This window comes from Narcine bancroftii, chromosome 2, assembly GCF_036971445.1.
Source record: "Narcine bancroftii isolate sNarBan1 chromosome 2, sNarBan1.hap1, whole genome shotgun sequence".
Lineage (NCBI taxonomy): Eukaryota > Metazoa > Chordata > Chondrichthyes > Torpediniformes > Narcinidae > Narcine > Narcine bancroftii.
The window spans coordinates 96,700,971-96,937,125 of NC_091470.1; the positions used below are offsets into that span (position 1 = coordinate 96,700,971).

General features: G+C 46.3%; 2 protein-coding genes, 1 long non-coding RNA gene and 1 other non-coding gene across 8 annotated transcripts; 2 read left to right on the forward strand and 2 right to left on the reverse strand.

Moving 5' to 3' along the window:
- Positions 1 to 541: 541 nt before the first annotated feature.
- Positions 542 to 9,993, forward strand: LOC138753941 (uncharacterized). The gene is made up of 3 exons (XR_011351513.1): positions 542 to 641; positions 1,861 to 2,218; positions 8,702 to 9,993. It is a non-coding gene; the product is annotated as an uncharacterized lncRNA (long non-coding RNA).
- Positions 9,994 to 14,424: 4,431 nt separating this feature from the next.
- plat (plasminogen activator, tissue) lies at positions 14,425 to 45,006 on the reverse strand. 2 transcript variants are annotated; one of them, XM_069917550.1, is made up of 14 exons: positions 44,807 to 45,006; positions 31,301 to 31,394; positions 30,496 to 30,550; positions 29,042 to 29,173; positions 28,369 to 28,479; positions 27,429 to 27,603; positions 26,718 to 26,809; positions 25,825 to 25,999; positions 23,233 to 23,327; positions 22,079 to 22,277; positions 20,419 to 20,555; positions 19,521 to 19,661; positions 17,554 to 17,702; positions 14,425 to 16,944 (listed from the first exon to the last, which is right to left on the reverse strand). In XM_069917550.1, the coding sequence occupies exons 1-14, from the start codon at positions 44,968 to 44,970 to the stop codon at positions 16,750 to 16,752; spliced, it is 1,914 nt and encodes a 637-aa protein (XP_069773651.1). In that variant the 5' UTR covers positions 44,971 to 45,006; the 3' UTR covers positions 14,425 to 16,749. The 2 variants fall into 2 exon arrangements, with proteins under 2 accessions (XP_069773651.1, XP_069773652.1); XM_069917551.1 differs by lacking the exon at positions 28,369 to 28,479.
- Positions 45,007 to 79,816: 34,810 nt separating this feature from the next.
- On the forward strand, positions 79,817 to 227,214 carry ikbkb (inhibitor of nuclear factor kappa B kinase subunit beta). 4 transcript variants are annotated; one of them, XM_069917547.1, is made up of 23 exons: positions 109,969 to 110,248; positions 117,415 to 117,494; positions 153,080 to 153,195; positions 167,245 to 167,339; positions 171,538 to 171,655; positions 172,376 to 172,445; positions 178,790 to 178,878; positions 187,257 to 187,346; positions 188,021 to 188,145; positions 190,081 to 190,188; positions 190,749 to 190,878; positions 199,228 to 199,422; positions 202,335 to 202,446; positions 206,763 to 206,886; positions 209,671 to 209,822; positions 214,222 to 214,283; positions 214,469 to 214,578; positions 215,418 to 215,467; positions 216,558 to 216,657; positions 217,886 to 218,033; positions 219,040 to 219,161; positions 225,628 to 225,727; positions 226,667 to 227,214. In XM_069917547.1, exons 3-23 carry the CDS (start codon positions 153,091 to 153,093, stop codon positions 226,697 to 226,699), a joined length of 2,238 nt encoding a protein of 745 aa, XP_069773648.1. In that variant the 5' UTR covers positions 109,969 to 110,248; positions 117,415 to 117,494; positions 153,080 to 153,090; the 3' UTR covers positions 226,700 to 227,214. The 4 variants fall into 4 exon arrangements, with proteins under 4 accessions (XP_069773649.1, XP_069773650.1, XP_069773648.1 ...); XM_069917548.1 differs by lacking the exons at positions 109,969 to 110,248; positions 117,415 to 117,494 and adding an exon at positions 79,817 to 79,886; XM_069917549.1 differs by lacking the exons at positions 109,969 to 110,248; positions 117,415 to 117,494 and adding an exon at positions 90,328 to 90,404.
- On the reverse strand, positions 165,209 to 165,318 carry LOC138755972 (U6 spliceosomal RNA). Its single transcript, XR_011352668.1, has one exon. It is a non-coding gene; the product is annotated as a U6 spliceosomal RNA (small nuclear RNA).
- Positions 227,215 to 236,155: the final 8,941 nt, after the last annotated feature.

Consider the following 236,155-nt stretch of genomic DNA (forward strand, 5'->3'; position numbering starts at 1 on the left):
TAATAGATTAATGAATACATAATGAATATTACATAGGCATATTTTCTATGATTACTTAACCCCTTGTTTCCAACAACTTATTGACCCTGCTGCAACCACATCTTCCAGAAGGTCATTCCACTCAGTCACCCCCCTCTCTGAAAGAAAAATCTTCCTCTCGTCTTACTTCTAAACTTTTGTCCCCTAACCCTTAAGTAGGTGCCAGTCCCCACTGCTCTCCGTCTACTTCCACTAGCACAGAGAGGCAAACAAGCTGTGCCAGGAAATAGGAAAACATCAAGGAATAAATCTGTTGAAAACGAGATCGTCTTCATTTTCGCACATTAAAATCTTAGTTTTGTCCAACTTGAACGTAAGGAACAGCAGGAGCAGTCGGCCATCCGGCCCATCGAGGAGGAGGTTGTTAACCATAATCTCTCACGCAGCTGGATTTCCCAGAGCGGTTCCAGCTGCGTGAGGGATTATGGGGAACGGAGTCGGCCATTCATCCAGCATGGTGCCGCCGTTGCGACGGGGTGAAGTGCAGGAAGTGGGCGCGGGTGGGCATGTGGACGAGCGACGGGCGGCCGGGGTGGGACGGGAGGAAATGGGCGAGCGACCAGTGATCGGATGTGAAAGCCTGGGAACTTCTCCGGGACAAGGTAGGGTCACTGTTGGCCCGCGCTGTGTAAACGGCTATTGGTGTGGTTGACTAAGGCTACAAGATAGTTTCTAAATAATAGGACTGGCTGAACGAGTGCTGTCCTTGACAATGATCCGATCAGATACTGTGTGTTGCCATAAAACAGAAATGTAATGTTACACAAAATTGCCTCTCGTCTGCCCTAAGGCAGTCAAAGATTCGCCGTTAGCATTGCCCGGTGCCCCTTACAGTCAGTGAAAGAGAAGCAAAAGAGAGAATCACTTCAAGAACCACTGAGTGTCCGTGGATTCACCTCGAGTCCTCCCCCCAGACTCTGCAGCCACACAGACTCCCGATCACATCCACGATCTGAGCCCAGATCCAAATCCAAATGAGGAAGCCGTCGGCGCCCAGGACCCTTCGGAGGACCCCACCCTTTGCCCTCAGCATCCTTCTGATACCTGGTTCACATGAGCCCCCCCCCACCCCACCCCACCCCACCCCCCCCCACCCCACCCCACCCCCCCCCCCCACCCCACCCCACCCCCCCCCACCCCCCACCCCACCCCCCCCCCCCCCCCCACCCCCCACCCCACCCCCCCCCCCCCCCCCGCCGCAGCTTGGTGCAAGTCCTTCGACTGCGGGTCGCCGGCAGCCTGAGTTCCAGTCCTTCGGCCGCAGAGCCCTTCACTGGTCCGCCGCCGTGGTCACTGCCCTTAGGGTCTTCTTCTCAACGGGGGAGGGGTGGGGAGTGGGCTCCCGTTTTTCTGGAGCCCCTGCGCCAGCCCTCTGCTTCCCCGGAGTCTGGCAGCTACCATCTTGAGTCCAAGCCTCACGGTCACAGGATTTTAAACACCTTTAACAGGCTATTTAAAGTCCGTCCGGAATCGTTAGCAAGAGAACGAGGTGGGAGGACACCACTCCCCACTCTCCGTGGGTCCGCACCAGGGGCAGAGCTTCCATGTCAGTGTCAATCCTCCCCTCATCACATTTCTTCCACCAGTGACCAGGTACCCTTCTTTATGGGAATGACTTTATTGTCGTGCAGACAGACTGTCATCATCAGGGCTTGGCTTCATGAACGACGGGGGCCGTCCACATCTGCTGCAGCCTCGCTGGTGGCTGACGAGGTCAATGAGCGATAGATGTGCCCGGCCACAGCGGCTACCAGGGAAATTCTGTTCTGGGTTTGATGTTGCTGTGTCACGGTTCTACCTCCATTTCCTTTTGTCCTCAAGGCCAGCATTCTTGAAGAGGAGACCAGTGAATGGTGTGTCGTCAGGCCACGCGATTGGAAGCTAGAGCAGATCACTGGCGATGCTCAATGTGAAAGATACTAAGGGATTTCTTCAGAGAGTCCTTGTACCTCTTTTTCAGAGATCCTCTATCATGGTGGCCAGTGAAGAGCACAATCTTGGGCAGGCGACGATCCTCCATTCTAGGGACGTGCCCTGCCCAGCGTAGCTGCATCTTCAACAGCCTGGTCTCCATGCTGGTAATCTTCACCTGTTCGAGGACTTCAATGTTGGTGATGAAGTTGAGGATGGAGCAGAGGCAGCGCTGGTGGAGGCGCTCAAGGAGTTGTAGGTAGTGATGGTAGGTGACCCAGGACTCGGAGCCGTACAGGAGGGCGTATACTCATGTGAATCCCGGATAATAGTTTGCTCCTTCCTTTTTTGGCCCCAAAAATCACATAATTTCCGTATGACCCCCCCCCTATTTTCGGCCCCAACCACACCCCATTCCAAGCTCCTGATGCGCTGACCACCCGCCCATCCGAGCTTCTGACAGCCTGACCACCCACCCATCCGAGCTCCTGCTGCCCTGACCTCCCGCCCATCCGAGCTTCCAATGGCCTGACCATCTATCTACCCATCAGATCCCCCGATGACAATAGACCCTTGCCCCAGCCCCCTTCCAGCCATCCGATCCCCCGATGCCCCATCCGCAGACCCTTGCCCCAGCCCCCTTCCCTTCTGATCTTCCAATGCCCTGATCGCAGACCCTCACCCTGGCCCCTCCCCCAACCATCCAATCTCCCCAGACGCCTTGAATGACGCCTTGAATTACCATGGTCAAAAATAATACCCCTCCCCAAATTTGACCTGAAAAATTGTTCAAAAATACATGAATATATATGGAATGATCTGACATTTTTAGTTGCTGCAGCCAAACAGACACTTAAGAAAACAGTGATAATAACTTAATTGACCATAAATGCACAAACTGGATATTCACTATTCAGTCATCCTCATGCAGAATATATCACTTGTAAACTGCAGGCAGTGGTTTTGGGAACAGTTGCTGATTTGCTTAGCTCCATGATGACCCCGATTTTACCCGAACCAAGCTTCCCCTCCCTGCAGTTTAACAAACTTCTTTTGCTCTCTTTTACAGTTCTGACGATGGGTCCCTGACCACATGGGTCACTTCCCTATCCTGCTGAGTGTTTCCAGCTACTTTTGTGCATTCCAGTAAAGTCTCCAAAGTCAGGAGGTTGGCTCGGGATGTGTTTACCCTGGTAGAATCTCAATGGGGATAATGGGCAGCGCATCTCAGGCTAGCCTAGGTTAGTTGGTCTCTGTCCCATTCAGAGACTGGTCCCCGCTGTTGTGTCAGGTCCCAGTTGACAGCCCTCCATGTTCCTGTGGTCATGCTCACTGGTTGAACCTCTGAGTCAGCATAGTCTTGCCCCCAGCCAAGGAACTCAGACTTCCTTTTACTCTCTGCCAAACCTCAGGCATGCACTCGCTGTCTGATGCTCTGTGGTCGAAGCCCTGTCTGTGACAGCTGCTCACAGGCTCCTCCTTCCATCTTCCTCGCTCGGTCTTAGGGCAGCTTTATGACATCTGAGCCTTTCATGGGCCCCCCCAGTATTCGGCCCATCATCTGGTATCTCTGCAGCTTCCAAGCTGGGCCTAGTGGGGTGGCAAGGTAAATGTAGTGGTTAGCGCCACACAGCTACAGCGCCAGCGACCCAGGTTTGAATCCTGCACTGTCTGTAAGGAGTTTGCATGTTCTCCCCGTGTCTGCATGGGTTGCCTCCGGGTGATCCGGTTTCCTCCCACCCTTTCCAGGGGTTAACTGGTGTATTTGGGGGCCACGGGCTCAAGAGCAGAAGGGCCTGTTACAGTGCTACATGTCTAAAATCAACACTAAAGTGGGAAGGGGGAGATCAGATAGGTTGGGGGAGAGACTGAAGAGGGGTTAATATCACTGGGTTTCCTCTCAGTCAGCTGAAGAAGGCCATTCGTTTCAACACACCACTCACTGACCACGTGGTCTTGAATTGTAACCATTCCAAGCCTCACACTGAGCACGATTCACACTGATAATGCACCGCCCTTGCATGTGACATAGTCGGGGAGAATTGCCGCCAGTGGCCCACCTTGCGTCCATAATAAATGTGTCCCAGGCAGGCATCCACGGCCAAACCAGAACTGCCTAACATTTCCATACAACAGCATCAGGACCTGCACAGAACAGAAACAGGCCCTTCGCTCCATCACATGCATGCTGGCCTTTCATCCCCCATTGCCCACATTGGCTCAAGTCCCCCCTTATACCATATTTATTTAAGTCTCTGCCTGAATGCCCTCTCAACATAGGGATTGTATCAGATTCCACCTCCATGTGTCAACCACTCTCTGCAGAAATACTTACCCCTCAGATCCCCTTTGAAACTCCATTCTGTCATGGTTGGTGGGTGGGGAGGGAGTTATTGTATTCCCCAACCACCCGCAGCACTAGTGTCACTAAAGGGTTGTGGATATCACTGAGTGACGCCATCGGGATAGGGGGAGGGGGGTCACCAAATTGAATCATGTGGTTTCGTCTCCACGCACTAAAAGCACACATGTTTGTCTGAAATGCCGGAGGGAGAGGGAAGGGTGACGGCAGCTTGTGGCCCTCTCCCCACGGTCACCCTAATGCCTTCCAATTAGATCTCTTCTGTCGCCAACACTTCTCTTACCTAATACCTCTGCCCTCAAATGCTTTAGACCCTCACTATGGGAAAAAAATTTTGACCATCTACCCTACTGGAGAGTGTGGAAATCACCATGTCCCTTGCAGTTCACTGAACTAGTGACCTATCGTGGACCCTCAACCTCTCCTCACTTATCAGGAATGTGTAACAGCGACTGTACTTCCTTTTTTTTTAAATTTTTTATTTTTCACACCATAAATCACATTAGCCATGATACACACTTTTTCTTTTTCACACATATACAGTGACTTTTTCTCCCCCCCCCTCCTTCCTCCCAAGCCACCCCCCCACCGCCCCCCCCCCCATCCATTTTAGGTATACAATCTAGGTTACATTAAACCAGTCAGACAATGTTGTCATTCAACAAAAATACACCAGAAATTCTATTGAGTCCATTCTTTTCTTTCCTTCTCCTTCCATCAACTTAGGTAATGATTGTCCCCGGTAGGTTTTCGCTATTGTATTTAATGTAAGGCTCCCATATTTGTTCGAATATTTCAATATTATTTCTTAAACTATATCTAATGTTTTCTAATGGAATACCTTTATTCATTTCTATATACCATTGTTGTATTTTCAGATTATCTTCCAATTTCCAGGTTGACATAATACATTTTTTTGCTACGGCTAGAGCTATCTTAACAAATCTTTTTTGTGCATCCTCCAAATCAATTCCAAATTCTTTGTTTTTTATGTTACTTAGGAGAAAGATCTCTGGATTCTTTGGTATATTGTTTTCTGTTATTTTATTTAATATCTGATTGAGATCTTCCCAAAATTTTTCTACTTTCTCACATGTCCAGATTGCATGAATTGTTGTTCCCATTTCTTTTTTACATCAAAAACATCTATCAGATACTGTTGGGTCCCATTTATTTAACTTTTGAGGTGTAATGTATAGTCTGTGTAACCAGTTATATTGTATCATACGTAGCCTTGTATTTATTGTATTTCTCATCGTTCCAGAACATAATTTCTCCCATGTTTCCTTTTTTATCTTTATATTTAAATCTTGTTCCCATTTTTGTTTAGTTTTACCATTTGTTTCCTCATTCTCCTTTTCTTGCAGTTTAATATACATATTTGTTATAAATCTTTTGATTAACATTGTATCTGTAATCACATATTCAAGGTTACTTCCCTCTGGCAAACTCAAACTGCTTCCTAATTTATCCTTCAAGTAGGATCTCAATTGGTAATATGCCAGCGCTGTATCTCCAGTTATATTGTACTTATCTCTCATTTGTTCAAAGGATAAGAATCAACTTCCTGAAAAACAATTTTCTATTCTTTTAATCCCTTTTTTTTCCCATTCTCTAAAGGAAAGGTTATCTATTGTAAAAGGGAGTAACTTATTTTGCGTCAATGTTAGTTTTGGTAATTGATAATTTGTTTTATTTCTTTCTACATGAATCTTCTTCCAAATATTGAGGAGATGATGTAATACTGGAGAAGTTCTATGTTGTACCAATTTTTCATCCCATTTATATAATGTGTTCAGGTATCTTTTCCCCTATTTTATCTAATTCTAATCTCGTCCAGTCTGGTTTTTCCCTTGTTTGATAAAAATCTGATAGGTATCTTAATTGTGCGGCTCTATAATAATTTTTAAAGTTTGGCAATTGTAAGCCTCCTTGTTTATACCATTCTGTTAATTTATCTAGTGCTATCCTCGGTTTCCCCCCTCTCCATAAAAATTTCCTTAATATTTTCTTTAACTCTTTTAAGAATTTTTCTGTCAGTTGTATTGGCAATGCCTGAAATAAGTATAATATCCTTGGAAAAATGTTCATTTTAATACAGTTTATCCTTCCTATTAGTGTTAGTGGTAAATCTTTCCAATGCTCTAAATCGTCCTGTAATTTTTTCATTAGTGGATAATAATTGAGTTTATATAATTGGCCGAGATTTTTGTTTATTTGTACACCTAGGTATCTTATTGCCTGCATTTGCCATCTAAATGGAGATTCCTTCTTAAATTTTGAGAAATCCGCATTATTCATAGGCATTGCTTCACTTTTATTTACGTTTATCTTGTAAACCGACACTTCTCCGTATTCCTTCAATTTCTTATATAATTCTTTTATTGATAGTTCTGGTTCTGTTAAGTACACTATAACATCATCCGCAAATAGACTGACTTTATATTCCTTGTCTTTTATTTTTATTCCTTTTATATTATTATCTATTCTTATCAATTCTGCTAGTGGTTCTATAGCTAATGCAAACAATAAAGGTGATAGTGGGCATCCCTGCCGTGTTGACCTGCTTAAGTTAAATTGCTTTGATACATGTCCATTTACTGTCACTTTTGCTAACGGTCCCTTATATAATGCTTTAATCCAATTAATATACTTCTCCGGTAAACTGAATTTTTGCAATACTTTGAACAAATAATTCCATTCTACTCTGTCGAAGGCCTTCTCTGCGTCTAAAGCAACTGCTACTGCAGGTGCTTTATTTCCTTCTACTGCATGAATTAAGTTAATAAATTTTCAAATATTGTCTGTTGTGCGTCTTTTTTTGATAAATCCAGTTTGGTCTAAATTTACCATTTTTGGTACCTGCTCTGCTAATCTGTTTGCTAATAGTTTAGCTATTATCTTATAATCTGTGTTTAGTAAAGATATTGGTCTATATGACGCTGGTGAGAGTGGATCTTTCCCTTGTTTTAGTATTACTGTAATTATTGCTGTTTTACATGAATCTGGTAAGTTTTGTGTTTCATCAATCTGGTTGATTACATCCAGGAGGGGCGGAATTAATAAGTCTTTAAATGTTTTGTAGAATTCTATTGGAAATCCATCCTCTCCTGGTGTCTTATTATTTGGTAATTTTTTTATTATCTCTTGTATTTCTACTGTTCCAAATGGTTCTGTTAATTTATTTTGTTCCTCTATTTGTAGTTTTGGTAGTTCAATTTTAGTCAAAAATTCCTCTATTTTCCCTTCTTTCCCTTTGTTTTCAGTTCGGTATAATTGTTCATAGAATTCTCTAAAGTTTTCCTTAATTTCTTTTGGATTATATGTAATTTGTTTGCCTTTTTTCCTTGATGCCAATACCATTTTCTTAGCTTGTTCTGTCTTAAGCTGCCATGCTAGGATTTTGTGCGTTTTTTCACCCAGTTCATAATATTTCTGTTTTGTCTTCATTATATTCTTCTCTACCTTATATGTTTGTAATGTTTCATATTTTATTTTTTTATCCGCCAATTCTCTTCTTTTAGTTGTATCTTCCTTCATTGCTAATTTTCTTTCTATATTTACTATTTCCCTTTCCAACTGCTCTGTTTCCTGATTATAGTCCTTCTTCATCTTGGTTACATAACTTATAATTTGTCCTCTAATGAATGCTTTCATTGCATCCCATAGTATAAACTTATCTTCCACTGATTCCGTGTTTATTTCAAAATACATTTTTAATTGTTTTTCAATAAATTCTCTAAAATTCTGCCTTTTAAGTAGCATGGGGTTTAATCTCCATCTATACATTCTTGGAGGGATGTCCTCTAGCTTTACTGTCAATATTAAGGGTGAATGGTCTGATAGTATTCTAGCTTTATATTCTGTTTTTCTTACTCTATCTTGCATACTAGCTGATAACAAAAATAGGTCTATTCTTGAGTATGTTTTATGTCTAGCCGAGTAATATGAATATTCCTTTTCTTTTGGGTTTTGTTTCCTCCATATATCCAAAAGTTGCATTTCTTGCATCGATTTAATTATAAATTTGGTTACTTTGTTCTTTCTGTTAATTTTTTTCCCAGTTTTATCCATGTTTGAATCCAAATTAAGGTTGAAATCCCCTCCTATTAGTATTTTCCCTTGTGTATTAGCTACCTTCAAAAAGATATCTTGCATAAACTTTTGATCTTCTTCGTTAGGTGAATATACATTGAGTAGATTTCAAAACTCCGAATATATCTGACATTTTATCATTACATATCTCCCTGCTGGATCTATTATTTCCTCTTCTATTTTAAATGGCACATTTTTACTAATTAATATAGCCACTCCTCTTGCTTTTGAATTATACGATGCTGCTGTTACATGTCCTACCCAATCTCTCTTTAATTTCTTGTGCTCCAATAGCGACTGTACTTCCTGAGAAGACTGAAGAGGGCAAGGCTACTGGCCACCATCATGTCAACCGTCTACAGGAGCTCTATTGAGAGCATCCTGGCCGCAGTGTGGTACGGTTGCTGCAGAGAAATGGATCAGAGGTGAATCCACGGGACCATAAGAGTGGCAGAGGATCGATGGGGTCTCCCTCCACCCCCATCAATGGGATCTACCAGGATCATTGCCTGAAGAGGATGCACAAAATCATTGAGAACTCCTTCCTCCCCGCACATGGCATTTTTCTGCGGCTCCTGTTGGGAAAGAGATACAGGGGTATCAGAGCTAGCACCACCAGCCACTGAGAATGCTACGACCAAAGGAACTGCTTGCATTAACCATCCCAGTCTCTTGTATTCATGAAACAATCTTTATTTATATATGAATTCTTGTCCTGCCCATGTATTATTTGTCTGTGTGTGTTACGATTGGGTGTGTATCTGTTTATTTGCACCGAGGACCGGGCAGTAACACTGATCATTGTGAGAGATCAGTATCACTGATCTAAAAGAAAAGTGAGGATTGTGAGAGATGAGTAAAACTGATATAAAAATATGAAGATAAGGAAACTAAAATAGATACATGGGTAAATGAATAAAGCCAGTATGAACAGGATAAGACATAGATATTAGAATGTAGGAAGCAGAATCAGTCTGAGTAAGATAAGAATCTCCTAGCCTTTAGACAGAATAAGCAAGTTCACTGTATGTGAATGAGATAAGGATTCTTTGGCTTGGCTTCGCGGACGAAGATTTATGGAGGGGGTAAAAGTCCACGTCAGCTGCAGGCTCGTTTGTGGGTGACAAGTCCGATGCGGGACAGGCAGACACGGTTGCAGCGGCTGGAGGGGAAAATTGGTTGGTTGGGGTTGGGTGTTGGGTTTTTCCTCCTTTGCCTTTTGTCAGTGAGGTGGGCTCTGCGCTCTTCTTCAAAGGAGGTTGCTGCCCGCCAAACTGTGAGGCGCCAAAATGCACGGTTTGAGGCGATATCAGCCCACTGGCGGTGGACAATGTGGCAGGCACCAAGAGATTTCTTTAGGCAGTCCTTGTACCTTTTCTTTGGTGCACCTCTGTCATGGTGGCCAGTGGAGAGGTCGCCATATAACACGATCTTGGGAAGGCGATGGTCCTCCATTCTGGAGACGTGACCCACCCAGCGCAGCTGGATCTTCAGCAGCGTGGACTCGATGCTGTCGACCTCTGCCATCTCGAGTACTTCGACGTTAGGGATGAAAGCGCTCCAATGGATGTTGAGGATGGAGCGGAGACAACGCTGGTGGAAGCGTTCTAGGAGCCGTAGGTGATGCCGGTAGAGGACCCATGATTCGGAGCCGAACAGGAGTGTGGGTATGACAACGGCTCTGTATACGCTTATCTTTGTGAGGTTTTTCAGTTGGTTGTTTTTCCAGACTCTTTTGTGTAGTCTTCCAAAGGCGCTATTTGCCTTGGCGAGTCTGTTGTCTATCTCATTGTCGATCCTTGCATCTGATGAAATGGTGCAGCCGAGATAGGTAAACTGGTTGACCGTTTTGAGTTTTGTGTGCCCGATGGAGTCATGGTGGGGAGCTGGCTGATGGAGGACCTCAGTTTTCTTCAGGCTGACTTCCAGGCCAAACACTTTGGCAGTTTCTGCAATGCAGGACGTCAAGCGCTGAAGAGCTGGCTCTGAATGGGCAACTAAAGCGGCATCGTCTGCAAGGAGTAGTTCACGGACAAGTTTCTCTTGTGTCTTGGTGTGAGCTTGCAGGCGCCTCAGATTGAAGAGACTGCCATCCGTGCGGTTCCGGATGTAAACAGCGTCTTCATTGTTGGGGTCTTTCATGGCTTGGTTCAGCATCATGCTGAAGAAGATTGAAAAGAGGGTTGGTGCAAGAACACAGCCTTGCTTCATGCCATTGTTAATGGAGAAGGGTTCAGAGAGCTCATTGCTGTATCTGACCCGACCTTGTTGGTTTTCGTGCAGTTGGATAATCATGTTGAGGAACTTTGGGAGACATCCGATGCGCTCTAGTATTTGCCAAAGCCCTTTCCTGCTCACGGTGTCGATGGCTTTGGTGAGGTCAACAAAGGTGATGTAGAGTCCATTGTTTTGTGAGATAAGGATAGACAATAGATAATAGAATATAGGAAGTAGAGTTAGTCTGAATAAGATAAGGGTCTTCTAGCCCTAGATAGAATTAGCAGGTTTGCATATGTAATTAGTAAGCCCTAGACCAGGGGTGTCAAACTCAAATTCACGGAGGGCCAAAATTAAAAACTTGGACTAAGTCGAGGGCCGAACTAAATATTTATTGAAAATTTTCAACAACATTTGCATGTTTTCTCTTCTTTCAACAAATGTAATGTTAAACTTTTTCTTATTAAAATAAATGTTTAATAATAGTTTTGGATAAACTCTTTCCAGAAGCATTAATAAATGAGAAATAAAATATTCAATAAATAATATTTCTCTAGAGAGGATTTGTCAAATGTTGCTAGTGTGCTGTCGAATAGTAAAATCTGAGGGCTATTGAGAATGTGGGAGAATAACATGATTCCTGAAACAATCAAATGGGTGACTGATTGTGGGCATGAACTCTAGCAGGGTTATTTGCCATGCCCTTTTTCCACTGGTACAGATATCCTTTGATTTACACACTTTTCAAGTTTTATGCCTAATGAGCTTGTATCCAGGTGCTGGACCTTTTTTAACCAGATTTGTGAATAAGGACAATGAGGATAATGACATGATAGGACACCGACAGGATACCCCCTGGTCCTCCAAGTGCACAGAAAACGTAGGCAGGCAGGATTGCCTAATGCCAAACCTCTCCAGGAGGAAAAAGAATGTAAGGGGGAGGGTATTCCTATACTGAAATGAACTGTATAAAAGTTGGGTGAGCCCCAGTGTATGTGTGTATTCCCAGGGTAAGGGGAAACACCCAACTTTGCATTGTTGTATAATAAATGTTCTTTGTGCTCAATTTTTGTCTCGAGCAATTTCTGTGAAGGTACTTCTGTTTCTAACATTGTACAATCGGATGACAATAAACATGACTTGATGCCTTTCATAACCTTACACACTTCATTCAGGTCAACTCAGTCCCTCTCTTCTGCAAAGCACTTGAAGCTTCTACAATCTCTATAGTCATCTCTCTGCTGCAGTCACATGGTGACTGAAACTGCGCCCACCTGATTCCACCTATCACATACTGTCCCCTCCCACCTTCCGCCACTTGGGTCCATCTGCCAATCATTCCTTCACCACCTATCACATTCTGATCCCACCCACCTTCCAACACCTGGTTCCATCTGCCAATCATCCCTTCTCCACCTATCACATACCGATCCCTCCCCTCATCCCCACTTGGCTCACTCTGCCAATCATCCCTTCTCCACCTATCACATACTGACCCCTGTGACGGAGTATTTATGGGTGGCTTGGGAGGAATTGATGGAGCAGCTTGCACACATACATTTTAAAACACAGAATCTTTGCAGGAGGCTACAAAGTATGGACAGCGGCTTGCCTGGGAGAGCAGAGGAGAAGAGTTTTGCTCCCAGAGAGGGAGGGTGTGGAACAGAGAGAGAGGAGAGACAGAAATCAGTTCCAGAGGGACAAGATGGCAAACTTTGGAAGGCTGCCTGGTCAAAGGAGGAGATTGGCGGTCTGAAGGTGACCTGAAAGAAAGAGGATCATCTGGAGAATCCTGAAGGGGTCACGTTTTGTCAGCAAGACTGATTGAGAAGGAATCAGTTGTGGATGACCTGGAAAAGGAATCTCTCTGAAAACCAGCAAGAACCCTCCTGAGTGGTAACCATTTGCCTGTTAAGCACCAAAGACTGGTGAACTTTGTTAATGCTAACTTCTGTGCAGGGTACAAGAATTGCCTGCAACCAGTGATATTGGACTGTGATCCAAAGAACTTTTCTAATCTTAAATATACATCACACACACCTGTGCTTAGTGTTAGAGGGGGGATTAAGTAGTTAGGTAGGTTAAGTAAGTTGATAGTAATAAGTTAAAGTTTAATTCTGTTTTCTTGTTCAATTGTAATTAAAAACTATTTTTGTTTAAGTAACTCTGTGTTGTGAATATCTATGTTGCTGGTTTTTGGGGTCCTCTGGACTCCGTAACACCACCCTTTCCCCACCTGGTTCCACCTGCCAATCATCCCCTCTCCGCCTATCACACACAGACTCCTCCCACCTTCCACCACATGCTTCCATCTCCCAATCATCCTTTCTCCACCTATCACATACTGACTCCCCCTTCCCCCACCTGGTTCCATCTGCCAGTCATCCCCTCTCCACTTGGTCCAGCCACCTCCAATGTCCTTCTCTTCCCCTCTCAGCCCTGATGCAGGGTCTTGACTCAAAATGTCAGCTTGTGCACCTCTTCCCTGCATGATTAAATTTTAGACATACAGCAAGGGAACAAGTCACTCTGGCCTGTGAGTCCATGCCCCCCAGGTATACTAACTCATAACACTTTACATGTTTAGTGAGTGGGAGGGAACTGGAGCTCCCGGAGGAAACCCGTGCAAACTCCTTACAGACAGTGCAGGATTCAAAGCCCATGTCACTGGCGCTGTAACAGCGTTGCGCTAATTGTTATGCTAACCATGATGCAGTGTTTTCCCAGCATTCTGCTTGTTGTTACCTGAGACCCCCCCCCCCCCCCCCCGGGGGCTCTGGTTTTCTCCCACTCTTCAAAACATACTAGGGGTGTAGGTCAATTGGGTGTAATTGGGCAGCATGGGCTCGTGGGCCGAAAGGGCCTGTTACCGTGCTGTATGTCTAAATTTAAAAAATAATTTTAATCACAGCCGAGGAACATGGGAGGTCCCCCCCTTTACATCGGGGACCTGGGTGGAGAGCGCTGCACCAAGCAGTGCCGTGTAATCGCTTCCTGAGTTGGTTTACTGACACCCTGGTCACCTGCGTGGAGTGTGAGAATCTGCAGCCCCTCTTCGCCTATCTGAAGGGGCTGCTCTTCAAGTTCTGGTTGCACTCCAGCACCCCCCCACGCTTCTGATCTACGGGCGCCCGGTGCTGAGGGGGTGTTGGGCGTACAGAGGATCTCCATGTGGGGTTTGCTGTTGGGCCTGGCCAAACTGTCTCTTCACAGGCCGAGGCGGTGAGCAGTCGAGGGTCCTGACTACCTGCCCCTTTTTTGGGGTTATGTGCGGTGTTGAAGTGGTGTTGGACATTTGGCCGAGTTCCAGGAATGGTGGGTCCCGGGGATTGCCTTTGTCGTAGACAGTTAACAGCGGAATTTTAATTTGAAAATGCAAATTGTGCTTAATAGAGTTTTGACCAGGGGTTGGTAAACTTTTAAATCATCACCCTCTTAGAATCCTTGATCTTTCATCAACCCCCAAGCATGTAAAGTAAATAAATATATATTATCACTAATAAATTTCTCTAAAGCCTAGACATTTATCGATCCCTTGGATAGTCCTATCAACCACCCCTCCCCTCCACCCCAGGGGTCAATATAGACCACTTTGCTGACCCCTGGTATAGACTTAACCCTTCTTGCAAATTTCCAACAATGTGTGTTTAGATGTGTCTGTGTTATGTCGTTGTTTGTTGTAAAAAAATCAGCTGAGGAAGATGTAGGAATGGGCTGTATTGGTGAAGAAGCAGAAACTCTCTCTCACTGAATAACTTTTCAAGCATCTTTGCAAATGTTAGGACAGGAGCCGGAACAAGTAAGCAAATATTTCAATTTTAATTTTTTTATATAAAAAGGAACATGATGCAAAAATCATTAAATATTGTCTTAATACTTTCCAGAAAAATCAATTTGTCGAACATCCAAAATATAGAATAATAAATATTTTAGCACACAGGACTACTTAAATAGTTATGAAGAGTGAAGATGAGTTGTGTATTCTTCCACACACGTGCCTGCACATTTGTTCTCACCAGCGTGGATGCACACTCACTCACAAAAAGAGGATTGTGCAAACACCCTCAGACACCTTCAGAGGAGGGGGTGAGTTTGCAGTCCTAGAGAGACTGACATTTCCCCAGCTGTACATCGCAGATGTGCACACTGACACGTTCACAGACCGGGCAGGTGCAGACATTTATTCACGAGTGTTTTTTGGAGCGGACCCGGGAGAGCTGCTCTGAAAGGTTCCCAGCAGCTCCCTACTGGTTTAAAACTGAGCTAATGGCGGTGGTCTATATCCTAAAAGGCGATCCCATGAGGGATTGCAGATTCCAGGGGAGCAGCAGGACACCCTACCGTTGAGAAGGAGAAGCAGAGGAGATGAACCTTCAGGATGGTGACCACGGTAGCAGCATGGGGGTGGGTGGCGCTCAATGACTATGTTCCACACAGGTTACTTGCAGTCACTCGGGCTGACGGCAGTTGGAGATTGGCTCACGGGAAGCAAGTACTAGAGCCGGCATTCGAGGGGGTGCTGAGGGAAAGAAGGGCTTTGGACTCTGAAGGCTTCCTGACGGGGTTGGAGGTTTGGAGCTGGGGCTCGGGCGGCTGATAGATTGAACAGGAGTCTGCACAGCTCCAGTGGCTGTGGGAGCGCTGGATGCAAATCCATGGACACTCAATGATTCTGAAGGGAGTCTCCTTTTTCTCCCGTACAGTAAAGAGCGATGGGTGACACTAATGGCGACTCTTACAGCAGGCAGAGGACAATTTTGTGTAATTTTTACATTCTGTACTATTACATGACAGTAAAGAAATCTGGAATCTTTAATCTTGCAGAGCCAGAAGTGGGTGTAGGCCATTCAGCCCTTGTGCTTGCTTCTGCCCTCCCTCAGCTTTACTTTCCTGCATTATCTGCAGGCACTTGGTCTGCAAGTGTGCACATACAACTTGCCTCACATCCAGTGTCAGGACAGAAGATGGATTTCTGGATGGTCACCGCTGCATTCTGCTGAACTTGGGACTCACTGAGTTGTCTGAACGAAGTCGAAACGAGTCGCAATGTTTCTCCAAGAAGCAGACTGGAGATGTCTGGGCTTAGCTTGTGACCATCACAGCCACACACACATACATTGGTTGAAGGTATGTCACTGTGATCTTCCCCGATGGGAAAGGGTGTGCTTTACCCACCCACTCACCCCTGGCTCTCCAGCTGGACTGGAGAGCTGCAGCCTCGAGCAGATCAACTCAATCCGCCTCTGGTACAACTCGCAGACACAGACGAGCAGGCGGAACACAGTGAGGAAAGGGTTAATTTACAGCAAGACAGGTTATTGAGAAATGTGAGGTGAGACAGGGCTTATGGGAAGTTTGTACACAATCATCTGGAGGGGCTGGATTGGCTGGGACAAATGTCCCAGTGCCAGACTGGGACGATATTGAAGCTATTGTGGGCAACTGGTAAATCAGACTTTGAAAATAACACACACACTTGGAAGGTAGGATTCTTTCGATACTGCTCAGCTGGAAGCACTGAGATCTCCTTGTCATCAAGTATGTGTCCATATGCACATTATGTATGTATTACACAAAAGTCTGCAAACATTGTGATTGAAGTAAAAACTCTGTGCTGGAGAAACTCAGCAGCTCATTCAGTGTACTTCATAAAGCTAAGATACTCTCCGGGGGCTGCTCAGACCTCAAGCCCGAAACGTTGGTCTGTATCTTTATCTTTGCTACATAAAGGACATTGACTTGCTGTGTTTCACCAGCCTTGTGTTTATACTCCATGTATATGTGTGTCTGTATACATATGCACATGTATGTGACTGTGTGTGAGAGACTCCAGCCCCTCACGCACTGTTGCTAGCCAGGGGGCTGATTGAACACAGTTGGACCAATTCCTTCCAGAGGGAAGGTTGGGATGAGGGTATCCTGAACAACAGGACTGAAACAATTGCATTGAAAGTCTTCAGAAGGCATCAAGCATTCAGCAGCGAGAAGAACAAGTCTCCCTTTTGTCGGGAAGCAGGTCATCGATGGGGACTAAAATTCCCACAAGGGGTCGGCAGGCCTCGACGAGAGGTGTGGGCTTCCTCCACTGCCGTGTCCCGTGAGTCTCGTGGCTGCTCTCTGCCACATTAACCCTTCCGGCCGTAGCCCCGGTGTTGGTATTCAGACTTGGCCATGCACTCGCGGATCCAGTCCAGGTAGTTCACCACCTTGGTGTAGACGCCAGGGACTCCCTTCCTCCCACAGCCGATGCCCCAGCTGATGATGCCTTGCAGGGTCATGTATCCCTTCATCTGACAGACCAGTGGACCACCTGAGTCACCCTGTGAGGTCACAACAAATGGCTGGGGTGAGGGGGGAAAGCAGGTACCAGAACAACCCCTTCCGCATCACCATACAAAGCCCCCTTCACTCTCCCCTCTGAAACCAACCCCTCCCCCCATTCTTCCAAGACTAGCGGGGGCTGGGAGACACTGGGGTGGTCCTGACTCTGGGGAGTGGGCTGAAAGGGATCGGGAAAGAACACACAGGAAGAGCAGTCACGGTTGTGATGGGGTATGGAGTGAGGGGGAGGAAAATAGGCAATGAAGATCAACAGAAGAGGCAATCGATGTAGTTTTCAGTGTCAGGGTTTTCTGCCCAGAGTGTTCCTGTGTTTGGGACTCTTCATTTGGAGCAGACTCTACCTTGGGGCAGCACAATCGAGCTCCTGCCTCACAGTGGCTGAAGCCCAGGTTCAAACCCCACCTCTGCTGCTCTCGTTGGAAATGTCAGCCTTTCCCGACAAGAACGGGCTGAGATTCCGGGTCCCGAGCTGGTGCCAGCTTGGAATGTTCCAAGGTCGGCTTACTTCTCCTTCCGGGATTTAGAGGGAGGCGCCACGCCACGCACGGCCGTGGAGTTCCATTCCCCCTAGATGCGTTTTGACTGACCTTGCAGGCATCGTCCGTGCCCTCTGTGTCGCTGGCGCAGATCATGTTCTCGGTGACCTTCCGGTTGTTGAGCTGTGCCGGGGTGCAGTGATGCGCCGGGAGCTTGCGCACTTTTCCCTCTTTCAGTTGCTTAGAGTAGAGTGGAATGCCTGTCAGGCAGAGCAAAGGGGAGAGGTCAGAGCAGCCAGGAACAGAAGGCCCCTGGGCCCTTCCCACAGCCACAGCATCACGGTTCGTATCACCTTCACACCCCTCCCCAATTCTCCTAACGTCTAGACCATCCCTCACCTGAATATAGACCCCTAAAGCTCACACTGCTACTGATAAATACCCGTCACATGTATTGTTTGCCTGTATGTGTGGATGTACTGATATGTTTTCTTCCACTGTATATAGTCCCTACTGGCTACTGTACACATGAGGATGGCCTGCCCACTAATGACTCATCCCTAAGTCTCCTCCCCTTTTGTCCTGGCCATTAAGGTCGAGCTACATCCCCCTTTCCTGCATTCCTGTACCTGGATGTGGGCCAGCCTAAGTCTTGTGTGTGTATTAAAGCCTATCGTTCCCTCCGTTCTCAACTCAGTGGTTATTGATAGAGCCTATCAATGTGTCTGCGTGTTTTGCACCGAGGACTGGAGAACGCTGTTTCTTCAGGTTGGACTCATCCAATCAGATGACAATAAACGATTTAACTCGAAAGATTTCCCATTTTTTTCCCCACAGTCCAATGGTTACCTTTTATAATAAAAGTCAAACAGCACAGTAATAGGCCCGTTGGCCTGACTTGTCCCTGGCGACTATGGCTACACTAATACCATATTGTTAGGCTCTATTTTAGTGAGTCCCAAAGTGGGTGCTGCTGCCCCACCCCCACCTGTGGGCGGTGGAAAGATCCAAGGGGGCAATGGGGGAAAAGGGGGCGTTCCGAACCTTCCGTCTTGATATTATTCAGTCTGCCTCAAAGTTTAATTAATGAAGGAGCTGGTGCAGTCATTTTCTGGCCAGACCCGGGGTGGCCGTAGTGAGCAAACTAACCAGTGATGAGGTGTTCTCACGAGAGCTGGACTCGGTGGCCGCCATGTTGTACTGGCGTCACTACCCCCTGCTCAGCGCTGCCCCAAACTCCTCTCAGCACCATCACTAACCCCCAATCCCACTCAGCACTGTCACTAACTCCCCTCACCCTGCTCAGCGCCGCCACTAATCACCCATCCCCCCGCCACTCAATGCTGCTACAACCCCACCCCTTCGGTGCCGCCACTAACCCCCAATCCCCCCACACCCCGCAGCGCCGTTCTATGGGGGGCACTCAGGATGTGGCTGGCAGCCCAAAAAGGTTTGGGAACTACTGCTCTATTTCTCTCCTATCCAAACGCTTTGTAAACGCCATGAGTGCATCCATCTCCACCCCTTTCCTGGAGCTCAAGCCATGAACCTCCATGTGAAGAAGTTTGCCCCTCAGGCCTTGAATTGTGGCTCCTGCTTCCAGATCCCCCAATGAGGAACGATGTCTCAGCATCAGCGGCCCCATTCCCCATGTCTGATTGCTCAAGACAGGAGTGGGAGCCAGCCATTCGGTCTGTCGAGCCTGTTCCGCCATTCAATGAGATCATGGCTGATCTGATGATGGGCTCATCTCTACCAACCTGTCTTTTCCCCATATCCCTTAATTCCCCTCCTCTGTAAAAATCCATCCAACCTTGTCTGAAATCTATTTACTGAGGTCGCCTCCACTGCTTCAATGGGCAGCGAATTCCACAGATTCCCCACCCCCTGGAAAAAGCAGCACCTCCTCATCTCCTTCCAATTCCTCATTCAATCTCCCCAGTAATGGCAAAGTTCCTGCAAACTGTCCAGTGACTGTCGCTCTGGCAAGGGCTCTCCTGGGTGTGTACTCTGCTCTCAGTTTAGCAAGGTGCCGAGGCTTGCCTTCCCAGTCTGGTGTGAGGCGGGGACAGACTTACTTTCGTTCTCCCAGCCGTATCCGGAGATCTCGCATGCAGTCCAGTCAGCTAGATGCTGGCCCTTCTGTGGCAGGCACACCGTGCGCACGTGGCGTGTCATCTTGGTACACCTCCCATTCTTGGACTGCAGCTTGATGAGAGCTGGGGGAGGGGAGGGGAGGTCAGGAAGGAGGAGATGAGCGGGAGTGAAAATATTCCCTGCAGAAGCTATGCACAAAGCCAGCACTTATTTCCTCACTGGAGGTTGGTGGAAGACCCTCTCCCACAGTCCCAGACCCGGGGAAAGACCCTCTCCCATAGTCCCAGACCATAGGGGGAAGGACCTTTTGCCACAGTTCAAGATGGCAGGGGGAGACTCTTTCCCATGGTCCCAGACCCCTGGGGGAAAGACCCTCTTCTATGGACTGGGACCCCAGGTGAAAGGCCCTCCCCCATGGTCCTGGACCTTGAGGGAAAAGACCCTCACCCACAGTCCCAGACCCTGGAGGAAAGGCCCTCTCCTCCCTACAGTCGAAGTCCTTGAGGAAACATACCCTCCCTCATGAAGAATGGAGCCCATCATAAAGATCCTCCGCCCAATGAAGTGTCCAGAACCCCCAACCCTAACCCTCCCGATCTGCTCAGGCTCCTAATGGAGAAATGGTCTCAGGTTTCCCATTCTTTCGTAGCCTGATACAAGTGGGAGCAGGACCCCCACCCTATACCCACCAGTCTCCCCCCCATCCCACCCGGTGAGGGACAGGGAGCCGTTGTCCACAGAACCTCATAAAGCACTGATTCCATGGGAGATCACCCCCTCTCTGACCCCTTGGCCTTTATGGGCCATAGAAGAGGGGGGCAGAAGGTGTAGACCACCTGGTGTGGGAAACTTGTCGCAGGGGAAAGGAGCACAACGTACCAATGTCATTGTTGAAGGTTTCATCGGTGAATTCCGGATGCACGAAGTACTCCTCCACACTCATTGTCTGCTCGTCAGTGGTCTCCGCGGCAATGATGGTCTTGCCCATGATGACTTTCATCTCGCGTGCCTTGAATCTGGTCGGGAGTAGGGAGTTAAGTGTGAATTGACATCTTCTGACCCACACCTGTGGGGTCAACAGCCAAAACCTGGGCGTCCGAGGGAGACATCCGCACTGGGCTGGACCCTGAAAGCCCAGTGAGGTCTAGCCTGGGACTGACTGGGATGCCCTTCACAGTCGTGGTTGGGGGGGGGGAGTGGGGGTGACTGGAGAAAGCTGGCCTGAGATGGTGAGGGTCAGTTCGGGCACTGAATAGTGATGTCCTCATGCTGACATTGTCCTCAAGCAGAATGCTCCCCCACCTCCTTCCCCTGTGGCTCCCTGCCCAAGCCTCCTCCCTCCGGCTGGTTCTCTGTACCCTGAGGGTCTCTGTATCCTAAGGATCTCCCCTCCCTGAGGGTCTCCGTACCCTGAGAGTCTCCCCTCCCTGAGGGTCTCCATACTCCAAAGGTCTCTGTACCCTGAGTGTTCATACTCTGAGGGTCTCCCCTCCCTGAGGGTCTCCATACTCCGGGGGTCTTTATATATCGTGAATGTCCATACTCCGAGGGTCTACCCTCCCCGAGAGTCTCCATACTCCAAGGGTCTCCCAACCCTGAGGGTCTCCATGCTCCAAGGGTCTCCCTCAAAGATGGTCTCTGTACCCTGAGGGTGACCCTGCATGAGAGTCCGTCCTACCTGAGTTTCTCCCTACCTGAGGGTCTCTCCTACTGACAAGGCTCCTCCCACCCGAGGTTCTCCCCTCCCCAAGGGTCTGTCCTTCTGTGTGGTCCTCTGAACCCACCAACTGTGGCCTCCTCTACATCAGAGAGACCGGGCACAAATCGGGAATTCGCATCTATGAGCACCTCTGCTCCCTCCGCTACGGTAACAGAGACCTACCAGTAGCCAACCATTTCAATTTTGAGTCACACTCCCACACTCACGTGTCTGTCCATGGCCTTGTGTACTGTCCCACCCTGAGCACCCACAGAGTGGAGGAACAACACCTGATTTTCCGACTGGGTCCCCTCCATCCACACACATCAACTCCTCTGATTTTTGCTGACCTGCTCTCCTCCCCCTTTCCAATTTTTCCCCTCCCTTCCCCCCAGGCATCCCTTCAGCCCCTGATCTCTGCTGTTCCGCTCCCTCCCTTCTCCACTTCCTTTTGTTCGGATGCCTGCCGACATTCCCGTAACTTTAACCTTTACTGCATCAAGGACACTGTTTGACCTGCTGAGGTTTGCTTTCACATGCTGTTGGCCAATGCTCTGTGATTGATCCTCACTGCCAGAGATACAACAGATAGTTATCACTGAATTAGACCCTCCTGCTCCCAACCTCCCAGAAGGGTGTAGTGGACTCGAGACATGAAACCCCTGGCCAGCCCTCTTTCTGTGGTCTATTTTGAGCCACCTTTATACATCCCCATCAGTGTGTGGATTTGGAAAAGTCACCTCTGTCCCTCTCCCCACTGAGCGTTCCCTGTGGTCTCTTTTCTAGCCTGCCCGTGATGGTGGACTTGTGCCCCCGAGGGTCGTGGCGCTGATCACCTACTTGGAGCTGAAGCAATGAGCAGCTGTCAGGACCCAGCACGATCCAATCAGGCTGCCTCCACAAAGGAAGTTCCAGGTTTTGCCCCGCTTGTGGTAGATGTAGATGACCGCTTGCCAAGGGTGGGAGGTGATGTCGACTGGTGCCCCTCCCTGGATACGGAACTGATGAAATTTGGGATCCCTCTTGCCGCAGTTCTCTGCTGCATAACGGGGAGAGGAGCAAACCATTTCAACTTTGACGTACAGCACAGTATCAGGCCATTTCAACCCACGAGCCCGTGCCTCCCAATTTATACCCCATTAACCTACACCCCCAGTACGTTTCGAACAGTGGGAGGAAACTGGGGAAAACCCACACGGACCCCGTTAGAATGTGCAAACTCCTCACAGACAGTGCGGGATTTGAACCCCAGTCCTAATCGCTGGCGCTGTAAAAGTGTTGCACTAACCATGCCGCCCAAATCAGTAAACCTTTTCTGTCAAACGTTCACATCTATGTCCGCTGCAACAGCGTGGATCTCCCTGTAGCCACCCATTTCAATTCCCCATCCCATTCCCTTGCCAACATGCCTGTCCATGGTCTCAAGCACTGCCAGACTAAGACCACCTGCAAATTGGAGGAATCACACCTCATATTCTATCTGGGCACCCTCCAACTGCTTGGCATTAACATTGACTTCTCTGGCTTCCATTTTAAAACACCCTCCCCACCACTTTATCCCCTTCACTGCCTTCCCCCAGCTCTGTCTCTCCCTTTCCCTGTCTCCTTTTGCACAGGTGTGGTAAATTCTCACCTCTCCCCTTATCATATCCAATGAACACTGTTGGGTGGTCTGGACTCCCCCCCGCCCCCCCACTCCCCAGCCAACACTCTCTCTCTTCAGAGATTTCCTACTTTTGGCCTAATTCTGTTTATTCCTTGAAGAAGGGCTCAGGCCCAAAACGTCAGCGATAGATCTTTGTCTCCTACGGACACTGAAAGACCGGCTGAGTTCCTCCAGCATTTCGGAGTGTTTATACTATGTCTAAAACCAAACTCAGCTCTGATCCCTTCCGTGCGGGAACTGAACAGTTGTACCTACGTGCTGAGGTGGGAGGGGAGGTGGGAGCTGGGGTGAATGGTGGCCATGCTCCAGCGGGGAGGGTGATACTCACCTGAGAGGGTGCACTGCGGAATGTCGCAGTATTCCATTTGGACAGTATGTCTCATCCGAACGTGACACCAGGGTTTTGCATCTGCATTGGGATTCCTGGAATGAGATGTGTACGGACGGGTTAATTATCAATAAAAAAATTGTTCGTTTGAATCAAAGGGTTTCCTGGACAGTTGGCACCTCCTTCACCCTGTAAGTAGGAACACACGTGCCAGAGGGGGGGGCAGAAGCAGAGTCACTGACAGCGTGTCTAAATCAATGGTTCTCAACCTTTATCTTCCCACTCATATCCCACTTTAAGTCATCGCTCTGCCATTGGTGCTCTGTGATTAGTAAGGGATTGGTTAAGGTGGGATGTGGGTGGGAAGAAAAAGTTTGAAAACCACTGTTTTAATCGTACCTGATTGACTCGTTATGTGCACGGTTTCAGAACTCCAAAGGAAATGGGCCAATGACAATTTTTCTCAAGCCAAATATTTCAGTAACAATTAGGTCTAGAGCAATGATCTTCAACCTTCCTGTCCCACCTTAAGCAATCCCTTACTATCACCGATGGCAGAGGGATTACTTAAAGTGGGACGTGAGTGGAAAGAAAAAGGTTGAGAACCATTGGTCTAAATAAACACCTGGATTGACCCGGCACTGAGGGCAGGTGGGATTAATGATGTGGGTGCTGGTGGTTAACACAGATGTGGAGGGCTGAGTTGCCTGTTTCCATGCTAAATGCCTCTGTAAAGTTTATGGTCACCCGATTGTACAAGTACAACCCAACTAAACAGTTTTCTCCAGTCCTTGGTGCAAGGGAATGGGATAGGGAATTGAAATGGGTGGCTACAGGGAGATCCACGCTGTTGCAGCAGACATAGATGTGAACGTTTGACAGAAAAGGTTTACTGATTTGGGCGGCATGGTTAGTGCAACACTTTTACAGCACCAGGGATCAGGACTGGGGTTCATATCCCGCGCTGTTTGTAAGGAGTTTGCACATTCTAACCGGGTCCATGTGGGTTTTCCCCAGTTTCCTCCCACTGTTCAAAACTCAGCTCTGATCCCTCCCGTGCGGGAACTGAACAGTTGTACCTACGTGCTGAGGTGGGAGGGGAGGTAGACGCACAACCAGACATAACACACATACAGACAAACAATGCAGTATGTTTCCCCGTATCCAAAGTTCTGAATACCGAAAAGATCCAAAGATCTGACATGGCAAGTTGAATAAACTTTCTCAGCTGATTTGCTCATGTGGGGCTCTGACACTCTGTTGGTGTCAGTTGGATAACAACGGAGCTCTCGTGTGCTGTGCAACACAGTGAAAATGTCTGACAGAATTATTGAAAGACTAGAGCAACATGCATTCATAACAGAACAAGAATTGTTCAGTTTATAAAATCAAAGAGGGACTTTGAAGGCAAAAACCATTGTTTTTTGCTACGGCTAGGGCTATCCTAACAAATCTTTTTTGTGCACCATCCAAATCAAGTCCAAATTCTTTGTAGGCAAAAACCACTGTCAATGAAGCAGGTGACACGCAAGGAAACATTTGAAAAGGTTGTTGAGAATTTCTTGTGTTTGCGCTGCAATTATCTTATTTTGTAAGCAGAGATCAAGTTGTTTTTTTTGGAACGCATTAAATATTATTTCATGCTCGGAAAGTCGGCCGCCATTTTTTGTTGTTTAACCACTGATACAAGGATTCTGATGATGCTCCTATCTGCTTAAAGCCATTAATCCAAAAACTGAAAACCATCTGGTCCTGAGCATTTCAGATACAGGGAAATGTGCTGTACATCTGCAGGACAAGTATTTCATCTGTACAAATAAATATTGTTTCATGAATACGAGAGTCTCAGTGAGTGCAAGCAGTTCCTTTGGTTGTTCAGCGTTCTCCACTGCCCGTAGGAAGAAGCTGTTCCTCAGCCTGGTGGTGCTGGTTCTGATCTTCCTAGATCTCTTCCCCAACGGGAGCAGCTGAAAGATGTAGTGCGCGGGGTGGAAGGGGTACTCAATGATTTTGCGTAGCCTCTTCAGACATGATCCCGGTAGATTATATCGATGTGGGGGGGGGGGGGTGGTGGGGAGACTCCAGCCATCCTCTCTGCCACTCTTATGGTCCTGTGGATTGACCTCCGAACTGTCTCTGCAGCAACTGTACCACACTGTGATGCAGCCGAACAGGACGCTTTCAAATGAGCTCCTGTAGAAGGATGACATGATGGCGGCCGGTAGCCTCGCCCGCTTCAGTCTTCTCGGGAAGTGCAGTCATTGTTCCACTTTCCTAACAAATGAATGTGACAACAGGAATCTGGGATCACATGTTCAGCTGCTGCTCTGAACCTGACCCTTCCCTTTGTTGCCATGGACCACCATAGAGCATCTGCCACACAGCCTGAGGCCATTCAGTCCATCACCTTCTGGCTGGCTGACAGTCACCCAACCAGCCCTAGTCTCCAGACCCAGTGCAGGTTTCCAACTGCTCCCCTCCCCCTCCCCTCCCCTCGAGGGAGGGAACTCCTTCCCTCATGAACCCCATCTGGCCTCCTCAGCCTGCTTTCCTCAGAAAACGAAGGGTGCCCCATCCTGCTGCGGGCCATACCTGCAGTAATTGTGACTCCCGAGCCCCAGCTGAGGGGCCTTGTGCATCCAGGCGTTGTGTGGCTTGGCACGCACGTCCTCAGAGTCCCAGCTTAGGCAGGGCCTCCCGTGCTGAGAGTAACTCCTGGTTCCCCGGTACTCCGCACCATCCTTGGTGGAGCACTCAGTGTTGAAGCCTGTGGGCAGACAGAGGCCGGGTTAATGCCCAGTCCCCATCACTCCTCCATCTTCCCGAGAAGAGGGAGGCCCAGGGGGGAGGGGGGGAAAACCCACCGACTTCACACGGGACGGACAAAGAAAGTGCATACTAGAATGTGACTCTATCAAATGAGGTGGACGTGCTCTTGAAGGGGAGTTAGGAGGGAGGGGAAATGAGGCGAGAGGGCATGGTTGGCACAGCAGTTGGCACAACACTGTTACAGCCCCAATGACTAGGGCTGAAATCCAGCACAGGCTGAAGGAAGTTTGTGCGTTCTCTCCATGTCTGCGTGGGTTTTCCCCGGGTCTCCACCCTTCAAAACATACTGGGGATTGTAGGTCAATTGGGTGGCAGGTGGATCTAGGACCAGAAAGGCCTGTTACCGTGCTGAATGTCTAAACAAATTAGAGAGCAGAGAGAGAAAATGTGGCACATTGGAGAGAATGTGGGGAGGGGGAAGTGGATGCTAGAGAGATGGATACCTAATGGGGGCACACCTGGGGGAGTGGGTGAGCGAAAGAGTGCTGAACCCAAGAGAGGGAGACAGCAAGAGGGTAGCTGGTGGGGAAAAATGGAGGCATTGGGGGGGCTATGTCAAAGGTTAGAGGTGCAGAAGGGCATCATGTCAGAGAGGTTTCCCCTCACCCCCTACCCTGTTCCTGCTGGAGAGACTGAGGGGAAAATGGGAGACTTACGCTGAGGGCAGGCAGGAAGGCTGCACTTGGCCCAGGTGAGGACGTGCCTATCGTAGACGTGGCACCAGGGCATGGTGTCGTTGTCAGGGTTCCTGCAACAAGACAGAGGTTAGACTCACATCTCAGCCAGGCTGGAACTTCCCGGCATGGAACATCTCGTCTTGGACCCCCAGCACAGGGAAATCCAACCTGGGCCCCAGCAGTCATTCCCACTGGACTTCCCCAGCACAGGTGTTCGAACCTGGAGCCCAGGGATATTCCCACTGGATCCCCCCAGGGTAGGGACGAGGTGAAGGGGGTAGGCCTGAGGAAATCAGGCAGGGGCTGGGGTTTTGTCTGTGTGACTAGAAACTGAACCCCCTTCCTCGACATCCAGACAGGGTTTGCCCACCACTCATGGAGACAGTTTTTGGCCCTCCCTGTTGGGGAACAGTGTTGCCCCTCCATGGGGCCAGTGTTGCCCCCCTCCAATGAGGAGAGTGTTTCCCCCCATGGGGACAGTGTTGGTCCCCCTCCATGGGAGAGTGTTTCATCCCTGTGGGTCACTGTTGCCCCCCCATGGGGAGAGTATTTCTCCTCTGTGGGGACAGTGTTGAGTCCCCCCGTGGGAAAAGTGTTTACCCCACCCCACCCTCCCCTCCCCCCATGGGGACAGGATCAACCCACCCCCACCCCCCCAACCCCACCATGCAGAGCCAGGCCCAGCCCTACCTGCAGTGGTTGTGGTTACCCAGCCCCCACTGCTGGGCGGAGGAAGCGCGGCTGTTGTATTGAGAGCGGTCCAGGGCAGGCAGGTTCCAGTTCAGGCACGGACTGTGAGTGCTGCTGGTACTCCAAATACCGCGGTAGCTGGTTCCCCGCCCCATGTAGCACCTCTCTGCTGTGTCTACAACACAAAGCATGGGGTCAAGGCAAGGCAAAGGGGCTGTGGGCCAAGCAGAGGGGGTGGGGGAGTAGGTAAGTGGGGTCAGGCCCGTGCAAAGCTGGTAATAGGCCTAGGCCAGATGGGAAATGTAGGCCCCATTTCAAACAGCTCATTAAGAGCATGAGTGCATAAAATGCAAAAGTCAGCTCTAAACAACAAAGTTAATAATTAAACAATTAATTTAAAATATGATAACATATCTTTTATTAACAGGCATTGAAACTACTCACAGGCCTGACTATATATTTATAAACCAATTGCACGACACAACAAATATATGAGCATGAAGAAACTGGTGGGGGAAGACAGGCTCTATCAAGCAAGGCAGACACGATCACTCATTCCCACGTGATGCGTGTGCAGGGTGAGCTTTGTGGTGATCGTGAGAAGAGTGGGAAAAGATACAGTTTCTTTGTGTGTCTGGCCACCACAACAAGATTCATATAATAAATTTGGAACATGTTGGTTTCAGTTTTCTGCCCTTATTTATTCATATTTTATCTGTATTAATCTTTTTAATGAATCTTCTTTAAAATATTAATATTTTTGCTAAAGGATTCCCCCTTTCATTTTCTTTACAAGGGTCCCCCATTTGCCTCTATCGGAGGAGTTGGCCACCCTCAAAATTGTAGGCCCATGCCAACTGGCCCACTGCCCCTTCTTCTGCTCTGACCTGGGGGGATGGGATGAGGGTGGAGGGGGTGGGGTAACAGCAGTAACACCTACCGATTTCACAAAGCTGCCCCCTGTAGCGGGAAGGGCATTGGCACACGTGGTGTTGGGAGTAAATGGCCTGCCAACACCTCCCACCATTGTAGCACTTATTCTGTGAGCAGTCTGTCAGAGAGCACAGAGAGCAGTTAAACATGACGGCTGTCAGGGTCCCTGACACCTATATAATCTCCCCAAGGCCCGTAGGTGATGGTGGTTCTCCGCATCTCCTGGGACCCGGCTGGCCCTCCGCTCCTCCCGGGACCCTGGCGGCTCACTGCATCTCCTGGGACCCTGGTAGCACTCTGCCTCCCCAGACCACAGAGTTCCTCCACCCCCATTTTCCCCCTGCACCCTGGGACCCCAGTGGGTCTCCACACACGCCACAGCATCCCTCTGGACCCAGAGGCCACAGATAGCCTCCGCTGCTGGCGCACGGTGTCCTCCATTGTGAGCACCCTCGTGGGGCACTCCCGTATGCCCGTCCCCTCTCCTTCAGGAACCAGGGCAGCACAGGACCACTCCTATCCTGTCCCAACCTCCACCTGCCTCCTCCCCCCACCCCACCCCAGAAGCAGGTGATCCTGGACATGTGGGCTCTAGACCCAGTGAGGGAACGGCGCAAGGCCTGGCACATGCGGGACCACCGCCCGCAGGACTTGGGCTGAGGAACTCCTGCCATGCTCACCTTGCACAGACACACTGTGGCACCGGATCTTCCAGCCATTACACCGGCAGTACTTCACATATCTCCCCTGCAGCTGAAGCCAAGTTTCTCCTCGCAGGTACACCTTGGAATTGCCTCGGTCTGTACAGTGATCTGTAACGGTTAAAGCATCCCGGGTCAGTGAGCAGCAGCCAGGCTAACATCTGGCCAAGCAGGTCAGAAACATCTGGACAACTGGTTAGAGCAACACTATTAAAGAGCCAGCAACCGGGGTTCAAATCCAGCGCAATCTGTAAGGCTACGTTCTCCCTGTATCCGTATGGGTTTCCTCCAGATGCTCTGGTTTCCTCCCACCCTTCAAAACGTACGGGGCGGGGGGGGGGAGGGTGGAGGTTAATGGGGTGTTGTTGGGCATGGGCTTGTGGGGTGGAATGACCTGTTAATGAGCTGAGAGTAACACATCAGATGCCTGGTCCTCCATTCACCAGGATCACAGGCATTTTTCAGTCTTATCTGCAGAACCTTTCACAACGTGATAGTACACCACCGGCCTTCTGCAGGGGGCAACCTCTGTACCCGCAGGAGTGTAAGAGGATAGGACAACACCTGGCTGGCTGTCAATCAGTCAGCCAGAATGGATAAAGCCCCACCCGGTCGGGTGTAGATCACCCTCCGGGATATAAGCCTGAGCTGGCCTCTCAAGGCCTCACTCAGAGTTGCTACATCTACATCCAGCCTGGCTCTGTGGAAGTCTTTGTGGATTAAAGTCTGTTGTACAGTATTTACTTGTGTGTATCTGATTCTGGCTAACAGCACACCACACACAGCCACTTCACTACCAATCTCTTTGGATGCTGTTGACACCCGAGTCTCAGTAGTTCTCTGAATTTAGCATCCAACAGAAGGTATTTCTCCACATTTTGTCCAAAATGACCCTGTCATGTTGTGACCCGGGTTCTAGATTCCTCGCCTAGGGAAATATCTTCCCGACATTTAACCTATCAACAGGTAGAAGAGTCTTGTGAGGTCGCCTGTCATTCTGAGCTCAACAGGGGTCCTGCCTCCTCAATCTCTCCTCAGCTGACACATCTGCTTTCTCGAGGGCAGTCCAGGAACCTCTGCTCTCTCTCATCTTAGGCAAGTGTAAGGACTGTGCAGAGACTCCAGGTGATGTTGTGATTGGAGTAAGACACCTTTTGTTTGTCCTCACACGGGTCTCCTGGGAGCAGGAGGAAGCGATTCAAACCAGATCGTACCTCCTTCTACAGACGCACTCACACCTCATCCTACACATACACACACCCACACTTCCTTGTACACACACACTCACACCTCCTCCTACACTCACACACACACTCTCATACTCTGATACTCTCACACACACTCACACCTCCTCCTACACACACACACACACACACACCCACTTGTGCAAATAGTTAACAAGCATTGGAACCCACGCTTCATGGTGAACTCACTTCGAGATGAATGGATCCCAAATTTTCTTATTCCTCTTCTGATCCGCAGGGGCTCCTGAAAGGGAACAGATCAAGGATATAAGGGTCGGGCTTTACACCCACGGCTCTGTGAATGGCCTCTCCTGCCGAGATCCTGCACTGTTCTCCTCTCCCTGGCCCCGAGCAGTTCCCTCAGTGGGTCTGGATTAGACACCAGGCTGCCCTTTCTGAGCTCAGCTTCAGACTGTCCACAGGCTTGGGGTTTGTGACAGGTAAAATCTGAAGGTCGAAGGATTGGGGTAAAAGGGGCAGATGTCAAGGGGGCAAGGTAATGGGGGTGGTGGTGGTCGAGAAAGGGGGAATGGGGTCATAGGTCAAGGGAGCATTGAATGGAGCAGAGTTCAAGGGATCGAGGGAGAATGGAGAGGAAGGGGGTGAGGAGGGGGATGAAGGGAGGGAGAGGAGTGAGGAGAGGGAGGGAGAGGGTTGAGGGGGAGGGGTGAGGAGGAGAAGAGGGATGAGGGGGAAGAGAGTGGGATGAGGAGGGGGAGGGAGGGGGATGAAAAGAGTGGGGTGAGGAGGGAGGATGAAGGATGAGTGAGGGAGGAGGGTGAGGAAGGGGGTGAGAAGGGAGAGTGATGAGGAGGTGAGAGGGGTATGAAAAGTGAGGGGTGAGAAGGGAGGATGAAAGGAGAGGGATGGGTGAGGAGGTGGAATGGAAGGAAGGAGGGAAATTGGTGAGGAAGGGGATGAAGGGAGGGAGACGTGAGGAGGGGGTTGAAGGGAGGGAAATTGGAGAGGTGGGGGGGGGAAATGCACCACCTACCTCTGCAGCAACAGTGAGGCCAAACATCAGGGCCACGACCACAAAAACTTTCAGCATCATGTTCTTCATCTGTTCTGCTCCTTGACTCGTTCTCCTACACAGACGATAAGGATCACCGTCAGAGTGGTGTGTTCTGGTCAACCTCCCCTCAATGCCCTACCTCTGGGGAGGCTGCTCCTTAGACTGGCCCTAACAGAGATGGTCCAACATATTAGGCCAAAATTTCCCCAGTGTAATGGTCAGAAACCGGGTGTTAAGTCTCTAACATCCTGGGATTTCACCTTCAAGACATGGTGTCTTGGCCCATTTGACCAGTGCCATCCTTTGTTCAGCCAACAGCCTTCTCAGCTTCATTCTTTATTTCAGCGATTTTTCTCCATCACCCATTAGAACGTTTGGCCTCCATTGCTCTTAGTGCAGTGTGCATTAATGACATGTTCACTTCTCCTTGGGGATCGTCTCAAATCTGGCCCATTAGATTCCAACCACGGGGGTGACTTCATTTATTCCAGCAACCCCTGACCCCTACCTCACTATGCATTGTCTTGCTCTCATGATCCCAGACCCCAGTCTCCCCCTAGGCCATGGCTCACATTCTTTGTTCCATTCCAGCATGCGTTCTCAGCCCTCTCTCCAGCATGCCAGCTCCTCCTCCCCCACTTCCCCAGGTCTGCTGCTCAGACTTGGCACACCGAAACGCTGGAGGAAACTCAGCTGGTCTATTCAGCATCTATATTGTCAACGTTTCGAGCCCGTGGAAGGATTAGAAAAGGCTGAGGCAGAACGTCTCAGAATTCTAACAACAGGGGAGGAATCCAGACCATCAAAAAGTGCTAATTGGATATTTCAATGTGTTTATGATGTGTCTCCAGCCCGTTGTGTTTCACTCTGCTGCTCGGAGTTCACCATGGTATGCCAACAGAGGCCAAGCTAGAATTTTGTAACTTAAATGTTGTACCCAACACTTCTGCATTTACAAAGCCCAAATCTCCTATTTAAAAAGGGGTTAGAGTTATGGTTGGTCCAACGCTTTACAGCGCCAAATTCGGGTTTGAATTTGGTGCTGTCTGTAAGAAGTTTGTATGTTCTCCCGAGTCTGCGTGGGTTTCCTCCTGGTACTCCAGTTTCCTCCTTCTATTCAAAATGTATGGGGATTCCAGGCTAATTGGGGTATCATGGGCCAGAGGGGCCTGTTACTGGGCAGTATGTCTACATTGCAGACCTGTATGAACTACCATGAGATGTGACACTAGAGAAAGAGAAATTTTAAATTTAGAAAGAAACTGGGGCCTGGGATCATGAGGAACACTGCTTCGTCGGGTTGTATTTGTACAAGCAGATGACAATAAACTTGACCTGACCTCCAGACCTGGGCTCACGCCAGTTAGGGTCCAGCACAAGATGTTAGCTCAAAGATTCCCTGGGGAAAGGGCAGAGAAGTTCCAAACACGAGGGTTTGGCAATGCTGGGTGGCAAGGGTTTCTCTGACATCAGTGTGGTGAAGCTTGCCTGATTCGTGGTGATGCAGCACAGGCCCTCGAACAGGATATGAAAGTGCCTGAAAAGTAGTCACGAGCCTCAGACTGAGAAGGAAGGGATCGCAGGGTGTTGAGAAGGGGAAGGTACCCCTGTTTAGCATCAGTGGGAACTGACAGCTTTGTAACCATACTGCCTATGCACCTTCTATCTGATCCATGCAATACCTGCCCTTGGAATGTCCAATGTCACAATACTGCATCCAACAACCTTCTTTTGAAAATATTAGACACACAGCACTGTAACAGGCCAATTTGGTGCTATGAGTCCATGTGCTCCATTAACCCGATACGTTTTTGAAGGGTTTCTGTGTAAGTAAGGAGGACATTGGAGAGGCAGGGCTAGATCAACAAATCAACGTAACACTGCATATACCCCTCCTGCCTGATCCTTCTGTTGCATGCTTCACTGTGAGTGCAGGAGAAGCCTTCTTCTGCATAACCTTTATTTGAGCTTGCCTCAACGTAGAACAATTACAGCACAGAAACAGGCCACCTCGGTTGGTCCCTCTAGACTGAGCCGAAGCAGGATTTGGCAAGAACGACATGGGACAGAACAGAATGTGCACTGAAAACAAAGTACTTCTTGAAATAACAATTTATGAATTGGCATAATACATGAGGTACAACATAATTATGTTTGCTGTAAATAGAGAGAATTTTCTCTGCACCCACCCTGCCCTGGAACCGTGCAACACGACTCTCCAACGAACTGACTATTTCAAGCAACATTGACCTCCTCTGAACCATCCCTTTATTTTGTGCAATCCGTGGGAGAGTACGGGAGTTCTGGGTGGCTTGGAGGGGATGTTGCTCTGTGCCTGTCCCAGGGGTACTCCTGGGTAGTGGGTCACTAGCGGGCCAGCAGCGCTGGCCTTTGAGACGCTGCAGTCGGAAGAGGGTGGGAGATTTTCCCAGCCCTCCATCCTGTCGGACAGCTGCAGCACTGTGCGGGCCTTGCCCACACTCCCAGCCTGCTGGATGTTTCCACGGTCCAAGGACTGGGATGTGGAGACTTTTCCTTTGTTTATCTGTTCATCTTTCTTTTCTCTGTGTACTGTAAACTGTGGAAACAGTTCCGATCTATTCTAGGTCACTGGACCTTGATGTTCTTTCATTTACACTGCTCTCTCTAAGCTGTGCACGTATGCGAACCAGCGCACAAAGGAAATTAATGTAGGCATAAAAGATCAGTTACCTAAAATAATGTAGTAATTAATAATAATACTTATTGAAAACCATCTCTTAGCTAGCTGTTTCACTTAACTAATTAGTTGGTTAAACAAACTTGTTTTATGTTAAAACATGCAGTTTTATTAGCCATGAGAGATGGGCCGTGCCAAAATTATCTTGAAACAATTTCAAAATATTTGCACGATGTAAGATTTTTGTGCACGCTGACTTATAAAAATTAGAGGGAACATTGATTATGAGCTGTCACCTTGAACAGGCAGAGAAGTTGGACTGGTTGCCTGCATGAAGGAGAGTTCTCCCTGCTGCATGGGGGTCACACTGAATGCCACAGTGAAATCCAAGACACACTGGCAAGATGCTGGGCTGTGATCGGGAGCAAACAGCCCACAAATACAAATCTGACGTTTGTAAGCAACGTTCACAAGATCACATGAGTCTGCTCTGTCATTCTAATCATGAGCTGATCCATCCTCCCCCTCAACCCCACTCCCCGGCTTTCTCCCTTGATGCCCTGGCTAATCAAAGACCTTTTTAAAATTACATTTATTTAAATATTTTAATTTAGACATACAGCACGGTTACAGGCCCTTTCAGTCCATGAGTCCTTGCCGCCCAAGTAAACCTACAACCCCCGTTTTGAACAATGGGAGGAAACTGGAGTCCCTGGAGAAAACCCACAGAGACACGGGGAGAACGTACAAACTCCATACAGACAGCGCTAGATTTGAACCCGGGTCCCGATCGTTGGTGCTGTAACAGCGTTGCACTAACTGCTATGCCAACCGCTGAGGGATAAATATTAGTCAGGGCGCTGGGAAACACTCCAGGCTTCTTCAGCTTATTGTCCTGGTCTTTATGTTCTTAAGAGACGTGGACCTGGATGAGATGAAATGCAGGGCAGTGCAGCACTCTGTCAGCCCTGGATTGGGATTTTAACCTACCAACTGAGGCATGATTGGCCAGAGGGCTCTTTAGGGCAGCAGCCCCGATGACTGAGGCTCAGTCCCGAGCTCTGCTGCTGTCTGTGTGAAGTCCGCACGTTCTCCCAGTGACTGCGTGGGTTCCCCCTGAATGCTCAAAGGCCAGCAGTCAGAGTTAATCGTCCCCCATGTAAGGAGAGAGAATAAATTGCAGGGAGCTCATGGAAATAAGGAGCAAAGTGGAGGGAAGCGAAGAGAACAGCAGTCAATGCTGTACAGGTATTCAAGATCCTTGTGGGGGCCAAACTGGGAGACCTGGAACTGGTCAGGGAAATCTACAGGTCTGGCAGTGGTGGTGGGTGGAGGAAGAGCAGCTCCGCAGTTTCTCTTCGTATTTCAGTGTTGGTTGATCTGCTCCACCGACTGATGCAACTCATTCATTCAGGTGCCTTGCCGTTCGGCGTGGGCGATCATGGTTCTCCCTCCATTCCGTTCTCTGCTCTGACCCTCCGAATTGTAGTTGTTGTCTCCCCTGTTCTCCTTCGGTGAAGGCTCCGTCTTTGAGCTGACACCATCATCGATGTTGAGTTCATGATTATACAAGGAGAAAAATACTGAAGGATTTCCTGTCATCTTCTTCAGTTGCAGTCTCCGTACTGGATGAGAAACCCTGGCCATTTACCAGGATTTTTAGTTTTACAACCATAAATTCCAATTTGTAGAATCTGCTTGTAAGAACCACCCCCCGTTTGCAATCCACGGCTTCATGTGACCCTGATTTAGAGGCTAAACAGGTCTGACGCCTTGCCCAAGGCTCTCGGATGAAAGGAGCACCCTACACCTCCTTTTGCTGAGTAATTGCGCAGCACTAGTACTGACACTGCCCCCTCCCAGGCCTACACACTCCTCGCGGGGTCGCAGGTGACCCACCCCGCCCCAGGGCCGCTTGGTCACTCACCCACCCCTCCCTGGACCCACCCCTGCTAGAGCCACTAGATCACCCAGCTACCCCATCCCAGGGTCGCTGAGTCACCCACCCACCCCTCCAGGGATGCTGGGTCACAAACCAACACCAGGAACCGGGTGGGGGTGTCATATGGAGTAAATTAACCAACCCCGATGTTTGGGATGTGTGAGGAAACCAGAACACCCTGGGGAAAAAGCACAGTGACAGAGAGAATGTGCAAACTCCACACAGTCAGTGGCAGAGGTCAGGTTCAGATCTGGGTCTCCGAAGCTGGGCGGCAGTGGGGGTTTATCATGTCTGAAACTAAATGGGAGAGCATTGATGAATACAGAAGAGCAGAAAGATTTAGGAGTAACGGTACATCGTTCCCTGAAGGTAGAAACTCACGTGAATAGGGTGGTGAAGAAGGCTTTTAGTTTGCTGGCCTTTATCAATCATTGCATGGAATATAGGAGTTGGGAGGTGATGTTGAGACTGTATAAGACGTTGGTGCGGCCTAATTTGGAGTTCTGTGTGCAGTTCTGGTCGCCTAATTATAGGAAGGATATAAACAGAGTGGAGAGAGTGCAGAGAAGGTTTACCAGAATGTTACCTGGGTTTAAGCATCTAGAGTATAGGGAGAGATTGGACAGATTAGGTCTTTATTCTTTGGAGCGTAGAAGGTTGAGAGGGGATTTGATAGAAGTATTTAAGATTATGAAAGGGATAGACAGAGTGGATGTGGATAGACTATTTCCGTTAAGAGGAGGAAAGATTAAAACAAGAGGACATGAGTTAAGAATTAAGGGGCAGAGGTTTAGAGGTAACATGAGGGGGAACTTCTTTACTCAGAGAGTGGTAGACGTGTGGAATGAGCTTCCGGGAGAAATAGTGGCGGCGGAGTCAATTGTATTATTTAAGAATAGGTTGGACAGGTATATGGATGAGAAGAAGATGGAGGGTTAAGGGCATTGTGCAGGGAGGTGGGACTAGAGAGGGGTGTTTGGTTCGGTGTGGACTAGAAGGGCCTAATGGCCTGTTTCCGTGCTGTAAAATTGTTATGTTATGTTATGTTAGATCCTACTCAGCACTCAGGGGCCGGACGGAGCTGGGGGATGAGAAGGATCAGGCTTTGTCCTGGTACCGGATTTAGATGATGAGGCCCTAAACTGTATAAAGCTTGGAGGCTCCTTGTTAAAAAATTACAATACAAATTATTTTCAACTGAATGAATTTACTGATTATACATTAATCATTTGGTAGCTTGGTCTCTACCACAGATTATAATATAGTACAGCCTGGAAACAACATTTAAATGTAATTTTTAAAATAATTTTAACATTAATATATTTTTGATGCCTCTGTGGATTGTGAGGCCCTAAACTGTAGCTTGTTTAGCTTATGGCTAAATGCAACACTGTTCCCACTGTGCGTGCTCTCCCCATCTCCCACACTACAGAGGAGGGAGGGCCGGGTTTCTCCCTCTTCCTTCCTTTCTCTCTCCTTCCCTCCCCCTCTTTCCCTTACCCTCCCTCAATCTCTCCCCCTCCCCCTCGCTCCCTCAGCCTCTCTCCCTTGATCTATTCCCACCCTGCCCTCTTCATCTGTCGCTGTTTTTACCAATAACAATAAACCCATGAATCCCTTAAAACCTGCTTTAAGCAGCTTTCCGCTAATCCCACCCTGCTACATTGTTGTTTGTCCTGCCTGCCTCCTTGTTTAGAATGTTCCTACATGTGAACATCATGATCATTAGGGCAAAACCCAATGTTTATCCAGTTCCTTGTGACCTTCTACCTTCTGCCGAAGAGAATTTAAACAGGATGTGAGTGTCCCTTTCATTTGATAAATTTTAATTCACTTCAGATTTCAAATTCCTATGATGTAATCAATGAAAATTTTGATTTAAGTCCTCCAAGTAACAATTAAATTAGGCTGTTTCCCTGAAAGCTGCATCCAAGGACCTGTTTAAACTTTGCTGACAACTGCAAGCTGCACTCAAAACAACATCTGAAGGGGAATTGCAGGGCGGATACTGAGTAAACTCTCTCTTTAGTTTAAAATTGATCTCTCCTATCTCCCAACGCTTGCTTCTTCAGTTCTCCCCAAGAAACAGTGTCTCACTAACCCCACGCTCCGATCTCCCAACGCACGTCTTCAGCTCTTCCCAAAGAAATACAATCATGCTAAACCCACTCCGCTCTCCCACCACACCCAGACTCCAACTCCCCCCTGTGAAACAGTGTCTCACTAACCTCACGTTTCATTCTCCCACCACACCCAAACTCCAACTCCCCCCATGAAGCAGTGTCTAACCTCACACTCCACTCTCACAGGACATAGGAAAGCACAGCGACATAGAAAAGCATATATCTGTGCCAAATATGATGCCCAATTAAACTCAAACTCAACTATCCATCTCACTCGAAATTAGATGCTCAACTAATGTAATGAACCTTCGTTTTCTAAATTTATGGGGTCCTTTCCTTAATTATTTTCAGAATTCATAAGATTATTGGATCCCATTTGGTTGTCCTTTCCTTCATGCATTAATGGAACAGATATGTTTATTCATAACTTCACAAGGGAAGGGTTAGATTATTAGAATAGTTTTTGCTTTATATACATTTTTTGTCTCTTTCATAGGTTGTTTACAGCTATTTGTTAATAAAGGTTTACTTTGTTAGATATATATTCTTGTTATTACCTATATATGTGTGTGTGTGTGTGTGTGTGTGTGTAAAACTCAAAAATATTGGAAAGAGTTTTCTGGGTTAGTATAGATTGGCACAACATTAAGGGTTGAATGGCCTGTAATGTGCTAATGATGTTCTATGTTTGCCCAACCTCTTCCTGAAGCTCATAGCTTCTAATCTAAGTGGCATCCTGGTAAATCTCTTCTGTACCCTTCCCAAAGTTTCCACATTCTTTCTGTAATAGGCCAACTAGAACTGTCCCCATTGTTGTCAGTGCCAACTCTGCAAGGTTTCAGCTGCAACAGGACTTCTTTGAAAAGCCAAGAGAAGGAAGAAATGAGGGGATTGTTTGCAGGGGAGAAAGAAAGCAAGGGTTATCATTGCATTCCATTGGAACAAAGGGCACTCTTAGTGAATGAGCCTTGCTTAGTCATGCAATGTATCACCACAGAAATAGTTGAAAGCAAGTCCTTTCCCCAGCCTGAACCTCTGCTTTTACTTCAGAAAAACAACAATGGAATGAAATATTTGCCGGAGATTTCTCAGCTGCAGACTGTGGCAGGCAGGCATTCTCTACTTGTCACTCAGTGACTCTCAGAGATCACAACTACAATTCATTCTTTCGTCCAAGGCAGACAAAAGATTCTCATGGGTCTGTGATCAGAATGGACTGCACAGGACCAGCTGGCATTGGGAAGATGATCATCAGCTCTTCCTGTGCTTCCAACAATGCCCAACTTTGGTGTCAGCAAATAAGACCTATTCAGCCCACGCGCGCCTGCCCTGCCGTTCAATAACGAACTGATCCATTTCACAACTCATCTCCACTGCCCTTCTACCTATAATCTTTGATGCCCTGGCTAATCACTCTCTGCCTTAAATACACTCAATGACTTCCACCTCACCTTGTGTCCAGAACCTCGCACAGCACCCAGAGAATGTAACTACTGGTGAACAAGCCATTAATACTGATATTTAACCCATGTCCCTGTTTTCAGGATCTACCAACAAGCGCATATACTCCATGTCCCCATTTTCTAGCACTGGTTTTATACTGATCTACCAGGTGGTTTGTACTGTAGTTTACCTGTGGACCGAGTCTGGAGTATATATTGGGAAAGGTTAAAAATGGCCAGAGTCCAAAGAGTTAAGAAAGAAGAGGTCCTGAGAATTTTCAATGAATGGAAAGTAGAGAGATCTAAAAAGAGAGGGTGCAGCCAGGAATAGACAGATGAAGAGGTAGACAGGGCCACGGGCAGGAGTCAGACAGGGCCACGGGCAGGAGTCAGACAGGGCCACGGATAGGAGGTAGACAGCGTCACGAGTAAGAGGTAGACAGGGTCACGAGTAAGAGGTAGACAGGGTCACAAGTAAGAGGTAGACAGGGTCACGAGTAAGAGGTAGACAGGGTCACGCGTAAGAGGTAGACAGGGCCATGGGTAAGAGGTAGACAGAGCCATGGATAAGAGGTAGACAGGGTCACGAGTAAGAGGTAGTCAGGGTCACGAGTAAGAGGTAGACAGGGTCAGGAGTAAGAGGTAGACAGGGCCCTGGATAGGAGGTAGACTGGGCCATGGGTAAGAGGTAGACAGGGCCCTGGATAGGAGGTAGACAGGGTCATGGGTAAGAGGCAGACAGGGCCACAGGTAAGAACAATATGGCAGGATACGGGTCAAACGCAGGAAGATGGGCCTAGCTTCATTAAATAACTTGGTTACAAGGACCAATCGGGCTGAAGGGCCTGTATGACTGTGACTCTTATTTCAAAGGAGGAAGCATCATCTGACAAGGCTGAATGAAATGTTGAAGTAATTGCGATAATACCATAGATGTAATTTATTAAGCTTGATAGAACACCCCATTATCAGGGAACAGGAAATTGGAGTCAAACAGCAGAAAGGATTGCCAGATGCCTTCAGGACTGGGAGTCGATGTATGAGAGTGGCCAGTCATTGGGGAAGATGGGGACAAGTGGTTTTCCCCTTGCACAATTAACATCCACATTGGCACAGATTCAAAACATTTTATGCATCCTCCGATAATGTAAAGTTGGAGGACGGCAGTGTTTTGCACCAAGTTCAGTTCAGGTAACTGTGAGGGAGTACATCTTGGTGGCATTACCTGGAAGGTATCAATCCAGGTAGGGTAGGTACACCAGAGATTCAACAGCAGGACTACAAATCTTTCTTCTTTGGCTTGGCTTCGCGGACGAAGATTTATGGAGGGGGTAAAAAGTCCACGTCAGCTGCAGGCTCGTTTGTGGCTGACAAGTCCGATGCGGGACAGGCAGACACGATTGCAGGGGAAAATTGGTTGGTTGGGGTTGGGTGTTGGGTTTTTCCTCCTTTGCCTTTTGTCAGTGAGGTGGGCTCTGCGGTCTTCTTCAAAGGAGGTTGCTGCCCGCCAAACTGTGAGGCGCCAAGATGCACGGTTTGAGGCGTTATCAGCCCACTGGCGGTGGTCAATGTATAGATAAAAAAATAAAGCAAGTGCTAAAATTTCTTTCCAGAGAGATTGAGTTGAAGTTTTAATTCGTGGTTTGACCAGTTTTGTGTGCTGACATCTACAAAAGGATAAAACAGTACACATGCGGCTGTGGAGAACGTTTATGTAAATACAAGTGTCCTAACTCTTTATTCCCTGACCTCATTCATCACCAGCACAGAGACTGGGTCATGTTCTCATCAGATGCCTTGGGGTTGGGCTGATAGAGGAATGTTGCTGCTTGGAGGACATAACCAGAGGCAGTCAGCCAGAAACACAATCAGTAATTCACAAGGACTACTCTATCTAAACAGCAGGAATGTGGAACTCACTCCCACGGGGAGGGAAACGGAACATGGACGATTAAGAAAGAATTTAAACAACATTAAAAAAAACTGCAGATACTGGAAATCTGAAACAAAGACAGAAATATGCTGGGAACCCTCCCCGAAAGATATGAGAGTCATTACTTCAGGTTAGGGACCCTTCTTCACCAGTATGGGGCAAACAGAAAAGCAGGGAGGGAAGAGGGGATTTTCTGACTGGGTGAGGCTAGAGATATCTAGGTTTAAGTTGTAGAGTGTTACAGGTGGCCTAGAGTTCTGGCAATCCAAAACCACCTGTAAATTGGGGGAGCAACACCTAATATTCCGTTTGGGTGCTCACCGACTGGATGGCATTAACAGCGACCTCTCAGGTTTCTGCTGGCCCACTCCCCAATCTCCCCCTCTTCCCCATCCCTCTGTCTTCTTTTCTCCTGCCCTCCACCCCCTTCCATTTACAGAGACATTCCTCCTTCCCTTATCCACCTCCTGCCTGTGGGACTATGCTCCTCCCTCACTATTTTGTTTGGCTGCTCGCTGACATTTTGCTCAGACCTTGATGAAGGTAAATACACTGTTTGACCTGCTGAGTTTCTACAGTGCCGTTTTTACTTTGAGATGACGAGGTTACCCAGGCAAAGGGTTTGAGAAATGAGTTAGACCAATGGTTCTCAACCCTTTTCTTTCCACTCACATGCCACTTTAAGTAATCCCTATGCCATCGGTGCTCTGTGATTAGTAAGGGATTACTTAAAGTGGGATGTGAGTGGGAAGGTTGAGAACCACTGCTCTGAACCTGATTGTTACTGAAATATTCGGCTTGAGAAATATTGTCATTGGCCCAGTTCTTTTGGAGTTATGAAACCGTGCACATAACGAGTCAATGAGGGACGATTAAACAGTAGTTTTCAAACTTTTTCTTCCCACTCACATCCCACTTTAAGTAATCCCTTACTAATCACAGAGCACTGATGTGAGTGGAAAGAAAAAGGTTCAGAACCACAGAGTTAGATGCTCACAAAGGAATGTAAGTAAAGGTTGTGCTGCAGGAGGTGGGACAGTTCCAGGTCAGGCTGTGGTTCCAGAGAGAAAAAAAATCGAAAGAAGATCTCGGACAGATGACCCTCGGCAGGAACATCCGTTTCTAATGCAGATTGAGTTCGGTGATTCAGTTAAAAAACACAACGCTGGAGAAACGCAGCAAGTCAAACAGTGTAAAGATACTATACATAACCAGTGTTTCGAGCTATTGGTTATGCAGTGTTTGACCTGCTGCGTTTCTCCGGCGTTGTTTTTACTTCAACCGCAGCCTTTTCTCGGGAGAATTCGGCTTTGAGTGAAGAAAGCTGCAGCGTGCCCAGACTGCAGTCCAGCTGCCAGTCGGGCCGATAGGTCAGGGCTGGAGGAGGTGGTGGTGAGTTGGCGGCAGTCAGGGGAGGGTCAAGGTTGGGGTTGAGGCCAAGGGCACTCCTCTGAACTGCTCTGCGTCTCCTGGAGAGACAGCAGGATGGGAGGGAAGAGGTCAAGATTCAATTTATTGTTATCACAGTGTCCAAGTGCATGAAAATTTTCTTTGCCTGCTGCAAGACAGAAATTGCCTAACGCCTCTTACAGTCAAAGAGAAGCAATAGAGAGAGGTGTTGCATTTGATCGGATTAAAAGGAACTCTCCTTCGACCCGAAATCTCCGTTTCTCTGTCCATAGATGCAGCCTGATCTGCTGAGTGTTTCCATTCGCACAGGAGACAAGTGAATCCTGACAGATTCCAAAAGTAATAGATTGGATTGGAGCGAAAAAGCGCGGTTCTGCAGCAGGACGGGCAATCCCAGGGCCCAACTCCTCAGGAAGGACCAAGAAGGATTCGAGTATGGGCGAGATTTAAACCCCCCCACCACTCTCTCTCTTTGCTAAAGGTTTGGAATGTGTCACAGGAGCCCGGGCGCACATCGCCTCGCCGGAGACACACAGAGGCTTAGGGGCTCAACACGTTCTGCCGGAGGATCTCAGGTAGAAGAAGAATGGTCGGCTTTTCGAGCCTAAACTCTTCATCCATAAACCCGGTGAGTTCCTCCAGCAGTTTATAACGAGCACATCTCCTAACTATCGGGGCAGATCACCGAAACGCATTTGTGCAGCCGTCATCAGACTTCTACTTGATTTACACTTCACCGGAGTGCTAAATCCAATCTCTCTCTCTCTCTCTCTCTCTCTCTCACACACACACACACACACACACACACACACACACACACACACACACACACACACACACACACACACACACACACACACACACACACTCAAAGCCCGGCTCCCCGTGAAATGCTAATCTCCGGCACATTTCTGCCTCCGTGGGTTGTTATCTGCGGCCAGGGTTCGATCCCAGCCGCTTAGCGCCCGAACTGCAGAACGGGCGGAGAACGAAGCAGGACCGCAACGGCGGAGTAAAAAGAGCTGGGAAGGTGGGCAGAGAATGGGGCAGTGAAAATAACAGTGCTGGGTATAAGGCGCGGAGTGGGGTAAGGTTGGGGAAGAGTCTGGCAGAGGGAGAGCTGGGGATAGGGGCAGAGAGAGAGATCGGGGGACAGGGGCAGAGAAAATCGGGGAGAAGGGCAGAGAGCGGCGAAGAGAGACAGTGAGGGGGCAGAGAAAATCGGGGGAGAGGGGCAGAGAGTGGGGAAGAGACCGTGAGAGGGGCAGAGAAAATCGGGGGAGAGGGGCGGAAAGCGGGGAAGAGACCGTGAGAGAGATCGGGGGAGGGGGCAGAGAGAGATCGGGGGAGGGGGCAGAGAGAGATCGGGGGAGGGGGCAGAGAGAGATCGGGGGAGGGGGCAGAGAGAGATCGGGGGAGGGGGCAGAGAGAGATCGGGGAAGGGGCAGAGAGAGATCGGGGGAGGGGGCAGAGAGAGATCGGGGGAGGGGGCAGAGAGAGATCGGGAGAGAGAGGCAGAGAATGGAGCAGAGAGGAGGAGAGGGGTAGTGAGAGGGGCAGAGAGCGGGAAAGAGACAGTGAGAGGGTCAGAGAGAGATCGGAAAGAGGGGCAGAGAGTGGAGCAGAGGGTCAGAGAGAGATCGGAAAGAGGGGGCAGAGAGTGGAGCAGGGGGGCTGAGGGGGAGAGGGGCAGGGAGTGGAGCACAGGGGCAGAGAGAGCGGGGAGAGGGACAGGGAGTGGACCACAGGGGCAGAGAGAGGGGCAGAGAAAATCGGGGGAGAGGGACAGAGAGCGGAGAAGAGGTAGGGAGGAGGTAGAGAGAAGGGGAGAGGGATAGAGAGGGGTAGAGATCAGCGTGGAGGCGGACAATTTCTTCGATTGACGGAAAATCTCGGTTAAAGATCCGTTCCGGGCACTCGCACTGACCCGGTTCGAGAGGTGGCCAGAGAGAGGACCGTGGGTGAAGGAGACTCACCGATCGGCGCGGCCGCTTCGCAGTCCGTGCTCCGTGAGCGATCCCCGAGGGTGATCCATCCCGCACCGCGGCCGCTGCTTTTGTGCAAGCGGGGCGGTGCCGCGTTGATGACACGGAGAAGCCGAGGGGGAGTGCCCTCGGAGTGGAGACCTTCCCCTTCGCATTCCCTCCCCCCACCCCACCACTTTCGTCCAAGTTGGGGGGGGTTTGCAGAGAGCTGGCAGGGCTCCAGGCAACCCGGCACTCATGGATGGATGTGGATCAGGAGCCGGTGGGACAGGCAGCATCTATAGTGTCGGGTCTCCTTCCAGGAATTAAAGGCCACCGTGTCTGGCTTTTGTTCCCACATTCCCGAAATACCTCTTCATTCACGCATGTTCTCAATTTGAAAGCTTGCTTTCCCCAGAGCTTTTAGCAGTGCATTCATGTAACATAAAGCCCTGCAAAAGGAGAATCATGATTTGTTGTCGTGAAATTCGGTGGCAGTCAGATTATTACCATCTTACAACATTACTATCAAAATAATAGCGCACTAAAAGTAAGGCAGGAATCTGATGGCAACGGGGAAGATGCTGTCCTTGTGCTCGTCTTCAGGCTCCCGGACCTTTTTCCTGATGGTAGCAGAGTGGTTGGGGGGCTTTGAGGATAGAGGCTGCTTTATTTTAAGTCACCGGCTCATTTCGATGTCCTCGATGGAGTGAAGTCTGGTGCCTATGATGTTGCAGGACGAGTTAACGACCCTCTGGGGTTTATTGTGAGCATCGCAGGCAAAACCCTCCTCACCATCGAGAACATCTACGGGGGGACGCTGCCATCAGAGAGCAGCAGCGATCATCAAGGATCCGCACCACTGTTCTCATCAGGAAAGAGGTCCTCGGTGCCACAAGACTCGCCCCACCAGGTTCAGGACCAGCTGCTCCCCCTCCACCATCAGACTCCTCAACAAAAAACTCAATCAGGGACTCATTTAAGGACTCTCACTGGTGCACTTTATTGTGTTTACTTTCTCTGTATCCCTCTCAGTTTGTTTGCATTTCTTTATTTGTTTACATGTGTTCCTTAAGTACAGGGTTTGTTTTGCACAACCAATGAGTGCTGATTCTGCCTCACCCACAGGAAAAAGAATCTCGAGGTTGGATGCAATGTCATGTCTGTACTAGTACAATAAATCTGAAATCTAACCAGTTCCTAGCATAGACATGACCAGGTCAGTAAGTTGGCAGATGATAGGAAGGGTGGAGGAGTTGTGAATGGAGCTGAAGGTTGTTGTAGGTTACAAAAGGTTATAGACAGGATGCAGAATTGGGTGGAGAAGTGGCAAATGGAGTTCAATCCAGATAAACGTGAGGTGATGCATTTTGGAAGGTCCAACCAGAAGGCTGTGTTATGGTCAGATACTTAACAATGTGGAAGAACAGAGGGACTTTGGGGTTCAAATCCATACATCTCTCAAGGTCACAGTGCAGGACAGTTAAGAAGCCCCTTGGGGTGCTGGGCTTCATTAATAGGGGGATTGAGTTCAAGAGCTGAGAGGTCATTTGCAACTCTAAAATCTCTGGAGAGACCACACTTAGAATATTGTGTTCAGTTCTGGTCACCTCATTGCAGGAAGGACGTGGAAGCTATGGAGAGGGTGCAGAGGAGATTTATGAGGATGTTGCCTAAATTGGAAAAATAAGTCTTTTTTTTTAGGTTAATAGAGCTTGGGCTTTTCTCTTTGGAGTGAAGAAGGATGAAAAGCGAAAGAGGTCTATAAGACTCTGAGGGATGGACGACGGCCAGCCCCTGTCTCCCAGGGTGGGGTAGCAAACACCAAAGGACATCTGCACAAAGTGAAGATTGAGGGGAGACATCAGGAGTAAGTTTATTTTTACATAGAGTTGTGGGTGCCTCGAATGTCTTGCCAGGGATTGAGCTGAAGACTGAAACATTACGGGCATTTAAGGACTCATAGGCACACGATGAAAGAAAAATAGAGGGTTATGAGGTAGGGAGGGTTAGTTTGTAAAGCACAAAATCGAAGGCTGAAGGGCCTGTACTGTGCAGTAGTGTTCTATTAATTAAAAAAAAAATATTCAGGCCCTTTTGGCCCACAAGTCCATGTCACCCAATTTACCCCCAATTAATCTACACCCCTGGGGCGTTTTGAATGGTGGGAGGAAGCTGGAGTCCCCTGGGAAAACCCACGCAGAATGTACAAACTCCTTGCAGACACCAGTGCGGGATTCAAACCCCAGTCCCAATTGCTGACCATGTTGCCCTACTTTTGTGCCCTCTTGATACTCTGGCCCCAGTTCTAAATTGAAGTTGAGGTGTCTTAACTGAGCTGTGTCCCTCAGCAAGGTATTTTGGATTGGGAAATTATCCTAGCTGAGTTCACACTGCCACACCCAATCTGGAGGCACAAGGTTAGACTTGGCTCAGTAGACTCTTGGACCTCATGGAAGTTTATAAGATCATGCGGGACATTAACAAAATGAATGGTCAGTTTCTCTCTGGGGTAGGGGAGCCTAAACCAGAGGCTTAAGGTGTGAGGAGATAGATTTAAACAGGCCTTAAGGGACAACGGTTCCTGCCGAGGGTGGTGGGTGTGTGGAACAAAATCCCAGCGAAAGGAGAAGAGGTGGGGACAGTTAAAGAACATTCGGATGGGTACTTGCATAGGAAAGGTTTAGAAGGATATGGGCCAAATGCCTGGCTCAGGTTGGAACCCTAGGTTGGCACAGATGAGTTGAGCTGAACGAAGTTATAAATCATCATTATTTTCAGAAGTGACGATAGAGGGAAGGAGGAGGAGGAGGGACAAGGTGAATCACAACAGGCACATGGCATCGTGCCAAGGAATTGTCTTCCACATGCCAGTGAAGGTATCTTCACATTAAATTTTAATTTGTTTTTAAACTTTACAGCAAGGCATTCCCGCCATTTAATCCATTGATCTACATCCCCATAGATGGCAGGAGGAAACCAGAGCACCTGGAGGAAGCTCACCCAGACACAGGAAGAATGTACAAACTCCTTACAGACAACGCTGTAGAAAGAACAAATGGGACCTATAGGAACCTCCCCAGTACAGCGGCTGCCAGTGGGGTGGTTCTTTGGAGTGCATCTTCATAGCCGCGAGTGCTGTTGGGTCTAGTAGGCAGTGACTGAGTCATTTTGGAGTGTGTGGTGGATGGACAGGAACTCTCATCTGATCCTGCTCTCCCCCGATCAGTCCTGTGTGCATCAGCCACTGATGACATGAGGGGAAGTGGTGTGAACAGCTCAGAGTTCCTGCAAATGTTGAGGTTTGGAACAGCTAGGGTGGAAAGGGGATGAGTGCAGCTCAGACCTGGAGATCTGTGAGGAACTAGGGTCATTAGAATGGCATTCCCCCATCAATGCTGATTTGATTAATCTCATGTTGATCCTAGAAATGGCCGGCAGACCTTCAAGCCTTCCCACTCCTCTACTTCTATACTTGGATCAGATTGCTGTATATTTTCAACCACTGCTGCTCAACCTGAGGTTCAGTCCTAGTTTGGGAAAAGTCTAAAACATTGTAGGTGCTGAACATTTGAGATAAAAACAGAAAGTGCTAAAACGTTAAGCAGGTCAGGCAGCATCTGTAGAATTTCCACTATAGGAACAAGTGCCCTAGAGTGAGGAACAAATTTGGTGGAGCAATAAATCCTGGATACTCTGCAGAGGAAGCAGTATAGCACGTGGCCTTCTCCACATTGGAGTGACTGGGAGATCACTCCGCTGAGCACCTTCACTCTGACTGCATCAGTGACAGGGATCTCCCAGTGGCCAACCATTTTGATTCTGCGCCCCACTCCCCCTGCACTTTGGCCTCGAACACTGACAAACCCAGACCACCCGTAAATTGGGGACCAATGCCTAATTCTCCGTCTGGGCACTCTCCAGTTTCTGCTGGACCACTCCCCATTCTCCCTCTCTACCCCATCCCCCCTGTCTTCTTTCCTCCAGCTCTCCACTACCTCCCCTCTCCATTTACAGAGCTATCCCCCCTCCCTCCATTATGCTGTTCAGGTACCTGCCCACATTTTGCTCAAACCTTGGTGAAGGGCTCAAGCCCGAAACATTGGTTCTGTATCTTTAGCTTTGCTCGATAAAGGAGAGTAAATGTCCAGAAATCTGTACTTCCTGAGAATCCGGAACTGAAAGCTTGGCTTTTGCGTGTGTACGTGAGTGCTGCATAAGCGGCAACAAGCGATCGCACGGAAGTTGTGGAAATGTAAGAAATGTGGCGGCATGCCACTGGGCAGGTGAACCAACCCCACTTGTAATCCACGCAGCGGAGCAGCCGGCCAAAATGGCGCCGTCGGGGGGGTTTCCCCTTCTTCTCAGCACCAGGCTCAGAAACCCGTGACGCCCGAGTGACGTCGGCGCCCCCCAGCACGGTTTTCTGCCAGGTCCGGGCTGGGAGTATAAGTCCAGCCCGGCAGCCAGCAATAAACCAGTTTTTCTGCTCACTGAGCTCAACCCATCTGGTTGTGTGTTCTTTCAGTCGCAGTGTAGCTGCCACTACAATTGGTGACCCCAACTGGTTCAAACATCTTTGAACCCAACATGAGTGAACCTGGGATCAGTGCTATAGCTGTCAAGATGCCTGACTTCTAGGTTCAGGAGCCGAAGACCTGGTTCGGCCATGCGGAGGCTCAGTTTCACCTCTGCCAGATTTCGTCTGACACGACCAAATTCTACCATGTGGTAACCGCCCTGGACCTGGCCACCGCCAAATGTGTGCTGCTCCTCGTTCAGCACTTGCCCTCCCAAGACAAATACGGGACCATCAAGTGAGTGCTCACTGGATTCCTCGGACTATCCAGGCGTCAGCGTGCCACTCGGATGCTGCACCTCGACGCCTTGGGGGACAGGTCCCCGGTGGAGCTAATGGACGAGATGCTCGCGCTCATGGGTGATCACACCAACTGCCCACTCTTTGAGCAAATTTTCCTCGACCATCTGCCTGATGACATCCAGCCATTATTGGCCCAAGAGAGCTTTACCAACCCGAGGAAGGTTGCTCAGAAGGCCCAAGTGCTATGGCTCGAGTGATTCCCGGAGGGTTTGGCGGTTCAGCAGGTCACGAGGCACAGGCATGACCATGCCAGGCCTGCCCCTAGTGCTGTGGTAGAACACCCGGCCCCTGCAGGGGCCACCAAAAGCATAACCAGGGGCACAGCATCCGCTCCAGGCCTCTGCTTCTTCCACCAGTGCTGGGGAGCCAAGGCTCGGAAGTGTTCTCAGTCCTGCTCAATCCAGGGAAATGAGCAGGCCGGCCGCTATTAATGGCTGCGGTGGCTGGCCAAGGACATAGCCTCCTCTGCCTGCGGACTCAGTCAATGGCCGGTGCTTCCTCATCAACACTGGGGCCAAGATCAGCATCATACTGGCCACGGTCATCGTCAGGAACTGACCTCAAGGTCCTCCCCTCTGTGCGGCCAATGTAACAGAGATCCGGATGTATGGGATGTATAGTCCACCTCCAGATCGGCCGTCGAGAGTTCTCTTGGAGGTTCACCATCTCATCCCTTCCAACCGCCATCCTGGGTGCTGACTTCCTCCTCGCCCACTGCCTCCTGGTGGACATTCGAGGTAGGTGCCTAGTAGATGCCTGGACTTTCAGGCTATTTGCCTCGACGCCTCCCGCACAGAGCAGGAGCAGATGGCTACGATCAGCACGTCCAGAGACGAGTTCCAGTGAATCCTGGATGAGTTCCCAGTCCTCCTCAGGCCACAGTTCTCTGCTGCCTCACCACACCATGGGGTGTCCCACCACATACCCACCCAGGGTCCACCGGTTCACGCCAAGGCACGCCAGCTCCCGTCTGACAAGCTGCAGGCGAAGGAAGAGTTTTCGCATCTGCTGGAGCTGGGGATCATTTGGCGCTCCAACAGCCCGTGGGCCTCGCTGGTCCACATGGTCCCGAAAGCTTCCAGGCTGGTGCCCCTGTGGAGACTATCGACGGCTCAACAAGGTGACAGTTCCTGACTGTTACCCTATCCCTCACATCCAGGACTTTACGGCCAACCTGCATGGTGCGAAGGTTTTCTCCAAGGTTGACCTGGTGCATGGGTATCACCAAATCCCGGTGCTCCCTAAGGACATACCCAAGATGGCCATCATCACCCCCTTCAGCATGTTCGAATTCCTTCGCATGTCGTTTGGGCTAAAGAACGCCGCTCAGACCTTCCAGCACCTCATGGACTCAGTGGGCAGGGATCTGGATTTTGTCTTCATTTACTTGGATGACATCCTAGTTGCCAGCAAGGATCGGGTGCAACACAAGGCCCACCTGCGTGCCCTCTTCTCCCGGCTAGCTGACTTTGGCCTCACCATCAACCCAGCCAAGTGCGAGTTTGGGAAAGAGTCCATGCAGTTCCTGGGCCATACTATCACGGCTGAAGGAGCCACACCCGCCGCTACGAAGGTCGCCGCTATCAAGGTGTTCCTTCGCCCAGACAACCTCAAGGGGCTGCAGGAGTTCACGGGTATGGTCAATTTCTATTACTGATTTATCCCAGGAGCCGCACGCATCATGCAGCCGCTATTTGCCCTCATCACAGCCAAGCACAAGACACTCACCTGGACCCCAGAGGCCTGCAGTGCATTTGAGGCCACCAAGGACACCCTCGCAAAGGCTACCATGCTCGCCCACCCGCACACCAACCTTCATATGGCACTCTCCGTCGATGCCTCTGCCACAGCCGTCGACGCCATCCTGGAGCAGCAGGTGAATGGACAATGGAAGCCGCTGGCATTCTTCAGCCAGCTTCTCTGCCCACCGGAGTGCAAGTATAGCGGCTTCGACCGTGAATTACTGGGCATGTACCTGGCAGTGCAGCATTTCTACTATTTCTTGGAGGGGAGGACTTTTACCATCTTCACTAACCATAAACCCCTCACTCAGGCGCTCGCGATGGCAAAGGATCCTTGGTCCTCCCGCCAGCAGCGTCACCTCTCCTTCGTGTTGGAGTTTACCACCGAGATTCAGCACAAGGCGGGGAAGGACAACAACCGGCCATCTGCGCGCTGACAACTGGCCTCGACTTCGACCAGCTTGCCCGGGACCAGAAGTCCGACGAGGTGACACGAGCCTTCAGAACTGCCATCACGGGCTTACGGTTCTGATACTTCCCGACTCCTAGCGGTGAAGGCACCGTCCTGTGTGATGTCTCCATGGGCACCCACGCCAAGTGGTTCCGACCTTTCGCACCTGTCTATCAGGTCCACGGTCCATATGGTGGCAGAGCGGTTCATCTGGCATGGACTGCAGAAGCAGATCGCGGCTGGGCCAGAACATGCACCCATTGCCAGATGTCCAAGGTGCACAGGCACACCAGGGCACCCATGCAAGTGTTTGAGCACGTCCGGGAACGATTCAGCCACATTCATGTGGACATAGATGGGCCCTTACCAGTTTCCCGCAGCAACTGTTACCTGTTAACAGTGGTAGACCGCACCACTTATTGGCCAGAGATGATCCCGATACCGGACTCCTGCTCTCGAGTGCAGTTGCATGGTTGAGTCGCCCGATTCGGTGTTCCAAATCACCTCACTAGCGATTGGTGCGCCCAGTTCACCTCTGCGCTCTGGGCACAGCTTGCCAACAGGTTGAGGATAGAGCTACACCACACCACGGCCTATCACCCGCCGGCCAATGGGCTGGTTGAGCGTCTGCACCGCCACCTTAAGTCGGCACTTATGGCCCGACTCACCGGTCCTGACTGGGTGGAAGAACTGCTTTGGGTGCTCCTGGGCATCCGCTCCACGCCCAAGGAGGATTTGCAGGCATCATCAGCTGAGCTGGTCGACGACGCACCGCTGGCACTGGCCGGTGAGTTCATCAACAAGCCTCACAACCCCCAGCGGTCAATGCATGAGCTACTTCCCTGCCTCTGGGACCACTTGGACTCCTTCGCACCCCCACCGCCACCCAGATATGGCATGGCCATCTTATGTCCCTAGCGAGTTGCACTCAGCAGAGTACATTTTTATTTAGCGGGACCCACCCACGGTCTCTGCAGAGACCTTACGAGGGGCTGTACAAGGTTGTCCAGCGTTCAGGGTCTACGTTAACGCTGGACATTGGTGGCAGACAGGAGCTGTTTACTGTGGACAGGTTGAAGCCAGCTCACCTCAACCCCATCGAACTAGTGATTGTGGCCCAGCCCAAGAAGCGAGGCTGCCCAACTAAAAAGGACATTGGCACCAGTTCTGGGGAGGGGAGGGGATGTGTAGTGGCATGCCACTAGGCAGGTGAATCAGCCCTGCTTGTAATCCACACGGCGGGGCAGCTGACCAGAATCCGGTGGTTTCCCCTTCTTAGCACCGGGCTCAGAAGCCCGCGCTGGGGGACCACGTGATGCCCGAATTATGTCGGCGCCCCCCAGCGCGGTTCTCAGCCAGGTCTGGGCTGGGAGTATAAGTCCAGCCTGGCAGCCAGCAATAAACCAGTTTTTCTGCTCACTGAGCTCAACCCGTCTGGTTGTGTGTTCTTTAAATAGCAGTGTAGCTGCCACTATTTATTTACTTTTCTCTACTTTGCATTTTATATGAAAAAATGATTTGTTAATAAACTATCAAAATTTACCTGTTTATTCTTCTTAAATTTTAATTTTAAAAGTACTGACCGAGAATCTGGAATATCTTAAAATCCAGACCAACCCAATCCCTGAGCAGTCCGTTACTGGACACGGCTTGACCTGCTGAGTGTCTCCAGCTTAGCGTTTTTGTAGTATTGCACATGGATCAGGTGAAAGGTCCATCGCTCTTGCACACCCAGTTGTGAATAGTGATGGAGGCTCCAGGAACGGCCTCAAAAGATAGTGGAAATTGGTATGTAAATGCAAAAGGCCCAGTATTCGCAAACATATTGATTCAGGAGAGAATCAGTCTGCAGGAAATATCTCTTGTCACCAAAACCCAGCTGCAGATGATTCTTGAAGTAACTGAGAGAACAAATGGGACACAGCTACATCCTGTCTGCTGAATTTTAGACCTAACTGTGGCCCTGGCCAGAGCTTTCCAGTGCAGCAAGAGCACCAGTAATCAGGCAGGAAGTGAAAAATTGCCCAGGTGCGTTTGCCGCTCAATGAACTCAATTGTCAACTCTGTCCAGCTTTCCCTCTCCCTCCAGTGCACGACCTTTGCCACTGCCGAAGTCAGGCTGGTGCTGCCGATGTACAGATTTGTGTTGTTGCCATCACTGAGTTCTGGACTCTCTCTACTGTTTCATCCCAAACAGACGAAGGGGATGAGTTCCAGACAGAATCTGGCCGATCGGCCCACAGAGTCTGTGCCAGCCATCAACCACTTACACTGATGCGATGCTCATCCCATTTTGTTCCTTGCATTCTCATTGCTTCCCCTTAGATTTTATCCTCAAGACACCCACCAATTTACAACAGCCAATTAAATCCACCAACCCTCACGTCTCTGAGATGTGGCAGGAAACCAAAGAGTCTGGGGAAAGCCATCCAGACAGAGAGAGAACATGCAAACTCAATACAGACATCCATATCTGTACCCAGCTCTGTCGCTGAGGTTAAAAACACAATGCTGGAGAAACTCAGCAAGTCAGACAGTGTACTTTATATAGCAAAGATAAAGATATATAACCAACATTTCAACTTGAGCCCTTCATCGAGGTATGAGCAAAATGTGGGCAGGCGACCTAACAAAATGGTGGATAGGAGGGGCAGGGGCACAGTCCCACAGGCAGGAGGTGGATAGGGGAGGGAGAGCACAGCAGCAAACAGAGGGGGGGGGTGGCTCTGAATGGAGAGGGAAGGGGGTGGAGAGGAGGTATGGGGAGGAGGGTAGCAGATGGAAAAAGACAGGGGTGGGGAAGAGAGGAAGTATGGGGAGGAGAGTAGCAGAAGCTGGAGATTGGAGAGTAAATGACATCCGATGGAGTGTATCCAGAGGGGTTATTAGGAGTTGCTCCTCTAATTTATGGGTGGCCTTGGTTTGACAGTGCATGAGGCCATGGACAGACATATCAGTGTGGAGGGTGGGGGGGGGGAACAGAATTGAAATGGTTGATCCCTGTCATTGATGTGGACAGAGTGAAGGTGGAGAAGGCCACAACGGGAGCACCGGATGCACTAAATGACTTCTGCGGATACACAGTGTAGAGCTCGTCAAAGAATCAAAGACTTGTTGATCCAAACCAAGGCTTTTATTAGCAAAAGACAGGAGCTCTTCACAGGTGGCCAACCAGTCCGGAATGATCTGACCTGGCTAAGGACACAACCCTTTAAGGTCCAGACAATAGTCGTGGCTTAGCTCTCAGCCAATCGCTGTAAGCACAGTCTAGATACAGTAACTATATACACTATGTACATTGGTGATAGATCTGTACTATCACACACAGGTGAAGTGTGGCTTCACTTGGAAGGAGTGTTTGGGGGGTGAGGGAGGTGGGGCACAAGTGGAGCATCTCCTGCAGCCACAGTGGAGGGGGGGGGGTGAGGTGATTAGTGGGGAGGGATGAATGGACGAGAGTCATGGAGGGAGCAGTCCCTACTGTAGGCGGAGAGGGGACGATGTGCAGTAGTTCTTCCCGCTGCACCACTCTGCCACCCAGAGCTGAGACGGAAGTGACTGCCAAGGTGTTCGTCATGTTCAAAGGAGTTTTGATTAAATTGGATAGGTATCAGCAAGAAATCTGTTGCATGGCTGGAGTCACACCTCAACCAGTGGAAGGTGACTATGGGATGTGAAGGCCGACACATTTCAATTGAGGAGAGTCATTCTCAACGGGGGCTACTGCACATTTAAAAGTCTTTTTCTCTTTTCACCTCATGTAACATAAATATTTTTCATGGTTTTTTTGTGTAGCCAATAGAACTACAGAAGAAACAAAACTTGACAGCTGCACAGGGAAGGGGGCCCAAAAAACTTTGAGTCCAAGGCCGGAAAAAAATTTGGGAATGGCTGGTGTAGGACATCTCGTATCTGATTTTCTTCATTTGACTCATTAACCTCCCCACCATCACAAGGTGATGGCAGAGCTGCTTACTGATGATTTGCCTCCTTTTACAGTTCCACAGGCAGTGAGGAAGTCTTCTTCTCATACATGACCATACATGGAGCAAGTGTGAACCAAATGCCTGATATTGGTCACATCCATTGAGAAAGACTTTGTTAACTTCCCTAAACAAAACAAAACCACCCACCACCTATAATTGATCAAAAATATAACTGGACCACAGACATATGTCTGAAGTTTCAGAAGCAGAAGTGGAATACTTTGTGGTGACAACTTGCTTCCTGCCACCTCAGAATGTAATAAAGAAAGACAGTAATGTGATACTTATACAGACAGCCCCAGAATCCTCCATGTTCAGCACTGTCTGCAGTGGAGTAGATCAGTGCCCTGTCAAGTGCAACAGTCAGACCCTTCAGTGGTACATGGCTACAGACTGCTCCACTTCAAACACCTGGAGTCACAATTTAAACATTTTTATTTTTTATTTTTCACACTATGAACCATATTGACCAAAATACACATAAACATTTCCCTCTTGAAAGTACACAGTGTAATTTTCTCCTCTTTTTCCCCCTCCCTTCCCACCCCCCTCTCACCTACTCAACGTTCAACACATACGATACATTAAACCCATTAAACAATGTCATCACACAATGAAAATAAACAAGGAAATTGTGTCATCTACTTTTACACACTGGGTCAGTTCATTTCGTCTTCTTCTCATTCTGTCATTTTAAGTGGCGGAGGTCCATGGTAGGACTTCTCTGTTGTGTTCCATGTACGCTTCCCAAATTTGTTCGAATACTGTGATGTTATTCTTAAATTATATGTTATTTTTTCCAATGGAATACATTTATTCATTTCTATGTACCATTGCTGTATTCTCAGGCTATCTTCTAATTTCCAGGTTGACATAATACATTTTTTTGCTACAGCTAAGGCTATCATAATAAATCTTTTTTGTGCTTCATCCAATTTGAGGCCTAATTCTTTACTTCTTATATTACTTAGAAGAAAGATCTCTGGATTTTCTGGTATGTTGCTTTTTGTGATTTTATTTAATACCTGATTTAGATCGTCCCAAAATTTTTCCACTTTCTCACATGACCAAATTGCATGTACCCGTTTTTTCCTTACAGCGAAAACATCTATCTGATACTGTTGGGTCCCATTTATTTAACTTTTGGGGCGTGGTGTATAACCTGTGTAACCAATTATATTGTATCATGCGTAACCTCGTGTTTATTGTATTTCTCATAGTTCTGGAGCATGTTTCCCATGTTTCATTCTTTATCTTTATGTTTAGATCTTGTTCCCACTTTTGTACAGCTTATTTCCTCATTATCTTTCTCTTGCAGCTTGATGTATATGTTTGTTATAAATCTTTTAATTATCATTGTGTCCGTAATCACATATTCAAAACTGCTTCCTTCTGGTAACCTCAACCTGCTTCCCAATTTGTCTTTCAAGTAGGTTTTCAGTTGGTGGTATGCAAACATTGTACCATGAGTTATACCATATTTGTACTTCATTTGTTCAAAAGATAATAATTTATTTCCCGAAAAACAATTTTCTATTCTTTTGATCCCTTTTCTCTCCCATTCTTGAAAGGAAAGGTTATCTATGGTGAAAGGGATTAGTTGATTTTGTGTCAATATTAATTTTGGTAGTTCATAATTTGTTTTTTTTCCTTTCTACGCGAATCTTCTTCCAAATTTTGAGCAGATGGTGCAGTACTGGTGAATTCCCTTGTTGCACCAGCTTTTCATCCCACTTATATAGTATATGTTCAGGTACCTTCTCCCCTATTTTATCTAGCTCTAATCTGGTCTAATCTGGTTTTTCCCTTGTTTGTTAAAAATCTGATAGGTATCTTAATTGTGCTGCTCTATAATAATTCTTAAAGTTTGGTAGCTTTAAGCCCCCTTGTTTGTACCATTCTGTTAATTTATCGAGCGCTATCCTTGGTTTTCCCCCACCTTTCATAAGATTTTCCTTATTATTTTCTTTCGCTCCTTGAAGAATTTCTCTGTTAGGTGAATTGGTAACAATTGAAATAGGTATTGTATCCTTGGGAAGAAATTCATTTTAATGGAATTTAGTAGTAAATATTTCCAATGTTCTAAGTCATCTTGTAATTTCTTCATTAATGTCTGATAATTTAATTTGTATAGATGGCCTAGATTATTATCTAGTTGAATGCCTAGATATTGGATTGCTTGTGTTTGCCATCTAAATGGGATTCTTTCTTAAACTTTGTGAAATCCAGAGGAGTCATGTGATGGAGTAGTGGCCGGTCAGGGAATTCCAGCCCTCTCCCGAAAAGTTTAAAAAAAAACACACAAAGCACAAAGGTACAAGATTAAAATTTATAATAAAGTAAAAATAAAGGTGAGAAGAAAATGGCAGCGAAGAGAGAAAAGTCGAAAACAACAGGAAGAAAAGAGGAAGAAAGAATGTCGGAAGAAGAAGGTGAAGGCCTTACCTGTCTGAAGAGGCCCGCTGCGGAGAGAGAAGCCCGCTCCCGCAGGTCAGTGGAAGTCCCGGGCTCGGGACTACAAAAATGGCTCGCAGAGTCGAGTAAAAGTGCGCAACCGCGCATGAAAAAAAACACACTGACGGGAGGGGGGGAACAGCTGCGGAGTCGATCTCCACAGCTGAGAGAGACACCTGCAACACAGCAGCAGGTGCAGAACACAGACAATAACGACAACAAGAAAGAAGAGGGTAAAAAGAAAACAAGGAAACAACAGATGGTCAACCCAGAGGAAGAAGAAGAAGAAGAACAGAAAGTGGAAGAAGAAGAGAAAGGCAAGACAATGGATGTATCTTTTTTTAAAGAATATATGGAATCAGTGAAAGAATGGCAATTACAAGAATTTAATGAGATAAAAAGAAGAATTAAGAATGCAGAAGAAAAAATGAATAAAATGGAAATGGCCATATCAGAGATAGGAAAAAGAGTGGAAAATATGGAAGAACGAGAAATAATTGTAGAAATGGAAGTAGAAGACTTAAAAGAGAAATTAGAAGAATCTAATAAAAAAGTTAAAGAGGCACAGGAGCTGTTAGCTCAGAAGATAGATATAATAGAAAACTATAATAGAAGAAATAATATAAAGATAGTGGGCCTTAAGGAAGATGAAGAAGGCAAGAATATGAGAGAATTTATAAAAGATTGGATCCCCAGGGTCCTAGGAAGACCAGAATTACAGGAACAAATGGAAATAGAGAGAGCACATAGAACTTTAGCCCCGAAACCACAACCACAGCAAAAACCAAGATCCATTCTAGTAAAATTCCTAAGATATACAACAAGAGAAAATATATTGGAGAAAGCAATGAGGAAAATAATAGAGGACAAAAAGCCACTGGAATATAAAGGTCAAAAAAATTTTTTCTATCCAGACATAAGTTTTGAACTCCTGAAGAAGAGAAAGGAGTTCAATACAGCAAAAACGATCTTATGGAAAAAAGGATATAAATTTATGTTAAAGTACCCAGCGGTACTTAAAATAGTTATTCCAGGGCAACAAAACAGACTATTCTCGGATACAGAGGAAGCAAGGAAATTTGCAGAACAACTACAAAACAAGCAGAGAGATGAAGACATGTAATGAGAGTAAAAATGACCACGAACTATATGTATGTGTGTAAAGGGGTATATGTGTGTATATATATATATATATATAGTGTGTATACATGAATGTATCCGTATTTAGAGGAAAATATATATAGTATAGACAAGAATTAATAAGGGAGGGAAAGGGAATAAAGGGAATAAGGAGGGAATTAAAAGAGTGACCTTTGTTGCATATGAAAATTGAAATCTTTTCTGGGGGGGGGCTGGGTGGGGAAGAGTTACGGTCACTACAAAATCAGTTGACGTTTGTGAGTGAATTCGCAAATCCAAATGGAGAGGGGAGATGTGGTTGTCCGACAAGGGATAAAGGGCAACTCAGGAGGGGGAGGGGAGAATGGGGTTAAAGAAGTTTTAAATAGGAGAATAAGGAAAATGTTTGATGTTTTAGAAAAGTTGTCTTATAAAGTGTTCAAAACAAGAAAGCAGAAATGGATAAGAAGGAAAGGTGATGATGGAGAAACGGAAAGGGAAGATAAACAAAGTATGAAATGGCTACGCTGAACTATATGACTTTAAATATTAACGGAATACATAACCAAATTAAAAGGAAGAAACTGCTAAATTTACTGAAAAAAGAAAAAATTGATATAGCATTTGTGCAAGAAACACATTTAACTGAATTGGAGCACAAGAAATTAAAGAGAGATTGGGTAGGACACGTAACAGCAGCGTTGTATAATTCAAAAGCAAGAGGAGTAGCTATATTAATTAGTAAAAATGTGCCAATTAAAATGGAAGAGGAAATAATAGATCCAGCAGGGAGATATGTAATGATAAAATGTCAGATATATTCAGAGTTTTGGAATCTACTCAATGCATATTCACCTAACGAAGAAGATCAAAAGTTTATGCAAGATATTTTTTTGAAGATAGCAGATACGCAAGGGAACATATTAATAGGAGGGGATTTCACCGGAATTTGGATTCAAATATGGACAAAACTGGGAAAAAAATTAACAGAAAGAACAAAGTAACCAAATTTATAATTAAATTGATGGAAGAAATGCAACTTTTGGATATATGGAGGAAACAACACCCAAATGAAAAGGAATATTCATATTACTTGGGTAGACATAAAACATACTCAAGAATAGACCTATTTTTGTTATCAGCTCGTATGCACGATAAAGCTAGAATATTATCAGACCATTCACCCTTAATATTGACAATAAAGTTAGAGGACATCCCTCCAAGAATGTATAGATGGAGATTAAACTCCATGCTACTCAAAAGGCAGGATTTTAGAGAATTCATTGAAAGACAAATTAAAATGTATTTTGAAATAAATACGGAATCAGTGAAAGATAAGTTTATACTATGGGATGCAATGAAAGCGTTCATCAGAGGGCAAATAATAAGTTATGTAACCAAGATGAAGAAGGACTATAATCAGGAAACAGAGCTGTTGGAAAGGGAAATAGTAAATATAGACAAATAATTAGCAATGAAGGAAGATACAACTAAAAGAAGAGAATTGGCAGATAAAAAAATAAAATATGAAACACTACAAACATATAAGGTGGAGAAGAACATAATGAAGACAAAACAGAAATATTATGAACTAGGGGAAAAAACACACAAAATTCTAGCATGGCAGCTTAAGACAGAACAAGCTAAGAAAATGGTATTGGCATCAAGGAAAAAAGACAAACAAATCACATATAATCCAAAGGAGATCAAGGAAAATTTTAGAGAATTCTATGAACAATTATACCAAACTGAAAACGAAGGGAAAGAAGGGAAAATAGATGAATTTTTAACTAAAATTGAACTACCAAAACTACAAATAGAGGAACAAAATAAATTAACGGAACCATTTGAAATAGTAGAAATACAGAGATAATAAAAAAATTACCAAATAATAAAACACCAGGAGAGGATGGATTCCCAATAGAATTCTATAAAACATTTAAAGATTTATTAATTCCTCCCCTCCTGGAAGTAATCAACCAGATTGATAAAACACAAAGCTTACCAGTTTCATGTAAAACAGCAATAATTACAGTAATACTAAAGCAAGGGAAAGATCCACTCGCACCAGCGTCATATAGACCAATATCATTACTTAACACAGATTATAAGATAATAGCTAAACTATTAGCAAACAGATTACCAGAGTATGTACCGAAAATGGTAAATCTAGACCAAACTGGATTTATTAAAAAAAGATGCACAACAGACAATATTTGTAAATTTATTAACTTAATTCATGCAGTAGAAGTAGAAGGGACTAAAGAGCCAACAGTAGCAGTTGCTTTAGATGCAGAGAAGGCCTTTGACAGAGTAGAATGGAATTATTTATTCAAAGTATTACAAAAATTCAGTTTACCAGAGAAGTATATTAATTGGATTAAAGCATTATATAAGGGGCCATTGGCGAAAGTGACAGTAAATGGATATATATCAAAGCAATTTAACTTAAACAGGTCAACACAGCAGGGATGCCCACTATCACCCTTATTGTTCGCATTAGCTATAGAACCACTAGCAGAATTAATAAGAACAGAAAATAATATAAAAGGGATAAAAATAAAAGACAAGGAATATAAAATCAGTTTATTTGCGGATGATGTTATAGTATACTTAACAGAACCAGAACTTTCAAAAAAAGAATTATATAAGAAACTGAAGGAATATGGAGAAGTGTCGGGTTACAAGATTAACGTAAATAAAAGTGAAGCAATGCCAATGAATAATGCGGATTTCTCAAAATTTAAGAAGGAATCACCATTCAGATGGCAAATGCAAGCAATAAGATACCTAGGTATACAAATAAATAAAAATCTCGGCCATCTATATAACCTCAATTATTATCCACTAATGAAAAAATTGCAGGACGATTTAGAGCATTGGAAAGATTTACCATTAACACTAATAGGAAGGATAAACTGTATTAAAATGAACATTTTCCCAAGGATATTATACCTATTTCAGGCATTGCCAATACACTTGACGGAGAAATTCTTCAAGGAGTTAAAGAAAATAAGAAGGACATTTTTATGGAAAGGGGGGAAACCGAGGATAGCACTAGATAAATTAACAGAATGGTATAAACAAGGAGGCTTACAACTGCCAAACTTTAAAAATTATTATAGAGCCGCACAATTAAGATACCTATCAGATTTTTATCAAACAAGGGAAAAGACAGATTGGACTAGATTAGAATTAGATAAAATAGGGGAAAAGATACCTGAACACATATTATATAAATGGGATGAAAAATTGGTACAACATAGAAGTTCTCCAGTATTGCATCATCTACTCAATATTTGGAAAAAGATTAATGTAGAAAGGAATAAAACAAATTATCAATTACCAAAACTAATATTGACGCAAAATAAGTTACTCCCTTTTACAATAGATAACCTTTCCTTTAGAGAATGGGAGAAAAAAGGGATCAAAAGAATAGAAAATTGTTTTTCAGGAAATAGATTATTATCCTTTGAACAAATGAAAGATAAATACAATATAACTCAAGATACAGTGCTGGCATATTACCAATTTAGATCCTACTTGAAGGACAAATTAGGAAGCAGTCTGAGGCTACCAGAGGGAAGTAACTTTGAATATGTGATTACAGATACAATGATAATCAAAAGATTTATAACCAATATGTATATTAAACTGCAAGAAAAGGAGAATAAGGAAACAAATGGTAAAACTAAACAAAAATGGGAACAAGATTTAAATATAAAGATAAAAAAGGAAACATGGGAGAAGTTATGTTCTGGAACGATGAGAAATACAATAAATACGAGGTTACGTATGATACAATATAACTGGATACACAGGCTATACATTACACCTCAAAAGTTAAATAAATGGGACCCAACAGTATCTGATAGATGTTTTTGATGTAAAAAAGAAATGGGAACAACAATTCATGCAATCTGGACATGTGAGAAAGAAGAAAAATTTTGGGAAGATCTAAACCAAATATTAAATAAAATTACAGAAAACAATATACCAAAAAATCCAGAGATCTTCCTCCTAAGTAACATAAAAAACAAAGAATTTGGAATTGATTTGGATGGTGCACAAAAAAAATTTGTTAAGATAGCTCTAGCCGTAGCAAAAAAATGTATTATGTCAACCTGGAAATTGGAAGATAATTTGAAAATACATCAATGGTATATAGAAATGAATAAAGGTATTCCATTAGAAAAAATAACATATAGTTTAAGAAATAATATTGAAATATTTGAACAAATATGGGAGCCTTACATGAAACACAATAGAGAAAACCTTCTGGGGACATTCACTACCTAAATTAACGAAATGAGAAGGAAATGAAAAGAATTGACTCAGTGGAATTTCTTGTTTATTTCTATTGAATGACAACATTGTTTGACTGGTTTAATGTGTCCTAGATTTTGTACTTTAAATGGATGGGGGGGGGGGGAGGTAGGGAGGGTGGGATGGGAGGAGGGGGGGGAGAAAATGGCACTGTATATATTTGAAAAGGAAAAAGTATGTATCATGGTCAATGTGGTTTATGGTGTGAAAAATAAAAAATTTAAAAAAAAACTTTGTGAAATCCACATTATTCATTGGCATCACTTCACTTTTATTTGCGTTGATCTTGTACCCCGATACTTCTCCATATTCCTTCAATTTCTTATGTAATTCTTTTATTGATAATTCTGGTTCTGTTAATATCATTCTGATGTCATCTGCAAATAGACTGATTTTATATTCCTTCTCTTTTATTTTTTAATCCCTTTTATTTTATTTTCTGTTCTTATTAGTTCTGCCAAGGGTTCTATAGCTAACACGAACAGTCAGAGAGATAGTGGACATCCCTGCCTAGTTGACCTGCTTAATCTAAATTGGTTTGATATATATCCATTTACTGTCACCTTCGCCAATGGTCCCTTAATATATTTCTCTGGTAGGATGAACTTCTGTAGTACTTTGAAAAAATAATTCCATTCTGCTCTGTCAAAGGCTTTCTCTGCGTCTAAGGCAACCGCCACTATTGGCGTCTTGTTTCCTTGTACTGTACTTGAAATAAAACTCCAACAGTAGCAGTTGCTTTAAACGCAGAGAAGGCCTTTGACAGAGTAGAATGGAATTATTTATTCAAAGTACTACAAAAATTCAGCCTACCAGAGAAATATATTAATTGGATTAAAGCATTATATAAGGGGCCATTGGTGAAAGTGACAGTAAATGGATATATAGCAAAACAATTTAACTTAAGCAGATCAACAAGGCAGGGATGTCCACTATCTCCCTCACTGTTCACGTTAGCTATGGAACCACTAGCAGAACTGATAAGAACAGAAAATAAAATAAGAGGGATAAAAATAAAAGAGAAGGAATATAAAATCAATCTATTTGCAGATGATGTTATAATATACTTAACAGAACCAGAAATATCAATAAAAGAATTAAATAGGAAATTGAAGGAATATGGAGAAGTATCGGGGTTCAAGATCAACGCAAATAAAAGTGAAGCAATGCCAATGAATAATGCGGTTTCACAAAGTTTAAGAAAGAATCACCATTTAGATGGCAAACGCCAGCAATGCGATAGGTATACAACTAAATAAAAACCTCGGCCATCTATATAAACTCAATTACCATCCATTAATGAAAAAATTACAAGACGACTTAGAGCATTGGGAAGACTTTACACTAACACTGATAGGAAGGATAAACTATTAAAATGACATTTTCCCAAGGATACAATATCTATTTCAGTCATTACCAATACACCTAACAGAGAAATTCTTCAAGGAGTTAAATAATAAGGAAATTCTTATGGAAAGGGGGGAAACCCAAGATAGCACTAGATAAATTAACAGAATGGTACAAACAAGGAGGCTTACAACTACCAAACTTTAAGAATTATTATAGAGCCACACAATTAAGATACCTATCAGATTTTTATCAAAAAAGGGAAAAACCAGATTGGACCAGATTAGAAATAGATAAAATAGGGGAGAAGATACCTGAACATGTAGTATATAAATGGGATGAAAAATTGGTGCAACGTAGGAATTCACCGGTATTGCATCATCTGCTCAACATATGGAAGAAGATTCATGTAGAAAGGAATAAAACAAATGACCAACTACCAAAACTAATATTGACGCAAAATCAGCTAATCCCTTTTACAATAGATAACCTTTCCTTTAGAGAATGGGAGAGAAAAGGGATCAAAAGAATAGAAAATTGTTTTTTGGGAAATAAATTATTATCCTTTGAACAAATGAAGGATAAATATAACTCACGATACAATGTTTGCATACTACCAACTGAAAACCTACTTGAAGGACAAATTGGGAAACAGTCTGAGGTTACCAGAAGGAAGCAATTTTGAACATGTGATTACAGACACAATGATAATTTAAAAATTTGTAACAAACATGTACATCAAACTGCAAGAAAAGGAGAACGAGGAAACAAATGGTAAACCTAAACAAAAATAGGAACAAGATCTAAACATAAAGATAAAGAATGAAACATGGGAGAAGCTATGCTCCGGAACTATGAGAAATACAATAAATACGAGGTTACGCATGATACAATATAACTGGATACACAGGCTATACATTACACCTCAAAAGTTAAATAAATGGGACCCAACAGTATCAGACAGATGTTTTCGCTGCAAAAAGGAAACGGGAACAACAATTTATGCAATCTGGACATGTGAGAAAGTGGAAAAATTTTGGGAAGATCTAAACCAGATATTAAATAAAATCACAAAAAGCAATATACCAAAGAACCCAGAGATCTTCCTCCTAAGTAATATAAGAAACAAAGAATTTGGACTCGATTTGGATGGAGCACAAAAAAGATTTGTTATGATAGCCCTAGCTGTAGCAAAAAAATGTATTATGTCAACCTGGAAATTAGAAGACAACTTGAGAATACAACAATGGTATATAGAAATGAATAAATGTATTCCATTAGAAAAAATAACATATAATTTAAGAAATAACATCACAATGTTCGAACAAATATGGGAGCCATACATGAAACACTACCATGGACTTCCACCACTTAAAATGACAGAAGGAGAAGATAATGAAAAGAACTGACTCAGTAAAATTTCTTGTTTATTTTTATTAAGTGGCAACATTATTTAACGGGTTTAATGTATCTTATAGATTGAACTTCAAATAAATGGGGAAGGGGGTGAGGGAGGGAGGGAAGGGAGGGGGGAAAAAGGGGGAGAAAACGACACTATATATTTAAGAAGAAAAATGTCTTTATGTATCTTGGTCAATATGGTTTATAGTGTGAAAAATAAAACATTTGGAAAAAAAAGAACATCTACAGGGAACGCTGCCGTCGGAGAGCAGCAGCGATCATCAAAGACCCTCACCACCCAGCACATGCTCTGTTCTCGCTGCTGCCATCAGGAAAGAGGTATCAGTGCCACAAGACTCGCCCCACCAGGTTCAGGAACAGCTGCTCCCCCTCCACCATCAGACTCCTCAGCGACAAACTCATTCAGGGACTCTTACTTTTGTACTTTTTTTTCCTCTCAGTTTGTTTACATTTTTTTATTTATTTACATGTTTAATCTTTTTGAGTAGTTTTTTGGACTACCAATAAGTGGTAATTCTGCCTGGCACACAGGTAAAAGAATCTCAGGGTTGTATGTGATGTCATGTATGTACTCTGACAATAAATCTGAACTTTGTTGTTAGTTCCCACATTCCGGAAGCCCACACAGTGGCAGTAGAATGCTTGTCATACTGTACAAATGAGACCTTTCAGCCCTTGAGTCCATGCTGGCCCCAAGTGCTCATCTTTATTATTCCATTTTTATTTACACAATTTTGACCATTTACCCTTATAGTAGGAACAAACACTTTGGGATGGAGTATTCAGTGGGGAGAACGTGCAAACTCTTCACAAATAGTGTCAGGTGTCAGATTGATCCAGCTGCTGTGCGGGAAGGGAAACATTTGGTGGGTTCAAAGAACAGCGTGTCTGGACACAGGCCGAACACAGGAAGGATCCTTATTAAAACATACGTAAGGGGATCATAACCAGGATAGCACACTCTAGTATTCTCAAATACACATTACAGTATAATCAGTCACATCTGACGTAATACGACCAATACTAGCGACTGTAGACCTGAAACAACCAAGGATTACAATACACTGTCTGCTTTTCTTTATTTAACATGGGCATGGCTCCAATGCTATCTAACAGCCCTGATCCCTACATAGTGCACACTTACCAATGACTCCTCCAGCATTGTCTGCAGTTTGTGACCTGGAATGGAGCAAGTTCATCTCAGGACCTAAGAGCAAAAGAGGAAGAGCTACTGCATGCGGTAGACTTTATAGTACAGAAAGCTGGAGAGTCTGGCCCAGGTTATCACTGGGTGATAAAAAGGGCCAGTGGTCAGGTGTGCACTAATGGGTGGGCAGGATCCAACCTTGACTGGCAGATTATGTGATTAAGGTTCCAGACGGATAGGTCATGTGACCCTCTACAATACACCCGGTTACTGGGGATGGGAGGCAGCAGCATCTGTCTGCTGCACCACTGTGCCACCCTATAGGTGAGTCAAGAAGGTGGGTTACCAGCACCTTCTCAAAGACAATTTGATGGGGAGAATGAGCAAAGAGTACGGTGGTCTATACACTGGTGAATGACTCCCCCAATGTCCGAGTCTCCACAGCCTCTGGCTGTGAATTCCAAAGAATTACCACTTTCTCAGCGAGGACATTGTCCCTCAGCTCAATGGTGAATAACATCTATGATTTTAGAACATGATTCCTTGTTCTAAAGTCCTCAGCCAGGAGATACAGCTCCCACATCTGTCCTTTATGGCCCCTGAGATAGTGTTGCCATACCACACTGCTCTAGATCTTCTACTGAAAGAGCCCCAACTGTGCGGTTTGTCAAGTTCATTGTCAAATACAACCCGATGAAATGGAATTCTCTGGTCCTCGGTGGAAAAACATGAAACCAAAGAAGCAATGCATATGCAGTACAAATATAGGCAGTCCCTAGGTTACAAATGAGTTACATTACCTAGATCTATCTTTAATTCAAATTTGTATGTAAATCAGAACAGTCCTTATTTAGCATCAGTTAGTCGAATGTTTTATCTTTAGTATATTTAACCTTTATATGCATATAAAACATCTTAAACATAATAATGCAGTACATACTGATACAAGAAATACCACATATATAAAATCAACCATGATGGTTCTGGAGGCATCGGGATAGCACACACTACTGCTGCCTCTTCTCCGGCCCCCTTCCTTCCCTTCCGCCAGGCAGCTTGACCCTAGCTGCTTTGCCCAGGCCAAGCACCTGACAGCAGATGTGCATCACCGGCTGCCTGACAATCGAGGAGACATTGGTAATCTACCACACAATACTATGACTTCAGATGTAAGAGAATGGATATCCTTCAGGGAATAACTTGCCTCACCAAAACTTGGCTATCAGCTATACTAATTAGAAATCTGCTGTGTAGAAACTTTAATTCAGCAGGCTATCTTAATGCCAGCCAATGGAAAGTGAACTCCACTCGAAGGAGAATTCATTCTCTTTCCAGTCAGCTTGTAACTATGGGTTGTTCGTAAAACGGACGTTTTTAACCTTGGGTCTACCTGTATTCATCTGTATGAATAAATAATCATTGTTTTGTGACTATAAGAGTCTTGGGTGGTCAGTGTGAGCAGTTCCTTTGGTCGTTCAGCATTCTCACTGCCAGTGGGAAGAAGCTGTTCCTCAGCCTGGCTGGCTCTGATACTCCTGGATCTCTTTCCCTGATGGGAGCAGCTGAAAGATGAGCAGGGTGGGTGGGATCCTCAATGATTTTGCATGCCCTCTTCGGACAATCCCGGTAGATCATGTTGATGGGGGAGGAAGACTCCAGTGATCCTCTCTGCCACTCTTATGGTCCTGTAGATTGGTCCTAAGTTGCATAATGATCAGAGTTTTGTCTTAATTGAGTGTATGCAATATCTTTATCTGATGAAGAGCTCAGGAACCAGATCAACATCATGTGAAAGAGAACTGCCACAAAAGTGCAGAAGCCGTTTGGTGTCAGGAGTGAGACTTGAACCAACTACCTGATGCTAAGCAGAGCTGGTATGAAGGTGGATCTGGGAGAAGGAAGCTGTGTGGTGAGCTTTGGAGGTGAGCAAAGGAGGATTGTCATGGATATGATAAGATTGCAGGCAACACTAGTTAGGATGGGAACTCCTGAAAGTTTCATCCCAACCCCCACATCCCAGTGGAAATAACATTCTTCAATGGGCTCCCTATGAATTAATTCCTCTTCAGGAAGGTGACCTTCAATTTCAAGCTGATAAGCTTCAACTCTTTCTCGCCCAGTCCCATCCTACTGAATCCCTGCAGGGGTCATCCGCTGCTCAAGTTGCAGTCTCCACTATAGAGAGATTGGGCGAAGACTGGGAGATCTCCCAGTGGCCACCCAATTCAATTCCTCATTCCCTCACTGACATGTCTGTTTATGATCTCAAGCACTGCCATTCAGAAACCACCTGCAAATCGAAGGAACAACACCTTATCTTCTGTCTGGGCACCCTCGAATGGAAGGCATTAATAGAGAATTCTCTGGTTTCCATTAACCTCCCCCCCCACCACCTCTCTTCCCCGTTGCCTTTTCCATAGCTCTCTCTCTCTTCCCTTTTCCCTGTCTCCTTTCAGAGAGATAACCAATTCTCACCTCTCCTCTTTATCATATTCACCTTTTGTTGGTCTGGACTCCTCCCCTGGCCAGTCTTCAGTCTTTATTCTGACATCTTCCTGTTTTTTGCTTACACCTTGAAGGGGTCAGGCCCGAAACATAGAAAACCTACAATACAATACAGGCCCTTTGGCCCACAGTTATAATGAACATGTCCCTACCATAGAAATTACTAGGCTTTTCCATAGTCCTATATTTTTCTAAAGTTTCTTAAAGGACCTAACATATCCACCTCCATTAGAATTGCTGGCAGCTCATTCCACGCACCTCCACTCTCTGAGTAAAAAAACTTACCCCTGACATCTCCTGTATACCTACTCCCCAGCACCTTAAACCCGTGTCCTCTTGTGGCAACCATTTTAACCCTGGGAAAAAGCCTCTATCTACACCAGGGCTGGGCAACCTTTTACCATGTGTGGGCTGGATGGTGTGTCATGGTTGAATGGTGGGCCGCACTGATGTTACCATAAATTAAATAAATACCAAAGCACAGAAGATTTTTTAATTTAATTTTCGATTGTCTCTGCTTGAAGTAAGTAATGTACAATGTATGAACATGACTGATGATAATTTATCAAAAAAATTTCAAGCAACGAGATCAACCATATTCCTTCCAAAAACCTACAGTGATGCATTTCAGGTCAGGAAAAGTGGCTTCAAATTTGGAAATGCACCAAAAAAATCACAAGTTTGTCATTAAAATGACACAAAGATCAAAAAGGAGAAAAATGAGTCACAATGGAAACAAAATAATCCAAAACAGATAACTGCTCAATCAATGAGAAATTTGATTTTGTTTGTGTGATAGTACAGACCTATCACCAATGTATATAGTTACAGTATCTAGAGTATGTAATGACTGTGCTTACAGCAATTGGCTGAGAGCTTAGCCACACCTACTGTCTGGGCCTCAAAGGGTTGTGTCCCTAGCCAGGTCGGATCATTCCGGACTGGTCGGCCACCTGTGAAGAGCTCCTGTCTTTTGCTAATAGAAGCCTTGGTTTGGATCAACAAATCTTTGGTTCTTTCGACGAGCTCTACAGTTTGTTGATTGAAAGCATTTCGATATTGGGTGACATAGTTGTTGATGCCAATAGCAAGACATCATCTAAAATGGCATTGGTTATATTTGTTCTCAAGTGGTTCTTGGTATAATTCATTTTTGAGAGCAGTTGCTCACACATGTATTTACTGCCAAACAGTGATGCCATCTTTTTTGCGTGATCCACCAAGTTTTTATAATTCCCATATGGAAGAAGATATTTTTTGTTGAAATCAATCAAGGACACATCATCTCTATTAAATTTGGATTTCAACTGATCGCTGCACTGCATCTCAATAAGTTCCATCTGAAACTTTTCTGGTACAGTTTCCACATCCACACTGAATGGAGTTGCAAACAGTTTGAAGTCACTTGCATGCAAACAAAAATCAGCAAAACGAGACGAAAACTCATTTTTCAAGTCATGGAGAACAGTCATTGAAGTATCTAGATTAGCTGGTTCACATTTTTGAAGATTGGGAAAATGAACAAAATTTGATTTTTTTTAACTGGCTTTCCCACAATCGGAGTTTTGATTCAAAATCAACAACATGTGTTATACACATCTCATGGATCAGCTGATTTCTTCTTTGAAGTTGCAAGTTCAGGTTGTTTAGATGAGATGTGACATCCATCAGAAACGCCAAGCCTGAAAGCCAACTGGGATCACGAAAATGGGAGGCATCCTCGTGCTTGCTTTCAAGGAATGTAGCTACTTCATGCAGGGCAAATACTTTTTCCAGCATTGTTCCATGACTAAGCCAGTGAACTTTGCAGAAGTAAGCAAGGTCACCATATTCAGCATGCGCTTCCAGTAACAATGGTTGGAATTGATGATGATTCAAACCACATAACAGAATCAGATGAACTGCCTTCAGTACAATGTCCATTCCATTCTTCAATATGGGAGACTTTGTGCAAAGAGCCACTTGAGGGATGATGCAATGAATTTTTTTAATATTGTGTGAAATTCCAAGGTCATTCATGTGTCTTTGGAGCAAAGCAATGGTGCCTTCTCTCTCTTCAACCATTGCTGGTACTCCGTCGGTCGTTATGCCCACTAGCTTTGACAGATCCAGCTTCATGTCTGCCATCATTTTCTGCAATGCTTCAAAAATGTCTGCTCCTATGACAGTGTCCTTTATAGGGATTAACAAATTCCTCAACAATGTCAAAGCTTGACCTTATTCCTTGAACAAAGACTCCAAGTTGAGCAGAGTCTTTTAAATCTGTGCTTTCAACAAGCGCGATGGAGAAAAACTGGAAGTTTTCACACCTGTCCTTTAAATGCCCTCCGACTTCTGCTGACATTTCTTCGATTCGCTGCGTGACTGTTCTTCGAGAGAGGCTAACAGCTGAGAATAACAATTTTTTCTCAGGACAATGTCCACAACTTCCATCAAGCATTCTTTCACAAGATCTGTGAAAGGTTTCATCTTTTCTGCTATCAGCTTTGATACTGCATAACTTGCGTGTGTATTTCTCCCCGTTTCAGCATTCTTCTTCATGAAAAATGGACTTTGTTTTTCCAAGTTTTCTTTCAATCTCCAAACTTCATCTGTCCTGGCTTGTCTAGTCAGTTCCTTGAATTTTGCATGTTTTATTTCATAATGACACTGGACATTGAACTCCTTGTTCACGGCAAAACTTTCATTGCAAATGAGGCAAACAGGTATTCCAAAATGCTGCACAAAGAAGTAATTTTTGGTCCAAGTTTCTTGAAAACGTCAGCACTCAGCATCCATCTTCCTGCGCTTTGTTGCCATGCTGGGGTGAAAAAAATCACATTATCAATCTGGTCATTATCAATGAAATGGCTAAGAAATAAATCTTTCATAACTTTCAGTTAAAGATTTAAAAATTATGTACAGCCAGAGAACCTAATAAAACTAAATAAACTTGATTTTGAATAATCTCATGTTATAGTGAAACTTTTTAACATTGAATTGCAGGACAAAAAACTCATGATGTATAAAATTTAAAACTAGTGTTGAGTGTAAATGACAGGGCACGATTAGAGTTTCACTTGGACGACGTCTCTTCAAAGGCGTATCGAGTGTAATGAAATATAAAACAAATAAAATCAAATTGATAATTAACAATAAAAAAAATTGATTTAAACTGAGGAAAGAGAAATTTTTAAAAACTGAAATCGCTGTGGTGACGAGGAGCGCCCGACCCTTGAGGTCAGTGCCTGCTCTGCGGAGTCGCGACCCACCAGCCAGTGCACTACAAAATGGCTCTCAGAGCCAAACAAAAGAGCACAACTGCACAATCAAAGGAGAAAGAGGTCACCGGTGGGAGGGGGACTCAGCAGAGGAGGGGACTGTCACAGAGCGAGCAGCTAAGGGATGCCCAACACCTGGGCTCTCAGCTGGAGGGCAAGGAACAACAGACAAGCAGCACAGGAGGGGAGGACCAGCAACAAGAGGCCCAGCAAGAAGAGGCCCGACAGAGATACAAGCAGCTCATCAGAAGAGACAGACACAAAGAAGAGAAGAAGACACAAAGACAGATACAGAAGCAGAAGAGGAAGAAGAAGACCAAGATCTTCACAGAGAAACAAAAGGTAAAACTGATGGACAAAGAGAAATAAAAGGTAAAACTGATGAACAGAATATAGATAAAGTTTTTTTTGAAGAACAAATGAGATCACTAAAAGAATGGTTGTCATTCAAGTTTAATGCAATTAAAAGGAAAATGAAAAGAACAGATAAAATGCAAAGGTAAGAACTGGTAATTACAGAAATAGGGAAAAGAGTAGAGAATGTGGAAGACCGGGAAATGGCTGTAGAAATGAAAGTAAATGACGAGAAAAATTGGAAGAAAGTGACAAAAAAATTAAAGAGACAAGAGTTGTTATCTCAGAAAATTGATATGTTGGAAAATTATAGTAGGCGAAACAACATAAAAATAGTGGGCCTGAAGGAGGGTGAAGAAGGCACAGACATGAAGGAATTTATAAAAGGATGGATCCTGAAGGTCCTGGGAATGACAGAAATGCAGGAAGAAATGGAAATAGAAAGAGCGCACAGACACATCAAAAACCAAGATCCATCTTAGTAAAATTTTTGAGATACACGACAAGAAAAAATATACTGGAAAGGGCAAGGAATAAAATTAGAGAAGATAATAAACCATTGGAATACAAGGGTCAAAAAATATTTTTTTACCCAGACATAAGTTTTGAACTCTTAAAGAGGAATTTAATACAGCAAAATCGATTTTATGGAAAAAAGGTTACAAATTCATATTAAGACATCCAGCCGTGCTTAAAATATTTATACCCGGGGAGCAAAACAGACTGTTCTTGGATCCAGAGTAAGCGCAAGAATTCGCAGAACGTTTGCAGGACAGGAGAAGAGATGAAGAGATGTAACAAGAATGAAGAACAGTGATAAAGTATATATAAAGATGTAAAAACAATGTTTATGTAAAGAACTAAAGAGGAAAATATTCACGAGGGAAATGTTTGTGAGTATTTTGGTTAATATGGTTCATATTGTGAAAAATTTAAAAAAAATTAAAAAAGAGGGAAAAGGGAAGGAAGGGAGTAAGGGGGGGAAGAAGAGAGAGAGTTTTGTTATATGTGTTTAAAAAAAAGTGTTTTCTGGAGAGGGCTGGGTAGAGGGGGAATAACCGTCACTACAAAATCAGTTGATGCTGTGAACAAGATCGCAATTCAAATGAAAAGGGGAGTTGAGATTGCCCAGCAAGGGATATGGGGCAACTCAGAGAGTGGGGAACTTTTGGGGTTAAGGTATCAGTGGAAGTGGGAACTGCGGGGGTACTTTATGTCTTAAATGTGTTGTTGTACATTAAGTGTAAAAAGAGAAAACTAAGAGATGGAAATGGGGAAAAGGGAGATGGAGGTGGCGAAGAGGTGGAAAAGAGGTGTATGCAAGATATAAGATAGCCATGTTGAACTATATGACTATAAACATTAATGGAATACACAACCAAATTAAAAGGAAGAGGCTACTAAATTTATTAAAGAAGGAAAAAATAGATATAGCATTTGTGCAGGAAACACATCTAACTGAAGTGGAACATAACAAACTAAAGAGAGACTGGGTAGGACACGTAACGGCAGCATAATATAATTCAAAAGCTAGAGGTGTAGCCATACTAGTTAACAAAAATGTACCAATCAAAATAGAGGAGGAAATAATAGATCTGGCAGGGAGGTATGCAATGATAAAGTGTCAGATATACTTAGAATTTTGGAAATTGCTCCGCTTAAAGAGGAGGATCAAAAGTTTATGAAGGATTGTTTTTTAAGATAGCAGACGCACAAGGAAATATATTGATAGGAGGGGATTTTAACCTTAATTTGGACCCAATGTTGGATAAAACTGGACATAAGACAAATAAAAAGAATAAAGTAGTCAAATTTATGGTTAAATCAATGCAGGAAATGAAAATGAATAAAAGTATTCCATTGGAAAAAATAACATATAATTAAAAAATTAAAGTCACAATGTTTGAGCAAATTTGGGAACCGTACATGGAACATATCAGAGAGAATTTGCCTAGGTCCTCCACCACCTAAATTGAGAAGAAGACAAAACTACTAGATTCAGTGTGTAATAAATAGATGATGCATTTTTCTTGTTTATTTTCCTTTGTGTGAAAATATTGTTTTATGGTTATATTGTATTGTATATGTTGAATATTTATGGGTTTTGGAGGGAGGGTGGGTAGAGGGGAGGGAGGGAAAGGGGAAAAAAAGGGGAGAAAAGACCACCATGTAAATTTAATGAGAAACATTTGTACATATTTTGGTTGATATGGTTCATAGTGTGAAAAATAAAAAATTATTTAAAAAAAAACAGATGAAGACTTCTCAAACCCGAGGAGAGCAGTAGCCCGTGCAGATGCCCTCTGGCACACAAAGAGGGAGAAGAGGCAGCCTTCAACCAGGAGCCAGCCGACTGCAAGTCTCTCCCAAGACCAAGCGAGAGGAGGGCCAGTCGACCTGGTGTTTCTACCACCAGCGCTGGGGAGAGCAAGCTTGTAAGTGCTGCCAGACCTGTGCCATTGATGGCTGCAAAGGTTGGCCACACAAACAGCCTCCTTCACTCCTTCATGTGAAGGAGATCCACCGGCTGCCGATTCCTGGTAGATACAGGGACTGAGCTCAGCGTCCTTCCCCTCACAGCATTAGAGACTCTCACCCCATCTTAAGGTCCAACTCTCCAGGTGGCCAACAGCTCCATCATCAGGACCTATGGCACCTGCAGAGCACAGATCCAAATCGGGAAGAAGTTCCACTGGAGGTTCATCCTAGCCTCTGTGGGCACTGCGCTGTTAGGGGCCGACCTCCTCAGAGCTCATGGCCTACTGGTCGACATGAAGGACAAAAGGCTGGTCAATGCCCGAATGTTCCATTCCATCTGACTGGACACAGGAGAAGCCCGCAGGCCCGAAATTGCCACTGTAGCCACCGCCAGGGACGAGTTCGATGAGATTCTCCACAAATTCCCTGCCATCTTAGAGCCACAGTTCAACGCCGCCCTGCCCCAGCATGGGGTCTTCCACCATATCACCACACAGGGGCCCCCCACTGCATGCTAGACCCAGACAGCTGCCACCCAGGAAGCTCCAGCAGGCAAAGGAAGAGTTCTCCAGGTTCCAGGAACTGGGAATCGTCTGGCACTCGGACAGCGCCTGGGCATTGCCACTCCATATGGTCCCAAAATCATCTAGGGGCTGAAGACTGTGCGGGGAATACCATCAGTTGAATGATGCAACAACCCCCGACAGGTACCTGGTGCCCCACATACAGGACTTCTCTGCCAACCTCCATGGCACATGGATCTTCTCCAAAGTGGACCTCGTGTGGGGATACCATCAGATAATGGTGCATCCAGACGACATGGGTAAGACAGTCTCTTTGATCCTGTGTATACCCTTTGGTCTAAAGAATGCGGCCCAAACATTCCAGTGCCTCATCGATGCGGTTGGAAAAGACCTTGAACACAAAGCCCATCTCCACACACTCTTTGCCCAGCTGGCGGACTTCGGCCTCACGGTCAACACAGCCAAATGCTAGTTTGGCAAGGAGTCCCTCTAGTTCATGGGGCACACCATTTTGCAGCTGGGGCTGCACCAGTGCCAGAGAAGGTAGCGGCTGTTCAACGATTCCTCAAACCCTCCACCCTGAAAGGCTTCCAAGAATTCACGGGGATGGTGAACTTTTACCATTGTTTCATCCCCGGAGCTGCGCGCACCATGGCCACCAAAGAAAAGTCTTTATCATGGTCAGAGGCTGCGGACAGGGCTTTCATCGTGACAAAGAGGCTCACACTACCACAACCTCACAATCACTAAATATACATACGTATTTAAATTATGTGCAAATTCGGCGTATGGACAGACCTAGGTAACAAAAACTTTTTGTAACCTGGAGACTGCCTGTACTTGTAGCAGCAAGCCGGGTGCACATAGTACTTTTGCATTGGGTTGCGGGCAGGGTATATATGGATCGTGGGACAAAGGTTGCTCACCCCCGATCTATACGATCAATGCCTCTCGTCATCAAGGGGCACAGCCACAGGGGTACTCTTTAGTATCTGTCTCTTACTCTTCCCCCTCCTGTGACCACTTGTCTGATTCCCTTGACCACCTGCTTATAACTTATCCCTGGCCTGACGAAGGTCATCGAGCTGCAACTCCAGTTCCAAAGTGGTCCCTTAGGAGCTACAGCTCGACACACTGGGTGCAGTTATGGCCGTCCGGGAGATTCCAGGACCTCCCACATCTGATACCCAGCACAGAACATCGGCCTCACCCTCATACTCCCAATCCCCATATTAACACTATAAACCTCCTCGATTCTGCCAAAGCCCATTGAGCCATAACACTCGTCTACCCTCTCACTATGCTTCCTGCTCCGAATGCAACATTGACCCAGCGTAGGCCGTTGGGGGGGGGGGGGGTGGGGGGCGGTGTCGCAGCCACTGTTGCCAGTCAGGCAGATTTCACACCCAATTGTGCGAGCTTTGGACATCAGCTGTGAGAAATTTTGGGTGTCTTCCACCCCCCCACCTCCCGGTTGGCACCACCTCACCCACCACCCCCCCAGACAGCATCATCCCACCTGACCCCCCTGCCAGCACCACTACCCCAGTAGACATCACCCCACCCACCTTTCCAGCCAGCATCACCCCCTGGCCAGTGACACCCACTCCCCCCAGCCAACATCACTCCCTAGCCAGTGACACCCACTCCCCCCCCCCCCAGCCAACATCACCCCCTGGCCAATGACTCCCACCCCCCAGTAGCACCATCCTGGCCAACACCACCTCACCCACCCTCTCAGCCAGCATCACACACCCTCCCTCACCCTCAGTATTAACTGAATCTTGACATTTCTGTTTTGTGGGTTGTGTTGTAAAAATGTTGGACATCTGGCAACACCAGTCGCTGCACCGTTCAACGACCCGCTCTACTAGCCGCGCCTGGGCAGTGCCGTTCAGTGCTCGTACCTCGTGCCTGCGCAGTGTCGTTCAGTAACCTGCGCCTCCTGTGGACACGAGCTAACCTTCCCCTTGGACCCCATCCTCTCAGCTCCACCCCATTCCTCTCCTGACCTGACCCTCTCGTCCAAAGATGCTCCCAACAAAAATCATTCTTTCTGCCATCAAGCCCAGGTCTCCTGCTGCTACCCTTAATTAAACCCATTCCCATAACTTTCCCATTCAATCTGATCCCACTTCATGGTTGCGGCCTCTCTCTCCCCTTCCCATTAGTTGATGGTGGTTTATAGTTGCCCATGAAACCCCTGCTTGGTGCAGTTACACCAGTGTGTCAAACACACTGACTTTAGATAATCTGCCATGAGAGAAAGAAAGAAAGGCTAGATAGGTAAACATTCAAACTTGCAGCAGTGCTTTTTCAGTCATTTGTGGTAACTGATGCTCCGGAGATGTAAATTGTGTCTGCCCCAGCTGATGCTGCGGCTCTTTAAGGTCTTGATGAGGCCAGGTTTGGAGTATTGTGTTCAGTTCTGGTCTCCAAATGATAGAAAGGATGGTGGAGAGGGTGCAGAGAAGATTTACAAAGATGTTGCCTGGCTTACAGCACCTAGAGTACGGAGAAAGATTAAGGAGACTGGGATTTTATTCATTGGAACATAGACAGTTGAGAGGGAATTTGATAGAGGTATTTAAAATTATGAAGGGAATAGACAGACTAGATGTAAATAGACTCTTTCCCCTGAGGGCAGGGGAGGTTGGAACAAGAGGACACAAGTTAAATGTTAGAGGATGCTTTTTCATTCAGAGTGGTGGCAGAATGGAAATGATCTTCCAGAAGAGATAGTTGCAGAAGGGTCCCTTCTGTCATTTAAGAGAAGGTTGGATGTGTATATGGATGTGAGGGGGTTGGAGGGTTATGGGCAGAGAGCGGGATGGGGGAACTAGTGGAGTTGTTCAAGTGAACCGGCGCAGCCTCGAAGGGCTGACATGGCCTGTTTCTGCGCTGTAAACGGTTATATGGTTATATGATTGACCCTGAGCATTCAGCAGAATTTCTTTGTTTATCTCTCTCCAAGGAAAGATCAACCAATCATATTTATTGTAACTCTCTCGTTTTGCAATTCCAGCATAAACAGAGCACTTGGACTTCTTGAGACAAGACTTCCAAATAATGCAGTCTACTTCAAGCAATTCATGGTGAGTGCATGCATGAAATGTGCAGGTTAAGAGTGATATTCCATGGCCAGCATTTAGTTCCATCAATCCCAGGACCTCTTTTTCCTGTCATGTCCCTCTCCAATCCACTCTGTTGCGAACATACCAGTTTGTTCTGGGCTCCAGTGGGCAGGTCCATAGCTACTCCACTGGGTGTTCTTCTACCTGATCAGCTGTGGAACCATCCTAGCTCATTCCAGGCCCTGCTGAGGCCTGATGCCACACCACTCAGTGAAAGACGCCCTTTCCCAATAAAGGCTGGCGTGCCTGGACTTGCCTCCACTTGCTCCTGTACCTGGAATCTGGTTAAGTCATGTATCAGTAATGACCAAGTTTTTGATAATTAAACCTGTTTAATCACTCCATCATGTTGACGTGATTATTGTGTTTTTACAGTAGAATTTAAACACTCTTCACTCTGCTACCATCAGGAAGGAGGTGCAGGAGCCTGAAGGTGTCCACTCAGCAGCACTTCCCCGCCGCCATTCGACTCCTGAATGGACAATGAACCTCAGGCATTATCTCACTTCCTCCTTTTTTTTGCACTATTTGTTTATTTTGAAATGTAATTTATAGAAATATTTGGACCTGTGATGCTGCCACAAAACAACAAATTTCGTGATATGTTCATGACAATAAATTCGAATTCATTGACAAAGGGCTCAGGCCCGAAACGTAGGTTATTATTTATTTCCTCCAGATACTGAATTTCCCCAGCACAGTCCTGTGTTGCACAATAAATTGTGGGAAGGTGTGTTGACTTAGAGTTTGTTTCTTCTTGGAACAAATTATAGTGTCAAGTTATTGTTAGACTGAGCTCACCCCAGAAAATCTCTCCCTTTTTGATGAATATTTTATGATTCCAATAATTCACAGTACTGTGGTGACATTCATCAAGAACATTTACATTTTTTCAATTGATTATGGTTTTATTCCCCCCACAACACAAAATAACAAAAAAAAAACATTTAAATAAAGAAACAACTTACATGAAAAGGCAAAAATGCTTATTTAACATAAAAAAAGAGAGCACTGACTGGACAAATAACAAATTAGAAAAGAAGAAGAACAACACATTAACCCCATAGGAGCTCAACGCCCATCCTGCAGGACTCAGAAAGTCCTTCTTCATGCATTTCTCATCAATATCTTGGCCATATTTGGTTTGATCCTGTTTATCAGGACAATCTCCAGTCTTCCATCATTCTGGTCACCCAGGATGTCTTAGAACTGGAAATCTGTCTCTCTTTTTGAGGTACCATGTTTGGGCAGCTTTTAAATTCCTGCATAAAACTTTAGAAAAACTGATAAAACTTTACAAAAAAGAATCCTGAGAAGGTGTGAACCAGGCTTGACATTCTGTCAACTGATTCAATCCTTACCTCTCTAGTTTAAAATTAATTAAAAAAATAGAAATATAGCTCGATAGCAGGCCATTTCGGCCCACGAATCCGTGCTTCCCAATTAACCTACAACATCTGGTATGTTTCAAACGGTGGGAGGAAACCACAGCCCCCGGGGTAAACCCACGTAGACATGGGGAGAACGTACAAACTCATTGCAGACACCGAGGGATTTGAACCCTGGTCCCAATTGCTGACGCCGACCTTTTGCAACCTAACTCTTCTCTGGCCTGTGTTCCCATCTTCCATAGAAACATAGCACAAAATTTTCTTTTACCCAAAAATAGACTTTATTCACAATCCCTTTGCACCCTTACTGCCGTATCTACACATTTCCATCATTGTACATTGTTACATTAATTTCTATTTACACCATTGCCACAACTGTGGCACCTTGACATTCCTCTCCCCCTCTGTTGTTTGAGAGGCTTCCACTCTGTCTCTGCCCCTCAATATCTAGTAATGTTATCTCTCCAACATCAGACTCATCAAAAACAAACTCAATCGGGGACACATTTAAGGACTCTTACTTTTGAACTTTATTGATTTTTATACTGAATATTGATTTTATTTATTGCACAGTCAGTTTGTTTACATTCCTTTATTTGTTTACGTGTTCGTTGAGTACAATTTTTTGCACTACCAAGAAGTGGTAATTCTGCCTGACTCACAGGTAAAAGAATCTCAGGGTTGTATGTGATGTCATGTATGTACTCTGACAGTAAATCTGAAATCTCATGGGAGGACTCTAGACTGTGGTCCTTCTCCACAGCCTCCTCGCATTGGCTGCACCAAGCCTCATTGTGACCCTCGGGACGTACTCTTGCAGCCTGGAATGTGCCAGTCAGCAGTGTTCCACCACTGACATCTCCATGCGCTGAGAGACCAACAGGTTTCAGACAGACCAAAGGGTGTCTTCAGTGATGGTCTTCCAGCATTTCTGGGTATCTGACTCTGTACGTCCCCAGGAACAACCGAGTCATCTGTCATGCTGCTGTTGGGGATGAACCCTTACATCCTTCTCCACACACTCCTAACGAATCTGCATTCTACAAAGAGGTGGGCAAATACAGACGACACTTTCCTTATTCTAATATATCCTAATTTCAAAGTATCATCTTTCAAAAGCATGAACTGCAATATTCTAAATTGTAATCTCTTTAATCCAATAAATACAACTCTGTGACGGCCGCTTTATGTTGCTATAATTAATTGATAAAATAGATAAACATTTTGCATTAAGACTTTCATAACGATGAATAAAGCATTTGCTATATAATGATAAAGATATAAAGAAACTCAAACTTTAAAGAGATTCATAATGATATAGACAAACAAATTTAAAGAGAAACACAGAAAAATTCAAAGAAAATTTCCTCGTTCTCACGCTTTCTGCACATCCTGAATAGTAATGAGCAAATCGTTAGTCTGAGCAGATATTATGACATATTATGTAGTAGTCACTATGGCAATGCTACAAACAATAATTCTCTTAAGAGACAGGCACAGAATTAACTAAGAAATTTAAAAAATACAAGATTTTAACTTTTATAGCATCTGTCTCCACTCCACTTCAGTCATTTCGGGAAAAATATGTGTTGTTCAGGAAGGATCTGACTGGGAGGGATTCTCTCACTACCAGCCAAGCCAAGACCTGGTGCTTGTTCCTTAGCACTGATGATGAGGCATTCCACTAGTCCAGTCCATCAAGTCCTTATCTCTCAGTGTCCACAGGACGTTTGTGCTGACCATTGCTTGATGGATTTGTGTCCAAAGGTGTTTGTCTAGAAAAACTATTCCACAAAGGATAGATGGTGTGGCAAAGTTCAGCTGACTGGGACATTACGCAGCAATGGGGCCAAGTCCATTCGGCCCACAATTTTATGATGACCTACATTGTACCTTCCTATTAATTCCCTATCATTTAGCTTCCTGTGTATTGCAGTGATTTATATTGATCCCTTCATTAATATGTATGCCCAAATATTTTTTTGGAGATTAATGTTGCATTCACTGTGAATAACAGTGGTGCAGTGGATAGTTCTGCTACTGGACAGCCCCAGAGACCCAGATTCTATCCCACCCTCTAGTGCTGTCTGTGTGGAGTTTGTATGTTCTCCCCGTGACTCCCTGTTTCCCTGTGTGTGCTCCAGTTTCTTCCCGCTTCCCCAACCCAGCACACGATTAGTCGGGTTAATTGGCAGCTGAAAATTGCCCCTGGTGAGTGGCTGATCAGGGGTGTTGATGGTGAATGTGGAAGAATATAATGGGGTGTGACTATAAGCAGGAGCTTGCTGGTTTGTCTGGACCTGGTGTGGCTGAAGGGCCTGCATACTGATGTATGGACTAGCCGGCCATCTTCACAGGAAGGATCTGACTGGGAGGGCTCCTCTCACCACCAGTCAGGCCGAGTCCTATTGGTGAGCCCTGACGATGAGGCATTCTGCCAGATTACCTGAACAGTCTGCTCAGGGAACCACCCCTCCGGGTCCTCGAGTCCTCGTCTCTCAGTGTCTGCAGGACATTCCATGCTGACCATTGCTCGATGGATTTGTGGTCCAAAGTGTTTGCCTGGAAAATCTTTTCCACGAAGGATAGGCGGCGCCTCCCACAATGACCACATCCCTAACGTTCTCACATCTGGACATCACTCCAGCAATCCCATGTTTAATTATTTCTGATCAATAGAGTTAAGTCACTATTTATTCCATGCCCTTTCTCTAACATTAATCATCGATTATCTTCACATGATACCTATCCTCACAGCAATACCTGTTCCATCCCCTTTCCACTCCTCAACAGGAAATTCACCCAATCTTCTCCCTAGGCGCAGTCATCTGCCTCTTCTTTCCCACCATTCAAATTTCAGATTTATTGTCAGACATCACATACAAACCTGAGATTCTTTTTCCTGCAGGCACGGCAGAATTTCCACTTATTGGCAGTGCAAAAATAACTGCACTCAACATACATAAGTAAACAAATAAAGAACTGTAAAGAAACTGCAAAAAAATCAAAAAGTGCACAAGTAAGAGTCCTTAAATGAGCCCCTGATTGAGTTTGTCGTTGAGGAGTTTGATGGTGGAGGGGGAGCAGCTGTTCCTGAACCTGGTGGTGCAAGTCTTGTGGCACCAATACCTCTTTCCTGATGGCAGCAGTGAGAGCAGGCATATGCTGGGTGGTGTGGGTCTTTGATGATTTCTGCTGCTCTCCGACGACTGCTTTCCCTGAGGATGTAGTCAACTGTGGGGAGGATTTTACTTGTGATGTCCTAGGTTGTACCCATTACCTTTTGGAGGGCTTTTCACTCAGGGGTATTAGTGTCCCCATATAAGACCATGATGCAGCCAGTCTGCACCTTTCCCACCACATTTCTGTAGAGATTTGCCAGGGTTTCCAATGTCACATCAAACCTCCGCAAATTCCTGATGCTGACGTGCTTTCTTCATGATGCCATTGGTATGTCGTGTTCAGGAAAGATCCTCCGAGATAGTGACTCCCAAGAACTTAAATTTGCTCACCCTCTCCCAATGATCACTGGATCGTAAACCTCTGGTTTTCCCTTCCTGAAGTCAACAATCAACTCCTTAGTTTTGGTGACATTGAGTGAGAGGTTGTTTTTGGTGCATCATTCAGCCAAGTTTTCAATCTCCCTCCTGTCTGCTGACCCATCACCCCTTTTTATACAGCCCACTACCTACTTGTAGAGGTATTGTCGTTCTGAGCCACACAGTCCTAAGGGTATTGTGAGTAGAATGGGGGCTAAGAATGCAGCCCTGTGGTGTACTGGTACTGCTCGAGTGTGTGGAGGAGATGTTCTTACCAATCCTCACTGATTGTGGTCTGGAGCTGAGGAAATCCAGGATCCGATTGCACAGTGGAGAGTTGAGTCCCAGGTCTTGGAGTATTTTGATCAATTTTGAGGCGCATGATAGTATTAAATCTTGAACTGTAGCTGATAAAGAGCATCCTGACATACATGTGTGCATCTTTGCTGTCCAGGTATTCCAGGTCTTTGTGTAGAACCAGTGAGATGGCATTGACTGTAAACTTGTTGGTACAGTTGGCGAACTGGAACCGATCCATGTCGCCACTCAGATAGATGATTTGCTTCAACACCAGCTTTTCAAAGCACTTCATGTGAGTGCCACTGGTTTAGGCAGATTACTACACTTTTCCTGGGCACTGGTATGAATGATACCTGTTTGAAACAGGTGGGTACCACGCCCTGCCAGAGTCAGATGTTGAAGATATCTGTGAATGCATTGGCCAAGTTGGTCAGCTCTCGTCTTTAATACTCAGCCAGCTGCTCCGCCCGGACTGGATGCTTTCCTTGGATTCACTCTCCTGAAGGCAGCCCGCACGTCATTTTCAGAAACGAAGAGGATAGGATCATGAAGGGACATGAGTGCGCGCAGTGGTAGTTCTTCCTTGTTCTTGTGGTTGAATCTGGAGCTCATCTGGGAGTGATGCTTTGCCGTCTCCTACTGCTCTGGATGTGATTTAGTAGCAGGTTGTGTCATTTAGTTGTCACCTTCACTTATTGTTCACATCATGCTCGCACAATAAAGACGAGATAGAATTTCTCCAGGACCATGGAGCATATTTGCATAAATATGTTAGAATAGAAGTTAAACGCATTAAAATATTAAGACGTATACAGTAAAAATTCCCCGGTTCACTATCCACAAATGTTCTGGGAATTCAGGAGCCTGATGGCTTGGGGGAGAAAGCTATTGCCCAATCTGGGCATTAGGGCCCAAGTACTACGGTCCCTCCTACCAGATGGGAGAACAGTTTATGTGAAGGGTGTGTGGGGCCCTTCACAATGTTTATCGCCTTTCGCCTGGATTGATTGTTGTTGATGTCTGTCATGGTAGGAAGAGAGCCCCAGTGATCTTTTCCGCTGACTTCACTACCTTCTACAGGGTCTTGCGGACCGAGGAGGTATATCTTCCAAACCAGGTGGTGATGCAGTTGCTCAGGATGCTCTCAATACATCCTCTGTAGAATGTGATGAGGATGGAGGGTGGGAGATGGACTTTCCTCAGCCTTTGCAGGAAGTCGAGGTGCTGCTGGGCTTTCTTGGCTATGGAGCTGGTGTTAAGGGACCAGGTGAGATTCTCTGCTAAGTGCACTCCGAGGAACTTGATACTCTTGACGACCTCAACGGTGGAGCCGTCAATGGTCTGCAGAGTGTGGTCCCCCCGAGCCCTCCTGAAGTCGACAACCATCTCTTTTGTTTTATTAACGTTTGGATACAGGTTGTTGGCTCTGTACCAGTCTGTTAGCGACTGCACCTCATCGCTGTACACTCACTCCTTATTCTTATTGATCAGGCCCATCACGGTCATGTCGTCAGTGAACTTGATGAGGTGGTTCAAGCTGTGTTTAATTCACAGTCATGGTTCAGCAGCAGCCTAAGCATGTAGCCCTGGGGGGCCCCCGTGCTCAGTGGAATGGACTTGGAAGTGCCGTTACCAATCCAGACTGCCTGAGGTCTTCCCCACAGCAAGTCAAGGATCTATTTGCAGAGGGAGGTGTTTAGACCCAGCAGGCCCAACTTGAATGCCAAATCAAAGTCAACAAACAGCATTCGAACATACAAGTCCTTTTTCCAGGTGGGTGAGGGCTGGATGGAGGGCAGTGGCGAGGGGATCGTCCGTAGAGCGGTTGGGTCCCTATGCGAACAGCAGGGGGGGGGGGGGCCAGTGGTGGGCCAGAAGGAGCTTGATGTACTCCATGACAAGTCTCTCGAGCACTTCATGATGATGGATGTGAGTGTGACAAGGCAGGTAGTCATTGGCCACACCTATCAGGGATCCATCATTGTTTCCATTTTCGTCTGGAAACTCTACTTCACCAGGGAGATGGCATTCCTGTGATTTACCCCCATCCCCACAACTATTCCCAAAGACAGTATAACACTTGATGGCTGAGCTGGGTTAAAAATCTAAAATTATCACTTAATGCATCACATTTTTAACGCACGCCTTGTCATACTCTTCACGCCTGCTCCTCGTGCCATCAAGATCACTGCGGCTCTGAGGCAGTGGTACGGACTCTGCGGGGGAATGTGAACAGTTGACTGTGTTCGTGTCTGTATGGAGCCAAGACTCCTGGGGATGGAAATGCCTCCTTGTTTGCTGACTGCTCACCAGTGCCAGATTTAGACTTGGTAAGGTCCCAAGCTAATCAAGTTTGAAGGCCCCTCGTTTAAATTCTTCAAAGAATTTAGACATACAACGTTGTAACAGGCCAAGTCTGCACTATCCAATTTACACCCCATTAATCTACAACCCCTGGTACTTTTCAAATGGTGGGAGGAAACCGGAGCCCCCGGCGAAAACCCACGCAGACACAGGGAGAACCCACACAGACAGCGTGGGATTCAAACCCGGATCCGGTCCCGATCGCTGGTGCTGTAAAGGCGTTGCACTAACCTCTACACCAACAGTGCCTCCTTTGTTACAAAATTAAAATACAAAGTATTTTCAACTGAATGCATTTACTGATTACATATTTATCATTTGGTTGGCTTTGTCACTATCACAGATGTAGCCTGAAAACAATACTTTTTAAAATAGTTTAAGCATACATTGATATAATTTTGAGGCCCCTGTGGATTGTGAGGCCCTAAACATATGCCAAAATCTGGCACTGCTGCTCACATCCCTGAATTGTAACCATCCCAGCTGATGGTTTCAACTTACAAATGTTATTTATGTTACAATTCTCTGAATCACTCTTAAACACCAGCCACAGAATGGGATGATATTCATCTCTGTGTCCAGAACATTCCATGTACTTCAGAGTTATCACCACATGTTGAGCTCTCCCATTTGGTAATTGATTGCTTTCAGCCTGCACTGAATGCAGAACCATCCAAATCATGCTTCTCAACTGCTGAGTCATTCCCAACATCTGGCCCGTCTTCCTGATGGAATGTTCCTGTGTCAGAAATGGACTGCCTTTTTATAGTGCCTTTCGTAACCCCAGGATGATCCAGTGGTCAGTGAGGTGCTCCCATGATGACTTGCAGATCTGATGCGTAAATGTAGGTTCAGACATAGAAGTTAAGTCTTCATCAAAAGAGGGCCGTGATATCTCTTAATGTGAGAAGAGATTGAGTGAACATCTCATCTGGAAAAATGAACATCAGGATCAGGAGTTGGCCACTCGGCCCGTCGAGCATGAGATCTCAGCTGATCTGGCCGCATTCTCAGCTCCACTGACCAGCCCGTTCCCCATAACCCTTAAGATATTCTTAAAAAAACCTGTGTCTTCAATATATTCAATGAGACAACCTGTGCTCACTCCTCTCTGGAAGAGGCAGTTCCCCCGATCTCTGTCTTAACTCCCAATATGTCCCCTGTTCTAGTCTCACCTGCTGGTGGAAATTATCTCCCTACTTCTATCCTATCTATTCCTTTAAAACAACAATGGCGGCACTGCTGGAGCTGCTGTACCGGCAGCGCTCTGCTGGTGCAGACCCATGGAGAGTAAGGAGCGAAGTCTTAGCACTCCCCGCAGGGTCCAACCGCCCGGTCCGACGGCTGTTGACTCTGCACAGGCTTTAAATGGCCTGTTAAAGGAGCTGATATTAAAATCTGGGCCCAAGATGGCGGCACCTACAATCGGCAGTGGCCACAAGGGGTTACAGACTCTGGGGAATGGAGGACTGGTGCAGGAAAACGGGAAGACCACCCCCTCGTTTGAGAAGGAGAAGCAGAGGAGATGACCCATGTCTGTGGACCAAGCAAGGGACTCTGAAGCTGAGGAGCACATGGGGAGTAGTGGATTGTTAGTGACTCAAGGAGAGGAGCCCAGGTAGGCTGCAGGCCACTGGTGACTGTGGTCAAGGGACTCACACCAGGCGGCAGACTGCTGGAGATTGGCTGGAGACTGGCTGAAGGGGTACCAGGTATCAGCACTGGGATGCGAGAGGATGCTGGAGGCTTCCTGATCGTGTCAGAAATGTGCATCGTTTGAGTTGCTGGTGATTTGGACTGAGGTCTGTGAGGCTGCGGAGGCTGTGGGAGCACAGGAGGCGAATCCACGGACATTTAGTGACCCTCTCTTTTGCTTCTCTTTCTCTGGCTGTAAGGGGAGCCAAGCAATTTCTGCTGATAGCATATCTTTGTCTTCCTTAGGAAGTTCCGAAAGGAAATTTTGTGAAATATCACATTTTCTGTTTTATTATGTGACAATAATCTTACAGGTACCTACAAGATTCTCTCTTGTCCTTCTAAACTCCGAAGAGTAAGGCGATCACTCTGACTGTCTTTTCCCAGCAATTGTGTGCAGGATTATTTCCCCGACCATGCAGCACACCCTCACTACTTCCCTCCAAGCCACCAAATCACCTCAGACACTTTCTTCAAGAACTTCAAATTCCTGGGTGTCAACATCTCCGAGGATCTGTCCTGCACTCTCCAAGTTGATGCCATGATGAAGAAGGCTCACCAGCGGGTTGGTAAAAGCCACTGGTGCTGGAGGCCATGGGGAATAATGGCAGGTGCAGAGGAGTAAAAGCACTAGATGCCAATGGGCACTGGTACCAGGACAAGGGAGGAACACCAGTGCCAAATGCTGACAGCAGTGAGAGTAAGTTTTGTCTCCTTGTCTTGTCACATAGAACAGTGTTACTCAATTCGCTTTTATCATTGAAATTGCTCTGTGAACGGATTCACTGCTACATATGCAGAGAAAGAAATCAATCATGGCGCAAAATGTCACAGAGATGGTTCACTGCCTGATTCAATTACAATGCCAGCCATCTGCTGTGTTATCCTGCAGAGAGGGACATTGAGGCCAGACCGATCACTGACATTCCTAAAATTTCAGCCCCCACACATTGTCACTGTTCAGTTCCTGCCAAGGACCTTCAGAGCGCTCTGAACATACAAAGGGTGTTGCTGAGCAACAAGCGATGTGACTGTATGGCTGGTGATTACTGAGCTGCCAGCCTTGCAGCACAGGCTGGTTTAGGTAGCACGAACGTTGCGGTGCGAAGCAGCAAGTTCACTCGGCAGATTCAGGCAGGGAAGATCACGGGCCCTTCCCTCGTCTCGCCTTTTGGTCCTCCTGTACTGAGGTAGGGGTTCACTGTGATCTCCTTTCCCTTGGGTCTTGGGATTGCCAGGAATTGGGCGTCATCAGGTTGTACAGCAGGAACAGGCCATTCAGCTCATCATGTTAATGCCGGTCATTTTGCCCATGGACCTTAAGCCCACGTGAGATCCCATTCCTTCTCTGCTCTGCCTGACAAAGGCCTTTTGAAACTGCAGCACCCAGGTAGCCCTCGTAGGACCAGGTAGTCGGCACCAGGTAGTCGGCACCTCCTAGTTCTGTCAAACTGCAGGCTAACTTACCTGGTAAGTTGATAACCTGGCAATTTAAGGGGGAATTCCCCCCACCCCTGCGATGACGTGGTGAATGACGCACTCACCGGAAATCCCACCAGAAGTCAAATCGCGCAGATAAAAATTCAGCAACAAAAACTGAGCTAAAAACACAGTGAGACCACGTTTTAAAAACTAACCTGCACTGCACACTTCCCCCTCTGAAAATGAATTTCCCACCAACATGCTGCCTCGGTGATGCATGCACTCAAGCGCTGACATTACCTGATTTACCGGGTAAATCATTTTGTCCTTTCAAGTCGGTAGAGAAGATGGCCCAGTAAGTTTTCCCAGGCTCCCAGACCATCTCCGAGGTAGGTCTGGGACCTGGGTCGATTTTGATCAGGCTTGCCTGGTTAGGGCCTTTCAAATTGCCCGATCCCTGGGCCACTAACAGGGTAAATTGCCCGGATAACCCCGTTTTACAGGGCAATATGCCTCTTAAATATAGTGAACCTGTGGTGCGCTGTTAGCCAGAATCAGACATACACAAGGTAAACACTGTACAACAGGCCTTAATCCACAAAGACTTCCACAGAGCTAGGCTGGCTGTAGCTGCAGTAACTCTGAGTGAGGCTTCGGGAGGCCAGCACAGGCTTATATCCCGGAGGGTGATTGACACCTGACTGTGTGGGGCTTGATCCATTCAGGCCGACTGATTGACAGCCAGCCATGTGTTGTCCTGTTCCCTTACACTCCTGCAGGTACAGATGATGCCTCCTGCAGTAGGCCGGTGGTGTACCACCACATTCACCCACTTCTTTAAAATTGTCCTGGGGGGGTGGGTAGTAACAAGGAATCCTACCCACTATACAGCATACAATATTTACAGATTGAGATGATCCGGCAGCCGCCGGGGTCTCTGTGACCATCATAGGACTGGCTCTTGGTCACTGGTCGGAGGGGAAGTGGGGGTCTGGTGGTAGGGGTCTGTGTGACTGGTGTGGTGCCGTGCGGAGGGGTGGGCGAGGGGATCAGGGTTGATGTATGAGAGTCATATTGGATGGGTGGGGGGGGCATGTTTGTCCCCCAGTGCTGAAGTGAGCTACTGGTGGTCAAGGAGGTCCTGTGCGCCCCATAACTACTGGGGATGGGGATGTATGCCCAGTTGGCGTCGTCCTAGGCTGAAGGATGCCGTGGGGTGGTGGGTGCTCCTGCTGGAGCCAGGTCCCTGGTTGAGATGGTGTCCTCCCTGCCACTGCCGAACCTAATGTTGGCGTAGTTGTGGTTCTCATGTAGGAGGAAGACCTGCTTGACCATGGCTTCGGCCTTGTGTGTCCGTACATGCTTATGCAGGAGTACCGGTCCCAAGGATGTGAGCCATGCTGGGAGGGACATTGCAGTCGCTGACTTTCTGGGGAATGAGAACAGACGTTCATGAGGGGTCTCATTGGTAGCCGTACACAGCAGTGACCGAATGGCATGGAGCACCTCAGGCAGGGAGTCCTGCCAGTACTCAACGGCCCACCCTTTCGACTTGAGAGCCAGGAGGACTTCCTTCCAGACCACCCCATTTTTGCGTTCCACTTGCCCATTGCCTTTCGGGTTATAACTCGTCGTGTGACTGGTCGCAATGCCCCTTGCTGTCAGGTACTGGTGCAGCTCATCACTCATAAAACTAGACCCCCGGTCGCTGTGGATGAAAACGGGGTAACCAAACATGGTGAAGATCTGCCCCAGGGCCCTGATGACGGTGGCCGTGGAGGTGTCCAGGCAAGGGATAGTGAAAGGGAAGCGTGAGTAGTCGTCCGCTACCGTGAGGAAGCACACGTTTCGGTTTGTGGAAGGCAGGGGCCCTTTGAAGTCCATGCTGAGACGCTCAAAGGACCGAGTGGCTTTTACAACATGGGCCTGGGGCGAGCGGAAGAAAAAGGGTTTACACTCCGCGCAGATCCGGCAGGCCTCGGTCATGTCCCTGATGTCCCTGATGGTATACGGCAGGTTCCGTAACTTAATGAAGTGGTAAATCCTGGTGACACCCAAATGGCACAGGGACTCATGCAATGCCTGCAGCCTGTTGTCGTGCATAGACACACAGGTCTGAGAGAGGGCATTGAGGGAGTCGTTAAACTTCCCGGGGTGGTACTGGACGTCGTAGCTGTAGGTTGCCAGCTCGACTCTCCAGCGCAGGATCTTGTCATTCTTGATCTTGCTCTTGTGGGTAGTGTTAAACATGAACGCCATGGCTCGCTTGTCCGTGAGGAGGGTGAATTTCCTGCTGGACAGGTAGTGGTGCCAGTGGCGGACCACTTCCACAATCACCTGGGCCTCCTTTTCAATGGCGGAATGCCCTAGCTCGGAGCCGTGGAGGGTCCTAGAGAAGAAAGTGACGGGGTGGTCCCTTGGTTGAGGGTAGCAGCAAGGGCTACCTTGGAGGCAACACTCTCCACCTGGAAGGGGGAGTCCTCATCCACGGCCTGCATCGTAGAGTCCACGATGTCCTGCCTGATGCGGATGAAGGCTCCCTGCGCCTTGGGTGGGAGGGGAAAAGTTGTAGCTTGGGCCAGTGGGTGGACCTTGTTTGAGAAGCGTGGGGCCCACTGCGAGTAATAGGAGAATAGGCCAAGGCACCTACGGTGGGCCTTTAGCGTGGAGGGGATCCTTTCTGGATCTGGGCCGACGACCCCATGGGCCACAATATACCCCAGGATGGCGAGGCTGGTGGTGCTAAACACACACTTCTCCTTGTTGTAAGTGAGGTTCAGCTCCCTGGCCATCTAGAGGAATTTCTCCAGGTTAGCATTGTGGTCCTGCTGGTCACGGCCGCAGATAGTGACGTTATCCAGATACGGGAATGTCGCCTTTAGCTTGTGCCAGTCTACCACGTGATCCATCTCCCGCTGGAAGATGGATACCTGTTCGTGACCCCAAAGGGAACCCGGTGGAACCGGTACAGGCGCCCGTCTGCCTCGAAGGCGGTGTAGGCCTTGTTCTTCGGGTGGATGGGGATTTGGTGATACGCCGACTTCAGGTCGATCATGGAGAAAACCTGGTAGCGGGCTATCTCATTGACCATGTTGGCGATCCTCGGCAGGGGGTAGGCCTCCAGTTGGGTGTACCGGTTAATGGTCTGGCTGTAATCCATGACCATCCTGGCTTATTTCCCTCTTTGACCACCAGGACTTGGGCTCTCTAAGGGCTGTTACTGGGCTCTAAGACACCTTACGCCAGGAGTCGCCGCACCTCCGCCTTGATGAAGTCTCTGTCTATGGCGCAATAATGCCTACTTCTGACGGCAATTGGCTTGCAGTCTAGCGTAAGATGTGGGAAGAGCGCCGGTGGGGTGTTGCGTAGTGTGGAGAGGCCGCAGGTTGGCCGGGGCTGGTAGGTTGGCGTGCTGTGTAACGTGAGTGGATGTTGGGGCAACCCAAAGGCAAGGGTGACACCCTGCAGGTGGCACTAGAAATCTAGGCCCAGGAGGACTGGGGCGCAGAGTTTGGGCATGACCAGGAGCCTGAACCCTGTGTATGTCTCCCCTCAGCACCCAAGGGTACCAACAGTCTTATCCTTGGGGTGGACTTTTAATCTCAGGGAGTGGGCCACGGTTGGGTGAATGAAATTCTCAGAGCTGCTACTGTCGAGCAGGCACTTTGTTACCTGCCTGTAGACTTGCATGTCCATCATAGAGCGCTTAAGGTCGTGAGGGATGACCCTGGTCAGGATGGTGGCAGCCAGGACTGTCTCGGGGTCGGAGTCATTGCTCTCCGGTTGTGTGTGGTGATTTATGGCGTCCAGAGGTGTGGGGAGCATCGGTAGGGCAGCCTGGTCATGGCCCATGTTGACCACGTCAACGTTGGTTGTGGGGTGGAGCGTGCAGCAGCCGATGGTGTCCGGAGGCGTGGGGAGCATTGGTAGGGTGGCCTGGTCATCACCCATATTGACCACGTTGTTCTCATCATCATCGGGGGCCATCCGTGTCAGCTGCTGCCTGGCCCAAGATGGCGGCGGCACGTGGGGGCCCGCTGCGTGGCTGGCCTCCTTCCCCAGTCGCGTTCGTTATGCTGGGGGAAGTGATGTCATCGCGGCTGGCGGCAATGATGTCATTACATCAGCCGGAAGTGACGTCACACTGTGGGCTGGAAGTGACATCACTGTAGTTCTCAGCGAGCGGAGCTGGCGAGGGCGGGGACTGGTCCAGGCACTTGGGGCACATGTGACGCTCATCGCTGGTGGAGCCGGATGCTGCACTGTCGGAGTCGGGGAAGGCGGAAGTTGTAGCGGTGACAATGGTGTCGCCCGGCACGTGCATTTGGAGGGGTCCGTGGGGGAGATGGGGAGGTCATAGAGGGGCGCTGAGCTGTCAGTTGGTTTTGAGAGGCACACTTTAGCAAAGTGGCCTTTCTTGCCGCATCGGGAACAGCACTGATTCCTAGCCGGGCAGTTTCGGCGCGATCGTCAGTCTGACTCACAGCAGGACCCACAGTACTTACAGGGGTGCCGCATTGATGTTCTCCTCCCCAGCTTGATCTGGGGCTGCAGCTGCAGTGTGGGAGGGCCATCAGGGAGCCTGGGGGAACCTGGAATCGAAGGCTTCAATGTGCAGGACTGCAGCTTATAGGGTTCGGACCACTTCCACTGTCTTGGTCAGGGTGTAGATATTATCTTCCAGCAGCTTCTGCCAGATGGCCCTCGAGTGTAGCCCTCGGACGTAGGTGTCCTGGATCTGCCTCTTGACCGCCTCTGTGCCAGACACAGTTGGGCCAACTCTCGCAGGTGTCCCAGGTAAGACTCAGCTGTCTCCCCGGGTTGCTGGGCTTGGGTGTTGAAGAGATACCTTGCACAGACCGCATTCATGTACAAGTTCTCGAGAGTGTCCATTGCTCTCTTGTACGTGGAGCAGCCTATGGTTGCCTGGAAGGCGTGGGTACCTAGCTTCGACCGGAGTAGGACCAGTCTCTTCCGATCTGAGTCCAGGATGTCGCCCTCGTGCGCCTCGATGATTGCCTCGACCACGTGCCGCCAGATCTTGAAGCGTTGTCTGGGCTTCCGGGTGGCATGGGTCTACTGCGAGGCTCCCTGCGCTCAGGAGTTTTTCCATGGCAGCCGTGGGAAAATTCTGTGGATTAAATTGTGGAGCGCTGTTAGATAGAATCAGACACACACAAGGTAAAGACTGTACAACAGGCTTTAATCCACAAAGACTTCCACAGAGCCAGGCCTGCTGTAGCTGCAGAAACTCTGAGTGAGGCTTTGGGAGGCCAGCGCAGGCTTATATCCCGGAGGGTAATCTACACCCAACCCCTAACCAGGTGGGGCTTGATCCATTCAGGCCGACTGATTGACAGCCGGCCATGTGTTGTCCTGTCCCCTTACACTCCTGCAGATACAGAGGTTGCCCCCTGCAGTAGACCGGTGGTGTACCACCACAGGCCAATCAGATTGCACCTCCTCTTCAGGCAGTGAGTTTCAGATAGCAACCACTCCCTGAGCAAAAACCTCACCTTTAAACCGTTAATGACCCCTTCCATCCCACACACAGCACCTTTCAGCTGGTCCCATCAGGAAAGTGATACATGAGTATTAGAGCCAGCCAGCACTGCCAGGCTGAAGATCAGCTTCTTACCACGAGCAGTGAGAATGCTGAACAACTAACCATCTGAGACACATGTATTTCCAAAACAAAATATATTTATTTGAACATATGAATACTTGTCCTGAAGATGTATTGTTTGTATGTGAGATGTCTGGTTGTGTGTCTCCATGTTTTGTACCGAGGACCGGAGAGCCCTGTTTCATCGGGTACTACTTGTGAAATCAGTCGACAATAAACTTGACTTGAACTTGAAAACTCCTTCCTCTCACCTTAAAGTTCTGCCCGCTTGTGTGTGTTACTCAGTGCGAGCTTCCACCAGAAACCAGGGGGTTTGAATGAGCACCATTTGGTGTCCAGAAACTGCCTGTGCCCATCAGAGAGCAAGGAATACTTTGGGAGAGCGGAAATATCTCCAGCTTCTGCTCTAACTCTCTGTGCCAACTGTCTGCAGAGATTGTGGCCCTACAATGTTGCAGCTGTAAAGCCCTCACCCTTAGAAACCTAGAACATTATAGCATGGAAACAGGCCCTTCAGGCCTTCTAGTCTGTGCGGAACTAATATTCTACCTCATCCCACTGACCTGCACCCCAACCATAGTCCTCCCATCCATGTACTGTCCAAATTCTTAAAAATTAAAATTGAGCCCACATTCACTACCTCAGCTGGCAGCTCGTTCCACACTCCCACTACTCCCCCGAATGTTCCCCTAAACCTTTCCCCTTTCACCCTTATCCCATGTCCTCTGCTTTGTATTTCATCTACCCTCAGTACAAAAAGCCGACCTACATTTACTCAGTGTAGACCCATCATAATGTTTTCCTTGGTTCCAAATCCCCCCTAGTCTGCACCATTCTTCTGATGGTATAAGATATCTCCTCCCATTCTTGCCTCTTACATACTCCATTTCTACTGTTATTTCCTATTCAACCATGCCTTCTGCTTCCACAACCCCAAGCACTGCTCCAATATAACCCCAATGCTCTGACCCCCGAACTCCATTGAATATGGCCCTTAAAGCCCGTTCTGTCATTCGGTGAGATTATGGCCGAGCCTCATCTCAGTGACACTTTCTTGCACTAACCCTCAACCCCTTGTTTCCTGTAATATCTGAAAATATATCTATTGGTCTTTTGTTTTATGAGTGACTGGTCCTCAAGAGAGAGTTGCAAACATTAACCACCCTCTGCTGCTATGCAGAAAGACTCAGGAGAGCTTGCACATGAATTGCAGAAGGTTGGTTTGCAGGTGCAGTAGGCTGTCAAGAAGGCAAATAGAATGTTGGCCTTCATTGCTAGAGGGATTGAATTTAAGAGCAGGGAGGTTCTATTGCAACTGTACAAGGTCCTGGTGAGACCTCATCTGAGGCACTGCATGCATTTCTGGTCTCCTTACCTGAGGAAGGATGTAGTGACTTTGGAGGCAGTGCAGAGGAGGTTCACCAGGTTTTTTTTTAAATTTTTTTATTTTTCACACCATAAATCACATTAGCCATGATATACACTATTTCTTTTCACACATATACAGTGACTTTTTCTCCCCCCCCCCCCTTTCCTCCCAAACCACCCCCCCACCCCCCCCTCTCATCCATTTTAGGTATACAATCTAGGTTGCATTAAGCCAGTCAGACAATGTTGTCATTCAACAAAATTACACCAGAAATTCTACTGAGTCCATTCTTTTCTTTCCTTCTCCTTCCATCAACTTAGGTAATGTTTGTCCCCGGTAGGTTTTCGCTATTGTATTTAATGTAAGGCTCCTATACTTGTTCGAATATTTCAATGTTATTTCTTAACCAATATGTTATTTTTTCTAATGGAATACATTTATTCATTTAAATTTGGTAGTTTCTTCCTTTTAATTTGGTTATGTATTCCATTAATATTTAAAGACATATAGTTCAGCGTAGCCCTTTTATATTTTGTTTATCTTCTCTTTCCGTTTTTCCATCATTACCTTTCCTCCTTTTCCATTTCTGTTTTCTTATTTTCAACTCTTTATAAGACAACATTCCTACAACATCTAACATTTTCCTTATTCTCCTATTTCTATCTTATTTATCCCCAATCTCCCCTTCACCTCCTGAGTTGTCCTTTATCCCTTGTCGGACAACCACATCTCCCCTCTCCATTTGGATTTGCGAATCCACTCGCAAGCGTCAACTGATTTTGCAGTGACCGCTATTTCCCCCCACCCCGCCTCCCCCAGAAAAGATTTCACTTTTCATATGTCACAAAGGTCCCTCTTTTAATTCCCTCCTTATTCTCTCTATTCCATTACCTTCCCTTATTAATTCTTGTCTATACTATCTATATTTTCCTCTAAGTACAGATACATTCATGTATGCTCATTGTCTCTATTCACTCTTATACCTCTTTACCTGCATACATATCAATCGTGATCATTTTTACTCTCATTACCCGTCTTCATCCCTCAGTCTATTTTTGTCTTTACCCACATACATATCAGTCGTGATCATTTTAACTCTCATTACCCGTCTTCCTCCCTCAGTCTATTTTTGTAATTGTTCTGCAAATTTTCGTGCTTCTTCTGGATCCGAGAATAGTCTGTTTTGTTGTCCTGGAATAAATATTTTCAATACCGCTGGATGCTTTAGTATAAATTTATACCCTTTCTTCCATAAAATCGCCTTTGCTGTATTGAACTCTTTTCTCTTCTTTAGGAGTTCAAAACTTATATCTGGATAAATGAAGATTTTTTGCCCTTTATACTCCAGTGGTTTGTTGCCCTCTCTTACTTTCTCCATTGTCTTCTCCAGTACCTTTTCTCTTGTAGTATATCTTAGGAATTTTACTACAATAGATCTTGGTTTTTGTTGTGGTTGTGGTTTAGAGGCCAATACTCTATGTGCCCTTTCTATTTCCATTTCATGCTGTAGTTCTGGACATCCTAGGGTCTTAGGGATCCACTCTTTTATAAACTCCCTCATATTCTTGCCTTCTTCATCTTCCTTAAGGCCCACTATCTTTATGTTATTTCTTCTGTTATGGTTTTCCATTGTATCTATTTTTTGAGCTAGTAGTTCTTGTGTCTCTTTAGTTTTTTTATTAGATTTCTCCAATTTCTTTTTTAAGTCTTCTACCTCCATTTCTGCTGCTACTGCCCGCTCTTCCATCTTGTCCATTTTTTTTCCCATTTCTGTTAAGGTCATCTCCATTTTAATTATTTTCTCCTCTGTGTTGTTTATTCTTTTTCTTAAATCCTTAAATTCCTGTGTTTGCCATTCTTTAAATGATTCCATGTATCCTCTAATAAGAGCAAGTATATCCTTTACCTTGCCTCTCTTTTCTTCTTCTATTTCACCATACTCTTCCTCTTCTTCTTCCTCTGGGTTGACCATCTGTTGTTTCTTTGGTGCCCTTTCCTCCTCTTCTATCTTGAGGTTCACCAGGTTGATTCCAGAGATGAGGGGGTTGGCCGATAAGGAGAGATTGAGTTGTCTGGGACTGTACTTGCTGGAGTTTAGAACAATGAGAGGGTTTCTTACAGAAATGTATAAAATGTATAAGAAAGAGGTAGGTAAATTGTTCCCATTGGTGGGGGAGATCAGAAATAGGGGCCATAGCTTCAAGATCCAATGTAGTAGATTTAGGACGGAGGTGAGGGGGAACTGCTTTTCCCAGAGGATGAACTGCTTTTCCCAGAGGGTGGTGTATCTGTGGAATTCACTGCCCATTGAAGCAGTGGAGACGACCTCAGTAAATATATTTATGACAAGGTTGGATAGATTTTTACATAGTAGGGGAATTAAAGGATATGGGGAAAATGGCAGGTAGATGGAGATGAGCTGATCATCAGATCAGCCAAAACCTCTGTTGGGCACTACCAGTTGCCCCAATAATTACAGAGACAAAGACTGAGGGGAATGATAGGCTTTATTACACACGAGACTGCTGGCTCGGGTCAAGGCTAGGGAAAATGAGGAGAGGAAGAGGGGCGTCGACCTTTATGGCCTGGGTCACATGGGTGGAGTCCAGGGAGGAGTCTAGGAGAGGATGTCATCAGGAGGGTGGGCCAGTCTGTACATACAACCATATCATTATATTCACCCCCTCTTTTTAAATAGAAACCACTGGCAACAATCAGAGAAAAAAAAGGGAGGGAAAAATGGACGGACAGGCGGACGCTCCCTCCGACTAGAGGTTTAGTCGCAAGGGGGACTTCCTCCTTCTGCCGGACCGCTGAGGGGCCGGAGTAAAATCATCCGTGCATCACTCCTCCAGAGAGGAGGCTGTCGTGGGAAAGTCTGAGGCAGAAACCATCTGGGTCAGGCTGCTTGCGGGGGACTCCCGGGGGGATTGGATGCCCGCTGCCTCATGTGGAGTAGGTTCCTGGAGGTCCAGAGGCGAGGCAGGTGGCTCAGACTCCAGGATTATGCTTCTGTGCAGTGTGATCCAATCCGCAGACTGGTTGGTGGCTGGCAGGGCCATTTCGGGGTCTCAGGCCCTCGGCAGGTCTCAGATCTGTACAGTGTCCTTGTAGCCATCAGGGTACCTCACGAACATGTATTGGGGGTTGGCGTGAATGAGGTACACCGCTTCTACCAGTGGGTCCATCTTATGGCCCCTGACATGCTTCCTTAGCAGGTCCGGCCCTGGAGTTGCCAACCAGGGAGGAATGGATGAACCGTTCGCAGATCTCCGAGGGAAAGCAAAGAGGCGTTCATGCAGGGTGATGTTAGTAGCGGTGCATAGCAACGACCAGATGGTGTGGAGGGCCTCGGGCAAAGTGTTCTGCCAGCGGGATACTGGCATGTTCTTAGATCTGAGGGCCAGGAGCACCGCCTTCCAGATGGTGGCATTCTCCCTTTCCACCTGGCCATTACCCCTGGTGTTATAGCTGGTGGTCCTGCTGGTGGCTATGCCTCTGGTTAAGAAGTATTGTCGCAGCTCCTCACTCATGATTGAGGATCCCCGGTCGCAATAAATATAGTCAGGGTTCCCAAACAGGGTGGAGATGCAGCGCAGCGCCTTAATAACCATTGTTGAGGTCATATCCGGGCAGGAAATAGCAAAGGGGAACCTGGAGAATTTGTCCACCATTGTCAGAAAGTAGGCGTTCCTATTGGAGGTTGCGAGGGGGCCCTTGAAATCGACACTGAGTCGTTTGAAGGGGCGTGTGGCCTTAATGAGGTGTGCCTTTTCTGGCTGGTAGAACTGTGCCTTACATTTGGCGCAGATCTGGCAGCGTCTGGTAGTGGACCAGACGTCCTCAACGGAGTACGGGAGGTTTCGAGTCTTAACGAAATGGTACAGCCTTGTGACTCTGGGGTGGCACAGATTGTTGTGCAGGGCCTGGAGACAGTCGAGATGCATCCTGGTGTACATCCCTCAGGATAAGGCATCTGGGGGATCGTTGAGTTTGCCTGGCCGATACAATTATAGGTGGATAACTCATCCTCCACCTAAGAATCTTGACATTTTTTATTTTACCCTGCTGTTTTGTATTAAACATGAAGGCCACTGCCCTCTGGTCGGTCAGCAGGATAAATCTTACTAGCCAAGTAATGTCACCAGTGGCTCACTGCCTCAACGATCGCTTGTGCCTCCTTCTCGACGGAAGAGTGACGGAGTTCAGGACCGTGCAGGGTGCGGGAGAAAAATGCTACCGGCCTGCCTGCCTGGTTAAGTATGGCAGCCAGTGCAAAGTCTGAGGCATCGCTCTCCACCTGGAAGGGGATGGATTCATCCGCAGCGTGCATCGTGGCCTTTGCGATGTCTCCTTAGATCTGGTGAAACACAGGCTGGGCTTCCGCCGATAACGGGGAGGTTGAGGACTTAATCAGGGGGTGGGCTTTTTCAGTGTAATTGGGCACCCATTGTACGTAGTAGGAAAACAGCTCCAGGCACCTCTTCAGCGCCTTCAGGGTGTTTGAGACTGGGAGCTCCATGAGGGGACGCATGCGGTCAGGGTCCGGGGCAATGGCACCATGTGCCATGATGCATCCAAGAAGAGCCAGGCGATCTTTATTAAACACCCACTTGTCCTTATTGTACGTCAAGTTGAGGGACTTGGCTGTACGTAAGAACTTGGTGAGATTAGCATCGTGGTCCTGCTGGTCGTGGCCACAGGTAATGACATTGTCGAGATATGGGAACGTTGCCGTCAGGTTGTGCTCCTCCACCATCCAATCCATCACCCTCTGAAAAGCAGAGACACCGTTAGTCACACCAAAAGGCACCTGCAGGAAGTGGAAAAGTTTGCTGTCGGCCTGGAATCTCATGTAGATTCGGTCGCTCAGGAGAAGGGGGAGCTAGTGGTAAGCCGACTTAAGGTCATTGGTTGAAAAAACTCTATATCGCGTGACCTTATTGACCAAGTCGGCTATGCGGGGTAGCAGGTATGCGTCCAATTGGGCGAAGCGGTTGATGGTCTGACTATAGTCGATCACCATCCAGGGCTTGTCTGCCCCTCTGACCACAAGGATCTGCACTCTTCAGGGGCTGGAGCTTGGGGCAATGATCCCCTTTGCCGGAACCCAGATGAAGTCCATATCCTCAGTGCTGTAGCGCCTACTCTTGGTGGCGATCTGCTTACAGTCCGGGGTGAGGTTCGCGATTAATGATGGAGGGGCCACCTGTAAGGTGGTGAGATTACAGGACTGTGCCGGAAACTGGGTGCATGGTTGGGGGTGGGATCCGAGAGTTGGGTGTTGTGAACAGTCAGCGGCAGTTGGGGGGGCCCCAAACGCCATTGTCACACTCCTGAACTGACTCTGGAAGTCGAGGCCCAGGAGGAGCAGTGTGCAGAGCTTGGGCATGATCAATAATACAAAATCATTGTAAAATTCCCCCCCCCACACTGTTAGAGACGCTACACAGTACCCCTGGATACAAGTTTGTCGGTCCTTCGCTGCCATTGATATTGATCCGGTCATCGGCCTGACAAGAAAGGAGAGTCCATGGACCACGTCGGGATGGACAAAGCTTTCGGTACTGCCCCTGTCAAAGATGCAGTTCGTCTTATGCCCATTCATCTCGATCTGCATCATGGAGTTGGAGATTGGGTGAGAGCTGGTTTGGTTAAGGGTTACTGATGCCAGGACAGGCATCTCCTCCTCCTCCTCATCAGTGGGGAGACCCGCCCAAGATGGTGACCTCCATGTTGACCACGCTGTCCTCGTCGGAGAAGAAGGGGGAAGTGGAGTCGTGGCGGGTGGAAATGATGTCATCGGTGGGTACCGGGAGTTCCTCGGGCACACACACCGCGCTGCTCCTGGACAGGGTTCTTGACCTACAGACTTTCTGGTAATGGTCCTTCTTCCCACAGACCAAGCACGTGGCTCCTTTCGCAGGGCAGCGGCATCTCGAGTGCCTAGCCTGCCCGCAGAAGTTGCATCTCGACGATGCCGACGGAGTCACCGCAGTGGTGGTCGGGTCGGTAACCCCCAATGCTGAGTCCCAGGATGGCGGCTCTTGTGGCAGAATGTACGTGGTAGGTCCACTTCTGCTCGCGATTGATTCTGCGTGGCGCTGGGCTGAGTCTAGAATTCTGATCAGGTGGATCGCCCATTTTAGCGGGAGTTGATCCTCCTCGAGGAGACGTTGTCGGATATAATCCAACCTCAATCCCTGCACACAGGTGTCTCGGACCAGATCTTCCTCACACTGGGTCAACGATATTGTGGCCGTGGGGGTTCCCCAAACAGACTTTTCCCAGTGTGACCAAGGATCGGATGAATTCTTCAGCGGACTCACCAGGCTGTTGTTTTTGGGATGCCAGCAAGTAACGGGAGTAGACTTTGTTCACCTTTGGCTTGTACAGCACCTCATTGGTGCTTTGGATGGCCTGGAAAGCCCTCTGGCCGACTCGAGCCTGTAGGACCTTCAGCTTCTTCTTGTTGGAATCAACCACTTCAGCGGCAGCGTTGAGGAAAGTATTAAAACAGTTCACCCACTGTTTGAAGAGTACAGATGCACCCGGGATTTGGGGGTATACCTCTAGCTGATCGGGGTGCAGCAACTTCACCATTACTGGAGACCTTCAAAATCTTGTGTAATAAATTGTTGGGTGCTACCAGTTGCCCCAATAATCACAGAGTCAAAGACTAAAGGGAATGATAGGCTTTATTACACAGGTCAAGGCTAGGGAAATGAGGGGAGGAAGAGGGGACTCGACCTTTATGGCTTGGGTCACATGGGAGGATTCCAGGGAGGAGTTGAGGAGAGGATGTCATCAGGAGGGCGGGCCAGACTGTACATACAACCATTTCATTACAACCTTGTTGAAAGGCAGAGCAGGATCGACGGGCCAGATGGCCAACTCCTGCTCCTGCTTCTTATGTTCTAAGTTCCTTCTGTCTGGAATGAGCACTGTTATGGAACTTGGACAATTTTATTTTGACTGAGAACAGGACTGAACCTATTGTGGGGGATTTGACAGCTGCTTGGAGCTGTAGTAGTGCTGGGATTCCACTAAGCAACTTGACAACTATCAAAGCACAGGAACCACGGGCAAGATGTCCATGGGCTCGAATGTGACTGTTAAATTTCTCTCCACCAACGTGGAGAGCTGGAAACACGCGCTGGGCAATTAAAAAGCTCAGCGCGTTGGTTTTGGGAAGGTTAGTCGGTAGATTGGACTGCAGGTAGTCAGACAGTCCCTGGAGTGACCCTGGTTCCAGACATTAACACTGGATCCACTCGTACAAGCTCCCTGAGGAGATAAACAAGAGAGACGGCAGATGCTGGAAATCTGGAGCAACACACGCAGGACCAGCCAACATCCGTGGAGTGTCACTGGAGCCGTGCGACAGGGGTTCCACCTCTTGCAGCATCGATTGGTGTAATGGGGAGGGGCTGGTTTGGAGGATTGTTGGAAGGGCCTAGAGATTTCAGGACCTTGATTTAACTTCCTGAGACAAGTGAGTCATTGGTCCCACCCGGGGGTGATGGTGATGATTCCCAACCTGGACCAGCCACTTTCTTGCTCCACTACCCTCTGTTAACCACTGGTTTGGACTTGTGTTCCGAACCCTCCGTCTGTCAGGTCTCTTGCAGTTCTAGGTGCTTTCCTTAGCTGCCTGTGGTGTGGAGAAGGTCACAAATGTGCACCCCATATAATAGGACCACCACAATTTCCCCAGGCAGTGAGTTCCAGGTATTAATGACAGAAACCTTCGGTCTCTGGAAGATCCTGCTCTCGCTCAGGGACAAATATGGCTCCATGACAAAATTAGGGACATATTACTGAATCTGAGTTTCAGATATCAACCACACCTCATGGAAAAACCTTATCACATCAAGACCAGCCATAAATTGGAGGAACACCACCTGATTTTCCATCTGGTCACTCTCCAGCCAAATGGCATTGACTTCTCTGGTTTCTGCTAACTTGCTCTCCCTTCTCCCTCCTTTCCCTTCCCCTGTCTTCTTTCCCTCAGCTCTCCACCCCCTTCCCTCTCCATTCAGAGAGCCATCCCTCCTCCCCCTGTTTACTTCTGTGCTGATGAAGCTGATAGCAATGAGAATGTAGAGAACCGTGTGGGTGACTCAAATAAAAAGGGAAGCCGGTCGGTGCAAGCACCCTGGGAGTGTGTGAACTCCATGTGGCAAAGGAAGAAGGCACAATCTGCATCACTGTAACCTAGCTGCAGATGGTCAGTGCCTTTCCTCTGATCTCATTCATGCCACACCCCTGCTCAGCAACTTCCTGCTCCTTTGCCTTGGTCATTGTCGGCAGTGTTGTCATCGGTCTTTCTATTCTGGTTCAGGAGCTGATGCACTGGCCAGTCTCCTTTTCCCTACCATCTGCCCTCCGAGTCGAGATTAGCCACTCCCCGTGCAGGCTCCAGACTCCCAAGTGTGCAACGGAGGATGCTGGAGCCTGAAGACGGGCGCTCAATGGCACAAGGACAGATTCTTCCCCGCTGGCATTAGATTCTTGAATGATCAGTGAGCCAAAGACACTGCCGTCCTTTGTTTTGTGTCCTATTCTTTATTTATTGTTGTAAGGTGGTTTATATGAACGTTTGCTCTGTGACGCTGTTGTAAAACAATGAGTTTCCTGACTTGTTCATGGCAATAAATTCTGATTCTTCTGAAACATTCTGGATCAGAAGGGGGCATGACGAGGGAACCTTATAAGCTACAAATTAACCAAATTCCAAATTCAATTCATAGTTATATCTTTGGCCATAGCAACAAAAAAACTCTGGAAGTCTGACTCCCCTCTTCATATCAGTAAGTGGATTACCGAGGAAAAAAAATTACGTCTAATTTTAAATTAAATTATAATCTTTGAAAATGACACAGCATCTTTGTTCAAATATGGCAACTGTATCTGGGAGCACGACTGTAGCCGCACCCCAACAAAAAGATGTAGAGATTCACCGACAGGTGGATCAAGAAGAGTAGCTCTAGAAGGGGGTGGCTCCACAGCTTCTGTGGATTCATTGATGCCACACCCAGCCTCTTTCTTTTCTCATTTTTTCTTTCTCTACTTTTCCTTCACTCTCTGGTGGGGGGGGGGGGGCGTTGGGAATGGGGGAAGGAGAAACATCATATATATAGTAGATTGATGAAAGGTACTGATATGCTCTGTAACAGTCAATGATGTGTTCTCCTGGTTTAATAATGGAAAATCAAAAGTTAAATATTAAAAAAAAATAAGGGGGCATGAATGGGGGTGGGGCTGGGGAAGAGAGTGGATGTTTCCAGAGCCCTTGGAGTCTGCTGTTAACCATTTCATACCAAGATCCCGCTCATCCCTTCCCCCCCAGATCTCCACCTGTTTCTCCTCCATACTGAAGGTCATGCCACTCCTTGCTGCCCTGGCACTTTGTACACCACCAGTTTCCCCCAGGCCTCTCCCCAGCTGTGGGTGAGTGTGTCCAGTGGAGCCTCCTGCTTTAAGGGTGGTGTACAACACCAACAACTCATGGGCTCTCTGATTCTTGTGTTGCTTGCAGAGAGAGGAACCAATGGCTTGGTCTGGATCCTTCTGGCTGCCTTCACAATGTTCATCCTTTATGAAATCCCAACGTTCTAAACTGTCCGCCAGACCATGACTCATGCTCTAGGCCTTCTTCCACTCCATAGATTTATCGTCCAAGTCCAGAAATTTTTAGATCATTTTCTGCACATGATCAGTCCGTCTCCCACTTTCTCAGCAATCCACCTTCACCGTGGCTCTCTAAGGTAAACTGTCACTTTTTAACATAAAACTACATAACACATAGGCCATAGAACTCTGTAACAGTGAAGGTCGCCTTGGCAGAAGCCAGGAAGTGCATAGCGGTCATGTGGACCTCCGACTCCCAACTAAATATTACACGATGGAATACAGAAATGCAGAGTTGCATTCCCCTGGAGAAAATCACGTACTTTTTAAGGAGGGAATATGACACATTCGTTGGGGTGTAGCGCGATCAATGACCACTCACAAACACAAAGCAATCTAAGGCTTTATTAATCAGAAGACCCAGACATGCCTCTACATGCTGCTGGCTCACGTCCAAGGGAGGTATGAAGGAGGAGACTAGGGCTCTCGGCCTTTATTAGGGATCTTAAAGGGGGGTACAGGTACAGAAGGTGGGCCAGCCTGCCCAGTGAGGACCGTGTTCCACCACATGGGTACGGCAGCCTTATCTGAAGCATCTAGGCACAGATGTAGTTACATCCATTAGGGTAGAGGAGGGAAGTGAGAGGGGTGGGCGGGGGGGAAAAATACACTCTGAATGTTGAGAAAGATTGTATTGCTGTTCTGGATTTGTGTGAGTCTTGAAAAAATCAAAAATAAAAAATTCTAAAAAAAAGAATTCCGGAGCTTAGAGTTAAAATCAGATTAGTTGAGGCAGGCAGGGCTGGAGGAGGGCAGGATTCCACTTGCCCTCAGCACCCACTCGAATCCCAGTTCCGATACTGGGTTCCCATGAGCCTGTCGCCAGCAGCCCACAGTCTGGTGTGAGTCCTTTGACCTCAAGTTGCCAGCAACCCGCAGTGTGCGTGGGTTTGAAGTGTGCCAGCCAGCCAAGGGCCATTCGGACTTGGGACATCAAGAGGGCCACACGGTGTTGACGGCTGGTACAGCCGCTGCCTCCCAGCTCCAGTGACCCCAGTTCAATCCCGACCTTAGGTGCTCTGTGTGTGTGTGTGTGTGTGTGTGTGTGTGTGTGTGTGTGTGTGTGTGTGTGTGTGTGTGTGTGTGTGTGTGTGTGTGTGTGTGTGTGTGTGGAGTTTGCATGCTCCCCTTGCAAGCAAAAGCTCTGGCGAATGGTCGTTGTGAATTGGCCTGTTGTGTGGGTGTGGGGTAGAATTCAGTGGGAGTTTATGGGAATACAGGGAAAATTTATGGGGAAAATTTTAAAAAAAGGATTAGAACTTGATGGTCAGCACAGACCCAATGGGTTGAAGGGCCTTTATAACACTTCAGCAGTAGAAGGGGGCCATTTAGCCCCTCTTGCCTGTTCCACCATTCAGAAAGAACATGATGATCTTTTCCTCAATGTTACTGTCTGCATTAGCCCAAAATCCTTGATTCTGTTTACAAGCTGGTGACATTGAATGGAAGGTGTTTTTTTCTTTGGCTTGGCTTCGCTGACGAAGATTTATGGAGGGGTAATGTCCACGTCAGCTGCAGGCTCGTTTGTGGCTGACAAGTCCGATGTGGGACAGGCAGACACGGTTGCAGCGGATGCAAAGGAAAATTGGTTGGTTGGGGTTGAGTGTTGGGTTTTTCCTCCTTTGTCTTTTGTCAGTGAGGTGGGCTTTGCGGTCTTCTTCAAAGGAGGTTGTTGCCCGCCGAACTGTGAGGCGCCAAGATGCACGGTTTGAGGCGATATCAGCCCACTGGCGGTGGTCAATGTGGCAGGCACCAAGAGATCTCTTTAGGCAGTCCTTGTTCCTCTTCTTTGGTGCACCTCTGTCACGGTGGCATAGCCTGGATATAAATGAGCCAAACCTTTCAGTGCATCATTGCCCCCTCTTTCCATGTGAAGCAGTGATTCATATTGACCTTCAGTGGAATATTCCCTGCTGACCATGTCGTCACTTCGTACGGGGGACACTTCCTTCACTTCCTGGACCTTGTCACCTGTCACTTTCCCCTCGGTCTCACACCAGCTGCTTTCTCCTTGATCTCCGAAGCTGAATGTGTGCTCCGTCAGGGAGCGGCACTCATTTCCACACAGAGCGCTGTAATGTTATAAATTTAAATTTAGACCTACACCACGGCCACAGGCCATTTCGGCCCACGTCCAATTTACACCCCACTAACTTAAAACCCCAGTACGGTTTTAAATGGTGGGAGGAAACCGGAGCTCCCACAGGAAACCCACACAGATACATGGAGAACTTCACTTGTGAATCTGCAGGGGTTGTCCACTGCGACTGGTTCTCCCGTTGTGGCCTCCTCTACGTCGGGGAGACAGGACACAGACTGGGAGATCGCTTCTCTACTTCCACAAAAGTGTTTACTCCGACTGGATTCATAGAACACTACAGCGCAGTGCAGGCCTTCAGCCCTGGATGTTGTGCCAACACATTTTAAAAAAAGTACTAAACCTTCCCTACCCCGTAACCCTCAGATACAGTCACTATGGGGCATTGAGGCAGGCATTAGGATGGGGAATCACTGGAGAATGCAGACCTAAGGTTGACACATAGGATGTGCAGAAGGGCAAAGGGGATACCATGATGTGGGGCTGAAGGGCCTGCTTCTGTGCTGTATGATTTACTGCAGATTGCCAGTTTTTTTGCTTTTCAGGTTTGTTTCATGACTCCGAGGCTGTTGGCTGTGGTTTAACTCCCCTGGTATTCCGGGATATGCTGGGTTTAGTCGCTTGCCTGACCCGGGGGCCACGTGACCGGCCTGCCCGCACGGAACCCGGAAGTCGGGAGTTCGGGTGAAGTTGATACAGGGTTAGTCGCCGGCACAGGAAGATCCCAGGCCCCAAGCTGCCGGCACCCCCGCCCGGGCCGGCACAGGAGGATCCCAGGCCCCGACCTGCCGACCAGCCACAGGAGGATCCCGGCGGCACGTCTCCGGTAAGCGGCGAGGCTCCCATCCGCAGGCCTGCGCCTGCCCGGCCGCTCTCGCTTCCCGGCTACGCGTCGGGAGGGGCGTCGCATCGAACCCCCGGGATAGCCCTGGGTATCAGGGTGCCTCTGGGTCAGTGGGTGATTACCATGGCAGGGTGCTCCTGGGTCACTGGGTGCCCCTGTGTGACAGGGTGATTACCCGTGGCAAGGTTCTCTTGGGTCATGGGTAATTACCAATGGGTGACAGGATGATTCCCCGTGGGAGGGTGCCCCTTGGTCCAAGTGCCAGGCCATACAACCCAACATGGTGTTCCTGTCATAGGATGCCAGGCTGATTCAGCTTTTCAGGGTGCCCTTTGTTCCAGGGTGTCAGGGTGCTTGGTCATATCTGGGCTCTCCATGTGGTGACATCAAGCTACCCCACGTATTTGGGAGTCCTGTGTGGCAGCATGTCTTAGTATGGAGACCAGGACAGGACATCCATCCACGATCTAACTGAATGATAGGCCAATTCCTGAAAAATTTCTACTCTGGGATCCACCACCCTTCTGGATTGAGGAAGTTTTGAGGTGGTTGAGTATGGAAACTGCAAAATTGACAAGTGCAGGCAGTGTCTCGGGAGAGAGTGGACACAGGTGGGTGGTTGGAGAGGTGGTCCATCTTTGTCACGTTCTGTGTGTTGCCCACACGTGGTGCCTTCTTGAATGCTCCTCCTGCTTGATCAGTGATAGAGATGGAAAGTCAAGTGGCACGTTAATAGATGGAATCTAACCCAACAAATCTGAGATGATGCATTTTGGGAAGTCATATAGGGGTAGAAATTTCACGTAACTGGGTAGTGCGTTTAGAAATATTGATGAATGGCAGTCTCTAAGCACTCAGGTCCTGCTGTAACTGCTGCGGAGCAGTGGAGAGCGGGGAACGGAAATACAGTGTTCCCCTGAAGGGTCCTACTGCCCAGTCCGACTGCCGTCAGCTCCATTCAGGCTTTAAACGTCCTGTAAAAGGAGCTGACAGGGTCAGGGTCAGGGTGATAGCAGGGTCTGGGCCCAGGATGGCAGCGCTTATGATCGGCAGTGGGCACGAGGGGTTGTAGGCTCTGGGGAAGCAGAAGACCAGTGCAGGACACCAGAAAACAAGATTACTCCCCTCTCACGATTTGAGGAGAAGTGGATGAATCAACCCTTGGGATGGTGACCACAGTGGCGGACCAGTGAGGGGTTCTGCAGCTGAAGAACACAGGCATCAGGGAGTTGGTGATGCAGGTTGTGGGCTGTGGTCAAGGGATTCACACTAGGCTGCGGACTGCTGTGGAGTGGCACGAGACTGGCTGGCATTGGAGCTGGGATGCGACAGGGTGCCGAGACTGTTGAAGGAGTCCTGAAGGTTTGGATCTGTAGCTCGGGTTGCCCATGGTTTGGACTGGAGTCTGTGTGGCAGCAGGGGCTGCGGAGCACTGGAGGCGAATCCACAGTCCCTGGGGGGATTCTCTATTGCTTTTCTTTCTCTGAGTGTGAAGGGTGTCGAGCAATTTCCGCTGATGACAAATCTTTGTCTGTCTTAACGGTAGACTGAAGGAAATTTTGTGTAATATTGCTGCAGTAAAATCTCCATTACCTGGCTCCTGCGGATATCGCGGATGCCGGAAATGTGAATTTTCCAGTTGAGTGAAACTCGCTCTTCCAATGCCTAACTCCTACACCTGCATTAAGAATGCACTGTTTAAAAGACAGTGCAAAATGAAAAAAAAATCAGTATTGTCTTTAATTATGTAAAGTTAACTTTAATAAAGTAATCCCTGTAACTTACAAAATTTATATTTGAACCCCAGTCACTGGTACACCCTCCCCACACCCCCACCCCCAAGTTTACAGATAAAGCCTTACTTATATACCTAATACTAATCAATATAGACTCTTACTAGGCAGCGATAGGGAGACTCTTTGGGAGAGCCACCCCAGCTCTTACACCATAGACCAACTCATAGCTCATAGACCAGCTCTTCATCCTAGCGTCCTGGTCAGACCCTCACCGCAACCTGGCACACCTTCACACGTGTCCCGGTCAGGCCCTTGACGCACCTTCCTTTAAATTTGAACCCCGTTTGTGAGCGCTGGCCACTATGCTAAGTTTACAGATAAAGCCATGCCAACCTAGTTAATAGTATACTAATAAAGATAAAGCCTCTTACCGGGCAGGTAGGGAGACACTTTGGGAGAGTCACCCAGCAGCGAGTGGCATTGGCCACCTCTTCATCCTTTGGCCCTTCTAGTCTGTGCCATATTATTAATCTGTCGTTTCCTTCTGAGCTGCACCCATTCAGATTTCAGATTTATTGTCAGAGTACATACAAAGCATCACATACAACCCTGAGATTCTTTTTCCTGCGGGCGAGGCTGAATTACCACTTATTGGTCTTGCAAAAAAAAACCTGATTCAATGTTCACATGTAAACAAATAAAGAAATGTAAACAAACTGACTGCGAGACAGAGAGAACAAAAATCAATCAATAAAGTGCAAAAGCAAGAGTCCTTAAATGAGTCCCTGATTGAGTTTGTGGTTGAGGAGTCTGATGGTGGAGGGGGAGCAGCTGTTCCTGAACCTGGTGGTGCGAGTCTTGTGGTACCTAGAGCTCTTTCCTGATGAGAACGGAGCGTGTGCTGGGTGGTGTGGGTCCTTGATGATTGCTGCTGCTCTCCGATGCCAACGTTCCCTGTAGATGTTCTCAATAGTGGGTAGGGTTTTGCCTGTGATGTCCTGGGCTGTGTCCACTACCTTTTGCAGGGCTTTGCGCTCAGGGGTATTGTTGTCCCTATACCAGAGAGTGATGCAACCACACAGCACTCTTTCCACCATGCATCCATAAACATTTTCCAGGGTTTCTGGAGTTGTACCAAACCTCTGCAAACTCCTGAGGAAGTAGAGGCACTGACGTACTTTCTTCACGATGCCTTATGTGTGTTGGGTCCAGAAAAGATCCTCTGAGATAGTGACTCCCCAAAACTTAAATTTGCTCATTCTCTCCACGTCTGATCCCCCAACAATCACTGGATCGTACATCTCTAGCTTTCCCTTCCTGAAGTCAATGATCAACTCCTTGGTTTTAGTGACAGAGAGTATGAGGTTGTTGCTGGTGCACCAGTCAGCTAAGTTTGTCCTTCAAGCTTCTGTACCCCTCTGTACACCTCCCACCCATGTAGCTGTCTAAATTTTTTGTAGATGTTAAAATTGAGCAAACATTCACCATTTCAGTAATTCAGAGGACCCCAAAACCCAGCACCAATAGAACTTCAGCAAAAACAAACGGTTACTTAAACAAAAGTTGCTTTTATTTATCTTTAAACATGAAACTTATTACTATTAACCTAACTTAACCCCCTTCTAATTCTAAGCACATGTGTATGTAATGTGTGTAAGTTCAAAAAAGTTCTTTGATTTACAGTCTAATCTCAGTTCTCACTCCTCCAAGTTCACTGGTTGCAGGCAATTCTTATACTGTGCACAGAATTTAATATTTATGAATTTCACCAGGCTTTGGTGCTTGAAAGGTAAGGTTCTTGTCGGTTTTCAGAGAGAGATTTGTTGCTCGTTGGACACTCACAACTGATTCTTTCAGATCAGCCACTTCAGTGTCTTGCTGAAGAAACTTGCCCCATAAGGGTTTTCCAGATGATAACCTCTTTCTTTCCACTTGCCTCGCACATCCATGCCTGAAAACAACTTCTCCCAATCCACACTTTTGAGATCCTCATTTCCTTAAAATTGGCTTCACTCCAATTTAGAATCTCATAATTATCTTGAAACTAATGGCATAATGATCACTGGGCCCAAACGTTTCCCCTACACATTCTTCTGTCACCTGTCCGATATTGTTCCCTAATAGGAGATCCAGTGTTGCTCTGTAGTTGGTACCTCAATATATTGATTTATAAAATTTTCCTGAACACATTTGACAAACTAAGCCATCCAACCCTTTTACAGTATGTGGAAAGTTTAAAATCTCCGATGATCACAACTTTTATGTTTCCCGCTGCTGTCTCCCTGCAGATTTACTCCTCCAATTCTCACTGACTATTGGGTGTCTATTTATAATGCGATCCCCTTAATGTGGTCATACATTTCTGGTTCATCTGATCCACCCATGAAGCCTCAGTAGACGAGTCCTCTAGTCTGTCCAGTCTGAGTTCAGCTATGATATTTTCCCTGACGAGCAGTTCCACCCCCTTTCCCTTTCATTCTTCCCGCTCTACCGCAACTGAAAACATCGAACGGTGGAACATTGAGCTGCCAGTCTTGCCCCTTCTGCAACCATGTTCCACTAATGGGCACACTGTCATAATTCCATGTGCCAATCCACGCTCTAAGCTCATCTGCCTTTCCTACGATGTGAGCTGTGAGGCTACACTCTGCAAATACTGTCCTATTACCAGGGCATGGTCGCACTCAGACAGTACCCTCTAGACCTTCAGGGAACAGAGCAAAATCCAAGAAAATCCACAACATAGAAGGACGTTTTTTGGATTTGTCTTCACGTTGGTCAAAAAAGGTTCAAAGTTCAGATTTATTGTCAGAATACATAAATGACATCACATAAAATCTTGAGTTTCTTTTTCCTGCAGGACAGGCAAAATTGACTTTTCGGTACTCGGGAAAAGAGAAGAGAGAAATGCAAAGAAAGAAATGTAAACAAACTGAGTGTGCAATACAGAAAATAAATATTCAATAATAAATAATGTGCAAAGTATGAATCCTCAATCCTTGATTGAGTTTGTTGTTGTGGAGCCTGATGGTGGAGAGGTAGCAGCTGTTCCTGAACCTGCTGGTGCAGTTTTGTGGCACCTACACCTTTCCTGATGCCTTCAGCAGGAACAGAATGTTACAAGCCCATAGGACCCCAAAACCCAGATATTCACCAAGACAAATGGTTACTTAAACAAAAGTTGCTTTTAATTATCTTTAAACATGAAAACAGAATCACACTTTAACTTATCACTATTGACTTAACTAACCTAACTTAACCCCCTTCTAATTCTAAGCACATGTGTATGTAATGTAATGTTCAGGAAAGTTCTTTGGTTCACAGTCCAATCTCACTTCTCATTCCTCCAAGTTCACTGGTTGCAGGCAATTCTTATACTGTGCACAGAATTTAACATTTATGAACTTCACCAAGCTTTGGTGCTTGAAAGGTAAATGGTTACCACTCAGGAAGGTTCTTGTCAGTTTTCAGAGAGAGAGATTTGTTGCTCGTTGGACACCCACAACTGATTCTTTCAGATCAGCCACTTCAGTGTCTTGCTGAAGAAACTTGCCCCTTCAGGGTTTTCCAGATGATAACCTTTTTCTTTCAGGTTACCACAGAGTGCCTTTTTGTTTCTCTTATTTCAAGTGAAACATTATACCGCCAGTCCTCTCTTCCTGCATGAACCACAAGGGTGTTGACCAGGCTGAACTAAGCACTGACAACCCATCTTCCAAATGGGGTTTTCCATAAGCTTGCCAGCTTGTCCTGTTCCAGTCCCAGTTGCTGCTGCTGACTGTAAAACTGCAGAACTAATCTTTCTCTCTCTCTCTCTCTCTCTCTCTCTCTCTCTCTCTCTCTCTCTCTCTCTCTCTCTCTCTGAGAGAAAGCCTGTTTTATTCTCTCTGCTTGCAAAACCACATGACCCTCTTAGAACAGCAAGTTCCCCGCCTGACAATCTGTGGCTCCGACGAGCTCTTTCATCTGTTGCCTTTTTGTAAACAACAATCCATTAGTGAAGCTCTTGAGCACTCTCCAAAGCTTTTGCAAAGGTGGTTGGCCCCGATATGTCTAGCTCCAGTATTTTAAATAAAATCTGTTTTAAAGTGTTTGTATGTGACCTACACAAAAATACCTGCCCCAGTTTATCTCCCAAAAACATATATATTCTGTCACAAGAGTGTGTGTTGGGTGATGTGGATCCTTGATGATTGTTGCTGTGCTCTGATGACAGCATGGCATTGAGATTTTCTCGATGGTGGGAAGAGTTTTACCAGTGATGTACCAGGGTGTGTCCACTACCTTTTTCAGGGTTTTCTGTTCAGGGGTATTGGTGCCCCCATACCAGGCCGTGATGCAGCTGGTCAGCACACTCTCCACTGCACGTCTGTAGAAGTTTGCCAAGGATTTTGATGTCATTACCAAACCTTTCTTCATTATGCCATTGGGTCCAGGAAAGGTCCTCCAAGATAGTGACTCCCACCAATTTAAATGTGCTTACCCGCTCCACCTCTGATCCTCCCAATCATCACTGGATCATACACCTCTGGTTTTCCCTTCCTAAAGTCCACAATCAGCTTCTTGGTTTTGGTGACATTGAGTAAGAGATTGTTGTAATGGACAGGAGTTTATTTCTTTTGACCTCCAGAAGATGATTGGAGATGCCCTTTTTAACAGCATTGAATTGGTGTTGCTCCATCTTGGGCTGAGTGACAGGAGCGCCAGATTCGAGGGCAGCACAATACTCAGTCTGCGTGGAGTTTGCAGGTTCTCCCTCTGACCATCTTGGTTTCCCCTTCCGTGTTCTGGCCCTTTCCCAATGAAGTGCGGCTTGGAAGGTTCGTTGGCTGCTGGAAATTGCTCCCAGTGTGTAGATGAGTGGTGGAGTCTGGGGGAGACTGAAATGTTTGGTGAGGGTAAATGAAGGGAGGAGGACAATATCACTGGGGCTTCTCTCAGCTTGCTGCCACCTGGACCAGATGAGGAAGCAGGAGGCCATTAAACCTTTGTTTTTCAGTAAAACAGTGTCTGCCTCAAGGCTTCAGCCGCCATCGGTGCGGAGTTGGCACGTACCCCCTGTGATTGGGTGGTCAGAGATACTGGAATCTGAAGCTAATTACAACCCGCTGGAGGAAATCTTTCATTGAGCTGCACCAGCAGGAGACGAAGAATGGTGGACATTTCGGGTTTAGTTTCATCGGGGGGGTGGGTCCCCATTTGTGGTCTGCCTGGTTAATTGGTGCGTCGCTAAGGCGTAGAATCTGGGGGGAGGGGAGATGTTGATGGGACGTGGGACTGACACAGACCCATGCTTCCTCGCTGAATTATTATTGAGCTGCTGTGATGGTAATTACATTTTTAGCCCCAAATACATTTTCCTGACCCAACTCTTTAATTATTTATCACTGGCTTGCGTCATTTCTTCCACAGGGAAGTCAAATTGTTAGATCACTTATTCGTTAGAATTGGAATCACTGAGGGCTGTGACGGCCAAGTGGACTTGTCAAAGGGTGAGTGACACTGGTGTTGATGGGCAGCTGGCAGTGAAACAGGCTGTGTTTCCTGCTGCAATTACAGGGTGGAGGTGACCAGGATTTCCTGTGGCTACTTTTATCCCTTCCTGGTCGGTGTGAAGTCCTGGTTTGATTTAAAAAATTTTTTTACTAGTCACGTGCAGGAACTGAGTCGGATTTTAAATTACATTTTATTTAAATTTAACACTTTAAAAAAATTAAATTTAGATGTACAGCACGGTAACAGGCCAATTCAGCCCATGAGCCCATGCCACCTATTTGACTCCCCATTAACCTAAACCCCCCCCCCCCGGGGCGTTTTTGAAGGGTAGGAGGAAACCCACACAGACACGGGGAGGATGTGCAAGCTCTTTACAGACAGCGCTGGATTCAAGTCCTGGTCCCAATTGCTGGCTCTGCTACAGCATTGTGCTAACCATGCCGCCAAACGGTGGGCAGGCTCCGAGCTGGTAATTGCCCCTGCCCCCTCTTGTGAATTGTTTCTGATTATACAGCGGGAATGTCTTGATTACATCGAGAACGTCCACAGGGAACGCTACCATCGGGGAGCAGCATCTATCATCAAAGAACCACACCACCCAGCACATGCTCTGTTCCCGCTGCTGCCATCAGGAAAGAGGTGTCGGTGCCACAAGACTTGCCCCACCAGGTTCGGGAACAGCTGTTGCCCCTCCGCCATCAGACTCATCAATGACAAACTCAATCAGGGACTCATTTAAGGACTCTTACTTGTACCTTTATTGATTTTTTAAAAACTCTCTGTATTGCACAGTCAGTTTGTTTACATTTCCTCCCACCCTTCAAGCGTACGGTGTTGTAGGTCAATTGGATATAATTGGGCAGCATTGTCTCATGGGCTGAAAGGTCTATTACTGAACTGTATGTGTAAATTTATTTTAAATTTTAAAAAAAGTCACTGAGTCCCCGTGGATTCGCTTCCATCCCTCCCACAGCCTCTTCAACCTCACAGACTCCTGTTCAATCCATCGGTTACTGGAGCTTGAGATCTAAACCTCTAACATTATCAGGGCCCGAGACTCCTAGGGTGCCCTTCTTGCCCTCAGCGCCCTTTTGAATCCCAGTTCTCATACCTGGTTCCCGTGAGCCAGCCTCCAGCAGCCCGTGCAGGTCTCCCGACCACAAGTCGCCCACAGCCCATGTAGGTCCCTTAGCCGCTGAGCCCCACGCTGCTTAAACTGCCAGTGGCACCTGCAGAGCTTACAGGAAGACCACAGGGGCTTGGCTGGAGTGTTTTCCCAGTGCACAAGCGGCCTGTGATAAACACGGAAAATGCATCCGTGCTGCTTCGCTGGCCGACAGTCACTGTAGTCTTCGCAGCTCAGGGCAGGTTGTGGATGGTTATGATGGATCACTGGAGGTTGCTACAAATGAGCTCAAAGCAATTTCCTTTTGGAACCTGAGCAAAGCTCACCTGGTCATCTGACAAGATGCATTTTCTGTTTGCAAATTAGCTTTGGCCATACAGCAGTCAATGTTGCTTGCAAAATTGTGCCATAGGAAAATTAAAAATGCAAACCTTTCTGGCAAAGAGGACGTGGTGCCAGGAAACTTCAGATGGTCAGATTTGAAATAGGATGTTAGTTAGTGTTGGGTTCATGCTGTAATGTCTAATGTCCCACTGTGTGTTCTGAAACACTGGGACCAGGGTTCAAATCCCACGCTATCTGTAAGGAGTTGGTACGTTCTCCTCGTGTCTGCACGGATTTTCTCCAGGTGCTCCGGTTTCCTTCCGCCGTTTGAAACGTACTGAGGGTTGTAGGTCAATCGGGTTTAATTGGGTGGCACAGGCTTGTGGGCCAGAAGGGCCTGTTACCACGCTGGATATCTAAATTTAAAACAAATATTAAAAAAGTAGCTGTGGGCTACAAGTTTATCAGCTTGTCCTGCAGAGCTTAGCATTGAGGTCTGAGATGACACCAGGTCATTGCTGCGGTCATCGTTGAGGTTGGATTCTTTTCTGGTGTCAGTAAACATGTAGGCTAAGATGTTTCCCTTGGTGGGTGAATCAAGGACAAGAGGGCACAGTCTTAAAATGAGAAGTTATCCATTTAAAACAGAGATGAGAAGAAAGCTTCTTTAGTCAGAGGGTTGTGGATTTGTGGAACTCATTGTTGCATATAGCAGTGGGAGAGTTTAAGCAGGAGATTAATAAGGATCTAATTGGTTGGGGCATCAGTGATATGGGGAAAAGGCTTTATCTTGTGATACAATCTGAGCTTAATATGAAGATCTGATTGCGCTTGACTTCATGGGTATCTACAGATCTCTGACCACCTGAAGATATCAGCGGCATGAAGGCAAGAGGTTAAATTTCCATTTCCTGCAACGTGTGGAGTGGCATTCAGAGTTTGTTTCCCTCTGTCGCTCAACCTTCTATCAATTTCCACTTGAGTATGGCAACTGGAACTGCCACTCTTCAGTGAGTGAGTTCCAGATCTTGTATAACCTTCCGTGAAGAGTGTTTTCTTCACTTCCCCTACCTTTTTCTATCAATTATTTTGAACAAGTTTGACTCAAGGAGCCCCCTCAAGTGAGACCCTTGTCATTCTGAGTCTCACATTAATGGCCTCTGCTCTGATGGGAACAATCCTGCCTCACCCTGAATGTTTTCTAGAGTCAAGATTCCTTTATTGTCATATTCCTTTAGAATATGTAATATTGTAACACGGAATTGCCTTCAGCCTGCTGTAGGAATCACCATTAGGGTTGACACTGCCCCTTTACAGTGCCAGCGATCAGGTCTGGGGTTTGAATCCTGCACTTTCTGTAAGGATTTGCAATGTTCTCCCTATGTCTGTGCGGGTTTTCCCTGGGGTCCGGTTTCCTACCACCATTCAAAACGAACCGGGATGTAGGTTAATTGGGTGGCATGTACTCGTGGGCCAAAAGGTCCTGTTACCGTGCTGTATGTTTAAATTAAAAAAAATTAGTGTGGCCTGGCACCACTTACAGTATGAGAAGGAAAAGCCGGTATCTTCAGACTCACTGTGTCCATGGATTCGCCTACAGCGTTCCCACAACTGCTGCAGCACACAGCCTTGAACTTGTTTATAGCAACCTCTATTTCGATCGGAGCTCCAGATCCAAACCCTCTGACGTGATTGGGAAGCTTTTTGGGGTTGGGGAATGGCTCTGTGAATGGAGAGGGAAGGGGGTGGAGAGCTGAAGACAGCGGGAAAGGGAAGGAAGGGAGAATGGCCCTGTCTTTGGGAAAAATGTCCTCGCTCCCCTCCTTGTTGATGTGACCTCCCTCCCTTATCCACCTATTACCTCCTGCCTGTGCGACTATTCACCTACCCCCCCCGCCCCCGCACATCACCATTTTGTTCAAGCGCCTGCCCACATTTTGCTCATACCTTGATACCAATCCTAAAACATTGGTTATTGTTACATGATAGACCAACAGCGATAGAAATTCACCAAGATAAAAGTACCTTCAAAACAATATTTTAAAAAATTAATAACTATTAATAATCTTACTTTAACCCATATATGTGTATGAATTACCATTACATCTTAGACACAATTCTGAAAAGTCAAATTCAAAGTGCATTGTAGAAATCTTGCATTAAAACTCCTAACTTTTAACAGAAATAATTGATTTACTGAGTCATTAGAAAACCTTGAATTACTTTCAGAGAAATATTTATTTATAGGAATGGTCTGTCACCACTTCCTCCTTTTCTTGTGTAAGGTTATAAAGCTTGTGATCTCCACGATGCTTTCACAGACCCATCAAGGGCTAGACAAAGTAGCCATCAAAATGGTCATGATCCAGATGCTTTCTTTATCCAGATGTGGGTCAATCAGAAGTGACTATCACAATAGCCACAGTAGCACTGCTATCTCTCTTGACAAGGAGAAGCAGCTAAAGTGGCCATCTTCCTTCGATGTCACCTTAATTCTGTGCCCAGATGACTTTCTGATGAACTAAAAATACTACTTTCTGAAGTGTCTTAAATCGCATGAATTTCTTGAGCAATACTGTTTTGTTTCATTTGTTAAAAACACGATCAAACATGGCCCCTTATGTTTAAACAGGTGTCTCTTTAAGTAAACATTCATTGTTTCAGGCTTTCAGTGGAACAATAATATGGCTTTCATGGCTCTGAACTTAGCTGCATTGGTGTCTGCTTCAAAATGTTCTGTGTGTCTTTCCCCTGTTTCCAAACCCCCACAGGAACTCTATAAAATATAATATTAAAAAATACAGATAAAATAACATAAGCCTGTAACAGTTATGTATCCTCATCTTTGCTGTATAAAGTTCACTGTTTGACCTGCTGAGTATCTCCAGCCTTGTGTTTTTATTTCAAATATGATATTGGCAGTCTTGTTCACAATTTACATTAATGATCTGGATGAGGGGATTGGATGTAATATCTCCAAATTTGCAGATGACACTAAGCTAGGAGGGGTTGTGTGCACGGAAGAGGGGGTCAGGAAGCTCCAGTGTGATTTGGATCAATTGAGGGACTGGGCAGATCCATGGCAAATGCACTACAATGTGGATAAATGTGAGGTTATCCACTTTGGTAATACAAACCGGAGGGCAGATTACTATTTGAATGGCAATAGATTAAGAGATGGGGAAGTGCAGAGAGACCTAGGGGTACTTGTACATCAGTCTCTGAAGGCGAGCATGCAGGTACAGCAGGCGGTTAAAAAGGCAAATGGTATGTTGGCCTTCATATCAAGAGGGTTTGAGTATAGGAACAAGGATACCTTACTGCAGCTGTACAGAGCCTTGGTGAGACCCCACCTGGAGTATTGTGTGCAGTTTTGGTCACCTTATCTAAGGAAGGATGTTCTTGCAATGGAGGGAGTGCAGAGGCGATTCACCAGGCTGATACCTGGAATGGCAGGAATGACTTATGAGGAAAGATTGCGCAAATTGGGATTGTACTCGCTGGAGTTTAGAAGATTGAGAGGGGATCTCATAGAGACATATACAATTCTGGCAGGACTGGACAGAATGGATGCAGATGGGATGTTTCCAATGATGGGAAAATCCAGAACCCGGGGCCATGGTTTGAGGATAATAGGCAAACCATTTAGGACCGAGATGAGGAGGAATTTCTTTACCCAGAGGGTGGTGAATCTGTGGAATTCATTGCCACAGAGGGCAGTAGAGGCAGGCTCATTCAATATATTTAAGAGGGAATTGGATCTATTTCTTCAGTATAAGGGTATTAAAGGTTACAGAGAGAAGCCGGGGACGGGGTACTGAACTTTAAGATCAGCCATGATCTCGTTGAATGGCGGAGCAGGCTCGAAGGGTCGAATGACCTACTCCTGCTCCTATCTTCTATGATTCTATGTTTCATGCTTTACGAATGGCATTGGTGAGCTGGCAACAAAAAATAGAGTTCCAAGGTTATAGAAATAGTAAGGGGAAAGGATATAGCGGGAGATGGTCTGCTCAGGAAGAGATTGGGAACTGGTAGATGAGCAGTTTGCATCAGTCTTCACTTGTGAAGCAGGTATTTCTAGCACACAGTCAGAGGGAGAACGTGCAAACAGCATTGGCGGACAGGCTCAAAGCTGGGGCTCTAGAGCTGGGAGGATCTACCCGCTGTAGCACCCCGCGTGAGAGAGGGTGAGGTTGCGACATGACAGGGAAATAAAGGGAGGGGCAATGGGGTGCCCAAGTGTTATAAGCATATCAGTTGGCTGATATGCTCTAACACCTGCCTTTCAAAATACGTCATCACTGTTGATGTGAGTGGTATGGGGACACCAATACTCTCAAGCGTAAAGCCCTGCCAAAGGTAATGGACACAGCCCAGGACATCACAGGCAAGACCCTCCCCACTATTGAGAACATCTACAGCAGCAATCATCAAGGATCCACACCACTCTGTTCTCGCTGCTGCCATCAGGAAAGAGGTCTAGGTGCCACGAGACTCACGCCATCAGGTTCAGGATCCGTTGCTCCCCCTCCACCATCAGACTCCTCAACTACAAGCTCAATCAGGGACTCATTTATGAACTCTTACTTGTGTACTGTATTGATTTTCTTTCAACTCTGAATTGCACAGTCAGTTTGTTTACATTATTTGTTTACATTTGTATGTTGAATACAGCTTTTATTTTGCACTACCAATTAGGGGTAATTCTGCTGTGTCCGCAGGAAAAAGAATCTCAGGGTTCTATGTGATGTGATGTATGTACTCGGACAATAAATCTGAAATCTGGTAGGTCAATGAGCAAGGAGAGGCGGGATTGTGATTCTCAGTGGGTGACCAGACGGACGCATTGGAAGTGTTGGTGATGAGTCCGCTCCTCAGACTGACTTAGTTCCAGCGCCCCACATTCCTGTGACACCTTCATGTGAATCCTGGGCTTAAAGCTAATAGTGTGTGGTGATGGTTTGACAGTGAGTGTCAGTCAGTAAATCCGGGGACGAAGCAAATTATTGCCACGTTTCTATGCTGGGACTGGTGAAAGCAGATGCTCGTATAGAGTGAAACACCAACCGGATGGCATTAACATCAACTTCTCTGGTTTCTTTTAAAATCCGCCCCCCCCCCCCCACCAATCTTTGTCTCCCTGTCTCCTTTCCTCTCGTTCTGTCTCTTCTCAAATTTCCTGTTTTGAAGGTCTGTTGGTCTTGACCCCACCCCTCTGCCCTCCCCCTCCCATTCGTCCCCCTTTCTCTTCCAAGGCTTTAACCAGACACCTGTCTGCTTTTTGCTTATAACCTTGAAGAAGGGGCTCAGGCCTGAAACATTGGTAATATATTTTTACCTTCTACGGACACTGCGAGACCGGCTGAGTTCCTCCGGCCTTTCTGTGTGTTTTTGCTCATGTAGGATCTGTCTCACTTCAGCATCACCCTGGAGTTCCAGTAACACTTGTGGGATTGTGCTTCTGGTCTGGGAATACAATGCTTCAACTCTTGAACATCCCACAGCAGGATACCCTGCCCGGCCGATGCATTCCCCAGCCAGGCAACTCGACGAAGGATTATACATAGGTACAACATGCAGATAGTGAAAGTCTTGCTGCAGCTTCCCGGGAACAGAAAACACCACATAACAATGCTAAGAAGAGCAAAAAAAATGTAAAAGGAAGAGGAAGTTGGTCATCGTATGAAAATGTGCCGAGTCAGTCACGTAGATAGACAGTTCGGGCGCCTGCCTGCATTTTGCTCGTCCCTTGATGAAAGGCTCAAGCCCGAAATGTCGGTCATGTATCATTATCTTTAAATTTGGACATCTTTGAATTTAGACATACAGTGTGCTAGCAAGACCTTTTGACCCATGAGCCCAGTTGACCTGTTTTGAACGGTGGGAGGAAACTGGTGCACCCAGGGGAGTCCCGCGCAGATACGCGGAGAGCGTACAGACAGCACTGGGTTTGACCCTGCTTGCTGGTGCTGAAAAGTGTTACGCTAACCGTGCCGCCCCCTTTGCTACATAAGGACACTGTTTGACCTGCCGAGTTTCTCCAGCTTTGTGTTTTTACTTCAACCACAGTGTCTGCAGACTTTCGTGTTTTACTCGTGCAGACAGATCTTTAGTGGTCTGCAATAGTATTATGGGATGGGTACAGAGAGGTTCAGATCTCAAGTCAGGTCAAGTTCATTGCTCAAGCACAACCTGACGAAACAACGTTCTCCGGTCCTCAGTGCAAAACACCCAGACACACAACCAGACATAACTCACCTACAGACAAACAGTACATGTGCAGGACTAGTAAGTCATTGATATAGATAAAGATTGTTTCATGAATAGGAGTCTCGGATGGTCAGTGTGAGCAGTTCCTTTGGTCGTTCAGCATTCTCATTGTCCGTGGGAAGAAGCTGTTCCTCAGTCTGGTGGCACTGGTTCTGATCCTCCTGTATTCTCCTGGGTGACACCAAGATGGTTGGAGGAGCAGGTAGTGTTGAAGAAATCAAAAGGCTGCAGAGACACTTGGACATTTTAGGAGATTGGACAAAGAAATGGCAGATGAGATACGATGTTGAGAAATGTACGGTGGTACATTTTGGAAGAGAAAATAAGGAGACAGATTATTATTTAGATGGGGAGAAAATTCAAAATTCGGAAGTCCAAAGGGTCTTGGAGGTCCTCATGCAGGATACCCTATAGATTAACCATCAGGATAGATCGGCAGTAAAGAAAGTGATTCATTTCAAGAGGAACAGTGTATAAGGGTAAAGAGGTGTTGATGAGGTTCTATGGGGCACTGGTGAGACCTCATCTGGAGTAGTGTGTGCAGTTTTGGGCCCATATCTTAGAAGGGATAGACTGATGTTGGAGAGAGTTAAGAGAAGATTTACGTGGATGATTCCTGGAATACGAGGGCTAACATACAAGGATCATTTATTGGCTCTTGGTCTGTATTTATTGGAGTATAGAAGAATGAGAGGGGATCTCAAAGAAACATTTCAAATGCTAAAAGGATTAGACAGAGTAGAACAAGATGTTTATCTTGGTGGGTGAGTCCAGGACAAGAGGGCACATTCTTAGAATTAGAAGGAACCCATTTAAGATAGATGAGGAGAAATTTCTTTAGCTAGAGGGTCGTGGATTTGTAGAATTCATTAGCACATACAGCTGCAGAGGCCCAATTATTACAGGAGTTTAAGGAGGAGACCAATAGGTTTCTAATTAGTCAGGGTATCAAGGGATAGGAGGAAAAGACCAGAAATTGGAATTAGATGTGAGAATGGTGGAGTGGCAGAGCGGAATCAATGGGCTGATCTTGTGATCTCTTTCCTGACGGGAGCAGCTGTGTGCAGGGTGGAATTTTGCAGGGTGGAATTTTGATTTTGCACACCCTCTTCAGACAACGATCCTGGTAGATCACGTCTATGAAGGGGGGGGGGGGGAGATTCCAGCGCTCCTCCCTGTGCTGCTCTTGGGGTCTTGTGGATTGACCTCTGATCAATTTCCCTGCAGCAGCCGTACCATGGCCATGTAGTAGTGCTACAGGAGGGGTAGTACAGAGAGAGTCCGAGCCTTAACCAGAGTTGAGTCAGACCTTGAGAAGAATTGCCAGCTAAATCCACCCACAGGGCTGAAGATGTGCGAAGCCACACACTCACCTCAAAGGGTGCGACTGGAATGAGGTGTCCAGCAGTTGTAACTGGACTCACTGCAGTCTCCACCTTAGACCTCCGCTTCTGAAAGTGTTTTTGAAGATTCAAGATTCTGGATAATGATGATATTGTGATGTTTACTGTCATGTACATTGTACAATGTACACATGCATTCTTCTTACTGCCGAACAGGGCTTTTGTAAAACAAAAGCAGCAACAATAGAACATGTAATTGAATTCAAAGGAGACAAAAAAAAACTGACTTTGCAATGGTGCAGATAATCCTTTTGTGATGTGGGAGCAGTCCCTGATTAGTGTGACAAGGGGGGATCTTATTTTAAATGCTTCTGGCATCAAGCATCTGTTCCAAATCTTGCAGTGAGCCCCCAGTTTTTACAGCATTCAGATTTATTGTCAAGAGAGCATATATGATATCCATATAACCCTGAGATTCATTTTACTGCGGGCCAGGCAGGATCAATTAATTAGACGTACAGCAAGGAAACAGGCCAATTTGACCCCCACCCATTTTACTCCCCGTTGACCTACACCCCTAGTACATTTTTTGAAGGGTTGGAAGAAACTGGAGTCCCTGGGAAAACCCACACAGACAAACTCCTTACAGACAGCACGGGATTCAAACCCCGGTCCGGTCCCGATTGCTGGCGCTGTAAACGTGTTGCCTCAACTTTTACTACTTGACGGTGGTGCAAAGTGCACTCCAGAAAATAAATGCATACGAAAGAGATAAATGCAAAGAAAGAAAGAAATGTAAACAAACTGTGCAATACAGAAAATCAGTATTTAGTAATAAAGTATGAGTCCTTAAACGAGTCCCTGATTGAGTTTGTCATTGGGGAGTCTGATGGTGGAGGGGGAGTAGCTGTTCCTGAAGCTGGTGGTACGAGTCTTGTGGCACCGATACCTCTTTCCTGATGGAAATGGAATGGAGAAATCTGACCCGGGGTGGTTCTTCGGTGGTGTACTCTGGGTTTGGTGGTGGTGTACTCTGGGTTTGGTGGTGGTGTACTCTGGGTTCGGTGGTGTACTCTGGGTTCTAAGGTGGTGGTGTACTCTGGGTTCTAAGGTGGTGGTGTACTCTGGGTTCGGTGGTGGTGATGTACTCTGGGTTCTAAGGTGGTGGTGTACTCTGGGTTCGGTGGTGGTGGTGTACTCTGGGTTCTAAGGTGGTGGTGTACTCTGGGTTCGGTGGTGGTGGTGTACTCTGGGTTCTAAGATGGTGGTGTACTCTGGGTTCTAAGGTGGTGGTGTACTCTGGGTTCGGTGGTGGTGGTGTACTCTGGGTTCGGTGGTGGTGGTGTACTCTGGGTTCTAAGGTGGTGGTGTACTCTGGGTTCTAAGGTGGTGGTGTACTCTGGGTTCGGTGGTGGTGGTGTACTCTGGGTTCTAAGGTGGTGGTGTACTCTGGGTTCTAAGGTGGTGGTGTACTCTGGGTTTGGTGGTGGTGTACTCTGGGTTCGGTGGTGTACTCTGGGTTCTAAGGTGGTGGTGTACTCTGGGTTCTAAGGTGGTGGTGTACTCTGGGTTCGGTGGTGGTGATGTACTCTGGGTTCTAAGGTGGTGGTGTACTCTGGGTTCGGTGGTGGTGGTGTACTCTGGGTTCTAAGGTGGTGGTGTACTCTGGGTTCGGTGGTGGTGGTGTACTCTGGGTTCTAAGATGGTGGTGTACTCTGGGTTCTAAGGTGGTGGTGTACTCTGGGTTCGGTGGTGGTGGTGTACTCTGGGTTCGGTGGTGGTGGTGTACTCTGGGTTCTAAGGTGGTGGTGTACTCTGGGTTCTAAGGTGGTGGTGTACTCTGGGTTCGGTGGTGGTGGTGTACTCTGGGTTCTAAGGTGGTGGTGTACTCTGGGTTCTAAGGTGGTGGTGTACTCTGGGTTCTGTGGTGGTGGTGTACTCTGGGTTCGGTGGTGGTGGTGTACTCTGGGTTCGGTGGTGGTGGTGTACTCTGGGTTCTAAGGTGGTGGTGTACTCTGGGTTCTAAGGTGGTGGTGTACTCTGGGTTTGGTGGTGGTGTACTCTGGGTTCGGTGGTGGTGTACTCTGGGTTCTAAGGTGGTGGTGTACTCTGGGTTCTAAGGTGGTGGTGTACTCTGGGTTTGGTGGTGGTGTACTCTGGGTTCGGTGGTGGTGTACTCTGGGTTCGGTGGTGGTGTACTCTGGGTTTAGTGGTGGTGTACTCTGGGTTCTAAGGTGGTGGTGTACTCTGGGTTTGGTGGTGGTGTACTCTGGGTTCGGTGGTGGTGGTGTACTCTGGGTTTGGTGGTGGTGTACTCTGGGTTTGGTGGTGGTGTACTCTGGGTTTGGTGGTGGTGTACTCTGGGTTTGGTGGTGGTGCACTCTGGGTTCGGTGGTGGTGCACTCTGGGTTCTAAGGTGGTGGTGTACTCTGGGTTTGGTGGTGGTGTACTCTGGGTTCGGTGGTTGCTTATTGCTCTTCTCAGGATCCTAACAACATTTTTATTACAAAATTGTTTATTCAATGCTCCGAAATCTCACGGGCCTGCACAGTGCGCCTTGTGTCCCTCCTGAGTTCAGTTTCCAGTAACATTTTAGATAGCTGTAAACTTGGCTGTTGTGTCAGTGTCCTGTTAACTCAGCGCAGTCGATTTTAGTCGAGCGATGGTGCTAATCCCAGCCTATGACGGGCACCACCATATTGTTGGCTGGAAACCTGATCCAATCCTGACATGGCCCTGCTTTTTTGCGATATCTTCACTTGAGGGGATTGGATGTACGTTCTAATAAATAATTGGGCTTTAGATCTATCGAAACGTAAGCATGTTACATTTAGGCATACAGCACGGTAACAGACCCATTCAGCCCACCTGCTCATGCCGCCCAATTGTCCTACACCCCCCGTACATTTTGAAGGGTGGGAGGAAACCAGAGGAAGTAAAAAACACGTCGCTGGAGGAACTCAGCAGGTCAGACTTTATATAGCAAAGATAAAGGTACATAACCAATGTTTCAGGCTTGAACCCTTCATCAATGTACCTTCACAATCCTGGTGAAGGGCTCAAGCCTGAAACGTTGGTTATGTACCTTTATCTTTGCTGTATAAAGTCTGACCTGCCTAGCTTCTCCAGTGACATATTTTTACTTCAACCACAATATAAGAAGACCTTCGTGTTTTACTTCAGCACCCGGAGGAATGCCACAGCAACAAGACAAGAACATGCAACTCCCTTATAGATTTGAACCTGGCCCGCTGGCACTGTAACAACGTAGCTCCAAATGCTATACTCACCATGTTGTCATCCAATGATCCTTAATTTGCCTCTCTTTACCTTCCCTTTCTGCGTGGAAGTAGTTTTGTTCTCTCAGTGTTGAAATCATAACGGGGCAGAGAAAAATAATCAAGTGTATGATTGGAGGGAGGAGTCACGTGATGGAGTAGTGGCCGGACGGTGAACTCCAGCCCTCTCCAGAAAAGTCGGGAAAAACAAAGGAAAACACAAAGGCACAGAAATAAAAGTTACAGAAAAGTGAGTATAAAGGTGGAAAGAAGATGGCGACAAAAAAAGAAAAATCGAAAGCAACGGTAAGAAGAGAGGAAGAGAAGACAAAGGAGGAAAAAGGTGAAGGCCTTACCTGTTCGAAGAGGCCCGCTGCGGAATGAGAAACCCGCTCCCTCAGGTCGGTAAATAATGGACTACAAAAATGGCTCGCTGAGCCGAGTAAAAGTGCGCAACCGCGCATGAAAAAAAACACACCGACGGGAGGGGGGACCAGCTGGGGAGTCGATCTCCACAGCCGGCAACGACAGCTGCAGAACACCTGCAGCAAGAAGAGACCACAGAAGACAATAGAAACAAGAAAGAAGAGAAGGAAAGGGCAACAAAGAAACAACAGATGGCCAACCCAGAGGAAGAAGAAGAGGAAGAGGAAGAGTACAGTGAAATAGAAGAAGAAAAGAGAGGCAAGATAAAGGATATACTTTCTCGTATTAAAGGATACATGGAGTCATTTAAAGAATGGCAAACACAGGAATTTAAGGATTTAAGAAAAAGAATAAACAACACAGAAGAGAAAATGAATAAAATAGAGATGACCTTAACAGAAATGGGAAAGAAAATGGACAAGATGGAAGAGCGGGCAGTAGCAGCAGAAATGGAGGTAGAAGACTTAAAAAAGAAATTGGAGGGTTCTAATAAAAAAACTAAAGAGACACAAGAACTACTAGCTCAAAAAATAGATACAATGGAAAATTATAACAGAAGAAATAACATAAAGATAGTGGGCCTTAAGGAAGATGAAGAAGGCAAGAATATGAGGGAGTTTATAAAAGAGTGGATCCCTAAGACCCTAGGATGTCCAGAACTACAGCAAGAAATGGAAATAGAAAGGGCACATAGAGTATTGGCCTCTAAACCACAACCACAACAAAAACCAAGATCTATTGTAGTAAAATTCCTAAGATATACTACAAGAGAAAAGGTACTGGAGAAGACAATGGAAAAAGTAAGAGAGGGCAACAAACCACTGGAGTATAAAGGGCAAAAAATCTTCATTTATCCAGATATAAGTTTTGAACTCCTAAAGAAGAGAAAAGAGTTCAATACAGCAAAGGCGATTTTATGGAAGAAAGGGTATAAATTTATACTAAAGCATCCAGCGGTATTGAAAATATTTATTCCAGGACAACAAAACAGACTATTCTCGGATCCAGAAGAAGCACGAAAATTTGCAGAACAATTACAAAAATAGACTGAGGGAGGAAGACGGGTAATGAGAGTAAAAATGATCACGATTGATATGTATGTGGGTAAAGACAAAAATAGACTGAGGGATGAAGACGGGTAATGAGAGTAAAAATGATCACGATTGATATGTATGCGGGTAAAGAGGTATAAGAGTGAATAGAGACAATGTGCATACGTGAATGTATCTGTACTTAGAGGAAAATATAGATAGTATAGACAAGAATTAATAAGGGAAGGTAATGGAATAGAGAGAATAAGGAGGGAATTAAAAGAGTGACCTTTGTGACATATGAAAAGTGAAATCTTTTCTGGGGGGGGCGGGGTGAGGGGAAATAGCGGTCACTGCAAAATCAGTTGACGCTTGCGAGTGGATTCGCAAATCCAAATGGAGAGGGGAGATGTGGTTGTCCGACAAGGGATAAAGGACAACTCAGGAGGGGAAGGGGAGATTGGGGATAAATAAGATAGAAATAGGAGAATAAGGAAAATGTTGGATGTTGTAGGAATGTTGTCTTATAAAGAGTTGAAAATAAGAAAACAGAAATGGAAAAGGAGGAAAGGTAATGATGGAAAAACGGAAAGAGAAGATAAACAAAATATAAAAGGGCTACGCTGAACTACATGACTTTAAATATTAATGGAATACATAACCAAATTAAAAGGAAGAAACTACTAAATTAAAATGAATAAATGTATTCCATTAGAAAAAATAACATATAGGTTAAGAAATAATATTGAAATATTCGAACAAGTATAGGAGCCTTACATTAAATACAATAGCGAAAACCTACCGGGGACAAACATTACCTAAGTTGATGGAAGGAGAAGGAAAGAAAAGAATGGACTCAGTAGAATTTCTGGTGTATTTTTTTTGAATGACAACATTGTCTGACTGGCTTTTTTTTTTATTTAATTTTTTATTTTTCACTCCATATATCACGTTAGCCATGATATACACTTTTTCTTTTTCACACATATTGTAAGGTAAAACATCATGAGATGGGAATGTGTAAGGAGTTACCCTGTACAGGGCTGTAACAAGATGTGAATGCATCCTTGTACTTACAAGATAAGAGAGACATTGATGGATTGAGAGGCAGGAAGCTAGCAGGGAAAGGATAGCAACAGTTTTAGTCATTGGACAAGTAATGATATGATGATGTTCTAAGCACGTATCCAAGGGTATAAAAAATCACCATTTTGCTGATAACGGCAGAATGCATTCTCCGACTAACATGGTTAGTTGCAAGTGTTACAATCCGGTAATAAAGAACAAAGAACCCTGATTTCGACTCAGTCTGGTGTTTGTCTCACTCATTCATGAACAAAGCAGACCTAACAATATACAGTGACTTTTTCTCCCCCCCCTCCCTCCTCCCAAGCCACCCCCCACCCCCCCCTCATCCATTTTAGCTATACAATCTAGGTTGCATTAAGCCAGTCAGACAATGTTGTCATTCAACAAAAATACACCAGAAATTCTACTGAGTCCATTCTTTTCTTTTCTTCTCCTTCCATCAACTTAGGTAATGTTTGTTCCCAGTAGGTTTTCGCTATTGTATTTAATGTAAGGCTCCCATACTTGTTCGAATATTTCAATATTATTTCTTAAACTATATGTTATTTTTTCTAATGGAATACATTTATTCATTTCTATATACCATTGTTGTATTTTCAAATTATCTTCCAATTTCCAGGTTGACATAATACATTTTTTTGCTACGGCTAGGGCTATCTTAACAAATCTTTTTTGTGCATCTTCCAAGTCAATTCCAAATTATTTACTTTTTATGTTACTTAGGAGAAAGATCTCTGGATTCTTTGGTATATTGTTTTCTGTTATTTTATTTAATATCTGATTGAGATCATCCCAAAATTTTTCTACTCTCTCACATGTCCAGATTGCATGAATTGTTGTTGTTCCCCTTTCTTTTTTACATCGAAAACATCTATCAGATACTGTTGGGTCCCATTTATTTAACTTTTGCGGTGTAATGTATAGTCTGTGTAACCAATTATATTGTATCATACGCAGCCTCGTTTTTATTGTATTTCTCATCGTTCCAGAACATAATTTCTCCCATGTTTCCTTTTTTATCTTTATATTTAAATCTTGTTCCCATTTTTGTTTAGTTTTACCATTTGTTTCCTCATTCTCCTTTTCTTGCAGTTTAATATACATATTTGTTATAAATCTTTTGATTAACATTGTATCTGTAATCACATATTCAAGGTTACTTCCCTCTGGTAAACTCAAATTGCTTCCTAATTTATCTTTCAAGTAGGATCTCAGTTGGTAATATGCCAGCGCTGTATCTCCAGTTATATTGTTCTTATCTCTCATTTGTTCAAAGGATAAGAATCTACTTCCTGAAAAACAATTTTCTATTCTTTTAATCCCTTTTTTTCCCATTTTCTAAAGGAAAGGTTGTCTATTGTAAAAGGGAGTAGCTTATTTTGCGTCAATATTAGTTTTGGTAATTGATAATTTGTTTTATTTCTTTCTACATGAATCTTCTTCCAAATATTGAGGAGATGATGTAATACTGGAGAACTTCTATGTTGTACCAATTTTTCATCCCATTTATATAATATGTGTTCAGGTATCTTTTCCCCTATTTTATCTAATTCTAATCTCGTCCAGTCTGGTTTTTCCCTTGTTTGATAAAAATCTGATAGGTACCTTAATTGTGCGGCTCTATAATAATTTTTGAAGTTTGGCAATTGTAAGCCTCCTTGTTTATACCATTCTGTTAATTTATCTAGTGCTATCCTTGGTTTCCCCCCTCTCCATAAAAAATTCCTTATTATTTTCTTTAACTCTTTGAAGAATTTTTCTGTCAGTTGTATTGGCAATGCCTGAAATAAGTATAGTATCCTTGGAAAAATGTTCATTTTAATACAGTTTATCCTTCCTATCAGTGTTAGTGGTAGCTCTTTCCAATGCTCTAAATCGTCCTGTAATTTTTTTCATTAGTGGATTGTAGTTGAGTTTATATAATTGGCCTAGATTTTTGTTTATTTGTACACCTAGGTATCTTATTGCCTGCATTTGCCATCTGAATGGGGATTCCTTCTTAAATTTTGAGAAATCCGCGTTATTCATAGGCATTGCTTCACTTTTATTTACGTTTATCTTGTATCCCGACACTTCTCCATATTCCTTCAATTTCTTATATAGTTCTTTTATTGATAGTTCTGGTTCTGTTAAGTACACTATCACATCATCCGCAAATAGACTGATTTTATATTCCCTGTCTTTTATTTTTATTCCTTTTATATTATTATCTATTCTTATCGATTCTGCTAGTGGTTCTATAGCTAGCGCAAACAATAATGGTGATAGTGGGCATCCCTGCCGCGTTGACCTGCTTAAGTTAAATTGCTTTGATACATGTCCATTTACTGTCACTTTCGCTAACGGTCCCTTATATAATGCTTGACGTCCTGCTTTGCGGAAACTGCCAAAATGTTTGGCCTGGAAGTCAGCCTGAAGAAAACTGAGGTCCTCCATCAGCCAGCTCCCCACCATGACTACCAGCCCCCCCACATCTCCATCGGGCACACAAAACTCAAAACGGTCAACCAGTTTACCTATCTCGGCTGCACCATTTCATCAGATGCAAGGATCGACAATGAGATAGACAACAGACTCGCCAAGGCAAATAGCGCCTTTGGAAGACTACACAAAAGAGTCTGGAAAAACAACCAACTGAAAAACCTCACAAAGATAAGCGTATACAGAGCCGTTGTCATACCCACACTCCTGTTCGGCTCCGAATCATGGGTCCTCTACCGGCACCACCTACGGCTCCTAGAACGCTTCCACCAGCGTTGTCTCCGCTCCATCCTCAACATCCATTGGAGCGCTCACACCCCTAACGTCGAGGTACTCGAGATGGCAGAGGTCGACAGCATCGAGTCCACGCTGCTGAAGATCCAGCTGCGCTGGATGGGTCACGTCTCCAGAATGGAGGACCATCGCCTTCCCAAGATCGTATTATATGGCGAGCTCTCCACTGGCCACCGTGACAGAGGTGCACCAAAGAAAAGGTACAAGGACTGCCTAAAGAAATCTCTTGGTGCCTGCCACATTGACCACCGCCAGTGGGCTGATAACGCCTCAAACCGTGCATCTTGGCGCCTCACAGTTTGGCGGGCAGCAGCCTCCTTTGAAGAAGACCGCAGAGCCCACCTCACTGACAAAAGGCAAAGGAGGAAAAACCCAACACCCAACCCCAACCAACCAATTTTCCCTTGCAACCGCTGCAATCGTGTCTGCCTGTCCCGCATCGGACTGGTCAGCCACAAACGAGCCTGCAGCTGACGTGGACTTTTTACCCCCTCCATAAATCTTCGTCCGCGAAGCCAAGCCAAAGAAATCCAATTAATATACTTCTCCGGTAAACTGAATTTTTGCAATACTTTGAACAAATAATTCCATTCTACTCTGTCGAAGGCCTTCTCTGCGTCTAAAGCAACTGCTACTGCAGGTGCTTTATTTCCTTCTACTGCATGAATTAAGTTAATAAATTTACAAATATTGTCTGTTGTGCGTCTTTTTTTGATAAATCGAGTTTGGTATAAATTTACCATTTTCGGTACCTGTTCTGCTAATCTGTTTGCTAATAGTTTAGCTATTATCTTATAATCTGTGTTTAGTAAAGATATTGGTCTATATGACGCTGGTGAGAGTGGATCTTTCCCTTGTTTTCTTCTTTTGGCTTGGCTTCGCGGACGAAGATTTATGGAGGGGGTAAAAAGTCCACGTCAGCTTCAGGCTCGTTTGTGGCTGACAAGTCCGATGCGGGACAGGCAGACACGATTGCAGCGGTTGCAGGGGAAAATTGGTTGGTTGGGGTTGGGTGTTGGGTTTTTCCTCCTTTGCCTTTTGTCAGTGAGGTGGGCTCTGCGGTCTTCTTCAAAGGAGGTTGCTGCCCGCCAAACTGTGAGGCGCCAAGATGCACGGTTTGAGGCGTTATCAGCCCACTGGCGGTGGTCAATGTGGCAGGCACCAAGAGATTTCTTTAGGCAGTCCTTGTACCTTTTCTTTGGTGCACCTCTGTCACGGTGGCCAGTGGAGAGCTCGCCATATAACACGATCTTGGGAAGGCGATGGTCCTCCGTTCTGGAGGCCACTCCGATATAAAACCTACGACCCAAGGACCTCGCTGCCACGTCCCAGCTTGCTTGGCCATGGCACACGAACCATGGGTATAAAGGGTGGGGCCAGTACTGCGCGCACTGCACTCCACCTAAAAGCTCCTTTGCGCAGGCCCGAGGACAGGTCCACGTCCTCCCCCTCCACGTCCTCCCCCTCAAAAGATGCTCACAAACTCAAGCTAGCATGCTGGAACATCAGAACCATGCTAGACAAGGCTGACAGCCACCGACCTGAACGTCGGTCTGCCCTCATTGCGCATGAACTCCTCATACTTGACATCGACATAGCCGCTCTCAGTGAAGTCCGCCTGGCAGATGTAGGCAGCCTCCAAGAACGCGGCGCGGGCTACACACTCTACTGGTCTGGCAAGCCTTCGGATGAAAGACGCCTATCTGGTGTAGGCTTCATGGTCAAGAGCTTCATTGCCTCCAAACTCGAAAACCTTCCGACAGGCCTCTCGGACCGAATCATGTCCATGCGACTCCCCCTTCAAAACAAGCGTCACATCACCCTCATCAGTGTCTATGCTCCAACCCTCCAGGCGGAACCAGCAGAAAAGGACAAGTTCTACACCGACCTGCGCAACCTCATCCAACGCACCCCTACAGCCGACAAGGTTGTCATCCTGGGCGACTTCAACGCTCGTGTCGGCAAAGACTCAGAAACCTGGCCAGGAATCCTGGGCAAGCATGGCGTCGGCAAGTGCAACGACAATGGGCGCCTCCTGTTGGAGCTCTGCGCAGAACAGCGGCTTGTCATTACAAACACCCTTTTTCAGCAGAGGGACAGCCTTAAGACCACCTGGATGCATCCCCGATCCAAACACTGGCACCTCCTGGACTACATCCTGGTGCGAGAAAGTGACAAACGAGATGTGCTCCACACCAGGGTCATGCCTAGCGCGGAATGCCACACTGACCACCGGCTGGTTCGCTGCAAGCTCAACCTTCACTTCAAGCCAAAGCCCAGGAACAATAAAGCCCCCTTGTTTTAGTATCACTGTAATTATTGCTGTTTTACATGAATCTGGTAAGTTTTGTGTCTCATCAATCTGGTTGATTACATCCAGGAGGGGCGGTATTAATAGGTCTTTAAATGTTTTGTAGAATTCTATTGGGAGTCCATCCTCTCCTGGTGTCTTATTATTTGGTAATTTTTTTATTATCTCTTGTATTTCTACTGTTCCAAATGGTTCTGTTAATTTATTTTGTTCCTCTATTTGTAGTTTTGGTAGTTCAATTTTAGTCAAAAATTCATCTATTTTCCCTTCTTTCCCTTCGTTTTCAGTTCGGTATAATTGTTCATAGAATTCTCTGAAGTTTTCCTTAATTTCTTTTGGATTATATGTAATTTGTTTGTCTTTTTTCCTTGTTGCCAATACCATTTTCTTAGTTTGCTCTGTCTTAAGCTGCCATGCTAAGATTTTGTGTGTTTTTTCACCTAGTTCATAATATTTCTGTTTTGTCTTCATTATATTCTTCTCCACCTTATATGTTTGTAGTGTTTCATATTTTATTTTTTTATCCGCCAATTCTCTTCTTTTGGTTGTATCTTCCTTTATTGCTAATTTTATTTCTATGTTTACTATTTCCCTTTCCAACTGCTCTGTTTCCTGATTATAGTCCTTCTTCATCTTGGTTACATAACTTATTATTTGCCCTCTAATGAATGCTTTCATTGCGTCCCATAGTATAAACTTATCTTCCACTGATTCCGTATTTACTTCAAAATACATTTTTAATTGTTTTTCAATAAATTCTCTAAAATCCTGTCTTTTAAGTAGCATGGGGTTTAATCTCCATCTATACATTCTTGGAGGGATGTCCTCTAGCTTTACTGTCAGTATTAAGGGTGAATGGTCCGATAGCATTCTCGCTTTATATTCTGTTTTTCTTACTCTATCCTGCATACTAGCTGATAACAAAAATAGGTCTATTCTTGAGTATGTTTTATGTCTAGTCGAGTAGTATGAGTATTCCTTTTCTTTTGGGTTTTGTTTCCTCCATATGTCCACAAGTTTCATTTCTTGCATTGATTTAATTATAAATTTGGTTACTTTGTTCTTCCTGTTAATTTTTTTCCCCGTTTTATCCATATTTGGATCCAAATTCAGATTGAAATCCCCTCCTATTAGTATGTTCCCTTGTGTATTAGCTACCTTCAAAAAGATATCTTGCATAAACTTTTGATCTTCTTCGTTAGGTGAATATATATTAAGTAGATTCCAAAGCTCCGAATATATCTGACATTTTATCATAACATATCTCCCTGCTGGATCTATTATTTCCTCTTCTATTTTAAATGGCACATTTTTGCTAATTAATATAGCCACTCCTCTTGCTTTTGAATTATACGATGCTGCTGTTACATGTCCTATCCAATCTCTCTTTAATTTCTTGTGCTCCAATTCAGTTAAGTGTGTTTCTTGGACAAATGCTATATCTATTTTTTTCCTTTTTCAGTAAATTTAGTAGTTTCTTCCTTTTAATTTGGTTATGTATTCCATTAATATTTAAAGTCATATAGTTCAGCGTAGCCATTTTATATTTTGTTTATCTTCTCTTTCCGTTTTTCCATCATTACCTTTCCTCCTTTTCCATTTCTGTTTTCTTATTTTCAACTCTTTACAAGACAACATTCCTACAACATCCAACATTTTCCTTATTCTCCTATTTCTATCTTCTTTATCCCCAATCTCCCCTTCCCCTCCTGAGTTGTCCTTTATCCCTTGTCGGACAACCACATCTCCCCTCTCCATTTGGATTTGCGAATCCACTCGCAAGCGTCAACTGATTTTGCAGTGACCGCTTTTTTCCCCCACCCAGCCCCCCCCAGAAAAGATTTCACTTTTCATATGTCACAAAGGTCACTCTTTTAATTCCCTCCTTATTCTCTCTATTCCATTACCTTCCCTTATTAATTCTTGTCTATACTATCTACATTTTCCTCTAATTACAGATACTTTCACGTATGCACATTGTCTCTATTCACTCTTATACCTCTATACCCGCATACATATCAATCGTGGTCATTTTTACCCTCATTACCTGTCTTCATCCCTCAGTCTGTTTTTGTCTTTACCCACATACATATCAATCGTGATCATTTTTACTCTCATTACCTGTCTTCATCCCTCAGTCTATTTTTGTAATTGTTCTGCAAATTTTCGTGCTTCTTCTGGATCCGAGAACAGTCTGTTTTGTTGTCCTGGAATAAATATTTTCAATACCGCAGGATGCTTCAGTATAAATTTATACCCTTTCTTCCATAAAATCGCCTTTGCTGTATTGAACTCTTTTCTCTTCTTTAGGAGTTCAAAACTTATATCTGGATAAATGAAGATTTTTTGCCCTTTATACTCCAGTGGTTTGTTGCCCTCTCCAGTGTCTTCTCCAGTACCTTTTCTCTTGTAGTATATCTTAGGAATTTTACTACAATAGATCTTGGTTTTTGTTGTGGTTGTGGTTTAGAGGCCAATGCTCTATGTGCCCTTTCTATTTCCATTTCTTGCTGTAGTTCTGGACATCCTAGGGTCTTAGGGATCCACTCTTTTATAAATTCCCTCATATTCTTGCCTTCTTCATCTTCCTTAAGGCCCACTATCTTTATGTTATTTCTTCTGTTATAATTTTCCATTGTATCTATTTTTTGAGCTAGTAGTTCTTGTGTTTCTTTAGTTTTTTTATTAGAACCCTCCAATTTCTTTTTTAAGTCTTCTACCTCCATTTCTGCTGCTACTGCCATTTTTTTCCCCATTTCTGTTAAGGTCATATCTATTTTATTCACTTTCTCTTCTGTGTTGTTTATTCTTCTTAAATCATTGAATTCCTGTGTTTGCCATTCTTTAAATGACTCCATGTATCCTCTAACAAGAGAAAGTATATCCTTTACCTTGCCTTTCCCTTCATCTATTTCACTGTATTCTTCCTCTTCTTCTTCCTCTGGGTTGGCCATCTGTTGTTTCTTTGTTGCCCTTTCCTTCTCTTCTTTCTTGTTTCTATTGTCTTCTGTGGTGTCTTCTTGCTGCAGGTGTTCTGCAGCTGTCGTTGCCGGCTGTGGAGATCGACTCCCCAGCTGGTCCCCCCTCCCGTCGGTGTGTTTTTTTTCATGCGCGGTTGCGCACTTTTACTCGGCTCAGCGAGCCATTTTTGTAGTTCTTTTTCTACCGACCTGAGGTAGCGGGCTCCTCTCTCCACAGCGGGCCTCTTCGGACAGGTAAGGCCTTCACCTTTTTCCTCCGTTGTCTTCTCTTCCTCTCTTCTTACCGTTGATTTTGATTTTTCTTCTTTTGTCGCCATCTTCTTTCCACGTTTATACTCACTTTTCTTTAACTTTTATTTCTGTGCCTTTGTATTTTCTCTTGTTTTTCCCGACTTTTCTGGAGAGGGCTGGAGTTCTCCGTCCGGCCACTACTCCATCACGTGACTCCTCTTTTGTCTGACTGGCTTAATGCAACCTAGATTGTATACCTAAAATGGATGAGGGGGGGGGGGTGGGGGGGTGGCTTGGGAGGAGAAAAAGTCACTGTATTTGTGTGAAAAAGAAATAGTGTATATCATGGCTAGTGTGATTTATGGTGTGAAAAATAAAAAATTTTAAAAAAAGTGTATGATTGGAGAAGTGAATAGAATGTTTCCAACTGAGTGATGGAAAGTAAGATGACATTCTGCTTTTGCAAGGGTTTAAACTATGGGATCCCTGAATGTTTATTTAGCATCAAAAGACAATGAGCCTGGATTCTGTTATGCAGCAAGGCATTGAACAGCATTTCTCTTGCTAATTCTCAGAAAGCAGTGAGGCATTCTGGGAAAGTCATAATTCTTTTTGTAAAAAGTATCGTCATTGGAATACGTATGTTTTGTGGGGGGTCCCAGTGTTTACTTTCTAACCCACTTTCAAATATTCCTCTATGCTATTGAGCAATTTCATAGATTTAGAACTTGTAATGCTGATGAACTTCAAAGGCATGTAAATAGCTGATGGGAAACATGGAGGGATTGAAACTTTGTGATTCATTCTTTGGTCCTATTTATGAGCTTGGAAAGTGGAGTGGAGGGGTGCCTTAGTTTGCTGTCGCTGTTTCTTGTAGGAGGTCTGATTCTCTGGCTGTGGAATAGGGGAACATATAGCATCAAATCCTGAATAGTGCGTGAATTGCCTTATCTGGGCAAGTGGAGAGCGTCTATCCAGTCACAGCTCTGACTTGTGTCATGTTGGTTGGGGGCATGGAGGGGGGAGGGGGAAGACTTGGGTTGGTCGGGATGAAAGTCCCTCACAATCCCCAACCTGCTTTCATTGTCATGGTCCCGCAGATGTCTTTAAGAGGTGGCACTGATGGTGCGGGTTTGGGGCGGGGGGGGGGGGGGGTGTTTCTGGAGTGAGGGAGACAGGCCAGAGGATTTTGGGGATGGCAAGTGGGCTAAAGCTCATCTCCTATTCTGAGGGGAGCTCAGGTTTCTGAGAAGTCTGCTCACGCGGGACAGCAGGTGGAGACTTTGGTGATCACCTGAGTACAGGTGTGCCAGCCTCAAATCCAGACTGACTCTCCTGGACTCTGGGCAACGTTTCCATGTTTTCAGTGAATTTTGTAAAGTTGAGTTTGTCAGTTTTCTGATATGCAAAAAAGAATTAAGCTTTAGTCTGCATAATTCACAAGTTATCCGAAGGTTATCAGCAGATTTTCATCGATGGCTTTCTGGTCCATCCTGTTGTCAGTAATTCAGCATATACTTGAACAAGAGATTGCTGGTCAAGATTACTAGGCTGGTTGTTATTGAGTTTTTTATGCATCCACATGCAATAACAAGAAAATGGTATATATTCAACTGTAGCGGCGGCTACACTGCTAACTGAAGGATCGCACAACGGGTTGAGTTCAGCGAGCAAAACTGATTTATTGTAGGCTGCCTGGCTGGTCTTATACTCCCAGCCTGGACCTGGCTGAGAACTGCGCTGGAGGCCCCCGACATCACCGGGGTGTCACGTGGGTCGCCAAGCGCAGGCTTCTGAGCCTGGTGCCGAGGTTTGGAAGAAACCCCCAACGGCGCCATTTTGGCTGGCTGCTCCGCCGTGTGTGTGACAAGCAGGGTCGGTTCGCCTGGCTAATGGCGTACCGTCACACAGCCCCCCGCCCCCCCAGAACTGGCGCCAATGTCCTTTTTTGCCAGGTGGCCTCGCTTCTTGGATTGGGCCACAACTACTGGCTCGGTGGGGTTGAGGTGGGCTGGCTTTAACCTGTCCACTGTAAACAGTTCCCTCTTACCACCGATGTCCAGTTTGAAAGTGGATCCTGAACACTGGACGACTTTGTGTGGCCCTTCGTATGGTCTTTGTAGAGGTGCTGTGGATGGGCCCCGCTGATAAAAATGTACTCTGCAGAGTACAGCTCGCTGGGGATGTAAGATGCCCGTGTGCCGTTTATGGGCGGTGGTGGGAGTGTGAAGGAGTCCAACTGGGCCCGGAGGTGGGGAAGTAGACCGTGCAGTGACTGCTGGGAGTTGTGAGGTGCGTTGATGAACTCATCGGGTAGGGCTAGTGGTGCACCGCAGACCAACTCGGCTGATGACGCCTGTAGGTCTTCTTTGGGTGTCGAGTGGATGGCCAGGAGCACCCAAGGCAGCTCGTCCATCCAGTCGGGGCTGGTGAGGCGGGCCATGTGCCAACTTAAAGTGGCGGTGCAATCGCTCAACTAGCCCATTGGCCTGTGGGTGATAGGCTGTGGTGTGATGTAGCTTGATCCCCAGCCTGTTGGCGAGTTGTGCCCAGAGCACGGAGGTGAACCGGTGCCCTGATCACTGGTGAGGTGGTTCACGATGACGAACCAGCCAACCTAACCATTCAAAAGCGCTTGGGAACAGGAGTCCATGGAGGCATCTGGCATCGAGATTGCATTAGGTCAACGAGTGGTGCGGTCTACCACTGTGAAAAGGTAAAGGTTACTTCAGGAAATGGGTAAGGGTCCGATGATGTCCACATGTATGTGGCTGAACCATTCCTGGACGTGTTTGAAATCTTGTACGGGTGCTCTGGTGTGCCTGTGTACCTTGGAAAGCTGGCAATGGGTGCAGGTTCTGGCCCAGTCTGCAATCTGCTTCCGAAGCTCGTGCCAGACGAAACGTTCTGCCACCAGATGGACCATGGACCTGAAGGTCATGGATATGGTGGAAGACTTGCCTGCGCCATTGCTGGGGAACCACTGGTCGCGGAGTGCCCATGGAGATATCGCACAGGATGGTGCCCTCACTGTGAGGAGTCGGGAGGTCCTGGAACTGCAGGCCCGTGATGGCAATCCTGAAGGCCCGCGTCTCCTCATGGGACTTCTGGTCCTGGGCGGGCTGGTCGAAGTTGAGGCCGGGTGTCAGCACGCAAATGGCCGGTCGTGAGAATGTGTCGGCGACCATGTTGTTTTTCCCTGCCTTGTGCCGAATGTCAGTGTGAACTCCGACACGAAGGAGAGGTGACGCTGTTGGCGGGTCAACCAGGGATCTCTTGTCATAGCGAGCACCAGAGTGAGGGGTTTGTTGTAGGTAAAAATGGTGGAAGGCCTCCCCTCCAAGAAATAGTGGAAATGACCCGCCGCCAGGAACATGCTCAGCAATTCACGATCGAAAGCGCTACACTTGCGCTCTGGCGGGCGAAGAAGTCGGCTGAAGAATGCCAGTGGTTTCCACTGTCCGTTCACCTACTGCTCCAGGACAGCGCCAATGGGTGCAGCAGAGGCGTCGACGGTGAGCGCCATATGCAGGTCGTTGCGTGAGTGGACGAGCAGGGTAGCCACGAAACATGCCCTCGTGAAGGCTTCGAATGCCCTGCTGGTCTCTGGAGTCCAGGCGAGTGTCTTGTCTTTGGCCGCGATGAGGGCAAAGAGCGGTTGCATGATGCAAGCATCCGGTGGGCAAAGTCTTGGGTGGAGGTCTGTGCAGCAGATGAGCTGGATTGGATTTTGGGGATGGCAAGTGGGCTAAAGCTCATCTCCTATTCAGAGGGGAGCCCAGGTTTCTGAGAAGTCTGCTCACTCGGGACAGCAGGTGGAGACTTTGGTGATCACCTGAGTATAGGTGTGCCAGCCTCAAATCCAGACTGACTCTCCTGGACTCTGGGCAACGTTTCCATGTTTTCAGTGAATTTTGTAAAGTTGAGTTTGTTAGTTGTCTGATATGCAAAAAAGAATCAAGCTTCAGCTATCATAATGAACTTTTTTTGCACTTTATCCAATTTGAGGCCTAATTCTCTACTTCTTATGTTACTTAAAAGAAATATCTCTAGTTTTTTTGGTATGTTTTTTGTCATTTTATTTAGTATCTGATTTAGTTCTTCCCAAAACATATTCACTTTCGTACATGCCCAAGATGCATGTAATGTTGTTCCCATTTCCTTCTTACAGTGAAAACATCTATCTGATAATGTTGGATCCCATTTTTTAAACTTTTGGGGCATGATATATAACCTGTGTAACCAATTATATTGTATCATGCGTAATCTCGTGTTTATTATATTCTTAATAGTTCCGGAGCATAACTTTTCCCAAGTTTCATTTTTTATCTTTATGTTTAAATCCTTTTCCCACTTTTGTTTGGTTTTTTAGCTTATTTCATCATTTTCCTTCTCTTGCAGCTTGATGTACATGTTGGTTATAAATCTTTTAATTATCATTGTGTCTGTAATCACATATTCAACGCTGCTTCCTTCTGGTAATCTCATTCTGTTTCCCAATTTATTCTTTAAATAAGCTTTCAGTTGATAATATGCAAACATTGTACCATGAGTTATTCCATATTTGTACTTCATTTGTTCAAATGTTAATAAATTATTTCCCAAAAAACAATTTTCTCTTCTTTTGATTCCTTTTCTCTCCTATTCGCTAAAGGAAAGGTTATCTATTGTAAAAGGGATTAGCTGATTTTGCGTCAATAATAATTTTGGTATTTAGTAATTTGTTTTTTTTTCTTTCTAAGTGAATCTTTTTCCATATATTGAGTAAATGATGCAGTACTGGTGAACTTTTATTTTGCACCAGCTTTTTATCCCACTTATAAAGTATATGTTCTGGTACCTTCTCCTCTATTTTATCTAGCTCTATCTTAGTCCAATCTGGTTTTTCCCTTGTCTGATAAAAATCTGATAAATACCTTAATTGTGCTGCTCTATAATAATTTTTAAAGTTTGGTAACTGCAAACCACCTTGGTTGTACATCTCTGTTAAGTTATCTAACTCTCTCATCGGTTTTTCCCCTTTCCATAAGAATTTCCTTATTATTCTCTTTAGTTCATTAAAGAAATTCTCTGTTAAGGGAATTGGTAACGATTGAAATAGGTATTGTATTCTTGGGAAGACATTCAATTTAATGCAATTTACCCTCCCTATCAACGTTAGCGGTAATTCTTTCCAATGTTCTAAGTCTTCCTGCAATTTCTTTAATAGTGGCTGATAATTTAACGTACAAATGGCTTAAATTATTATCTAACCTAATACCTAGGTATTGGATTGCTTGTGTTTGCCATTTAAATGGTGATCCTTTTTCAAATTATGTATAATCTGCATTACTCATTGGAATCACTTCATTTTTATTTGTGTTGATCTTGTACCCGAATATTTCTCCATACTCCTTTAATTTCTTATGTAGTTCTTTTATTGATATTTCTGGATCTGTTAGGTATACTATAATGTCATCTGCAAATAAACTGATTTTATACTCCTTCTCCTTTATTTTTATCCCTTGTTATTTTATTTTCTGTTATCAGTTCTGCCAATGGTTCTATTGCTAAAGCGAACAATGAGGGAAATAATGGACATCCCTGCCTAGTTGACCTACTTAATTTAAATTGGTTCGATACATATCCTTTTACTGTTACCTTCGCCAATAGTCCATTATATAATGCTTTAATCCAATTAATATATTTTTCTGGTAGATTGAACCTCTGTAATACTTTGAATAAATAATTCCATTCTACCCTGTCAAAGGCTTTTTCTGCGTCTAAAGCAACAGCCACTGTTCGCATCTTATTTCCTTGAACTGCATGAATTAAATTAATAAATTTACTGACATTATCCGTTGTTCGTCTTTTCTTAATAAATCCAGTTTGATCTTGTTTTACTATTTTTGGTACACAATTGGCCAGTCTGTTTGCTAATAATTTTGGTATTATCTTATCATCTGAATTAAGTAGAGATATTGGTCTGTATGTTGCTGGTGTTAATGGATCCTTCCCCATCTCTGGTATTACTGTAATTATTGCTTTCTTACATGAATCTGGCAAGTTTTGTGTTTCCTCTATCTGATTTATTACTTCCAGGAGAGGAGGAATTAATAGCTCTTTAAATGTTTTATAGAATTCTATTGGGAATCCATCCTCTCCAGGCATTTTATTGTTTGGCAGCTTTTTTAATATATCATGTACTTCCTCTATTTCAAATGGTTTTATGAGTTTGTTTTGTTCTTCTTCTTGCAATTTCGGCAGTTCAATTTTAGCTAAAAACTCTTCTATTTTATCATCTTTCCCCTCATTCTCAGTTTGGTATATTTGTTCATAAAATTCCTTAAAGTTCTCATTAATCTCCATTGGATTGTATGTAATTTGTTTGTCCTTTTTCATTGATGCCAATACAGTTCTTTTAGCTATTGTGTTTTTTTAGCTATTGTGTTTTTTAGCTATTGTGTTTTTTTAGCTATTGAGTTTTTTCTCCCAGTTCGTAATACTTCTGCTTTATTTTCATTATGTTCTTCTCCTCCTTGTACATTTGTAATGTTTGGTATTTTATTTTTTTGTCTGCCAATTCTCTCCTTTTCGTTATATCATCCCTTTTTACTAGTTTGTTTTCTATACTTACTATCTCCCTTTCCAACTGCTCTATTTCCTGATTGTAGTTCCTTTTTCATCTTAGTTACATAACTTATTATATTCATTTATTATATAAATTAGGTCTTTCATTGCATCCCATAATACAAATTTGTCTTTCACTGATTCCATGTTTATTTTAAAATATGTTTTAATTTGCCATTCATTAAACTCTCTAAATTCCTGCCTTTTAAGTAACATGGAGTTTAACCTCCATCTATATGTTCTTGGTGGGATGTCCTCCAGTTCTATTGCTAATAACAGGGGTGAATGATCAGATAGTAATCTAGGTTTATACTCAGTTTTCCTAACTCTCGCTTGAATATGGGCTGACAACAAAAACATATCAATCCTTGAGTATGTTTTATGCCTACTCGAATAATATGAGAATTCCTTCTCTCTTGGGTGCTGTCTCCTCCATATATCCATAAGTTTCATTTCCTGCATTGATTTAACCATAAATTTGGCCACTTTATTCTTTTTGCTTGTCTTTTGTCCAGTTTTATCCAACATTGGATCCAAATTAAGGTTAAAATCCCCTCCTATCAATATATTTCCTTGTGTATCTGCAATCTTCAAAAAAATATCCTGCATAAACTTTTGATCCTCCTCATTAGGTGCATATATATTGAGCAAATTCCAAAATTCTGAATATATCTGACACTTTATCATTACATACCTCCCTGCTGGATCTGTTATTTCCTCCTCTATCTTGATTGGTACATTTTTGTTAACTAATATGGCTACACCTCTAGCTTTTGAATTATCTGATGCTGCCGTTACGTGCCCTACCCAGTCTTTCTTTAAGTTGTTATGTTCCACTTCAGTTAGATGCGTTTCCTGCACAAATGCTATATCTATTTTTATCTTTTCTCAGTAAATTTAATAGCCTCTTCCTTTTAATTTGATTATGTATTCCATTAATGTTTATAGTCATACACTTCAAAGTGGCCACCTCATATTTTCTTTACACCTCTTTTCCCCACCACCATCCCCCTTTTCCCTATTTTCATCTCTCAGTTTTCCCTTTTTAAACTCAATGTATCACAACACATTTAAAACATAAAATACTCGAAAAACTTCCACATCCAATATCACCTTAACCGCAAATGCCACCCCCCTCCCTGAGTCCCCCTTATCCCTTGCCAGGCAACCACAACTCCCCTTTCCATTTGGATTGCGATCATGCTTGCAAGCATCAACTGATTTCGTAATTATAGTTATTCTCTCCCCCCCAACCCCCCGCAGAAAACATTTTTTTTTACACATTTAACAATGCTCTCCCTTTTTTCCCCCTTACTTCCTTCCTTCCCTTCTCTTTTTCTTCTTTAGTTCTTTACATATACATTGTTTTTACATATTTATATATACTTTATCCCCGTTCTTCATTCTTATTACATCTCTTCATCTCTCCTTTTGTCCTGCAAACGTTCTGCAAATTCTTGTGTTTCCTCCGGATCCAAGAACAGTCTGTTTTGCTCCCCGGGGATAAATATTTTAAGCACTGCTGGATGTCTTAACATGAATTTATAACCTTTTTTCCATAGGATCGATTTTGCTGTATTAAACTCCTTCCTCTTCTTTAAGAGTTCAAAATTTATGTCTGAGTAAAAAAATATTTTTTGACCCTTGTATTCCAATGGTTTATTCTCTTCTCTAATTTTATTCCTTGCCCGCTCCAGTATATTTTCTCTTGTCATATATCTCAAAAATTTTACTAAGATGGATCTTGGTTTTTGATGCATCTGTGGTTTCGGAGTTAGTGTTCTGTGTGCCCTTTCTATTTCTATTTCTTCCTGCATTTCTGTCGTTCCCAGGATCTTCGGGATCCATTCTTTTATAAATTCCTTCATATCTGTGCCTACTTCATCTTCCTTTAGGCCTACTATTTTTAATGTTGTTTCGCCTACTATAATTTTCCAACATATCAATTTTCTGAGCGAACGACTCTTGTGTCTCTAACTTTTTTGTCACTTTCTTCCAATTTTCTTCTTGTCGTTCACTTCCATTTCTACAGCCGTTTCCAGCTCTTCCACATTTTCTACTCTTTTCCCTATTTCTGTCATGACCAGCTCTAATCTATTCACTTTATCTTCTGTTCTTTTCATTTTTCTTTTCATTTCACTAAATTCTAATGTCAACTATTCTTTTAATGCTCTCATTTGTTCTTGGAAAAAACTTTATCTATATTCTGTCCATCTGTTTTACCTTCTATTTCTCTGTAGAGATCTTGGTCTTCTTTTTCCTCTTCTTCTGTGTCTGTACCTGTGTTTGTGTCTTCTTCTCTTCCTTGTATCTGTGTCTCTTCTGACTTTTCTGATGAGTTGCTTGTCTCACTTTGCTGGGCTTCTTTTTGCTTGGCTTCTTGCTGTTGGTTCTCTTCTTCTGTGCTATTCATCTGTTGGGCCTCCTGCTGCTGCTCTTCTTTCCTTTCATTCCCTTTCCTGTCACTTTCCTCTTCTTCCAGCTGAGAGCCCTGGTGTCACGCATCCCTCAGCTGGTCGCATTGTGTTTGCCTGATCCTCGGCTGAGCCCCCCTCTCGTCAGTGTTCTCCTTCTCCTTAGTAAGTGTACTGCGCATGCGCGACTCCTTGCACTTTTGTTTAGCTCTGAGAGCCATTTTTGCAGTCCAGTGGTCAGGGTGTTGCGAATCTGCGGGGTCGTCACCAACCTCGGAGAACGGGCTCTCTTTTCTACCACAGCTCCCTGTTTCTTCTTGCAAGTAAGGCCTTCTTTCTCTTCCAGCGTCTTTTCTTCTTTTTTTCCCGTTGTTTTTACTTTTTCCTTCTTGGATGCCATTTTCTTTCTTTTCTCTACAACTTTATCTTTTATTTGTTATGTTTTGTATTTCTTGAACTTTGTATTTTCTTCACTTTATTTCTTCTTTTCTGGAGAGGGCTGGTATTCCCCTACCGGCCACTACTCCATCACGTGACTCCTCGCATCTATCTCACTTTGACAAGAAATTAGAATAACATTTAGCTAATTTAACTTTGGAAACATAAGCTCGATGTGCAACTTTAAATTGCAATAATGAATGTTGGGCACATAGAGAAGATGAATTAACCAAGTTCAAGATAGAATCTCATGTCGCATCAGAAAATTCTTGTTAAATAAAAAATTAAAAAAAAGGAAAAAAAAAGAAAATTCTTGTTGAAAATCTTGCTGCCATTGTTTCTTAGTCTCGACCAGGGAATCGCCATGAGACATCATGAAGAACTGATAACATCTTTTTAATAAGCTCACCGCTTTTTAATGTAAATGTTTATTTCAGGTTGAGTATAATATTACTGATCTCCCCATTGATTTTCTGCTTTTTTTTCAATATTGAGATGCTCCTTCAAGGCCTGAATGTTGAGTGAACTCTCTTGCACAAAACTGTCAGGGTCGAGAGGTGGATGGAGAACATGTACTTGGAAGATGAGAAATCCCAGGCGTCCAACCATAGCTAATGTTCCAGGAGCAGGGAGCTAGATCATCATTAGTTACTGATCCCATGATCCAGCATTCTGCCAGCTTTATTGCCATCTGACTACTCGTATAACCCAATGAGGCAGTGTTTCTTTGTACCACGGTGCGTACACACACACTTTAAAATAAATATTTTGGGATGATTTACTTGGTTGCAGAATGCTGTTTAACAATCTCAAAGCCTATGGTAAAAATACATCACTGACATTTCCGGCTTGAGCCCTTCATCATATTTTTACTTCCAAAGACACGTGTGCTGGGTGGAAGGGGTCCTCTATCATCCTTTGAGCCCTATTTAAGCAACGCTCCTGGTGAATGTTGTCAATAGAGGAAAGGGAGACCCCAGTGACCTTCTCGACTGTTTTGTCAATCCTCTGCATGGACTTCCAGGTCCAATGCATTGTAGCTAGCATCCCACACAATGATGTAGCCAGACAGGACACTTTCTATTGTGCTCCTGTAGAATGTGGTCAAGATGAAGGCTGGTCGTTTACTTAGTCACTAGCCAGTTGTTTCCTGAGACAAGTGGAAGCAGGAAGATGGAACCATTCCACTGATGATGCTTACAGATTGAATTGTTCTACATATGATGCCTTGTCCCTCCACTCCATCCTGGAGAATGATGCCTCATTGACTTCAGCTCAGTATTTTATACATTCAGAACCTGGAAGCCGTCCTCGCCGGGACTCCACACCCCTCTCTGTAACTGGATTCTAGGCTTCCTAACAGAAAGACCACCTGTCCTGGCTGGTAGCAGAACGTCGAGCACCGTCACGCTAAGCACTGGCGCACCTCGGGGCAGCGGGCTCAGCCCGCTCCTGTTCACACTACTGACCTGAGACTGCATCGCCAGATCCAGCTCCATCAGAGTCCTCAAGTTTGCAGATGACACGACTGTCGTTGGCCTCGTCGGCAACAACGATGAGTTGCACTACAGAGAAGAGGTGGAATAACCTCATGATATGGTGTGAGAATAGCAAACTGAGCCTTAACGTGGACAACATGAAGAAGATGGTTGTGGATTTCAGGAGGACCAGGCATGGCCACCTTGCTCTATGAATTAATAGCTTGGTCGTGGAGATGGTGGAGAGCACCACGTTCCTTGGAGTCCACTTAAGAAGTGACCTTTCGTGGATAATCTCACATCTCACTTGTCAGGTAGGTGCAACAGCGACTGAACTTCTGAGAGGACTGAAATGGGCAAGGCTACTGGCCACAATCCTGTCATCCATCTACAGGAGCTCTATTGAGACCATCCTGACTGACTGCATCACATTGTGCTACTGTTGCTGTTGAGCGTCAGATTGGAGGTCAATCCACAGGACCATAAGAGTGGCAGAAAGGATCACTGGGGTCTCCCCCACAACCCATTGATGTGATCTGCCAGGATTGTTGTTTAAAAAGGGTATGCAAATCCATTGTGGACCCCTTCCACCCCACACACAGAATATTTCTGCTACACCTGTCGGGGAAGGGATCCGGGAGTATCAGAACCAGCACCACCAGACTGAGGAGCAGCTTCTTCCCATGGGCAGTGAGAACGGTGAACGACTGCTAAAACAACTCTTCTCTACTATTTATTAAGAATCTTTACGTAGTGTGTATATCTATTCTTGGTAGTGTGCTATATCTGGATGTGTGTTTTGCATTGTTCAGCACCTTGGACCGGAGACTGCTGGTTCGTTAGGTTGTACTGGTACAAGCAGATGACAAATAAACTTGAAGTGGCAATGTTACTGATGGGGACCTAAATGCTAGACTGGTTTAAGGAAAGCCCGTTGGCATGATCACGCATTGGGAATGTCTCAAATGTACAAATCTGCCCCTTGGTACTATGGGTGATGCTGAACATCCACTCATTATGATGTCCCCGTCGATTCCAGGAGATCTTGTGAAATGACAGAAGGTCATTGGCATTTTCACATGAGCCAAAGTAGAAAATCAGGAGTCCAAGCTGGCAAGAAGCTCTCGCCTGTCGACACAGCGTGGGCTGAGTGTGGGCGTTCAAGAGCGGGAACATTTTTAAAAATGTGGATGTACCGCACAGTAACAGGCCATTTCGGCCCACGAGTCTGTGCTGCCCAATTAACCTGCATTCCCCGGTACCTTTTGAAGAGTGGAAGGAAACCAGAGCCCCCAGGGAAAACCCACACAGATATGGGGAGAAAGTACGAACTCCTTACAGACAGCGTGGGATTCGAACCCGGGTTACTGATGCTGTAACAGTGTTGTGCTTGCTGTTAGGCTAACAGTGCTGCCTCTGTGTATTTTTATTTACCTTGCCACTGTTGCCTTCAGGATGAAGGAGGATGAGTCGTCCGCCCTCGTCACAGAACCTGACCTGTGGAGCGTGGGAGATGAAGGAGCGCCTGGGCACAGGTGGATTTGGGAATGTCAACCGGTGGAACAACAAGGTAGGGACCAGGTCTCCGGTGATGTTCAATCCTTGCTCGCTGGGTAACCCTCCCTACCACACCCTCGCTAGGTAGCCCCAACCCTCAAACCCTCCACCCCTCACTGGGTAACTCCAACCCTCACCACCCCCTTGCTGGAAAGCCAAATCCTCAAAACCCCCCCCTCGCCTGGTAACTTCCACCCTCAAACCCTCCTCCCCCTGCTCGCTGAGTAACGCCCACCCTCAACTTCCCCTTGCTGGGTAATCCCCACCCTCAAACTCCCCCTCACTGGGTAACTCCCACCACCCCCTCTCTGGGTAACTCCCCCCTCGTTGCTCACCATTCTGCATTGAACAAAGACAGTTGTTCTTTCTCTTTCTTTGTATATTTATGTTTTTGTTTAATCTTTGTGGGATTTTAATTACATTTCAAAGGCCATTGATGTGTGTTATGTAATTAGTGTGTGTTAGATTATAGGAATCTGCAGCAGAGAAGGCCTTTCATCACATCTGTACATTGTAGGTTTTCTTTGGCTTGGCTTCGCGGACGAAGATTTATGGAGGGGGTAAAAGTCCACGTCAGCTGCAGGCTCGTTTGTGGCTGACAAGTCCGATGCGGGACAGGCAGACACGGTTGCAGCGGTTGCAGGGGAAAATTGGTGGGTTGGGGTTGGGTGTTGGGTTTTTCCTCCTTTGCCTTTTGTCAGTGAGGTAGGCTCTGCGGTCTTCTTCAAAGGAGGTTGCTGCCCGCCAAACTGTGAGGCGCCAAGATGCACGGTTTGAGGCGTTATCAGCCCACTGGCGGTGTTCAATGTGGCAGGCACCAAGAGATTTCTTTAGGCAGTCCTTGTACCTTTTCTTTGGTGCACCTCTGTCACGGTGGCCAGTGGAGAGCTCGCCATATAACACGATCTTGGGAAGGCGATGGTCCTCCATTCTGGAGACGTGACCCATCCAGCGCAGCTGGATCTTCAGCAGCGTGGACTCGATGCTGTCGACCTCTGCCATCTCGAGTACATAACAATAAACCACCATTCAATCTTAAGTTGGACAACAAATTCAAGGCTCCTTTATGGTCATGTTATAGCATAGGATGTTTAATACTGCCTTTTGCCTGCAGTAAGGCAGACAAAGAATCATCATGGTGTTGCCAAGTGCCCCTTACAGTACAAGTAGCAGAAGAGAGTCTCTGTGGAGTCGTTGAGTGTCCGTGGATTTTCTCCTGCAGCCTCACATTGCCAACTCATTGGCAGCCCAAGCTCTAGATCCAAACCTCCGACACGATCAGGAAGCCTTCAGGGCCCAAAGCTCTACAGGAGACCTCCCTCCCTCAGCCCCCTCTTGAATCCTGGCTCCGATAGCCTGGTTCCCCGGAGTCAGTCTCCAGCGGCCCGTGTGGGTCCCCCGACTGCCAGTCACCTGCAGCCTGAATGGGCCCCTCACCCGCTGAGCCCCTTGCAGGTTTGCTGCCGAGGTTGCTGTCCTGTAGGGTAATCTTCTCTACTTCGGTGTTCTCCCTGTTTCTGGTGACACTCCCCCACCCCTCCCACCCAGAGTCTGCAAACCTTTGTGGGCACTGCTGAACACAGGTGCTGCTATCTTGGGCGCAGGCCCGTGGATACAGGATATTAAAATAAAACACTATCGACTCTTTTAATAGGTCTTTTAAAACCTCTATGGACTCTCCTGGGTCCGAACCAGCAGCAGTGCCGTGTCTGGGCTTTCCCGGGTCTGCACCAGCAGCAGTGCCGTGTCTGGGCTCTCCCGGGTCCGAACTAGCAGCAGTGCCGTGTCTGGTCTTTCCCGGGTCCGAACTAGCAGCAGTGCCGTGTCTGGGCTCTCCCGGGTCCGAACTAGCAGCAGTGCCGTGTCTGGGCTCTCCCGGGTCCGAACTAGCAGCAGTGCCGTGTCTGGGCTCTCCCGGGTCCGAACTAGCAGCAGTGCCGTGTCTGGTCTTTCCCGGGTCCGAACTAGCAGCAGTGCCGTGTCTGGTCTTTCCCGGGTCCGAACTAGCAGCAGTGCCGTGTCTGGTCTTTCCCGGGTCCGAACTAGCAGCAGTGCCGTGTCTGGTCTTTCCCGGGTCCGAACTAGCAGCAGTGCCGTGTCTGGTCTTTCCCGGGTCCGAACTAGCAGCAGTGCTGCTGTTTCCACAGTTCTGGCTGTGCCGCTATTCATCTCATTGCTTTTCCCAGTCTGTTTCTGTTCATCTGCAGACAGTCTTTGCGGTGTTGGAGCAGCCCACGATTAGTGCAGCAAGAGTAGGTTCAATGGTCTGAGAGCCTTTTCTATAAGCGGGGCGCTCTGTTTACATTGTAGAGACCAAATTGAATTGGCCGATGGCAGCCGCAGGAACTTCAAGAGGGAGGAAGTTGCTGTAAAAGTGCGTGGAACTGAATGCCTTTCTCCACCACTTGCAATGCCACCTGTGCACTTGCTGAATTCCAGCCCACACTCGCAGGTCACCAGAGACTCACTGCAAGCTTCATCATCCTTGTCTTCTAATTCCTCCCAGCATGCAGAAGCTGCAGAGAGTTGTGAACACAGCTCAAACCAGCTCCCACACCCGCCCCCCCCCCCACCCCTTTCCTCACTTCCCACTCTCCTGCCTACACAGTGCAGTAAAAGGCTCAGGCCCGAAACGTCAATGTCGTTTACTTCAAGGTTTAATGTTCCTTTTATTGTCACATAAAAATGTAATATTCTGCCTGCCAATAAAGGCAGACAGAGGTGTCATTAATATTGCCAACCATCCCCCCCCCCCCCCCCCCACCTTTCAATCCTGTGGATGCTGCGAGATCTGCTGAGTTTCTTCAGCACTTTGGCTACTCCACCTAGGGTCTCTAGATTTCGTGTTCACATCCCACCTGGGTTACACTTCCCTCTTGCACCCTCCCTTCTGACAGAAGAAGCACTTCCAGATTTGAGGATGTTACTGATATCAGACTTCTTATCAAACCTTGTGGTTTTTCCATTTAACATCCTGCAGGTTTGTTTAAGATTAGCTTTCAGATTGACTGTCGGAGTATATCACGTAAATCCTTAGATTCTTTTTTCATGCCAGCAAGGCAGAGTTTCCTTTTTCGGTTGAAGGCCCACCTGGCTTCTGGCCTGACATGCCATGGCCCACTTGTGGCAATGACTGAGCAATATTTCCAAGTCAAAGGCAGCTCTCTAAGAATCAGTCTGAATCTGTCGTGTGTGGAGGTCTGTTGGGAACTGAGGGCTAAGCACCAAGCCGTTTATATTGAGCGCGACTGTACTGACACGTCATCCACACATGCGTCGGGTCAGCAGATACATCCCACCCCACCACAGATCCCCCGGGACCTGGAGGACAAGAGACGTGCAGACAACCTCAGTGGCAGATTGCTCGCCACCCTCACCCAAGGTTGCCTGGGAGGAGTGAGACATCAGACCCACCCTGACTTCAGTGGGTTGGGAAGTCTCTGTGGCCCACGTGGAAGCTCGCTGCAGCCACTGGCTGGAAACCACTAGTACATAGCAAAAGGAAAGTGAGAGACAAAATTGGTCCAATAGAGAATCAGAAAGGACAAATGTGTGTGGAGACAAAAGAGATGGGGGAGGTCTTGAACAATTTCTTTTCCTCAGTATTTACTGCAGGGTAAAGAAAGCAAAGGGGGTAAATATGGAGACTATAATGATTAAGAAAGAGGTAGTACTGGAGCTTTTGAAACATATAAAGGTGGATAAGTCTCCAGGTCCTGACCGAATTTTCCTCAGGACCTTGAGAGAAGTTAGTGAGGAAATAGCGAAGGCTCTGGCAGTGATTTTTCAAATATAATTAGAGACGGGTATAGTGCCCAAGGATTGGCATGTTGCGCATGTGGTTCCTTTTTTAAAAAGGGTTCGATGAGCAAGCCTAGCAAATATCGGCCTGTAAGTTTGACATCTGTGGTAGGTAAATTGATGGAAAGAGTCCTTAGAGATAGTATATATAAGTATATGGAGGGACAAGGTCTGATCAGGGACAGTCAACACGGATTTGTTCGTGGAAGGTCGTGTTTGACCAATCTTGTTGAATTTTTTGAAGAGGTGACTAGGAATGTTGATGAAGGTTGAGCAGTGGATGTTGTCTGTATGGACTTCAGTAAGGCCTTCGATAAGGTTCCACATGGGAGGTTAGTTAGGAAGGCTAAGTACTTGGGTATTAATTTGGAAATAGTCATATGGATTCAACAGTGGCTGGAAGGAAGGTGCCAGAGAGTAGTAGTAGATAATTGTTTGTCAGGATGGAGGGTGGTGACAAGCGGTGTACCTCAGGGTTCGGAATTGGGACTATTGCTGTTTGTCATATATATTAATGATCTGGAGGATGGGGAGGTAAATTGGATTAGTAAATATGCAGATGATACTAAATTAGGGGGAATTGTGGATGATGAAGAGGGTTTTCAAAGATTGCAGAGGGATTTAAACTACTTAGAGGAGTAGGCAGAAAGATGGCAGATGGAGTTTAATGCTTCGTTTTGGAAAGAATAATCAAAGCAAGACATATCTGGTAAATGGGAGGGCATTGAAGATTGCAGTGGAGCAGAAAGATCTAGGAATAACGGTGCACTGTTCCCTGAAGGTGGGAGCGCATGTGGATAGGGTGGTGAAGAAGGCCTTTAGTATGCTTGCCGACATAAATCAGTGCATAGAATATAGGAGTTGAGAAGTAATGATGAAACTGTTCAAGGCATTGGTGAGGCCAAATTTAGAGTACTGTGTGCAGTTCTGGTCACCAATTTATAGGAAGGATATTAACAAGATAGAGAGAGTGCAGAGAAGATTGACAAAAATGTTGCCTGAGTTTCAGCATCTGGAATACATGAGAGAGGTTGAGAAAATTAGGTCTTTATTCTTTGGAACGTAGAAGGCTGAGAGGGGATTTGATAGAGGTGTTTAAGATAATGAGAGGGATAGATAGAGTTGATGTGGAAAGGCTTTTCCCTTTGAGAGTAGAAGAGATGGATACATGAGGTCATGGGTTGAGAGTTGACCGGCAAAGGTTTAGGAATAACATGAGGGTGAACTTCTTTACTCAGAGAGAGGTTATTGTGTAGAATGGGCTTCCGGGAGAGGTGGTGGAGGCAGGGTCAATTTTGTAATTTAAGAAAGAGTTGGGTAAGTATATGGATGGGCGGGGGATGGAGGGATATGGGCAGGGTGCTGGTAAGTGGGATTAGAGGAGGGTACTTGGATCAGTGCGGACTAAAAGGGCCAAATTGGCCTGTTTCCATACCGTAATTGTGACAATATACCCTGCACTTCTATCACAGCTCATTTCCGGGTACCGACCCAGAACCTATGTGGAGCTCTGCTGTTCAGACCTCGGGAATAACAGGACCCCATTTACTTCAGATCCCACATCTGTTATTCACAAGCTTACCTCGCTGAGTGAACGCACGGATTCTCGCTCATGAAGCCCCTTTCACACTTGCAGTGATCCCAGGAATCGAATGCCAATCGGCCTTTAAAGTGGCAAGCGTGAAAGCAAAATCTGCTCAGCGCTGGCATCAGGTGGCGTCATCTCACACCAGGGATTGCCGGCCTCGACCCCCTCCCCCCCAGTACAATCCCAGGCATATGCAGACGCCAACGTTGAGATCAGGCAAGTGTGAAACAGGCAATCACTTCTCTCTTTTGGCACTTCCGATTAAAGGTAGAACAGACCAGATGCCGTGTGGGGAAAGTGTTCAGTGTCCTGGTTAGGAGTGGTCGAGTGTGAAAGGCCAAACCCCCATTCCTACCCCGGGATCCTGAACGGCTGGTTTAGTGGGACGCAAGGTGAAAGGGGCTTTAGATAACCTTAATCGTGAGCTCCAAACAAGGTCTGACTTCTTATACATTTGTTATCATGCACACCTGTATGTCTCTATAATCAAGTAGGAGGACGCCGTGGAGATTGCCGTTAAATAAACTTTATTAATACAGTTCACAGAAGCGGTGTAAATTACATCTTACTCCATTAAACTGCTCTCTAGCACCCCCGCACCTACCTCATGCTGCAGGCATTTCCTATATCAGCCTTGAGCACCTCAGCATTGATCAGCTCAGCGGGAAGTGATCAGCACAGCGCTGTCAGGTTCTCTGCAACCATCATGTTCATAGTAAATTTCATTGTCGTTTACAGGCTATGAACACTATAGCCCAGTACAGGTCCTTCAGCCTTGATGCTGAGCTATAAGCTGCTTTCAGGTGCAATCGCTCCGAGAATGCACCCGCAGAAGTGGCTGCAGGTGTGTTTGAATTGACGTTCAGGTGGCAGCGCTGAAGGCGCTGTTCTGGCACCTGAAAGGGCCGGCTGCAGGAGAGGCGCCTTAGAGCGAATGCCGGCTCCTGTCGACTGTGGCATAGTCCCACCCGCTGTCTTGACGTCATTTGCAGCGCATCGAGGCTGAAGCAGAAAGGAGCACAGGATCATGGCGGGCCCGGAGCAGAGAAGAGAAATGCCTCTAATGTGCTTAAAAATGTGACTGTCCCGGTAATGCCGAGCCTGCAGTTTGTCAAAACTCGCGCCAAAGCGTCTCAGGCTGATGACGTCACCGTGACGTGATCAGCCTGTTCCCTAGCAGCAGCTTTCAGGTGCCTTGGGGGACTACTCGGAAGCGGAGAAAATACCTCCCCGAGGAGGGTTGGGTGAGTACTCCTCAGGGCTGGGTTTTCTGCTTTCAGGTGGCCTCCCGACAGCCACATTCGGGTAGAATAGGTGGCTTCACATCGGGGTTTTCTGGCCACCCGAAAGCTGCTATAGATTCCTACCAGAAAAAAATGTCCCAATTCCTTTGCTCTTTTAAACAATTCTTCACCATTACTGACCATTTAGATTAATTTATAAATACTGGTAGTATTTGATGGCATATAAGATCCACTTTCTTTTCTGAAAATATGGCTCAAAAATATCCCCTGGGCCTTGAGTGTGAAGTTGAAATTAGGGTGATAATGGTGATTGACACTGACGGTGATTATTGCCGCTGTGTAGCTCACTAGCATCAGCGCCATCTATCGGTGGGGACTGTTAGCGGGCTATTGGAGGGGGGAGTGGGGTGGTGGCAGGCTGTCAGGAGAGAGGGACGGTGGGCTGAAGGGAGAGAGGGACAGCAGGCTGCTGGGAGAGAGGGACAGCAGGCTGCCGGGAGAGAGAGACAGCAGGCTGCCGGGAGAGAGAGACAGCAGGCTGCGGGAGAGAGAGACAGCAGGCTGCCGGGAGAGAGGAACAGCAGGCTGCCGGGAGAAAAGGACAGTGGGCTGAAGGGAGAGAGGGGGACAGTGGGCTGCCAGGAGAGAGGGACAGTGGGCTGAAGGGAGAAAGGGGGACAGCGGGCTGCCGGGAGAGCGGGACAGCAGGCTGCCGGGAGAGAGGGACAGCAGACTGCTGAGGGAGAGGGACAGTGGGCTGAAGGGAGAGAGGGGGACAGCGGGCTGCCAGGAGAGCGGGACAGCAGGCTGCCGGGGGAGAGGGACAGTGGGCTGAAGGGAGAGAGGGACAGCGGGCTGTCGGGAGAAAGTGGGACAGCAGGCCAAAGAGAGAGAGTGGGACAGAGGGACCAGCAAGCGGACCAACAGCAGCAGTTTGTTTATATAAAATGTTTTCTGCTATAGCTAAGCTGCTTTTGTTTTCTCTTGTAAATTTTACCAGTAATATTCTTAAAAAGATTTTTTCTGTTGCCCCAGTTACATGTTTTGTCTGAGTTGTTTTCTGCTATACCGTAGCTACATATTTTAATAACATTAAATTCTTACCTGTAAATACACTAAAAAAAATGTTCTTAACATCCCTTGTGGAAATGGTGGTGGGGTTGGGGTGGGGAATCTTATATGCCATCAAGCACACCAGATTTCAGATTTATTGTCAGAGCATATCCCTGAGATTCTTTTTCCCATGGGCGTGGCAGAATTACCACTTTATTGGCAATGCAAAAAAGAACGTACACATGAAAAAAATTAAAAAAATGTAAACAAACTGACTTTGATAGAGAGAATTTAAAAAAATCAATCAAGTGTACATTTAAGGGTCCTTAAACAAGTCCCTGAGTGAGTTTGTCGTTGAGGGGTCTGATAGTGGACTAAACGACAGTATACATTCCAATTCCATTCCATTACTCTGCCCACTGAAGCATTCTCTCCTGGAGGTCTGGGTGTCCACAGATCAAATGATCCTTCATAGCCTCCCGTTTGACTCAGCTTTTGGTCATCTGCCATACTATCTGTCAGGGTGGCTTAGAGTCAGAATCAGAATCAAAAAGTATTGTCCCAAACATGTCACAAAATTTGTTGTTTTGCAGCAGGCATCACGGGGCAAACATTTCCATCAACTAAAAATAGTGCAAGGACAAGAAAAAGTCAAAGTGAGGCCTTGTCTGTGGTTTATTGATTATTCAGGAATCTGATGGCAGCGGGGAAGAAGCCGTCCTTATTCTGTTGAGTGCTCGTCTTTAGGCTCCTTTTCCCCTATGGTAGCAGAGTGGAGAGGGCATGGCGTGGATGGTGGGGGTCTTTGAAGATAGAGGCTGCTTTTTTAAGACACTGACTCATGTCGATGTCCTCGATGGGGTGAAGTCTGGTGCCTGTGACGTCGCCGGCCGAGTTAACAACCTTCTGGAGTTTATTCTTGTCCTGAGCGTTGGCGCCGCCAGACCAGGCAGTGATGCATTGGCTAGAATGCTCTCCATGGTTCACCCATAGAAGTTTTCGAGAGTCTTTGGTGCTCCCTCAGTGCCGCCCCTTGCTCAGGCAGTCAGTGGATACACCCACTGTGTGGCTTGCCCAGAGTGTCATGAAGTATAGCCACTGGCGAGCCTTCTTCGTGATTACATCAACACAGAGTCTCCAAAGTGAACTTTGCTCTAATTATCCCCACATCTGGCAGCTTTTGTGGTGTGGCTATAAAACCGGACCATGTTTTTCTGTCATCCGACATCATATAAATAGTGGACATGTTAACGTAAAGCTGATTTCCAAATCGCCTTGTTAACTGGATTCCATTCCTGTCTTGCTTCATTGAAGTTTGCACGATGTTATGTTAGTCAGAAGTGCTTCATTTGGAAAGTTTGTTGGATATTAGATCATTGCCAATCTTTTCTTTTTGATCCTTGTGATGATTTTGTTCCCAGAAAGTAATCCGAGGTCACTTGTGCTGTGAAGGAGGTGGGTGAGAACCTGGTGCTGCGGCCGCCATTCATCAGTTTAACAACTGCATTGCTCTTTTTGTAATTCTGTGGAACCTTTCAGTGCCCAGTTTAGCACTTTGCCCACCTTGACTCCCACTGGGCCCTCTGTTGGCAGGCGAGTTTATACTTCGCAAGATAAAAATAGTATCATTTTACCATTTCACAGCTTCATATGTCATCCCAAAATGCCTCACAGATGTTGAAACCTTTTTGCTGGGGAGGCCAACCCCTCTGGATCTGGCTTCCTGAAACAGCAAGGGGTCAGAGATTGGCTATTGTCACGTTAATGGAGCCTTGTTTAATGTTTCACCGCAGGACTGCGTCAACACCGTCGCCCAGAGGTGGCCTTCCGCACACTCCTGCCCCTTTGAGGGAGTGACTCCCCCTCGACGCCAACCTTCCATAGTGCCCGTCCCACAGTGTGGTGCTCCCTCAGTGCTGCTGCCCCTTGCTCAGGCAGTCAGTGTGATGCTTGCCCAGAGGCCAGTGGTGCCACAGATTAGAATCTGAACAGGTTGGCCATGGCAGACAGGTGCTGTCCAGTGGTGGGGGTGGGGGGGGGGGTGGTGGGGTAGCGGATCCGATGGAATGTACCTGGTGGGTGTGCCGGCTCTGTGAGCAGGGTTACAAGGTTACAATACAGGGCAGCAAGTCTGCTGACTGAGTGGAAACGTTATACCTTCATCCTATGTTTTCTGCATTCCTATTGAAGATTCTTAATTTAAATTTAGACACATAGCACGGTAACGGACCATTTCGGCTCCCATGAGTTCGTGCCACCCAATTCACCTACAACCCCCGTACGTTTCAAAGGGTGGGAGGAAACCAGAGCCTCTGGGGAAAACCCACGCAGACACGGGAAGAATACACAAACTCCTCACAGACAGAGCGGGATTTGAACCCCAGTCCCGGTCGCTGGTGCTGTAAAGTCGTTGTGCTCACCGCTATGCCAATCATGCCAAGACCTGACAGAGGAAGAGTAAATTGACAAAGTGAGTGGTGCATATATTGTTCACAGATGTATCTGACCTTGGCCTTGGCTGCCTGTGTTCCATGTTTGGCCCTCCAGGACTGTAAATGCAAATGTATCTGACCTTGGTCTTGGCTGCCTGTGTTCCACGTTTGGCCCTCCAGGACTGTATATGTAAATGTATCTGACCTTGGTCTTGGCTGCCTGTGTTCCGTGTTTGGCCCTCCAGGACTGTATATGTAAATGTATCTGACCTTGGTCTTGGTTGCCTGTGTTCCGCGTTTGACCCTCCAGGACTGGATATGTAAATGTATCTGACCTTGGTCTTGGCTGCCTGTGTTCCGTGTTTGGCCCTCCAGGACTGGATATGTAAATGTATCTGACCTTGGTCTTGGCTGCCTGTGTTTCGTGTTTGGCCCTCCAGGACTGTATATGTAAATGTATATGACCTTGGTCTTGGCTGCCTGTGTTCCGTGATTGGCCCTCCAGGACTATATATGTAAATGTATCTGACCTTGGTCTTGGCTGCCTGTGTTCCGTGTTTGGCCCTCCAGGACTATATATGTAAATGTATCTGACCTTGGTCTTGGCTGCCTGTGTTCCATGTTTGGCCCTCCAGGACTGGATATGTAAATGTATCTGACCTTGGTCTTGGCTGCCTGTGTTCCGTATTTGGCCCTCCAGGACTGTATATGTAAATGTGTCTGACCTTGGTCTTGGCTGCCTGTGTTCCGTGTTTGGCCCTCCAGGACTGTATATGTAAATGTATATGACCTTGGTCTTGGCTGCCTGTGTTCCGTGTTTGACCCTCCAGGACTGGATATGTAAATGTATCTGACCTTGGTCTTGGCTGCCTGTGTTTCGTGTTTGGCCCTCCAGGACTGTATATGTAAATGTATCTGACCTTGGTCTTGGCTGCCTGTGTTCCGTGATTGGCCCTCCAGGACTATATATGTAAATGTATCTGACCTTGGTCTTGGCTGCCTGTGTTCCGTGTTTGGCCCTCCAGGACTATATATGTAAATGTATCTGACCTTGGTCTTGGCTGCCTGTGTTCCATGTTTGGCCCTCCAGGACTGGATATGTAAATGTATCTGACCTTGGTCTTGGCTGCCTGTGTTCCGTATTTGGCCCTCCAGGACTGTATATGTAAATGTGTCTGACCTTGGTCTTGGCTGCCTGTGTTCCGTGTTTGGCCCTCCAGGACTGTATATGTAAATGTATATGACCTTGGTCTTGGCTGCCTGTGTTCCGTGTTTGACCCTCCAGGACTGGATATGTAAATGTATCTGACCTTGGTCTTGGCTGCCTGTGTTCCGTGTTTGGCCCTCCAGGACTGTATATGTAAATGTATCTGACCTTGGTCTTGGCTGCCTGTGTTCTGTGTTTGACCCTCCATACTGCCTCATCTAAACAACCACAGAGCTTGTTATCATCAGATCACAGGACCCCAGCACCGTCCAGCAACATGATCATCAGATGGCCCTCAGCTTGGCAGCTTGGAAGGAGGCATCTGAGCCTTCATAAAGAATTACATAATTCCTCATTTCTGGGAAGAAGTTCTTTCCTAAATGTGATGGGTTGGGTTACTGGAGATTACTCAGTCAGGCAGCAGGAAAGGGTAAATTAGTTCCGACTGTTAGGCAGGTTAAATTTATATTTTAAATTTAGACATACAGGCCCTTTCAGGCCACGAGCCCATGCCACCTAATTACACTCAATTGATGTTCAACCCTGCTACATTTTGAAGGGTGGGAAGAAACTGGAGACCCCAGGATAAACCAGACATGGGGAGAATGTACAAATTCCTTATAGACAGCGCAGGTTTCGAATCCTGATCGTTGGTGCTGCAACCGCGCTGGATTAACCACTATGTTAACTGTGCCGCCCGTGAAAACATGGTGCACTTCACGAATTTGCATGTCATTCTTGCGCAGGGGCCATGCTAATCCTCTCTGTATCGTTCCACATTTCGTATATCCTTCTGCCAAAGCACGGGAGGAAAGGAAGGGGTGGAGGGGAGAGTGGAATGGAATTGTGGGGTGATCATGTTGGTCTGCAAGCAAAGCTGTGAGCTTCAGTCTCCTGCCTGCGAATGCCTGGTCTCACTCACTCCTGTTGGAGATTTTTTTCCCTGGTTTGCCTCCAGCATCTTACACCTGGGGTATCCCGAGTGATTCCATGCGCCTGATGATTCTAAACTGGGGAAGGGGTCAAATCCATGCAAAAGTTCAGGAGAGGTTGTGACAAAGTGGTCCGACAAAGTTAGACCACCTACCTTGAGGAAGAGCTCAGGCCTGAAATATTGGTAATATATGGACACTGTGAGACCAGTTGAGTTTCTCCAGCATTTACTGTGTGAACTTTCCTACAAGATTTTTTTTCCCCATATGGCAGGAGAGTGCAGGACAAGAGGGCACAATTGCAGGATTGAAGGGCACCCATTTAAAACAGGATGCGGAGTGTACCAGAGTGTGGTGAATCTCTGGGATTTGCCACCACAGGCGGCTGTGGAGACCAGGTCTTTGGGTGTATTTAAGACAGAGATTGATTGGTATCTGAATAGCCGGGGTCTTTCATTGCACTCAACATTAGCCAAACCAAGGACATGATTGTGGACTTCAGGAGGAAGTCGGGGGAACACGACCCAGTCCTCATTGAGGGCTCAGTAGTGGAGAGGGTCAAGAACTTCAAATTCCTGGATCTGAACATCTCTGACTCACCAGGCCAAATGGTCTCCTTCTGCTCCAATATGATAGGGTTGGTGGCAAAGACATCTTGGAGTGGACAGGCACACATCCTCAAAAGGGGCAGAATTTCAGAATTTTGAAATTAAAAAGAGGAAAGTCGTGCTGAGACCTTATGTCACCAGTCAGAGGATGAGATCTGATTCTACATGCGAGAGGGGGCAGAAGAGGTTCTCTATGAAGTGGTAAACTGGTGACACAGGGGAGACATTCATTGTTTGCAGAACCAAGTGACTTCAGTTCAAGGCTGAATCAGAATTTATTGCCGTGAGCCAGTCACGAAATTTGTTGTTATGTGGCAGCGTCACAGTGCAAACATTTATATGAACCACTTTACAAAATAAATAAAAATAGTGCACGGAAAATCAAAGTGAGGCAGTGTCTTTGGTTCATTCAGGAATCTGATGGCAGCGGGAAAGAAGCTGTCCTTGTGCCGTTGAGTGCTCGTCTTCAGGCTCCTGTACCGTTTTCCCGATGGTAGCAGAATGAAGAGGGCATGGCCTGGGAGGTGGGGATCTTTGAGGATAGAAGCTGATTTTTAAGACACTGCCTCTTGTAGATTTCCTCGATGAAGTGAAGTCTGGTGCTCGTGATGACCACAGGCTGAGCTAACAACCTTCTGCAGTTTTTTTTTCTTGTCCTGATCATTGGCTCCTTCATACCAGACAGTGATGCAACCGGCCAGAGTGCTCTCCATGCAGAAGTTTTCTAGAGTCTTTGGTGACATACTGAATCGCATCAAACTCCTCAAAAGTATAGCTGCTGGAGAATCTTCTTTGTGATGGCATCAACTTGGAGACTCCAGGACAGAGGTTCGCCCACATCTCAGCGTCTCTGTTTTAAACTGGTGCTCTTCAATCCTGAAGTTGTGCCCTCTTGTCCTGGACTTCCCTACCATGGGAAACCACGTGGTCAGTCCACTTGATCAAGACCGCTCCTGAATCTTTGCATGGATTTGACCTCTCCCCCACCGCATTGTTGTCTGCAACTCTCTGTCGGATGTAAACTTTGAAACGTGGCTGTCGACCCACATCCATCCACCCCACTCCCTGTTAATATGCCACATACAGCAGGACGCTGCCCATCTGATGTACTCTCTGTCCCCTTCGTTGACATTCTTTGGTCCTACTCTGGACCTTTGTGATGCCGGGACGTTGATTTTGGACGCTCTGTCTTTCCAGGAAACAGGCGAGCAGATTGCAATCAAGCAATGTCGCCAGGAGCTGAGCCCCAGGAACCGTGATCGCTGGTGCCTGGAGATTCAGATCATGAAGAGGTAAGATGGGGTAGGGTCTTTATCATTGGGGTTGGCACCCCCTTTGTAGGGCTGGGGGTGGAGTCCTGGGAGGGGAGCAAGGGTCAGTGGTGGCAAGGCCCCTTGATAGAGCTGGGCATGGGTCACAGTGGTGCAGGGCCTCAGATCCTTGTTAGGGCTGGAGGCTGGGGGGTGTCTAAGTTGGGGTGGGGATATTGGTAGAGGTCTCAGTGAGGATGGGGGTCTCAGATAATTTGTAGGATTGGAGGCATGTTAACTGATAATGTCAGGGTTTGTGGGGGTGGGGGGGGGTTCGGTATCCTTGAGAGTCATCTCTAGCTCTCTAGGGTATGGCAAGGCCTTGGACCTCGGTGGGGAATGATGCTTTTGGTCTTTGAGAACTCTGGCTTGGACTTCTCTGCACACTTCTGACAGTGTGATTGTGGGGAATGATAAGGGGAGAGCAATGAGGGAAGGGGCGATAGGGGATGCTGTTGGGTGACAGAAAGGAGGAGATGATGAGGAAATAGTGTAAGGAAATTGTCTCTACCCCAGGAAGAGTAGAGTGTAGGGAGACTGTCTCTACCCCAGGTATAGTAGAGTGTAATGAGACTGTTTCTACCCCAGGTACAGTAGAGTGTAGGGAGACTGTCTCTGTCTCTATCCCAGGTACAGTAGAGTGTAGTGAGACTGTCTCTACCTTGGGTGAAGTGGAGTGTAGGGAGACTGTCTCTACCTTGGGTAAAATGGAGTGTAGTGGAGACGGTCTCTCCCTGGGTAGACTAGAGTGTAGGGCGACTGTCTCTACCAAGGTTAGAGTGGAGTGTCGGGAGGCCATCTATGCTCAGGTACTCTCCATTCCTTAAGAGCTCAAACTCAATGATTTCCACAGTCCCTATGCTGGAGGGAGTGGATTATCTGATGCTGGAGTTGGAATTGGCAAGGTGTGGGAATGGGCTTTGATGTAACGGTGCTGCCAGCCACAATAGCGTCGGGTCAACTTTCAACAGAGATCAGAAATCACTGATAATCTAAGGACTGGAATGTAGGGACACCATCTCTACCCCAGGTAGAGTGGAGTGGAGGGACACTGTCTCTACCCCGGCATGAGTGGAGTATAGGGACACCATCTCTACCCCAGATAGAGTGGAGTGTAGGGACACTGTCTCTACCCAGGTAGAGTGGACTGTAGGGACACCATCCACTCCTTAGATTATCAGTGACCTCTGATCTCTGTGGAAAGTTGACCCGACCCTATAGTGGCTGGCAGCACCGTTACATCAAAGCCCATTCCCACACCTTGCCAATTCCAACTCCAGCATCGGATTCTCAACTCACGCTAACGTTCCTCTACCGTCCCAGAACTGGCCATTTCTTCCACAATTCATTGAACTGAGATAACGGTTAGTTTTCCAAATGTTACCACAATGGAACACCAGCGCCAGACCATTCCAATCAGCTGTAATTACACCGTTCCTGGCACACATACACATTTTCACAAAAGCAATACACAATCAGTTGGCCTTCTGCGTTTCCATCATGGCTGGCTCAATGCTTAACTTTTCAACAATACACTTGTTAAAGCAGGTCCAGGGCCAATAACAGTCTGGTATAAACAGGATGCAGCCTCAAAGATGCATTGTCCCTACAGAAAAAAGCTGCCAACCTGAGACAATCCAATGAGAACTCTGTTAAGTGAGTGCAAGAGTTACTGCACTCTACCTGGGTAGCAACAGTGTCCCTACACTCCAATCAATCAGGGTAGTGACAGTGTCCCTACACTCCAGTCTCCCTGAGTTAGAGATGGTGTCCTTACACTCCACTCTACTGGGATAGAGACGGTGACCCTACACTCCACTCTACTGGGGTAGAGACAGTGTCTCTACACTCCACTCTACCTGGGGTAGAGATGGCATCCCTACACTTCACTCTACCCTGGGTAGAGATGGTGTCCCTTAACTCCATTCTATCCGGGGTAGAGATGGCATCCCTACACTCCATTCTACCCTCGGTAGCGACGGTGTCCCTACACTCCACTTAATCCGTGGTAGTGACAGTGTCCCTACACTCCACTCTACCCTGGATAGAGATGGCGTCCCTACACTCTACCCTGGGTAGAGATGGTGTCCCTTAACTCCATTCTATCCAGGGTAGAGATGGCGTCCCTACACTCCACTCTACCCTCGGTAGCGACGGTGTCCCTACACTCCCTTAATCCGTGGTAGAGACGGTGTCCCTACACTCCATTCAACCCAGGGTAGAGACGGTGTCCCTACACTCCACTCTACCCTGGGTAGAGACGGTGTCCCTTAACTCCATTCTATCCCGGGTAGAGATGGCGTCCCTACACTCCACTCTACCCTCGATAGCGACGGTGTCCCTACACTCCACTTAATCTGTGGTAGTGACAGTGTCCCTACACTCCACTCTACCTGGGGTAGAGACGGTGTCCCTACACTCCACTCAACCCAGGGTAGAGACGGTGTCCCTACGCTCTACTCTACCCTGGATAGAGATGGTGTCCCTACACTGCACTCTACCCGGGGTAGAGACAGTCTCCGTATGCGCCATTCCATCAGGTGCAGATCCATTCTCCCGCTCAGCCCCACTTGCCTGGTTTCTCCCCATAACCTTTGATATCCTGAATATTGAGATATCAATCTTTGCCTTAAATACATCCAACGAACTGTCCTCCAGAGCCGACTGAGGCAGGAAATTGCAGAGATTCACCACTCTCTGGCTAAAGAAGTTCCTCTTCATCTTTGTTTAAAAATGAACACCTTTCAATCCTGAAGTTGTGCCCCGTGGGAAACAACATTTCCAAATCTACTCTGCCTGGGACTCTCAACATTCAAAATGTGTCTATGAGGTCCTTGCCTCATTCTTCTGAACTCTAAGACATATGGCCCAAGAGCCAACAAACATTCCTCTAATGCTAATCCCTTCGTTTCTGAGTCATTATTATAAATCTCCGAACCCTCTCAAATACCAGCACATCACTTCTTAAATAAGGACCCCAAAACTGGACCCCGTACTCCAAGTGAGGCCTCACCAGTGCCTTATAAAGCCTGAACATCACATCCCTGCCCTTGTGACCTCTAGTTATGATGCCAATATTACATTCTCCTTCTTCACCACTGACTTAACCTAGAGGTTAACATTTAGGGCAGTGGGTCTCAACCTTTTTCTTTCCACTCACATCCCATTTTAAGTAATCCCTATGTCATCGGTGCTCTGTGATTAGTAAGGGATTGCTTAAGATGGCATGTGAGTGGGAAGGGACTGCTCTAGACCCAATTATTTGGCTTGAGAAAAATTGTCATGGACCCATTTCCTTTGGAGTTCTGAAACTGTGCACTGAACGAGCCTATTATGGAGATTTAAACAGTGGGTTTCAAATTTTTTTTCCACTCACATCCCACATTAAGCAATCCCTAACTAATCATAGGGAATACTTAAAATGGGATATGAGTGGAAAGAAAAAGGTTGAGAGCCATTGATTTAGGGTATCCTGCATGAAGACTTCCGAATCTCACCTCCTCCTCTTGGAGTGCCAATATTTCTTTGCAGCTCCCTCACACTTGCCAGTGACCTTGTTCACTTGACCACCAGAGGGAATGGCATAAAGCTGGCAAACCTCTTGTCAACTTGGAAACCTTCTCAATTTTCCAAGAAGAACAGATTCAATTTTCCAACTCCTCCAGGTGAATGAAGTTCCTCATCCCTGGTAACATCCCTGGAAAATGTCCCCTTTTGTTTCCCATTGCTCCTGAAGTGCTCAGCCCAGGACTGTAGCTCAGATCTGTAAGGTAAAAACATCATGAGATGGGACCGGAGAAGGAGTCACCCAGTACTAAGGAGTAACAGAATGCAGATGTGACCTTGTACACTCAAGATAAGCTTTGCACTAACAAGAATGATGTGCAGCAGACTAACAGAGAAGGATAGCAACAGTTTATTCATTGGACAATGTAATGGTATGATCATTTACTAAGTACGTATCCTGAGGTATAAAAAAACACCACTTGCTGATAACGGCAGAATGCATTCTCCGACTAACATGGTTGGTCGCAAGTGTTACAATCCGGTAATAAAGAACAAAGAACCCTGATTTCGACTCAGTCTGGTGTTTGTCTCACTCATTCATGAACAAAGCAGACCTAACAGATCCCAACCCGATCCAGTTGACTAAACTCATCTCCCGTGGTTCTGTGTGCAGGCTGAACCACCCGAATGTGGTGGCAGCGCGGGATGTTCCTGAGGGAATGCAGAAGCTTGCCCCCAATGATCTGCCGCTGCTGGGAATGGAATACTGCGAGGGAGGTGATCTTCGCAAGGTATGGTCCTGGCTCCAGAAGCTCCTGCGGTGATCTTGGTCTCGGGGCTGCTTTGGTTCTGTTTCCCTTCCCTGCTCCTTCACCCCTTTCTCATGCCCATCCACTCACTAAATCATCCTCCCTCTTGCACCTCTCTTTCTCTCCCTTCTATCCCTCACTTTGCTTCCCCACTCTGTTTTCTCTGCCACCTCAGTGTCTCCTAGCCCTCTCATTCCTTTTCCTCCGGAGGGGTCGGAGGTTGAGGTGGAGACGCCCTGGCGCATGGAGCTGCTGACGAGGTAGGTGTAGTTTCCCGTCCTTGAGCACAGCGGAAGAAAGTGCGATTGGAAAGAACTGTGTGAGAATTGGGATGTGGGGGCTGGATATGAGTCAGTTCCTGAGTGATGGTGGGAGGCCGTTGGGAGATGGGGAGAGACGGAGCCTCAGATTGCACAGAGGAGTTGGACAGAGCTTCTTTTGTTGGTTGCATGATATTACTCATGTCTATGGGCTCCCTCTCCGATAAGCTGCTCAGTCGAGCATGCTTGGCCCTGTGGCTGGAAAGACTGTTTTGTTAAGACTCTTTGGTGATTCAGTTGAAACTTTCTCTGCGAATTTCCTGCTGAGTTGATGCGATGACCTTGCCAGCCCCTCCTTATCTGTGTTCTGACCCACAGCCAGCATACAACCTCAGCCCCTCTCGAGTCCATTGTTACCACGTTTTCTTTGCTGTCGTTCTAGTTCCTGAACAAGCTGGACAACTGCTGCGGCATGCGGGAGATGCCCGTGCTCAGTCTGCTCACTGATATCGGTAAGTCTCCTCGAGCACCTGGCAACCAGGCCCTTGACAGTTGGGTGATACCTGGACCATTAACCCACCTGAGCAGGCACATACAGCACAGTAACAGGCCTTTCTGGCCCACAAGCCCATGCCACCCAATTTCACCCAATTAACTTACTACTCCTGTACGTTTTGGGGGGTGGGAGGAACCCGGAGGAAACTCACGCAGACACGGGAAGAACATAGAAATTCTTTATAGACAGCGGCAGATTCGAACCCGGGTTGCTGGCACTGTAACAGCATCGGGTTAACTGCTACACTAACCGTGCCGCCCTATTGAACGTGGAGATCAATCACCGCGGCCATGTGGGTGGAGCCCAGGATAATGGGTGCTTAAAGCGAGGTGGTGAAGAAAGAGGGGAGTTGGTGAGAGATTGGAGAGGGTGGAAAAGATGGAAAAGAGAGGGCAAGAATGAGAGGGTCCGGGAAGAAGGAAGGTAGTATTGGAGAGGGGTAAGAGAAAGAGGGAGTTTGCAAAAGAGGCAGAGAGAGGGGGAGAGAGAGAGGTAAAAGCAGAAGGAATAAAAAAAGACAGGGCAGAAGGAAAGAAGAAAAGGAAGATACTGGATTTTGGTTCTGTCCCAACATGGGTTAAAAGTAAAACATGAAAGACTGCAGACACCGAGACTGAAGTTAAAAGCACAAGGCTGAAGAAACTCAGCAGGTCAAACAATGTCCTTTATAGAGCAAAGAGAAAGATATATAACTAATGTTTTGGACTTGAGCCCCTCATCAAGGTGTGAAGGGTTGAGCTGTTGGGAAGGCAATGAGGTGGGAGGTGATTCAACAGATGGAGAGAGAATTCCCTCCTCTGTCAGGAGGATTTTGGACCAGAGACTTGTCAGTGGAACTGTTGAGCGGCAGGTTTAGTGTAGTGTTTAGCACACCATTGTTACAGTGCCAGCGACTGGGGTGTGAATCTGGTGCTCTCTGTGGGTTTCCTCTGGGAGCTCCGGCTTCCTCCCACCCTTCAAAGCGTATAGCAGTCTGAGTGTAACTTGACAGCACAGGCTCATGGGCTGAAAGAGCCTGTTACCCTGCTGGAGGTCTAAATTTGTTTTAAGCCAATGTCAGGGTGCACTTCACTTCAAGGGCCACGCATCTGCAAAATCCTGTCAAGTGAATGGAGGGTCCTGGAAACGAGGCAGAGAGGTGGAGTTTAAATGCATGGAGATCAGCGAGGTGCGAGATGGGCTTGCAAGAAAGTAGGTTCAGCAAGAACAAGGGTGCAATGAGGCTGGAGGAGAACATGGAAGGAACGATGGTGGAGTGGACCCTACCGTGGGCTCTGGGCCCACAGAGCCATGTCTCTCTGCTCTGCCTTTTCTAACGTTCCAGCTTCTAAATTAAACTCCGCTTTGTCGTCCGGTAAGTGGTTGCAGGGCAACGCAGAGCTGACTGAGGTTATATTCACAGAGTATATGTAGTGAATCATTCCTTCCAAGCAGTATTCCCTCAAATTCATTTCTTTCCTGTTTGCCACACCCATGATTACCCAGCACGTGGGAACTTGGTCAGTTGTACAGCCTCACCCTTCCCTTCTCCACCAGCATACAGCAAGGCAGCTCCGTGCAGCTCCGTGCAGCCCCTTCAGAGGAGGCATTGGCCTTCAATGAACAGGGAAAGCTCTTGGACAGCGTAAAGGGGAACAGAATGAGAAGGTGAATTCTGAGTGGGACAGGCACAGACAGTGCCGAGAGGCAAAGAAGGAGATGGAGATTTAATGGGAGTTCTGGGGTACTACCTCTCCCAGGTCACAGGACTGTGGCAGTCTGATGTTTTGGGCTCCATGGCAGGATTGTTGGGTTTGAATGGGAAAAGGGTAAGGGGCTTCCCTTGGGTGGCGCCTGCTGTATTTATTGACCTTATTGTTATGGGCCTGTAGCTAGTATGAAAGGTGCACTTGCACAGATGTACACAGAGAAGTACACTGGCACATGTGTGCATGCACCCACACATGCACGTATGCACCGCGCCTGGACATGCACACACATGCATGCACACACACACACACACACACACACACACACACACACACACACACACACACACACACTCACTCAGAGGTAAACACACACACACACACACACACACACACACACACACACACACAGGCACGCACTCTGGCCTTCCCTACCCTCTAACTGACATCCCTTCCTCCATGCCAATCATCGTGAAACCACCAGCGTAATCGATCAGAGCCTTGTCACATTGCTGCCCTTTTTCCTGACGCTGGCCCTGGTAACTGGCTCCCTGATACAGGTTTTAGCCGTTAAATTAGCTTCCGCTCCATCACCATCGATCAGTCACCCTCCAGCTGATGTGTCACAGATTTGAATTTGATGGGAGCTTGGGGTGGGGGCTGAGGGAAGGTAATTAATGAGAGGAAACAGGTTGTGTCTTTTTTCTCATTTCCTTCCTGAGTGATGGTGATCAGTATTGAGTTACAGCTCATGATTCCTCACTGGTGAAACCCTCGCTGTGGGTTATCAACCCAATAGCTAATCCTGCTCTAACCCACATTCCAGATTGTTAGCGACTCTTCGGTTTATTTTTGGCTTCTGTAATAAACCAAATGCATTTTGCAAAACGTTATCATTTCCTGCACTCCTCACCTACTCCCGCAACTGTGTTCCTGTCCACCAACCACATTGTTGCCAACTTGCCTGCACAGCTGCAGGAGGCCCCTCTGCTTCACCGTGCAACAGGTTTGTGGCTCTTGGGATTCCCGCCAAACCTCCAGTAACCTTCACTCCCCTTGTGTGGCAAGAACCTGCCTCCCTCTGCCTTGGTTCTCTCCCATGGTTCTCCCATGACGAACTGTCCACTCCACATCCAAGAGTTGTGTATGTTTCAGTCACGTCCCCACTCATATTTCAAACTCCATTGGGTATGGGAGTAGCCTGTCCAAGCTTCACGCTCCCCTGCCCCCTCCAAAATTGCCACAGAAACATTACTGACTGACCCAGGAAGTGAGCCTGGCCATTTGCTGGTACCCTGTAAGTCAGGCAGCATCAGAAGAGAGGGAAACAGAGTCAACGATTAAGTCATCGTCCTTTTGCCTGGAGAGAGGAGACAGGTGGGGGGGCAAAAAAGATTAAATTCATGGTGAAAATAGACGATACACATTCACGTTGACCAAGGACACAGATCGGTGTTGACCAACAAGGGAGATCAGAGTTGGCCAAGGACACATCGGTGTTGACCAACAGGAGAGATTGGAGTTGACCAAGGACACAGATTGGTGTTGACCAACAAAGGAGATCGGAGTTGACCAAGGACACAAATTGGTGTTGACCAACAAGGGAGATCGGAGTTGAGCAAGGACACAGATCAGTGTTGACCAACAAGAGAGATTAGAGTTGACCAATGACACAAATCGGTGTTGACCAACAAGGGAGATCGGAGTTGACCAAGGACATAGATCAGTGTTGACCAATATGAGAGATCAGAGTTGACCAAAGACACAGATCGCTGTTAACCAACATGAGAGATCGGTGTTGACCAAGGACACAGATCAGTGTTGACCAACATGAGAGATCAGGATTGACTAACAAGCAAGACCAGTGTTGACCAAGGACACAGATCAGTGTTGACCAAGGACACAGGTCAGTGTCGACCAAGGACACAGGTCAGTGTTGTCCAAGGTCACAGGTCAGTGTTGACCAAGGACAGAAAAGATGCCATTAGTTTTGTAAAGAGAGAGAGAAATCAGGTGAGACAGTAACAAGAACACTCTATGGTCCATTTACCAGAATCTCTCCTTGGCACTACCTTTTCCAACTCTGCGGTATCCCCTAAAGATCATTGTTAGATATTGAGCCTTTTTGAGCCATTGGATAGGACCAGCATTTATTGCTCATTCTTGCTGTCTTGCTATGTTTGAGTTGGTGGGGTCACAACTGATGCTAGCTAGGTGGGCACATCAACCGTGTTTTGTCTGCTTCAGTAAGGCTGAGTTAGTTCATCCTGTAAAGGAGGTTAGGAAACCTGGTAGCGATCTTGACAGTTTTGCTGTTGCCATGACTGGTACCAACTTTTTAATTCAACATTTATTTAAATAATGAAATTTTAATTCCTTATTTGGCATGATGGGATTTGAACCCTATTTCAACTAATCATACCTGGGCTGCTAATCCCAGGTTTCAGTACTGCCAGGAGTTTTTCCCCCATAATACATCCAGTAGTAGCCAGTGAGAGAATTTGGTGGGGGGGGGGAGTCAATCAGGAGATTGCATTGAGGAGATGAAGCTTTAAAGGGCCACGGTTCTGGAATTGAAACCATGGAATTGAGAGAGTTTCTACCCTCGGCCCTGTTGCTGATGTTCAGACTCCAGATTCACTGGTCATTGATCTAGCATTGAACTGTCACCTTTACCAATAATCTGCAAATTCACCATTCACTACAGCCGGTGGAGCAGTAAGTCCTGGTGGAATACCGTAAATATTCATGTATAATACGTTTCGTGTATAATGCGACCCCACCCCCCCCCCATTTTTGAGGGGAAAAGGGAGAAAAATTTTACCCCTGAGTATAATACAACCCCCCTCCCCTTACCCACCTGATTCACGCTGGGGTCTCTCTTTCCCCTCGCCTGTCTGATTCACGCTGCTATCTCCACTCGCCTCGATTTGCGCTGCCGTCTCCACTCCCCCCCCCAACCTAGTCGTGATGGCGTCAATGTTAGGCAGCTGCTGATAATCTTAAACTTGGCAGAAAAACTTGTTAAAATAATAACCTCATCTATAATGCGACCCTCCTACTTTGAGCTCAAATTTCGGTACAAAATTTTTCGCATTGTACACGAATATTTACGGTAAGTATACATAGACCACAGAACACTACAGCAATCGGCCCTTCCTACTCGTAACCCTCTAATTTTCTTTCATCCATGTGCTTGTCTAAGAGTCTATTCGAGCCTCCACTACCACCTTGGCAAGACATTCAAGACCCCAGAACTCTGTAAAAAAAAACTTACCCCTGATGTCTCCCCTAAACTTTCCTTCCTTCACTTTATACAGACATCCTCTGGTATTTGCTACACCCGCCCTGGGAAAAAGATACTGACTGTCTACCTTATCTATGCCTCTCAGAATCTTGTAGACCTCTAATAAGTCACTTCTCATCCTTCTTTGCTCCAAAGAGAAAAGTCCCAGCTCTGCTAACCTTGCCTTAGTGGACATTTTCCAATCCAGGCAACTTCCTGGAAAATCTCCTCTGCATACTATCCATAGTTTCCACATCCTTCCTATAATGGGATGACCAGAATTGAACACAATTCTCTAAGTGTGGTCTCACCAGAGATTTGTAAAGTTGCAACATGACCTCTCGAACTTAATCCCCAATATCCTATAGGCCTTCGAAATTATCCTATCAACCTGCGCGGTAACCTTGAGAGATGTATGGATTTGGACCCCAAGCTCCCTCTGTTCTTCCACATTGTTAAGTATCTGTCCATTAACCTTGTTCTTGGCCTTCTGGTTTGACCTTCCAAAATGCACTCAAAGTGATAGGATGGAGTGCACCCTGGAAGGAGTGGTACAAATGTAAGGTTTCTGGGATCTGTGTAAAATCCTGAGCTGGAGTAAGTGAGGGAGTGGGTACAGCGATAGAGTCTGACTGCTGTCTGTGGGAGATGGTGCAGAATTAATTGGATGAAAATTTTCAGATTTCAAATTTATTGTCAGAGCACATACATGACATCACATACGACCCTGAGATTCCTTTTTCTATGGGTGCAGCAGAATCACCACTAATTGGTCATGCAAAAAATAAACTGTACACAGGGTAAACATGTAAACAGATAACGAGTGTAAATAAACTGTGCAATACAGAAAGAACAAAGAAAATCAATAAAGTGCACGAGTCCTTTAATGAGTTTGAATGAGTTTGTGTTGAGGAGTCTGATAGTGGAGGGGGAGCAGCTGTTCCTGAACCTGGTGGTGCAAGTCTTGGGGCACCTACACCTCTTTCCTGATGGCAGCAGCGAGAACAGAGTGTGTGTTGGGTGGTGTAGATCCTTGATGGTTGCTGCTGCTCTCCAACAGCAGTGTTCTCTGCAGATGTTCTCGATGGTGGGGGGGGGGTTTGCCTGTGATGTCCTGGGCTGTCTTTTGGAGGGCTTCACACTCAGGGGCGAACACACTGATTCTGATTGGACGGACATCTGAATGTGTTTTGCAGTGCAGGATGTAAGGGACCAGGGCAAGTGATGGTTGGATTGTTTGAGCCCTGTGTAAGGGGCTGGACAGGGGAAGCACCCCCATCCAGCCCATGGCAGCTGTTCTGATCACCACACTCTTTTATCTTCCAGCCTCTGCCCTCCGGTATCTGCACGAAAACCGAATAATTCATCGAGATCTGAAGCCAGAGAACATCGTCCTCCAGCAGGGGGATCAGCGGGTGAGTATGAGGCCGTTGAAGGGTGTTTGCAGTCGCTCTGTTTTCACTGACTGGGCTCATTGCTGGTTTTAAGAAATAGTTGCCAGTCCTGCTCAGCAAGAGTTTTGTCTGCCAAATCTTTACATTTTAAACGTAGACACACAGAACGGTAACAGGTCTTTCGCCCCACAAGACCATACTGCCCAATTACACTCAATTTACCTACAACCCCTGTACGTTTTGAACAGCAATCTTAACTACGCTCTGTATATTTACCTATGCAAACCTTAATGCCTCTAAAGTCTTAACCTCTGTGTACATCTGCCATGAATATGGTGAATGACACTGTCTACACTAGCCATTCTCAATCTTTTTTTTCAGCCATAGTGTTACGGAGTCCAGAGGACCCCAAAACCCAACAGCAATAGATATTCACCTCGACATAGGATTACTTGAACAAAAGTTGCTTTTAATTATCTTTGAACATGAAAATAGAATCAAACTTTAACTTATCTCTATTGACTTACTTAACCTACTTAATCTCCTTCTAATGCTAAGTGCACATGTGTGTGTAAGTTCAGCAAAGTTCTTTGGTTCACAGTCCAATCTCACTGGTTGCAGGCAATTCTTGTACTGTGCACAGAAGTTACCATTAATAAAGTTCACCAGGCTTTGGTGCTTAACAGGTAAATAGTTACCACTCAGAAGGGTTCTTCTTGGTTTTCAGAGAGAGAGAGAGAGTTTCTCTTGTTTTAGGTCACCACAGAGTTCATTTTTGTTTCTCCTATTCCAAGGGAAACACTGGACACCCAGTCCTCTCCTTTAACCAGGCCGTCTTCCAAAGCTTGCCAGCTTGTCCCTCTGGAACCGATGTCTGTCTCTCTTCTTTCTCTCTCCCACTCCCTCCTCTCTGAGAGCAAAGCCTGTTTTTCTTTCTGATCGCTGTCTGCAAAGATCACATGACCTTCCAGACAGTAGGTTCTGTTTTCCAGACAAAGCTGCTACTGCCTGTTGTTACATTTGTTGCCTATTGCAAATAACCGTCCATCACCAGTCTCTTGCAAAAGCTCCTGGAAAAATTCTGTGATTTAAACTGTGTGTGACCTGCTCTAACAAACCTTTCCCAATTTATCTCCCAAACACCTCTATATACTCTAACAATATTAAGTTTTTTTTAGTGTATTTACCCCTCTCAATTCCTCGACCCACCTGCACAAACACTTCAAAATAAAGCAGTTTAATTTCACACAACAGATCAGAATCATAGTTTTCACTTTTACTACCACACGGATCCTCTCCCATCAGCAAATGCTGCGTTCCCTCTGCGTCCTCGCAGTGATCATTCTCCATTGGTCACCCGTGGCCCCTGACCTCTCTGTCAAAGCAGCAACGCGCCCACAGCGCTGTCCGTGCTGCCGGGCATGGCGCGCACCACCCAGCATAGCAACCGGCTGTCTGCCACCAGGCCCAGGTCAGGGCGCCGCTTCTCCCTGGCAATGTTCAGAGCCCAGTGCACACTGCGCATGGGGTCCACTGGGAAACTGTAGCTGGTTCTCTGTGTTACAATTCACCGTCCTCTGGTATGGGTGGCAGGAGAAGCTGAGCTACGGTTGCATGCCGCACGGAATCCAATGTTAATGAAACTGACACCCATGTGTCTGTTCTGACCAAAAACCCGAGACCACGAGTCTTTGCCTGCTAGAAGAACCTAATTGATTTCATCTGCACATGCATGGAAGTATCGCTCATGACATGCAATGTTTTCCATATAAGACATACAAGACTGGGGGATATTTTTGAGCCAATTTTTGGGAAACAATTGGGTCTTATATGCCATCAAATACAGTAAATGTGATGTGGCCTCCTGGGGGGGTGGGGGTGGGGGCATAGGCCTCTCGTTGAGCATTGGTGGTCTACACCTTCAACCTGAGTTCCGCAGAGGGGAACATTCTCAGCACTTGCCCTTCCATCCCTGAGGGACCTTGTGTTTCGATGAGACCACTTCTCCTTCCGGCGAGCTCTGGAGGGAATGGATCTCCTCAGTCTTGCCCCACTTCATTCATTCCTGCAATCAGTCGAGAGCACCTTCTCTCCAATGTCTCAAGGAAATGGGAAGTTACACCGAAGAAGAATAGAAAAGCTGAACATTTTCTTTTGAAGGAGAGTGACTAGGAAAAGTTATAAATATAGAAATTGTTGGAAAGACTCACCAGTGTCTGTGGAGAGAGAAAACAGTGAATGTTTCCATCCTTGCCAATCTGAGTTTTAGATGGAGGATGTTGTGGAGGAATGGAATTAAATTTAAATTTAGACATACAGCACAAGGCCAATTACACCCATTTAACCTACAATTCCCAAAGAGAGGAAACCAGATCACCCGGAGGAAACCTGCGCAGACACGGGGAGAATGCACCACCTCCTTATGGACAGCGGTGGATTTGAACTCAGGATGCTGGCGTTGTATCAGCTAACTGCTTGGCCAGTGGTTTTCAAACTATCTCCCTAAAACTCGCATACCACTTTAAGTAATCCCTATGCCATCAGTGCTCTGTGATTAGTAAGAGATTGCTGAAATATTTTGCTGGAGAAGAATTATCATTGGTCCATTTCCTTTGGAATTCTGAAACCATGCACGTAATGAGTCAATTAGGGACAATTAAAACAGTGGTTTTCAAACTTTTTCTTTCCATTCACATCCCACCTTAAGAAATCCCTTACTAATCACAGAGCACCGATTGCATAGGGATTGCTTAAAGTGGAATGTGAGTTTAGGGGGAGCAGTTTGAAAACTACTGCTCTAAGCTAACCGTGCCACCTTGGGACTACAGTCACAGAGTCTGGAGAAATCTGGTGTTCAGGGGGACCTGGGCATCCTTGAAAACAAAGTTTAAAATGTAAGCACAGGTTGCAGGACAAATGGCATGTTGGCTCCTATTATTATGGGATTGCAGTAGAAAAACAAAGAGGGCCTGTCCTTGGTCACTTGTTAACCTACTGTGTGCCCCACGTGAAATCTGGTTTTGTTAACTTCAGTGGGACTGAATTCCAGGAGAATGCAGCTCGCAGCTGCTAGACCAGTGAGAATTGGTGCCAAACTTTCATCTCAAGTGACTGTTCTGCCATTACTTAGAGCGGCAGGCCAAGGGATGGATCACCTGTCTGGGAGGTTGAGTTGTCTTGGCCGAAATTTCCATGAAGGATTGGAGGTGATCTTATTGAGAGAAGGTTCATTAGACAGGGTATCAACATCTCTGAGGGTCTAGCCTGGACCCTCCATGAAAATGCAATCATGAAGAAGACTCCCCAGTGGCTATACTTTGTGAGGCGTTTGAGAAGATTTGGCATGTCACTTAAAATTTCCACAGGTGTATTGTGGAGAGCATTCTGGCTGGTTGTATCACCATCTGGTGCGGAGGTGCCATCGCTCAGGACAAGAATAAACTCCAGAAGGTTGTTAACTCATCCCGTGACATCACAGGCACCAGATTTCACTCCATCAGGGTCATCGACAAGAGGTGGTGTCTTAAAAAAATCAGCCTCTATCCTCAAGGAACCCCACCATCCAGGCCACGCCCTCTTCACTCTGCTATCATCGCGAAGGAGGTGCAGGAGCCTAAAGACAGCACAAAGTGGCCCAAGGACAGCTTCTTCCCCGCTGCCATCAGATTCCTGAATGATCAATGAACCTGACTTTAACTTTTCATGAACTATTTTTATTTATTGTTGTAAGGTGGTTTATGTTTGCACTGAGACGCTGCTGTAAAACGACGAGTTTCCTGTCTTGTTCATGACAATAAACGGGAAACGGTCTTGGGTCAGGGATTGATGAGGAACCTCTTCACACAGAGGATTGGGACTCTTCAAAATTCTCTTGCCCAGAGGGCCGTGGCAGTCAATGGATAAGTGTAATCATGCTTGGATACAGCTGGGGAGGAAGTTGGACTCGAGGTAGATTGGCCAATTTATTAATAGAATATAACTGGATCCAAGGCAGAACAAATAACTCCTGCTCCCTGTATCTCTGGCTAGCTCCAACAATAACACTCACATTCCAATAACTGTTGACTTTTTTTTGTCAATGTACCTTGAATATCCTTGAATTCATTTGTTTGGAGCTTCATTGTTTGAGTAAGTGTTTTTTTAAAACCTTTTGTTTTGTCCTCGTGTTCACCAGCTCTGAAATCTATCTGTGTTAAGCTGCCAGGCCATCCTTCCCCACTGTGTGTTCCCTGCCCCATGGTGTTTGGTGGAGGGATGGAGGGTTTTACAGCTGGGAGCTTATGGCCTTCCCCGATACCGCGGCGGAGCGTGATCTTGGATCGTGCGCTTGTCTTCCGGACCGTTGCTCGCCTGCCAATGATTTCCCCGTGCCTGCTGTCACCTCCCTGGTATTGGCAACCAGCGGGCAGGCAGTTAAACCGACACCACACAATCTGGGGTTGGCGGGGGGGGGGGGGGGTGGGTGGGTGGGTGGAGAATGTTGTGCGTGCTTGGAAGTGACGTGTGGCTTTGCTGAATTGTTTTTGGAAGACGATGGGTCTGCGTTTTTTTTGTTTTTATGACCAAGAGCTGACATTTTCTGCGTTATCAGTTTGTAGGCTCTTTGAATGAAACAGTACAATCTACTTCCTTCAGCCTGCCGCTCCCAAGGGTGAAGCCAGAAATAAAATCTTCCATTCTGGCCTCCAGTAATCTGTGACATTCATTGGCAGAAAGACGCACATCCTCGATAAGCGCTAGCAATTCTGTAACCCAAGCTCTGTCACCAGTTCCTTATCTAAAACTCTGGAAACTCAAGACTCAAATTTTCTCTTGCTTTATCTCCCAGCCCCCTGGGAGTTTCCTGGCACAGGCCTACACTTGGCCCAAAGCCTCAGTGTCCATACCTCTTACCACCCCTCGTCTTTTGCCTCTGCATCCATTGCTCAGCCTTTTCCTCAGTGAGTGACAGCACAGGAGCCTCCTCTTCTTACCTGCCTCACATCTCTTCACCCCCTCCCAGCCCTTCCTCCTGCCCCACTTGAAGACTTCAGCTTGAGATGACAAGATCCAGGAGCAATCTGCTTTGAAACTACTTTCAGTAGCCTGCAATTATAATGACAATACCTTGTTACCTTATGAGCAGATGTAGGCCCATTGGCCCATCGAGTCTGCTCCGCCATCCTCCCTCTCAGCCCCATTTTCTTCCCGTAACCCTTGATGCCCTGACTACCTGTCGATTTCTGCCTTAAATACACCCAACGGCCTCGGTTCCACAGCTGCCTGCGGCAACAAGTTCCACTGACTCACTGCCCTTCAACTACAGAAATCTTCCTGCAGCTCTGTTTTAACTTGACGCCCTTTTATCGTGAAGTTGTGCCCTCTATTCCTAGACTCCCCTGCCATCCTTGCCACATGTACTCTGTTCAGGCCTTGTCTTTGGATTGGAAAGACCCTGAGGGGTCCCATTTCTGGTGTTCAGAGATTCTGTGGTTCTAGATCAGTGAGGGAGTGTTGTTACAGGTTTAAATTGAGTGTGTACGGTGTAAACAAGGACGCGTACATACTTCCAACATGTCTGGTTGGTCAGAATGGAACATGGTTGTAAGATGGGGATTGCCTTTGTACAACAATGTACCGGATCAGATACATCTTTTTCATTAGATGTACAGCATGAACCTTACATCTCATGAGCCCAGATAACCTACAACCCCTATATTTTTTTTTGAATGATGGGAGGAAACCCACGCAGACACGAGGAGAACACACAAACTCCTTACAGACAGCACCAGATTTGAACCTGGGTCACTGGCACTGTGCTAATAGGGGTGTATTACAGACCACCAAATGGGCCAAGAAAATTAGAGGAACAAATTTGTAGGGAGATAACGTATATGTGTGAAAATCATAAGGTAGTGATCATGGGAGATTTTAACTTCCGACACATTGATTGGGATACCCATATGGTTAGAGGGCTGGATGGGCTAGAGTTTGTTAAATGTGCTCAGGATTGTTTTCTAAATCAGTTAGTAGAAGAACCGAGTCGGGACGGTGTAATACTGGATCTCCTGTTAGGGAACGAGCTAGGTCAGGTAGCGGACATTAATGTTGGAGAACCAATTGGGTCTAGTGATCATAATTCTGGTAGTTTTAGGGGAGAGCAAGGAGAGGCCTAAAGTTGAGGTTCTGGATTGGAAAAGAGCAAATTTTGAAGGAATAAGAAGGGATTTGGGGAGTATTGAGTGGGACAGGATATTTTCAGGTAAGGATGTTAATGAAAAATGGAGGATATTCAAAAAATAAATTTTGAGGGTACAGAGTAGTTATGTCCCAGTGTGGATCAAAGAAAAGGCTGGAAGTCATAGGAAGGCTTGGTTTTCGAGGAATATTGGAAATTTGGTTAGGAGAAAAAGGGAGGTGTACAAGAGGTATAAAGAGCAGGGAGCTGAGAAGTTGAAGGAGGACAACAAGGAGTGTAGAAAGAATCTTAAGAAAGAAATTAGAAAGGCCAAAAAAAGGCATGAAGAGGCTTTGGCTGACAGAGTAAAAAATAAATCCAAAGGGTTTCTATAAGTACATTAAAAGTAAAAGATTAGTGAGAGATAAAATTGGACCCCTTGTAGATAGCGAGGGTAGGCTGAGTGAGAAGTCTGAGGAAATGGGGGAAATTTTGAATGATTTCTTTGCCTCGGTATTCACTAGGGAAAAAATGTTGAACCAGTTGAAGTAAAGAAAAATAGTGGGGAGGTCATGAAGCATATAAGGATAACCGAGGAGGTAGTGATGGCTGTGTTAAAAAGATAAAGGTGGATAAATCTCCCGGACCGGACAAAATATTCCCTAGGACACTCAGGGAGGCTAGTGGACAGTTAGTGGGGCCATTAACAGAGATATTTAGGATGTCATTGGCCACGGGGGTAGTGCCAAAGGATTAGAGGGTGGCGCATGTAGTTCCTCTGTTTAAGAAAGGGTCCAAATGCAAACCTGGGAATTATAGGCCTGTAAGTCTGACGTCTGTGGTGGGCAAGTTGATGGAAAGTGTTCTGAGGGATGCTATTTACAAATCTGTGGAGGTACAGGGATTGATAGGGAGTAATCAGCATGGTTTTGTCAGGGGTAGATCATGCTTGACAAATTTGATTGAGTTCTTCGAGGGGGTTACAAAAAAGGTTGATGAAGGGAAAGCTGTGGATCTTGTCTATTTGGACTTTAGTAAAGCTTTTGACAAAGTTCCCCACAGGAGGTTAGGAAAAAAGGTGGAGGCATTAGGTATAAATAAAGAGGTAGTGAAATGGATTCAGCAGTGGTTGGATGGGAGGTATCAGAGAGTAGTGGTAGAAAATTGTTTGTCCAATTGGAGGCCGATGACTAATGGAGTTCCTCAGGGTTCGGTCCTGGGTCCACTATTATTTGTTACATATATATTAACGATCTGGATGTAGGGGTGGAGAATTGGATAAGCAAGTTTGCGGATGACACAAAGATTGGTGGTGTTGTGGACAGTGAGGTAGATTACCGTAGATTAAAAGTGATTTAGGAAGGCTGGAGGTGTGGGCTGAGAAATGGCTGATGGAATTTAATACAGATAAATGTGAGGTGCTACATTTTGGAAAGGCAAATTTAAATAGGTCATATACATTGAATGGTAGACAATTGAGGAGTGCAGAGTAACAAAGGGATTTAGGAGTGATGGTAAATATTACCCTCAAGGCTGATACTCAGGTAGATGGTGTGGTGAAGAAGGCATTTGGAATGTTGGCCTTCATAAATCGGAGCATTGAATTCAAGAGTAGGGAGGTTATGATGAAATTGTACAAGGCATTGGTGAGGCCAAATTTGGAGTACTGTGTACAGTTTTGGTCACCAAATTATAGGAAAGAAAGGTCCTCCTCACCCCCCTCCACCTATCATCTCCCAACCTCACCACCCCACCTCCCCCATTTTGTTTTGACATCTCTTGTGTTCCCCACACCTTGATGGAGGGCCGAAACGTTGGTGATGTACCTTCACCTTTACTACATAAAGGCAATGTTTGACCTGCTGAGTTTCTACAGCATTTGTGTGTTTTTTCGCTTAACCACGGTGTCCACCAATGAACATGCAACAAGTTGCACCATTATCACACAACACCACTGTAAATGTGCCAAACAAAATGACATAATTAGTAAGGTATTCGGTAATTACTTTGAACAGACTGTATCAATTATATTAAAAACCCTAAATAACACCAGCAAATTAAACTACACTGCTCTCACTAAACCACACAACAGTTCCTCTAATTAGTGTACAGGCATTGCGCTAATTACTTGCTATAAATAGATCCTGCTCTTTTCTCTCCCGTCCTCATTTAAAGTGGGGCTCAAACATTTGTGTACTTGTCTATGGGAAATTATTCTCTTTTTTAAAATTTTCCAAACTAGTTAATCCACAAAATAATTGACCTGGGCTACGCCAAAGAACTGGATCAGAACAGCCTGTGTACATCTTTCGTTGGAACCTTACAGTACTTGGTAAGATCCTCTTTGTTGGATTCAAGATTCCTTTATTGTCATGTAATAGCTTAGAACATGTAACAATGCATAAAATGACCTTCTGCCTGGCGTAAGGCAGGTAAAGAGTCGCTACTAACATCCCCCAGTGCCCCTTAACAGTAAGTGTGTGTGTGTGTGTGTGTGTGTGTGTGTGTGATAGAACCTGGGGGCTGCTGATGGGTGAGGAAGAGAATATTACAATGAAAAATTATAACGCTCTGAGACTGGCACCGACTCAGTGGGCTGAATGTCCTATGCTCTCAGGACACATGGAGCACAAACTAGATGGGCCAAATGGTCAGTAACTGTGTAATTCCATGTGAAGTGGCAGGCTGATGGGGCTCAGACTAACATTTGGTGAGCCTCGATTGAAATTTAGACATACAGCACAGTAACAGGCCCTTACGACCCATGAGCCTGTGCTGCCCAATTACACCCAGTTGACCTATAAACCCCATTAACACTTTTGGAGGGTGGGAGGAATCCAGAGCCCCTGGGGAAAACCTACACAGACACGAGGAGAATGCACAAACTCCTTACAGATAGCATGGGATTCGAACCCCGGTCACAGGAGCTGTAACAGCGTGGCTCTAACCGCTGTGTGAGCTCTTTTTCCCACTGATGGTGCTTGAAGGTTCATTAACTGATTACAGGCCCCAGAGCTCCTGGAACAAAAGAAGTATACAGTGACGGTGGACTACTGGAGTTTGGGAACGCTGGCCTTCGAATGCATCACCGGATTCCGGCCCTTCCTCCCCAACTGGCAGCCAGTGGCCTGGTATGTGCAAGGAGTGGAGGGATTATTTCAAGGATTTCACAGTGCAGATCAAAGGGCTTCGGGGAGAAGAGCGAGGGGTTGTTGGCTGTAGAAGGTTGCAGGGACTAGAAGTCCGGGCAATGTCCTGGATGGTTTTCCAACAGAAGCCGCAGGTGAATATCTGCCAGGAGAGGCCTTATGCTCATTCTGGGGCTGGGAGTGAACATTGAAGCTGACCAATTGGCTGGACAATCGACAACCTGCCTTGAATATAGTAGAAGGTGAAAATCTGGACTGCTCGGGGAATGGGTCGGTCCAGTTTTTCCAGATTCTCCGGCAGTACTTGTAAAATTCAGATTTAAGGATGAATAAAGAAGAGATGAACAGGTAAACTTTGATTGTTAATTCATTAGCAAATACAGCAGGCTTCATTTATCAAAACGAGAAGTTTTAAAGAAAGATCAAGTCAGTACTTGACAAAAATGTAAACATAAAATGTTTTCACTACAAAAAAAATGATGCTTGAAGGTAAGTTTAGAAGTGAACATTACAAAAGAAAAATGCAGTATACAAATTAAATCAGAAGTTATTTTATACAAATTAATCATTTAATTTTAGTTTATTAACAAAATATTTTGATTGCTTGTTTCAAAATGGCGACCGCGTGGTTGCTTGTTGCCACTGTGCATCTGTGGCACTTGCGCACGCACGCACACAAAAGCCCGCTCAGTTTAAAAAGCTTGAGAGGTTTTGAAAAGTCCGGTTTGTCGGGTGGTCTGGATTCTTGGACTTCTGCTGCTCCATTTTACTGTTGATGCGTCCCGAAGCTTTTCACCGGAGAGTTGGCAGACTCACCAGAGAGTACCAGGGTCCCAGATCTCTGGTCAAACATTAAGCGGCACTGGGTCACCGAGGCTGACCATGTACCAAAGAACCCTCATGTCTGACCCACCATTCAATAAGGTCAGGGCACTTCATTCCCTGCACTAAATATATTTCCTTCAATGCGCATAACACCTTCAAAAGAATCTAACCTCTTTCTCGAATTACGCAGTAACTAAGCCTTCACGGCTTCCTTGGAGAGAAGATTCCAAGATTCACAGCACTGTTGAGCGAACATGGAATATAGGACACTACAGCAGAGTGCTGCCCCTTCAGCCCTCGATGTTGTGCCGACCTATATATTCCTACCAAAAAAAACCAAAACCCTCCCTATCCCATGACCCTCTATTTTTCTTTCATCCATTTAAGAGTCTCCACCCTTGGTTTTGCAAAACTCTCTGTGTAAAAAAAAAAAAAGTACCCCTGACTTCTCCCCTAACCTTCCCTACCTTCACTTTGTATGGACGCCCTCTGGCGTTTGCTACTCCCACCCTGGGAAACAGGTGCTGGCCGTCCACCCTGTCTATGCCTCTCAGAATCTTGTCGACCTCTATCATGTCACCTTTCATCCTCCTTCGCTCCAAAAGAGAAAGGACCCAGCTCTGCTAACCTTGCCTCATAGAGAGGAGTCCAAGGCTCACAGTTCCCTGGGTAAAGAAGTATCTTCTCATCTCAACAACCAATCTCTTATTTCTGCATTGTGGCCTGTAGTTTTGGACACGAGCTATTACCTTGTACATTTCAATGAGATTACCTTCTGAATTGTACAGATCTATATTTCTCATTGTTATGAAAAGACTCACCTTCCCAGGAATCAGTCTGGTAAATCTGCGCTGATGCTCTAGTCCAGATCCAGTCTGACAAAAGCCCCGAAGGGAAACTTCCCTAAACTTGTTCCCAAACTCTTGTGGTAAAGAGAAAAACTGTTAGCCTGCAGAATGACTTGCTACAGAACTGTCGTGCCAGCACCGCTGCATGTGGGGCCTGCAGGATGTGTTGCTGCTGCAGGCTTCGGACGGAGCTGTGTGTCATGTCTCTCCGGCCTCTCTCCACTCTCCTCCCTCGCCCCCACAGGCACAGCAAGGTAAAGCACAAGGGCGACCGGGACATCATGGTGGTCGAGGACATGAACATGGAAGTGAAGTTTTCCAGCCAACTGCCTCAACCCAACAATCTGAACAGGTGAGGCTGGGAGTGGGGGGAGGTGGAGGCGGGGAAGGTGAAGTTGGGAGGAGCAGAGGAGGTGAGGGTAGGGGTGAGGGAAGTGAGGGTGGGACAGGTGGGGATAGGATGGGTCAGGGTTGCCAACACGGTGCTCTCGGGCCAAGCATCCAGTTACTTTAGAGTGCATGGTTCGTTGGGAATGGGTGCGGCTCTCCTTAAGACTGATTGTCACTGCCCTCCCCACCCCCCACCCCCACCCTAGTCCAGCTGTTGCTTGATGTAGCCTGATCCACTGAGATAGAGCCTTCCCATTGGGTGCCCAAAAACCTGTCTAATCTGTGAGAGGGCCCTTTCGGCATAGAGCCAGTGAGGTACTTATCCAGGGCAGCAGGACCTGGACCTCGATGCTGTGGAGGTAGGTGGCCTTGGATGGGCTGTGGAGGGGTGGGGGGGGGGGTTATGGGGTGGTGACCGGGCGGGGATTGCTTGATCTGCCTGGGGAGGGTCCCGGGTCGGGGGCCTGCGTACCTGGGCAGGCAGTGCTCTGACCACCCTGACCTGCCCCTTGACTCTGGCAGTGAGCTCCTGAGCCCCATGGAGCAATGGCTGCAGCTGATGCTGAAGTGGAACCCAAAGGAGAGGGGCACAGACCCTGTGCATGGGGCCAACGGGTGCTTCCGGGCTCTGGACGACATCCTTCACAAGAAGGTGGGTAAGGGAAGGCAACAGGGGAAGGGAGGATGATAAGGTGAGGGACTGGGGGGAGAAGGTGGGGTGGGGAGATAGAGATTGTGTGGGACAGAGGGAGAAGATGGGGGTATGGGAGGTAGGGGAGGTGGAGAATGGGGGAGAAGGGGTGAGGGAACAGGGAGGAAGGTGTGGGAGTAGGGAGGGCTGGGTGGGTTGGGGAGGGGAGTGGGGAGATGGTGGAGAAGGGAGGGCATTGGATGACGGTGGGGGTTGGAGGGTGGGGTTATGAGGGGAGAGGAATGAATGTGCAAAGTCGGTGGATCAATGTGGGAAGTGGGGCAGGCATAATGGGGGAGGTCGGGGTATAGGGAGGGAGAGCAGCGCAGGAAAAGGGATGATCAGCCAAAGCGTTCGCTGTTGCCCCTGTGGCTTCTGCTCCCCCAGTGAAATCAAACTCAGGGCAGGTAAGCACATTGTGCAGCTCCTGCAAAATCTGCACGGGGACCCCTGAGCTATCTGAGGGGGAAGAGTCTGGGGGGCAGTGACCCTCATTTGAACATTGCCAGAGTGACAGAAGCTCAGAGAAGCAGCTGGACAGGGGACTGGTGAGGCCACATCTGGAGTATTGAGGGCAGGTCTAGTCTCCTGACTAGAAGAAGGATAGACTGGCCTTCAACATTCCCCAAGCTGATGGGGGAGTCACGTGATAGAGTAGTGGCCGGTAGGGTAAAAGCAGCCTTCTCCAGAAAAAAAGTCAAAAGACAAAGTTCAACAAATATAAAATATAAGAAATAAAAGATAAAGTGGCAGAGAAGAGAAAGAAGGTGGCACCTAAGAAGGAAAAAGTAAAAACAACAGGAAAAAAAGAAGAAAAGACACCAGAAAAGAAAGGAGAAGGACTTATCTGCATGAAGGAACAGGAAGCCGTGGTGGAGAAGAGCGCCCGATCTCAGAGGTTGGTGTTGGCCCTGCGGAGTCGCGACCCCCCCCGACCAGTGGACTACAAAAATGGGGCTCTGAGCCAAAAAAAAGTGCACAACCGCGCATGTGCGAGGAGTTGTGCATGAGCACTGCGCAATCTAAGGTCAAGGAAAACACCGACAAGAGGGGTGCTCAGCCGAGGAGCGGGCCCGACACCAGGGCTCTCAGCTGGAAGGCAGCAGGAGAGGGAGTGAAGTATTAGGCGAGAAAGAAAGTTGATGGGGTGAATGGCAAGAGGAGCAGTAGCAGGATGCCCGACAGATGAGCAGCTCAGAAGGAGAGGACCAACAGCAAGGGGGCAAGCAAGAAGAGGCCCGGCAAAATGAGACAAGCAACTCATCAGGAAAATCAGAAGAGACACAGATACAAAGAAGAGAAGAAGAAGACACAAACACAGGTACAGACACAGAAGAAGAGGAAGAAGACCAAGATCTTCACAGAGAAATAGAAGGTAAAACAGATGTACAGAATATAGATAAAACTTTTTTTGAAGAACAAATGAGAGCATTAAAAGAATGGTTATCATTAGAATTTAGTGCAATTAAAAGAGAAATGAAAAGAACAGAAGATAAAATGCAAAGATTAGAACTAGTCATGACAGAAATAGGGAAAAGAATAGAAAGTGTGGAAGAGCTGGAAACGGCTGTAGAAATGGAAGTAAACGACTTGAAAATTGGACAAAAAAATTAAAGAGACACAAGAGTTGTTAGCTCAGAAAATTGATATGTTGGAAAATTATAGTAGGCGAAACAACAAAAATAGTGGACCTGAAGGAGGGTGAAGAAGGCACAGACATGAAGGAATTTATAAAAGGATGGATCCTGAAGGTCCTGGGAACGACAGAAATGCAGGAAGAAATGGAAATAGAAAGAGCGCACAGACACATCAAAAACCAAGATCCATCTTAGTAAAATTTTTGAGATATATGACAAGAGAAAATATACTGGAGCGGGCAAGGAATAAAATTAGAGAAGAGAATAAACCATTGGAATACAAGGGTCAAAAAATATTTTTTTACTCAGACATAAATTTTGAACTCTTAAAGAAGAGGAAGGAGTTTAATACAGCAAAATCGATCCTATGGAAAAAAGGTTATAAATTCATGTTAAGACATCCAGCAGTGCTTAAAATATTTATCCCCGGGGAGCAAAACAGACTGTTCTTGGATCCGGAGGAAACACAAGAATTTGCAGAACGTTTGCAGGACAAAAGGAGAGATGAAGAGATGTAATAAGAATGAAGAACGGGGATAAAGTATATATAAATATGTAAAAACAATGTATTTGTAAAGAACTAAAGAAGAAAAAGAGAAGGGAAGGAAGGAAGTAAGGGGGAAAAAAGGGAGAGCATTGTTAAATGTGTAAAAAAAAATGTTTTCTGCGGGGGGTTGGGGGGGAGAGAATAACTATAATTACGAAATCAGTTGATGCTTGCAAGCATGATCGCAATCCAAATGGAAAGGGGAGTTGTGGTTGCCTGGCAAGGGATAAGGGGGACTCAGGGAGGGGGGTGGCATTTGCAGTTAAGGTGATATTGGATGTGGAAGTTTTTCGAGTATTTTATGTTTTAAATGTGTTGTGATACATTGAGTTTAAAAAGGGAAAACTGAGAGATGAAAATAGGGAAAAGGGGGATGGTGGTGGGGAAAAGAGGTGTAAAGAAAATATGAGGTGGCCACTTTGAAGTGTATGACTATAAACATTAATGGAATACATAATCAAATTAAAAGGAAGAGGCTATTAAATTTACTGAGAAAAGATAAAAATAGATATAGCATTTGTGCAGGAAACGCATCTAACTGAAGTGGAACATAACAACTTAAAGAAAGACTGGGTAGGGCACGTAACGGCAGCATCAGATAATTCAAAAGCTAGAGGTGTAGCCATATTAGTTAACAAAAATGTACCAATCAAGATAGAGGAGGAAATAACAGATCCAGCAGGGAGGTATGTAATGATAAAGTGTCAGATATATTCAGAATTTTGGAATTTGCTCAATATATATGCACCTAATGAGGAGGATCAAAAGTTTATGCAGGATATTTTTTTGAAGATTGCAGATACACAAGGAAATATATTGATAGGAGGGGATTTTAACCTTAATTTGGATCCAATGTTGGATAAAACTGGACAAAAGACAAGCAAAAAGAATAAAGTGGCCAAATTTATGGTTAAATCAATGCAGGAAATGAAACTTATGGATATATGGAGGAGACAGCACCCAAGAGAGAAGGAATTCTCATATTATTCGAGTAGGCATAAAACATACTCAAGGATTGATATGTTTTTGTTGTCAGCCCATATTCAAGCGAGAGTTAGGAAAACTGAGTATAAACCTAGATTACTATCTGATCATTCACCCCTGTTATTAGCAATAGAACTGGAGGACATCCCACCAAGAACATATAGATGGAGGTTAAACTCCATGTTACTTAAAAGGCAGGAATTTAGAGAGTTTAATGAATGGCAAATTAAAACATATTTTAAAATAAACATGGAATCAGTGAAAGACAAATTTGTATTATGGGATGCAATGAAAGACCTAATTTATATAATAAATGAATATAATAAGTTATGTAACTAAGATGAAAAAGGAACTACAATCAGGAAATAGAGCAGTTGGAAAGGGAGATAGTAAGTATAGAAAACAAACTAGTAAAAAGGGATGATATAACGAAAAGGAGAGAATTGGCAGACAAAAAAATAAAATACCAAACATTACAAATGTACAAGGAGGAGAAGAACATAATGAAAATAAAGCAGAAGTATTACGAACTGGGAGAAAAAACTCAATAGCTAAAAAAACACAATAGCTAAAAAACACAATAGCTAAAAAAACACAATAGCTAAAAGAACTGTATTGGCATCAATGAAAAAGGACAAACAAATTACATACAATCCAATGGAGATTAATGAGAACTTTAAGGAATTTTATGAACAAATATACCAAACTGAGAATGAGGGGAAAGATGATAAAATAGAAGAGTTTTTAGCTAAAATTGAACTGCCGAAATTGCAAGAAGAAGAACAAAACAAACTCATAAAACCATTTGAAATAGAGGAAGTACATGATATATTAAAAAAGCTGCCAAACAATAAAATGCCTGGAGAGGATGGATTCCCAATAGAATTCTATAAAACATTTAAAGAGTTATTAATTCCTCCTCTCCTGGAAGTAATGAACCAGATAGAAGAAACACAAAACTTGCCAGATTCATGTAAGAAAGCAATAATTACAGTAATACCAAAAACAGGGAAGGATCCATTAACACCAGCATCATACAGACCAATATCTCTACTTAATTCAGATTATAATATAATACCAAAATTATTAGCATACAGATTGGCCGATTGTGTACCAAAAATAGTAAAACAAGATCAAACTGGATTTATTAAGAAAAGACGAACAGCGGATAATATCTGTAAATTTATTAATCGAATTCATGCAGTTCAAGGAAATAAGATGCCAACAGTGGCTGTTGCTTTAGACGCAGAAAAAGCCTTTGACAGGGTAGAGTGGAACTATTTTTTCAAAGTATTACAGAGGTTCAATCTACCAGAAAAATATATTAATTGGATTAAAGCATTGTATAATGGACCGTTGGCGAAGGTAACAGTAAATGGATATGTATCGAACCAATTTAAATTAAGTAGGTCATCTAGACAGGGATATCCACTATCCCCCTCAATGTTCGCCTTAGCAATAGAACCATTGACAGAACTGATAAGAACAGAAAATAAAATAAAAGGGATAAAAATAAAGGAGAAGGGGTATAAAATCAGCTTATTTGCAGATGACATCAATAGAAGAATTTCATAAGAAATTGAAGGCGTATGAAAAATATCGGGGTACAAGATCAACATAAATAAAAGTGAAGTGATGCCAACGAGTAACGCAGATTATACAGAATTTTTAAAAGATTCACCATTTAAATGGCAAGCACAAGCAATCCAATACCTAGGGATCAGGTTAGATAATAATTTAAGCCACTTGTACAAACTAAATTATCAGCCACTAATAAAGAAATTCCAGGAAAACTTAGAACATTGGAAAGAACTACCGCTAATGTTGGAAGGGAAAGTAAATTGCATTAAAATGAATGTCTTCCAAAGAATACAATACTTATTTCAATCATTGCCAATTCCCTTAACAGAGAAATTCTTTAATAAACTAAAGAGAATAATAAGGAAATTCTTGTGGAAAAGGAGGAAACCGAGGGTAGCATTAGATAAATTAACAGAGAGGTATAATCAAGGTGGTTTGCAGTTACCAAACTTTAAAAATTATTATAGAACAGCACAATTAAGGTATTTATCAGATTTTTACCAGACAAGGGAAAAACCAGACTAGACTAAGATAGAACTAGATAAAATAGAAGAGAAGGTACCGGAACACATGTATGATAAGTGGGATGAAAAGCTGGTGCAATATAAAAGCTCACCAGTATTGCGTCATTTACTTAATGTATGAAAGAAGATCCACTTAGAAAGGAAAAAAACGAATTACCAAATACCAAAATTGTTGACACAAAACCCACTAATCCCTTTTACAAGGGATTTTCCTTTTGAGAATGGGAGAGAAAAGGAATGAAAGAATAGAAAATTGTCTTTTGGGAAATGATTTATTAACATTTGAACAGTTGAAGTACAAATATGGAATAACTCATGGTGCAATGTTTGCATATCATCAACTGAAGGCTTATTTAAAGGAGAAATTGGGAAGCAGACTGAGATTACCAGAAGGAAAGAGCTTTGAATATGTAATTACAGACACAATGAAAATTAAAAGATTTATAACGAACATGTACATTAAGATGCAAGATAAGAAAAATGATGAAATAAGCTATAAACCTAAACAAAAGTGGGAAAAGAATAAAGATAAAAAATGAAGCATGGGAAAAGTTATGTTCTGGAACTATGAAGAATATAATAAACACAAGGTTACGGATGATACAGTATAATTGGTTACACAGGTTATATATCACGCCTCAAAAGTTAAAAGATGGGATCCAACATTATCAGATAGATGTTTTTGCTATAAGAAGGAAATGGGAACAACAATACATGCAATTTGGGCATGTAAGAAAGTGAAAATGTTTTGGGAAGATCTAAATCAGATATTAAATAAAATCACAAAAAATAACATAGCAAAAAATCCAGAGATCTTTCTTCTAAGCAATATAAGAAGTAAGGAATTAGGCCTCAAATTGGATAAAGTGCAAAAAAAGATTTATTATGATAGCCTTAGCAGTAGCAAAAAAATGTATAATGTCAACTTGGAAAATGGAAGAGAGCTTGAGAATACAGCAATGGAACATGGAAATGAATAAATGTATTCCATTGAAAAAAATAACATATAATTTAAAAAATAAAGTCACATTATTTGAACAAATTTGGCAACCATACATGGAACATAACAGAGAGGGCTTGCCTTGGACCTCCACCCCCTAAAATGATAAGTAGACAAAACAACTTGATCCAGTAGATAACACACTTCTTGTTTATTTTTCATTGTGTGATGACATTGTTTAATGGTTTTATTGTATTGTATATGTTGAATATTTATTGGTTTTGGAGGGGGGAGGGAGGGTAGGGGGAAAAAAGGGGAGTAAATGGCACTGTGTATATTTAATGAGAAACATTTGTATATATTTTGGTTGATGTGGTTCACAGTGTGAAAATAAAAAAATATTTAAAATAAACATTCCCCAGGCTGATGAGTTGAGGGGGCCAGCCCTTGAGGAGAGATCGAGTCACTGAGAGGGGATCTTGTATGAAATAATGGAAGGGGGAGAGAGATCAAGGCTGGACCATTGTTTCCATTGGGAGGTGAGGCAAGAACTAGCTCACCGCCTCAAAATTCAGGGAGTACACAGATTCCTTTATTGGCACGTAATATTACATGCGATTCTCTTCTGCCTGCAATAAGATAAAGAGTCACCATTAGTGTTGCCTGCCTCACCATACAGAAAATCCAAAGATAGTCCCTTCAGAGATGCTGAGCGTCCGTGGACTCGCCTCCAGCGCTCCTGTGGGCTCTGCCACCGCACAGAGACCTGTTCGATCCATCAGCGGCCTGACCTCCAGATGAGGAGAAACTGCTTCTCCCAGAGAGTAGTTAATCAGTGGAATTCTCTGCCCGAAGAAACATTTGGGGCTGCCTCCCTAAATGCTTGTGTGAGTCGTGGATAGGTTTTTTTTAAAAACACAAAAGGGGAGGGAAGAGTTCTGGGAAAGAGGTGGGTCAATGGCCTTATCCACCATGATCTCATTGATGGAGTGCGCTCGATCAGAAGGCAGAGGACCGTGCTGGTGAAAGGGATTGGTACGTAGGCAACACTGGACAATATGGTTTTCAAAAGGTTTGCTTCCTGAATAAATATTGGGGATTATGATGGACAACCACAAGCTGAACACAAAGATAATTTCAGATGTATGAAGTTGGAGAAAAATTAAATTAACTTTTATTGAATTTAGCATGTTTAATCACATAATGTGCCTCTGAGCCAAGCTCTCAGGTTGATTGCACATGTTGCACAACAAATGTGAGGAGCCCAGAGTTTGTCTTGGCCACCAACTTTACAACGGAAGTCAAGCTCATCGGCTTTCTTAATAAGTGCAGTCATGTTGCATCTTTGAGCCTTACTTGCCACAAATGTAACAGAATGTATCACTCACAGCTGTTGCAACATTGACGGGACATTTCTGCTGTAATGAATCTTCCTGAAGACAAAAAATGCTCTTGTTAAGTAACTCACCATGCTATTGCCTGAAGAACACGTACATCAACAATGAGTTCAGTCTATATTAGTGGTGCTTAGGCTTTTTTCCTCCACTCACTTATTGCAGAGGTGCTCTGTGGTTAGGGATTACGTAAAGTGGTATGTGAGTTGGAAAAATGGTTGAGAACCACTGATCTATACCATCAATGTAATGCACAGCTTCTGTACATGTGAGCTGCTTTTATTGCCTGTCTGCATCTATCTTGACTAAGCCTTCCCAGGCCTAAGGCAACATTTACATAGCACCTGCATTGAATGCATGCCCAAGCTTGTTTGGACTGACCAAACTAGATTACTTTGTGGACAGTGTACTAGTAGACTTAAAATATGACAGGAAATTTAAAAAAATAGGTTATATCTAAAACATGGTATGTGATAGGAAATTTTTATGGTGGTTTTCATTATCAGCGGTCCCCAAATTCATAAAATACACCAAAAATGTTCAGGAAGCAAAATCTTTATTGTCCATGTGATTGATGGGTTAGCATGGACGGGGGCAGTGGGGGAGGGCTGAAGGATCTGTGTTCAACTCTGAAACCTCAGGGAAGGTGCTTTTGTTGGTATAATGCGGTGATGTTTCTACCAACCATTCTGTGTTTTAACAGCATGTGCAGATTCTAGATATGAATTTGGGGATTGTCCACACTTATCCTGTCAGCCCTGAGGCCAGCCTTCAGTCTCTGCAACAATGGCTGGAAGCTACAACCAACATCCCTGTCTTCAATCAGGAACTCCTCCTGGAGACGGGAACTGCAATGGACCCTCGCAAGCCTGTGAGCCAGTGTGTGCTGGACCCCAGGGTAAGATTATTGGAAGAACAGATTATTATTTAAATGGCAAGCAATTGCAGTGCGCTGCCATGCAGGAGGACCTGGGAGAGCTGGTGTATGAATCTCAAGAGTTTGGTTTGCAGGTGCACCAGGCTGTCGAGAAGGGAAATGGAATGTTGCTCTTCGTTGCCAGAGGGATGGAATTTAGGAGCAGGGAGGTTCTGCTGCAACTGTACGAGGTCCTGGTGAGGCCGCATCTGGGGAGCTGCGTGCAATTCTGGGCTCCTTCCTTGAGGAAGGATGAACTGGGTTTGGAGGCGGCGTAGAGGGGGTTCACCAGGTTGATTCCAGGGGTGAGGGGGGTGGTCTATGAGGAGAGATTGAGTCGTCTGTGTTTGTACTCACTGGAATTTAGAACAATGAGAGGGAATCTTATAGAAACGTGTAAAATTATAAAAGTCTAGATTAGGGGCGGGCCATCTTTTACCATGCGTGGGCCAGATGGTGCGTCAGTGCTTGAACGGTGGGGTGCACTGATGTTATCATAGATGAAATAAATGGAATTAATACGATGATGCATTTCAGGTCGGGGAAGGCACCATTAAATCTGGAAATGCACCAAAAATCACTTTAGTCATTAAAATTACACAATTTTAAAAAAACATAAAAGATAGAAAGGAGAAAAATTAATGACGGTGAGGATAAAATAACTAATTCCAAACAGAGAGCTGGGTGTGGTGGGGGGGGGGGGGAACGTCACAATGGAGAGGGTGAGGCTCACACAAAGAGAGATAAGGATGTATGCACAGACAGGGGGAGCCACACGCAAATAGAGGGATTCACACACAGAGAAAGGGAGTCCAATCCAGGGAGAGGAAATGATTGCAAAGAGACGAGGAGTCACACAGAGAGATGGTGTCATATACACACACACAGAAAAAATCTCACAGAGAGGGAGTGCCACACAGATAAGTTGAAAGAGTGTTACAGAAAGAGGTGGTGTTGTAGAGAGAGAGAGAAAGAGAGAGGTGAATTCTCACAGACACGGGTCTCTCACAGAAGAGATGGGTTTCATGCAGAAGAGAAGGCTCTCGCAGACGTGGGATAATGTCACCGTGGGGGGGGGGGGGAGAACAACACCGCGGGAGGGGGGAGAATGAAACTGAGAGGGGAAGATTGACCGTAGGAGGGGGAGAATTATACCATGAGGGGGAGGAGACATCAGCGTGGGAGGGTAAGAATGACACCATGAGAAGGGGGGAGAATGTCACCATGGAAGGGGGAGAATGACACCGTAGGAGGGGGGAGGACTTCACAAGGGGTCTCGCGCAGAGGGCCGGGGAGTCCTCCAGAGCAGAGCAGAGGGCGGGTGGGGGGGGATTGTATCCACAACAGATGGCGGGAGGGTTCCAAAGCAAAGAGCGGGGGGGGACATGCACCGAGAGTGGGGGAGATGTGCACCGAGAGATGGGGGAACCTCACACCAAGGGGGGCAGCCGCGCACCAGGCCAGATAAATTTGGATCACGGGGCGCAGGTTGCCCACCCCTGGCAAAGAAAATATAGAGGTTGGAAAGTTGTTTCCATTGGTGGGAGAGGCTAGAAATAGGGGAGAAGATTTAGGACTGAGATGAGGAGGAACTGCTTCTCCCAGAGGGTGGGGAATCTGTGGAATTCGCTGCCCATTGAAGCAGTGGAAGCGATCTCAATAAATAGATTTAAGATAAGGTTTGACAGATTTTTACATGGTCAGGAAATTTAAGGATATGGGGAAAAGGCAGGTCGGTGGAGATGAGCCTATCATCAGATCAGCCATGATCTCATTGAATGGCGGAGCAGGCTCGACGGGCCGGATGGCCGACTCTTGCTCCTATTTCTTGTGTTCTTATGAAAGGACGTCCCGAGACCCCTGTGTGGGATGCATGCGGTCAGAAGTAGATCTAATCCAGTTGGAGTGGGGCCAGTTCCTCACGACCCCACCCTGTGTTTCAGTGTGGCAGTCTCTGCCATTCCTAACCAGAGCCGTTACCGCAGAATCCTGACTCACTTCACCAGAACAGTTCCCAGTCAGCGCTGAGGCCAAGCCAACCCAGATGACAGACGTTTGTCAAATAGGACGAGAGAGAAGTGGGAAGAGATTGTGGGAGGAATTTCTGGAGCTTGGGTCTTTCACCTGGGTTGGAAACTGGAGATCAAAAATGAACCACTGGAAACACTCAGCAGGTCAGGCGGCATCTGTTGAGAGGGATGAAGTTAATGATTCAGGTCAGCTAAGGAAGGATTTGACCTGAAACAATGCTTGTATCCCTCTCCAGGGATGCTGAATGATTCCAGCGGTTTGTTTTTGATCTCTGGTTTCCAGCATCTGCAGTGTTTGACCTTTGCTGGTGGGGACCTTGGTCCCTCTGTAATTTCTACCAGAGCTCCAATTACCTGCAACCCTCGCTGTCAAGGTGTGATTGGAAAGACAGTTGTCCTTACAGTTCTGGATGGGAATTGCTCAACAGACTGGGGCAGTTCCATTCAAACTTCCAAACAGTTTAGATTCTCCCGTACATGAAACCCTGGATGACCCTTGGTCATCCTGATCCATACACACAAGGGTTGGGGGTCCACAAAAAGCTGGGGTCAGAGGTCATTGAGGGTTGGGTCCACACAAGCCTGGGGTAGGAGGTGATGGTTGGAAAGGTGAGGTAAGAGGTTAATGTTGGAAGAGTAAGGTTAAAGGTGGGTTGGAAGAGTGGGGACGCAGGTCATAGCTGGGGGGGGGGGTCGGAGGTGATGATGGTTGGGTAGGGTCAGACTTCATTGTTCGTAGGGTGGGGTTGGAGGGGTGGGTTCACAAGGCTAGGGTGGGTTGGTTGGAAGTCATGTTTGAAAGGGTGGGGTCAGAGGTCATGGATGGAAGCAGTGACCTGCCACCTGTTGCCTTCTCCTATGCAGAACGATGGGAAGAAGTCGGAGTTGACTATCATTTACCTCTTCGACAAGAGCACCAGCACCTATGATGGCCAGGTCACAGTTCCAATGCAGCCAGAGGCCGTGAACTTCATACGTAAGACTGGCCAGGGATGGGGGGTGGGGGAGGGACCCAGGTTGTGTTGAGACCTTCCACTGTTCCCTCCCCAAGGAGCTGCCTCAGAGTGGGCCAGTTCATGGCATCTCAGCCCAGGGCTGTGGCCCCTGATCGAGCTGACCTGGTGAAAGCACAGGAGCCATCATCTGCCTTGACCTCGCTGACCACATCTCGCTCTCGCCCGAGGACATTAAAATGTGCAAACATTCACAATATTCATAAACAATCTGGAAGAGGGGACAGAGTGTAGTGTATCTCAGTTTGTTGATTTCACTAAATTGAGTAGAAAACCACATTGTGCAGGATATGAAGAGTCTGCAGAGAGATATGGATAGGTTAAGTGAATGGGCAAGGGGCTGGTAGATGGAGGACAATGTTGGTAAATGTGAGGTTATCCATTTTAGAAGGAAGAATGAACGATCAGATTATTATTTAAATAGTAAATGCTGCCATGCAGAAGGACTTGGGAGTGCTTGTGCATGAATCTCAAAAGATTGGTTTGCAAGTGCAGCAGGCAAATTAAATGTTGGTCTTCGTTGCAAGAAGGATGGAATTTAGGAGCAGGAAGGTTCTGCTGCAACTGTACGAGGTCCTGGTGAGGCTGCATCTGGAGAACTGCGTGCAGTTCTGGTCTCCTTTCTTGAGGAAGGATGTCCTGGCTTTGGAGGTGGTGCAGAGGGGGTTCACCAGGTTGATTCCAGAGATGAGGAGAGATTGAGTCATTTGGGACTGGGCAGCATGGTTGGCGTAGTGGTTTGAATCCCACGATATCTGTAAGGAGTTGGTACGTTCTCCCCGTGTCGATGAGGGTTTCCCCAGGAGCTCCGGGTTCCTCCCACCATTTGAAACGTATCGGGATTGTGGGTTAGTGGTGTAAATTGGGCGGCACGGACTCGTGGCCCGTAATGGCCTGTTACTGTGTGGCCTGTTACAGTGCTATATGTCTAAAGTAAATATAAATTTGTACTCATTGAAATTTAGAAGAATGAGAGGGGATCTTAGAGAAACGTATAAAATTATGAAAGGCAGAGATAAGGTTGGTGTTGTTTCCATTGGTGGGGGAGACCAGAACTAGGGGCCATAGTGTCAAGATTCAGGGTAGTAGATTGAGGACAGAGATGAGGAGGAGCTGCTTTTCCCAGAGGGTGGTGAATCTGTAGAATTTGCTGCCCCTTGAAGCAGTGGAGGTGACCTCAGTAAATATATTTAAGACACGGTTGGGTAGATTTTTACATAGTAGGGGAATTAAGGGATATGGGGAAAAGGCAGGTCGGTGGAGATGAGCAGATAAGCCCATCATCAGTTCAGCTGTGATCACATTGAATGTCGGAGCAAGCTCGATGGGCTAAATGGCTGACCTGCTCCTATATCTTACGGTCTTATCCAAGGTGGAGCGGGACAGTCATCACCATATCAGTGCAGGGTTTCAGACTGTGATACTAAATGCCCCTTTGAATGGCCGCTGAGATTCCCACAGCAGCTGGTTCACTCAGGCCTGCCGTAGCTGCAGTCTCCCTCTTGGTCACCTGAGCTGGTGACGGGGAATGTTCTCTTAGCAACTGCTCCCAGGTACATCAGAGACGGAGGGGTGGGGTAATGGTACAATGGTACCACGTTTGATGCTGCTGCTTCGTAGAGTCAGAGACCCAGGTTTGACCCCCGGCACTGCCTGTGTGGAGTCTGTGACTGCGTGGGCTGCCCCCGAGTGCTCCGGTTCCCACCCCCCCACATCAGTGGGTTAAATGGCCTCTGAAGTAGGAGATGGTTCACGTAGAGGTTAATGCAATGCTGTTACAGCGCCAATGACCATGACTGGGTTCGAATCCAGCGCTGTCTGTAAGGAGTTTGCATGTTCTCCCCGTGTCTGAATGGGTTTCCTCTGAGTGCTTCATTGTCCTCCTGCTATTCAAAATGTATGGTTGGTGGTAGGTCAATTGGGTGTATTTGGCTCGTGGGCCGAAAGGGCCTGTCACAAAGCTATATGTCTAAATTTTTAAAGATTAAAAATTACATTTAAAAAATGTTAAACTGGTGGGAGAAAGTGTGCGAATTGAAGTCATGTGCTGAAGTCACTAAAGAGTTAATGGGTCAATGGGCTGAAGGGCCTCCTGCATCCATGCTGCTTGACTAACTCAGCCCCTTCACCGTGGATCTATGTTTGTAACTTGTGACAAGCAGGGGGCCATTCAGCCCTGGGTGTTTTGCTGGCTCAGTTAACAGTGAATCCCTACTTGTTTACTCTGTAACCTGCCGTCCCCATGGACCGATCCGCCTTCTCTTCCCCTGAGGGTGTGGGGGGGGGGGGGAGTTTACCTTCTGATCCCGCGGGTCTCTAGGGGGGAGGGGAGCATCTGGGGAACCTGTGTGGTCATAGAAAGAAGGTGTGAAAGGCCCACATAAGGCTGGAGGTCAGGGTTGAATCCGTGCTGCAGCACCGTGTGCTGAGCCACTGAGCCCTTACAGGCTGAGCCTTGGTTGCCCAGCAGTTTCCTCCCCCTGCAGGTTAGTACTAAAGCTCCAAGGCATTTATCACCACGGTTGAGACCTTCCTATTTGAATAACACAAGAAAGTCTGCAGACACCGTGATTGAAGTAAAAACACAAAGCTGGAGAAACTCAGCAGGTCAAACAGTGTCCTTTATGTAGCAAAAATAAAGATACCGAACCGACGTTTCAGGCTTGAGCCCTTCATCAAGGTCTGAGCAAAATGTAGGCATCTGTCTGATTAAAATGTTGGGCGGGATAGGGGAAGTGAGAGGAGCACAGTCCCTCAGGCAGGAGGTAATAGGTGGATAAGGGAGGGAGGGCTCAACAGCAGACCAGGATGGGGGAGGTGGATGGCTCTGTGAATGGAGAGGGAAGGGGGTGGAGAGCTGGAGGAAAGATGGGGTAGAGATGGAGAACAGAGGGTGGTCCAGCAGAAACCGGAAAAGTCGACGTTAATACCATCTGGTTGGAGGGCCCAGACGGAAAATTGGGTGTTGCTCCTCCAATGTACGGGTGGTCTTGGTTTGACACCCAACTGGATGACCTTAACATCAACAGTTTCTGCTTGTCTACTTCTCTATACTCTAGATTCAGTTTATTGTCATGCAATAAAACAGTGTCATATTACAGGAAACTTGCTTTTGCCCGCTGTAAGGCAGACAGATTTGCCATCGGCAGAAATTGCCTGAAACACCTCTTACAGTCAGAGAGAGAGAAGCAAAAGGGAGTCGCCACAGAGTCCCCGAGTGTCCGTGGATTCGCCTCCAGCATTCTCGCAGCCCCCGTAGCCGCACGGAGTCCAGTCCAAACCATCGACGGCCCAATTTCCAGATCTGAATCTCTGACATGATCAGGAACCCTTCAGCGCCCTCGGCACCCTCTCGCATCCCAGTTCCGATACCTGGTCCCCCTTCAGCCAGTCTCCAGCAGCCCACAGCCCGGCGTGAGTCCCTTGACTGCCATCTCTATCAGCCCACTGCCTGCGTAGGTTCCTCTCCTCCAGTCGCATAGGCTGCCAGTGTGCTCCTCAGCTGCAGAGCCCCTCCGCCGTCCGCTGCCGCGGTTACCATCCTGTGGAACAGTGCTTCTCCTTCACAGATGGGGAGGGGGGGGTGGTCTCCCCATTTTCTAGTGCCCTGCACCAGTCCTTCCCGGTGATTGCAACCCCTTGTGGCCACTGCCGATCTTGAACACAGACCCCGCGGTCACGGGATTTCAAATAAAACCAGAGATGGGCCATTTTAAGCCTAACAGCAGAATAACTAGGCAGTTGGACCCCGCGGGGGAGCGTGAGATTCTGCTCCCAACTTTCCCTGTGTCCGCATCAGTGGCACCACTGCCATTTTTTCCCCTCTGTCTCCTTTCCTCCAGCTCTCCACCCCTTTCCCTCTCCATTCACTGAGCCATTCCACCCCCTCCATCCGTTTGCTGGTGTCCCCTCCTTCCCTTATTCTGCCTATGGGTCCGTGTTTCCTCTGCCTGCCCCTCCCCCCACTATTCTATTCAGGCACTTGCTGATATTTTTCCACACCAAGCCCGACACGTTGGTTATATCTTTGTGATACTGTTTGACCTGCTGAGTTTCTCCAGTGTCATGTTTTTACCCTCCTGTGTGAGCTAATTGAATTTCTGATTCAGCCTTGGCTGGAGTAGAGCTTGTGATCTCAGCATCACTGGCCTGGAGGTGGCTGCACTGCGCTTGTTGGTATTCGGGCTTGGCGCTGGAAGTTTGGGCTGTGGGGACGGGCGGACACCGTCGCTGGCGATGCATCTGAGCTGGACCTCCTCACCCTGTATCTCATTCACAGTCCAGGACCCGAAAAAGATGCTGCCCTACCACCAGCTCCGCCGATCCTGGGGGCAGAGTTGGCACATGATCCGCACTCTGAAGGAGAACTGCATCAGGCTGCAGCAAGGACAGAGAGCTGCCATGTGAGTCTGCAGAACAGGGCGAGAGCGAGGGCAACCCACACCTCCAGGGGAAGGGTTGTGCCCGCTGTGCACTGGGATTAGCCTGCCCCTGGGGAGGGGAGGGAGAGGTGAATCAGGCAGAATGGGTATCAGGGTGATACTGCAGGAACAGCAGGTCCCCTTACCACCAGTGAATGTGGTTCAGTGGACAACATCGCTACCTCCTGGTGGAAACTAGTATTGCACACATACAAAGTGACTGGTTCAAACGTGCCTTTTATTTTCATGCAATAATTCATTAAAAATGTACATGATCTACTTCAACACTTGCCTGTCATATGGCAAACAGAGTTGCCATGAGCATTGCCTGGCGCTCCTAACAATAGGAGAAAGAGAATCCCTCTGAGACACTGAGTATCCGTGGATTTGCCTCCAGCGCTCCCACAGCCTCTGCAGCCGCACAGACTCCTGTTCAAACCATCGGCCGCCCAACCTCCAGATCCAAACCTCTGACACAATTGGAAAACCTTCAGCACCGTCGAGATCTCCTTTTGCCATCAGCACCTCATCCACTCCTGGCTCTGATACTTGTTTCCAGTGAGCCACTCTCCAGCTGCCCGAATGGATCTTTCAACCGCAAGTGGGCCCGCAGCCTGTGTGGACCCCCCAGCCGCTGAGCCCCTCTTTCATCTGCCACCGGGGTCACTGTCCTGCTTCTCCTCAGTGGGGGGGGGGAGGGGGGTGAGGTATTCTCCCCGTTTCTGGTGCCAAGCGTCGGTCTGCTGGTCCTTTGCGATATTTCCCCCGTCATTACATTTCCAATTCCCCCCTCCCCTCACTTCCACCATTGGGAATCATTGAAAACTAGCAATACAGAAGGAGGCAATTTCAGCTGCGAATGGTGGAGCAGACTCGATGGGCCAAATGGCCTAATTCTGCTCCACATCTTCTGGCCCTATGGGAATGTGTTACCTGTCATCTCACGTGTAATGGTGAATCCTCATTTTTCTTCACTTGTGAATCTGCAGGGGTCATCTGCTGCATCTAGTCCTCCCGCTGTGGTCTCCTCTACAGAGGAGAGACTGGGAGATTGCTTTGATGAGCACCTCTGCTCTGTCCACCGCAATAGCATGGATCTCCCATTAGTCACCCATTTCAATTCCCCGTCCCCTTCCCTTGCTGACGTGTTTGTCCATGATCTCACACACTGCCAGACTGAGACCACCTGCAATTGGAGGAGCACCTCACCTTCTGTCTGGGCACCCTCCAACCAGATTACATTAACAACGACTTTTCAGTTTCCATTTTTACCCCCCATCTTCGTTCCCAACTCCCCCCCCTCTCTTTCCCCTAGTTCTGTCTCTCTCCCCTTTTCCCGCTCTCTCACAGATCCAAAATCACCTCACCTTTCCTCACTTTTTGTCTGTTGGTCTGGACTCCCCTCCCCCCTTTCTCCCCCTGCTTGACCTTGAGGAAGGGCGTTGGGCCTGAAACGGTGATATATCTTTACCTCCTGTGGACACTGCGAGACCGGCTGAGTTCCTCCGACATTTACTGTGCGTTTTTTTTCTACAATCATAGTCTCTGCTTCAGATGGATTAAAGGCAATGGGGCTAGAAATACAAGGAGTTTCGCATCTTTAAAAGTGGATGAGGTCCCAAACCCAGTTGAAATATTTCCTGGCTGCTAAAGGAGGTGGTGGCTCTGGCCTTTATTTTTGAACACTCCAAAAGTTTTCCAGAAATGCATCCATGGAGTTAGTTTACTGCGCAGTCCCTGGCTTGAAGCCACCATGTGGAAGGAATGTTACTGCACTAAGCCTGGGCTCTTGCTGTTGATTCACCCGATCATTAGATGTGAGCTGCCAGGTTCATGGGCCATTTGGTCCCTGGCACAGACTGTGGGCTGAAGGACCTGCTTCCATGCCATAGGCTATTCAGCCCATCTGCCATTTAATCATGAGCTAATCAGTTTCCCCACAGCCCCACTGCCCGACCTTCTCCCCATAACCTTTGATGCTCTGGCTAATCACGAACCGATCAATCTCTGCCACTCAATGACTTGGCTTCCACAACTGCCTGTGGCAGCATGTTCCACAGATTTACCACCCTCTGGCTGAAGAAATTACTGTTCACTCCTGAAGTTGTGCCCCCTTGTCCTAGACAAGTGGTTTTCAACCTTTTTCTTTCCACTCACATCCCACTTTGAGTAATCCCTGTGCCATTGGTGCTCTGTGATTAGTAAGGGATTGCTTAAGATGGGATGTGGGTGGGATGGGAAGGTTGAGAACCACTGCTCTAGACCCAATTGTTACTGAAATATTTTGCTTGAGAAAAATTGTCATTGGCCCATTTCTGTGCACATAACGAATTAGGGATGATTAAAACAGTAGTTTTCAATTTTTTTCCCTCCACCCATATCCAACCTTAAGTAATCCCTTACTAATCACACAGCACCGATGGCATAGGGATTAAAGTGGTATGTGAGTGGAAAGGAAGAAGGTTGAGAACCACTTCCAAGATTCTCCCACCATGGGAAATCACCTTCCTACCAGGGGTGTGGTGGTGCCAGAGCTCACTGGAGCACCAGTCCTGCACCTCACGGGCCCACTCTGGCACCTCATCGCTCCAGGCAGCAGCAGTGGCCGCCAACCCCCCGCCCCGCTGAGGACTATTCTGGACATCCAAGGCATCTATTTGTTTCTTCCACGACTGGTCGCTATTCCTCTCAGTGTTGCTTGCTGACCAGCTAGTGCCCTGATGTGGGACGGTTGGACCTTTGCCTCACTGTCTTGCTTCTGCCTAGGATGAGTCTGCTGCGTTACAACAGCACCCTGTCCAAACTTAAGACCACTATGATGTCCATGTGCCAGCAGCTGAAAGCCAAGTTGGATTTCTTCCGAGTCAGCATCCAGATTGACCTGGAGAAGTACAGCGAGCAGATGGCGTTCGGGATCAGTGAGTACCTTGGATGGGCGGGCCGGGCACCACTCCTTAGCATATAGGGTCCTGAGGCACAGGGCTGGGGATACATCGCTCGGAAGGCTGAGACTGGGGACGTTGCCCCTCTGGTTGTGGGGAGGAGAAGAGAGTCAGCTCCTTTTGGTGGGGAGTGGCCAATATAAAGGGTGGTATGATTAGGGTGGCGGTTACCGCAACGCTGTTTCAGGGTTCGAATTCGCTGCTGCCTGCAAGGAGTTTGTACGTTCTTCCCGTGTGTTCACCATTCAAAACGTAGTGGGGTGGGGGGGGGGGTTGCAGGTTAATTGGGCGGCACAGGCTTGTGAGTTGAAAGGGCCTGTTACTACGCTGTATGTCCAAATTAAAAATGAAAACAAAATCCACAGAGAGGATTCTAGGGGGTTACTGAGCAACTGCTGAGCTCATGGCGAGTGACAGGATGGCACGCCAGGTGAAGCTGGACTCAGGGTGTGTGAACCTAGAACACTGCAGCACAGAAAACAGGCTGTTTGGCCCTTCTAGTCTGTGCTGAAACATTATTCCACTAGTCCTGCACCATTCCATAACCCTCCAGACCTCTCCCATCCTTGTATCTATCCTATTTATTCTTAAAACCTAAGTTTGAATCCGCATTTACCGCTTGTTCCACATTCCCACCACTCTCTGTGTGCAGAAGTTTCCCCTAAACCAGGGGTGTCAAACTCAAATTCACGGAGGGCCAAAATTAAAAACTTGGACTAAGTCGAGGGCCGAACTAAATATTTATTGAAAATTTTCAACAACATCTGCATGTTTTCTCTTCTTTCAACATATGTAATGTTAAACTTTTTCTTATTAAAATAAATGTTTAATAATAGTTTTGGATAAACTCTTTCTAGAACCATTAACAAATGAGAAATAAAATATTCAATAAATAATATTTCTCTATAGAGGATTTGTCAAATGTTGCTAGTGTGCTGTTGAATAGTAAAATCTGAGGGCTATTGAGAATGTGGGAGAATAACATGATTCCTGAAACAATCAAATGGGTGACTGATTGTGGGCATGAACTCTAGCAGGGTTATTTGCCATGCCCTTTTTCCATTGGTACAGATATCCTTTGATTTACACACTTTTCAAGTTTTATGCCTAATGAGCTTGTATCCAGGTGCAGGACCATTTTTAACCAGGAATATATTTATCACTGTGACATGAAACTATTGGAAGATCGTTTTATCCTGAGATTAAAGTTCATAATCCTTACTCAGGCCTGTGTGCGGGAGGGCGGGGTTTGCGGGCAATCGGGTTGGACAACGACTGTGCGGGGGCATCGGCTCTCGCTGCAGGGCGGCATCTCGGCGGATCAGCGGCCCCGTCACCGTGAGTCGCGGGTCGGCCTGCGGCAGGGAGGGGGAGTGGGCAATGGTCCTGGCGAGGTCAGGCCCCCCCTGAGTTTCTGCCGGACCCCCCTTGACCTGCTGAGTTTCTCCCGGACCCCCCTTGACCTGCTGAGTTTCTGCCGGACCCCCCTTGACCTGCTGAGTTTCTCCCGGACCCCCCTTGACCTGCTGAGTTTCTCCCGAACCCCCTCCCCCTTGACCTGCTGAGTTTCTCCCGGACCCCCCTTGACCTGCTGAGTTTCTCCCGGACCCCCTTTTCTTTCCGTGCCGGTGTCCCAGGACCTTTCCAGGGCAGTCTCCGCACTCAGGACCGCGCTGGGATCCCGGTCAGCGGTGGAGGAGCAAGTGAGCGCGGCTAATCCCAATCCAGCCCACGCCACTCCCGAGATTGGCGGGGGGTTCCACCCTACCTGCCCGACCAGCCTCGCTCTCCACGTGTACTCTGGGCACCCGCTGCTGGTCCGGTGGGAAGGCGCAGGGCGGCCGGCGCCCCCATCGCCTGGCGGGGAGCCCCAATCTTCCCTCTGGCGTCCCAACTCCATCTGCAGCTCCAAGAAACGCTGTGCCACTGGGGTTCTGGGCACTGGGAAGCGGCCTTGGCTTCCCCTGACACTGGCCAGGCCGCAGTGGGGGGGTGGGCGGGGGGGGACACAACAGCGTGGTTATAAAACCACCCACCACTACTTTTCAAGGACTAGGATTTTTCTCTTTCTCTCTCACCCTGGGACACAGCGGTTACTGTTCATATGCTATACTGGCGCGGCGGCCAGTGGGCCACCTCTAATACATTTTTGATATGATCTTGCGGGCCAAATATAATTATATCGCGGGCCAAATTTGGCCCGCGGGCCAGAGTTTGACATGTGTGCCCTAAACCTTTCCCCTTTCACCCTAAAGCCATGTTCTCTTGTATTTATCTCTCCTGAACTAGGTGGAAAGAGCCGACTCGCATTGACTCTGTCTTTACCCCTCATAATTTTGTAAACATCCGTCAAATCTCCCCTCATTCCTCTACACTCCAAGGAATAAAGTTCGAACCTGTTCAACCGTTCCCTGTAACTCAACTCCTGAAGACCTGGCAACATCCTAGTAAATCTCTGCACTGTTTCAGTCTTACTGATATCCTACCTGTAGTTTGGCGACCAGAACTGTACACTGTACTCCAAATTTGGCCTCACCAATGTCTTATACAACCTCACCATAACATCCCAACTCCTGTACTCAGCACTTTGATTTATGAAGGCCAAGATCCCCAAAGCTTTCTTCACAACCCTGTCTATCTGTGACGCTACTTTCAGGGAATTCTGTATCTGTGTTCCCAGATTCCCTTGTTCCTCCACACTCCTCAGTGCCCAACCATTCACCGTGTACATCCTTTCTTGGTTTGTCCTTCCAAAATGCAACACCTCACACTTCTCTGCATTAAATTCCATCTGCCATTTTCTGGCCCATTTTTCCAGCTGGTCCAGATCCCTCTGCAAGCTTTGAAAACCTTCCTCATTGTCCACAATGGCTCCAATCTCAGTGTCATCTGCAAACTTGTTGATCCAATTTCCCACATTATCATCCAGATTATTGATATTGACAACAAACAACAATGGTCCAAACATTGATCCCTGAGGGACACCACTAGTCACAGGCCTCTAGTCTGAGAAGCAATCATCCACTACCACACTGTCTTCTCCCATTCAGCCAATTTTGTATCCAGTTTACAACCTCTCCATGAATACCTAGTGTCTGAACCTTCTGAAATAACCTTCCATGTGGGACGTTGTCAAAGCCCTTACTAAAGTTCATGGAGACAACATCCACAGTCTTTCCGTCATCCATTCTCCTGATAACTTCCTCAGAAAACTCCATAAGATTGGTGTGATTCAAACTATGCTCAGTAACAGAGGCAAGGCTGCCAGTGGAAGGAAGGCTATCATTACAGTAGTCCCCTGCCCGCTGGCATCATGCCCACAGGGTTGCTGGTGGTCTGGTGTTAACCAGTGAGGGTTCACCATGGCTATAGAACTGTTCCTCAGAAGCACCCTTAGCCCACAGAATGATTAATTATCCACACCTTCCCCCCACCCCACTCCTGTTTTATTCTTTTTACATTCCAATCAACACCCTCCCCCCCCACCCCAGGTTCTTCCTCATTGGGGACTGATCACAGCCACCACCTAACCTCCCACCCTGCATGTCTCTGGAATGTGGTAGGAACCAGGAGAGCATGCAAACTCCACACAGACAGCATGGAGGTCTGGATCAAATCCGGGGTCTCTGGGACCGTGGGGCAGGGACTGGACCAGCTGCGTCACTGGACCACCATTGAGGCTGTACCTCAAAGATAAATAGTAGTGTGGTCAGCGTAACGTTGTTACAGCGCCAGCAACTAGGATTTGAATCCCGCGTTGTCTGTAAGGAGTTTGTACGTTCTCCCTGTGTTTGCGTGGGTTTTCCCCGAGCGTTCCAGTTTCCCCTCAACATTTAAAATGTACCGGGGATTGTGGGTCAATTGGGCTTGTGGGCTGTAAGGGCCTGTTACCGTGCTCTACATCTAAATTAAACTCAGCCGATCTCACAGCATCCAAAGGCCTCCTCAGGATGACCCTCAGCCCTACAGTTAATGTAGCAGTTAACACAACGCTGTTACAGAGCCAGGTTTGAATCCAGCACTGTCTGTAAGGAACTTGTACATTCTCTCTGTTTCCTCCAGGAGGTGGGGGCTCCTGCTTCCTCTCACATTACAAAGAAGTGTGGGTTAGCTGGTTCATTAATCACATGTGTAATTAGTCTGGACTAGAGGAACAGAAGGCCCTGTTACAGTGGTGTAGCTCGAATTTAACATTCAATGTGTCCCAGTGAGGATTTAGAAGGGGAAGGTTATGTGTTCATGAAGGATTTAGTTCTCAGTCCTGCTGTGTTCCTGCATGGGGTTTGATATCAGAGACCGTCATCAACTCTGGGCTGCACAAAAGTAAGTTTTAAACAATCCCTGCATGTGCTGACTGGATTGTGGTGTCTTGCAGCATCTGAGAAGATGATCGCTGCCTGGAATGAGATGCAGATGAAGGCAGAAGGGTGCGGAAGGGTGAGTGTTTTGTGTCTGCACGGAGGGCCAAGGGTAATGGGGTAACAAGGCGTGGAGAATGGGGTTAACAGGGCAGGGTAATTGGGTAATGGAGCCAGTCCACAGTTTGACACTCTATTCCTCTCTTCTGTCGCATCCCCACCACCACCACCACCCCTCCCCCACCCCTCCTCCACCCCCAGTAGATGAGTGATGTCAGCAGTCTCGACGAACAGTCCATGGCTCTACAGACTGATCTGGTGGACCTGCAGAGGAGCCCATCGGCACGGCGACAGGGAGAGGCTCTGGAAGTTCTGTGAGTGGCCTTAGTTAATTCAGCTCCCTGTTGCCGCTGCTGCCAGCAATCCGTTGCCATGGGCAATCCATTGCTGAGGGCGATCTGTTGCCATGGGCGATCCATGTGTGTGAGAAGTGTGTCAGTATCCATGGCTACGTCTGTGTTTGTATACTTCCGTCGGTGTATGTGCTTGCGTGTGTGTGTTTGTACATCTGGGTGTTTGAGTGTGTGTGTGTGCGTACATGTCTGTGGGTGTACTTGTGTGTGTGCACATGTGTATACATCTGTATAAGTGTGGTGCACGTGTCTATATGTCTGGGTGTGCGTGTGTGTATATGCGTTTGTGAACATGCATGTCTGGGTGTCTGAAAATGAGTGAGTGTGTGTGTGTGTGTGTGTGTGTGTGTGTGTGTGTGTGTGTGTGTGTGTGTGTGTGTGTGTGTGTGTGTGTGTGTGTGTGTATGCCTGTGAGTGTCTTAATGTCACAAGGAAGGTGGTGTTTGAGGAAGGGGAGTTTTACAATGCAGAATAACTGAATTTCATTTATTAAACCTTTCACAATTGGGGAAAATATCCAAAGCACTTACACAAGCTTTCAAATGCAGTTATGGTCGATCACTGAGGCCGGTTGAGTGAGTTAGTACACAGTGAGATCCCACAAAGAGCAGGAGGCTGAGGAGAGTCAGTGAGTGAACGCCAGGGAGAAGAATTGTGTGGTGTTCCCCCGACTGTTACAGGGCAGGGTGTCCCGACCAACCAGCCACTCGTATACGGCTTCACCCCACAGCAGGATCACATCAGTTTGCTGCGAGATCTTGGTCTTGGTTTACTGATCCTAGTTGATGGTTTGTCTGCAGGGAGGAAGTGGCCATGGATTTGTACCGCAAGCTCAGAGAGAGGCCGAGAGGTATGAACACAACTTCATTGGTAGGGTGGGGGCTCCTGCAATGTGACCCTCCTCACCACAGCCCAAGCCAGGAGTGTGAGGGAACTCTCCTTTGGGATGGGGGCTGCTGTAACCACCAGAAGCTCGAGATCATCCATGGCAAAGCAACCACTCCCCTCCCCTCCCTCAGCCCCAGTCACTCTCTCTCCCCTCTCTCAGCCCCAGTCACTCCTCCTCCCCTCCCTCAGCACTAACCCCCCTCCACCATCAGCAGTCACCTGCCCAGGCGACTCTCCCACCCAGACAGGGGCAGCAGGTTCAGGGGACTCAGAGTGCACATCGTTGTTATGCCTTTGGGTCTCATCCTGGGACCCTTGCCACGGGCACAGTGGGAACACCCTCAGGGCCTTGAGTGCAGCTGGGACAGGCGATGGGAGTCGGATTTTCCATCCAAAAGGTGCACTTGTCCAACAGGTAAGTGAAGGGAGGGGGCGGATTGATGTCCCAAGTGGCAGACGAGCCCAGAGCAGATGTCTCTGTACATGAGGGTTCTGCTCCTCCCCTCATAAGATATAGGAGTAGAAGTAGGCCAATCGGCCCATCAAGTCTGCTCTGCCATTCTAATCATGAGCTGACCCATCTCCCTACTCAGCCCCATTCCCCATCTTTCTCGCCGTAACCTTTGATGCCCTAAAATATCTGTTAATCTCTGCCTTAAATACACCCAATGGTTTTGCTTCCATAGACGCCTGCGGCAACAAGTTCCACAGACTCAACGCCCTCTGGCTAAAGAAAGTTTTCCACATCTCTATTTTAATTTGATGCCCTTTTATCCTGAAGTTGTGCCCTCTTGTTGGAGACTCCCCTACCATGGGGAACATCCTTGCTGCATCTATTCTGTCCAGGCCTTTCAGCACTCAATGGCTTTCTTCAAGATATTACTTCATATGTCTCTCTTCCCCACAGTTCCAGCTATCCTCTTTTTGCCCCAATCTCTCCTCCATTCCCCCTCCTCTGGGTATAGGGGAGGGTCACTTTGTGGGGAGGAAGGGGAGGCGGGCGGGGTGAGCCCCTCTTCCAAGGTGGGTTTAACGCCGTGTCTGGTGTGTAGATCAGCGGACGAGCGGAGACAGCCAGGAGATGGTGCGCACCCTCCTACAGACTCTGCAGAGCTTCGACAGAAAGGTGAAAGACATCTACTCCCACCTCAGGTATTGCCAGGGTTTCTGTGGTCGTGCAGCCTCTGATCCCACAGTGCGTCCAAGTCAGTGGTGTCACACTCCACCCTCCTATGGACCTCCTCCCATACCAGACCATACAGAATCCTTAGAAATGTTTTTGTGCCAATGTTATGTGAATCATAAATACTAATGACCACAATATTGTAACTAAAACATTAGAAAATTTGACAAAAGCCGCAACTATAAAAACCACAGCAGCGACGAAAACAACAGCGCGGGCTTGTAGCACGTGCGGACGAAACCGCGTGATTCGAAGTGTCTTTATAATTGGGTCATAATGACAGCTCTGACCGGAGTGCAGTAGAAGGTTGAAAAAGTAAATGAGCATCGAGTTTTAGCCTTGTAGGTCTATTGATACATGTCCGCTGGGCTTACAGAAAATGCTTTTGTTGTTATAACTATTGACAGGGATATTTTTATTAGAAATAATAAATTTCTGCTGAAACAATGCAAAAAAACTTTATAGACGGTCATTTTGATGTCACCCCCTCTGATAGTGTCACCCAGTGTGTTCTGCACCCCCCCTAGTGATGCCAGTGGTCCAAGTTTATCAATGGACTTGCTTTGTGCTGACTATCCCTGGGAAAGTGACGCAGGAGTTTCCAAAGGAACGTTTGATGGGTTGAAGGTTGTGTCAGAACCGGGCTGACCTGTCCCTGGGAGCACGTGATCGACAGGGCTCTCTGTCTGTCCTGAGTTCTGCCCTGGGAATGGGACAGTCAGAATCAACCTAATCAATGCTTGGAGTGGCCATGAGGAATTCAGGACCGGGAGCGGAAGGTGTGGGCTGTGGATGATTGAGTTGAGATTGGAACTCTCCTCCTCAGATGAGCCTCGGTCATCATGTTCGTTCAGAGCAGGGGTGGGAGGAGCTGTGCATATCAAGGGGAGGGTTCAGTCAAGTGCCACTGAGCAGCAAGGTCAGACATCGGGCTGAGGAGGAGCTGAGTGGGTTTGAGGGCCAGAGGGTCACTGTGGTCCTGCTGAGGGACAACACTGTGTGGGTGGCTGTGGGGACGGGGGGTGGGCAAGGATGGGGATGGGCTGTGGGGTGTGGAGAATGTGCAGTGTAGGTGGGGGAGGGGCAATGGGAGAGGGGCAGTGGTGAATGGGGTATAGACTCTGGGGGATGGAGGCAGGGGCGATGGGGGTGACCAAGGTGCATGGTCCTGACCCCGTTCTATGCTGTCTCCTGCAGTAAAACGCTGGCCTGCAAGCAGAAGGTGATCGAGCTGCTGCCCCAGCTTGAGAGGGTCCTCCAGCTGATGAACGAGGATGAAAAGCTGGTGATGAAGCTGCAGGAGAAACGGCAAAAGGAGCTCTGGCACCTGCTGAAGATTGCCTGTGTGAGTCCCTCCCCTGTAACAGTCTATGTGTGAGGACCCCACCAACCCCCCCCATTTACACTTTGTGTGTGTGTGTGTATGTGTGTGTGTGTGTGTGTGTCTGTCTGTCTGTCCCACCCCATTACTCTGTGTGTGTGTCTGTCTGTCCCACCCCATTACTCTGTGTGTGTGTGTGTGTGTGTGTGTGTGTGTGTGTGTGTGTGTGTGTGTGTGTGTCCCATCACTAGTTACACTGCATGTGAGTCCTGGCTCCGAGTGTAATTGCTCCCCCATCTCTCTGTCAGCGTGGGGATTGTGTGTGTTAGACACACCATCGCATTCCCACCCTTCACTCTCTGGTGGTGTCCACGGTTACCCTGCCTTCATCACGGATTTGTCTCCTGAGCTATGCCTGTTACTGTTTCAAAAGATCTGGTTATTTGAACAAGGTAAAATTGATGGAAGCAGATTAAATCATTAACTTGCAACTGGTCAAATGCATGAGCCAGAAAATTTTGCAATAAAAGTGCAGAAGGGTGGGATGGTAACTGTGAGGGGCCAAGCGTTCACCACTTCCTCCATGAAGAGCTGCTGTAGTGACGATGGTATTTGAATGGCAGTGGGAGCAGTGCTAGTTGACGGTTGCAGTGTATCTGCTGGGTCCAGACACGGTTGGGCAGCATGGTTGGTGTAGCAGTTTGTGCAACACCTTTACAATGCCAGCGATTGGAACTGGACCTGAGTTTGTACGTTCTCCCCATGTTGTCTCCGTGAGTTTTCCCCAGGAGTCCGGCTTCCTCCCACCCTTCAAAAATGTTCCGAACCTGTTTACACAAGGGTGTAGATTGGATGGCACCAACTCATAGGGGCAAATTGGTCTGTTACCGTCGTGTATGTCTAAATGTAAATTTAAAAAATAAATAAATAGATTGAAAGACCCTCTGTTCCCAACCTGCTCTGCAATGATGTCTATTCTGATCCAAACATGGTGTCAGCTCAGCCTGAACTCTCTTTCTGCCCCTTCTAGAGCAAAGTCAGAGGCCCGGTCAGCGGAAGTCCCGAGAACATCAGTCCCAGCCGCCTGCCTGTGCCCAGCCAGTCCATCTCTCCTCCGTGTGTCATCTCCAACATGGAGAAGGCAAGGAATTGGTATGTTGCAGTAGGACATAGAGACAACTGCCACGCTGACGCCATTCAGCCGACACGCTTGAGCAACCCTTTACACTGAGCATTGCATACTCTCTCCACCCTGGTGTTCTTCAACTTTGAGTACCTGCCCATTGAAGTTGTTCACTGATACCACCGTTCCATTTGGATTGTCCCAGGCCCCTCAACTCTGATACGTTTGCTTGTAAATCTGTCACTTGCTGGAACACCGGTAGGAAGGATAGCTTCTCCATCTCGGCCAAAACCTCTCTTCATCTAAAGAACCTCCTAGCCTTCTGAATTCCAAGAATAGTCCATGCATTTCCAATGTCTATGTGCAACTGATGTCCCTCATTCTCTCTACCATCCAAGGAAACCACTGCTGGACCTTGTTGAGATCTGCTGACCTGCTGCTGTGTGGGAAGGGGAAAGTGGGTTCAAAGAGCAGCGAGTCCAGACATAGGAAGGATCTTTATGAAAACACATGAAAGGGGGATCACAGCAGAGATAACACACACTAGTACTCTCAACCACACAACGCAATATAATCATTCACACCAAACTTAACACAACCGATACAGATTGAACCTCTATTACCTGGCTTTCTGTGGTCCGGCAGCTTCTGTGGTCTGGCACGTTTTGAATCTCCCTCCATTGGTTCAAACTCCCTATAGACAGTGTGGGATTCAAACCCCGGTCCCGATAGTTTGGCGTTGTAAAGACCGTTGCACTAACTGGGATTTGATTTGTGGTATATTTAATCCTTTTAGCTCAGATAATGGGTCTGATCAAGGCATCTACCTCACCTTTGAAAGCTATTTTCTGAGCATTTTCTATTTTCCGGCATTTTCCGTGGTCCGGCAATGGCCAGGTCCCAATGTTGCCGGATTAAAGAAGTTTGACCTGTACTGGCAACTGCTTACACTCGTATATCAACACAGTACAACCCAGTCACATCAGACTTAACATTACCGATATCAGCAAATGTGTACAGACTTATAACAACCAAGGATTACTATACGCTACCTGTCGTTCCCTAACGTGGGTACGCCTCCAATGCTATCAAGCAGCCCCGATCCCTACGTAGTGCACACCTCACCAACGACTCTTCCAGCTTTGTCCTCAGTTTGTGACCTGGAGCAGGGTTCGTCTCAGGGCCGGAGAGCAAAGGAGAGGAAGTCATTCCACGTGGTAGATTTTACAGTGCAGCAAGTTGGAGGGACTGGCCATGATAATCACTAGGTAATTAAAGGGGCCAGTAATCAGAGGCCAACAGCATCGAATCCACGCTGCTGAAGATCAAACTGCGCTGGGTAGGTCACGTCTCCAGAATGGAGGACCATTGCCTTCCCAAGATCGTGTTATATGGCGAGCTCTCCACTGGCCACCGAGACAGAGGTGCACCAAAGAAGAGGTACAAGGACTGCCTAAAGAAAGCTCTTGGTGCCTGCCACATTGACCATCGCCAGTGGGCTGATATCGCCTCAAACCGTGCATCTTGGCGCCTCACAGTTCGGCGGGCAGCAACCTCCTTTGAAGAAGACCGCAGAGCCCACCTCACTGTCAAAAGACAAAGGAGAAAAAACCCAACACCCAACCCCAACCAACCAATTTTCTCTTGCAACCGCTGCAACCGTGTCTGCCTGTCCCGCATTGGACTTGTCAGCCACTAACGAGCCTGCAGCTGACGTGGACATTACCCCTTCATAAATCTTCGTCAGCGAAGCCAAGCCAAAGAAGAAAGAATCAGGTGCGCACTAATGAGTGGGTGGAGTCCAACCTTGATTGGCAGGCAATGCGACTTCCGACAAGGTGCCAGATGGAGAGGTCAAGTGACCTTCCACAATCCGCATTCCCACCAGGATCCAGACAGAGAGGTCAAATGACCCTTCACAATCCACACTACACCTTGCTGCCGAGCCATTTGTTATCCAGCTCTTATCTCCGAGTTCTGTTTCTACTAATCAAGCGACTTTCTAACACGTAATTGGTTTACTCTTCTGACACTCTGTTATCTCTCTCTCACCTCCATTCGTTCTGAGTTGCCAAACTTGACAAGTGCCTGCCTATCTCCTGCTCTCTGTTTGGAAAACTGGAGCAAATTGTCCATTGGCTTTTTAGGATGACTTTATGGAGGAGTCAGTAGGCCATTTATGCTGCTGTGTAAAATGGGGTTAACCGTGCAATTTACCTGGTTCGTGCCCCACTCATGCGGAAGCTTGAAAGGGACCGACCTGGTCAGCAGGGAAAATTCACTTATCGGGCATCTATCAGTCCCTCAGATACCAGGGGGTTTACTCTATTCTGGTTGCTGACAGCAACAATATGCTCACAGCTGGTGGTTCAAATGTCTCATGATTTTAAATCTTTGCTTCTTTTTTTCAATTCTTTCTGCTCTCCCATTTTGTGGCCGTTACATTATTCTTAAACCTAAGATTCTTTTTAAATCCTGAACCATCTATAATTCCTCTGGCAACTGAATCAAATGGATTGAAACTGTTCAGGAGCTTGAAGTCTCTTTTGCCTGTTGAATTTGCAATACTTTTGATACAGGTGGTACCACATTGTGTGGAAGGCATCTTGCAATATAAAGACTGAACTATTCCATTCCCCAGTGCATTGTCTCACCAGTGCACAGGGAAATCAGAATGTGGGTGGGGCAGGGGAGGTGGGTGCTACAGGAGTGCTTTGACTGGAGCTGTTTCAGGGAGGCTGCCACCTACAACAGTCATGTAAACATTGAGGAGTACAGGAGCTCACTGACTGGGGAACATCAGCAAATGCATTGAGGATGTTACTGAGATCAAATGGTTCAGGCTCTGCTCAGAGCAGGTGATGCTGCCTTCAGAACAGGGTGTAGGGTGGCACTAAGATCAGCCAGGTCTGAACTCACCCGTGCAATGTGGAAGGCAAAGCAGGGGTATGCACAGAGGATCCACAGACAGCTGTGCGACACCAGTGACACAAGGGGCGTGTGGAAAGGGATCTAGACTAACAGATCACAAGTCAACAAGAGTTAAAGACAATAATGCCTCCCTTCTGGACTGACTGAAGATCTAAGCATGGTTAGACTAGAAGAACAGGCTGATGCCAAAGAAAGCTCCGATAAACAGGTCCCCTGCATAGCCGCGGCTGAGGTGAGGAGAACTCTATTCAAGGAGAACCCACACAAAGCAGCGGGACCAGACAAGATGCCTGGACGGATACTGAATGACTGCACAGACCACCTGATGGAGGTCCATATTGATATCTTCAACACATCACTGTAGCAGTCCATCATCCCCATAGGTTTCAAGACAGCCACCATCATCCTGGTACCAAAGAAGGTGACACTAATGGGCCTCGGTGACAACCGCCCTGTGACACTGACCTCAACCATTATGAAATGCTTCGAGCGTTAGATGATGGAACGCATCTAAGCACACCTCGCAGAAATCTGGGCCCATGTCAATTTCCATGCAGAAGAAACCATTCCACTGATGATGGTATAGCTTTGTCTTTCTATTCTATCTCGACCCACCTGATGGACAGTGCCTCATATGTCAGGTTCACTGATTTCAGCTTGGCGTTTAATACGACCTTTCCCCAGAGACTACTCATTAAGACTCTCTGTAACTGGACTCTGGACTTCCTAACGGAACGACCACAGTCTGTCCAGGTTGGTAGCAGAACATCGAGCTGTGCACTCAGCCCACTCCTCTTCACGCTACTGACCCATGACTACATCACCAGATCCAGCTCCCACAGAGTCATCAAGTTTGCAGATGACACGACCATCGTCGGCCTTGTCAGCAATAATGATGAGTCGCACTACAGAGAAGAGGGGAATAATCTCGTGAAATGGTGGGAGAGCAACAACCTGAATCTCGACATTGACAAGATGAAGGAGATGATCGTGGACTCAGGAGGACCAGGAACAAGTACCCTCCACTACACATCAACAACTCTGTAGTAGAGAGTGGAGAGCACCAAGTTCCTTGAAGTCCACTTCAGAAGTGACCTATCCTGGACACACAACATCTCACTTGTCAGGAAGGAGCAACAGCAACTGCACTTCCTGAGAAGACTGAAGTGGGCCAGGCCACTGGCCAACATTATGTCAACCTCCTACAGGAGCTCTATCCAGAGCGTCCTGGCTGGCTGCATCACAGTGGATCAGAGGTCAATCCACTGGACCATAAGAGCAGAAGAGAGGATCACTGGAGTCTCCCTCCCCCCCCATCGACGTAATCTGCTGGAATTGTTGTCTGACTGAGGACCCTCTTCCACTCCGCGGACAGCATCTTTCAGCTGTGCCCCTCAGGAAAGGGATACAGAGTATCAGAGCCAGGCAGAGAAACAGCTTCTTCCCACAGGCAGTGAGAATGCTGAGCAACTGATTGAGCTGCTCGCTCGAAACCCACCAAGACTCTACCATTTACTAAACAATATTTATTTATTTTTACATATGTCTAATTGTCCTGTGTCCATTTGGCCTTCATTCGCTTGTCTGTATGTGTGTTATGTTTGGTTGTGTGTTTGCGTGTTTTGCTCCGAGGACTGGAGAACACGGTTTCATCGGGTCGTACTTGTGCAATCGAACGATAAATAAACTTGAACTTGGCCAATGCCACCAAGCAAAACGCCCTCCAAAAGGTAGAGGGCCCAGCTCAGGACATCACAGGGAAAACCCTCCCCACCATTGAGAACATCGACAGGGAACGCTACCGTCGGAGAGCAGCAAGGACCCACACCACCCAGCACACGTTTTGCTCTCACTGCTGCCATCAGGAAAGAGGTATCGGTGCCACAAGACTCGTACCACCAGCTTCAGGAACAGCTACTCCCCCTCCACCATCAGACTCCTCAACAACAAACTCAATCAGGGACTCGTTTAAGGACTCTTACTTCGCTCATTATTTATTATTGAATATTCAGTCCATTTGTTTGCACTTCTCTCTTTTTATACGCATCTTGAGTATAGTTTTCCGTACTACCGATAAGCAGAAATTTTGCCTACCTGTAGAAAATGAATCTCAAGGTTCAGATCATATTGCAGATTTATTGTCAGAGTACATACATGACATCACATACATCACATATAAATATAAACATCACAGTTTAAAAATAAACTGTGCACAACGTAAAACGTGTAAACAAATAAAGAAATGTAAACAAACTGACTGTGCAATACAGAGAGAACAAAAAAGAAAATCAATAAAGTGCACAAGAGTCCATAAATATGTCCCTGATTGAGTTTGTAATTGAGGAGTCTGACGGTGGAGAGGGAGCAGCTGTTCCTGAACTTGGTGGGGCGAGTCTTGTGGCACCTACATCTCATTCCTGATGGCAGCAACGAGAACAGAGCATGTGCTGGGTGGTGTGGATCCTAGAATTGCTGCTGCCCTCCGACAGCAGCGTTCCCTGTAGATGTGCTGAATAGTGGGGGGGGTTTGCCTGTGATGTCCTGGGCTGTGTCTACTACATTTTGCAGGGCTTTGTGCTCAGGGGCATTGGTGTCTCCATGATGCAATCAGTCAGCACACTTTCCACCACACTTCTGTAGAAATTTGCCAGGGTTTCTGATTTTATACCAAACCTCTGCAAACTCCTGAGGAAATAGAGGCACAAACAAGGTTTATTCAAGATGTAATTGGTGTGTTGGGTCCAGGAAATATCCTCTGAGATAGTGACTCCCAAGATAAACTTCCTCACCCTCTCCACCTCTGATCCCCCAATGATCTCTGGATCGTACACCTCTGGTTTTCCCTTCCTGAAGTCCACAATCAGCTCCTTAGTTTTGGTGACATTGAGTGTGTTATGTTTGGTTGTGTGTTTGCGTGTTTTGCTCTGAGGACTGGAGAACACGGTTTCATCGGGTCGTACTTGTGCAATCGAACGATAAATAAACTTGAACTTGGCCAATGCCACCAAGCAAAACACCCTCCAAAAGGTAGAGGGCCCAGCTCAGGACATCACAGGGAAAACCCTCCCCACCATTGAGAACATCGACAGGGAACGCTACCGTCGGAGAGCAGCAAGGACCCACACCACCCAGCACACGTTTTGCTGGTGTTGGTGCACCATTCAGCCAAGTTTTCAATCTCCCTCCTGTATGCTGATTCATTATCTTTATTTATAGAACCCACTACCCTGGTATCATCTGCAAATCTGTAGATGGTGTTGTCACGTATGGTCTCTGACAATAAATCCAAACTTTCATTCCTGCATTTCATCACCTTTGTAATCTAAGGAATTACTGGTTACTCAAATGAGAGAGAGTTGCCTCTCTCCAGGAACCTATCACACTTTGATATTTGCTTTCATCCATACCCCAGATGGAAGGCTGTTGTGATTACTAGGACTTCCTATTCCATCCTCCACAATGGAACAGTGAGTGCTGCATTGGGAAGCCCATTGGTGAAGGGAGAGAGGGGTGGGGTAAGATTTGGATTGACAGGTTGTGTAAAGTGTGTTCTTCTCCCTTCAGCGAGGAGTCGGTGGTGATGATTGAGGAGAGTCAGAGCTACCGCAGTCAGCTCCTAAATGTCATGCAAGAGGCAATTCAGGACCGAGAGAATTCCTTGCAGGTGAGAATGGCCTGGCAGAACCTCGTTTTTATTTACTTTGTTAAATTTATCTTGTTAAATTTCATTCTGCTTTGAGAGAACTGTTCTCTGTCTGCAACCTGTCTAAACGTGCCCCAGTGAGTGGCAGGACAGTGGGGAAAATTTTACTCTGTACACGGCCTCCCCTGACTTGGCACTGGCTGAGTGCAGGAAGATCGTTACTTGTTCAACATTTGGGCTTCGAATGTTTGATTTCAACGCAAGGCACCTCAACTGAAGGCCATCCCATTCCCCACACTCGAGCTCAAGGTTCACTGCAGAATGTAATGAAGGAAAGGATCTGCTTTCCTCACTCTAAGAACATAAGAAATGGGAGCAGGAATAGGCCATCCGGCCCATTGAGCCTGTTCAATGGAATTCAATCAAGGAACTGCTCACACAAACCTTCCGAAACTCTCAAATGCACAAAGCAATATTTATTTATATGAAAACTTGTCTGTATGTGTGCTAAGTCTGGTTGTGTGTCTGCATGTTTTGTACTGAGGACTGGAGAATGCGGTTTCATCAGGTTGTACTTGTGTAATCAGATGAAATAAACTTGATTTGACAGTGAGATCACGGCTGATCTGATGATCAGCTCATCTCCACCTACCTGCCTTTTCCCCATGTCCTTTAATTCCCCGACTATGTAAAAATTTGTTCAACCTTGTCATAAATACATGTACTGAGGTCGCCTCCACTGCTTTAATGGGCAGCGAATTCCACAGATACACCGCCCTCTGGGAAAAGCAGTTCCTCCTCATCTCTGTCCTAAATCTACTCCCCTGAACTAGAGTTATATCCTCTAGTTCTGGTCTCTCCCACCAATTGGAACTTACCTACCTCTATCTTATCTGTGCCTTTCATAATTTTATACATTTCTATTAAATTCCCTCTCATTCTTCTAAATTCCTTTCTCAGTCAATGGATTGGAGTTGGCTTTCTGGCCAATGAAGAAACGATGTAGATGTCCTTGATCAGCCGCGAACACGTTGCATCATGAACCAGGCCTTCTGATCCTTCGGGTGTGTGATATCAGCAGCTCCTGCTTTGGAAAGAGATATACCATCTGGTCCCACATTCCAATGCTTCCGAGCTCCCGGGACTAGGATGTGACCGGCCGACTCCCAGGAATAGTCCCGTCGACATCCTGGCCTGCCCTCTCAGGAAAGCCCAATGATGATCCTCTGGCTGTGGAACAAGGGCGTCCCATTGGGTGGGGGAGGGAGTGCTGGTTGGTGGGAGTGGGAGCTCAGAACGACTCAGGACTCGGGTTCTTGAGCGAAGACTTCTGAATCAAGCTTATTTCTCCTTCCGTGGGAGTGCTGGGAAAACACTTTGCTTCAACAGATTCCAGGCACTGACAGGCCCCAACTGCATCCAACCGGGTAAAGCAAGTAATTGATGATCACAGATCCGTTAGCAAACTGTTTTTAGAATAAATAAATAAAGTAACTGGCGTTGCACCATCCTGCGTGTAACTGTGTGGTCATGTAATGGCTCTGATACAGCTGATGGTTTAACTCTTTCAATCTTTTTTATTGGTTTTTATAAGAAATACAATGAAGAAAAGGGAACGAAACTGAAAATTATATATGTTAATATAAAACTTCAAACAGAATAAACTCGATTCCTCCCTACTGCAGTGAGTGAAAATGAAAAAAAAATCTAAAGCATTATATAAACTCCACGCTCCCACCTACTCTCATTTAAAAAAAAACAACTCACAAAAAACATCTGAGCAGCTGATCCATATATTTTGTAGTTTTTGGCTCCTATTGTGAATCAAAAAACAAAGGTAAAATTATCTCATCTGGAAGAGTGAGTACATCTAATCACATTAAAACATTTACATCAAATGAAAATAAGACATCAAAGGTCGCTGTGTATCTTCAAATTTCACCAAAGGATCAAATATATTATATCTAATTTTTTTCTGAACTTAAACAGGACATAATATGAGAGAACCACTGTTGGACGTCTAGAGCAGGGGTCCTCAAACTTTTTAGACCACTGTCCCCCTTCATGGAATACTTGATCCCTCATTGACCACCCAGGCATGGAATCTCGCCGCTGGATGGGGGTTGGGGGGGTGGGTGGTAGCAGTGCTGGACGGGGTGGGGTGGCAGTGTTGGGGAGTGGAGGCGCAACCAGAAGTACAAACAACACATACATCTACATTCAGTTCGTCCTCCCTCAACTTATTCGAAGGCCGAAGCCAAATACAACATGGTGGCCACCAAGGCCCAACTCTCGCAAGAGGTTGCCCACCTCTGCCAAAAGCGCCATTTTCCATTGATCTGCCCCTGCTTTCCACCACAAAAGTTCAATTGACCTCCCCCCCCACCTGACATTATGGACTCCATGGCATTTATCGACCCCTTGGATAGTCCCATCAACCCCCACCCCCAGGGGTCGCTATCAACCACTTTGGAGATCTTGGTCTAGAGTCTTTTCGTTTGAATAGGATGGCTCTTGTAGCCACAACCCGTTGCACAGGCACAGAAAAACTCCCTACGTCTGGGTCAATCACCCCGAACTGAGCAGTTATTGGATTGTGTCGTAGGATGTTTTAACTCTTGTTTGGGAGATGATCAACTGCAAAAAATCGCCCCAAGTGTGACGGTGAGTGGTGGGAAAGTCAGGGGATGGGTGACAGGAAGGTTTGATGAGGATGGGAGAGGAAAGGTGGGTTTCGTGTCGATGGGTGATGATAGGGGAGAGCAGACAGCATAGGCCTGATGCTGGGAAACCAGAAATCATCGTCTCTACGTGTCTACGTGGTGAACCAGGTTGCTTCAGTGGAGAGGGATTCAAAACTGAAAAAGCATTACAAGGATTCCAGCTCTCCAACCCCACCCCACCCCTCCATTCCCTCTCCATTCACAGAGCCATCCTCCCTTTTCCTGTTTTCTAGGATCCACCTTTTACCTCCTGCCTGTGGGAGTGTGCTCCTCCCCCAGTCATTTTGTTCGGGCGCCTGTCTACATCACCCCTTGATGTAGGGCTCAAGCTCAAAACATTGGTTATGTATCTTTATCTTTGCTGTATAAAGAACACTGTTGGCCTGCTGAGTTTCTCCAGCATCGTGTTTTCACATATGCCCACCTCATGTTAATATTCCAGCTTGGACCCCATGTCCCGTGACTCAAAAGCAACCACCCCTTGAACATTATAAGTGATGAGTGTCCATAATCTTCTGTGGTGTCAAATTCTCAATGGCTGTAGTCCTCTAGTGAAGAAAGCTCCCCTCAGCTTAGTCCTAAAGTGGTTTTGTGTCCTGTGACTATCCTGTTGCAGTTCTGCCAATTAGAGCAGAAGCCTCCTAACTTCCACTTCTCAGCCCCTCACGGAATCATGCCTGTCTCAATAAGATCGTACCTCTTTTCCAGAACCTCAGTCCTACTCGACAGGCACCCTGTTCAGCACATGTCCACGCTGCACACTGATTGGCAGGTACACATTCTTTTTATATTCAACACTGCTTTGATTTTCCTCCATCAGGGTCTAAATTTAAATTTAGACATACAGCAGGCCATTTCAGCTTGAGTCCATGCTGCCCAATTTTCACCCCATTAACCGATTGGAGCCCCCGGGGAAAACCCACGGGAGAATGTACAAACTCCTTAAAGACAGCACGGAATTCGAACTCCCGTTCCAATTGCTGGCGCTGTAAAGGTGTTGAGCTATCTGCTATGCCAACTGTGCCATATGAAAGGATGATTTTAAAAAATTCCTGCTGAATCTAGTACAGTTTTTGAAAATTTGTTAAACATCAGAGATTAAATTTTTAAAATTTAGACATACAGCACAGTAACAGGTCCTTCCATCCCACGAGCCTGTGCTGTCCAATTACACGCAAATAACCTACAAACTCTGTATGTTTTGATATTTCCTTTCAGTAGAAACAGTTTGAAACCACAAATTTCATTAGCCCCTTTTAAACTGTAGCACCTGGGTCACCCTCCTGGGACCTGGGTGTGATCATTGCAGCAAAGGTGCTGGAAGCACCTTTCAAATTGCAGGGGGATGGGCCAATTAAATCGCCAACCCGGTGATTTAAGGGGGATCCCGCCCACAAAATGACGCATCCTGCAAACACCAGAAGTACTGCCGGATGATCGGATGCTGTTTGTCCTGGTGATGCACTCACGCAAGCTCTGACGTCACCGGAATAAGCAGGTCAGCCTGTGGATACCACCTCGGTAAGTTTTACTGGGTTCCCTGACTACCTCTGAGGTAGGTCAGGGACCCGGATGAATCCTTTCAAACTGCCGCATAACTGAGTCGTTAACCGGGCAAATTAACCCCATTTTACACAGCAGTTTGAAAGGGCCTAATGTTTGAACATATTTAAGTTTTTGTGGAGTGAGATTAAATATTTTTTGCATTTATTTTTTATTACATATTCAAAGAGTATTACTGCTTTGTGTTAACATACCTTGTAAGTTAGAAATTGATATCATTTCCAAGAGTTGGGAACATCCAGGATCAAAGAACATTGAACGAAAATTAACGGAGATGTTCCAGAAGTGGTCAGGTAATACCTTGACATACAAATAATGTTGGAAATATGGAACACTTCTATATATGGCAATTGATGTAGTCAACTGTAAAATTTTGAATATCAGATTGAAAGTTTTTTAAGATTTTTAATAGATTTGAGGAAAAAATATGGGGATATGAATTTGTGACCCACTTCACTTCTGGGGCTAATCCTCAACCTTGTGTTGAGGCACAATTCTGAACACTCCACTATATCAAACACCTGATCATACCTTGAAGGCCTCAAGCCCAAAGCCTTAGTAATGTATCTTTATCTTTGCTACATAAAGGGCACTGTTTGACCTGCTGTTTCTTCAGCCTTGTGTTTTTTTAAATCTCAATCACAGTGTCTGCAGACTTTCCTATTTTACTTTCTATACATTAACTGAATTAAATAGCCCAGTTTGCTATCATTCACCGTTGCAATGATGCTTCCAGATATAAATCTAAGCAAAGTGTTCTACCTTGTCAGGAATAATCAGATGAAGGTTGGTAGCGAAAAGGTGAAACACGATCTCAGAAACTGGCAGTGTTTGCAGCATTGTGGATTAATATTTGGGAGGTGAAGGTGAAGGCAGGGGAACGAGGCAAAATGGCAGGTGTTTTAGCTGTGAAGTGGGTAAAGACTACTGTGTAACAGATTCTTTGGCTGTTAGTGTATTCTTGCTCACTGTGTTACAACAGTGCAGGTATTTGAAAGCTGTGAAACACAAAAATTTGCAGATGATGTGATTTTAGTAAAAAAACACAGAGATGCCGGAGGAACTCAGCTGGTCTCGCAGCGTCCACAGGAGGTAAAGATATATTACCAACGTTTCAGGCCTGAGCCCTTCTTCCACAGAGATGCTGGAGGAACTCAGCCGGTCTCGCAGTGTTCACAGGAGGTAAAGATATATCACCGACGTTTCGGGCCTGAGTCCTTCTTCCACAGAGATGCTGGAGGAACTCAGCTGGTCTTGCAGCGTCCACAAGAAGTAAAAATATATTACTGACATTTTGGGCCTGAGATGACCTTCAAGGAACAAGAAAAGAACAGGAAGGCTGTAGATTGGCAAGGGGAGGAGCCCAGGTCAACAAAAGATGTTAATATTATTGCTGCAGGAAGCCTGCAGTGGGACAGTTTACCCTAGGACACTGGAGCCGCCTGGATGGAGGCTGGTGGGGACAGGATAGAGGGCACAGAGCAGGTCCTCCATCCCGCAAGGCCCTGTTGCCATGGTCCTCAATGATCATCCTCCCCGTTGCCATGGTCAACACCCCACAGGATGTTCCAGTGCCCCAATGCCATGGTCTCCAGAATGCTTGTGTTCCCTGTTGCTGGAGTATGGACTGCCTGTGATGTGAGAGTCCCTTCGGATTTCAGAGAAATGGAGCGGCTGCTGAAGATGCGTGTCCTGCTCCGGACCTCCTACTCCCTCAGTGGTGAGTGTGACAGACTTGAGCCACAGGAAACCTCCAAGGAACTGCTTGTGGTTTTGGGACTCTCGGGCAGCCATTCCCAGTGGAACCCTATGGCCCCACCGGGGCACCTCAGCACATTAAAATAAAAGCTTTGTTTTCACCTCTCATAAGATACATAAATATTTTTTATGCAGTCGGTAGGAGAAAAGTACGGAAGAATGAGAGGGGATCTTACTGAATACTGGCGTCATTAGGTGGGTGCGGACTGCACCAGGTGACACCATCAAGAGGGGCTCACACCATCAAGGGGGACTCACACCAAAATGACTGTCTATAAAATTTTTGTGCAGTGTTTCAGCAGAAATGTATTTTTTTAAATAAAAATATCCCTGTGGTTAGTTATAACAACAAAATCATTTTTCATAAGCCCAGCTTACTTGTATCAATAGATCTACAAGGCTAAAATTTGATGCTCATTTACTTTTTAAACCTTCTACTGTGCTCCGGAGAGAGCCTCCTCCCCGGTTCAGTACCCCGAATGTACAAGGAACACACAGCTATTCCCTCTGTGCTCAGTCCATTGTGGGGTTGGTGGGGGGGGTGGGATGACGCCATGAGTTACTATACCGGATGACTCCAACCCTAGAGATGCCCGTTATAGAAACATATAAAATTATGAAAGGCAGAGATAAGATGGAGGTAGGTAAGTTGTTTCCATTGGTGGGGGAGACGAGAACTAGGGGATGTAGCCTCAAGATCCAGGGTGGTAGATTTAAGATGGAGATGAGGAGGAACTGCTTTTCCCAGAGGGTGGTGAATGACGCCCCCCTCTGCCAGATGTACTATAAATTACCCTGGAGTAGGTTGGTGGTAGATGAATTGGGGAATTTGATGGGTGAGAGTGAAAATAGTATGCAGGGAGATGCGGGGGGGGGGGGGTGGGGGGAGTGCAGGGCAGGAGGATTGAGGGGATTCCCCCATGAATGACTGATGTCTATGGCAAGAGAATTTGGATGGAAACTTCTGATTGATTCTTTATTTTCCATTCAAGACCAAGGAACAACTTGTACCTCATTTCCAGGTGCAGGTGTGACTACTATCTACCATTATATCTCTTTCCACTCCCAATATGAGAGAAGTACAAGAAATACTCATTGAAAAACTCTTCCAAAGAAGCCCAGTGTTTTATCCCCAGTTGAAAGAGAGAAAGAGAGCAAGCAAAATAAATATAATTCAAAGTTATGTACCCATGCATTATTTTAATCTCTCTCTGTTCGAAATTAAGTCTCTGACTAACATCTTGAGGACATAGTTTGAACTGTGGAGTGAGGTGGTCCATGACGGTATTTTATGTCCAGCACTACCATGTGGCAGTTCGGTATTGGATGTGTGGCCAGAGAATGCGAGAACGCTATGCCCTGAATGGAAATCTGACTGGCTCTTCCATACTTTCCATTCCGAACCAAATAAAAATGCCTGCTTCATATCCAGGTCTGGCTACCATCAGGCCCTTTGTCCAACTCATCCGTGCCAACCAAGTTGCATATCTGAGCTACCCCTGTTTCCCTACATTCTTCTATATTCTTCTAAATCTAGTCCCTGTCCCTACCATTCCTCTGGCAGCTTGTTCTATATACCCACTGCCCTCTGTGGAAAGAAGGTGCCTCCCCGGTTCATTGTAACTCTCTTCCCACTTTCCTTAAATCTATGCTGTCTCGGGTAAACTTGTACCTCTCACTTTGTTCGTTTTAGATTGGTCACAGTGTTTGAGCTACCAAAAGAAAATAGACATACACACACCGAGAGCAGTTCAGTTTATGCAAATGTTTATTACAAATTCAAAAGCTGATTTCAAACTACAATATGGAAGCCCTTCCCAACTATACTTATCAATGCCTGGACTGGTCCCAACTCCCGAAGCGAGGCAACGACTGCACACTTGTAGTAGGTTGTCAGGGCGCCGGTAGCAGCTTCTCCACCTCCCCCGACCGGGACGATGGCTGGACTCTAGAAGTTCTTCTTCTTGCTGAGAGATGTTGCCACCTCTCGGAGAATCTCAAACTTCAGCAGCGGGACCATGGCTTATATTACCCAAAAACTGCTTACCCAAGCACCTATTCCCAGCACAGCAAGAAAGATAAGCGAGCAAGCTAGCATGCTAGGCTTCCATCGATTAACATAATTTTCAGCTTATCACTTTGAATATAATGGTTTATTCTACATCAAGACTAGGCCTCTGACAGTCTGTGACCAAAACAAGCAGGAAGATTAAATGTTCTTGGTACACAGATGTAATTTTATCAGATAACAGCATCTCTGGTCCCTCGGTGGAATTTACCTTATGTCTGCTTATTCAAAAAAAACAAGCAGATTCTCAGCCTTGCAGAAGCAAAGGCTGCAAAAGTTAAAAAAACACGATTTAAATCTTCCATTACATATGCCCTCTGGTTTTAGACGACCCAGTACATAAAGACTGAGGCCACTCATGAATTTATAAACTTCTATTCAAGATTCCTTTATTGTCATGTGTTACGAGCCCAGAGGACCCCAAAACCCTGCAGCAATAGAAATTCACCAAGACAAATAGTTACTTAAACAAAAGTTGCTTTTAATTTTCTTTAAACATAAAAACAGGATCAAACTTTAACTTATTACTATTAACCTAACCTAACCCCCTTCTAATTCTAAGCGCACATGTATGTAATGTGTGTATATTCAGGAAAGTTCTTCACTTTAATAGCCCAGTCATTCATTTCTCACCTTCAAGTTCACTGGTATTAGGCAATTCTTACACTGTACACAGAATTTAACATTTATGAATTTTCACCATGCTCTTGTGCTTAAAGGTAAATGGTTACCACTCAGGAAGGTTCTTGTAGGTTTCAGAGAGATACTTGTTGCTCGTTGGACGCACACAAACTTATTCCCTCCGATCAGTCACTTTAGTGTCTTGCCCCATCATGGGTTTTCAAAATGATAACCTCTTCTTTCAGGTTACTGTAGAGTTCCTCTTGTTTCCCTTATTTCAGGAGAAACACACTAGCCAGCATTTCCTCTTGTAAGGATTACAAGAGATTTGAACAGGCTGAACTCATAACCCGTCTTCAAAATGGGGTCTTCAACAAGCCTGCCAGCTTGCCATGTTGCAGCCTCAAAAGCTACTGCAGAACTGACTCTCTCTCTCTCTCTCTCTCTCTCTCTCTCTCTCTCTCTCTCTCTAAGAGAGAGTCCTGTTTTCTTTACTCTCTCTCTGTTTGTAAAAAACCAGAACCTTTCCCAAAGCTCCAAACCCAATCCTTGAAAGATCTTTATCAGCACTTGAGCTCAGATTTACACTTGCTTTTGAAATTCTTTCCAAAGCAGTTCCATCGTCTCTGTAAAGTCACTGGTGCCTTAATGTGTTGCTTCACCAAAGGTCTTGCATTTTAAATGAGATGTGAAGTGTAAGTATCTCTTTGTGAAGTCACCTACACTAAACCCCCCCCCCCCACAATTTATCTCTTTTAAAGACATTTATATGTAATATAATATATAATATAACCCGTTACACATAATAGTGCAGAACATGTAATATTACACGATATTCCCTTCTGGTGCTACAGTAAGAGAAAAAGAGAAGCAAAACAGAATCCCTTCAAGAGTCACCAAGTCCCTGTGGATTTGCCTCCAACTCTCCTGCAGCCTCACGGAGACCTGTTCAATCCATGGGAAACCCAAGCTCCAGATTCAAACCTCCGATATGACAGGATGACCTTAGTGCCCGAGTCCCTTCAGGTGCCCTTCCTGCCCTCAGCACCCTCTCAAATCCCAGTTCTGATACCTTGTTCCCATGAGCCAGTCCCTAGCAGCTCGCAGCCTAATGCTCCCTCCAGGGAGAAAAGCCCGAGCCTATCCAGCCAGCTTCAATATTTATTGTGGCAATTTCTTTGTGTTTTTCTTCTCTCTCATTGTGGACATGTAACTTTAAAATGTCATCTACAAAGAGAAGGCAACTCCCGTTTGTACTTTCTTCATCTCAGAATCCGAATTTACTGTCATGAACAAGACACAAAATTCGGAGTTTTGTGGCAGCATCGTAGTGCGAGCATTCATATTACAACCATTTTACAACATTACTATAAAAAATAAAAATAATAGTGCACGAAAAGTATAGGCAGTGTCTTTGGTTCAATGATTATTCAGGAATCTGATGGCAGCGGGGAAGAAGCTGTCCTTGTGCTGCTGAGTGCTCGTCCTTCGGCTCCTGTACCTTTTCCCCAAAATTATCCTTTATGTTCAAGGATGAAAAAAAAATTGTTGGAGGAACTCTGTGGGTTGAGCAGCATCTGTGAGAAACATTTTGAGTTGGAACTTTCATCCAGACTGAGAGTGCTTGGGACAGATAGCCAATATAAGGAGGACATGGGCGGGAGGAGTTATGGCAGACAAAAGTCAAAGTATATCCAAAGTCAAATTAAAATAATA

Coding starts and splice junctions, on each gene's coding strand:
- plat (XM_069917550.1), bottom strand. CDS start 44,970: ATGCGAAGGGGAAGGTCTCCACTCCGAGGGCACTCCCCCTCGGCTTCT. Junction 31,395..44,806: donor CGAAGCGGCCGCGCCGATCG/GTGAGTCTCCTT, acceptor TCGTCTGTGTAG/GAGAACGAGTCAAGGAGCAG. Junction 23,328..25,824: donor GGGAGTCACAATTACTGCAG/GTATGGCCCGCA, acceptor ATCTCATTCCAG/GAATCCCAATGCAGATGCAA.
- ikbkb (XM_069917548.1), top strand. CDS start 153,091: ATGAGTCGTCCGCCCTCGTCACAGAACCTGACCTGTGGAGCGTGGGAG. Junction 187,347..188,020: donor TTGGAACCTTACAGTACTTG/GTAAGATCCTCT, acceptor AACTGATTACAG/GCCCCAGAGCTCCTGGAACA. Junction 214,579..215,417: donor GGAGAGGCTCTGGAAGTTCT/GTGAGTGGCCTT, acceptor GTTTGTCTGCAG/GGAGGAAGTGGCCATGGATT.